The sequence below is a fragment of the Pithys albifrons genome, chromosome 3, assembly GCF_047495875.1.
Source record: "Pithys albifrons albifrons isolate INPA30051 chromosome 3, PitAlb_v1, whole genome shotgun sequence".
NCBI lineage: Eukaryota > Metazoa > Chordata > Aves > Passeriformes > Thamnophilidae > Pithys > Pithys albifrons.
This window is the reverse complement of record NC_092460.1, coordinates 14,286,619-14,574,976: the sequence shown is the minus strand read 5'-3', so window position 1 is coordinate 14,574,976 and position 288,358 is coordinate 14,286,619. Positions and strand designations below refer to the sequence as shown.

At 42.7% G+C, this 288,358-nt stretch overlaps 2 protein-coding genes across 3 annotated transcripts; both read left to right on the top strand.

Annotated features, from left to right (window-relative positions):
• Positions 1–166,703: 166,703 nt before the first annotated feature.
• On the top strand, positions 166,704–239,714 carry SFMBT1 (Scm like with four mbt domains 1). 2 transcript variants are annotated; one of them, XM_071550553.1, is made up of 21 exons: positions 166,704–166,784; positions 200,702–200,860; positions 207,684–207,778; positions 212,522–212,762; positions 213,208–213,296; positions 214,243–214,489; positions 215,977–216,074; positions 216,955–217,056; positions 217,948–218,098; positions 220,108–220,190; positions 222,081–222,207; positions 222,897–223,010; positions 224,360–224,402; positions 225,634–225,698; positions 227,613–227,752; positions 229,596–229,705; positions 231,397–231,572; positions 232,296–232,474; positions 232,642–232,887; positions 233,384–233,512; positions 234,302–239,714. In XM_071550553.1, the coding sequence occupies exons 2-21, from the start codon at positions 200,833–200,835 to the stop codon at positions 234,440–234,442; spliced, it is 2,604 nt and encodes an 867-aa protein (XP_071406654.1). In that variant the 5' UTR covers positions 166,704–166,784; positions 200,702–200,832; the 3' UTR covers positions 234,443–239,714. The 2 variants fall into 2 exon arrangements, with proteins under 2 accessions (XP_071406654.1, XP_071406655.1); XM_071550554.1 differs by lacking the exon at positions 166,704–166,784 and having other exon boundaries at positions 200,635–200,860.
• Positions 239,715–242,229: 2,515 nt separating this feature from the next.
• Positions 242,230–287,667, top strand: LOC139669793 (store-operated calcium entry regulator STIMATE-like). The gene is given in 10 exon segments (XM_071550552.1): positions 242,230–242,461; positions 261,767–261,815; positions 263,615–263,710; positions 267,783–267,904; positions 274,293–274,405; positions 275,268–275,345; positions 276,101–276,250; positions 277,105–277,248; positions 286,493–286,613; positions 287,326–287,667. Coding segments are annotated over 10 exon segments (1,140 nt in total). The 5' UTR covers positions 242,230–242,301; the 3' UTR covers positions 287,433–287,667.
• The last annotated feature ends 691 nt before the right edge of the window (positions 287,668–288,358 follow it).

Genomic DNA, 288,358 nt, shown 5'->3' with positions numbered 1-288,358 from the left:
AATATTAATGTTCTGCGCAAGGTCTACAGTGGCTCGGACTCAAATGCCCCTTCTATGGACACTTGGGCACTGTAATAAAAGTTTGTCACATACATGGCTTCCCTATTGCATTTTCCCTTAGTCATTCCCTCTTCCCTATTGCATTTTCCCTTAGTCATTCCGTCTCCAAGTTTCTTCTTCCCATAATCCCCTAGGGTCTCTTTCCCACCGTTTCTTCCTATTGGCCAAAGTTCTATATCCTTATTGGTTGTTAGCCTGGTTCACTGATTGGTCCTTATCTCTGTTTCTCCATTGGCTGTTATAATACTCCACCCCCTTACCCCATTGTTTCATTTTCAATTCCCTATTTGCATGTCCCTCGACTAATAGGAGTCGTTGAAACACCCACCCTTCCAGAACCTTCCCTGTCTAAGGTTATATAAACCAGGCACTCCAATAGTTTGCTTCTTTTGCCACCAAACCTCCTGCTCTCTGGATGTCCTCCCTTTGTGGCTGTGGCGCTTTGGGGGCTCAGGTGGGTTTGGCACAGTGGGGGCCTTTCCCAGCTCTGGGGAGAAACCCTCAGAGCATTTCCATCCACCGAGACAAGGTGGTCTTTTTGACTAATCTAGTCTATATATTGAACTCAAACAAATAGTGTACATGATCCCAAAACCTGCAGACAGAATCAAAGGACAATCTTTGATTGTGCAGACAATTTCTGACTTCTGCTCTGTTAGCTGAAAACCCAGCTGACTGTGAAACAACCTCAGATCCACAAAAAGTTGCAGGGGAGACTACTGGTAACGGGTAATCTGAATTCTCCTTTAGGAAGTTGACCTGTGGGTGCTGCACATGGGTCTTAGAGTCACTGTGGGAGTTGTATTTCTTTTATGATGGCATACAAGGGTGATTGCAGACAGTTGCAGCAGTATGGAGGGAGTGTTCATACTTGCTGCCCTTGGACTAATGGGTGAAGTTTATTGTTTGGATGTTCTTGTTGTAATCTTAAAATCTTACATGTTGCTGGTATAGTAGTGCCTGTTTTGCTGTATCTGCTCTGATTGGTTTCGACAATTAAAATCTTTCTGACGAAGCCGAGGAAAATGTAGAACAGTGCACTCTCCTTTTGGCAGCCTCAGAGCTGGCAACACAGAAAGACAAATAGAGGTTTTCATATTTTATCTTAGTAATTACATGCTTCAGAGGCCACAGGACCATATTTAATGGCTTTAAGTACACTGTGGAAATAAGGAAGAGGAACGTGGTATTGGAAGAATTCTTAAATTGAAAAAGCTTTAACCCACCTTTTAGCCCATGTATCTTTTATCTTACATTACCATGCACTACGAGGAGAAATAGCTTGTCCAAACTGATGCTTCTCGGCTTCTCACACGATTGTTCCTGCAGTTCTGAGATGGCCCTTCTGTTCGCATATCAAAATTGAGTTTGTCTGTTGTGGGGCAAAAGTAGTCAAATATGAAGCAAACTTAATAATGTGTGTAATGGCAACCCACATATGTTCAACTGCCACTGTGAATGAATGTTTCCTCTTTCTCCAACCCATCAAGTATTTGAGGAAATAGATGTTTTCTTTTCTTGATATTTTGTTAAAAGTAAGGGCTTTGACCACTTTATTTAAGGAAGATGTGAGATGATGTGTGCACAAGAGAATTGTGTTAAGTAGGTAGTTAGAATTATTTCAAAAGTGTGTTAGTTAATACAACATCTTAATGCAGACAAAGTGCTTCAGTTTACAAGATCTGTGGCTTTGCTTAGCTGATTTCAGATATATTGTTTAAAGAGCAGTCATGCAGAAGGAATTTTAACTATACAGGTTTCTGAACAGACTGAATTCAGTTGTTTTCATGCACGTAGCAGATTTGACATTTTTGTTACTGAACAGCATTTATTGCCTTATGCTAGAAACAGTTAACCTATTTTAGCTGGGAATGGAGTTAAGCAGCTGCCAATTTATGTATTATAAATCACAGTGTGTATCTGAGAAAAATGCTTAAGCATATGATAGTGTATCGTGTGTTGGGATTAATGTCTTTCAACTCAGTCTCTCAGAATTAGAACCTGGAAGGCATAAGGTACTGTTAGAATGAGATGTGATTTTATAAACTCCGATATTGAGCTGAGTGATTTAGTAACAGTTTGAGGTTCTCTTTTTGCCCTAAAACCTGGATATAAGAGCTTCTTTTGTAATGAAACCTGAAACTAGAAGATGCTTGTATGTTTTGTGCTTCATTAACCTCTATAGCCTGTGGCAATTGTGGAAAATATCTCAAGCACTTCCACTTTGGTTGAATTTCACTAAACTCCCTTCCTGATGGGAAGTTTACCAATGGGGATGTATAATTTTGACTAAAGATCAGCAGCAGAGTTGTGTAGAATCACAACTTGGGATTTCTTCATGAGCTGCTGATAGTAATTTTCATAGTGAAGATAGTCTCAGTTTTATTGTGCTGTCAGTCATTTACAGGAAGTGGCACAGTTTTAAATGTGGGCCTTGCTACTTCCTTGACAACTGTATTATCCTTTAAAGAAGGTCTGAAACCTTTTAAATCCATGTGAGTGAATTTGCTTGGCAGGTGAGGGTCATGTTGCTCTTGCTGTTCTGTGAAAGATAAAGTAGCACAAGACGTTCATGTAGGTAAGCACTTACAGACCTAATGTGGAGAGGAATTAATCAGCATCTCCCTCCAAGCTTGTTTGTATTTACTGGAATACATGAAGTGACCACCATTGCAGTTAACTGGAGTTTGGTAGCTTCCCACATTTCTCTGCCCTCCCTCACAACTGTAATTACAACTCTCCCCATCTTTTGTTGGTTTTCTCCTCACTCCTGTTCCCCTCTTCTCACTTCATTAATGGGCTGCTGTATTTTTTTGTTATTGAGCTACTGGCCTATGACTACATTCCTTTTTCTTTAGTCTGCTCCTAACCATTGCCATGGATACAAACTTAGTTGAATTAAATACTGACAACATGTTCACAAAGAATAATGACCCACTGATGTGTGAGACAAAGCATATTAGAAGTCAAAGTGATTGTCCTAATAGGTTTTATTGAATACTAAGCGGGGGATTGGGAGGTTCTTGGAGGGAGGGCCGTCTTTCTGGTGCATCAGCAGAGTTGTGTTGCCACATCCAGGTTTTCTCTTACAAACTGCTGTGTTCAACATTCTCTTCTGATGTTATCAAATTATGTTTAGTCCTAGGTTTAGTCGCAAATACAAACCTCAGTTACACATATGAAGACAGATACTTAGCAATTTCAACAAGGCTTCTTTAATCATCGTGACTTAAACATCAGTGTAGTGTTTTGACTTGGTTAGCTCAGGCGCTGAGGGGTGAGTAGCAATGTCTTTGTGGAGCTGCCATTTCTAGAAGGGTGCACTGGATTTGGCTGGTGCAGTGAGCGGTCAGGTGTCCTGTCCTGGTGTGTCCCATCCACCCTACTGTGAGGTGACAGCTCCTGAGTGAGTGAAGGGAACCCAGGCAGCTTCTCACCTTATGAGTTCTCAAACCCCTCACACTAATAGTGAGAAGGTGATGGGTTTATGGTTGATTTATTGCAAATCAGGGACACAGTGTAAATGCTAACTGTGCAAACTGCTGCCTCAGCCAAACCTGCACATTTTGGTTCTTCATTTCTGACCTTTGTAGTTGCAGGAAACCTGGAACAGTCCTCTCTGCCCTTGGAAGATTCCTTTTTGTCACCCATGAGACTTGGCTGAGTTGCCAGTGTTTACTACTAAAGGGCTGCCAGCCCTGTGCTGAGAGGGGCATTTCTCTTGCTGTGCCCAGGTCTCCCCAGCAGGCTCGTGCTTCTGGGAGGTGGCAAATCACAGGGCAAATGAAGATCTTACCCATGTTGTGATGAAACTGGTCATGGTTTTTAAGTGCTCAGGACTCTGAATACAGCCTTGCTCTTCCTTGATATTATAGTTTGTAATTATATCAAAGATTCTGCATTCAGGAGTGCATTCAGGAAGATTAGGAAGAGCTGGTTATGCTGATACTCAGACTTATACCTGTCCTATCCTGGGTACTGCAGTTGCCCCAAGTGCTGTGTCCTGGTACGTCATCCTGGTTGAACCCTGTGATTGTGTGTTTGGAACCTGGTAGAACTCACTGATGGCATTTACTCTTTTAAGCCTCTCTAACATCAAACACTTGAGAATAGTGGATAAGATACAAAAATGGAGTGCAAAGATAATTAAGGAAAAGAATATTAACTGTCTCTGTCAGCTTTAGCAATCTACCAAAATTGCTGTTTCAAGACTAATTTATCTGCTTCCTTCTTTAGTGTGGTGAGTCACATGTAACATCCAATTTCAATTGACATTTCCTTTTCTCCTCTCTCCCTCCATTAAATAAAACTTCTTACCTATAAACACAGTTTCCTATGGTACTGGGAATCAGGGACTTTTTGTGAGGACCCCTTAGGCAGCCTGTGAAATTCTTCAAGGATGCTGCTATAAAATGCCATCAAATATGAACCTTATTTAGGAATGTTTTTGCAACATAGTGTGATGTACCTGGATTAAAGCTGTCAGTTCTTCTTGAGGATGAATCCAAGATTCTGTTTTCTGAGATGAATCTCTTAGACATGCTAAGTTGTTTCACATCCAGAAATTACTTTACTTACCAATAAAAGCAATCATCTGAAAATGACTTAGGACAGATGAACAGGCAGGAGAGAGGAGGTAGTCAGGGAGTGGGATGTATCACAGACTAGCAGTGCACTATAATTACTTACCAGATCCACTCTCAGCACTCTGTTACTGTGGTGATTTGCACTGGTAACCCAGACCTGCTCACCACTGTACTAAGGACTGGTTTAAGGAAATTCAACTCCTAAATTCTTCAGTGTGATTTATTCACATACAAATATTTCCCCAATGTTATATAGTGATTTTGACTGCTCTGATAATCTCCTTAAGGGAAAAAACTACTTTCAGGTTTTGTGATTTAAAAGAGGTGCATTTGACCTGCTTATTTTGAGTGATGCTGAGAGTTGGGCATTGCAATGAGACCTTATTTCCCTTGAGGCATTCAGAAGCCTGGTTAAGAATATGTAGCCATTAATCTTTCAGTCTGTATAGGACTGATCAGTTGATTGCCTGGCTATGTAAACAGTTGCATTTTGAGAATATTGAGTGCTCCTTATCAGTAACAAATCACATATTGCCATCAACTAGAGTTGTATCAGTGTTGTCATCCAAGCAGACCACCCGCTGCTTTGGCTTTTATGATTTCTTTGTCAGATATTTGCATAGTAGAAGACATTATAATGAGAATCTACTTTGAAGGGAAGGAATTTCCCTATTTCTGCAGATCTCTGGAGCCCTGGTATACTCTTTATTAGATGTGAAGTTTAAAACATCTGTGTTTAAACTGATCAACTGGCATTACTCCTGGGGGAATAAAGCTATTTTCTTATTCCTGATTTTAACCTTTCATAAGCCAGTTGAACATACTGCTTGGAAATGGAACATGTGCGCCTTTCTCAACCCTTCTGTCTCAGACAGCCCAATTAAAGTGAAATGTGAGGGGTGATTGCTCCAGATGATATGCTGATCCAAAATTAAACAGCTAAAAATATTGAGTAGCTTCATTATAGCAGGATCCCATATGCTTTTCGCAGCTAATAAGGGATGGTTTAAATAACAATATTCAGGAAATAATGAACTTGATAAATGTTTTGAGGCACCCAGTGTGAGACTTCTCGTGCCCCAGTAAGGCTGTTGTATGAGAGAGGCCATGGCAGATCTTCACAGACCACCATGTAAACTCCAGCAGACACAAACGGACTGACTTCCAAAACCTCAGCAACTGCCTTCCCCAAACAAAGGAACCATGTGTAAATCCTTTATTCTTAGTCCACAGGAGGATTTGGAGGAGTTGCTTGAAGCTTTCCTGTTCCCCCAAGACTTTTATGTCTAGTTTTAAAGCTACTTTGGGTGTGTGGTTTGGCTGCTGGTTCTGGACACGGCGCTTGCCCTGGTGCCCCCGCTGGGCTGTTCCTGCAGCTGCTGCTGCCCCTTTGCCAAGGGAACACAATATATGGCAGGAGAAGGAGTGTTGCATCGAGTGTCTTGCATTACCTCGGCAACGAGAAACCAAATCTCAGTCTCTTCCAATGGCATTTATGTTATAAAGGGAGGCAAGGCACTCTTACCTTGGAACAGTGAGCCAGCGTGGAAAGGTTTCCTGCGGTGTGAAGGGCTAATCAGTGAAGTACAGTCTTGTGATAAATCCGTCTTCTCTGAGCACTCCAGAGTTACTTTTTCCATGGATAGCTGTCTCCTTTTGAAACTAGATTTATTTGTTTGTATTTGCAACTGCTTGAATTACAAAGCAAAGAGAGGCTCAGATTATGATGTGTATGGTGTTTTTCACCTGTGGTACTGACCCACTTCCTTGGCTACTCATGTCATTATTCCACCCACTGATAGTAAACAGGTACTTATAATTAAGGAATAAATATAGGACTTAAAATGGAGAAGAAATTGCTGATTTTTGGTTTTTTCCCCACAGGCCTCAGTATTCAGCTCATGGAATAATGTTGAAATCTTGGAGTTAAATTTTGTCCTGTTGGTACAGAAAGAGGGAGTAGGAATGGAGTGTAATGCAGCCATGAAAAGATGTAAGAAACCTTTATATCATATTTCACTTATTCCTGACTTTGGGCCAAACATTTCAAGTGTTTATTGCAAATTTTGCATGTGGCCTTTAGAGCAATATACTGCTAATTAGTTGTCTTCCTTTTGAACAAAGATCTTTTCCCTGCTAGTCTAAACTTCATCCTTAAAATTGCTGAGCTCACATTGATGGCAGAGGCTCAGCTCAGTTGGACGTGACTTACGTGAAATTAATACTTGTAGTGAAGTGCAGGCCTGCTTTTATTATCACAGTGCATCTCTCCAGATGTTTGCCACAATATGTTTATGAGACTACAGCCTAGGGCAGGAGAGGCTGCAGCTGCATCTCAGCTGGAGAGACTCCTCAGGGCGACTCATGTAAAAGTTTCCTCTGTTTGCAGCTCTCTTAAAATGTGCCTGAAGCAGGGACTGACAAATCTCAGGTAATGCCTTTAAAGATGCTTAACTGTGAAGTGGCTGCAGTTCCGAAGGTGTTTGGTGATCACTTCTTGATGCTTTCTCCCGATGCCCACAAACAGCCCCACTGTTCTTTGAAGCATTAGTTAAAGCAACACAAGGCTTTCCAGTTTGGCTCCATCAGGCAGCAGTTTTAAAGGATTAATAGGTACCAAGAAAAGACATTTAAAAGGACTTTTAAGGAGTGTTAAGTAGACTTACCAGCTTTATTAATTTCAAAGATAAAAGGACAGTTAAAAATTGGTCAGTGGATTCAGTCAGTGGAATTGGAGATATGGGGAACAGGCAGTGAGAAAGGAAAACACAACTTTTAATGACTCCTTAGCAGTGTGGCAGCGTCCCAAGCCTTGCTTCAGCCACAAGAGCTTTTTATCCCAAGTTACACTTTTCATAGTGGTCTCTAGAAAAGCCAGAGATTGTTGCTACTACGTGTTCCTTTTGTAGGCTTTCAGTAAAATTACGTGTCTTGACACAGCCCACTGCTTTTTCCCTTTGTGCAGTGTTTTAAATCCTCTCTGTCCCAAAAGGCTCAAAGGTCAATGTGAATGAGATATGAAGGAAAGATCTTAGGAATGCTCTTTGCCCCTTGCCCAGGTTCACTTCTAGCTGGTTATCTCCCATTGATGAGTTATACTTGCTGTTTCAGGCATAAAGTATCAGGGCATTTATGGTATACTGTAGGGAATTGCAGAGGGACTGTATTGGGGGTCAGGAAAAGGGCTACAGAACAGAAAAGAGAATAGAATTTGCTGTGAAACTTGTGATTCTTATCAGGACAATAGAGTCATAAGAAATGTTTAGGAGCAGAGCTGTTGGTCTGCTCAGTGTTTTCTGTGTTTCATGCTGGTCAGAACCTTAATTCTTCAGAACTGTGTGGAGCAGTAACAAATAATCTTCTCAGCCCACTATGCAGGTTACTTACCTGTGCCACCTCTCCTATATTAAGGCATCTTTTGACTTAGAAGCTGATAATCTGCAATGCTAAAGCTTTCCAAACATGACTTTGTGTATGGTAATAGCTGTTTATTGCAGCTGATGTAGAGAGGGAGATCAGGGGATGCTGTGACACAATAAACCAGCCAGCAGGTGAGGAATTCATGCCTGCATTGTTCAAAGTACTTTCAGATTGAGTTTTCTATCTTGGGAAAACTTGAAAATGTCTTGTGCTTTAACACAAACCTCTTAGTCATGAGTTTGAATTTTCTTTTTTTGTTTCTCTGACTACTGAATTAAATGCATGTTTTGAAAAGGTTTCCAGATAAAAGATGCTGTTCTGTTGTTTGGTTGTACAATTAACCAAAATCTGTAATTTATGCATTACCATAATTTCCCTATGTGAAAGGATTGTGACAAATGACAATTCATACACTTTGTTCATCAGAAGGAGTGTAACCATTGGATGAGAAAAAAACACCCCTGTATTGGATTATAAATACCACCACTGATAACAAGCATAGACAGTTACAAGATAAGTGAAAATTTTGGAGACAAATATTCATGCTTTCTGCCTCCCAGCTATTGCATACCATGGGCAGCTTCTTTGGAGAAACAGCTAAACTTAACACTCCTCTTGTACTGATCACAAATGCTGCCAGGCTGCACCCAGGAGAGGAGCTAAGCTGATGGGATTTGCTCTAACATCTGTATGTCTAATTCCCACTGCTGATACAAAGCATTATAATTATGGGAAAGCTGAATATCAGGTGCCAAATTTGTTCCTGTGTGTTGTGGTCAGAGGAATTGCACCAGGGATGGATTAGATAAGGTGTTTTGTTGTCATAGGCAACTGCTGGGTGCCAGAATTGGACCAGAAGTGTCACCTTCTGTTGTCAGTGTTCTGCTGCTTTTTCAGAAGTTTATGTGAAGTCTGGGCTTGTCTTGTGCCTGTATTCCAGCTGTGGCACTCTCGCCTGGGAAGGAAGGGCAGTTGCTTTGCTTACATCATTGTGCCCTTTTCCACACACAATTTATTCTGTGATCCCTGTTTGCCCCATGTAAAAATACTGTATAAAAGACATTTAATTTCCCTGTTCTCAAAATCCCTGCAAGTCTTTGAGACTCAGAATTTTGTTAAAAGCTCTTTTCCCTCCGACTTTTCAATTATCTGAGTAATTTATGGGTGAGACACTTACTGGGGAACGTGTCTTCTGCAACAGTAGCCATACCTCAGGAAATAAGCGCACCTCTCAGTTACTCTGCATACTCTTTTATGTTTCTTATGATGGAGTCTGTTGAATGATTCTTACAGCTCACATGTTATTAGCTTCGGCCTGCTGTGCAGTGAAAGTCAAAAGCTGTAACCTTGATGTGGGAGAGCTATTACTCTGCATCTTGCACTCTGGCCCCTTATCAGTTGATTCAATCTGCAACCTGTTATTTTTGATGGATGGAACTGGTGAGGGTGAAGGCTGACCTTGGAATAAGAACACCAAGACCAAAGATGTCATGATGTAAGGTTTGTGCCTTAGCTACAATTATCAAATTCATATAACTTTTTCTCTCTGTTCTTCACTGTGGACCAACCTGCCTGTGCTGTTGCTCCAGAGGACAGGGAAATTCTCTGGAAAACTTGTATAACAAATAATCTCTCTGGCCTAAAAGGCTTTAGGTGTGTTTGCATAATTTAAGACTAGTGTAGAAGTAATTTTATATGAGGATGATGATCTCTGTAACTTTCACATTCCAAAGAAAAGGAAGAGAGGAGAGAAACCTGAAGAACAGTTGAGAAACCAGCGGAGAAATACAAGTAGGTTGTGACACAGCATCTCTATGGCCCAGTGAGGTTTCTTGCTGGACAATTAACTATGTTGCCTTCTTGACAGCAGTGAATTCCCTTGCCCACTCCGTCAAGAAATGCCCCATTCAAGAAAATAATTAAATAAGATATATTAGCAGTGGAGATTTAATGTCTGGATTGTATCTCATAATATTTTTGACAGTACTCAGCAATCAATTCAGTAAGTTGTGTCTCAAGGGGCTTTTCTTTTGTTAATAAGTTAGGTTACATTTCAGCTGCTACAGAACTGAGGGATATGTTATACAGATTAAAAATGGCTTTTTCATTTTTAATGTGTATGACTTGTGTGTATCTTTGCTTCAAAATCAATTATTTGTCACCTGGGGAGTAGTTCCCTTCCAGCAAGGGTTACAGCTGCTTTGGGTTGGATTCCATGGTTGGTGGCTGCATCACCTTCTGTCTTGTCAGAATGGGGGCAAAAAGGCAAATAATTTTTTTGCTCAAGTTTTCTCTTTAAGCATGTGCAAGAATAATTTGCTATAGTATTCATCTGAGAAACAGCAGAACTTTGGGAGGATAAATGAGAAAATATTGCAATAAAGGCACTTCTGTTGAGCTGCATGGGCTGATGCTCTAGTGCTGTTTATTTAATTTTTAAAATATTTTCAGTAGCTCTTATTTTAGTTAAGGAAAGGTAAAAAGGAAATATTGGGAGTTGATTAGAAGTTTAGTGATTTTGTTTTCACTTGCAACTGGTGAGACACTTAGAGAGAAAGAATTGTTCTTGATGCTTTCATATAAACTCTGACACAGAAGGGTAAGGGGAAATATCTGTGAACTGAGGGATCATAAACTCAGTTGTGCTGGCTTGGGAGGAAGTGGCTTTCTGTTTAAAGTTGGAAAAAACCAAAAAAGGTAACTTTAATAGGAAAATAGGAAACTTTTAGTAAATGTTTGATAAGTCTCCAAGAGGAAGCAATGGGCTAGTTTATTGTTTAAAACCTGGTTGAGAAAGTTTGCTGTCTAGCCCCTATTCAATAGGAGTAAAAGCTCATGTATTCCTTCCAGCATTGTTTGGTATGTAAGGCAGGTACATTGAAAGCTGAGAGAAGGGCTAAAATCTCCTGTTCTTCTCCCAAAAGGCAGGATGTGGAAGTTTGCTTTCCTGAAATGGTGAAGAAATATTCAGTAGACATTCTCTGCACCTCTAGTCAATTAAGTGCTTAAATTGCTGTGTGTTCCTCATATTTTATGTTTCATAAAATCAATTTAACAACTTACTGCCAATGTTCTTGCCATGTGAAACTGTAGATCTTCTTTTAAAGCACAGTAGATGCCATGGAGCAGGGAGGAACAAGGCAGGTGACTGAGGAAGTTCTCTGGGACTCTTCACTGCTCTACTATGTATGTGCTCCTGTGCAAGTGAAACTGGTGAGGAGCAGGTTCTTTCCTGCATCATGTTTTGCTTTTTGCACTATAATCCTGTATTTTCAGATTCTGCAACACTTTAAGCACTGAAAATATGATGTATCCCAGTTATGCTGTGAGCAGGAATTAATCCCCCCAAAGCACTGCTAACTGATCTGTAGGCTGGAAGTTGTTCAATCTCTTCTTAAGACTTGTTTACAGAAATCTGAAAAACTCCTCATGCTGATTTTAGAATCAGGAGAAGCATCAGATTAATTCTCAAATTGTTGACTGCTAGTCAGGTTGAACAAATAGAAATCTATAATTTATTACTTGTATTGGAAGAAATTATATTCATCTGAAGTCAACACAATTTCAAAAGCTTTCTCAGAAAACTTCTGTAATTGAAAATTACTGGCTTGCAAAGATCAAAACTTTGGCAGAAGCACATCCTTTTCCTTCCACTATAGCCAGGATTTGTGGTCAGAACACCAGTGCATGGCATTTACAGCAGCAGGGAACCTGGTGTATTGAGAACAGGGTCTTTTTTTGGTCTCTTGTACATCTTGACTGAAGGGACCATACTTGAGTAAGAAGGCAAACCCGGGGAGAATGATGGCAGAGCTTTGCTGAACTGCACCACATCTATTAGTAAAACTCATCCAGGTATATATTTAGCTCTGTAGTCATTAGTGTTTCATATTTGTTATATCGGCACACAATATCCCCGGGACACCTGGCAGGAGTTATTTGTTTTGCAGTAGCTTTCCTTTTTGCAGTGTATAACTTCTGTTCTCTTTTGCACAAATGAATTTTAATATATGAGAGAGATAGTTTTTATTTTTTGATCTTTCATCTGGAAACTCAAAAAGCACATTCCATGTTTTAATGATTGCAGAGAGTGAGCAGCAAAGCTATGAAGTGTCTAGGTTTTGGAAAAATGTACAAAGTGACCAAGAGAGGGATGCAATACACCCAGCAATAAACACCTGGGGTTGTTCCTGGGTATGGGTGTAGCCATAAAACATGCTGGGTGTATTCTCACCTTTGTAATATCCTTCCAGTATTTTAAGAATATTCTGATAAATGTGAAGAATACAAAATGGTTTTTTTTCATTGTCTTTAACCAATTTTGTCAAGATGACAAAGTGGTCTACAGGCTCTGGATCATGCCTTAGATCTTGAGTCCCCCTCCAGTGAAGGGTAACTCCTCTTGCAGTGAAATTCTGGCTGACGTGCAGATGAGTGCAAAGGAAAACCTGAGGCTGCCCAAAGAAAGAAGTGTCAGAATGAATCCAAACTCCCAGGTAAAACTTGGGAAGGACAAATACAACTACTGGAACACAGCCAGGAAATGAACTGTCTTATTTGATCCTTTAGAAACAAAATGCTCTTGACCAAGAATGATCAGAATATGGTTAATGTTGTCTTTTGTCAGAAAAACATCTTTTGGAGCAAGGGCAAAATGAGTCTGCACTGTCTTAGAGGAGCGTTGGCTCTGCTTTTTCTGGCATTCCAGTAACAGAAGTTTCATGTCCCAGTGCTTTTAGAGCCTGACATATCTCTGTTGGAGAGTTGGCAGCTGTAGGTCCCTTCTGTACTGGCCATCATACAAGCTACTTACTGCAGGTGGGACACAGTGGTAAATTAGATGATGTTTCTGCATCTTTGCATAATCCATCCAAAGTTTTGTAAATGGCTTAATTGCATAAAACTTCAAAGTTTATATTTTTAATGTCAAAAGTAACATCTCCTTATCTGGGTCCCAGCCTGAGTCTGTCCTGTCCTCTTAATAAGCCTTCGTATTTTTTTTTCCCTTGGAGTTGAAAGCACATCCTTTATTCAGCAATTCTGCAGTTGAGAGTTATAAGAACATGAAAGAAGTTGCAGGGGAGACCAGTGTATCTCAGGTTCAGCATTATTTGTGCTAAACTCATGCAATTTTCCTCCTCCTTTTAACCTGGACTTTGTATTAAATTATATATGACTTTAATGTGTGACTGCCTTGCAGAGCATGTCAGCTGAAGGATTTAAAGGTGAAAGGGGAGATCTATTTTACACATCAGTATGTGTATCACTTTCTCTAAGTATTAAGATACCATTTAATGCTTTGGCTACTTTCTGTGCTCTGTTCATTCTGCTGATACCACAGAACTTCTGCAAGAAATGAGAAATAATGAAGGGTTTAAAGTTTTGTGTGAAGGAGTATATGGAAAGATGTTTCACTTATTAGAATATTTCAGTTCAGAGAGCTGTATAAAAAAAGAGTGTTTAAATTCAATCATTACCTTTGTTCTTTCAAGAAATTAAATCCTTAATCTTCCACAGACTCAGTTTTATATTACTGAGCTCTGAAAACAATCCCTCTCAAACTTACCAACACCCCCAAACTCGCAGACTGCGAAAGGATCTGAACCTGAGAGGTGGCTTTTAGATTGGTGAGTCTCTCTTTTAGCACACAGTGGCTAAAGAGCAGAGTGATTCCAAATGATGATGGGGTAGATACAGGGAAGGTGTTTTAAGAGCCCTTACAGGAGTCCTGTTTTCTTCCTTGGCCTGTCTATATCTTGCTGGATGCCCCTTGCCCAGGTTCCTTGTGCCAGCTTTTCTAGCCCGACGAACCTGAGAGAGGGTCGATTACCATCTAAATTACCTCATTTAAAGTTCAGTGCATGTGTGTTCCACTGGAGCTGCAGCTTCAGTCCCACTGGAATCTGGGGATAAATCACAATTCCATAATTGTCCTGCTACAATCCAGGAATGATAGAGCGGGATAAAACTGCTGGCTTGTGGTAACAATTTCCACCCCTGTCAAAGTCTGGGAGAAGGGAAATTGCTAATATTTGGTGAAATGGGAGAAGGTGGTAGTAGGAGAAATCTGTGGTGATGAGACTTCTTTTCTTTTAGCTCAATGTGCTAAAGTCAGTCCCAGTCTCTGACCCACATATGTGTGTGTGTTATTCATGAAGCTGTCTTGATCACACGTTATTCCCTATTTATTACATATCTGATCATTTGGTAATTCTTTTTTTCTGGAGAAACAAACACAGTAAAACCCAGTAAATTTGAATTAAAGATTTTAGAATAAGTTTAATCTATTAACACTGTAACTTAATGCAAGGTTGAAGTAGTCTTCAAAAAATGTTTGAATCCAAAATCTAACTTGGGATGCAGATCTGATTTTCTTACCTCTGCCTGTTCTGCTGGCTGAAACAAATTAACTGTAGTTTTCTTTTGAAGCAAAATGTGAAAGAAACAAAAAAGCCAAGGAAGTGACCTAGCAAATAACTCAGAATCCACAGTTTTATTTTACAGTTTTGGCTCTTTATATTTTCTCCTTATCCTGAGTTACTCATAAAATAGTCTGATCTTTTGTACTTGGAAACAGAAACCTTGGCTTGTCTTTTGGGTTGCCTGGGATAATTCCATGGATTTTTATGAAAGTATTTCTAAAGAAAAAAATCAGTTGAAATGACCAACAATTTTCATGTAGAAAAGCTTGACATGTGACAATATTTTCCATCTCAGTCATATCCCTTGCCTTATAATTTTGTCTTGTGTTATTTGCAGTGTCACATGTGGGTTTTTTCTATTAAAAACTGTTGCCTGGAAACTTGGAGTTTAATATGATTTTTTCCCCCAACTTCAGTTGAACAGTAAACTGGAGCTTGGAACAGTTTGTAATATAGCTTCATTGTAAAATCCTAGAAATGTCTTATTTTCTGTCATTACTTTGCTGAAGTTTTTTTCTATTCCATGGTGTAGAACACCATAAGCATAGTTTGTAATCCTAGATTTTTGAGGAAGGTTTCTCTCTCTCAGTTCATGAACAGGAAGAGTTCAGCTAGCCAGAAAAAATACTTACACTCTCCTTTTTCAATGTATGTTGTTGTGCAGGTAGAATTTTATCAGGTAGTAATTTAATGACTAATTTCTAAAAGCCATTTAAAGCACCTTGGAAACTTGTGGAATTTTCACTGCTATGAAACATGAAGCTCCTGAAAGCCCTGCTTGGTGGTTTCCATCAGACAACCACTTCTTTCAGTATGTAGTTGGTGTGGTTAATGACTGGTGTTTTAGAGCGTGAATGAATTGACTGATCACTGCAAGAATAAGCAGCTTGCCTAAATTAATATGTTTCAATCGGCTCTTGCTGCAGCTCTGTGTGTTCCACATCACCCTTCACGCTTGCTTCTCTTTTTTAATTGTTCTCACAATGCCTTACACGGGGAGACAGAGTTTGTAAATAACATTTAAGGTTTAAATTATCATCTGCAGTTCAGTCTAGGTGGGAATGTTAAGCACAGGGGTAAAACTGAACAGAGTGAAGTGGTGCATGTGAATAATAAATAGATGGCATTAGTGGAATTTGTAACTCAGCTTTCTTCTGTGACAGAAACACTCTTCCAGGATTTTTAGTGAAGGATTTTTCCCTGGCCTGGCTGCAGGCACTGGATGAGCTTGAAGGGTCATCCTGCAATGCCTTTGAGGACTTGGGTGCTTAAAAGCTTCTGAAGTGACACTGGAGGTGCACATTGCTGGAACTGTGATTTAGAAATGCTTAATCCTGAGATACAGGTTTCTGTCCCTTCGTGTTCAAACAGAAGTTCTGTTGAGCATAAAAAAGAAACAACCCTCTGTACTTTCCTAAACTGTTTGGTGGTTTTTTTTCCCCCAAGTCACAGGTCCTTTGCCAAAAATATTTCAACCTAAATAATTTTTCTAAGAAACATCAAGCAATGGGAAAGTTTGTACCTGAATGAGGGATAAAACAGATCTGAAACCAAGCAGGTTGAGGTTGCCTTGGCATTTCTGTGGTCTGGGTTTTCTTCAGCCCCTTGACTTTGGGGTATGTCTTTTTGTTGCCAATGTAGGTGTGGAGATTCTGCCCAGGCTCAAACCTGAAAGGGTTGAAATGTTGAGGAGTGATTCAGGGGCACTGCTAAGATAGTATAACATATAGATTTAACACATAGTCTTCTGAGACAGTATCTCCTGATATGGTAGCCCTATCTTCTGGGGGGTTTTGGTGACATTAGTTCTTTTGTTGGTTCTGTACACTTAAGAATAGGAAATGGGGGGGTTTGGTGTGGGGTTTTTTTCTTTCTTTCCTCCCTTTTTTTTCCCAGAACTTTAAACTACATCAACATTTCAGAGTATTTTATGAAAAACCTGCAAGGTTAACAAAGCTGATGGTGTTAGATGGAACACTTACTCTGAGTTTTGCAACATTTTCTGTGTTTGGCCATTTCTCATGCAATAGGGAACACTGAACGGGTTCGTGACTCAGCTTTCACTTTACTGCTTTACTTGGCTTTTCAGCCTGTTGTAATTTGAACCATTAACTCTATGAACTGCTGCAATTGCTGCTAAGCTTTAATCAGATCTCCTGATCTTGAGACCTTCTGCTTGTCACCCTGGAGATGGCTCATTTTTAGGAAGTCTGGCAGAAGTTAGGTGCACTAACATTATGTGTTTTCCACTATCAATGTCAATTATCTTTCAGGTTTTCCTATCACGCAGGTTAAATGATATTTCACCATGATTATTGACTGGGCATACATTTCTGATTTGTATCCTTTTAGTTGAAGGGATTTATGAAGTCTTGAAATACTTTATCTTACATTATAGAAATTGTAGCTTAGGTCTCTGTGGTGGTCACGTTCTTTGTGTCTTCTGGCTGAGTTTTTAGAGGTCTGCAGGAATACATGATACAGTGACAAAAGCCAGTAAAAAGACAAGAAAGCAAAGCTGCACAGTTGATAAAAGAAAGCCATTATTAACTACAATGCGATCTTCAAACCTTTGTTGTTACCTGCTCTTACTGATCCTCACTTTTCCTTGCAGGAATGAGGAGCAGCATCAGTGCCTTACTCAGGTTATTCTATTTCCTACAATTTGGTGGCACTCCACTGATACTCTTTGTTTGTACAGCTTTAAATCTTACTCTGGTCTGCCCAGAATGCTGTTGTTCACATGAGATCACATTTGGGCTTCAGGGTAAAACTACAGCACTGAACCTACTTGAGGTCAGTAGGGACTTGGCCTGTATGCTCGTTAATCTGCACCGTTTTCCAGGACCAGATTAAAATGGAAAAGGAAGCAAACCATGTGGTGGACCATATGCAGACATGAAGGATTATTCCCTCTGTGCACGGAAGTTAAATCCCCACTGGCTTATTTTGATAATAGAAGGTTATAATTTTAATTAATTTTTCACCTGTTTGAAGTAATTCAATGTTCTTATGGTCCATGTGGCACTGACAAAGGGGACCCTGTTTGTTTGCAGGCAAGTGTTTCTTAAAGAATACAAAACTTTGAACTTCTGTGAGGCATGACCAAAACTAAATTAAAAAATGTTATCCTATAAATCTAGAGTGGTTTTCACTCTGGTAAACTGTGTGAAACAGATTGCCACTGGGTTTTTAGTTTCCAACCTTACCAAAATATTTGACATTTACTCAGAGGTGAGATGTAGTATAAATTAATTTAAAAAATAATTCTGAGCAGATTTGGAAAGAAGACAAGTCCTTTTAGACTCCTTTCACTCCTTTCTAAAAGTGAATGCTCATATAAGCTGATTTTTCAGTGTCAATTAGATGTAGCCTGTATGTTTGATTTTTTGTAAACCAGGAGTTGGCTGCAGTTAATACTCTCACTTGTATTCTGCTTTTGCTGACTTTCTGCAGTGTTCTGGTGTGGAAATGTGAGGCTGCAGGGAGGTTAAATAGTTTGCAATAGCACTGGACAGGAACTGCAAAGTCAGTCCCCCTTTAAGGCTCCTGTCCCCTGTCAGCTCCCAAATTTAATAATGATGGAATTTGGAGAAGTACTGGGAGCTGCTATCTGCTATGTATGTGCAAGTGATAAAGTACATGTGCAATAATAAAACACTCTTCAAAATCTGATCTTTGGACTGTTAACATGCTGAACATGCCTTTTTTTCCAGCAGTGATTTATAGTCCAGCATAACCATGCAGAATCACTTCATTATACTTGAATAATGAAAAGAGTGTCATCACGATGGCACGTCTCGGGGGAGCGTTCCCAGGCAATACTTTAAACAAATGACTTTTTAGAGAAATTTATTATGAAGTGTGATGAAAGCCATTTTTCTTGGCAGTTGCATCTCTTGAAATCCATGAGGTTTGTTGTGCTGTAGTGTTGGGGGTGGGGTTTTTTTAATCTCTTACATAAGTAAAGGCTAAATCCATAGGAACAATGGTTGATATTTTCTGGCACCATGGAGAGGAGATGTAATGATGTCATGGGCAGCTCTGATCCTGTCCCATCATTTCTGCTAAATATTTGTGCAACAAACTTACAACCTAGTTCCACAATTGGTGGGAAATTTATTAATTGCTTTAAAAAGTAGTTTTTACGGGTATCCATGAGCACTCTTCAGATCTGTTCTGCATCAATTTGAATTTATGCAATTAAAAAAAAAAGAACACATCCGCATTTGCCTAAGACCTGTTCTGCCCAAGGGGTACTCACTCTTTATATTAGTAGTTTGTTAAATTGTATTATGAAAAGTTTACAAAACCACCCAGAAATTGCCAATCTTACTATTTGTAGAATATTACCAATACCATTTCTGTTCCTCTGGTATGTTTAACATCCTTGAGCCTATACTTTTAGTATCTAATGTTTGATTCCTAGTAAAACATAAATGTTTTTCCTCAAAGCTGTACATTGGTTTTGTAATCTAAGTTGTTCTAAAAGCAAATCTTTTATATTCAGGATGTAGTGAATGAAGATATCTCAAGCTGTTTGTTGGAGATCTGTGTCTTGAGCTGTGTTTCCACTTTTAGCTTTTATATTATTTGAAAATGTTTTTGTGTCTCGAGGTGACCCCTCCTTGACCCTTTTTAATGGAATACCATTTCAGTAGCAGAATATGCTTTAAAAGAGGCTTGGGGTTTTTTTAAAGAGGTGGAATTACATCTATACAACACATAAAAAATTCACCGTCTTTTTTCTTTTTCTAACTGCAAAAGTTTTTGTGCTCAAACCCACATATAATTGTCTGAAATGCATTAACAAAAATGACAGCAAAATCATCTCGATTGCAACTCGGTAGACCTTGATCATTTACCTGAAATAAGCACCGAGCATCCTTTAATCCCTTCTTTTCTGAACCTTGAAAATCGTGTATTGCCACTTCTTGGAAAGAGTGTTGAGATCTACAAATGGCAAGTGCTGCGTAATCACTGTATGTTGCTAATATGATGGATAAAGTTCTCCAGGGGTATAAAAAAGGGAGATACAGAAGATGTTGGGGATTGAACTTCCTTCTAGGGATGCAGCTGAGCTCTTCTCTCGCCTGTGTTCATTTGCAACTCAGAACTTGGCAGTTGTCAGTCAGTGCCCAGGTGAGAGCAGGGAGGTGGCCGAGCTGTTTCTGGAGCTGCCAGTGAGGTCCTGCAGGTGGGACAGAGGACACACTTGTGTCTGCTCTGGAAACTGCTCCTTGGTTCTCCTCACCCAGGCAGATCTCACCAGGTCCCTGAATCAACCCTGCCAACAAATGCTGTGTGATCAGGGAGAAAAAGTCGGTCATCTACTTTTCTGAGAAGATTGTTTGCAAATTGAGCAATTGAAGTTTAAAAAAATTTCAGCACTGATTTTACCTCTAAAAAGTGCATTGAATTTTCTTCCTCTTTAAGGAATAAATTTTATATGAAATTTAAACTCAACAACAGCTTTCTATTGGGAAGTTCAGTAGCAAGTTGCAGAGAGGTCTGACACACTGAACCTTAAGTAAATGGATATTCTGTTTGTCTCTGCATTTGATCATTCTGTATCTTGTTGCATTAACTTAAAAGACACTCAGTCATGAGGAATAAGTAACTGTAGTCAGTGTTCTCTTTTTGAATTCCAGATTTTCCTACAGTAAATGCAAAACTGGCCATGCCTAATTCCTCCTAATGGGTTAATTGATTCAGCAGTTGCTGAATCCATGACCTGACTTCTGGTTCACCGAGTCACTAAACGAGGTATCGAGATGGTGCTTTTACTTCTGTTTCATTTGATGAGTGCATTTTGATCAGAGCTGTGAAAGATGTGAGCTGGTGACTTTATGGAGGAGACCTGCCCTTCACCTCGGGTAGGTAGAGCCTCAGTCAGTGCAGGGGGAACGTGCTGAGGCTGTGCAAACACTCCATGTCCCGGTGCCAGTGTGTGCTGTGCGAGATGGATCTGCCCTTCACTTCTTGGACTTTGTATTGAACTAATTCATCATTTGATTTTTGACATCTCAGTAATTACTGCTAGCAAAAACTAGTCATTTTAATGGTAGCAATATACTGCAAGCACATTTAACTTTGATGGAAACTTTGAATGACTTTGCCTCAACCGCTTGCCAGTTCTTTGTGGGCACTGTCACAATCAACTGAGGACTTGTAGGGAAGCCTTTGGTGACACTGTTGGCTCCCAGCAATTTCATTGGCTCCATCAGGCCATTTCAAGATGTTATTAATTCCTCCGGTAGCTGACTTTTGTCAGGCCAGACACACATAAAGGGATGTGAAGAGTCTAACTGGATCTGATTTCCTCTAAGTTCTCATGACCCCTGTGTAATAATCCAGAATGCCCCAAACTGGAGAAGTTTTCTCCGCAGCCAAACCAAAGGGTTTAGCAGCAGCTTTTCTCCCATCTCTAACACTGTTCTCACTGCCCAGGCCTCTCCCTCTGTGTGTTTGCTGCCTACAGAAGGCCACTCAGAGGGTGACACAGCACTGGGTGGAGATGCTGGGCTCTGATGTACGCTTTTGTTGCCTCTGTCAGAAAAAGCAGCTGTCAGTTCTGATGAGATCTTCGTTAAGCACAAGGCAGAACTTGAGTGAGCACTTTCTTTATTGCTGCCTGTAGCACTCACAGACTCTTGTTTTGTAATTTTGGTGACAATTTGGAGTTTTTCTGTGCTTTAGTAGCCAACAATGAAAAATCTCTCCTCTGTAAGCACAGGTTTTTTTTCTAGACTAACAAAGTGCTCTGACGAGCTTGATATGGGGAGGATGATGACTGAAGGTTGGGTGAAAATGCAGGATGGAATGTGGAGAGAGCCCAAGACTTTATATTTTATTTAAATATTAAAATATTCTGTCCATACTTATATGGCTTAAGGTGTAAATTAAAGGGAGAATTTTATGTGTTTTGTTTGATGTAAGTGCTTACTTTTGAAATTTCAGAAGTTTTCTTCATTGTGTTTTGGACAAGATGTCTATGTTTTACCCAGTGTTTATTTGTTTATGAATTGAAAGGACGTTCTGCCATGGCAAAAATGTGTTTCCTCTGTTGACCATATTTTAAACTGGTTGTATTTTTTTAAACAGGTTCAACCATGATTTTGGGAAAAAAAAAGCTAACCGGCTAATTAGAATGAGGCTGTTGGCTTGCTCTGTGTTCCCCCAGTTGGTCAGCACTGCTCATTACATTGCAGCTTTGGTAAGTCCTTTTTAATAGTGTTTGTCAGTTTGTAAAAGATTAGTCTGAAGACATGACTGCAAAGTCAGATTCAGCACATACACTGTTCAGATTTCTGCAGAATGTTTCTCACACGTTCAGGATGTGTTTCAGCTACAATATGCACAACATGAGAGGCTGAGGGCAGATTAACCTCAGCAGTTTGGATTTGAGGTGTAAGGCAGGGATTACAGCTACATGTGTTTGCTGCTCAGGTGGCTGATGGAAAGAGGTTGATGTTCTGAAGCCATAGGATTATGTCTGGTTACTATTTGATCCCAAAGTAAAATGCCTACCCAGACCCCATTCTTCTTGGCTTAAAAACATCAATACTATTTCGGTACTGTTAAAGGACATAAAGGAAAGGTAAGTGGAAAGAGCTCTGCCTATTGGGGCTTTCAACTAAGCCTCTGTTGAGCAGTTTTTAACATAAATATCTGTGATAGAGGGTGTGAGGTTCTTCCTTGCTCTGCTTTGCTTTGTGGCTTAAACCTTCTTTTAAGGAAAAAAAGATGGATGAATGAAAGAGGGAGTTAAAAAAGGACTCTGGATATAGTACAAAATGAAACTCCTATGGAGCTGAATTGTGTTAAATAGAGAAATGAATCAAGTCTTTTTTGATTTCAGCAAAGAGCACAGGGATGTTTTGGAATGGCTTTCCTAGGTCACTGTTTCCCTATGGGGACTTCTGAGCTCTGTAAATAACTTGCTGGTGTCCAGCTGTAGGTGTCTTGCAACAGCTCCTGGTTAGGATTTGGGAGCCTTAGGAAACACCTTCCCTGGGAGGGGATGAGGTGGTGTCTCAAGGGGAGGAGCAGCTTTGCTTAACTGCAGCAACATTACAGAGGAACTGGACCACAGTCAGGTCCAACAGGGCACCACCAGGTGTCCTAGTTCAGCAGGAGGGACCAGCTAACCCTGTGTGGGGGTGATCAAAGCTGTGTATTCTACCCCCTCTATTCATTCCCCAAGGACAATGGGCCATTAGCAGCAGCTGCCCAGGGAGCCATTATCACCTTCACACCCAGCCTGAGGGGGGCGGAGCTGCTAATGGGCCATCAACAGCTCAACACCCCCTGGCTCCCAGAGTCAATCACCCATTGTGTGAGTCCCCGCCCAGGGGGAGGGACTGAGTGCTCCCTGAGGGTACATAAGTGGTGGGTAAGAAGACCTCGGGTACTTCTCGTCGGATCCAGAGCAGCAGCAGGACCTCGACAGCAGGAGATCACCGCTCTCGCCCAGACCACAGCCCTCGCCTGCACCAACAGGTTTTTCTTTTCCTTTTGCTCTGGACTTGGGGGAGCCACAGGGGTCTCAGCACAAGGGCAAACAAACCCCCTTGGGTTTGTGCCCCAGGACACTGGGTTATACTGCTGGGGTATTGTGAGTTGAAAGCAATTTCCCTTGTGTGTCAGTGTTGTTATAATAATATTATTATTAAATTTTAGCTCTGACTTATAATCTCTCTCGTGGTGAGTTCATTTTCCCTTGCTGGTTCACCTTCAAACCAGCACACCAGGTTATGTGGAGTTCCTGAACAACAGCAGCCTGCCAAGGAAGGGTCTGGTGTGCTTTTAATCATCTTGGGGACTAATGACTAGCTGAGGTGTAGCCATCCTGCTGCTTGAGTATAATTTTATGTATTTAGCCATACAGAGTTGGCTTTGTTTTCTTGTTGCTAAAGGGTTGCAGCTAAGCAAAAAAGCAGAGCAAAAGAACCTGAACCTTTACACTTGTGAAGATAACTGGGGGTTGTGATAGCTGCTAAGTAATACAAACATAGGGATTTTAGCAGGGAGGTTCTGTCTAAAACTGATTTTTTTTTTAAAGCAGAGCCCCCAGTCAGCATAGAACCGGTTCTGAATTGTAACAGCCTAAATTCAATTTTAACCATTGGCCAAACAGTCACCTATGACACTGTGAATGAGTCCTAGACAGGCCTAGTAACTCACTAAACTGTGGGGATGCATAGAATGTGGCTTGGAGTATCTCAGGAACTTCTGACTGGGATTTGGTTTTTAACCAGCTCCATGTCCTGCAGGGAAATCTTTTTTTTCAAGAAGCAACCCTAAATTTCTTAGCTTTCATTTCACAAAGTTTCAACATGAGATTCAGGAATATATTAATTGAACAAAAGCTGTAAATCGTGCAATCCTAATGTCAAATAAACTATGTCAGGGGCAGGCTGAGATAATTTGCTGTATGGCATTTCAGTATTGCATGGGTGTGACTTTCAATTCCTGGTCTGGCTGTAGCTCCATGAGATTGTTTGTTGCTATGAATTACTAAATATATAAGGATTATTAAGCTTGTACAGCATCTGTATGTGGGAGTGAAAATGAGCTATTAAAAAGATTGAAAATATGAATGTCTGAAATTAGAATTAGTCACACTCCTTTTGGTTAGATTTGCAAGTCTCCCACTCAGAGAACTGTTAAATACTCACTTTTCATTCTTTAGTCATCTTCTAAATTATGTCTGTTTCGATATAATTTTTCTAAGCCTTCATTGTTCATTAATCATTTTGTTAGAGATTAATGTATTTTAGGTATTGGAGTGTTTGAATTAATTTAGTGCTGAATTAATGTACAGCTGTCCATTCAGGTGACTGACAGCTCTGCAGGTTGGTTGGTTTTGACTTCTGAGCTCAGCAGTTTCAGCAATCTGAGGATGATGCACTTTGAAGGTGAGTTTCCTTTCAGTGGCCTCACTTGGATGTCCAGAAATCCCAATAACTTTATAAACTTAGGCTCATGTCTTACAGTGATATTTGCCTTCTTGAACCTTAAAATGATTATCACTAAGCAAGCATTTCAGAAGATTGTTCTAGGCAACTCAAGGAAATCTGCTGTGTTAAATAATGCATAATCTACTTCTTGCCTAGTATTTTCTTTACACCTTATAAGAGTATGAGCAGCAAAAGCTGAAGCCCCCAGTCCTCTGCAGCAGCTCGGGTGGAAAGGCATCCTGAAGGGAGTGCCATGGTAACTGCAGCCCCCCAGACAGTCGGTGTCAGGCTCTTTAATGGGCACTGCTATATTTAGGCTTTGGTTTACCTCAGTGTGAATAGCAAATGGCAAGTTTGTTTAGTTGGTCTCGTTTCCTGCCACTCACATCCCAGCAATAATGAGGTGACACAGAGCACAGTGTTGTGCTGCCTCTGCTGCTCTTCAGACACCGTGAATTGGCCGCTGGTAATCAGGGCTGTCCCCAGGAGCACCTTCCCTCCCTTCCCAGATCCTGCAGCATCCCTGCAGCAGCTCCACCCTCTGTGCTATCCAGTTATTAATTCACTGCCTGTGATCATGAAATTTAGCACCTGGCACAAGCAGAGGAGCCTGTGCTTTGGGACCTTCCAGCTGGGAAAATACCAGGAAGGTTTTTTCCATGGGAAGCTCTGTGATTTGTTTCAGTGAAAGTGGAGCGAGGTGGCAAACACACCATGCCTGCCCCAGACCAGTAACCAGAGCAATCTTAGAGGCTGTGAAGGCTCATCAGTGCAACTGATCCTGGTAGCAATAATTTTCACAAAAACTGATGGGTTTCTCTTTAAGCCTTTGCAAGAACTTTTAAAATGCCAGAATAGGAAGTGAAGTCTCATTACCAAAATTTAATTTTGCTTGATTTAATGCAATTCATTTATGTGTACACTGATATATTACCATAGATTAAAATGCAAGTCTTTGCCCAAATGTGCAGAGAGGCTTTGCAAAGTAGAACATGTTACCTTGCCCATTTAAGATTCAGCCACTACTAGTCAGACTTCATTGTGAAGACAAGGTAGTTCTGCTTTCAGAAGGAAATAACCACTCTTGGAGCAGGGTTTGAAATGCTTTATACATTATATGAGCAAACCTGGGCCTATCAAAACTGTTTTAAGCTTCTGGAAAACTCGTGAAGTCACTAAAAAGCACAGTTTGGGTAGGAATAAGTCAAGTGTAAGCTCAGCTCAGAACAGCCCTCTGTCATTCTCTCCCATAGTTAGGAGGACAAAGAAGCACAAAAAGGAGAAATGGATAAATTGGAAGTAAAGATTAAATCAATAATAGGGGAAAAACTTTAACAATGTGATTATCTAGATAAAAAGCTCATCTCAAAAGACCTAAGGCTTGACACATGAAAAATTAATGGAGAAAACAGTAGCAAATAGTTTTCTAGGACTGATGTTGTATTGGCAGGAGGATGGATAAGATATTTACAAAGTATTTAATTAGATTATGTCCAACAGCATTATAAAGTAGGTGAATGTGTGGATTGATCCATCTGGTTTTGGATCATCTGGACTTTGTACAATAAAGAACAGATTCAGCTGAAACAAAACAGAGTGACTTCATATCCTGTAAGAAAATATTCTGAATCAGAATATTGACACTAAACCTCATTATTAATGTATACTTTCTCCATTGATGTAGACTTGCCAGGCAAAATAAAAAAAATACTTAAGTTTGCAGCACAATACCTTGTTGCAAGAATCCAAAGTCTATTTAATCTTGGAGAAATATGAAGCTGTATCTAACAGCTGCTTTATTTTCTTTTATTTGTTTTTCGTCCGAGTTAACATAAACCAGAATTGTTTATCTCATTGTATCTATGGCCTCGAATTTGTTCCTGTGTTGTATTATATATCTCTGCCTAACAGGTTCAGTTGAACTCTCCCTGTTTTACAGCCTTGTTTCAGTTCTTCACTCATCAGAGAACGATGAAAACTTGGTGATAATGGTTTCACATTGAACTTGGAGATTCCAATAGTAAATATTTGGGGTTGGTGTTACCTGAAGCTCCCTGTTAAATCATACCACCAGTCAGCTGGTTCCTGTGCAGAGGAACTGTATGATTAAACCTCACTGAATTTAAAGCTGCAAGGAGCTAGTCAGTGTTTGTACCACTGCAACCTGGAGTTGTCGCTGCAAGTCTTTGTAGCAGAGCAAGTGTGTTAATTGTTTTACATAGTGTAAGGAAAAGAATGTTCTTTCCAGCAGCTGCTGAAGATGTAAAAAGGAACATTTAATGCTCCTAATTTTGGTGAAACAAAGCAGATCTTCCTTGCTGCTGATTGTAGGGGTGTGATAGGCTACTTTATATAGTGACACCTGCTACACCAGGAATTGTGGCCATGGAAGTGATGGATTAAGCAATAAACAACAAGTCTCTGTATATGACATTTCAGTTTTGGATAGCTGTAGAAAATAATGCAGAAGCTGCATACAGGTGCATCAATTCTACTTTGTGGCTTGTGGGTGACTTATTTCACAGCAACACCAGTATATGGAGTCTCTGGATTATGCTGCGCAGTACACAAACCAAAAGAAGAGATGCTTTTCTCTCTTTACTAGTCTAGAATAAAGTAGATCCCTTTAGCTGATGTGCAGTAACTGCTGGGGTAAATCTCTATTGGGCAGTTAAATGCCTCCCTGACTCTGATCCCGTCAGATCTCGAAAGCTAAGCAGGGTCAGCCCAAGATTAGTACTTGGATGGGAGACCTCCTGGGAAATGCCGGGTGCTGTAGGTTCTAGTCCTGAGGAATTCACTGGCACCGTCCAAGCTCGCTCGGCCGTGGCAGATGAACCTCAGGACTTAAACGGTGGGGCCAGTTCTGCGCACGCTGAGCCTCACCTAAAATCCACTGCGCAGGCTGGAAGGGCACACCCACGTGGGGACAGCCCTTCCCAAATCTTTGTTCACGAAGTTTGGCCATACATACAAATCTCTATTTTTTTGGATAATATATACAGGTCATTGAGCTTGTGTGCAATATTTGAACATAGAGAACAAACACACCCTTCATTGCTGTTGAAACATCAGAGAAATGTCCAGCTTTGGGGTTGTGTCATCCTTCAAGGTGCTTGACATCTTGAACTCAGTTGTTAGTTATTCATATTTCTTTCTTCCCCCCTTCTGTCCCCCTCCTTAGTTACATAGAAAGGTAACATCTGTCCTAAGGACGAAATTTCAACCGGTGTTGAACAAAGTGCAAATGAAGTGAGAAAGAGTCTTCAGTAACAAGACTAAGTTCACCTCAGTAAAGAATTGAGCAAGAAACATAAAATCACTTCCTTACATAAGGGCACCTGCCTGTATTTTTGCCTTTGGTGATCAGATGTGGAGAGGTAAGGAAAATTTGGAGGTAAAATATGGGGCAGTCTGCTGAAGGGAGAATGAATGTTTTGAGGTAAACTGAGGTAATCAGTGGTGGAAAGGTATGGAAAATTTTGGATATTAAACTTAGAGGAGTCTCCTGAGTAGAGAATGAATATTGTGTGGTAAAAACAAGGTACTCAGCAGTGAACAGGTAGGGAAAGTTTTGAGACTAAACTTGAGATAGTCTATGGGTTGGAGAATGAGCATATTTAGGTATAAATGAGCTGATTATACATGGATAGGTAAGGAAAATTTTGGGAGTAAAATCTGGGGCAATCTGTAGCTGAGAGAATGAAAATTGGAGGGACTTGGATGGAAAGATGGATTTGAGGAGGAAAACCAAGATGTCCTGTCCTGGTTGATGTAAGTCAGAGTGCCCACTAGGCCTGTGGACAACCTGCCTGTCTCACGCAGGGCATCTCTTAAGTGCATCTCATTCCCTGTGGAGTCAGCATTGGAGGAGGGAATGCACTGCTGGAGATGGGCCAAGAGCTGCTTCCAACTGTTTATGCATCTTCTCAGCGTTCATTGTTTCTCTGGTGATTGCTTCCGTATATACAAAATCTGACAAATAATTGCAGTTTGAAGGGCGTGCTTAATGGAGGGCCATAAAAGTGATTCACAGGCAACTGTAAACTGAACTATTACACTAAAGGATAAAAAGCTTCCTTAATGAGCTGTACAAGACAGTTATCGATGTATTTATGAAAACATTTCCAAGTACATGCAACCAGGGGAATTAAAAGATAAATATTTAAAGATTGGCTGACAGTTTTCACATGTAGCAAAACTCCAGTTTCTCTATTAGGCAATAAATTTATAAAAAGTATAAATTTACATGATTTGTAACAAAAAAAAGAATCAAAACTTGCATTAAACCCAGATGTTTGTAATTGTGTTTTTCTATTCAGATGAAGAGATGAAGCATGAAGAAAACAGATAGATGAGATTCAGAATATTAATAAGGTAAACCAACTTTTTTTTTCCTATCCAAATAATTTATTAGAGTCATGTCACAGAACTGTATTTAGGAGGCTGAAACCTAACAATAGTTCAGAGTTTGATTAAGTTTCTTTTCATCCTATCATTGCTCTACACAATTAGGTTATTCAAGTGTGATCTTTAAGTGTTCACAATATGATTCATAACCTTGTTCTTCACACCCCAGAGAGAGAAAAATTGGTCTATTGTTATGAATCTGATTAATATATGGATCAATGCATGCCCTTTTAATGTTTATTATATACATGCACTTTTAGTTTGGATAAATGATTATCTCTTTGTGTTACTGGCTCTTTGTAGAAGTGCTGTGTTATTGTCTGAACAAAACTGTAGGAGCGTTTTAAGCATTCAGGGCTGACACTTGGTTTGGCATTACCTTGTCTGTTGAGATTACTTTTATTCTTGAATGGATTAATAATCAATAAGTGTTAACTAATATGATTTTCTTTAGGATTACAGCTGCTCTGTTGTGCAGCTCCTCCTGCCATAAAAAGTGAAGATCTGGTTTTAAGTCAGCTTTAAACATTTTTTTTTCATATGTACCAATTCCTTAGGTTTGTTGCATCACAGGGATAGAGATGGAGGCTGGACTAGTGGCCTTATTTCCTTGAAAAGGTGGAGAAGGGCTGAAGGAGGAAAACAGGTGACAAGTGAGCCAGTCTATGCAAAACATTGGCACCAGAATTCATGTTTCTCATGGGGAAAGCTGCTGGCAGTGCTGCAGATTAATAGTGACAGAGTTTCAGTCATGGGGGTCTCTTCTCCAGTGTCAGGAAGGTAGTGATGAATCCGAGTTTAAGCCCAGATGGTGATGCTCACCATACTTTCACTTATAAAAACATGGAGTCTCTAATTTGGTTAGAAGCATTAATTAACTTCACGCATGTCAAAGAAGCATTTAGTAGCCTCCACTAGAACTTGTGAATCTTTAGAAGTGTAGAACATGTATTTGATTTTTAAGCTTAATCTAACTTACTGTTGGGGTACAAGGATTCATTTTTTCTTTTTTTTCTTTGATATTATTTGATTGCTTTAGATTTAGCCTTTTTGACTGATCCTTCTATTCCACTTGCTCTGTCAGGATGCAGCCATTCTAGTCCATAAGAGTCATTGGCCTTAGAATAAAAGGTGATTTGTGTATTAAGGATTCAGTGGAAAACTAGTATTAATTGGTTCATTTTTTATGGGAGTGTGAGGGAAGGAGAGTAGAATCAAAAATTCTAAACAATGTTGTAGAAGCACAGGAACACACTTATGTCCCATATGAATGCTTAAGCTCAGGGCAGATTTTCAGTCTGGCTCTGTACATCATGTATCTGATTCTTTGTAAGGAACAGCCTGTATTAATTATGTCTTTAATCTCTCTCGTACCAAATTGTCAGCAATTGAGAGAGAGAAACCCACTGATCATAGGCAGAGTTTTCAAACATAATAATAATTTGTAAAACCAGTGTTTTTACACCAACAGTTGCATCATCTCCATTGCAAGCAGATTGTTATGCATTTCAGAGACCAAGAAAGGCTTAATTACAGTGGTTATTGTGAAAATATTTATGTACTTTAATTTCTTGGTGCAGATTTTTATTTAAATCCTGTTTATGGATTATGCACTTCAACTTGGGCAGCCTTTACTCACACCCCATTTTGAAGACACATCTGGGAAACTCCTGCTCTGCCTCTCTGCTTAGCTGAGATGCTTTGGCATCAGCTGGTGGAGATGCTCATGTTTCCAATAGAACAGAGGCACTGTGCATGCAGGGTAGCTCACGGCAATAAGTCCACAGGTACGAAGGGAAGGAGTCCTGAAGGATTCTCTGGGGTTGTCAAACTGTGTTGCATCCCTGGTATTCAATGCTTTGCCCGTTCCCTTTGGCAGATTGTTACTATCAGTGCACGAAGGATCCCTGTGCTTCAAATATCTGGATGCTCTTCTGTAAAACTTAGTGGATAGCATAATTTTGTGCATTTTTTAGCAATTCCAGATGCAAAAACTGCTCTGTTGAGAGGAGTTTCCTGGCCTGCAGGTACTCAAGATGTCACAGAGGGCTGTATTTGCCCCACCAAGGCAGTCCCAGTTTCCCTCCTGCAGGCTGGACCAATGCCATGCTCACAGGGGCAGAGGCAGCCCTGTCAGAGCCCACGTTACATGATGCTGATACTCCTGTTCTCAAACCTGTACAGAGCATTCCTTTCCTCTGACAGATATGCTTTAACTGAGGATACAAAACCATTGAGATCCACTCAGATTTATGTGGAGCCTAAATTACCCAGGGCAGTTTCTCTGTTAGATGGGAACACACGCAGCCCGTGGTCAGATTCCACCTTCCCCCTGGAAGTGTAGTTACCTTGGCAACTATCGCATTGCATGAGATTTTCTTTGCTAGTAACTCACACAGTAGCTAAATCTGACATGAGGTCCATAATACTCAGTGCATTTCCTGAGATGGCAGCATGTGGTGGCAGGAGCAGTTACACTGTTTGCAGCGTGATGGGATGAGTTCATGCCAACAACATCTCTGTGCTCAGAGTTTAAATTCATTAGTGTGGTACCTAAAACTGAGGTCTGCAGGGTATTAAATGCATAATCAGTGTTATTCCTGGAGGAGATCAGTGAGAGTGAACATAAGTAAAACTCTCTTGCCTACACCCCTTCTAGTCAAAGATGCCTTATTAAACTTTATTAGTAGAATAGTTCCTGGAGAATCCTCCTAAAATTTGGGTGCTAGGAGTTGGATTAGCTCAAGCTGATGACTTTTTTTAAGACCTTCCATAAATAGAAGAGTGTGTGCACATTGTGTGAGTTTTTAAAACACTCTAAATAGTAATAGTAATAATCAACTCTATTTTTCCTCCTCTCCAGTCTGGGGCAGCTGTAGCTCCCAGGAGTATGAATGGTGGTTTGAGGTAAGGAAGAATTTTGGTTAGTGCTGACAGATGGCACAACCACAGCTGTCTGGACCTGACCAGCTCTGCAAGCTCTGTTGAATGTGCTGTTCCTTTCCACTGCTTCTTATTCTCCATGGCATAACAAATCCCCCTTACTGAGGATCTCAGGATTTATAATTTTTCTCTTGTTTTTTGGTGATTTTACGAAACATCAGTAGGGCTTGTTAACAGATCTGATCAGTGAGACCCGCGTAGGAGAATCAATTAAAAGATCAATTCTGCAATTAATCTAAAGGGCTTTTTTTCTGATGTAGATATTTTTTAAAAGCAGAAACTGTAAAGAATTAATATTTACCCGTATCAGTATTGCTTAGTCATTCCTGAAGAGCAAGGGTTTGGATGCAGGTGTTCCCATGAGTTCCAGGTGTTCCATGGATTTAGTGCTATTAATTTTAACTACCTGATACAGGCTTAGAGACCTGAAGATATGGCAAAACCTTTTCTTTCTTTACCTTTCATCCTTTTTATATTCTAATCACCTTATTAGTCTTCTTAACACATGAATTAATGCCTTCCTAATTATTCTGCATGGATTTCTACCACATTTGGCATGTTATCAATACTGATAGTTCCATTGTTTTTAGCTGCTCCAGGAGAAGATGCAGTGCTCACCTAGAAAAGGCTGCAGAGAGAAGTCAGTGTCTATCAGAGAAACTTTCAGACTTAGGTTTACACCAGTAGGCTCAGGAGAGCTAGGCAGTGATTGAGTTTTACCAAGAAATTTGGAAGATTGAGGCAAAAGTCAGAAATGTTTATAGTAGAAAAAGCTGTATACCTTTCATGGAAAGTCAGAGCTAGGAGAGGTATTCTTGACTGGCTCTCTTTGATGAACATCTCAGGAGAGGGGCTGCCTGTGTAAGGAATGCTGATGAGAATAGAACAAGGAATGCTGATGTTGGATGGTTTTTAGTTGCTTTTTATTTTTAAATAGAAGATTGAAAATGTTTCCCGAAGAAAGACTCAGAAAGTATTTATTTTGCTTTGCAGTTGTTTTTTATTTATCATATTTGTCTTAGAGGGGAATCTAATACCACAAAAGAAAAACCAAGCGATTTTGCATTTTTCATTTAATGATCACATCTTCTCACATGCTTTCAAAGTGCTGGTGGCTTTGTTCTCATTAAGAACCATGTCTTTAAGCAATAGCAATATGTCACCTGCTGATGTGGCAGTTTTTCTGTTGTCTGTCTTGTCCTGGCACAAGCTGCTCTCCCCCAGCTTGGTTAAACCCTGACCCAGAATTCTCATGCTCCTGCCAGCATGGGTGGCAGAGGCTGTGGAGCTGGGTGGATGTTTGGGAAGCTGTGGCATCGTTGCCAAGCTAATATGCTGATCTACATAATAAAGCGCTGATGATAAGGTCCAAAAATACCTGTTGCATTGCTGCATGTGCTTTTATAGCCCAGAGTCTTAAGGAAACTCTGAGACACTTCAGTAGGCAAATGAAGGGCAGTGAGGGAAGGTTTTTTTCTTACATAAATGCATTTGTTCTTAACCAAGGGAAACATGTCTGTGTGCTTTTCAGAGCATCCCTGGCTGTGGATGGGGCTGCTCAAATGTGGCCTTGGATGAGGACTGTTGCTTCCTGCTGCAATGAGCAGACTGCAAACTTCAAAAGCAGATTTCTGGCTGTGTGTGCTGTGTCTGCTCACAAGGCTTGTCAGTCCATCATTCCCATTTGACTGGGGATGAAGAAAGCAGAAGCGAAGTCAGACTCAGTGAAGCGAGCTTGGTTTGATGGATTAGAACTCCCAGTGCATTGGGGAAGCAGTGATGGTGCCTATGGCAAGTGTGATGCACCACTGGCAGATGTCACGTGGCAGGGACAGGCCCCTCAGCACTGGCTGTAAATATGGGCAAGAACTTTGCAAAAGGGGCCTGACTTTTGACTTTCTGCCTCTGAAGATATTCAGTTCTGCGACTTTTGGTCAGGTCCACCACAGAGCTGATGTTTAGCATGTACATCACTGCCTTCCCAAAGGTTGGGATATCTGCAGCTCCAGGGATTTTAGCACTGTATAGGGTTTTTCACAGGTTCAGTTCAGGTACACATGTTTTTTCCTGTGTGTACTCCTAAGTTCTGTGGAGTCTGAGCCTCTCCAGGTTCATACCACAAAACAATTCTTGAGAAGAGAAACAATCACATATTCCCATTTTCTAACAATATTATTATTTATTATTTTTATTAAGATTATTACAAGTCATCAGTTAGTTATTCTGTTTTGCCCAGTTTTGTGAAAAACTAACATCAACACATTAAAATTACATATACTCCACATTTTTAAAACATAATACTGAATTCCTAGTAAAGTACAGACTGCATCTGAGAAACCTCATTCAGTTTTTCCAGCTGTTGATAAAAGGACCTTTGTGACACAAGTGGTTTTTTTCAGCTATATCAGTTTTATTAGAGATATCCCTCCTCTGAACACTTCCCTTTTTCTTAAAATGCCAGGCTGTAAGTGCTTCTGCTCCATCATGTTATATCCAGGCATTTGGCTCTGTGCTTGTGCTGTCATACTGTCCTTTGCTATGGATCTGTGAAATGCTGTGAACGTGTTGGGGACAACATACACTCAGTTATAGAGAGCATCTTTCACAATTTCTACAAAGAGAACAACAAAACCAACAACCAGAAATACAGTCAGAAAACAGCACAAAGCATTTGTTCAGCAGAGTGGGATTTTAGTCCTGTGCACTGAAGAGCAAACAACGTGCATGCTGCTGGATTCATGGGGTTTATTTCCCTACAGCTCTTAGATCACATTCTTCAGTTTGTCATGCTTTTGCTGTATTGATCCTTCCTGTAACAGTTTTCCTACATCTGCCCTATCCTCTGTCCTTTCTGATGAATTTGCCAGAAAATGAAACAGGGTAAAAATGCTGGGATGGTACTTAAAAGGCAATACAGACTCCTTTAGTGAGGAGGAATGACACTGTGACTTGTCTTACTTGATGTCTAGCTGTAGAAATCCCACCAAACACCTGTGTAAATCTTGAAACTCTTGCATGCAATCTGTTAGGACATTTTCTATGTTTTTATTCTAAATTTCTGTGTTATATTTGCTTCTGTGATCTTTATTTTTAACAAATATTTCATACTTAACCAGCATTTGAGAGCTAACAGTCAGACTTAGGTCTACAAATGAGTGTGAACCCTACTATGCAGACTTAATTTTTTTCCCTTTAACTTCATTTTTCCTGTTGCAGTAACTCCACTCTTGTTGCCTTTACATGGACAGCGCTGAAAGTTGTGACAGAGTTTGTTTTCCTCTACGAGGCTGCATGAAGTAATTTTAACTTAGATCATTTATGGTCTAAGACTGTTGTTAGTGATGGGAGGATGAGCAAAGTTTCTTAACTCTGTCCTCCTGTATGTCTTGTTTTCTAGACTAAAATCAGTTTATATAGTAAACTTTTGCTAAAGGCTGATTTTCAGCAGCCACATACACTGTTGGTGCTGCAGTGCCTGGCTGCTTTCATTTCTACACACTAATAGAAATCTGTGTTTGCTAGATCATCTGATACTCAAATGGAGGATGATTAAAGCAAGATAGTTGTGGAAATGTAGATCAAGAAAACTCTTGTTTCTCCCAGAGCAAAGATTTTTGGCTTTGCATTAGATTATCAAACAGCTGGTTTTTAAACCAGTTCACATTCTAAATAATGACACAGCTACCAGTAATATCTTTTTGTCTTAAAAAGCTACAATTATTTACTCAATATTTATACTTAGTAGTTCTTTTTGTGGCTTTGTTTATCTATTTTTTGTTGCAGGCATGTAGTCATAGTTCAATTTTGTGGAAATAAAAAAGATTTCTCTGCCAAAAAAATACATTAAAACCTCAGACAACTGGGCTAATTTTTACTTTAGCGCAAGCATAATTCATGAACAGTCACTTAATAAATTCCAAAATACCTGAACATTCAGGCTTAATATCTAGTTTTCAGAAGTATCCTTGGTGCTTGAATGTGCAAGTGAAAAGTGAACCTAGAACTGTAGTGGTAGAGGCTGGGCAATTCAGGTCAGTAATATTTTCTTTTACTTTACCACAGTTACAACTGGCAGCGATTTCCTATTTTGCACTTTTGCTTTAATAATGACTTTTAAAGCAGCAAGTGTCTGTTCCATAGGGACCTTTTCCCTCTGTTTATTCTTGCCCTTTAAATGTATGAAGTGGTCTAATGTAAATGGCAGCTTTTGGACTTTATCCCAAATACACAACAGTATAAGCTGTTTTACTTTTGTTCCTGCAGTCACCACATTTATTACAGCTCCTTATTTTCTCCACACTTGATTCCTTGGGTTTCACTTTTTGGTAGCAGTATTTCTATGTGTCTGTTGAAGAACACATTATTTTGCCTAAATTATCATTGTTTCTTTATCCAAGAAGGAAAAAACCAAAAGACGACAAAACCAAAAAGAACTCAATTAATTGTAGTTCTATAAATGACTTTGAAAACCGGCATGTTGAGGAATTACAGTAATTAACTGAGGCCCTGATCCTGTGAGTAGGTTGCTTTATGGTGATCCCATTTACATCAATGTAACTTTCCTGGTTTTGTGAGTTTGAGAATCGGCATAAACGCTTTCAGGTACCGCACTTAGATGTTAATTAACTCATCAGACACATTAATGTTAATGGAGGGGATTTTATATCCACGTTCTCAGTCCTGCAGTGGGCACGTGCTCGTCCCTGTGGATTGCCGGAGTTTTGGATGCTCCGGGACGATGCCGTTCAGGGTGTGCAGGGAACGCATCCCGACGCGGAGTGGGTACACTCCGCTCCTGGTGCGGAGGTACCTGCTGGATATTTGAGCGTTCAGCCGGTGGGCAGCGCTCGGCCCCGCTGAGCTGAGCTCGCTGACTTGCAGGTCGGCTGTGTCTGCGAAACACCCGAGCGTGCCCTGGCAGGGAAGGAAGCAGCTCCCGACTGAGGGAGCCGCGGCGCTGGAGCTGCTGACAATGCACGGCACGGCCGCGCTCTGCTCATTGCACAGCTCGGGGACGGCTCGAACAGCACATGTTCCACATTAGTGCCCAGAGGCGAGCGCTGTTTACAGGATGACAGTGTCAATTATCACCTACAACACTCCTGCAAGGAGTAAAGTGGCACTGACAAAGATGCAATTATTTGACCATTTGCTTGCTTAGTCCTCTGATAATGTCAGCGTCTAGCTGCTTGTCTAGTGATGCTTTGAGGGAGGGCTGTGATGTCTTGCATCTCCAATGTGGTGATGAGAGCTGTGGCTTCTCCCGCTGCCTGTGGATATGTTGGCACGGGGAAATGTCCTGCTTAAAGAAAAACTCCCACCACTCACTGACCTTTCACATCAAGCAACCCTGTGATTCTGCTGGCTGAGTTAAATAGATCATAGGCAGTGCAATGATCAGCCAAACCAGGATCTGAGGGAGAGAAAAGGGGAGGGGAGGAAGTTTTAGCACCTGTAATTAGCTGACTTTTGCAGTGCTATATTTAAATATTAGATAAATCATTGAACAGACTGGGACTGCCAGTTCCACCACTGCTGCAGTTTGCCGGTGGTGGCTGCTCTGTGACTGTGGGCCAGCCATGGTCCATGTGTCCTGATGGAACGTGTGGGAACCAGTGTGGTGTCAGCTGGGACACACCCAGGGACTGTTTGATCTCCAGGGAACAGTGGACACCAGAGGTGACAATTCTGAGTTCAATTCCTGGATCTCCAGGACAGCTTTAGTGTCAGGAGCTGTGGAGAAAAGTGTAAATGAGTTAATATGCTGCTATCACTGGCTCTTCTGGCTGTGGCTCTGTTTCAGGGACCTCCGCAGATAGCCTCTGAGGAGTCCCTCTGAATTTCCAGAACCTGCTAATTGGTGCTGCTTTGGTACCTGTAGGCTGTTCCTCCAGGCTGCGCTGAGGGCTCTGCCCTATGCTGGTTGTGCTGCCCAGAAAGATGTTCTCTCCAGAAGGGAAATCTGGCACAGCTTTATGATTGAATTTGTTTTATGGAGTTAAAAAGAAAGAAGAAAAGCTGACAACTTTTTCTCGATTAGTTTCCTATTTAGAGCAGGTACTAATGATGTATTTAAGGGAGAATCTGGAGCAGGACTGAGTTAATTGATTAGTTGTTTCCCTACCATTGCTGAAGGTTGTTTTTCCCAAGTGCATCCTATGTTGCCTCTAGGGAGAGCTAATATAACTTTTTCTGTGATTTTCCATTCGGAAAAACCTCTGTTGTTGAAACATAACCTTTTTTCATGAGTCTCTCCCTTTCAGTAGTAGACTGTCAATTTAAGAAAAAACTGAAAGGATCTGATGATGAAGCTGAAACATTTTGTTTGATCATTTTCAAAATAGCAGATTTGGGGAATTTATTCCAAGACAAATTTATGGCCTACACTTATATTATTACATGGTCAAAGAGAATGGAAATCAGAATGAATTCCCCTGAAGAGGTTTTTAATGTCATAAGAAATGCTTTTATTCTCTTGAATTGTAGCAAATCTACAAGATATAAAACTTGCAGAGTCTCCTGGAAAATTGCGGGGTTTTCTTAGAGCTGTTATTAGTAATAGGAATGAATGCTACCAAGATGTTTCTTTTTTTGATCTCTTGGTTTCCCTTTCCAGAATGAAGGCAGATATAAAGGAAATATAAGGGATTAATAGGCTAATCTTAACCAGGAATTTTATTTTGGACTTTGCAGAATAAGCTGTCTGTAAATGGGCCATGATCAGCCAAAATGAGCAGCCTGTTGGAAAAGTGAACATTTATGCAGTGCTCTCCAGAACTTAGTTCACTGGACTCCATATACATGGAAATCTGCTTCACAGAACAAAACAAAACAAAAACCAAAACCAAAGCAGTGTCAATCACAGGAATTATCTCATGCAGCAAAATGTTGTTTGTTGATAGTGGCATTTATAAGTTGCAAAGGAAGGTTTTATCCTTCTCAGTGATTAGGGCTGAAAACCTAATTACAGCCTGTTCCACCACCAAGTGAGGCATTCCTGCAGCTCTCACTCCCTTTGAACACACTTAATTGGCTGCAGAAGCAATCACAGTTCTTGTTGTAATAGAAAACAGCAACATGCTCCGAGAGCCTTGGTGGAAGAAATCTGAGGGCACAGTGCAGCAAACCCCCTTGCTGACCTCAGGGAGGTTTGTGGTGCTCAGATAATGCAGAACCCACTTTCAGCCGTTGTGGTAGAAGAATCTGATGTTGTTATTTTTGTTTTAAAGCCAAAATGGACACTGAGACCTCCAATTTACTCCTGGCCATCAGCACATACACAATGAGATTGTGTTCTCTTTCATCTTGGAATAACCTAGAACTGAGCTTGTTTTGTTGTCTGATGGATTGACACTGACAATGAATTCACATTAAACAGCTGCAAAATTTGGTCTGTGTGGAAGTCAGTGTTCAAGAATGGTTATTTCTAGCATAAGGGAATACAACCCTCAGTTTAATCACTATGGGATATTTGCTGTGTTAGTGCCATAGGAGTTGCCCCAGTACAGAACACAGGATTCTTCTTTTTAAAAGGAAGCAGCTCAACTATTTCATTCATATATTTAAGTGGGTCAGGCAGAGCACAGATGTTTGATGGACTAGAAATGGCTTTTTAATTAAATTGCACAAAAACACTTTTTCTACCTTTGTTCTTCAAAACTCTGCCAAATGGTAGTCAGAAGGATGAACTCTGGGTGCTGTCATCGGTTGCTGATGTGCCATGGAAGAGGAGGAGATTGTGATGACTGTGTGTGTAGTTCTTGGACTGTTAGAATGTCAACCCTATATGGTTTAGTGTGATTTTCTCTGTGAAGTTCAGGCCATGTCATGGGAAAATGTTTCGTTTCATTGGTCAGCAAAGCTTCTGGGTTAGTTCCCAGGTGGGAGAAGTGGGGAAAAGAGAGTTTCATTCACTTAGTAGCCTAGTAAAGATTTCTCTTTATGTTCCCTGCAGTGTCCTGCCTTCTCTGTGCTGTCAGAGGTGCTGCAGAAGCCAGTTTGCAGGTGGTAGTTTGGTTCTTACATTTTTTCTTTTGCAAATATTAGAATTTCCTGATTGTCAGACTGAATTTTCAGAGAACTTCTTTACAGAAGAAAACCACACTCCTATGCCTTTGTCAGATTTACTGTCCATAAATTGAGTTAGTTTATTTGAACAATTGGCCTAAACTGGCCAGAACAAGCTAGTAAAGGAAAAAGAGTTCTTCATGTTTCTTGCAAAGTTCAGGTTAGTTTAGGATGAACACTCGGGACTTACTGTATGTGCACAAATGTTTGCCTTAGTTAATAGATTTATGTTTCCTCCTTAATTACATCTGCAAGGCAACTCTGCAGATCCCACAGAATATCATCTCTCTGACTTATTAAGGTCTAGCTCCAAGAAAGAATATTATTTCAGGAGGAAAATGTACTAGAAGTTAAAGTAGTGTGGAGCACAAAGGAAATATTCTGAATGTGTTGAACATTTGTGAAAATTATTCCTTAGTTTTATTGGTGCTAGGCAAGATCTTGGAGATACCTGTCAAAGGATGTTCAGTTTCCTGAAAAGAACTGGGGCAGGGACATTCTGACATTAATAAGTAAGAGGGAGTAAATAATAGGTATTATTTGCACAGGGGAAAATTATTTGAGTGTAACATAATAAGATAATAAGGAGAAATTAAGTGGTAAAAAGATTTTGGTTTAACAGCAAAAACTGTATGCTGAAAATTTGCCCATTAATTTAATTTCACTGCTAGTTCCCTGTGAAACTTTTAGTCTCAGGGGGTCATTTGTCAAATCTTCCCTTAATGTTTCATTAAAAGTAATTTAAACTGGTGGAGAACGTAACTAAAATTTGCAAGCGCACATTATCTCCCCCCAGCTTCAGACTGCCCTGATCCTCCTGGCTGAGGCTGCAGCTCCTGGAATACTGAGCAGCTCTTGGTGCAATTGCATTCACTGCACAGCCCCAGGAAAGATAGTCAAGCTTGGCTGGCCAGGCAGGCCAAAGAAACAACAGGAGCTAAAGGAAAAAAACCTAATAAACAGGGGGAAAAAATGAGAGAGAGAGAAAGAAAAAAAAAGAGGAAAAAGGCTGTTGCCAACATATTGCATCCTGAGCTGGGCTTAATGACAGAACTGTCACTTTTCCTTGGCAATTGTCTTGTCCCTCATCCATGCTGATCAGAAGGCCACAGGGAGGGTGGAAGTTCAGTACCAGCTTTGGAGGTTTTGATTCTGCTACTCCTGGGGTTTATCAAAGAGAAAATACAAATTAGAGCATTTAATAAAAAAACAATAGATAAGCCTAGTTCTTAAAAATATTTAAGAATATTCCATTGGAGAGTGATTCAGAATGAGGGAGACAAGTAATGGTGTTAAGACCTGCAGGAGTGTTTGGAGGGGCACTTGGGAGAAGTATTATAACCTATGTTAATGGATATTTAAGGGGTAAAAGTTGTTTCTTAACATAGTTCTAAATACTTGGGCTGATATTTTCTGAGACTTAGGTGTAGGTGTAAAACTTTCATTTTAAAGAACACTGTGCATGTGCTTTAATGAAGATAGTTTTCTGATCAGGTAGGTGAATTGTGAGCTTTTTCAGAAGGAAAAATCCTATCAAAGGTCACAAATGCTCTTTGATAGCATTGCACATAAATTATAGTTTGTATAGATTTATCTAATTAGAGACAAGCTCTACTGGCACACCTGGAAACCATTGTACACAAGTTTGGTGGTAATGCACGAGCTTAAATGTATTTAGCCTGATTAACACCAGCTGAACTTAATTTATTCCATCTGTGATGGGAACTGAAATGCAGTGCTGTGACTGGAGGGAGTCCTGCCCGGTGTGGGCTGGCCTGGTGCATGGCACAGTCCTTGGGAGCACTGTCGTGCCCACTCAGTGTCCATGAGCAGGAAATCCATCGCAGCAGATCCCGGGAAGGAGCTGGCGGTGGTGCTGTGACAATTTCAATTAAAGGTCTGAGGATGGTAATTATGTTTACATACCAGCAGTCTGATTAAATGTAAACTAATTATGTGACAAGCTTAAACTGTGACCTGAATTACTCTTGCTCATCACAGTTGAATTTCAGCAGAGTTTTTGGCTGACATGCTGTCATTGCACAAGCCTCTTTTTTTGTAGATGCGGGATATTACCAATACTACTGGGATAATCTGACCTTCTTTTCCCTACTTTTTCCATCCAATTTCATGTGTAACTTGCAGTTATTTTTTAAATTCAGCTGTTCAAAACCCTATTCATAAAGCAACAGGTGTTCACAGAATCCTAAATTGCTGGTGTTGGAAGGGACCTCTGGAGATCAGCCAGTCCAGGGCCCCTGCCAAGGCAGGGTCACGTGGAGAAGATGACACAGAAACATGTCCAGGTGGGTTTGGAATGTCTCTGGAGGGAGAGACTCCAGGACTGCCCTGGACAGCTACCCTCTTGTTGAGGTGGAACTTCTCATGTTTCATTTTAAGGCTGTTCCTCCCCACCCTGTTGCTGGGCACCACTAGAGAGAGTCTTTGTTCTTTGCCTGTGTGGAAAATAAGATTGGCAGAAACATTCTGCAGAGATTAAATATAATCACATCTCACTTTCTTTTCATAGCTTTTTTAATATTGTGAGTGCTAAAACATCAGTTGAAGTACGTCTGTGTCTTCCCAGATGTTATATTCAGTCTTTAAAATCAAACCTACTGAATTAGTTATTTGGTCTTTACATTTTACATCAGAATTACTGGGCATTTCTGGGCTGCTGGAACAGTTTATTGTGACTGAGAGGGGGAAGCAGAAGCAAAGAATTGTATACTTGGTGTTTTAGTACTTAAGAGATAACTGGGTTTTACAAAAACATAAGTTAATATTTATTTTTAAAGTAAACTGATCTTAATACTCTTGAAACAAGTTCATATCAATATTGTGAATGTGGATTACTACAGTGATATTTATAGGGCATAATCCGTTAATTACAGACATTCATGGACTTTAAAGCCGTTTGGTAGCAAAGTCATGAATTTATAGCACTACTGCCAAGCAGATTGTACTGTTGCATGGAAGAATATCTGTTTGTTTTTATTACTTGCTGGGTTTTTTGTGAGGGATAATTTAACGCTGTTGGAGATAATTGAGGTTCAGGAATAGCATATGTAGAATTTTGGTCATGCAGTGCATCTTATGGTTTCTGCTGTGTTAAAGAACTGGCACACACATATACTCTTTTCAGCCTGAGCTTGTTTGATGCTCACACCAAGGCCTTGCAAACCTTATGCTTAACCTTGCAAAACCCAAACCTATTTTATTTCCCCTCTGTAGTCCTGTTGTGCAGCAAATCAGCCCAGGGAGCCTCTCAAAGCATCTCTGCTTGCCATGCTTAGAAAAGTCAGGATGCAGAAGTAGCCCCCCCCCTTTTCCAGCAAGTAGTGATGGGTTTGTCAACAGGCATTTCACAGTAATAGAAATAACAAATAACATCTTTGGAAGATCCTAGAGATCAGTAGGAGTTGCTACATTTTTTTCTTGCATATCTCTTCACTTCAGGCAAATAAGTACAAGGTGCTCCAATGTGCAGATGGAGATACAAAAGTGCTGTTTCACTTTTAAAATCCAGAACAGCCTTGGTCTTCTCTGCATCCTAATTAAGGTTTTGCCATACAGTTTTTCTGATATGATTACTTTTCTTGTCCTTATAGTTCAGACTTCAGCTCTGGAAGTGAAACTGTCTTTCTGAATTTTAACATCTCCGGGATTAGAAGTAATCTGTAGCCCAGAGCTTTAATTTTCTGAAGATCTGATTGATTTGATTAAACAGGTGTTTAGCTAGGTACAGTTCATGGGGATTTGGAAAAAATTCAACTTTCTCAACTAGTAAGGATTTTGCAACCTTTTAAATTATTTTAAAGTTTGTTTTAAACAGCCAAGGAGAGGAATCTAAGCAGCAGTAATCTCTTCAACAATTTTCCTAACTACGTTTTTGGGTTTTTTTACACTGTTAGACTAGATTTTAATCATCAGGTCTTGGGAAACTTTTCCATTCCACTTAGTATCAGTGTGATAAATATGGGCATATTACCCAACAGATTTAGGCCTTGTTGTCAGTCTTTAATAAATCAGAACTTTGTTTCATGATGCCAAATATTGTGGTCTCCTTTTCACTCATGCTTTTCAGGAGACTGCTTTGGTGTGTAATCAGTACTGACAGTCTCAGAAACAGTCTTTTAATTATTTGTTGCATTGGTATCCCTCACTGTATTAAACTTCAACCTGACTGAAAGGATTTTAGACTTATTTGAGGGGGAAAACTATTAATTTTTTAGAAAAAATCACACAGAAAAAGGATTAATTCCTGTTGACATTGGAGACATCACATTACTAACTTACTGCTTCAGCCTTGTTAGTTCAAACCCACTTTTCTTTAATCCTGTCATTGCTTTTGTCTCAGCTGCTTCTACTTCACCTCAGTGAATAGTCAAACTTTTCCCTCTGAGAGCCTCTTTGGAGGACTTGGGGAGCACTTTTGTGCTTGTAACTTGTTTTAGCCATGGTGCTATTGAGGCAAGGAGGTTTTTTGTAGCAGTGGAGTTTCTATTAGGCATGGGGTAAAGATGTCCTAGTATTGGCACTGTCTGTAACTGTTTCCTACTTTGGATCCAGCCCCTGAGTTTGTTATCCCAGCTGAGAGCCCAATGTTGTGGTGAGGGACACGAGCCCTCCCTGCTGCCTGCTGGCACTGGAGTGCTGTGTGTGCCCCTGCTCGGTGCTGTGTGTGCCCTACACAGTTCTGTGTCAGCCCAGCTTGAATTCAGAGGAACAGCACATAAGGTGCTCCAGGGATATAATACCAACTAGATGGTCAAATGGGTGTCGCTCCCATGTCTGGACGAGGCAGGGAGCCCCACTGCCCACTCTTCTGCCATCACTACTGATTCAGTGGGGCTCTTTCTGATCTATTGGAGTAGGAATAAGATTCTCGTCTTAAATAACTTTTCTGAACTGTGCTGAAGCAAACAGTCTAACTCCTAACACAAGACTTCAGATGATTTTTCCACTTACAGAGTTTAGCTGGGAGACAGCAGCTTGTTCCAAAGTTCCCAGACCCATTAACAGACTTTCTTTTATCTGACTTCAAGTGAAAGCAGTTTTGCTTTACTTCAATATGTTTGAAGTGGTGTGACAGCATATGCAATGCTAAGCTTTGAAAAGTCACAGAGCTGCATGTCATCAACCCAGAACTGACAAATCGCATCACACTGATTAACAGGGTTACCTGGAGGAAGGGTACCGATGTGTCATTGCACTAGATCTGATCAAGAACCTTAAGGGATCCTATAAATAATGTCTGTGTAGGGCTGGAGACAGGTCTCTGATGCAGAAAGACATTGGTTTGTTAAACTAAGACTTTGGTCAAGTCAAAGCAGTGCCAGTCTGGCCTGCATTACGTTGTAAAGGGCACATGAGGTGATTAAACCCTTCAATGAACACTATTAACTGCAGCCTCCTGATAACCTCTGCTAGAATGCTACCAGATTGACTACATTAATAAATCATTAAAAAGCTCTGATGAGCTGTTTGTGCCACAACAGGACTGGTATCTCACATGATTTCCCAGTAGAGATGACTTGTCACCACAGAACAGCCTGAATAAGCCTCTCTTATATCTTCAGTAGTCAATACACAAAGAAAAGGTATTTAATGACCTGATCTCATAATGTGAATGGTATAAATGTGTTTAAATGTTAATTAGATTATCATAGACTGATTTTGCATCTTTCTAATGTTTAATTCCAGGGAAGCACATTTCCTGAGAACTATGCAATCAAAAGAGCAGATTCTAAGGAATTACTGGGAATACTGACAGGGTTAATGTAATGCATGTCACCCTGAGATCTGGAATGAGAACCTTCCTACAAAGCACTGTGAGACCATTTGAAATGGCCGTAATGAGAAAATAAATAAAAAAGGGCAAAAAAGAAAGAAAAAAGAACAAGTATTAAAAAAGAAAAAAGGCAAGTGAACAGAGTATTTCCTCTCACTGCTCATTTGGTTCTGACAGATGGAATTGTCTGTGTTATCACCTCCAATACTTGCATGACTGTCTAGGTAATATATATTGGAAATAACAAACGTAGGAGAATTAGTGAGAAGTGGTTGAAGAGGAGTCATCTCAGTGACTAAAGGAGGAAGAATTATGCTGGAGTTGTTCAGCATTTTCAGACAGAGGTGTGTGTATGTTTAATGAACTTGTTGCACTGGTGTTATTTACAGCTACCTCAGTGCTACCAAATGTTTACACTTATTGGAAATTCTTTCTGCGTCCAAGTAAGGGTGCAGATCTAACATTTTTATGAGCTCTCTCTGGACCTGACTGATACACCAGAGCAGACAAGGAATAATTATTGTAGACATACTCCAAACAGTGCACTAAGCACGTTATTACTATGAATGCCTAAAAATAGCATCTCACAACTTGCCTGAAGAGCTCTTGTCTGTGCTGAAGAAGAATGGATGTGCCACTTAGAGCCTATTATTTAATGAGAAAGGCAATGTTGACACAAACTAAATTGCTTTAAAGCAAGGTCAGTCATTTTTCATAAAGAGAAAGCCTTGTGTTTTTACCAGTCAACAGTTCCCACCAGTGACCTGATTAGGCTGACATAGATACAGGGATGGAAGAAATTATTCTACTATATTTAAACAGAGAGATGCTTCTGGTTTTCAGTTTAGCTGAGCTGAACAAATATTAGCTTGGAATGATCTGAAACTGAAACATTTCAATAAATTGAATATTTTGTGGATTGAATGAAGAACTACATCCAGCCATGACTAAATTGAAATTTCAACTGCAGCCTTAATAAAAGCGAGAGGCTTGACTCGTAAAATGGAAAAAGCTGAAATCAAGCTCTAATTTGGAATACAATTCAGCTTGAAACTATATTTATTTTATTTATTATGAATAAACCTTTCCTAGGGAAAAATCCTCCAGTTCTATATTTCAAAAATAAGCGTATGTACTGGGGGAGGGGCAGAGTCTACATTGCTCATTCAGTTCTTCCCAGTCACAAAATACTGTTCTTGATGGAGAAGGCAGTGAACTCTTTCTGTATAAGTTTCATTTTGGAACAGAATGTCTCCTCACATAACAAATCTCCTCCCTCTTTATTTAATCTTTCAGAATTTGTCAAAACTGGTGTCTTGAAGTGGAGAAATAAATTATAAAGTTGAGTGGAGGTGATAGAGCACTGCCCCTTCCTCAGCCTCACTGCTTGTTCTTCTCCTCACCCTCACTGCCAGGCACCACTTTCCCCTTCCTTGAGTGTAATTTTGGACAAACAACGCAAAGGGAAAAGTGATTTGTCACCTGAGCCAAGAGAAAGTATTTCTGATGGTTGTGTGAAAGAACAGGAACAGAATCACGAGGAGAAGGTGAAGCAGAGCCTTGCTCTGCATTGTTAGATTTAATGGGAGAGCCTGTGCTAAATCAGAACTGAGCAGTGTGACCCAAAAAGCTGTTAACAGAGGCCAGAGAGGAGGAGAGCTATTGCAGGAGAGACCCAGTGTGTTACAGGATGGGAGAAGGGGAGGAAGGAGGGCTTGATCTAAATATAAGTATGTTCAATGATGGGTGTCTCTGCTTCCCGAAGGCCTCCCTCAGGCACCCAGGGCAGGGCACAGGGAGTGCAGAGTGTACAGACTGTGCTGGGGAGAAACAGCAGTTGTGTTCACCTAAGAAAAAATTGAGTGAAGGCTGGCTGAGTTTTGTGTTAGTAGTCAAGTCCCCCTCGCAGCCTATGTCAGTGTCTCTTGTCTGGTGGCATCGTTAGTTCTCATGAATCTTGGCCTTGTAGTTTTTTCATTTGTTTCCTTTTGTTTTAGCAGACAATCATTTATGAAGGAAATCTGGCAAGTACAACATGATCCAATGCAGACTGACTTGTGCTGTTTGATCACATTGGAGAGATGGTGCCCACTCCAACTTCTGAGTGTGCCAAAGCTGAAGCACTGAGACATCACTGTATCAGTGTGAAACACATTTCCAGACTTTTTCAGCAGAACTGTCAGGCTGCTTGGGGGTAATGGACAAAACATTTACAATAATTGCCTCTTCTTGCTATTCATGGGTGCACAAGAAATCCACCAGCACCGAGCAACTTTTTAGGAGGATTTGGACCCTGAAATCCTGACACCATCCATCATCTTGGGGCTACATCACTGAAAGGTTTTCCTGAGGTGGTCAGAAACAGTTACTGGCGAGCCTGTGGTTTGAAAGTTTGCAATCTGACAAAGCAGAGGAAACCAGAAAACCAGCCATGGTAAGAAAAACTAGTTCCTGCACATCTATTGTTGTTTTTGCCTTACATTGTTCACATGTGTTGTATTATTTTTCTGTTGCTTGGTGCATTGAATATCAACTCTTCTCTATTTTTTGGCAAGTCTCTTTATCTGTGGCAAAAAATAACCCTTCCATTTCCTCTATATCTGTAACAATTATCATTGGAAAGTCCTTTGCAGTGAAGAAGTAAGAGAGAATTTAATGTTTTTCCCAGAATAATTCATCAAGCTATTAATTAAAATAGGGAAGAAATAGTTGCTGTAATTGGTCTAGAACTAATGAAAGAGGAGCTCTGATTACATATATTGATATTTACCATAGCTGGCCTACAGATGCAATTTTTTCATTCTTTTTTTTTGTCTTTAAATTCAAGATAATCTGGGATAGTTAATACTAAATGCTCACCACTTAGAAGGAATGGGATTTAAGAGAGAGCAGTGGCATTGTGGCATTTGTGTAGACTTCTCCATCACTGAGGGATAATGGGTTTAATGATGGTGTGAACAGATTGCTAACTGCTGTGGTGGGCTCTCCGGGCTGCAGGGAGGAGCCTGGTGTCTGGCAGTGTCAGCAACTACCTGGCAAGAAAGCCCCGTTGGTTTCTGTACCAAATGTCATGACATTTTTGTTTTGTCTTGATTTTTTTCTTGTGGGCTCTCGTTCTAAGCAGCAGTTTGATTGCAAAGTGCTGTTGTATGACACCAAAGCTGTTCACTGTAGGCTGTGTTGTGCTCTGGGGAGACTGAAAGCCTCTGTACCCACTCAGGGCTTAAAACAAGGTGGGGTTAGTGCATTCACACAGTTAGAGATGCACACTAGAGCCTCCCAACTGCTTCATTCTCTCTGTCACTGCATATGGTTTATCTGTGTTTGGCAAAATGAGCACATTTTATTTTCAGGAAACTTGTGTATGAATCTAGTGCAATTCAAATTGTTAAATATAATTAACAATTCTGTAGCATTGTTGTCTGATGCTGCAAAACGAGCCACTGGTCTCAGGTTAGATGACAAGCTTCAATAAGCCTCAGATAAACAACCCCTTGGCTGTCCTGTGAAATTGGAGTGTGCAGATCACCTTGCTCTGCCACTTTGTGAGGTGAAGGCAGAGACTCAAAATCAAAGCAAAGCCCTCAGACAGCCCTAGGAGTGCTCACAAGGGGCTTGTCAGCACTGCAGGAATCAGGGTGCCTGTGAAATCTGGGAGGGTTTCATAGGACTAGAGATTACTTACAGCAAATTTCCACTGGTTTAAAAGATGTGATGGATGAGATTCAAGAGAAAGTATTGTGTAGCTACTTAGTTCTATTCTTAAAATCAAACAAAAATCTGCAGACATTGCAGCTGGAAAGTATGTTTGAGGAGATGGTGGTGTTAATTCTTCAAAAACTGGTATTGGAAGTGGTGAGTGCCATTGAATTTTCTTGTGATTTGAATTGCCAGTGTTTTGGTAAGGTCTGTTAGACCTTCAAAACTAAACCAACCTTGGCCAGTCCAAGGTTATTAAAGAGCTGTTGCATCCTACCATACAGTGGTGGTGTCTTTACTTAAGTAAAGACACAGAGCAGTTTTTCCAGTTTCCTAAGGGAATCTCCTGCAGCAGTTGTGGAGAAGGCAAGGAGCCAAAAAGAGGAAAGTGCAAGTGAATTCCAAGTCATAAAGGAGTGGAAAATACAGCTCCAGTTCTGAGCATGTACCAATCTGTTTTCAGGACAGGTATTGCTTAATTACACTCCAGAACTGGTGTGGTTTCTTCCAAAGCTTCAGCTCCCCCACCCCAAAGTTGGCCCCAGAGCAAGTGCCCCCTCTGTGCATGGATACCCGTGCCCCAAAACTGGGTGACAACATGGGGGCACCAAGGGATGGATCCACAGGCAGGGCCTGAGATGCAGGTTCCCAGCTTGATGTTCTCAGACACATGTGAGTAGTTTTCAATATTTCTCTTATTGAATGTGGATATATATTGTACTTATTGGGCTGCTGGGATGAGGTGGAGCTTGATGGGACTTTAACTCCAAAGTGCATGTCCTCACTGCCTGCAACAGTCTCTGTCACGGGTTTTAGAGAGGTCCAAGCACTTCCCTAGGAAACAAAGAGGCATCTGCAGGAGAACTGGAAGGGTGATGGGGATTTAGCTGAATGCACTTTCTTTTCTTCTAAATTTATGTAAGGCACTTATTAGAATATGCAATTAACCTTGAGTTTCTAAAATTGTGATGTATTTCTTTCCTTGGAATACAGTTCCAAATGAACTCCCAGCATAACTTCAGAAATGTCCTTGAGGTATTTAATATACATTAATTTAACAGGTGATTTTATGTACAGGTGGAGAACCATATAAATACCCATTCTTGGCTATAAATATTAGATTTAATCTGGTAAAGACACTTAAAATAAAAGTGAAATATAGGTAGATATCAATTCCCAGGTCACCTAATTAAGTGGCATCCTTGCTTTGTAATTTTTATTGTGCTAAACAAGAAATGTGTGTACTAATTAAGATGACTAATAGTTATGTTCAATCTAATTATAGCACTGCCAGGAGGCACTATAATAATTAAGGGTCTGTCAATGTTTTTACTACAAAACCTTGGTGTTAGTGGTGTGCAGCTGAGCTTCAATACAGTCCTTGCTGCCTTATGATGTGGTAGAAATTTCACACTACATGTACTGTCTTGATTTGAATTACATTTGTTTACTTGAAAGGTGTCTTTTCTTAGTGTTTGAGATGGAAGGTTCAAAGTAGAAATACTGTTTATTGGTTTTGAAGCACACACAAGCAAACTTCAAAAGTTTGCATCACCACTTGTTCCATTTGCATAAGCGTCAATATTTGGTTGTTTATTGTAGTGGAACCTCCCATGTTAGCCAAACTGAACAGGAAATTCAGCAGAAGTGAGAGCTGGGTGGGGCTGTGTGTTCAGTATTTTTACCTGGTTCAAACTGGCATAAATTGGAGGATTTACTCTTCATTTTATACTCACAGAATACATCTTTACTGGGACAGAAATTGGAGCAAGTAAAACATACCTGGGGCACACACAGACCCTGCTGCTCTGCTGGCTGTAGATGTTCAGGCACAGGATGGGATGGTTTGTTGTGTCCTGAAAGGAGAAGTTGATTCTTAAAATTAACTTTTTACCATTATCTCTTTTTTTGCTGTGGCTTACAGAGGACTCTAAAAATTGACAAAGATGAAATAGATTTGGGGAAGAATGGTAAATATGAATCAGAACAATGGTAATAACCTTTTCTTTGTCAAGACTGTGATACAACTCATAAGAAATCTGTTTAAAACCATTATTACACATGCTAAAAAAATTATTTCAGTTATAGATGGTGTAGATCTGGAGAACAGCAGAAATAAACCAGGTCTTCTTAGAGATTAATATGAGACCTGAGTTTCTTTGTGTGTCAGTTTTGACATGGTGAGAAGGCAGGACGGGATGGACAAATCTCACTTTCAGATAATCTAAACCAGTGTTCCTTGGTGCACCTGTGGCAGAGCTGTGTTCTCTCTCTAGCAAGAATGACATTTTTGACCTGAATTTTCAGGGTAGTCATTGCACAACTGGGTGACAGGAATGCTGACTGTCAGGTATGCCCTGGTGTGCATCAGTCCTGCCTGTGCTGGGAAATGATCCACAAGGTCCCATCGCTCCAAATGAGCAGTGTCTGTAAGTACCTTGGGACTCACTGACAGCTGTGCCTTGGCAATCAGCAGTTTCCACGTGGCTCGGCTGAGTGAGGATGTTTCACAGCATGAAACATCCACAGGACACTTTGTGAGCTGCCAGAGCAAGAGAGGCAGTGGGGCTGAGTCCAGGAGTGTTCTCCTGCAGGCTGAGATCCTCACCTCACCATGGGCAGAAGATGAATAGTAAGGGTTGCTTTTGTCACTGAAATGCTCACCTGGAGCATTACCAATGCCAGAGTCTGATCTGCTGTGACCAACCTGGTTTATTTTGTGCTTCTGGTCTCACTGGCTGAGGAACCTTCATTTAACCTGCAGCTCTCAGAGCACTCTCTGATGTGCCACTCTGCCTCCTACCCTCTCTCTGAGAGCTCCTCTGCCTAAGTTCACAGACTCTTAACACAACTCATCTCTGGCTGCTGCTCACTCAAGGTAATTTTTTTTAAATCATCCCTTGTTTTATAGCTTCTTCCTTTTCCATCAGCCTCAGCTTCTTCATTGTCCCAGCTGTGGTGGTACCTAATTATTGGCATAGGAAACATTCTTGATGCCCAGTGTTTACTTTGCATCATCATGCAAACAGAAACTCTTCTTTCACTCTCTCAGAGATCAAAAAAGTTGACAATTGGTGTTCAGGGTTAACTTTTTATATTTCTTTCTTCCTTGAAAATTTGTCATTCCTGTGTTAGTTGATTCATTCATGAGACCATCAAGAGAGTCAATGAAGAGTAAAATAATGCAAGACAACCAAAAGCCTCTTAAAATGAGCTTGGAAATTCACTAATGGCCTCTGTTCCCTTATGGAGTGTCTGGTGCTGCACAAAGGAAAAACACACATTCTTAGGAAATGTTCTGCTGCCTGAAACATGAACTGAATATCTTTTTGTGTAACAGCAAGAGATTAGAGAATTTTTTACAGTGCTATTTGAATAAGTAAATGGAACAAAGAATTCCAGCTCTTCTTTGTCTATAGTTTACTCCTCTGGTATGAGGCTGGATGAATCTCCTCATTTTCTCATGTCAGCTGGGTCTATTTGTTACCTGGTAAAATTGTGGTTTAAGGAATCTTTTACTTTCATATTCTCAGAGATTTATTCTGAATGTGATTTTTGCCTAAAACACTTTGGCTGTGCACCAAAACCACAGCAAATGAGTGTGTCCAAATAACTGAGGGACTGTGCAAGGGGGCTGGTGCCTTCCCTCTCAGTTTGGCAGGGACATGGGCCTGTCCAGACCCTTCAGTGAGTTTGAGGCATGGCCCTTGTTTGAACTATTTCCAAAAGTTACATGACTTCAGGCACAATGGCCAAGGGTGATCTGCAACATCTTCCACCATCTCCCAGCATCTCTTCAGCAACTCCATGCCCTGAATCGGGAAGGGATGAATACCTACTTGTTAGGCAGTAAATACATCTCCTGTCCAGAGTCAGGGGGAGTTTTCCATGGGCCTGTTCCCATTCCCATGTGGCTGTGAGCAGCAGCCCCATGGCCTGTGCTGGGGAGGGTGCAAGGATCAGTTCCTGGACACTGAAGTCAAGCCAAGCAGAATCAGGCTCCTCACTTCAAGAACTTTATACTTAATACAGTGTTATTTTATTTGTTCCCTAACGGTATTTAGCTTAGAAATATGCAGGTGTGAGCTTTTCCTGCTTTGATGTTAACTCTGCACTCTGATTTTTGTCAGACCTCAGCAATGTGGTCCTGACATCCCTGAATATGGAGGTGTTTTGGGACCCTGACATCCCTGAATATGGAGGTGTTTTGGGACCCTGACATCCCTGAATATGGAGGTGTTTTGGGACCCTGACATCCCTGAATATGGAGGTGTTTTGGGACCCTGACATCCCTGAATATGGAGGTGTTTTTGGACTCTTAACATCCCTGAATATGGAGGTGTTTTTGGACTCTTAACATCCCTGAATATGGAGGTGTTTTCAGGCCACACGTGTTCTGATTTTAATGTACCTGTGTTTGGCTCAGGTTGGACTGTGCACTGGACTTCAGTGGATTTTCTGTGATGTGAAAAGCCTTGCTCTGATAAACTGGTGGGTCTCCAAAGAAAAATTCAGTCATTTTTCTGATGGTTTCAAAAGAGAGGCTGAGGAGTTTGAGATGTAGGTGTTTTCACAGCCTGTCTTGGTGACAATCATTTCAGTCCCGAAGTTCATTTGACATGTCTCACAATTAAGAATTACACAGCTGTGAGAATGTAGGTCAGCAGTCTCTTTATTCTGAGTATGATTTGTTTTCAAGGGAAAAAACCCCACCAAACAACTTTAAAGGAACTGAGAGACAACAAAGAGCAGAAGAATTACTTCAAACCAAACTTTTAATGAAGCTTTCTGCTACACACTTAAAGCACAGGCATTGTTTCCTGGGGCACTATTAACACAGATGAATTACCTTTATGTGCTGCCACTCAATCCCGAGACTCTCGTGATTATTGTGACTTTGCTGTATGTCACAGCTTACTAGAAGTCTGCTGGGAAAATAAACCCCAAGACTGTGGATTAGGGACCAAGGGGCTGCAGAGTTGGGCTTTTTAAAAGAAGGGATTTCTGCAGACTTAATAGTCCAGCTTTCTTAGTAATTCCACTTCAGCTGCCCATCTGTACAACCCAGCTTTGATGTCCCTGTAAAATCCTGCCCTGGCACAGCTGTCCCTGGGCTCCTCTGAGCTGGGAGAGGAGCAGAAGGGCTTGCCCTCTCTCTGCTGGAGTGTGGAGGTGTGGGAGCAGTGCTGGGTTCCCCAGGGCAGTGCTTGTAACACACACACCTGAATCAGCAGGAGCTGCCTGGCTTATGAGGCGTGGAATTTAAAATTTGGTTTCTTGCTTCTGCTCAGACCAGGATTACCCTGGAGGCACACAGCTGATTATTTTTCCCTTACAGCAGCACAAGCCAACGCAGAATGACCATAATGGAAGACATGAAAATGCTAAACATTAATATTTAGCATGTAGCAGCCTGAATTAAGGACCCTTTATGTGAGACAAGACACAAAACAAAAGCACATTCCTGTGAAAACCTCTGTACTGTAGTAAGAAAAAAAAGATGCCTGTACCAGGAGGGTGAGGGGGCAGGAGGCAGCAATGAGATCAGGGTTCCTCCAATAACCAGCTGCCACAGCACCCCACCTGCCCAACATCACAGCAGAAACAATTTTGTGTAGTTTGAGAGCAACTTCCAATCATTCACTTCACCAAAAAGCCACATTTTTGCTTTTTAATCCTGACTTGGTCAGTTATTCATTCAAGGGACATCAAGGTTCTGGGTATAGCAATTAACCTGAATGTATATTTTCCTGGTGCCTGGCTTGTTGCTAAAACAAAGATTAGAGATAAATAAGTGCTTTTTGAGGGAGAAAAGCTAGTGTGAAATTCAGTTTCTCTCTTATATGGAGCTTACAACACCCCTTCCCCCCAATAAACTATGCTTGTTTTTAAAAAAAAGGTAAAAAATAGATGTGTAACTGATAGAAAATAGAGCTCAGACAGCTGATTACTAGATTGATTGGAGCTGAGATGGATTGGCACCAAGATGGATTAATTGATTTTCCTGCATTTGGCAGGAGCAAGGTCTGTCATAACAATTCCAAGCACTTCACAAACATTAACTAATCATTTACCCTCTTGCTGTCAGGTATAATTTTCCTTCCTATACAGATGGGAAAGGATGAGTTCCTTACCCCAGGTGAAACATCCTGCCAAAAGTGGATCTTGCCACAGGGATGCCATGAGGAGCTCTGTATCCCAGAGGGCCTGGGAGCTTTGGTTGTATCTCGAGTTTCTGGGGTACAGGGGCCAGACAAGACTGAGGTGTTTGCAGAGCAGAATAGGTTTAGTTTCTGCAAATGCTGCCTCCATAGGAAGGAAGCTTATAGCTCTTTCCCTAATTCACAGCAATCTTTGATAAAGTATTATGATTCCAAAACCACAGTGAGATGTAATCAGCCTTTTCAGTTTTGGACAAATATGTAACTAGTTTGGAAACCAGATGTTTCTCCTATCTGTAATATTATCTTTTATGTCTTCTCCTAACTCTGAAAACAGGATTAAGATAGATGGCCTTATAAAGCCTTACAGCACTACAGACCAGTTGCCCTGGCCAGTAGAGCTTACCTTGCTCATTGGATAGGACCAATATGGATTATCAGCAAGATCAAATACAGTACATCCACTGAGAGCCTCATCCCTCTATCTTTTTTTCCCCTCCTTCTTCCATTTTGGGCTGAGGTATTAATAAAAAAACGACATGTGAGAAATCAATGTCAAATATAAGAAGTGTTTATTATCCATGTGAAATCTAATCCTGCATTTCCTGCAGTGGCAGCAGTGATTGATGAGGCTGACACATAGGAACATTCTCTTGTTTTGACAAGTCTGATAGAGCCTTTGACTTGGCATTTGTTTTCCTGATGGATAAAAAGGAAACAGGTATGGCACACTTAATATATATAGGTGTGGGGTTTTTTAGAACAGTTACTGTCTGCTGAGAAATCCTGATCTTTGGAAGTTAAAATCTTTGAGTAGTGAGCTTGTCTCCAGTTCCCTTGTTATATCTTTGGACACTTTCACCATTTCCTGTCCTTCAATGCCAATGCCATGTATGTACCTTGCTGCCTGCCCGGACCTGGTGGTAAAACCAGTTGTTGTTTCAGTATTTTTACAGTTCCCAACTTTTCTTACAAATTTCACTTGAGGACACTTCCTCATTCCTTTGAGCTCCATCACATTACTTTCTGCCATAGCCTGTTTCTCCAGATAAAGTTGTAGGCAAGTGTTCTGTAATCAGGGTTGTTAAAGCCAGTAAAAATTAATTGGTGACCACTTGGTTTCATGAGTACTGTTGTTACTGGAGATCTCTACATTCAAAGTGCTTGAGCACTTCTGTTTGGTACAGGGAAAACAAAAATAGACCTGTTAAATCAGACTATGTTTAAAGCCAGGGATAAAATGAGGTGGTTACAGAACTAGCTCTTAAATTGAATATTTATCTCTTTTAAGACCTAGACTTTAAACATTAGAAGCACAAGGCAGAGTCCTGCTAAGGCCTGAAAACACAGTGCTTAAGGTTGAAGTGATATGTTCATTAAGTGTTAGATGTGCTGCCAGGTTGCTGGGATTGATTCGCCCCCAAATGAAGACAGAAAGTGAACATGGGCATTGAAATGCTGAGAGAAAGTGTCTCTGATATTTGCTGATTGCTGTTTTCTCTCCTTATCCAAAATTTGTGCTTGTAATTCTGCAACTGCCAGTGAGGGCTAGAGGGCCAGTTCTGCTGATGGGCTTGCAGGTGCTGGGCACAAAGATGATGGCCCATTCCCTCCTGGAGCAGGGAGGGAGAGGCAGGAATCAGGCTCTGTGGAGGGGTCAGACCTGCTGCCTGAGAGGGCTGGGCAGGGCCAGCAGGGAGAGGCCACTCTGGAGGTGCGGACAGGACAGAGCTGCTTCTCATTGCATTGCTGACTTCTGATTGTGTTTTAATTGTTGGAAAGGCCAAACCTCTGGAAGGAGAAGCTCAGGTTTCTTGTATTTTTCTGTTAGTCTGCTCTGGACTCTGTCACCTCTTTTCATGCCAAGAGCCAGCCACAGGAAGCCAGGAATGGTCATTCAGAGGCAACCTCTCACCACCAGCACTTTGGCTACCACGTCAATGTCTTTGGGATTTTTCTGCAAAGGTGTAACAGGCACATCAAAGTGAATAGCTGGAAAATGAAAATCACTCTTCCCAAGCCACAACAAGCTGCTTTGGAATGAGTGAGAGTGAACAACACAAAGCATACTGGGGTTCAACAATGTCTTTAGAAAACATCTGTATTTCTGAAATGTTATGTCAGCAGAATTATTGTAATGGCTTGAAGGTCTTTTGGTATTCTCTAGTGTCAAACTGACCCCAAGCAAGGCTGTGCAGGCTGGTAGTGAGGCTGACTCTGCCTGTCTTTGGATCTGGGTGACTTCAGGGTTTATGATGGGTGCTAGAAAATGGGGATGAATTCTGAAGTTGAACTAACCTTGTTCAAAGTAGCACAGTGAATTAGAGATTTCTACAAAGATCTGAAATGTCACAATTTGAATTCCTGTCTGGTTTTGTTTGAATAGCTATAAATAAAACTAATTCAGAGGCAGTACTGATTTTAAAAAAAATCAAAATAACATTGTAACATCAGATGTATCATTAACTTTTGTCATTTGCTTCTGAAGAAAACAACACAATTTTCCCTGAGATAAATCAATTATTTTGTCATGTGTGAACTCTGCCAGTGATAGAGTATGTGTCATGTCTATAAATTCATGAAACACCTGTAGATTTTTCTTGTAAATAACAACTCCTCTGGGCTCTAAAAAAGGAATAAATAGTACAAATGAAACAGGAATGGTTAGTAATATAATGCTGTTTCTCTGTTACTTCACCAGGAGCAAGACAGAGATGTCTGGTCTGTGAGTTTGGGTCAGTAGTTAAAACTTATTCAGAGTTCAAGCTCAAATGTGAATTTCTCGGAAGGCAAAATATTAAATGGTAAAGCCTGGCTTTCAGACTGGAAAGGCAACTCCAGGTGATGAGGCATGACAATTTTCTTTTATTATTTATTTTAATTTAAGAAGTCAGTACCCTTCATGTTACCAACTGGCAGTTTCCTCAAGAGTTAATTTTTCTGCCCTCATTTTCCCTTGAGTTTATGCTAAGTTATCTTAATCACATGCTACAAAGTAATTAAAAATATAGGTCTTTAGATCCTTCCCTCAAAATGGCTCAGAAGGGAGTATGTGGGTCAGGAAAATGCTGGCTTTGGAGTCTCATCAGACTGTGACAAAATAAATTATTCCACCATTTGCGAGAGCAGAATATAATGAGGTTTGACACAGCGAAAACTGAAGCTCGTTCTGTGCCTGATATTTCACATATAACAGTGGGTTTGAAACATCCCCAAGAGGTGTTTGTGCAGCTGTTTATTGCTACGAGTTTTCTTTATAGATGCTTAAACAGTCAGGCTTGCAGGAGCCTCTGATGTAGCTGCAGTACAAGGAAGGTGTCAGGGAAGTAGGAGGTGGATCCAAACCCACCTTTTTGTCCTGCATATGTTCAGGGAGTAAGAGGGGAAAAAAACCCCAACATGGTGATTTAGTTGGAATAACCCAGAGCCCAGCTGAGGAGAGGGGATTTGGATTAACAGCCTGGCTGTTTAAAGGTGGAGCCTCTGAGCAGGAACACTGTCCACTGTCATGCACCAGAAGGGCCTTTTCCAAGATAATATGTCAAAACTTGTAAATTGGGGGAAAATGTGACAGGTGAGAAACAACTTCTGTGTGTAACAGAAGTCCAGAACCTGACTAAAATAATCCCATCTCACTGCTGTGAAGTGTTGGGTAGACAGAGGAGTGCAATTGCTTTCAGCAACCATGGCAGTGGGCAGAGCATCTCAGGATCTGTTAGTACTGCCTGGTTTTGTGATCCGTAGATTTGGCTTCTGCCTGTGGGAAATACCTTTGTTTCTGAAAAGAGAGAGAAGATGGTAATGTGTAGTTAGTAAAACACATCAAAACCATGTGTGAATTTATAGACATTGACTGCTGGCTGGCTCAGCAGAGCTGCAGCTCCAAGAGGAGCCCAGCCAGCAGCAAGGTTCCCTCTGGAAAGGGTTGTCCTGTGAGCAGAGCACTGGAGAGCAGTTGGATCTGCCCCATGGCTGCCCCATGGGTTGAGCACACAGAAACACCCCTTTCCAACAGTGCTCCCACTATGCCAGCCCTGCACAGCCCAGCCACTTGGCAGGAATGCTCATTTCCACTGTTTGTTCCTCCTGTAACATCACCCAGGTGGACATGGACAATACATTTAAACTTGATACCTATGGAACAGATAACCAAGAAGGGCCCCAGTATGGCCTGAGGACATGACATTTCTGGGGAGAAAGTGCCTTGCCATTATTTTGGGAGAGAGACTCATGGGAGCAACAACCTTTTTGTTAGGAACAGAACCAATGTCTGTCTGGTCCTCACTTTCACATGCACCCCAGGGGAAGATGTACTTGGCAAATATATTCCCCATGTGATGAATAGGTTTTCTCCCTCCCCCAGGCAGAATGTCACACTTGCAAGAGCTGCAAGTGTCACAAAGCCTTGGTAGCTTTGGATTTTGTTGGGCTATGCCAGGGGCAAGGATGGCTTCAGCTCCTTGAATCATAGAAAATCCCCCATGTTCAAAACTGTGTTACTCAGACTGTACTCACAGTGGGAAGAATCATGAACTTGATGCCTGTGGAGTATCTGGGGATTTTTGAAAGGAAAAAACAAGTCCACTGTAATAGCAGTAATGTGGATAATATTTTGCTGTTCTGGAATTTTGAGTATTGCCTTAATTAATTTTCCATCGTGGTGGCAACATGATCCAGGAGGTGAGTTAAGAGATCCTCAGGAATCCTGCACTGGGTATCCTTTGGCAGATGAGACCATGGGGATTCCTGAGATCCTGCAGTGCCAGCTGCTGGGAACTGTCTCATGAATCCAAGAGCACATTGCCCATGTCTCTAAGAGTCTTGGAAAATTCCTTTCAATCATCTATCAAATGAATAAGAATATTTCTAAATCTTCAGCAGTTCCAGAGACGTTAATTCAGATCATGATACAGCTGCAGGGCTCTGGATTAGCAGCTTCCCCAGGCAGTGATTTCCAGTTGGACTGTAAAGCTCTATCCACTATGGCTCTCAACCAGAGAAAAGACCCATCAAACCTCTGACTTTGGGCACTTCCAAAGAAATAAAACAGCTGGGGAAGGTGGGGGGAGAGAAGGTTCATCCAGGCAATGTGGCTGCTTCTGTGCTGCTGATCTGTAGTTTCCTGGGAAGCAGCAGTATAGCTGGTCAAACTGTAATTAAAGCTTAAATGAGGTGTTTTGTTAAAATAAATTAAATGCTGCAGAACACCCACCCCCCCCACCCCCCCCCCCCCACCTTCCAACTCTTCTGTGCAGATATTGCTTTTTCAAAATCAAGTTTTAGTTCATTAGCACTCTTTTCAGAGAGCCAAGCCTTCTTAGGAGGTGTGATGCTGAACAAGTTCCTGGCCTCTAAGGAGCACAGGCTGATAATTATGCCATCTGATCTGGGATATTTCACAGGGTAAGGATGTTTCAAATTACTGTTTTACATACAAATCAAGTGGAAGCTGTTCCTTTGCCTGAGTGACTGGCCTGTGTTGTGACATTGTTTTGTCTTATGGCAGGAAAGGAATTCTGTGGGTTGGCTATTGGGTTGAAGCACAGTGCAGTAAAGGGACTTCAGCAGTGCAGGTGACAAAAGACAACCTAAATGCTGAATAATAAAACCAGGCACTCTCTGTGGCTGTTGGGCTCAGTGATGTAGCCCCCAGCTTTTCCATGTCACCAGAATTTTTTAGTCTGATAGCTCAGTAAGTGCCAAAACAAATGAAAGACGAAACAGTCAAATTAAAATCTCCAAATATTTTTTTTAATAATAGTGGAATGTTTGTCACACTCTTCTGATTAGGGCTGTGTTCCAGTTGCCCCCAAATTAACAGGCAACCTGTTTGGGTTTGGAGCTGGTGGGATGCAGAAGGTTTGGACATCAAGAGAGTGGGGACAGTTCCAGAACAAGCTGTGCCTAAACAGCTCTGACAATGGGCTTCAGGAAGCCTGGGACTGGGAAGAAAGTGATATTTTAGGGGTGTTGTTGTTAAATATAACTGTGAGTGACACAACAATTGCCTTCATTATTTTCTTGCAGAAATAAGGCATATTGAATTGCTTCCAGGTAGCAGATGGTAAGGATCCCACTTCCATCTTGGCTAGACCTGCAATTAGCTGGAAAGCAGATTTCTTTCTGTCTTGTGGGATGTGTCATGGGTATTCTCAGGGAGAAAAGAAAAGGTACTGAAATTAAAAGACTAGCAAACAATTTCCATTATTTCTGGATGGGGAGGTCAGTCCTACCTCAGCAAAGTGCTCCAGCCCATTTCTGCTCAGAAAAACACTTCTGCCTACTTCCACACTTGCTAGTTGGGGCTGTAAATTCAAATGCCCTTTTCAAATCTTTCTGATTTTTTTTATTTGCCTTATGACAAAGAGTCTTTCTTTATAGACAGAAGTAAAATGGGAATATATCAGTGTTTCCTATCTGTTGCCAAGATGGTCACTTCCAGCTGATGGTCCTTCCACTATGTCATTGATGGATCCAATTAATTCATCTTCTTGAGTCAGCCAAGCTAGAGCCAATGAGAGCAAGAAAAACAGCAGCTCTCAGACTTTTTGCTTGTCTCTATAGGGTGTCAGAGGTCAGTCTGAGCCACAACAAAGTAAATGCTGCTGACTGTGCTGTGCTTCGTGTGTTTGACTTTCGCTGTCCAAGGCCAATGAGAGGATTTCCCAGGAAAAACTGTTGTTGCCCAAGGTTTGTGCTTTGCTTGGCAGTCACTTTGTCTGAGAGGGGTTTCAGTCTGGGATTTGCAGTTCTCTTAACTGTCCCTCAGCCATGGTGCTGACTGGTGACACAGCAAAGGTAATAGCCAAGGCAACTGGTAGCATTTTAGGGGTGATGGCAAAGTGTTTATGATTTTAAAAGGCAGAATGTGTAAAGTGCCTGTGACTCTATGAAGATGCTGAAAGAATAAATAAAATAAATTGGACCATCTGGCACTCACAACTTTCAGTGCAGCCTTAGCCAGCAGTTCATAGAAAACTAAAACACAGTAATATGTGTCTCTCTACGGTTGTTAGGAGTGATCATTGTGAAACATGTGTAAACACTGAACTGGAATTTTTGAAAACAGCAATGTATGCAAAGTTGGCAGAAAATCTCAGGGCTCTGGGGATCACAATAACTGGAAGGAGAGCACCAGCAAGCCTGGAAGGACTCTTGGATCTGCAGGACAAGTAAAGGCTCATGTGAAATTGCTGGCTGCCTGTGCCAAGATGCTGCCAGGCTAAAGTGCTGCTGGAGATGTGGCACTGCCCAAAGCCATCTCATTCCTTGCAGCCTGTGGGATTTGATAGGGCTGAGTGACACAGTGCTCTGTCCCCAAGTTGCTCATTGCCACCCTGCCTTCACCCTTCAAAAAGGCCACCTGTCACAAGGCTGTGAAGTGCTGTGAGTAACAGGCTCTGCTGACTCTGTTTGTAAACTCTGATTGTTTCCTAAGTGCTAATGAGTAAATCATGGACACAGCTTGTAGGAACAGGCATCTTATTTAGCAATTTATAACCTACTGATCGCTGGGCTTAGTTGATTTTAAAATACAATGTGCCTCTCCTCCCAGTTTCATTTTTTAAATTCTTGGCCTATGCACAGTAGATTTCAAATCTTTTCTTCTGTTTGAACCTTTTTATAACATCAACTTTTTTTTTTAATCATAGATGTCACTTTTAAGGTTGAAAAGGAAAATATACTAATTGGAAAACTTTATTAAGCTCTAGTGCTTGACATATTCATCTCCTTGTTCAGACACACAGAACTTCTAAAAAAGTTGGAAAGAAGCTCAGAAGGATGCTGCCCAATTTGTGTTAAATAAATATATTTGGTTTGTCACCTTCTTATGAAGTTAATGACCCTAAACATAAATTGGGGAAGAAATGGACATCCCTAAGCTTCTAGTATGGTGTGTGGAGTAGATTATGGTAAAAAGCAAAGCTTGTTTTCACCTGAGCAGCAACTTGAGGAAAACACCCAGCTCAAAATATATGAAGATACTGATGCTGGATTTACCCTTACACGAGACTATTTGATTTGTAATATTAAACAAAAGATTCAGCTACCAGGAGCTCAAGCAAGAGGATCAAAGGAAGAGCCTGGGAGACAGCACAGCTTGAACTCCTGCAGCAGAAATTAGAGGCACAATTCACTGTGTGCCTACACAAACTAATGGGATGGATGGGATTTACTCCCTTGCAGTGGAGTTGTGGCATATGTTTGTACATTAGTGGCATTTCTAAAGAAAGGTGTTGTATTTGCTTCCTTTCTTTTCTCTTTTTAAAGATGACAGTCGTGGCTGAGACTTGTAAAAGGGCCATAGCCCCACTCTGGGACTCTTTCTGCCCCTTGTGACATGGTGAGAACCTTTTTCCTCCCAGGCCCTGAGTGTGCAGGATCCAGAAATGCTTCTCAGTGCTAATACACTGTTACTGAATTTCATGTATTCAAGTATTTTATGTTGCAGTTCTGAAGAAAACTCTTTAAAGTATGATGAAAGCTCCACAAGTCAGACTGATGCTTTCAGCTGGATTCCCTGACATCAGGCCACGAGCACAGGCAGGACTGAGGAGAGCCAGCCTTTCATCCTGCAGTTCCTTCTCTGGGGAGAAGTAGTTGATTTTCAGTGGTTTTAATAGAATTGATCTTTGGACAGGACTCATTTCAGCCAGTTGTTACTGCCTGGGAATCAGGTGTCTGGTGTAAGCTACATTCAGTAGCCAGCTGAGAGAGCCAGCTGAGGAATCTCCAGGGACCACTTTGGTTCCACCTTGCTGTACATCTGTGGTTAAGTGAGCTGAGAGGAGTCCATTCATCATCCTGTGGTCTGAAGAATTAAACTATTGATATCAACAGATTTGACTTAATAAAAGGCTTGTTTATAGACAGTACTTGAATGAAAACATTTCATTTAACTTGATAAAATATATGAAAATTAGTTTTTGGAAGAACTTAAAAGCATAGCTTTTGCACACAAAGTTAATTGAAAAGAGTTGTTTTACTGCTCCAGATGAAAACAGGGTCTTGAGCATTTCTCATTTGGCACATTCTGCTGAAAACGGATGTGAGAAATTCCCATCTTCAGAAGCTGATGAAGAACCTTTTGAAACTTCACATTAATTGGGCTTGATTGTTTCTATGCCTTTTTCTTTTTGTTTGTTTCTACAGCTGGTCTAGTGAGAATTACTGATGGGCAACGTGCTGTTGGAGGGTAGTGAGAGCCAAGGGCTCTGAGAGAGGGATGTTTTCTTCAGTGTCTGCTCAGCTGTGTGTGACACAACTCTGAACAGCACTGGTGACAACAGCCAACAAAATATTACACTGGCCTCAGAGCGTAGAGTGCAACGCTGAAGGAAAGGGAACTTGAATATTTACTTTTATAGGCACATACCAATTGAGGTTTTGCTTTCCAAAGCTGGTAAAATGGCTAAATATAGGTTGGTTTTCATGGAAATGGCATAAAATGTTGTTGCTCTTGTGCCACTTGTTGCCAAAACTTTGAGTTGTGTTCTCAATTGCAGGGTGGGCAGAGCCAAACAAGGCAAAGGTTGAAAGCTTTTTATTGTGGGTAAAGCAGCTGTATTTGATACTGCCTTCTTCACTGTAATTCAGAAACAGCTGTATTGTTTTAGCTGATATTTAAAAAAAAAGAAATAAAAATAAAAGGATTTGCTTGAGGCATTCACACAGCATGTAAACTTTCAGCCTAATGCTTGGCAATGGCATAAATAACTTATAAAGGGTCTTACACTGTAAAGCGTTGGGCAACTTTGAATAATGATCACTCTGATTCTTCAGATATATTTAAATGGAAACATCCAGTGCCCATTGTTTTACTGGGTTTCTTGCTTGCAGCTGGCATGCTTTCTTTTATACAGAAAGAAGTACTGAAGCAGTCTGTTGGGTGGAAAAGAGAAATTTCTTTATGCTGAGAGCTGTGCAACTTGGCAGAAAAGCAAGAATAACTGTCAAGTACCCTTTTAAGTTAACTCTGGTTTCTGCATCTCAAACCCAATTTATTTATTATTGTGTATTGAACCATTATGGGCTTTTCTTTTTTTTTTTTTTTATTTCCATAGAGCTCCCATGACTTGCATACAACACAGATCATTTAGAGCTCCCAAGATGAGGCTGATGGCTTTGGTTGCTGTTTCCCTTTCAGTGACTGCAGCCAAAAGCCCAAACTGGCCCTTCAGTTTCAGCAGCAAAAATGATGTGCTACACATGAGATCATCAGAGATGTGTCCCCAGAGCTGCAAAGGATCCAGCCATTTTCCCCCTGCCCTCTCCATGCTGTGCTGGAGAGCCATGGCACTGCCAGGCTGATGGTACTGCCCTGACACAGACCTGTGGTTTCCCTTTTTACCTCTCGCTGCCCTCGCACAACCTCCTGCATCGTGTGCTGCTTTGGCCACACACAAGGTGAGATGCTCAAGCAGAGGACCTTTGTCTGGACTCCAGTGCTTGTATCAGCATGAACCTGGCTCACTGAAGTGCAGCTGTTGCCAGTTTTTGCAATATAGGTGAGACCAGAATTTTAAACAGGCTCAAAATGTGGCTTTTGAGGACCTTCAGCTCCAAATTGCCCTTTCCTACATCTGACTGTGCTGCAGGTACCCCTCCCTTCAAAGCTGCCTGCAGAGAAGCCTTTTCTTCCTGTTCTTTAGTGAGATTGATAGTGTGAGGAAAGGATTAGCTGTTACATCTGAGAGGGAAGGAAAGTAAATAAGACCCTGTACATCACTGGCCTGTGCTTGATTGGCAATTGTCATTAACAGACAACTTGTTGCTGATATATTTTAGTAAGTGTTTTTTAAAAAAACTGGTGTGCTATTGAAAACTACACCAATTTCTAATTATTGAGATGCAATATCAGGTTTCTCAAATTTAGTTATGCCTTTTTGCTTTTTCCTGCTTCATTTACAAAAAAGTTCTGTACACAGCAAAATGGGGAAGCAAATTACTAATTAAATGTTTGTTTGGGCAAGGCAGGGTTAAAAACCCAGCTCTCTGTGTGAACAAAAGCAAGTGGGGTTTTGATTTAGCAATGTCTGATGCAGAGGATGTTCTTACTCCAAATTCAGTCACCATGGAAACAAAACTTCTCTTTAAGTGTGCTGTATCTCTGACGGAGCAAGAGGGTTCTTTTTGGCAGACATTTTTCCATCTTCTTTGTGGATGATGAATACTTCTGGAATGAGGCACTTTCTTCTGTCTCCTCTGAAATGCATTGTGCTTCTACTGTGCAATAGACAGTTTTCCCCTTGAAACAAAGGCAGCACTTTTCAACATATTTCTGAAATCTCAGGAGGTTTAAGATCTCTCTTTTCCTCCAGAATATCAAAAAATCAGAAAGTTCACATGATGTGTTGGTAAGAATTTCTATTAAAAGTTGCTCTGACTCTCAGAGGTAGCACAAGCATCAAGTGATGTGGAAATTGCTATGGTAACTACTTTTATTGTATTCTTAAGTAAAAAGTCCCATAAAACTCATGCAGATGTTAGTGAATAAGTGAAAATTTGACTAGAGTGGAGCTCACAAGACCACTCTCCACATTGTCTGTCTTGTTCCTGGCCTTGGAGCTGTGGGTGCCTCATGTGTGGTGCTGTGCACGTTCAGTTGTGACCCAACTGCTCTTGAGTGGCTCTTGATGCTCCTGCTGAAAGGGCTGAGCAGGAACCACAAACAGTAATTGGCACAAAGAACGAAAATGCATCATGCAAAGCACTACATGGCTGGCAATGTGTGACATTGAATTTAACAGACCCTGCTTTTCCCCTCTCCAGAGATATGAACTACTGTTCTCATCTCGTGTGAAGAGAATGTCTTAATTTTTTCATCTGAAGAGCCACTGATAAATGCAGCCATGACCCCTCCAGCAGCAGCTGTGATGCTGTAAAGGTGACATGGAAATGGGGACAGGCAGTAATGGGCCTGTCCATCTCTGGAGAGGGGTTCTCACCACTGGGCATCAGCTCTGAATGTGGAGAAGAGCTAAAAAAAACCCCAAACCCAACACCTTGAGAAGAATTGCCTACTTAAAGGTATTCTTTCATTTCATGGGGCTCACACTTAGGTGTTTTTGGTTCAGCTCACTGTCAGTGCTGTGTGGAAAGGAACATCTGATTTCAAGATATCACGTGTGTCTGCTCAAATTTGTTTTGCTGTTCCTAAGACTTGTTAATGGTCACAGGCAGACTCATGATGACTTTAGAGCTGATTGTAGGAAATCAGTAGTAAACAGACTGAAGAAAATCAGGAGAGAATTTTAATTGCCTTATGGCCATTGGTAGAATCAGCATCCTGGACCTCATTCCAATAATTATTAGGTGAAAGAAGGAAAAGAACCAGCTCTTGCTTCAAAGCTTTATGATCCAAGCACAGGTTAGGCATTCTAGAGTGGTGCTGGTTGCTGCAAGGTGGTTTTCAGGTTGTTTTGTGGTAGGGGGAACACAGGAAACAGAATTGGTAAATTCCAGTGGGTCCCTAAAGCAGGATCCAGACAGACATGTCAGCTTTCAAGTGTCACTTGTGTTTGAAGGATCCAGCCAGGAATTTTTCATATATGGTTAGTATACTGTTTAAAAATAGCAAAAGTCTTGCTTTAAACTTGTAAGCCACCACTTGTTTGCATGTCTTACTTTGCCTAGAAAATTATTCATACCTGTTACCTGCTTATGGCTCTGTGGACAACCTCTGTTAACAAGCTATAGCTGCACATGTTTATTGTGTGACATTTTGTCTTTTTGTACCAGACTTTTTTCCAGGCAATTTTGCAAGCTGGAGAGGACTTGATGTTTCATAAAGGATTATAGGTTTTGGTTCGCTGACCTCCTCTCTCGCTGTGCACCGTTGTTATCAGCCTTGTAGCAAGCTGCTTCAAGACTTCAGGTTTAGACTGCAAGGTCGGTGTCTGTTATGGTTCAGGATAATAACAGTTGTGACGGGGTCTTGCTCTGAACAAAAATCTCCAGGGCTGCCTCAGCAAAGACCATTAGAAAGAAGTAGATGTGCATCAGTGCTGTTTGGATCGCTGCAGGTATAAATTCTGTTGCACAGCCAAAAAGGTATCTCTGTGCCTATTTCCAGCACAGTCACATAATAAAGTGTTGGGGTATTTCTGAAATTTCATTTATAGAGAGCCTTTCTTTTGTGTTTCTGAAGTGATATCACCTAAAGTTTTGACATCTTTCTGCTGCATTATTGATACAAACCATGAACTTCCTGTACTCATTGTATGGTATTGTTCCAGGTGTTCCTTGAGGGCAAAATTACTCATTGGCTGCTCAAGTCTTATGCTTCTGTTGGAGGTTCCTCCTATTCATGTTTTGCTCTGTGGAAGAGTTTTGCCTCATAGCAGATTCACAATACAAAGAAAGTTCAAGGCTGGATGACATCAGCAAGAGGTCTGTGCCACATTGCTGTTTGCTTTGTTAAATAATACATTTGCTAAAGGGAGTGATCTATGTTAGGAAGAATGTGGGGATAACAGGTAACTTCTAGGTAAAGTAGCTTATTACTGTGTTGAGTGGATTGACTAGTTCAGAATAGCTTGTTATTCCTGGAAAATAAAAAGATGCAACAGCCCTGAAGAAAATATTTCAAGGAGTGTGAGAACAGTCAATAGATGAACTGATATAAATGCCAGTCTGGCAGAATTATGGAAATGGGTCAAAAGCATCTGCTTTATGGAACAGACCATACCTAGAGACACAGGTGATGAAAGCACCAACGAGCAGCTGTGCTTGGGGATAGCACTGCAGGAACCTGAACAATTGGAGAGGCTTTCAGAAGCTGAAGTGTGTCAGGTAAGAAAGAAAAAGGGCCTTAACACAGCTTTTGTGTGTTTGTTTGGATGTTTTACTCTTCCCTATAACTGACTAAAAATCTGGTGCTCAGTGAGCTGGGTGGTCCCCAAGGACCCCCAGAAGAAGCTGCAGCTGCTGTGGTGGTGCCGCAGGTGTCTGGGAAGGATGAGCTGAAATCCAGATACTTGGGTTTATTTAAAAGGAATAAAGGACAGGGATCCCATGGGCCAAAACCTCCTATCTAACGGGTTCATCTGAAAGGAATCTACGTGCAGTTCTTCATTTCAGTGTGCTGTGTTGGCTCAGGATGGCTGCACAGCGCATTTTGGGTGCCACCTGCAAAATGTTGGTGCTTATTTGTCCTGTGTCATTTTAGGGAACCGAGCTGGTTAAAAGGGGAGGCCAAAGACTAGAAAATCCTGTATTTTTTATTTTCATCTGACTCCACAAGTGGTGTTTGGATACACTAGTGTTATAAATTGGTTTGGAGGTATTTCTCTCTCTGGAACTGAAGAACTTTGTCTTGCAGCATTGAATCCGAAGTACAAAGGGGTTTTGCCAGCTTGCAGAAACTGAAATATGCGGAGTAACTGTGAGAGGCGTCAGAGCACATAATGCTGTGACCTTGAAAGAGAGTGGAAAGGCTCATGGCACTAAAAATTCATAGAGAGCATCACCCAGAGACAGAGTCAGGGAGTGCTGCAGTGGAAAAATTGTGATATTTCTGTATTTGGCCAAGTTGTCTATGGAGGCTGTAATGGCATAGTTTGGTGTCATCGACCTCTGCTGTTACAGAGTGTTTTAATCTAATGATTACAGGTACCTGGAGATGAATTCAAGATGTTTGACTTAACTTGTTTCAAAAATGAATCTGTTTGAATGTTTGTCCCTGGTTAAATTAAGTAATCTAATGTATGAATGTTAAAATTGCAGTCAGACAGACTTGAGCTCAGCCTTCCTGGCTGCAGGCATGAGGAACAGTGCAAAATGCCTTAAATCTGAAAGCCAAAGGGGTTTCGAAGGAAGTTACTAGTAGAATAATGTGAGAAAAATGGCCTATGCTCAGTAGCCACACTGTTTGTATGCTGAGAATCCCATTCAATACTTAAACTCAACTTTTTGTTCTTGTAGTAGTAAAAAATGTTCAATGGGGAATGTTACAATGGAAGAATTTATACTACAGAACAAAAAAAGGCTGTAGAGGACAGATGCCAAGGCACTGTGATTTTTCTAAATTACTGTGAAAACATAGCAAATTAAGTGCTTTTTTTATTAGGGTGATACCTTACAATCAGTGTTCCATGTCCTGACCCCTGAATTACCCAAGCAGGGCATCCAAGGCCACATGTTGTGCTTTTCAGTGACAGGGCGTTGTCAGGATGGTCAGCTTGCTCTTGCTGATCTGCCAGAGAGTCACATAGTTTGGATGCAGCTGTTTACTTGTATTCCTCAGCAGTCTGTGGTGGGTGTTTTTATATAACCCTCAGCCATCAGCCTCGTGTTTTGTAGGCAAAGGGTTATACATGGAATTGAGTGTAAGCGTTTTTGGATGCTCACAGCACAGGCTTAGTGTTTGCAATACACTTGCACAACACCGTGTTTGTCAATGGGGGTAATATGGGGCCATGTGGAATTAATTGACTGCAACAATGGAAGCATCTACTTCCTCGGGTATGTTTGCCACTATTGAAACATTAAACCACTTAGTACAACAATTGCTGTTTGCTGTAGCTGGTAATTCCCTGCTGAAGAGGAATGTAGTCAACAGCAGCCTGATACCAAGGGGTGTGCTCAGATCTGCAGCCTCAGGCTCTGGCACCAGAAGAGATAAAAAGGCATTCAGGATCTTCCTGAGTCAGTTGGATGGTGCTGGCTGGGGTCTCGTACAGGGCACATTAAAAAACAATTAAAAAAAAAGAGGGAACCTTCAGACTCACTTGCATTGAAGTTAGTGATTTGGGCATGGGAGTGGGGACAAAGAAGCATGGAAGGAAATGGCATAGTGGGATTTAGGATGCTGGGAAAGCTTTGTGTGAGTCCACATGACAGAATGTGGTTCCTTGCCACTAGGGAAGATTGAACCACTTCAGACTGGAGTAGCAATATGTAAATCTTTTTCTAATAATTTTTTGATGTAAAAAACCCTGTAATTCAGCTTCTCAGCTCTTGAGATAGCAGTAGAGACTGTGGGTCTCTCCCCTTCCTTATTCAAGTCTGAGGTGCAGATGAATGAGCAGCAAACAGGATGTACCTGTGGGTTCAGTAGCTGTTTGCTCTTCTCCTGACTCAAGACTGACCAACTCACCAGCAGCCAGGAAGGAAACCTATGGGCTGAGGTTGTCGTCTCTTCTGTAACCTTTTAAACTAAACCCACTGCCCTCTCAAGAGCTCAGGGTGCATGGTGACTATAAGCAGGCTTCAGTGGGCTCCTTCAGGGGCTTCCAAATTGAGAGAGAGTATCAGTTTTGCCTTGATCTCCAGAGGAAATTCAGAGCCTCTACTGACCTGAAGCATTGCTGAAGACTATTATACATGTGCTGTTTGTTAGTTGAACTTGAATGCTTGAATCTTTGTGGAAATGGTACAACTTGTCACTGGGGTGAGATCAGGATTTCCAAAATGAATGATGTGGCTGATCCTGTGATAGTTGGTGTTCAGAATGTGTCTGTGGCTGGTTGCTGAGGCCCTTTCCAGTCTCTTGGCTGGAAGAACAATTCCAGTTGTGTCTGTCTGTCTAGTAAAGGTGTGGGGGGGAGTCCAGTTAATTCAGTCACTGTTTGGAAGCCTCACTTTGGGTGGCTGAGGCCACTGCTGAGAAGTAAGACAAGTTGTGGTCCATCAGATCCTCTGATGGCAGGTCTGAGATAGACCCTCATTGCTTGCCCAGCTGAAGGCCAGTCAGCCCAAGCAGAGAAATGAAGGCCACACTGCTGGGTAAGTTTGGCCCAAAGTTTTTTATGCCTCCAGTTTTTCTCTAATCCCCAAGCCAAGAAACTAACTGAACTTTCAGCCTTTTAATATGAGTGGAGAACATCCTGAAAATAATTGCTGCGAACAAAATTAATCTGGCCCTGCCTGCAGAACACCCCTGAAGGATTGCCTCCGAAGTGCTTGGAGCTAGATAAGAAATAAGCTCTCTTTAGTGATGCATGTGCTTTCTAAATAAACTCCTTTTAAACAGGCTTGCTGTTTAAATCTGTTTATTTACTGTGGCACATTGTGCAGATTATGTTTTAAGGAGCTCAGCAACCAACATCAGAGCTTTTACATAAGTGAGATCTGAAGAAAAATGGGAGTGAGATTTCAAATATCCCATTAATCTTTTCACTTGAGGTCTGAGCCAGCTTCAAATTGCACCGAAGTGCTGCCAAGCATGAGTGAGTTTCTGTCCAAATAAAGGAGACTTGGCAGGTCTGGGCTGTGAGGCTTTGGCTGGGGAGTGTTTCCAGCAGGGGCTGGAGTTGTGGGGAGGCTGTGCCGAGGTGGTGCAGGGTCTGTGACAGCCACGTGCCACCTGGCCCCAGCTGTGCTTGCTGAAGATGCACTCCTGGATTTTATGTTTCTTTGCTCTTGTTTTTAATCTGTGTTTACAGAGGTAGCTGTTAAAATGTTTGTACATGGAAGCCTAGAGATAGATGTGACTTAATCCCACACATGTGCAATTCAGCATCTGTGATTTAGGACGTCACTCTAAGCCTTTACCTTGATGGCAAATGCAGCGTTTTGCTCCTTTTTGGATCAAGTTCTGCTCCTGTCCACCAACAGCAAACCTGAGTTCATTAGGTTGGTCTTCTGTGATGTGAGGCCAGAGGGATTAGAAGGGAATGGCTGGAAACAGTGGCTGTGAGGATACTGTGGCAGAGGGTGCATTGGGAGGAGCAGAGGGGAGGTCTGTGTGTGAGGGCAGGGAGTGCCTGGGCTGCCACTTCACAGCCCACCCGTGCAAATAAAAGGCCTTTTTATTTCTGCTTTTTACTTTCTGGGGTTATGGTTGAAGAAACTTCTTCCTCTGAGGATGGTTGAGAGTCAAGCCTCCCCTCTGGAGGAGCAAACAGGAGCTGTCTGGAGGGACAAGCTTTTGAGTTTCTGCTGAGGGAAAGTGAGTTCCCTCTATCCAATGTGTCACCAGCTTGGGATCTGTGCATGCAATAACCCCAAAAATCCCTCCTACCATCTGCCTGCTCTGTGTCCTCCACAACCAGCTATTTGAAAAATCCTCCCAAACACTCTTTCCTTGGATTTTTCTTGAAAGAATGACTTCATCACAACAGTAGTGAGGAGGCCATGGCTTCTCTTGTCTCCTGCAGGCAGAAATGAGGATGTCTGCTGCACAGCACGAGCAGTGGCTGTTCTTGCCAGGGTTCCAGGTATTAGTCTGGAAGCATTTGGCTGTAATCTGAGTGATGACATCCACCTAGGAGTGCTTGTCTGCTGCAAAGCACTTGCTGCTTCTGTGGGGTTTGGGGTGATGTGTCTCTCCTCTTGCAGAACCCAAGGACGAAATATGGAAGCTTATGGAGTTTTACCAGTCTTCATCCTTCCTGCCCTGCCATGCCCTTCTCCTTCCAGTGAACATTTTCACTGTGAATATTGGCAGTGTGAGTGAAGGAAGTGATTGAAGAATTCCCTAGAAGACACTTGTGCTTTTGGTAGGCAATTTTTTATTAAATCCTGAAGGTTTTACTGAGTGGAAAGCAGGTTTTGGTGTCTGCTTTGTGTTCACACTGTGGCTGCAGACTCTGTTGTCCTCAGCCTGACTGCTGACTTGGCTAAGCTAAATCACTAAAATAAGCTAAATGCTTTGGTGTCTGCAGGCCTTTCTCTGGTCCAAACTTACTAAAATTTTGTATCTGAAAAAAATCTTTTTCAGGACAGTTTTTGTCTGCTTCTCCATCCCTGTGAGCCGCATCTATTTGTGAGAGTGTAGCACTGGGTTCCTCCTGCTTATGTCTCTGCCTGGTAGTGCTCTGGATGGCTCTGGACACTGTTTTCTCTCCTTTTTTCCCCCTAAAATTTGGTGGAGAGGAGTTACTGTGTTTGGATTTTCCTTCATCCTCAGTATGCAAAGAGTGAATGTAACAACAAATTGTGGAGACACGGTGGTACATTCTCCCACTCAGAGTTTTTCCACTTTGTTTTTGGATCTCTGAAGTGTCTGAGGCCTAATTCTGACATTCCTTCTTTTCCCTTTCTTTTGACCTTGGCACTCCTCACACACACTCAGTTATTCCCTGAAGTCAAGCAGCACATCATGTCTGGTGCCTGTGGTACATACAGAAGGCTGAAGGGCACAGCTTTTCCACACCCGCAGAATTAGGTGTTATCCCCTTTGCATCCCTGTGAAAAGCCAACACTGAAAGGAGCACAGAGACTTTGCCATGTTATCCCCTGTCTGGCCACTTTGCTAAAATCCAGTCCAAGTTTTGCTGAGGCAGAAACTTGGCCATTGAAGCAGCAGATGCTGCTGAATTCCTGAATAAAATGTCACTGTGTGTTGGCACAGCAAAAGGCATGTAGCGTCTTGTAGAGCAGCCAGCAAGGACAATGTTCCTGGCTGGAGACTGTGCCATTCCAAAACAAGTCTGTGTTCCCTGCTCGTGGTACCTGGGTCTGCCTCCTCTCCAGCCAATCTGTCGCTCTGGCAGGGCTGTCTCAGGTTAATCTGTTCTCAGAGACCTTCACAGCCAAACAGCAACTTAAATGGACAGCCCAGGGAGGGCTTTTTCCACAAGATTGTCTTCCATGGATGCTACACACTGACATCTGCTGAGGCTTGTGTTGCTGGGCTGCCACCTTCTCCATATTTAACAGGACAGAAAGGACACTCATTTTGTCCTCTGAGGGGGTTTGATGGGGAGCTGTGCCTTCTTCAGTGCCAGCAAAAAACAGATCTCCCTGTGCTAAGTAAGAGGCTCTGCTTCCCAGAGTATTCCTGTTGGGAAAGGGATTCATTTGTAGAGGAATTTCATCTTGGGAGCAATGATGAGCAAACCCCAGGTGTCTCTTTTATCACTCAATTTACTCCTACAGTAAAGGTTTTTTCTAGTAAATGCTGTTTTGTTCTCAGAGCAACCTTGGATATGATAGATTAAAAAAAAAAAAGAAAAAAGAGGAATTCTGGGACTTAGCCAAAGTGCAAATGCTTCTGTACTGCACACCTGGTGACCCCTGGAAATCCAGCTCCCTGTGCAGGGTGATGTTGCAGCAGCAAAACACAGGTGGGTCAGGGAGTTTGATGTCTCTCTGGCCTTTCATGCTGTGCCAGTGTCACAGCAGCTGCCCTTCTCTTCCCTGGCCATCTCCAGCCTTCTTGAGAGTGTGTGTGAGCATCCTTGCTGTATCAGATCCTGAAAAGAAACCCAAAGTGGAGTATAATGTTGCTGGGAGAAGGAGTGAAAATTGCATTCATTTTCAGGGTAAAAGAATGTCAACAACCCCTTCTGGGCAGTGAGTGTCAGATGTGGGCTGGACTGGTCCTCTCCTTCTTTCTTTTTATCTCTTTGATGTTTAAATGTATATGCCTTGTTTCTTCCTTGGGAAAAAACCACCAAGCTCTATGGAATGCCTGGTGGGCAGCTGGTCCTTGGCAGTGCCTCAGTTAGGAAAAGGTTTTTCATCCAGAGGGTGGTCGGACACTGGACAGGATTCCTGGGTAAGTGCTCACAGCACCAACACTACCAGCACTGAATAAGCATTTGGACAGTGCTCTCAGGCATGTAGTGGGATTTTTGGGGCTGTCCTGTGCAAGTCTAGATGTTGGACTTTGATGGTCCCTTCCAGCTCAGGGTATTCTATGATTTTGTGACTTGGGGTTTTTTTGGCACTTTTTGACAGCAAAGTGCAATCCTATTCTTTCTGGCTGCTGCACTTGTTGAAGGTGTCACTGTTTCTGGGCCTGCAAAAGTGGGATTCAGCCAAGTGAAAAGCACTGCAGCCAGTGAGAAGCACTACAAGACGTTGTCATCTGTATGTTGATTTGTTTTTTGGGTTTTTTTCCCTTGCAGTGCAACTTGTGTGCTGACTTTCTGCTGCTTCCTAAAGAAGACAGACATATTTTTTTTTCTTTTTTAAAGCCGGAAATTTTAGGAAATGTGATTTTGTTTTGCTAGGAGGTAGCTAAAAATTGCTACATTAATTTTAAGTCCATTGTTGAATAATAACTGCCTGGAGGTTTGCTACTTGTGTTGTAGCAGTTTGGTGCCTGATGTGGTTTTAAAAATGACTAAGATGTAAAACCCTGAGAGCAAGAATTTATAGAGAAGAGATAAGAAAATTTTTATTAAGAAGACAATGTGCTTGCCTTTCAATTTATTTTTTTTCTTCCTTAATACTCTTTGGGGTCAAAAATGTCCCAGCATTTGGATTGTCCTGAATATTGGCATTCTCTCAACAGCACTTTCAAGGGCAGACACCTCCTGAAGTGCTGAATAACAGACTTTGTACCCTTCATCCAGGGATAGTACCCTGAAATTCTTGCTTGTTCCTCCATATACTAACCTGGAATATAATTTTCCAAATGAAGTATCACTGAGTCTATACTCAGGACACAAACCACTGCAAAATGGGCATCCCTCATGGTGGGGTTTGGATTCTTTTCCTCAGTGGGGTCTCAGTGGACCTTTTGGGGCCATGTGGTTTGCCAAGTGAACCTCAGTCCTCCTTGGTACCTCAGGTACTGAGGCTGCCAAAACCAACCTCCTGACCAAGCCTGTATGGAGTTGTGGTGTGTTCTGCTTCAAACCACTGGGCTTTGGGGGTGTCCAAAGAGCCTTTTGCATGGCAACTTTGATGTTCCTGTAATGTCACCTATTACAAAATGATTTCTGTGGATGATGCATGAGGATGAAGTTTGGAAAGAAATACAAAGGAGTAGCAGCTGGGAAGGTTCAAGCTTAGAATACTGTAACTTTAGACAAAAAAATGAGGGGTTTTTTATCTTAGTTGTTCTAAAGTGCATCTGATCTTATGAGATAAGGGAGAAATGCTTTTGAAGCAGAAAGGGAAACAAATATGCAAATAACTAATGGTTAAGGAAGCACACACTTAAACCCCCCATAAATCCAGCAGGAGATCATCTTACATATTCACACACAGTTAAAGCTAATGGTTTGTACTGGGGGAAAAACATAAAGACTGCTCAAGTGCTCAGAGAGTGACCTTACATAGTTGCTATGTTTTGAAACCTAGGCCTGCACCTCCTCTGATTATTGATAAATGTGTATCCTGTACCCACTGGGATGTAACAAGGAGGCTCTTTGCTGGGCAACATGTCCTCTCTGGTTCATCCCTGCAGCACTTGTTAGCTGAGGCTGTGGTTCTGAGTGGTCTCTGGGGATTCTGACAAACATTCTCAATTGTTCCCAATTAAGCGGAATGATATTTAGTGTCTTTGATCCTTTAAAAACTATCAACAGCAATTTAGGTGTTTGTGGAACATTTAATACACTTATGCTACTTCTCTATCATGCCTGGAAATACCATGTCCTGTATTGTAAACAGCAAATCATGGTATTGGCATTTCATTTTAGCTCTTGTCATAGTCTCTTGCAATTCTAACACTAATGGTATCCTGGCTACTTAAAATAAAGTGCTATAAATGTGACTGAGAGTCATGTCCTTTCCAAACAGAACTTAGGGGAATAATTTGTAATAAGAGCAGGAGGAGCAGAAACAAGCACCTTACCTTGGGAGTAGCACAATCTCTGTGATCAGAAGGATCTTGGCAGCTGTGGTAGATCTGATGAAATGGGAATTGACTTTTTAGGGTTTGGGAAGATAATTTTGGCCTGTTTGTAGCCATGGTGCTGCTGTTGGTCTCCAAAGGTGCTGATGTGTGTACTTCATTCAGAGAAGGCTGCACAAAGGCATCTGCAAACGTGGGAATGTGGTGGGATACCAGTAGCAGAGATGCCTGCCCTGCACTCTCTGCAGTGCTGCTCACAGGGCTTTGGCTGCTCAAGCCGTGCTCATGAACCCTTCCACAGCTGTTTATGGCAAGTCCTGCTTGAGGGAAGGGTTGCCAAGGGTTTTGCAGCTCCAGGGATGTGGTATCTCATCAGGAATCACCCTCCAAGGCCTTGGTAGTGTTAGAAGAGAAACCTCCAAAAGAAGCTGGCAGTAAAGGATGGGGATTCAGGACCATGGATGACTTCTGTCCTTCAGCCCAAACAAAGGCAGTGTCTTGGACTGCTGCCTTGCTCTGCTGCCAAATGAAACTTGGATAAGAATTAGAGCTGGGTTCTTGATGGGTTGTAATCACATAAGATCTCATGATGGTTTTGGAAAGTGTGTAGCTGCTAACCCCAGTGTCCTGGCCACTTGCCAGCTCTTATAATTACAGTCTGTCTTTCTTGCCCCCTTCCCTCTACACCCCTGTAGTTTCAATCAGACAAGTCATTCCTTGCTTCTCTCCAGAATAATGCACATCCCTGTGTTCTCCCCACAGAGAAAACCTCCAATGCCCACTGTATTTTTTTATCTAGACATCATTGGTTTTACATTGTAGTTTTATTATCTAATTAGTGTTATCATGTCAGTGTACCTGATGCAACCTGTCTGGTTCTGGGGCCTGAAGGTTTGTAGTTAGTGTAGCATACAGTTAATTTATTAATTTTCTAAACTCTGGACCCAGTCAATTATTTAGACTTGTGCCAGGCTTCTCAGTAGTGATCTCTGTCAGGAGAATATTGGTTAACTCATTTGTGCATGATAATGCAGACATCAGAAGTTTGAGTCCTTAATGACTCATTTCTGGCCACCGCGTAGTCCTTGAGCAGCATTTCAAAGAGCACTGTGGGGATGCTGAAACAGCATCTTCTTAATGTTCTGGCAAGCATGAGCCCATGCCATTGGCTGAGCCAGAGTGCTGCAGGCAGTCTGGGAGGTGGGGAGTGTTTCAGAGTGGCTGTGGCAGTGCCTGGTGTGGTGACACTGGAAGAAGTTGACCTCCGTTCGGCTCCAGCTGCACATGTGGCAGCTCCAGCCTGGGCTCTGGAGTGGGACATTTTGAAGTTCTTAAATGGCTAATTTTTCCTGATATGCTGTGGCAGTGCCCCTGTAAAACAGCCTGAGCTCCGTGGCTCACTGTGTGTGATAACTGAAGTATTTCTAGTGCTTTTTAAACTCAAATGACATTTTACACTTCAGCAAAGCAAGCAAGTCCTTTACCCTTGGATGTGAGCTGGGAGCAGATGGACAATGATTTTTCACCAGCCTGTCTGTTGTCAGAGCAGTGATTCGCATTGACAGAGAAGTTAATAAACATTAGGAGGATATTCCACAATTGACATCTCCAGTCCACTGCTTTAATACTGGTTGTAATTCAGCTCAGGACCTTACAGAATGTTGTGTTTACCAGTCTGTCATTTGAATGTGTTGGATGGAATTAAACCCAGTCTAGTTCAGATGTGGCCAAATTGATCTTTATTTTCTGTAGTTCACTGGGATTAGCCTGAGACTGTAAATTTTTGGAAGGAGCCTGTTCAGCTACAGCATGCTAATGGTGTGGTACTTAGGTTTGCTGTATGGAATACAGGAAAGGTGTGATAGAGATAAGAAATGACTACATACAATAATGGAAGAAAATCAACTGGGAATAGTAAATTGTCCTCAGAATTGCATAAGAATATACTGTTTACTTAAGGGGGAGAGTTTAATTAAGCTTCAGGGTGAAATACATCCCTAGAGAGAGGGCCAGCACGTGGCTTATGAATCAGTTGCATATTAACCTGTTTCATGTAGTTCAGACACAGATGTATGAGATAAGTGTTTGCTTCTCTGGTCATTGGGGAACAAATCATCACCCTTTGATGTGTGCAGGAGGAAAGTGGCCATTAGGACTACTGGTGGCTTTCTCCCCTTTACCCCCTCTGTTCTGTTCCTCTTCAGCAAACCCCAGATCAGTTCATTAGAAGAGCATGGAGTGAGAGGACAAGGGGGAATGATTTCAAACTGAAAGAGGGCAAATTTGAATTAGATATTAGAAAAAAGTTGTTTTCTGTGAGGGTCAGCAGGCCCTGGCACAGGTTGCCCAGAGAAACTGTGGCTGCCCCATCCCTGGAAGTGTCCAAGGACAGGGGTTTTGAGCAGCCTGGTCTAGTGGGAGGTGTCCCTGCCCATGGCAGAGGGTTGGAATGGGATGGTCTTTAAGGTCCCTTCCAACCCAAACCATTCTATGATTCTGTGATTATCCCATTACCATTGATTTTCTTTCTCCTTTCAGCTGCTCAGGGGCTGGTGACTTGAACTCCTGCCTCCTGGAGGTTTGTGGGTTGCAAACAGTCCCATGGGGGATGCTGAGCACTGTGTGCTTGGAAGGAGATGCAGAGGCAACACCCAGAAGTGTCTGAGCTCCACAGAGGATTGGGGGAAGCGACCTGCGTGTCCCAGGACAGCTGTACAGAGCACGAGTCACCCTGGGGATCACTCTCCACCTTGGAGGAAGGTAGGAGAAATCCCAGTATTTATCCTGTAGAGAGCAGTACCTGCTCTGTGCTGCAGAGCACTCTTTGTTTTGCTGAGAGCCCATGGAAACACTGGAATAAAACCATTAGGATGTCGTGTCTGGTTCCTGCCTCACTTTCTGCACAGACTGTTGCAGATGTAATGAAAGCAAATGCGGTCCATTGGGCAACTTTCTGCTCAGGTGATACTGTGCAGGCTGTGATATCTATTAATTGGATAAAAATTAGTATGGGGCAAATCTTGGTCTATTCCAAAGCCAGCTGTGGAAAATGATACATTCCCAGTCAGATCTACTCCCTGTGGTTTTTCAGAGAAGTGTCTTACTGAGCCTGTTGAACACTACTATTTTATGGCTACTATGATGAAAGGACATTATTCTACTTCATAATAATGGTTAAATAAGTGAAGTTCTTAGAAAAAGTCAGTTCTTTACTAGCCCTGGGTAGTCTTGCTCCTAAGACAGACAGTAGCAGGGCACTGGTAAACAGTACCATCAGAACTGTGTTGGGAAAAAAATCACACTTTGAGACTGAAGTAATATCAGTGAAAACTTTGAGTGTGAAGAGAACAGGCACATGCTAGAGAACAAAATCTTTCTGACTAGCAATTGCCTCAGTGAAAAGACCAAAACCAGACCTTGAAACCCTACTGATCAGCTGCAATGTTAGGCACAATAAGCTTTGTAAAGCATTAAAATAACTTGAAAGAGCCCTAAAAGTGAGTGATAAGGTTTTTGAGGCAACTGAGTGTTTTCCTGACTCCTGTTACCCTGGACTTTTGTGTAAGTTCAAATAAAATCTATGTGTGCATGTATGAGAGCACAGTGTTTGTACCCTGCATGTCTGGGAACACAGGGATCACTGATTCCTGTATGTCCTGCATGGACACACTGCAGGGGAAGGGAGAGCTTTGGAGCCCTGGGCAGACAAACCAATCAATAAACCACACGGAGTCCCACATTCTTAATACAGGTCTGAACAAGTTTATTAAACCTATGCTAGTCTGAGCTGAAAAATCACTGCATTGTACTAACTCACATGTAGTTCTCTCTGGGGAAAACTGCACTGTAACCATGAGCAAAAATCTATGTCTATTACTTAGAGCTAATTTAATTTTTCATACAAAATGTTTCAGTAAGAAGGGAAAATTTGAGCAGGGCATTTTCTATGCATGGGGCTTTACAGTGTAGCATGTGTGTAAATAAGTGCAGAATTTGGCATTTCAGAGAATCAGGAAGACACATTATAGAAACTCAGAGCCAGGAGTGTTTTCCATCCTTTGTGTACTGGTAAGTCTGTGAACAGATCAATGAGTTTCTATCAGCATTTAACAATGCCACAACATCTTTCTGAAGTAATTGGGCAATTCACAGAATGAAAGATGCCATCCAACGGCTCTAATACTTGTTTGTGTAAGAGGAACATCTATCAGGATGGAGGTGTTCTACCGAGACCAGACAGTCATCCTTTTTCTTTTTTTTTTTCCTGGAGGTAATTCACTTCCTTTTAAGGTTTCAAGTAAACAGACTTCAAAATGACAGCAGAAGGGCAAATGTTGTCCTTTCACTGCTTCGTCGCTCTTGAATAGAACAATCTTAGGTTGGGTCACTTCTTTTTGCCAGAGGACTCTTTCAAAGGAGGCCTGAGGCTTTCATACTCCGGTGCTTACAATACAGATGGAACAGGGAATGTGTTTGTGGGTATTATTATTTGGGTGTTTCAGTGCTTAGAAATAAGATGTGTTTGGTTATTAGCAACTTGTGGTTATTACTCCATGAGCCCTAGAGCAGCCTCCTTTTCCCTGCCTTTGCTGATGAACTGTGAACAGTGGTACATGTAAGGGAAGGGGAAAGAGCTGGAAGTTTGTGCTCAGGACTCCCCCAATGGACACATAGGTCCCATCTCTGTGTGTTAGTGAAAATGTTGAGTGCTGCATCTCTGAGCATGACACAGGGAGCAGGGCATCCCCAAGGAAATGAAAGCTGCTGGGAGTGCCAAACAGCCAAGCTTGTGGTGAGAGAAGGGGCTGCATTATGTTCCTGCTCCACTGGAAAGTGTCAGAGCTGCTTTTGACTGAGAACTTCCATGGATGTCTGGAGGGAAGAGTGTGGAATAGCAAATATGAAGGGTCCTCAGACTGTCACTGTCTTACCCCAATCAGAGACCTCAGGAGTTTTGTGGTGTGGCCAGCAGAGAATTGAAAAACTTGTTTGCAACATCCCCTTATTGCTTCAGTAATGCCCCATATATACTGCAGCAGCACAGGAGTAACCTCAGGACACTGTGGGCATCTCTGCAGTGTTCAGTAACTTTTCCTTGTGCTGTCACCCTGTATAAACTGATTGTGAAGTCTTGGCCTGGGGAAAATTGTTGTGCCAAAGGCCAAATGTTGAAGGTTTATTTAAAAAGAGATATAGTTCTTGCACTGAGTGTGAAGGGCAAAACTGTGGGAAATACTTCCTTTCTGTTGCAAAATAGTCAGAGCCCAAGCAAGTCCAAAAGATCGGGGTGTGTTTGGGAAGTGCTTTTGGAAGGGCAGCAAGGCTCAGGCTCTGCTCCAGCAGAGCAGCCTCTGGTCTTGCTCAGAGCAAGAGCAAATGGAAGCAGTTCTTTCAGCCTGAATTCATATCTGGGAGATGCATCAAAACCTGTCACAGTGGGAGCAAACTTGAATTCTTAAACCCAAATCAAATTTGAAACCCCACAAACCTGAAGTGCTTAGGTGGGCTTAAGATCTGGTAAGTCAGTGTGTAAACACCAAGTGCCAGCAGAGTGAGTGTGTGCAATGGTTTTTGGTAGGTATTGTTTGTCTCTGGAGAAAGAATACCCAAAGGATGGATAAAAGGGTGTTTGTGGTGTGAAAATTAAAACCAGAAACTGAGTTTAATCTCTGGAATAAATTCCTGTTATGGAGCTGTTTCAGGAACTGCACTGGCTTGGTGTGTCTAATCCCTTCAGTGGGTCTAGTGGTCTTTTCCTTCCTCATTGGAAGGAAACTGCTGGTTTAGTCCTTTTTTTATTACTTACACTTGCAAAGGAGCTTGTGCCCACTGTTGCTTTTTTTAGTTTTTCAGGAACTACTTTTAGGAAATACAAGGCACAGAAAGGGATGACCTTCTCTCTTCTTCCTCCCTCAGCCCTTGGAACATCCCTTCTCTCTTATCCTTACCCTGTATCAAATGCTATTTCCCAGTTCAGTGCTTGGAGGGGCAGTGTGGGAAGCACAGCAGCAGTGTGGTGGCATCCTTGATTCCCCTGAGCTCTTCTCTTACAGCAGCCTATGCAAAATGTCTGCAACACGAGTGTGTCAAGCACAGTGGTAGCACAACCATTGTCAGTGGAAACACAGATCTAGAAAGAATATTACTCATTGCATCATTGGGGAAATTAAATCAAACCTTGTTTCAGTTGTTGAGGCAGGAGGTTATTTCTCATTGTGCCAGCAAATTATTTGCCTCAATAAAAAATTCATCCAAGGTCTAAATTCTGAATGGCTCCAAAATAAAACTCATTTAAACTCTGCCAAACACTTTCTGTTATTTTTTCCTCATCATTCACAAGTGAATCCCTTTATTTTTCTCATAACTTAGCTCCAACTCTTGCAGTTCAGAAATTGAGGGAGGATTTCTGCTTGGTTATAACATGAATTTTACCTTGCATTTAAGTGTTTGTTTAGGATATGTGCTTCAAAAGGTTAGTCCTGAGCTCAGGAGAACGAAGTGTTGTTTCTTGCAACCTGATTAATCCAAGAGGAAGAAATTGCCTCTCCACTGCCACATGAAATGTGGAAACAAGGAGCACACCAGCTCTTGAATAATCTCACAGTGGGATCTTACTTATAGTGCAGAGCTGATATTTATGGTTCAGTATTTTCCAGAGAGCTTAATACATGAGTAAATATCAAAATAGAGATAGGAAAGGATACTGCCTTGACACATAAGGTAGATGTGATGGGAAAATTCCTTGCATTGCCCACCGGTAAAGCAACAGTGATGAAAAGTTTCCAAACCTGTCTGATGTCCATCAGCCCCAGGTGACAGAGGGAAGGCTGGATGTGCCAGGCAGTGTGTACCCCTGTTTCACAAAGGTGGCACTGTGGTAGGAAACTCCAGCTGGGCAGTGAACAACAGTGCACAGCAGGGCAGGATGTGATGCGGCCTCTCCCAAGGCTGCCCTGGCCTTGGCATTTCTGCTCTGTGCAGGTGAAGAGAGTTGCTGTTTTGGGCTCTGCTGTTTGCAGGTGAAAGAGGGAAGTCAGTCAGTGGAGCTGAGTGTTCTCAGTAGCTGAACTTGCCTGGCAGCAGAACACACCCACGTGTGGGTGAAACCTCACCCTGATACACCAGCACAGCCTTTCCAGCCCTTCAGCACAGTAATACCAGCGTGTGTTGGGGTGCACACATGGTACCTCAGGGGGTGCTTTTCTTATGCTTCTCTCTCCATTCACACTGTGTGCAGAATTCCAGAAAATACTCTTGAAGTGTCTGTGTTCTGGTTCTGTCTAGTGGTGACCAACCTGTACACACAGGTGTGGGGCACAAGAGATGTTCAGGTAATCATTTCTGAAGTTACATTCCTTCCAGTGCAGAGCAGAAAAGCTGCAAGAGAAGTGCTGGGGGGCTGTGGTCCTGCCCCAGCCTCAGTACCTTCTCACACTGAAGGAGAACAGTATTATTGGTAAAACCATACTGTGGTTTGATTTTCTGCCTAATCATTCATCTTCAGGCACAGGGGCAAAAGAGTAGACCATAAAGAGAAGGTGTTGTTTAGCAATCACATTTTAAAAAACTATTAATAGTATTTTTATTTTATTTTATTCATCTAAAATTAGCCTTCTGTCTCCTTGCATCCCATTCTCCTGCTCCCTGGCTATTAGGCAGCTGCAGGTTGTTTTTTGTTGTTGGTTTGTTCTCACCTTCCTCACTAACTGGGATATAAATTGTTTGAATGAGAAGGGATTAGAGTGGGACAGATGGCACCACCTGCTGATGGTGCTTTGCTCCTTAAAAGGCTTCTGAGCCACCGAGTCTGTTTTGGGCAAGATGAGGAGGATACAGACAGGCTTCTCTACTTTCCTGAAGTCCATAGAGAGCAACTGTATTTTGTGGATCTCATTCCCTCTCTCCTGTCAGCAGCACTGTATCCCATCTGCCAGTGGCAGGCAGGATAAGATCCTGTTTTCTTCAAGGCTTTATGGTCTTCGGGTTCCTCTGCCATTTCTGCTTATGCTGCCAGCTCTGTGCCTTTTTGTCTATCCCCTCCCCTCCTTGAGAGTCCAGTTCTGGACTATACTGGCCAGTTGAGGGAGGATGCCAGCCTGGGGAGGAGAAGAGGGAGAAAAGATAATATTAAAGAAAAAGGTCAGAAATTGCTATGGTCCCTTGGCCCTGTGAGTGGGACCTGGGTCTGGCAGAGCTGCTGGTCCTGGAAAGGAGATTAGGCTGTCTGTCTGATGTTCACTGGGCTCCCTCTCACTGCTTAAAAGTAGTCCTTCAGAAAAATGATCCTAAATACGAAGAGCAGAGTGTAATGACATTTTTCTGAACCAACCTATTTATTTAAAGTCTTTAGTGGATGTGATTATGAACAAATCCCAATAAAACACATGGTTTCTCTTCAGAGAAATTAATTCAAATTGAACCAAGTGAAAATGGGAAAGTTGTACATGAGAAGCTCTGGAGATCCTCAGGAATTTTCTTAGATGGCTTGTACTCAGCAGGGTGACTTTGGTTTGAATTTAAGTGAGGATCTAGTAATTTATCCAGTTCCATGCAAAATACTCTTCAGTATGTGTGTCTCTCCTCAGGAGCCCTGTCAAAGGCCCCAGGCAGACTGGGAGTCTGGAAGCAGCTATGGTCAGTCAGCAAAGGAATGGCAATTTGTCCCAAATTTACCAGAGCAATAAGCAGTCAGAAACAAATGAATTTTTAATCACCGAAGTGATGGCTGAAATTTCCCCCCCTCCCTTGCTTAAAAATGGCATCTGCAGCTTCTAAAATGTAGAGAGGCATCTCTTGTTGGGGTAAACATCCTTAAAAATACAGTGTTTTCTTTGGAATGAGCCAGAGTTATGGGTCTTAACGTAGCAGCCCTGAGTCTTTATGGTCCTTGCTTATGGGGCATTGAAGAGAAGAGTAATTTATCAGAATGATTATGTTAAGAGAGCAGCAGCAGCACTTTGAAGGGAGGGTTACTTGAATAAATAACCATGTAAAAAATATTCATTCTAATAGATTTTCTGTTCATGCCATATGGATGCAGAAATATTGATGAAGTGACTCACCTGATCATCCTTATCCCAAGTGCCTGCAGAAGAAGTTATTAGAGAAATATAACTTTCTTTTAAAACAAAACAAAAAATCCCCCAAAGAAACAAACCATCTAAGGCTATGGTAGGCAACTTAAATATTTTTTTTAAATTTTAAAAGTATATACCCATCTTATTCCTGGTAGACTTTGCTTCAGATGTTTTTCCTAAAACTCTTCCTAATTAGCACACTGACTGTGATTTCCCACTCTAAATTGCAGAACTCACCCACCTTGTGATTTCTGCCAACAACTTAGTGCAGAAATGTTCCTGGAAATTCCAGCTTTGTATCACTAGAACTACTTAAAACCTGTCATATATTTAAAAATAATATTGTATAGATATAGATGAATATAGATATAGATGGATATAGATATAACCTGCAGCCTTTGTAAGCCAGCTCCTCACTTTTGTCTGCACTAGTGTCTCCCAAATGGGGAGCAGGGACCTGGAAGGGCAGGCTGATGGTGCTAAAGTTGTATGATATTGTTCCTAATCCGTCCTCCAGCTCCAAGTCCTTTGTTTCAAGTCTAGTATCATAAAAACAAACAATGGAAACTCCTTTTTTTTTTCGATGAGCTCAGGTTTTCACTAAGTTTTGGGTTACAGGTGCAGGCTGATTTCCTTCTCTTCATCACTCATAGACCTGAGATCCTTTTTGAGTTTAGTAACTTAACAGGAGATTTGGGAAAATCCTGAGTACAAACCCACTTTGTCACGTATAGCACTGTCCAGGCTGCGTTCTGTCAGTCCCATTAAACTCCCCTGTAAGCTCTTGTTCTGACACAGCGTTCACTTAATCTTTGCCCTATTGATTCAATCTAACAACCCATGGACGTCCATGTGAAGAAATTGATGCCAAACGACCATTTCTGAAGCCTGCAGAAGGAATGCTGCTTAACTGGAATCCTAACCACCAAGTCTGATTTTAGGAAAACTGTGAATGGAAAAGCTGGGCAGTCCATCTGGAGGAGGCTGCCTGGGGCATTCATTCCCATTCCCCCGGCTCTCCCCACCCGCTGATGGTGCGCTTGGCCGTGGGAGGCTGCGCTGCCGCCTGCGCTGCTCCCAGGAGAGGGCAGCTCCGCTCCTCTGTGTGAGCTGCAGGAATCGGTAGGAAAATTCAGGGTCCTTGTGACCAAGGCAGAAGGGGAATCCTGGGTTTGCGTCTCGATGGCCGCTCGGAAGTGAGGGATAGTCAGACAGATGCTGTTGCTTTGAAGGGAAGGAAGGGATGCTCCCGGCTGGAGCACGGCATTCCTAATTCCTGGCAGGTTGTTTGTTCTGTGATCTTTTGTGCTGTAGCTGAACTACATGACTCCTGCCTGCCAGGAGCAAGGGAGCCGCTTGTCGCTTTAAAGAGCTACTTTTGACAGGACAAGGGGGAGTGGCTTCAAACTGAGTGGATTTGCATTAGTTATTAGGAAGAAATCCTTCCTTGTGAGAGTGGGGAGCCCCTGGCACAGGGTGTCCAGAGAAGTTGTGGCTGCCCCATCCCTGGAAGTGTCCAGGGACTTGGAGCAACCTGGCCTAGTGGAAGGTGTCCCTGCCCATGACAGGGGGTTGGAACTTGGTTTTTAAGGGCCCTTTTAACTCATGCCAATTCTACAATTCTTTAATTCTATGAACATCTAGATAGGTAAAGGCTCATGTTTTTAGGAGAAGGTGAAAGCCATTGGAGGCATCTGGTGAGGTGGATGTGACTATCACAGCTGCTGCAGAGGTCATGGGGGAAAGATGTGATTTTTCCTCCTCATTCATAATACTTTCTAAAGAGTGAAAACTGGGGCCTTGGTAGCATCAGGGCCCACTCTTTCAATAGACCACCTGACCTTGATTTTCTGATGGTTAGAGGAACAGTAAGTGCCACAAAAAAATGCTGAATGTCAAAGTAGCCCAGAACAGAGAAATGTGTGGCAAGATCTGGATGCAATTCCTGAAAACTGTTTTCCCACTGTGCTTTCACTAAATGCAGGCTGGACCTTTCTTTAGACTAAAACTGTGATTCAACACCTTTCTGAGGAGAAGTTACTTTGTTACAAAAAAAAAAAAGAAGCTTTTTCACTCTGTAAACTGCCTGAAGAGTGGTGATAGTATCTTGTGAGATGTAGTCTGTGCTTTAACTCGTATGTGACTACAGAAAATTTTTTGAGCACTGACAAATGGTCTTCAGGGCAACATCATCTCCAGTGTTGGGCTCCTGGTTGTGTTCTGTGTGAGTTTGTGAATGGGGCATCGGTTTCACTCTGAGACAAAACATGAATAACACCAAGATTGCAAAGTGGTTTTAAACTGTAAATATTGTTACTATTATTAAAGCAATTTTCTTTTCCTCTGTGTTGTCTGTAGTCTCAGGAAATCTGAGTTAGTCCTGTCTGAACCTGTTTTATTGTAGGAAAGAAAAAGTTTTGTCTCTGGATTTTAACAAATACTTCTTTTCATTAAGATAAGAAGCAAAGCAGGAATTATTTTTGATGAAATACTTGATGTATTTTTAAACACATCTTTAACATCAGAGGAGAAAAGGAAATAAAAAGCTGTATTTATACAGAAATGTGAGGGAGAGAGGTAGGAAGCAGTGAGGATGCTCCTCTGTCTCAGGCTCTGCACTTCGGGGTGATGGACTTTGTTGAAGATAGGACAGAAACCTTGCTAAGAGAACCTCAGCAGCCCATGTTCAAGCCACCATGGGAGAGGCTGTAGGGCTGTTCTCAGTCTTTTATTAATACTCTTTCAGTTTGTCTAAAAAGCTTGGATATTCATGAGAGCAGATCTGACACCTCGGTGTCCTGCCTGTTAAGTAGGTGCTCTAGTCAGGCTGGGAAGACTTTCTTTTCACTGTCAGCTCAGCCCTGTTAGTCTCTGTTACAAACTGGACGAGATCCAGGCAGAGAGGCTGAGCCTGTCATGTCACCCTGGGCTCTGAAGTTTCCTGCTTCCCTGGGCTGCCCAGAAAGAGTCACTTCTTGGGGCATCTCTAGAGGCTCAGCAAGAGGATGTGTTCAGTGGCTTGCACAGCACATCCCTGGGACACGCTCCTGTTCCATAGTGAAAGCACTTTCTGGAAAAGGGAAGGCTTGTTTTTAATCCCTGTTTTGAAATGGGCAGAGAATTAAGGGGTTTTCCATATTCTGTGTAAATGTCATTATATTGGATAGAAGTTTTTACCATCCTCCTCCATTCTGGGAGTCTAGCCTGAAAATAAAATCATTCAAATGAAAACTGGGGGAGAACTTAGGCCCCTTTTAAAAAATCAGCACACAACCTCCTCTGGGATGCCTTTTCTCAGCATTAGGAAGAAATGTCAGTCCCAGGCTTGGCTAGCTGATATTTTGGGTAAGAGTTGAGTCATTCTATTCCCAAGCTTCTCCTGCCTTTCCTGTTTCTAGATAACTCTCAATACATGTTAGCAGGATTGAACATTTAGCTGTTCTGTGCATTGTCTTCAAACATCATCAGTGTTTTATACTGGGCTAATTTCCCAAATAGTTGTTTTTCAGTAATCTCTTATGGGTTTTTTTTTCCCCTAAATATAAGTTTACCAGCAGAAAATACAGCATGTTCTGGGTAACTTCAGATAGCTGAGCTCTTTAGGAACTGATAAGAGATAAGCTGGTTCTCATTATGTTGCAGAGTGAGAGCAGAGGCCCACAAGCCTTCATCCAACATGCCTGGCATCAGGAGCAACAATCTGGGTAGCATGTAGAGAATTAGTAAAGTTCAAGGCATTTGAGCACAACAGGGATTTTTGCTTTCCATTTGAGATTTGCAAAAGCAATGATATTAATTAAGGTTTAAGGTGATGAACTTGGGTATTGCTTCAGCAAACTATTATCCTGGGTATTACAGTAAAGTCTGTTTCAATCATAAGTTTTGGTGTTCTATTGGGGCAAAATTATAAAATTAGGAAGGAAATTCTTGACCATATCAGTAATAATAACTTGATTTGTGCAGACCTTAACTATTGGAGAAGTCAGGTAAAAATTTGGTTGCATATGTTTCCTAATGCACTTAGAATTATTTGGGAGCAGAAGGAAGCACAGATGAATGAGAAATTTAGGTCTTGGGAGAGATTTGTAGTGAGGTTCGTTTGGGTTTAGTTTTGGGGGATTTTTTTGCTAAAAATTAAACACATTTGAAAAAAACTAACAAAAACAAATTAATGAAATTAACAGATTATCCAAGTTCTCATCTCAGTCTGCAGGTTGGGAGATGACACTGTTCTGGTGTTTTATCTTCTGGCTAATGTGCAAGTGGGACGTGCAGGGGGCAAGAAGCCATGGCAGGAGCTCCTGCTGGTTGCAATGAGCCTTGGGTTATAAGGGGAAAAGTGAGGAATCTATTCAAATATTTCTGTCTGACATTCTCCATCCAGCCACCTGAGTTCTTCCTGAACCTCCCTGGACGCTGCTGTGCAGGCCCAGCACAAGCTCAGTCACAGCTGTACCCAGGGAGACTATAGAGGGGTGCAAGGGATGCCCCTGGAGCACCCAGAGGAGCTGCACTGGGACTCCCAACACAACCCTGGCAGCCTGGGAGGTGTTGTGGCCTCAAGGTATCAAAGGACTGATCAAGTGGGCATTAAACTTGATTCAGGGATTTAAATTGTCATAGTCCCATCCAGGTAAAAGCCCAGAAATTTATGATGATAATTTTGTTCTTACTTAAAATAGTAAACGCTACCAAATGCTGAAACATCTTCACCAACTAAGATTCCAGACTCTTCCCCAAGGCCATGTAACTCTTAGTTACTTTACACTTGACTTAGATTAGTCCAGTTAATATATCTTTGTCCTCTAACCTTTGCTAGAAAGGTCAACATCATTTGCTAGCAAATGATAAACTCATTTCCTACTCAAAGACTCTCAGGAGTGTAATGATTTCTTCAACTTACAAATGTATTTCTGACCAGTGTGGGCAAACCTCATAAAGGATTTTACTTTTTATCCACCTGCTGTGTCCCATGTAATAATCCACTTCTACAGGGGCTGCTCATGAGCTGAAGAGAGTCACTCCTGCCACTATTTAAAAATAAATAAGTAAATAAATTCAATACAGTCAGATGTATTTCCATCTCCTTCCCTTTAGACGTGCTATGGGCCCTGTCAAATTACACCATGTGAAAGGCCAAGATAAGCAGGTTTCAGTCCTGCACCAGTGACAGGTTTTCCATGCATAAACCTCACAGCTTTGAAGTCCATTATCTTGTAGTCCTGGGTTAGAAACTTGTTTTCTCTTGCAGAGAACTCCCTGCATCCCACGTCAGCTGGGCTTTCTCTCAGCCACAGCAGGGCTGATGGGCACCAAAGCCAGCATAGTCCTCACATCGTGAGAGTACAAAGTGTTTTATGGGCTGGAATCACTGAAGTATCTGGCTTCACTTATCAAAAGTTATGCAGGAGCAGTGACAGAGCAGAGCAGCAGTGCTGGAGCTGTGCTGGAGCGCGGGTGTGAACAACAGGTCAGGGGGTGAGAGGTGGGAACCTTCCCCTGACACTGGCCCTGGTGGATGCTGCAGAAGTTCTCCTTTGGATCTCTCCTTTTCCAACCCGCAGAGGAACCTGCCCATGATTTCAGAGATCAGGGTTAGGACTTGCACATGTGGCTCAGCTCGGGGTGTTAGACTGGCAGCTCCCCAGGAAAGGTGTTCTGTGTGAGGAGGAGGTTCAACACCTGCCAACAGTCTGGACTTTGAGGTGCCAACGTTGCTGGTTTCTACTGGAAAACCTTGTTGTGTGTGGGAATACTGGTGCTGGCTGAGGTGTGAGCAATGTCTGACTGGCTGTAGGGCTTCTGGAGTAGGACACTCTCATGTTTTATTTTGTTTTACTCCTTTTTCAGCTTTGGCTGCAGTAACTTTCTGAAGTTGGGCACATTCTCTACACAAAGCCGGAAAAAATGTATTTAATTTGTTTTCTTTTAGAAGCTACACCCCTTTGGCACAGCTTTCATTTACAACTGCAGTGATAAGTAAGTAATTCATCCTCAGTGCAAATCAATAGGAGAATCTTGTTTCATCTCCGTTTTCTTTCATTCTGTTTTTCTTTGCTACACCACTTTTCTCCTGCCTGTCTAATCCCTCTGATTGGAGGCTCAGCCCTGCCAAGAACTGCCTTTGGGTAATTGAGTCACTCAGTCTTTCTCCTGCAATCTCTGTGCTGTTTGAGAAGGGTTAGAGCACTCAGCTCACATGTGCTTAAATTCAGCTGAATGTAGTTGTGTGTAGGAACAGTTATGTGAAAAAACTGTGTCTTTTTATTCCCTAAATTGCACTGAGCTGGCACATGGAGATTATCCTCTGGTAGCCTTGTTCTACAATCACTGCTGTTTCCTCGTGGGATCTCTGCTCCTTTGCTGCACATGAAGGATGAACTGGGGAACAAATCATGGTTGGGTAGCGAGTGGAGCTTGTCTCTGTGGGGTCTCTGCCTCCACTTTAGAACCTGGAGGTTTTGCAGCATCTGGGAAATATAGAAAGAGATCCCAGATTCATAATTAGTGTTCACCCCAGAGCAGTAGATTTGTGACCCTGCTGGAGTGTTGTCTTAGGCATCGCCCACCAACATAAACTCTATGTATATGTGAGGACAAGTAAGAAGGACTTCTTTCCAATGCTCTAATTTACAGCAGAAAACAGTAGCTTATCAGGGTTTTCTGGTGGATACTGGTGTTTTGAAATCTTCTGGTCAAAAAATGTTCTTTGCTGCATATTTTCAGTGGTCTTAGTTTCAGTGGGATTTCATTAGGGGTTTTTCCTCATCCTTTTTCCAAGTGTGTTGTTTCCATCAAAACTTGAAAACTTTTTATTTGGATATGCTGCCAAAGCAGAAGAGAGAAACTGAGACATCAGGGCGGTGTGTCTTGTCTGAGGAAGTGTCCATGTCTGAATTCTACAGCCTGTGGTAATTGTTACATTGAGCTCTCTGAATACTCTGCAGTGGCCAACAGAGGGGAACTATTATGTGCTTTACTACCTAAAATGTATGGCTTGGTCATAAAGGAGAATAGTGACACTAAGCACAGAACCATAAAGCCACCTGGATGGCAGTGTGAGCAGGAAGAGCTGCAAATGAAATTTCAAGTGATTTGTTCAAGATGTTCTGCTTTTGCTTAAAATTTTCTTGGAAGTTTGCAGTATTCATGTAAGTCTTTTCCTAACAGAATCCAGTTGTGATATAAGCTAGAAAAAAGATCTCCTTTGCATTTTCTCATGTTAGTTTTCTCCTGTCCATCATTCAAACAAACTTCTGAGCTGATGAGCAGAACTGCTGTTTCTTCCCTGTTGTGGAGAGCACTTCTGATAGGCAGCCAAAAAAATGAATTCTCCTTCCAGTTTAAATTAACAGCTGTTTTACTGAGGGAACTGAGCTGCAGTTAAACCTGCCACTTGTTAGCCCCACATCATTTCAGTTGCTGCTGACATACAGCACAGATAGAACTTTTATTGCTGTGAGTTTCCAGCTGGAAAAACTGTCCAGTTCAGAGAATGTCTCTTTGTGTCAGTCACATCAGTGCTGATGATAAATAATAAATATTAGTTGTTTATTGTCTGTAAGTAAAGACTTCATGAAAATTTCCAGAAACAAACTTTCAGACCTAAAATACATCTTAAGCTTTCCACTCAGTGCAGACAACACTGTAAGGATCTACTGAGCCTTTTATCCATGGGTGTGCTGTACTGCATACAGAGAAGGGCCACCTATGTAATAAAACTTTAATTGTTTTCAATAAAAGGAAAAAAAATAAAGCTGGCAAAATCAGTCATACTCCAGCAGAGGACAGGGTGTGCACTTGGCATATCACTGCTTAGGATTCAAATGTTCCACATGTGCAGTTTTTGCTAGGAAAGAGGCATCCACTGCTTGCTATTTTTAACTCATGGGTGCATGTCAGAGTGTTCAGGAAACAATGAAACCCCACGCTGAACTAAAGAGCAAAACCAAGAGGGGATAAACAACCTCTCCCTTTTGAAGTTACATGTTGCTGTGACTACCAAAAATCTAAAGATATCAGGCTGCTTCTACTAATTGCTGTTTCAGCTTGTCCAGCCTCTGCAGCCTACAGGGACCTTTGGGGGTGGTTATTAGAAATGTCCTTGGTTTGCTTTATGGACACCTGGGCAAAGCCACTCACCTTTAAAAACTTCTGTGGGAAAAGGATGGTGGTACTGGATGCAACACACGTGTACCTGAGAGTGAGCCCTGTGTTAGGAGAAAATCTGCCTGGGACCCCTCACCAGCTGAGGCTGAGTGTCCAACATCACTGAGATCCTGCAGTAGCTGCTGTGAGACCCATCCCCATCCATCTGCTCTGGCATGGTTTGTCTGTAACACTTCTGCATTGTCCCACCACAGACTTTGCCTCCAGGAAAGCTGTTCCCTCTTGCCTTTGGAATGCTTTGCAGCCAGATTCTTGGAGCAGCAGCATCATGGACAGCCCCTGCTGCTGCCATAGGCAATGGATATGGATATGGAATGCATATCCCAGCATTGTGCTCTCCCAGGACATCCCCCTTCCAGAGCTGACATCAGGCTGGATGCCAAAGCACAGGGCAGGACTGTGCCTGTGAGAGGGAACCCTGTGTGTGTGGAGTTGCTGTTGGCAGACTCTGCAGAGGGAGCTGGTGGCACTTTTTGAGTCATCTTTAGGCTTTGAGCATTGGCAATGCAGGTTTTATTCTGTGTTACACTTTAGAGCATTCCCCCACAACTCTGAGCCTTAATAATGGTTTTAAAACACACTCCTGGGGAGTCTTACAGAAATGCAGGGGCTCTAGAAAAAAGAGCAGGTGTGAAACTTGAGATAAAATATTGACAATGGGCACTGCTGTTCTTTGTGGAAATACCTGTCACCCAATGTGGAGGTCACTGGTCCCCATTTGAGACCAATTATTGCTGGGCAGGGAGGAAAGAATATGCAAGAATTCTGTCTAATAACCACTTTTAAGGTGCTTTTGTAGTGACTTTTCGTAGCTAAGAGTCTTCTAAACTGTTTACCTCCTAGAGAGCATTTCTGATGAAAGGCCCAAGGTAGTTTTAGCTGTAGCTTTTTGCAAATTCCCCTCAAAAAGACCCTTCTCATTGTCACCCCTTTTGTTACCTTTTTCTCACTCATTTTCATGGACATAACCTGAATTTTTATTGGAGCAAGCAAGGTCAAATTCAACCTTACCATCTCTGCTGTGATGGGAACTGCTTTTGTGTTCAGGGAGTTATTGTTCTCCAACCTCTGCTCAGAGAGTTCTCACAAGGATAATGCTATCTCATAAAATTAAAATCCAGGCAGTCAATTACTGGGATTTTTTGATTAGTAATTAACTATTTTGACTGACATTCTGTCTGGGTTTTGGGAAGGGATTTTGCTCTAAGGAAATCAGTACACATTTAATAGGTTGGCACTGAGAAAGTCTTGAAATATTAAAAGGATATTTTAATATAGGCTGGAGCATGTCTTGAGGCATCAAAGTTTTTTATGAAAGTTTAGAGTTCTGGTGGTCAGAAACTCAGAAGTACTGGGCCCATATACATGAAGCTCTCTTAAAGTCTGTTTACAATTAGGAATAGCAGATGTTTTGCAATCTGACCCCCAGTTCTTTGTTTTAGACTTTAATATAATTTTCCTTAGGCTGAGAGGGCCATGATAGAAATCTCTTGGTGTCAGACACATCCTTTGCTTGACTTGGTTGCCAGCAGCAGTGACAGGAACTCATGTTCATCCTCTGTCTCTGTACAGGAGGGACATCCTTGTAAAATATCCTATAAAACCTGAGATTTTTCTAACATGCCAAATGCCACATAGCTGAGGCTATATTGGATTAAAGTAAATATCAAGTCCAGACTGCAAGACCTCTCAGAGGGCTCTTTGCTTGTACCTGTCGTGGCAGTCTGACCTCAGTGCTCACCCTCACCTGTGTTTGTGTAAGGCAAAGGCAGCAGCAGCAGGTTACTGAGATTGCATTTGATTTCTTGGCTGTTTGCCTGACTGTTGCCATTTTCCCTCTCTTAACAACCTGTAGCTACAGACTACAGGTAATACAAGATTAATACTGAGCATATCACACCATTTGGAGAATGCAAATGAGGGGTGACACACTCACATGTGCAAAATTCAAACTGTCCAATACAGTTCTTGCTTAAAAATTCCATTAGGTTTGTACCAGGGAAATTTGTCTAATTTTTTTTCTTCTAACCAAATACATTTTAGATGCTAAGTACTCCAGATCCTTAAAAAAACAACCAACCAACCAACCAATCAACAGCAACAAAAACATTATGAGAAAATCTTATATATTCATCTGTGTTTTTCAAGAAGCACCATAAAATTCTGACGATGGTTTCAGAGATGTTGAAAAGTGCTCTGACAGGAACAAGTTGTTGTTTAATGAAGATATTTGGAACTCTACTCTCCATAAGATGCTCTGCAGACCTGACAGTTGCTTTAACCATTGTTTCTAGTCATACTTACTATTTGTTCACCATGGCACTATTTATCTTTCACTGTTTTGAAAAAGGTGTGTAGGAATTATCACTGGGATGTGACAAGTGCCCCTTTAGTTGCAGAGAGTGATCAGAACTCACCTAAAGCATCTATTGTGAGATTACAGGTCAAAGTTTAACTTACTTATTTCCTTGAGGAAGATTTCTGAATGTTATGAAAAGTTTAGAAGATGCAATATAAAGGAATGAACAATCTTAAACTGACTCAGTGTTTATCTATAGAAAATGCAGCTTTTTAAGGTATGCCAAGGTGGGCGAGGAAGTGGAAGCACCTGCTCTTTCTTTTAATATTTGGGGTTGTTGATGTTGTTTGCTTTTGTTTTGTTGTGGTTTTTTCAAAGATGACACGTTTATTTAGAGACAGCTTTTGCAGTGGTGAATAATTGAACTCAGCAGCCAAGTTGAGTCAGGTCTTCAGATGGCCATACCCTTGTCTTGCCTAAAGAATAAGGACAACTCTAACCATGCAAGGAATGACTGGGCTGGTGTTACTGGAGTGGGGAAAGAAAGACCCTTTCCAAAGCTTTACTTAGATACAAAGCTCAAGGAAAGACCATCAGTCGCTAACAGAAAACTCATCATGCAAAAGTCTGGGTGTGATGCTTTAACATACCAGACAAATGTTCCAACACAGAGAACAGTCAGCCCTGGCAATCAGTGCTTTATGCATTCTCGGTTTGCTGCAACGAATTGAGATATCAAATCAAACAAATACACTCTGTTCAGTCTATGAATGCTGATTTTCTTCTAAGATGCAATTACCTGCAGGTGACTTTCAGTGACTCCACATTTCCCAGCTTGAATCCCAGCAAAAATCCGTGCCTTGAGCTGGATGGGCAGTTTAGCTGAGGAAGGAAAACACATCTTTTCTGCTGGGGAATTCTAGAGACACCAAGGGGGAAGATGGGCATTTACCTTACTGGGACCTGGGCAAGCAACTGAGTGCAGATTTCTGATGGGTAACTGCATGTGCTCATCAAGATTTTGACATTTTATATACATAAAAGGCATGAAATACAGCTGTATATACGATATAAATATATACAAGATATTTATTTGCAATATGCACTATACACATAAAAGACAGCATTCTGTCATTCTCCAGGGGAAATGATTTCCTTAAACAATGAAGAAATACTTTAGATTATTTTTAAATGAAGGAAAGAAAGTTTTCCTGAGCCATTTCAGCATTCCAAACCCACAGCATGTGTACATTCAGTGCTAAGGTGTGTATTGAAAGGACTGAGTGACTGAGTGTCTGCATCAAACGTAGAACAGCAGCTGACAGTGAGTGAGTGGGAGACTGGGCTGTCACATCAAGGGGGAAATCAATGCCTGGAAACAAAAATGAGGTAACATTTTATCAGCTAGTGGGGATAACTTATAATGATGTTCAGCTTTTGGACACAGTGCCTTAGGCAGATTGCTGATGTGTGAGGAGCCCCAGCATAGGTCTGCCAAGTCATACATATTTTTAGGTGTTCACACGGTTTTCAGTGTGTGCAGAGAGAAAGGAGAGGTGAAAAAAGAGATTACAGTAAAAAGTGCTCCTGCTCTGACACCGTGATCTCTGGGAAATTATGCCACTTCGACAGGAATAGGACCCAAGAAATACAGCTGGTTGGTTGACAAGACAACCACAATTGTATCTGTACTCAGTCACTGCTCTTATAGAAAATGATTGCTGGCAAAAAGTGAGTGGCTTAAAAGAAAATCTGAATTTTAGACATTTTCTTCCTCTTGTTAGTTTGCTTCCCAAGGACCCAATTATCTGGCTCATGAAAACAAATGCTCACATATTCACCATGAGCAGCCAGTGTTTTTGCAGGAGCCAAGCCCTGTTCTCTTGCTGTGGTCTTCACCTGTTGGAAAAGTGAGTGGTTTGTGACCTCTCCAAAGGAGAGCTCTGCCAGTGTGGTGCTCCTGTTTTCTTGGTTTGACACTCACATGTGCACCTGCAGGACAGCTGGCTCAGGGCTTATTAGCAGAACACAGGAGTGGTTTCTCCCTGTGCCCCAACATTGTTTCAGCCCAGTCATTCTCTTTAATTGCACAGGAGGACCGAGGCAGGGACAGGGGACTGCTGGTGGGGCAGGGGCAGCCTGAGCAGCATCTTCCCTTGTAGAATTTCATGCCTTAGCTTGGGCTCTGACATAGATGTGAGTCTGCTGAGAAACAGAGGTCTGGATTTAGGTTTGAATTAATTTCCAGGATTTCTGAAGAATTCATATAATTACATCTGGTTTTTTCTCTTAATCCTGCAGTCCTTGGAGGGAGGTGGAAGCCCTGAGCTCTGTGGTGTTGCTGTTTGCTGACTGGGTACTTCCCCATGCTTTCATATTGGGCATGAGCTGGCAGTTCCAGTTTCCTCCATCCACCCAAGGAACACAGTTTCACTCTTGGGAAAGTTCACTGCAAAATCTGTAAACCTTTAAAACAAAATGGTCCCATTAAAAGTCCTAATTTAAAATATCTTTCTCTGTGCTCCACGTGGGTCCTAAACTGAAAGTAAAGCACCATGTGGACTTGGTTGCCCTTATCCTCACAATGTTTGGTTTGGGGTTTGGGTTTTTTTTTTAGTTTTGGGGGGGTTTGGGTTGTTGTTTTTAAGTTTATTTGGGTTTTTGTGGTTTTTCTCCCAAACTTTAAAAACTTGCTGTGTCCAAAGGCCTCATCTCTCTAATAAGCATTGAGGTTTTGTAGGCCAAGTTACTTCAGTCAATGATGCCTATGGGACTGTGACATTAATTAAAGAAAATTCTCTGGAGTTCTGATGAAATGATTCAAGCAATAATGTTACCCACCTGAGATCTTTGTGCTTGAAAGGTATTACTACAGACAGGAAGCCAAGTGCAAACCAGCTGTTTAGGCTGAGGTTTTCATGCTGCTGTCCTTGGATGTTAGCAATAAATGCATGTCAGCATCAGGCTCTATAAAACTGAGCTATATTTTATCATCTGATTCCATATTTCACTTCCAGTTACTTTCCTGTGTGTGCTTGTTTTGACTGACCTCTTATTTGCATTAAAAGCTCATGGAGTAATTTCCATTTCTGAGGACCTTTGCTCATATGACTCCTGCTGTGGTCTTGCCAGGGCTAATGCACCAACCAGGCTCAAGGCAGAAGAAGTGCCTCAATCAGGGGCTTCCAAACAAAACAGAGATGCTGCTGCTGAAATAATGATGTTGCTCAGCAGATGATACTCATTTGTTTCAGTGCTGACTGAAGTGGAAGTTGACTTTAATATTAAAGATTACCATCCTGATGATAGATGAAATAGGGAAGGGATAAGAAGTGTTGTTTCTTCTAATATCTCCCTTTGAAGTATCTGCATATATAAAATTATCATTTTGGAAAAATTCATGTTTGAAAGCCAGAATGTACTAATGTGATGCTTTTCAAACCAAATGACTTCCTGTGCTTTTACAAAACATCGATGAAGTGTCGCTGACATGGGAGAGAACACAATGGCTTTAAAAGAGTCTATTTCCATTTTATCCTACAGAAATACTCTGGATCTATTTTTTTCCATTGGCTCCTTGTAAAGCATCAGTTCAGACTGACAGGACCTTTATTCCCATGGTGCTGGAGCCTTTGGTCAGTGCAGGTAGGAAATGATTGTCCAAATAAGCTCCTTCAGCTACTGGGTATTCTCCTGCACGTTCCCTCGGCTGAAAGGCATGGCCAGTTCAGTTTAGCTTATGAAGCCTAATTGCTCCGTCTGATGTCAGGCAGCAGGTCTCTGTAACTCTTCATTTCTTTTATATCCAGACCCATGAAACAAGAGACTTTTGTGTCGTGTTTAAAAGTTTGAATCGTTTCCACAGAAAACAACTCAATATTCCATGAAGCAAAAATTCAGTGTGTATGTTCTTTGCAGGATGAGAAACTGTTTTAATACCACAAGGAGAAATACCTCAAAAGAATCCATTTTACAACAAATTACATCCATCCCAAAAGCTGGAATTAGGGAGTAGGACCATAACTCCGTTAAGACCTCTGTGGGAATGGTGCAACCCAGACCTTGTCTAAAAGTCTCAGCTATGAGAAAGTACCTGGGAGACACTGAAATACAAGTTCATTATCATGAATAGAGTATTCAGTGGAAGGAAAACATATTTTCAGTTGTGGTGATCTCAGGGTATTGTTGATCTTTAAACACATTGTTTCCATTTGAGGCAGTTTCCATCACTATTTCTCGTCCTTGTTCCTTGGCTCCCATGTTGTAGGGCCAACAGGGACTTGTGTGCAAGTGAAGGATGATATGGGGAAATGAATTAATTCCTGAAGAGCACAGACTGCAGAAGGAGGCAAAGACTGGCAACTGCTCACCTTGCCCTGCTAAACACCTGTGTGGGAACAGGCAGAGGTAGAGCAGCCCCAAGCCCTGTTCTGGGATGCCCCTGCACTGCAGGCTGTCTGAGGAGCCAGCAGGGACCTGTTCAGCCCAGGGGCTGCATCCACCCAGCTTGCAGCTCTGGGCCAGTCCTCACCCACAGTGGTATGTCTGTCAGTGGCCCTGGTTTCATAAGCCTCAGCATCTCAGCTGCCTCCAGGGGTTGTGGAACAATGTCAGCAGGTTGGTCACAATGTGGGTGCATTGTGGAGTTAACTGTGGTTGGAGGTGCTGTGAAACTCCACCAGCTGAGCTTGGACAGAGACTGAGCAGTGGCTGACACAGGTGGGAGCTGAAGAAGCCAATAGAGCCAGGGATGACCTATCTGCCAGATTTTGGGTTGGCTAGGCTTGGTCTGCAAAGGGTTTTATTAGTGACTAATGTCCTCATTTTGGCTGGGATAGAGTTTATTTTCTTCCTAGTAGCTGGTACAGTGCTGTGTTTTTGATTTTGGATGGGAGTAATGCTGATAACCCACAGGTGTTTTAGTTGTTGCTGGGCAGGGCTTGCACAGTCAGGGACTTTTCAGCTCCTCACCCCACCAGGAGGCATGGAGGCACAGGGAGCTGGGAGAGGACACAGGGGGACAGCTGACCCCAAGTGGCCAAAGGGATGTCCCAGACCATGTGGCATCATGCTGACCAAAAAGCCAGGGGAGTTGGTTGGTGGGTTGGCAGCTGCTGCTCAGGGGTGGGTGGGCATCAGCCAGTGGGTGGTGAGCACTTGCACTGGGCATCACTTTTTTGGCATATTCTTTTACCAGTATTATGTTTTTCATCCCTTTTATGATCTATTAAACTAGAAAACTGTTTTGCCTTTTTGTGCCATGCTCTCCCCACCCCATGGAGGGTGTGAAGGGCTCTCTGGTGTTTGGCTTTGGGCCGGGTTAAACCACCACACTAATTAGTGCTGTCGGTGAAAAGGCTCCTCCTTAAAAGCCCTAAAAGTGGTGTGGGACAAAATACAGAACAGAAAGTTTCTTTTTGAGATATGATCCAAAAGTGCATTTTTCTTTTGAAACTCATTATTTTTGCTTCTGGGTTCTTTTCATTTTCATATGATTTCACAGCCTCCTAATACCAGCACTGTGGCTGTTACATGTCAGATCACGCCAGCATTTCCAATCATCTCACACGGTGCAATCCCAGTGGTGTATTGCATTTTTATTTACTTTAAACATTGTAGGCAGATGAACATTACTTTTTATTTTCAGCTCAAGAAAACTGTTATACATTACCAAGAAATATTTTCATTCTGTGATTAGATGCTCTGATTGGAAAGCAATGCTGTTACTGCTGTGTTGTACAGTCAGGTCACACAAGAAAAATAAACAACTAAGTGAAAAACTGTTTCAAATTACCTCAGTATTAATATGGGGGAATTTTTTTAAACCATTTTTATTTCAATGTCTTCTCCATTACAGGGAATTTTGAAAATGAGCTGGGTTTTAATTCCAACTGGCAAGGAACACTTTGGACTGAACTCAAATCTGGAAATAGTCACGTGTCAGGAGAAGCTGAAACCTCATGCTCTGGATGTGATCATAAAACCTTCTGCTGCAGCTTCTAATCAGGTGAGAACTCCAGCTAAAATTGATAGAAATCCTGCCTGTGAAGTTTTGGCCTCGAGAGTGAACTGTGAACAAAAAAAAATAAATAAAAAAAATCAGGGAATCAATGCCTTTAAAAACACATGGTATTGCAAAGAACTCTTTGTCAAGAAAAAACTGCACTGAAAATATTGACAGAATGCAACTGATGTTTCAAAAGAGCTAATAAAATATGAAATTAAATAAAAACTTAAATCACAATTTTACAGAATCATAGAATGTTTTGGCTTGGAACAGACCTTAAAAATCATCTAGTTCCAACCCCCCTGTTATGGGCAGGGACTCTTTCTGTATCCTCAGGAGATAACCTCATTCTCAATAGGAGCTTAATTTTCTGGTCCCCTTTCAGAAAGGATTGCATGATCAGGGGGAAATGTTTTGGAAACTGATGCTAGCCAAGCTCTATTCCAGTATAAATTACAACCAGCAGTAATTGTATGCTTAGGAAATACTATCTAATATTACATCCTGCAACCTGATATTCTCCTCTGTGCAAAAACCCCACCATTCATGGATCAAGGAGTTCTTTGTCTCTCTTGAATCTTCTGTAGGAAGTTTTCTCTGGAATGGTTTGAAATTTATCCATCATATAGAGATGAGCTGCATATCCAGCCTCTTGTTTCAACTAGAGCTATCAAAAAAGAGTTTAAAAACCCTTTCCTGCTCTGGGACAGAAATGGTCTTCTGGAGTAGTTAATTCAGTCAATTGTCAACAGACACACGACCTCATAAATTAAAGGTATCCATGGAGACCTCAATACGGAAACTGCAAGAAGATATATCAGTAGTAAAAGCTGTCTTAGTGTGTGATTCAGTGTTCCCTCTGGCTGTATGGAAGGAGTTTCTGATGTGTGGAGTTAAACCCTCTGCTCTTCCTGCCCCCATGACTCACAACAGGACCCAGATTTCTCTCTCTAAGGTAGGGCTGCCCCAATACACCACAAGGAGACTGGGGATGAAAGGAGTCCAATGAGCTCTATTTTCAAAGCCACTGGAGGAATTTGGTCAATGCAGGTTGTGTCCCAAATGATTGTTTGTCTAATTTAAGTCTGAATAAGAAAATCTAAGTAAAGGTAAGTTATTAAAACACAAGGAGGATAAAGCAAAAGGCAAAATATGCATCAGCAAAAGCTGTTCCACTTGTGTGTATAAATCAGGAGACTGTGTGCTCAAGTAGAGAATTAGGCTGAGTTGCCTGCTGTTATGCATTTAAATTAAGCAAGAGTCTAATAGCTTTTAAAAAATCTGGCCCTAAGTGTGATTTGTTTTTTTCTCAGGGAAGAGATCACCTAATCAAAATAGTGCTTTAGAAGGAAGAACAATTTAATACTGAACATGAGTGAGGAGCTCTAACTACTGATAAAAACTCCACTGCCTGGAGGAGATTTGTTACAGTTGGTAAAAGCCTGCAGAGGCTCTTTGGAGCCAAGTTGCTGGTGGAGCTGGGAGCAGGAAGAAGTGATTCCATAAGCTAACAGAGTGAATGGTGTTTCTGTCCTTGGGGCAGGCACTGATGGGAGCGTTGTTTTAAGTTTACCTGCGTTCTTTGCCTTCCACCCTGCTGCTGCAGAGCTGTGCTGAGGTTTTGTTCCAGGTGAGCCCCTGGATGGCAGCTCAGCAGTGCTCAGGCACAACATTTCCTCCCGTTAATCTCTGTTTCCACGTGGGGTTGCATTCGGGTTTCTGTAGAATTCCTCTCCTTTGGTCTTTTGAACTGTGTTCTAAAACAGGCAACAGAAATTTCCTAGAAAGTTTTGACCTAATTTCTTGTCCATATGAACAGACACAGTGGTGTTCAAACCAGCTGCTTCGAGGCAGGGTGAGGAGAGCAACCTTTCCCCACCCGTGTGGCAGAGAGGTCGTGCTCCAGGCTCAGCACCAAAGCTCTGGATGCAGGTCTGTCACCTCCCTGTTTTCCAGCAGTGTGTTCCTCTACCTGCAACAGATCGTTCTGCCTCTTTATCAAAACATCTTTATCTAAACATGGCATTTCTGTGGGAACTGAACACCACAGCGCATGGGCAGAGTATTTTTGGTACAAAGAACCTGTGCCATTCCCCTGCTATTGTTGTACTCCACAAATACCTGGAAATCGGAGGGAAGTACAAGCATTTTTCCTGCAGAGATCACTTACTCCTGGGGGCTTTAAAAGTGAGTTCAGTCTAATTGCTGTGGTTTTGAGCTTTACAGAATAGCTATTTTCACTTGACTTTCCGAGGGCGGGGTTTGGGTTTTTAGGTCTGCAATTAGAAGACCTGAAGGTGCCTGCACCGTCTATGGGAAGGATGTGGCTAAAAAGCCAGTCCAAAATTCCAACTGCATTCCCTTTGCCTGCACATTTTTGGGCCTAGTATTTACTCTGTGTGTCTGCTGCAAGTGGAGATGCCCTGGCAAGAGCAAAGACAAAGGATGAAGGGGAGGCAGAGGAGCTGAGCCCCTGCTGTCTGCGTGTTCCTGTGTGCACCTGGGAGGGAGGCAGGGACCTAAAAGGAGCAGCTGGCCTGGATGCTTTGGATGTGGGACAGAAGGTGCTTGCAGCAGCCATGGGATGGGAGGAAGTCCTGCAGTCACAGTTCTCCTAGAGGCCATTGGTGTTTTTAAAGGGGATGCCATGTGTCCAGGTATTCCTGACTTCTTGCTGGATACTGGAAACCAGGCAGCTTTTGGAGAGTCTTCTGTGTCATTCCTTGCAGTTTATGTCCTGGGCTAAACTAATCTACAACACAACCACACTGTCTACAGCACAGAACATCCCCATGTCAATCAGATCACTGCTTCAACTTCCCCTTTATCATTTTTCCTCTTTTTTTCCTGCTGTCCCACCCTATGCAGAGCTGGGACCCTCCACCCAGATAAGGGAGCCCTCCACACCCACTCCTGGGGGTGCAGGTGTGATGCTGCTCCTGTTCAGTCCCTTCAGCCTCCGTCAGCCTCCTGTGTAGCTGCACATACTCATACCCTCTTAGCAGCTTATCCTTTAGATGAAGAGTTCGAGGTCTGCTAGTCTTGCATCATTTGTAGTCCTGTCTAAATTCTGATCTTTACAGCCACTGCTCTAGGAATAGAGATTAATCAAATACCAGCAGATTACTAGAGCTTCAAACCAGTCAGAATCTGACTGGGAAAATATGTTAATCACTCCTCACTTAACCTGAGCTCAAATTGCACCCTGTATTTCTCCTCCTGCTCTTGTCACTGATGTCCTGTATAATGTGGAGCTCTGCTTGACAGATGCAGAAGAAATTACGGTGATTTTTGTCTTCTTTTTTAACAGATGTGTCTGTGTTGGTGCTCTAGATATTCTGCTCAAGCCTGTATAGAGAAAAGACAAGCTCTCCGTGCCAAAATTTGCATGTAGAAATGTGATTGCAGAGAGTTATGGAATTATTTGTAAGGTTTACAAAGTACTGCAGGAAAGTAGTAAATGAGTCAAAGTAGAAGGATAAGCTACAATATTCAACAACTTATTTATCATATTTTAGTAATTCAAACATAAAGCTGTTTTAGCAGTAAGCAAAATTTGTTTCAAGTCTTTCAGCATAAATGCATTTATTTAAACAGGAAAAAAAATCCTGGACCTTTACTGCCATTTTGAGCATGTGAATGAAATGAAGTTAAAAAAAAGGTCACTTTTCAAACACTTTGGTTTTCCATCAGCACCCAGTGTTGACAGGATTGCTGCAAACCTGCCCAGTATGGAGCTGAACTTAGAGAAAATCCTGACATGTCCTTTTGGCAGCATGGCCACACCAGGAAAAAGTATAAAACAATCAAAGATATTCTTTGTTCTTCAGGAACTGGTATGTGTTCCACACTAGCACAGACCAGTCCATGCACACCACCTGACACTGATGGTGGGATCCCAAAGGGCACCCAGTGCACAGGTAGAGCCTCCCTTTTCAATGTCCACTGCTTAAAGACACAATTTGCAGAAGAAAAAAGGAGAAAAGTTATTAATTTATTTTGCTGTTGTTTCTGTCAAGTTAGCTACTGATACACTGTGTTGTTCTTATCTTCTCTGTCTGATTTTAAATTCACAGATGACTCCATTCCCCACCACACTTTCTGCTTTGGTGTAGAAAGGGTGAAGTTTCCTTCACTCAGTTTGCACAGCTCAGGTGAGTTTCATGGGCTTAATTTTCTTCCTAACTTTTTGAGTGATTGTATACTGGGAGATGTTCCCTCATGTGGTCCTCTAAAAATATTGATCATTAACTTCTGAGGACCAGAGGAGTGTATAGAACTATCTGGCTGCAGCTCCTGTAAAACCTGCAGGTTTATACTGTGTGGTGGCTGGATTTGTGAAAATCTTCATTTTGTGATGAGACTGTGTCTAACACCTCTGGTCCAGGACCACATCCTAGATACAGTGGTACTGCCCCAAACTCTCAAAAATATTGTGACTAATCATTACTACAAATGCATAATAGGGATTTCTGCAATTTTGCTACCAAAGCAACTTCAATGAGAGGCATTAGAAGGTAGAAGACAGAAAAGTGACAAACTAAAAAAATCATGATAATAAAAATACTTTCTCATGCTGTTTTTGTGTCCTGTAAGAAGGGCAGGACTGTGCATGTGTAAGTCACAGCCTCGTAAGTAAAGAGCATGAAGAAAACCTGAACTCATCCAGACTTTTTCCACATGGTAAAGAGTTTGTAGGATTGGAAAAGTATTTGTTGTCTTGCAGGAAACAATAAAATGTCCCAGAGAAAATATAGGAGCCAATTGATTTAATGTGTCACCATTTGCAACCTATAAATATCCCTGTGGCAAACTGAAAAGATCTCAGTTTATTTGTGACTGGGAAATGGAGACCAGAAGCAGCCTCATATATAAATACAATGGATTCCACAGCTTCAGTATTTATTGTCTCTCCTTCAGCAATGGGGGTTACACACTGAAACAATACTGAGCCATAATGGGAAACCTGTCCTGCTCAGGATTTATGAATTTATAAAGGGTAGAATCAGTTTTGTTGTGTGATTCAACAGTAAATCACTGTTTGTGGGTGCCAGAGCTTGCGTCAGGTGGGAAGGTGCTCATGGAAGGACACAGCACGTTCCAATGCAGCCATTGGGCATGGAATGGCAATAAAGGGAAGAGTGGCTGAGCAGAGGACCTGCCCCAAATCCAAAGAGCTCCTTTAAGCATGTCAGTGGCCAGCATGAGAAAGATAAAGCTTCACAGCCAATATTTTCAAGGGTTTATTTAATTAGGAAATATAGCCCGTTGGGATTGCACTTAACTTTCTGATTGTCTCACCCTTTGCTCATCTCTTGGCTTAATTTCTGCCTGTGAGTAGGTTAGGGCAAGTCACAGTTATATGCAGCTTTTATTTACCTGCAAATTTAAGTTTCCATTACTTTATCTGTGAATTATGTGCTGCAGCATCTGTGAAAGGTTTTTCCTCTTTCATAATTGCAGCTGGTATATTCAATTTAATAAGGGGGGTGGAGTGTGTGGTGGTGGAAAGAGAGGTTTCTATCCCCAGCCTGATTGTGCAGGAGGGTTCCACTTTCATCCTTGCAGAGGATGTGCATGTTGAGAGACATGTTTCTGAACAGCAGGCACAATGCTGTGTATCAAGGCTCAGCCTTCAAATAGGGCATAATCAGGCATTTCAGGCCCCTGCTTATGCTCCTGAAGAGTTGGTCTGATTTTCAAAAGTACCAGGCAATCAACATCCCCTTATTGATTTCACTGGAACTAGTCAGCCCTCAACACACCAGAAAAATGGGGCTGGTTATTTAGAAACCTGCATACGGTTTTCAAATCTATATTCTGGGACTGTTTTTTTATTCTTTTTATGGCTGGAACCAGCCTGCTTTCCTCTGCTGCAGATGTTCTTCATATGCTAAGTAACACTTTTCTTACTCTGCCAGCAGTGGCTTTTCTGGTGTACTTGGCCCTGAAGTCCTGTAGATTAATACCTTTTGAAGATCTGCTTTGGGGAGGAGGATTGAGAAGTTTGATTCTGGTAATCAAAAATACCTCTCCTTCCTGTCTCCAAAGTTTTCCAAATACTTTGGAGCCGGGAGTCCTGTTTTTGGTCTCAGCTGACAGAGGCCTCCTGCCATTGATGTGATTTACAATCACTGATGTCCACAGGTGACAATTCCTTTTCCCCTCTTGGTACAGTACAGTTAGTCCTCTGCATGTTGCCTGTCATCCAAAATTCAGCCAGATGTCTGCTCTCCCCTCTCATCCCAGCTCAAGTGAGCTGCATGCCCATTAGCCACAGCACCTGCCATGGGAAGGAGTGTGTGGGTTGCTGCTCTGCTGCTGTGGGGATGCTGATGGGGTGCAAATGGTGTTTGGAACCTTGATTTGGGTCATGTCTCAGAGCTTGACCACCTCTTTGGCATCCCTTTTCTCATGGTAGGTTGCACTGATGCTGTTCATGGGGCACTGAGGTTGACTCTGAAGAGGTAAAAGTGATGTATCAGCTCCCAAGCACAAAATGGAGAAAAGCTGCTAGAAATAAAAGTGACAGAAAACCTGTACCTGTGCCTAAATGTAGACCAATAATGTTATGCATTGTGGCATGTGTCATCCTGGGATGTGCTGTTGAACGTGTCCTGTCTATGTCACAAAAGGTTACTTTGCTTCAGCTAAAACTGGTAAGGTCTGTGCTTGGATTTGCCTTCAATTCTAAGCAATGTGGGATGAGAAAGATATGGACAAGACTGAGATATTCTGAAAGACAGCAGTTAGAGTAGAGGTCTGAAAAAATGATCTGTGAGCAAAAGCAGAGTTTCAGCACAGGAAAGAAAATTCTCAGCTCTGACAGTCACCACAGGTAAGGGGACTGTACCTCTGTTGTCCCAGAAGAGTAAGACAAAAGGGTAGAAATTTTGCAGTGAAGAAAATGTAAGTTGGGTATTTGGAGTGTCTCTTGATTGATGGGGGCTGAGAAAGTGCAATGTACTGGATAGGCAGGTAGAGAAGGTTTTGGAGAACCAGTTAAGCAAACAGGTTTTGGGGCTGTGGGACATTGTTTGAGTCCTTACAGACTGAGGGAAGTGGCTGTCTCAGTTCAGACTGCTGCAGATGCAGGAGGGCCACAGAGGGCTGCAGCTCCTGTGGGGGGACGTGGATGGAGCTGAGCAGAAAAGAGCCTAAGAAATGCAGCTTTGGAAGCACGTCCCTAGAGGGAGAAGGACAGAGGGGGTGACACTTCCCTTACTGGTGTGACTGGAGTTGCCAGTGGCTGTTACAGCCAAGAGCTGCTTTCCTTCCATCTGACACTGGGAATGGCCTGCTCTGTTGACTTATATGTGTGAAATAGTTCACAGGCTGGAAGAAGAGGGAGTGTCCAGGATGCTGGTCTTGCCTGTGCACTGAGGGGTCCTCAGCTATCTCAGGAGGCCTTTGCCAGCTCTCAGCACAGAAGCATTGCCCATCAAGGCAGCAGAGTGCCACTGAGATTAAACTTTGGAAAGGCAGCAGAAACTTAGAAGGTATTCTTTCAAACCAAAGAGCCAAACAGAGCCTTTATTCCCACATTAGCCTGGTACAAGTTGTTGTAATCGTAACAGCAGAATTAGCTCACAAACAACCTTTCTAAGGGTTTGTGAGGGGTTAGAGGTCCTGTCCCTCTGGCCTCGGTCTTACAGCTTCCCACACCTTTTGTCAGAGACTGGGGCAATGAGTGCCTTCTTGGATAAAACTCTCTGTTCCTTATTCCTTTAGCAGCTTCCTGTGCTGCCAGGCAGCAGCAGAGGCCTGTCCAGGAGCAGAGCAGGAAAGGAGGAATCAGTACCAGGTCCCAGTTTCTCCAGGGCACCTCAGCTGCTTACAATCCTCTGTGCAGAGCACTAAGCAGAGGTTTTGTGTAGCCATCATGAGACCAACATTATGAAAGATGCTGTTGATATCCTTCTGACACAGGAAGCATGTAAAGAATTAGAAACAGACTCCCTTGAAAGAAGCAAGACAATGGGATATATTACAATATCAGAATGTACTTGACAGGTGGAATTTATATATCACACAGTGAAAGAAGCTGTTGGGTGAGTGATACATTTCATATTAAAATATATAAATCATCCAGTTGGAGAAGAATGGGACTCTCTGGGCAAGTAGCTTAGCTGCCTGTTACTACAGATACATTCATTTATGAAACTGATAATCATTGCATATTTTTTGTATTTATTCCAGGGTAAAATTCAGAATTAGTTATATCAGTCACAGCATCTGACAATACTCTGTGTCTGTTACTGGCTTGATTGTGTTATTTCAGTGTTACATAGTTAATACTCTCTAGTTAATCAGTGCATCTATTGATTAATATATATTCCCATTAGAGTAAATATAAATCATAATAAATTAGATAATATAGCCATAATAAACCTGCTGTATCCAGTATGTAACATACTAAATCAAAATTACCAATTACTAATTGAAATTATATCCCCTAGTATAGCCTTATATAAATCAAAGCCATTTCTCTAAAATCCATGCATCATTCAGAAGATTAATCCTCCAGCAACTGTAAATGTTTTCCTACTGCATTCATTTGGCTAAGCTGGATAATGGTAATAGCCTGGAGGCTAAACACACAGTACTGTGTTAGAGCTGACAGGTTGGTTATTGCCCTGTGTGTCCTGCTGCCCATCACACTGTACCTGTTCCTGAGCCCTGGGCACTGCACCCACCAGCCCCTGGGAGCTGGGCTTCCTCAGCTCATGCAGGTGAGAGGAGATTGTCTCTACAACATGCTTGGAAGTCTTTTGCACTCTGCACTTGGACACAAAAGACTGGGACACAAAAAAACCCCATGCTCATTTGAAAGAAACTTTGGTGATTTGGATGTTCCCAAACCCACTGGTGCTTTTCCCTTCCTTACTTAACGCTTGAAACTCTGAAGACTTGAGAGGGGTGTTTTGTTTTCACTCCAACATCCCAGAAAGTGGATGGGAACACCAATAGGAAGTGTTCTCCCATGAGAGGGTAGGACAGTGACTGGGATAATACTGCATTGACCCAATAGCCTCCCATGGATGACATCAGATCTGAGTGAGGGGGTGCTGATGGAGTATGATGGAGTGTGCCTGGAGAGAAAACCCTTTAGGAATTATTTTGGAGTGCATTTCTGTAGGGATCACCACTAGCGTGTCAACAAGCATTTGGAAAACTCCACTTTGGTGACAGTGCCATGGGGAGAAATGCTGATTGCTCTGGAGTGAGGAAAGGGTGAGAAGAAGCAGATGAGACAGCCTGAGCTCCCCTCATGTGCAGCAGCTCCACAAAACGTCCTCACCAGGCACAGAAAGCCAACTGGAGGTTACACAGACCTCTCGTGCTTACTCTGCACTTCCCAAGCAGCAGCCTGGGCACCAGTCCAAGCCCATAATATGAGTGAGGGCTTGTCACAACAAATAGGAAAGGCATAATTAGAATTTTATGAAGTGGCTCTCTATAATGCTACCTACTGTTTACTTACCAACAATTTTAAATTTAGCAACTGATGCATTTTTAATACCAATTAAAAAATTTTAGAAGCTCATATGTGCTCTTAGTTATGTGGAGTTTTATAGAATAACCCTGTTTCCCCAGTGGGACCAATATGTGTGCTTGTGTGTGTGTCTGCTCATAAACTGGTACTGAAATGTGTGAAAGCACAGGAATGTGGCTTAGGATAAAGCTCTCAATTTCATTGTTTCAAGGGTTGTGTTTTTTCTAAAAGTCAAAGAAAGTGCAGTTCACTGAAGACAAAAGCACTGAGAGAACCATACCTGGGCTTTCTAGTAGTTTGGGAGAAGATACGTGCAAGAGGTAAACATAAAAAGCAACATAAATGGAATGTTTTCTTCATTGTCTTTCATCACAGTTTGTAACTTTGCTAGTTAGAGTGGTTGTTTCTTTTACCCCAGGCAGGACTATTTCGGTGGTACTCTGACACCTCTACATCGTGTCCAGCAGTGCAGTAATTTGACATATCTTTTGGGAGGGGGAAAAGGTGCTTTAGGAAGACACTACATTTTGTGTTATTGATTTGTTATAGCTAATATGGGTGCATGGATATTCTTATCCATGAGCAAATCTGAGAGTATTAATCTGCCCACAGACTAAATTACACCCACACAAAGATTTATTTCAAAAGCAAACACACACAATGTAGCTCAGCATTAAGTAATTTTATTGTCTTAATAAAGCCTCTGAAACCAGCAAAAGAAAAGCAACATATACAAGCAAATAGTGATCTGATAATTTCCCTCCATAAAATCAGAAATGAAATATCTCAAATTCTTTATTGCTTAGTTACTTTTAACCCAATTCTCATTATTCAAGCATCTTCTTTTCTGTGTAAGTAGTCAAACCCAAGCAGACAGCTAATTGCTTTCCCAAGTTATGGTCCTTATGACTTATGCATATAAAGGTAACCCCATTAGACATCACCAAGGTCCAGCCTGTGCATGTAAAAAGTCACATGTTGAAATGCTGAGCTACAAAATGCTGCAAAATCTGAAAGTATTGCTTAGTGGTGCTTATGATTAATATGTGTAATAGGTTTTCATGATGTGGACAGTGTGAATGGTGAAATGGATTCAGGTCTTTTTATTTCCTTTTCAACTTGTTATTATCTAGAGGAAAACCACTAATTACTAGAAGCTAATAGCTAGTGTGTTACTTACCCTCTTAATTAGTACTCTAATTATTAAGTGTGGTGACAACCACTAGTTAGAACGTATTTGCTTTTTAAGACTTTGTTTATCTGTCTTCCCATTCCCTCTTTTTAATGACACTGATACCAGCAGAGATGTTGGAGAGGGAATACCAATAATTTCCCCCTGGGAAATGAGTCATTTTGAGTCTCCTGAACACCATTATGATTTTCATTCTGTTGTAAAATGCTTTTCACCTTTGAACTACTGGCGTGTGTTAGATTTTGATATTGAAGTGCTCACACTTGAAATTGTGAGGCTGAGCTCAGGGGAGCAGAAAAGGTCACCTCGACAGCACAAGAGCTCACTGAACATCTGCCATCTGGGAGGCTGGAAGGCTTCAGCTGTCCATCCCTGAATCCTGAAGTGCTCAGTGAAATATTGCTCATCATGTCTGTCTAAAGCCAAAGTGTCATGTTGGGATGTCCTTTGTGCTGCCCCATGGATAATCTCCTGCTCTCCATCCTTTGGAACAGGGACTGTGATATCTGGGTGCTCCCACCCTGTGTGTCCACACTGAGCCCAACACCCACTGCAAGAGGAGCTGTCTCTCCAAAGTTCACCCGTGGTCAAGTGAAATGTCAAGCAGCTACAAGTAGATTCTTAATAAAATAGCTGTTTAAGTAGAAAATTAAGCATAAATACCTGCCAAAAATCCTGTATTGAGGTGATCGAATATATGGGCTACTGCCAGAAGTTGTAATAATACAGCCATTTTATGGAGGCTTATTAACTTTTTCCAGAGAGCAACACATTGTAAGTGACTGAAGTCAGTGATTTAAGATGTGTGGCAGAGGGGAAGAAAGATCTCTTGATTACACAGCACAGCACATGGCCATGCTGGGGTTGGGTATGCTGTAGCACACCAGAAAAAGCACTTTGTTAGCTGTAAAATCTAATGGAAGGAGCAAGACACCGCTGCTCTTTCTGCCCTTGATTCTTGGCAGTCTGGGTTACAAAACACTTAAGGGCTGTGGATTAGAAAAGATGTGTTAACTGTATGTACAGTTACTGTTTCAGTGCCTCATTAGCATGCAGGATGCCTCACACTGATTTGACATTGTTTCTGCCCTGAGGAGCTTGAAATCTGAAGGCAAAACCCCGTGACCATCTGAAATCTGAACATTTCAAGGATGCCTCTAAAGAAAGGATTCATGAGCCTGTGAACAAATACGTTTTAGTTGCCATGTCAAAAGCAGGGGGCAGGCAGGGAGGCAGAGGTAAACAACTGGAGCAGAGGAGAAAAATAGTGAGAGAGTTCTAATTGTTGTCAGTTTGATTCCAGCCTTGTTCACCCCGACAGACTTGGCTGCCTCTTTGTCAGTGGAGGCTTTTCTGATTTACACTGATCTAAGTGAGAGCATCTTCCATGTTTTTATCCAACACAGCTGCTGCTGGAGTGGTTTTAACCCTTTGGTCCTTTTATCTTGTAGTCTTTATGGGTATGCAGGGAGGAGCTGGCAGCAGCACAGCCAGCAGCAGGATGGACCAGCAGCTGGTGGTGCTTCTGTGTGCAGGGACCCACTTGGAAGAGCTGCAGGGGTTGGTGTGTGCTCCTGCACCAAGGCACCTTCCTGTACCTGAAGCTGCTCTCAGTTTTTCTTGAAAAGGGATGACCTTCCATGTAGGCATTTTTCCATTGTGCCTTTCTGATCATAGTCCTTTTGGTCCATCAGATTATGTTCGTGCCACATGTTACACACTGCTGTGTTGTGTACACATACCCTCCACTCAGCCAGGGGCAGCCGCCACATCAGGATAAAGGCATTGTGCACAGGGGGATAAAGAAAGGATTGGGGAGGATTAGAACATGCCTGATGCTTTCCTGGGAAGAGCAGTGACCACAGAAATGGAGTCAGGCAAAGGAAGCTTCTTTGGTCTGTGACCTGGTGGTCTGGAAAACAAAGAAAACCCCAATGTTGCTTGTTAATTAGGCAGAAAATTCTGCGAGGCAGTGAATGAAAGCCCGGGCTGGGCTGGAGGCTCCCTGTGGAGCCAGCACACGCTTTCCTGGCTCCTGCTCAGCCTCCTGCCAGCCCATCCCGCTGCTGTGCTGGGCTGCTGAGCGACCCAGAGCACAGTGTCTGGGCTGGGACAGCAGTGCAGCTTGTCTATCACACCACTGAAAAGCCTTTCCTCTTGTTCCCTTCTGATTTTAGATATAAGCTTCACTATTGGCAGTAGGAAATTGTTTGGTTTCCTTGGAAGACATTCAGCCCAGGGCAGGTGGAGGCTTCTTTGTGGAAATAAATATGATCAGCCCTTTCAGATTCTCCCTTATTGGCAGTACTGCAAGAGACAACAGGCTTCAAAAGCAGCCCCTCTTTCTGTGCTGGTTTGCAAATGCTTCTGTAGCTACACTAAGAGCTTGTTCTTTTTCTTTTTCTTTTTTCTTTTTTTTTTTTTTTGATCTGTTCTGCCAGAGAGGAGGTAGAGAGGAAAGAAAACTCCTGTTGAGGCTTTGGCACGTGCTGTCAAGACCCCATCATTTAGATGGGACCCAGCTCCCTGAGCACAGGTCACTGCAGGCTCACCAGGACTCAGCAGCAGAGTGTTTTGTGAGGTCACTTGTCCCTCTGCCAGTGAATGCCACTTTTCCATCTCACCTGGGAGGTTGAGGTGTGGTGGTGTCTCCCACATCTCTCTATTATTTACTCTCACAGGCTTTTCCAGTCCTCCCTACAGCAGTTAAGCTTTGGCTTTCCAGTCTGTCTTTTTGTATCTGTGCAAGTGTTTCTGTGCAGTGACCAGAGAAGATTTCAGCACAATTTATTTATTATCATGCACTAACACTTTCTTAAAGGATTGTATATGTTGGTATGAAAATGAGTGATCACTTCAAACTGAAAAATGCCTGTTGGTATTAGAGCATTTTAAAAAAACTAATAATTACTGGGGTGGGTACTAACAGCACAGTGCTCTCTAGTTTTGTGTTAATGTTATGCTTTTTAGCACAACATTTGTATGCAACTGTAAGATGTTTGCACACACAGAATTAGATGAGATAAAGCTGCCACCCAATGTTTCCTTCAAGGCTCTGTGTGACATCTGTCTCTGGGAACATTTGTAGTCACTGCACTGGTAAATGGTACATGTGAATATGAGGGATAAAGAGTCCATCCAGATCTGATATGCTCAGAGTGGCCTCAGATTTCATAATTATTCATAATAAAGGCCCATGGACAGGAGATAGTTTCTCTATGGAAGTGCCAGGAAACTAATTTCTGAAATTGTACTACTCTGTGCATAGAGCATTCCCTGGGAAGGATCGTGGATTGGCCCAATTCCCACACACAGGTCCTCACTGGCCACTGGCAGAACTGAGTTCACAGGGATCTGTACATTGCACTGGGTTTCTTTGCCCCTGAGCTTTAGAGGGACAAGAAAATAAAATCATAAAAGTGTTCCAGCAGAAGGAGTCCAGTGAATGGGTAATTGTCACACAATGTAAAGGTGTTTGAAAAGGTGACAGAAAAAATAATCCAACTGTCCTCTTACTGGGAAAATATATTCTTATTTATGAATAATTTTTGCTGTTGAAGGAAAGTGTAAGATACAATCAGAGAGACCATAAAAATGAAATGTATAAAGTGTTATTTACATTATGTTGGAGAAGAAGGAATCACTGGCAGAGAGAATGCTGATTTATTTAAATACAAAACCAAGTTATTCAGAATTGCATACTTAGATTAACTGCTGTACAAAAAGTAGCCCATAATTCTTCCCACAGTAGAAATAGGAATTTTGGTGAGCACTGCTATGGCTCTGTAGCTTGTGTTTGTATTCCCAGACCACACTGGAGCCTGCTGTCCAGCTTCCCACTGGTGGGGCAGCCCTTCTCTGCCCTTTCCCATCCCCACAGCAGGATAAAGCTGCTTCTGTTCACACTGACAGGTAAAGGAGGTCAGAACCTCTCAGTTACTGACCCTGAGTTGATCCAAAGGCAGATACTGTCACTGTCCTTCTTTCTATTTTTACAGAATGACCAATTTTTAATGAGATTTGCTAGTAATTGTCAACATTCAAAGCTTAATCACTAGATCAAGACATAAATTGTTCCTGTAGATACTCTTTGGATTGCAAGCCTGTGTAACTTGGGGGTGCTCTCTGCTCTCTTTATCCATTCATTGCTCTTCTTACAGTGCTAGAAGCAAGAACTGGAAAGTCCTTTTGCATGTTCCTGGAAGACAAAGTTATCAAAGAAAAGAGAAAACTACCATGTTTTCTTAGTTTTCAAGATGATTTAGAGACCTGGTGTAGCTGGATGTTGCACCTGAGTTTAGGACTGGTGATGGGTAAGGAAAGTATTTACTTTTGCTGTTTCACTCTGTCAGTAACGGGGCATGAACAAGCATGAAATGTCATCATCTCAGATTTTTGCACTTCTATATTTTACCATAAAATGGACTGCTTTCTCAGATTTGAGATACTAGACTGTGCTGAGCAGATTGGGATATGTTAGTCCAGGGCAGCCCTGCACACCCATTAAACACATAAGCACTCAAAGGGGGTTTGTACTGTTGGAAATTCTACCCAGAAAAAGATGACTATGTCCATGAAGAGCATTTTTTCCCTGTCTTTCTGCTGACAGAAAAACAGTCCAAGTAATGTCACTTTATAGCATATCAGATCCCTGCCAAGGGAGAAGTGTTGCTTAAATTCAGCTTGAACCTGCTCTTTGCACTGGGAAAGGGAGTTCTTCCTGACATGCAGACTTTGGTGGGTGCTTTCTGCTTTTCATGAGAAGTTACAGTTCCTGAGGAAAGGGAAAAAGCCTTTGACTTGGAGGTTTTGGTTTTAATAAAAATTAAAAGCATAGTGCAGAGCTCATGAATAATTGGCACAACAATCTATTCCCAAATTTATGATATTTCATGAATTTTTCCACTCTGAAAGCAAACCCAGTGGGAAGTGTTATCAGTCAGGACTCAGAGGGAACAGGCGGCCACAGGAGCTGGAGATCTGGAACCGCCCCTCGAGGAAGCAACTCTTGCAGCTCGGGAGCAATGTCCACAATCCAGGGAGGAAATGAAAGACTGGCAAATGTTTGAAAATCCTTCCTTTTGTTGCAGCATTACTCAGTGCCTGTAACTTCATGAAATATTATTTGGAAAGGTGATTGTTCCAAAGGGTGTGGATATAAAATCAAAAAATATGCTGCCCTTGGAGGCAAGGCCATAGTTCTTCATTTCAGTTAGAAGCAAATAAATAGTAACTATTACTCTTCAGCCTTTTGAGTGCTTTTTGGGCTCATAAATCCATGAATGATTGTGTGGGAGAATGAGGAAGATAAAAATAAGTTCTGTGAGTTCGCTCTGTTAATTTTGGCCCAAGACTGCTGCTGAGCCTGAAGTAAACACTCTGTGATACTGCAAGAAGTCCAATGGCTTGTCTGGGTTTTTATAAACTCTTTTTTTTTCTTTTGGCCCTCCTGGATTTGCCTGGAAGCACCTGCTAGTCCCTGCCTATATGTCCTGTGAGCTTGGGGATTTCTCTTCCTTTGTAAAGTTCATTCTTTCCAGAGTCCAAAGACTGTGTTTACTCTAGAGGCAGAAGCCAGACTTTGCCATGCATTGTTTGCAGGATGCAGCCAGAACCTCAGGAGAGAAACAACCCCCACAAACTCATATGGAAATACACAAATGATTGCAAATTATTTTGGTGCCAATTTCCATGTGGCACTTTCATATTTCATATTAGCTGTACTACTTCATTTCATTCCAGTTTTCTTCCTTCATTTGATGCCATTCAGGTTTGCTGTAACTTCAGCAGAATTGGAACAGGACACTCCATGAAGTTCCTTAGAGGGTGTTGCTGGGATGGTACAATACACACAAGGAGAAAAGGTCTGACTGATTTGTATGGTCTGAAAAATGGTGTTGGCTTACCACCTTTGGATGTAGTCTTGAAAATATCCTTTGAAAATCAAAACAGAGCTTGGGGATTTCAATTTAAATCAGCCTGAGAAATCATAAATTCAGTCATCACCACTGAAATGGGAGTCACTTGTTTGCCAAAACATGCAAAAGTGTCTGTTCTTTGTTAAAACATAGATTAAACATCAGCTTCAAAAACTGGGAGGTCTCATCAAGCCTTCCAGATGGCACAAGTGGAGATAAATAGTCATGGCCAAACCTGAAAGGAGGGAGTTGAGCTGCTCTCCACTTTTCCCCACAGACCATTGCTTTACTTGTTCTCAAGTATAATCCTTTCCAGCATAATCAAACTTTTAAGTTTGCATTTTTAACATTCAATCCAGTTTGAAATTTTTCAAAATGTATTGCAAATTAAATTTGGCTTTGGTATTCTGAGCACAGCATGGAGAGTTCGTATAATATTTAATATGATTGCTAACTTGTCTAGTTTGGAGGCTTTTACAAAAATCCTGAATCATTACTTAAAAATGCAAGTATTTACATAGACGAAAATCTGGCTATGACTTTTATTTTTCAGACCTCATTTCAGCAGCAAGACATGACAGTAATATCTGTAAGAGATGGATTCCTGGGTTGGTATATTTCTTCCTAGTAAGTTTCTAACTGCATACAGATTTACTGAGATCTTCAAAAATATCCTTTTCTGAAAGGTTTTGAACATCAGTTGTCAGGCTGTATTTTAGAAATGCAATTCTGTATTATATTTACTTTTAGTCAGAACAGGTGCTGTGGGTGACACTCCTGCGCATGGCAGGGAGGTTGGAACTAGATGATCTTTAAGCTCCCTCCCAACCCAAATCATTGCATGATTCTAATTTGAGCTCACAAACCAGCAAATCTTAATCTGTATTAATAGTTGGGGTCATATAGTTAATTTCTCATTATTTGTTATGGACAAACTTACATGCAAAATGGAATCATAGGCAGGTTCCTTTGTCTTTACTTTTTTGTACTAGTGGGGTGTGTGGGACTATGAATATAGTTAGAAAGCAAATCTGTCTGTCCTCTTCCATTTTATAAAATTTCCACCCACCTGACTGTTTTTATCTTGGAGAAAATGAAAATGAGAAACTTTCCCCACTGAGCTTTAAAGCCTGCCAGTGAAATAAGCAGTCCCACTCAGCAGAAAGGCAGCCTCAATGGGTGACTACATTCAAAAGGTTATGAACTAAAATAAAAAAAAAAAGCAAACTCCTAAATTGGATTGTTGGCAGCATCTCCTCATGTTTCATTGAAGCCAGTTTAGTTAAAATGACTTTCCTTTTTGTTTGCCAAGAAAAACGAGATGCTTTGTTTAAGTTCATTATCTCTAATATTTTAGAAGTAGGTACTGAGCTATGCTCTTGTTTCCTATGAACTGAACTCTCAGCTGAAAGCATCACTGTCAGAGGAGTTGCCATGTCACTCCTGTTTGGATGCAGAGCACCCACCATTGTGCCCAGGCTGTCCCAGGGTTTCCATTGGTACCCCCTCCTGGTTCTCTGTGCTTGGTTTTGCAGCCTCAGCAGCTGTCCTGCTTAAACATGGGGGAAATGCTGCTTTTTGATTCCACTTGCATTTATCCTTTACTTCTCCATGTCAGGCACAGCTGAGGTGTGTGTGTCTCTCCTGGGTCATGAATAAGGTCAGACTTAAAGCAGGAACGTGCTCTGTGCTTGCTGGTCCGGATTCCTCAGTGCCTGTGGGGGTGTGAGGCTTGAGCCACCTTTCCTGCTGGATACAATGGACAAAATGCTCCGTGTTGCTCACCTGCATGGACTAATGTGTCCACAGCAATGTGCCCACAGTGCATAAATATTCTGCTTCAGGCTTTGCTCCATTTGTCTCCTGCCTGAGGCTAGCTGGCTGCTCAATGTCTTGGTGGACAACAGGCACTTTGGGATGCTCTTTCACAAGGATTTGTCTCAAGTTCCTTCCCCTGTGGGCAGCTTGAACTCAGATGTTACTAAAGATCTGTGACTTGTCCCCAGATGTTACTAAATCATGGCTCTTCTGAGGAGTAGAAGAATTTTTGAGTCTGCTCCTGGTTTCCTTGGCCCCAGCTGATTTCCCATGGGTGCAGCCACCCTGAGATGTTGCTGTGGGTCCCTGCAGGGCCGTTCTGGGTGAACAGGGCAGAGACAGCTCACCAGCTCTGTGCCAAGGAATGTTTGGGACACAAAAGGAGTTTGCTCTTATGCAATAATCTCATTTCAGAGCAACATCATTGAGAAGGCAGAGTATCACAAGAGGTGGTGGAGGGTTAAAGAACAAGCTCAGTAAAAAGACTGTGAGTAACTTGATGAAGACACATCCAAGTGCTCTCTGGGGATGTGAAGCAGTCCAGCCTCATCCAGAGGCTGTAAATTATACTCCCCCCAGGGTTCTGCTGCTCAAGCAACAGTACAACAAAATTCTTTATGCAGACCACAGGCTCAGTTTGGATACTGGTATTACTACAATTTCCAGAAAGTGTAAGTACTGCAAAGACAGTGGAAAGCCAGCAGCTTGGCTTCTCCTGGTGCCTGCCCAGAGCCCACACAAACATGGGGATTGCAGCAGCAAAGTACTGCAGTTGTGGGCCAAAATAGCCCAAAGTCCTTCCCAGTGTACACAAGGACCTGTTTCTTTATTTGAAAAGCAAACCAACCAAACAAAAACAACAAAACAAGTAAATCTCCTGCTTTAATGACTCTTTCTTCAGTTTTAGCACCATCTAAAATACACAAATGGACTTCTAAGGCAGATGCATGAAGTGCTCTGTGGGTGAGGATTAAGCAAGCCCAGTTTAATCCTACAGGGAGTAATCCAATGCAGAAACACCCTGCCTTTTCCCCTTGAGGGACCTTCCATGAGTGGCAGCATTCAGGCCAAGCTTTGTTGTTGGCTGGAACCACCTCTGAGCTGGTTTGCAAACAGCAGTTCAATAGTTGATGTAATCCTGCCTATTAACTTTTTGTTTTATGTTCTGTATATTTTTATTATGGAAGACAATAGGCAGACCCGTGTGCTTGTCTAATCAGATTTATTTATATCCAAACCCAGCCTTGCCCTTATAACTGGAACCCACAGAGTAAAGAACAGGAATTGTTTGGATTTTTAGAGAGAAAATACCAGGTGCTTAAGGCAAGTTGTTAGGGGACATGGTGAGCAAGGCTGATTTTAGAAATGTCACTCTGTGCTGCCTGGAAATTGCAAGCATCCCTTCCAAGTATCTGTTTCAGCATTTGGAAATGATGGTCACCTGAAAGCTTTGACCTGAGTTTCATGCAGAGGGCAAAATGAGTAACTGTAACTAAATGAAAATGAAAAATGAATTGTCTTTTTCTCCCCAGAGATGAGATCCATTCTGCTGGAGTTGGATAACACTCGGAAGCTCACAGAGCTCCTTTTCATTAGAGAAATGAAAGCCTCATCATCCCTAGAGCTCTTAATTAGGCACCTTTTGCCATTCACACAAATCTGTGTCTCTGCTGTCAAGTCCTATTTGTTTTAAAAATTGATTCATTCATTCCAGCTCTTTTGTTGGGGAGCACAAATGGATAGACCAAATGAATCCAAACACTTTGTAAATTGTAAGGGGTTTAATATAATCAGCGTGGCCACGCCAAGCTCAGAGAACAAGTGGACACCAAAGCTTTGGTGCAAAATGCTCACAGAGCAGTAACAAAAACCATGTTCAAAGCAGAGAGGGCTACAGAGGACAGGAAAAAAGCACATGTGGAGTGTTAGCTCCCTGCAGACCTGTGTGGTACTCTTTCATTTCTGAGGGCTATTAATCCACAGGAGTTACGTATCAGTTAGGCTGGAAGGGTCAAAATGAAAGTGCTTGGGTTTAAAAATACTTAGGCTGAATGTTTTTAGCACAGGTTTTCTGATGAGGAGAGGATTAAATGTTTTATTTAAAGGAGATGGCAGCTCCTTTTCACCACCTTCTGAAAAATATCCCCTTTTAGGTACTGAATATAAATTTATACTCAGATCGACTGTGCCTGCAATTCTTCCTTTGAGGCACTTCTCCATGTGATAATATCCAGAGTGTGTTTACAAGGAGGTTTTTATTTCATGCAAGGAACCCTTCCTTTGGTACAAACATGTAAATATATATATATATGAATACATCTATTTGCATATAAATGTTACCTCTTCATTATTTTCATGTTTTAAAAATCTCAACCAGCTTTGAAACAGGAACAAAACAATAACCAGCACTAGAGGGACCTTCACAAAGTGTTGGGGATGCACAACTGGAGCTCATCAGTGAAGCCAACACAGCTGATGGGAGTCCCACCCAGGAGGCTGAGCCTTCCAAGTGTGTGGTTGCTGCTTTCCAGGCTGAGAAGAGTCTCCAATTATCTGCATTTTCAGGTTTGGATTATCTTTTCAAGAGGTAGCTCCAAAGATACAGAAGGATTTTTTTCCTAGAGTTCTATGCAAATACTCTAGGTTTTCCAAAACTTCTCTTTTAGTTTTAAAGTGACTGTTAGGATGTCCTCTTCATGGATAGAGGGGCAAATGGCATTTTATTAGTCAGTGTGCTGTATTTTGGAAGAGGAATAGAGGGAAAGGGAATTATTTAGCTTGTATGAGGCTGCATGATCTGGGAAGAAATAAAGGTTTTAAATAAAGGCCAACATGATTGGAGGGAAAGAGTAAAGATCATTGATTGGAAGTCTTACAGGAGTAGTTTTCACATTGATTAACTGATTTTCTTTCCAGTACATTTAAAAGTGGTATCAGTTTGAGTCACTGCTGTGTTTTGTGGCTGCTCAGATGAGCTGTGCTGTGAGAAAGCCCCAAAGCTTTTCCTCACATGCACATGGAGGAACAGGGACCATGTGTGAGGTGTGTGCTGTGTCCTTGCAGGCTCTCGGCAGCCAAACTGTGCCCACACTGGTGTCTCAGCTGTCAATGTGGAGTTTTATTCCCTTCTTTCTCAGCCTCTTAGAGAAGTTGTCAACAAAAGTATCAGTGTATTAGAAATAGCTTAACAAATTTTAAAAATCCTCACCTCTTGTATTTCTGTGCCTATTTTTTGTTGGTGGTGGTTTTACATGAGATCCAACACAAATACCTTTAATTAGCTGAATACAGTATTATTTGCTTTTCAGTTCCTCCTTTTTCAAAGATAAGCAAGTCTTACTCCTATTTTATTGATTGGAAGTTGAAATCTCCATAACTACACTGAGAGTCTTGCTGACAAAGTAGTGTAAGCAGATTGTCTTAGAGGGACTCGCCTCCCAGAGGATGGAATCAAAAAGGATTTATGAAAGGGCTTCACACAAGAAGAGCTTTGCTCTTTCCCTTGTGTCGACAATGCTCTCTCAGATTGCTGAGGCAGTTTGATCTTGGCCATTGTCAAGGCCTCCTCAATTGCTGGTTCTCTCCACTGCAGCACTTCATATACACTTTTTTGCCCAAGGTTATAAATGTGCCTGCAGTCTGTATTTTTTATAAGCACGAGAGATGCATGTATTCTGCATTTGCATTGGTTTAGCTGAAATTTGCAGCACAAGTTCTTTTGAAAAATGACAGCAAAAGCATTGAACATTAAAGCCTGTTGGATCTGTGTAAAACCCAGCAGGGGCACCCTTAAGACTCTAACTTAGTCATTTTGCACTGCAAAAATATCCTTGGGTCTCCACCTGCAAAAATTCAGAGTGAAACTCTACTCAGAAAAGCAGTTTCATCTGGTAGTGTATCATGGCCAGGCAACTGGTGGTGTCAAAATGAAAATGTGACATGTTGTGTTTGGGCAGAGCTGAGATGCTTGGAAAATTATACCTGGTTTGGGAGGAGGATGAGCTGCTGAACTGCAGATCTCACATATGTGTGTTGAGCAACACAGAATTAACAAATCTCATGCCTGAGAGACAGAATTCATCAGGGGAGAATATGGTGGAGATTGCAAAGCCTGAACTGTTCCTCTCTTGCTTGTTTCTAGGTGTTGGATGGCTCCAGCAAACCACTCACTTGCTGGCAAAACAGTATGAATGAAAGTCTGCAGCAATTGCTTTGCAGAGTCCAGCTAGGGCTCCAGTTTTTAAATTTAAACCAAATTTTGCATATTTACCCCAAAGCTGTGTTTGAGATCACAGAATGTCACTGTTTGGAACTGTGTTTTCAGGCTTCCATCTGAAATTAGGACATCAGGTTGCCCCTACAGAGCTGATACCTCTCCATGTTCCTTTACTGTGACAGGGGAGGTGGTTCCAAGCCTCTGTTTACAGCTTCCAGTTCCCTCAGCTCCTGTAATTATTGACAGGTCTAATTACCACCAGATGGCTGGATTTTAGTGTGGGACAGTATCAAAGACCCCCAAAGTTTCTGTAAATGTGTAGCTTTTACCTGGAACCTTAGGAAGGCAGAGAACAGCACTGATTGGTAATATCTCTCAGAAATCACAGGATCAATTAGGTTGGAAAAGACCCCTGAGATCAAGTCCAATCTATGACCAAACATCATCATGTCAACCAGTTGGAGTTTTGCTGACGGATATCAGGTATTTTCACATTCTAAAACCAGCTACAAATAAAATTAGTAACATTCAATTAACCAAATGGGAGCAGGAAGGAAATTGTGTTAGGGAAGGGAAAACAAATGCTTTCTTGCCACAACAATAAAACTTTTTAGAGAAAAAAGCAACCTGACAGTATGAAATACCTTTCAGTATTGCCTGGTCAAGACTGCATAATAATGTAGGACTGAGTAATCTCAGCTAAGAGATGTGATGTGGTGGAAGATGCAAAAGATAAATTAGTCACTGTGTTCTTTGCTAATTGAGTCAAATAAAAGACTAGATGAGAGCCATAGTCAGAGGAAGGAAGTTGTTGTCAGTCCTGGGTACTAAAACTGAGTGGGCTTAGAGTTTTAAAGGTTTCATACATTGCAGCCTTCTGAAAAATTCATTGACTCAGGGACCCTAAAACAGCAGACAAACAACCCAGTGTTAAAAGACAGCCTTGGTGAGGGACAGGTACAGTCTGAGACCCTGCAGCTCTGGGAATGTGGCCACAAGATATTGATTTGATGGAGTCTTGAAATGATTTGGACCCACTATCATCTTCATTACTGCTTTAAAACAGTCTGAAAATGTCTGTGTTTGGAAGAAGCAATTCTGTGCTGGATTTCCCTGGCAAACTCCATCTCTGACTCTGAAAGGAGAAGCTGCTGAACCTGCACATGTAGGGAAAGACAGTGAATTACAGAGGCTTGCAGCCTCATGTGGAGAGAAAATTGCAGAATTCATAAAGCAGTTGCTAGAGGAAGTGTGTACAGATGCTTCAGAGACCTCTTGTGCAAACAAACACCTTAACTCACAGATTTAGAAGCAGAATTAACTTTGTTCTTCAGCACGGGTTCTCTTAACTGCTTCACTGCTGTCAGGAATGCCACTGAAACACCCTCTGGGATGACTGTTTTTGTAGGGTTGAGTCTATGATCTGTAGTTTCTTCCTCCAAACTTATCACCTTCTTCAGCAACTCTCACTGGATTTAGTGGCTGGGCCCTGGCACTGTGTTCATCTTTACCCTTTCTAGACATCTAGGGTGGTCCCTCGCACACCTGACCATATGCACTTGGATTTACCCCCTTGGTTTTCAATTTAGAAACAGCTGCCTCCAGATGGGATTTCCTGCAGCATGAAATACCTTATTCAGCAGGTGTAGCACTGCATGGGGGCCATCCTCAATAGCTGAAGTTTCCTGACTTAGTTTTAAAGTTTGTAAAAGACACCTAAGGAATAAGGAGATGTGGCCACTCACGGGTTTATCCATCCTAAAGCATCACAGCACTGCTCAGCATCAAAATGGGAGTCAGAACTTGGCATCACCATCATATCAAGTCTCAGTATGGTCAGTTTTACATACCATGAAGCAGTCAGGTTCACTCAGGGAGCTTATAACACATTTGCTTTTTATGTAGTTCATGCAGAATTCATTCTATTTCTGCAGATTTTATACTAGTTAAATAAATATATTTGACTTCATAGAAGATAACTCCTATATATTTTTTTAAAGTTCATATGCTAATGATGTTCACATATCCACCACAGCCTTGCCAAACTATCTGAGTCTTATTTCCCTGCCACCCAGGTGTTGTGGGCTATTAGTGTATAAATAAATTCTTCCTTTCTTCTTTTCTTCCTTTTTCCTTTTCTTTTCTTTTTGTAATGACCTGATCATTTTTCCTGGAAGTGAACACATGCCCCTGTTCTTTCTCTGCAGAAAATGAGCTTCATTAAACATGCATTGTGTGTTCTCATAGAAGCCCCTGGAACAGACCACCCTTATGAGGCAATCCCTCACCAAGAAAGGTCTGTCAGCAGGATCTCCAGGTCACATTAGCAAACCTCTATGGAGTAGGGCCCTTAAAAAAGCAGCCCTGTCTAGGAAAGCTTTCCAAAGGGCAGAGTCCATTGAAAGTGTTTCTCTGCTCTGCACAGAAAGCTGCCCTCACCGGGGCAGTGCTACCAAATGCCCTGTGTGGGCTTGGCAAAAGGGGTGTTTGGAGGAGAATGGTTTCTAAACTGCTGGTTTTTGAAGTTTACCCAGAGACCTATTCAGCTGCATTGTCCTTGTTTGCTCCTGGAGCTACTGCAGTGCAAATGCAAGGAATGAGAGGCCAAAGGCCCTGAGGCTGCTGATCCCCCCAGGTCTGTACCCTGAGTGGGAGCTGGGCTTGATCAGGAGGCTTCTCATGCTGAACTTCAGCCAAGCAGGACCCTGGGGCTGCTTCTGCTGTGCTGCTTTTCCCAGCTCAGCCACCACCTCCTCCAAGCCCTGCTTCAGTCTGTCCTCACATGACGAGCTGCTCTGAAGTGGCTCTTTTGTACATGCTGGGTCTTCTAAAGGCAACAGAGCAGCAGATTTCTTTCCAGCTGAGCAATGGGTGAGGAAAGCACACAACACAAGGGTCTGAAGAACAGGCTGAGGAGGTAGAAGAGGTGGGTCAGACGTGCAGCGTGCACTTTGCTTGTGTTAGTAAGAAAGCCTGAGCCACTCTGAATGCATCTTTTAATTTTCTGAACATGCTTTTGATCTGTCCAAACCAAATCAAGGAGCTGGGGGAGCTGGGCTAGGTGGTCATTCTCAGGAGGAAGAGGCAGTTCAAGCTCTTCCCCTGACCTGAATTCCTGCTTGAGAAACAAACCAGTTTCTTAGCTGACAAGTACATGTCAAAAGATACTAGAATTAAATTATTTCTTATTTCCACCTATCAAAGAAAATTAAGTGAGAGGGATTAAGTGGATAAACGTATCAAGTAAACCAGCAGTGAAAACAATCTACTCCCTTTCTACAACTGTAAACAATTACTACGGTGTGATTTGGAAAGTGTCAATTAGCCCTCCCCACGGTGAATCAGAGCTGCTTTCTGGGGTAATGAAAACAGAGCAGCTCCTGTCACACCACTACAGATTGCATTAACCTTAATGACTCCTGCAAGGCTAAGCCTTGTCTCGCCAGGCACATTGAACGCTCTGCCTTGTAAGCTTTGCCTTTAACTTATCTTTGTAAAACTTCCATTGATTCTACTCTAATTTAAACTAGAAGTACAGAAATTGTCAGGTCTGAACAGACCACTGGTGCAACTAATTTGATTTTTTTGTTGCTAACTGTAACCACTGATGGATGGACTCAGGGTAAAGAAGAATGATTCATTCCCTGACCCCTCCCCCTTTCTCTTTCCACTTGTACCCTTTCCCTAATTTGTTTAATTAAGTGTGATGTGATTTCTTTACCCCCAGTTGATGACAAGTTTGTGTACTGAAATGGAAACATTAACAGGTCTTGTGTCTTCGAACTCCTTAGTATTACTAGAGATATTATGCTTGCTAGTGCAAATGTCACATCCCAGTTTGGAAATAATTCTTCTGTATCTCCTGTATTAAATAGATTATTTTAAGAAGTTTCTAAATCCATTGCCTGGAGCTTTCTTTTTAAAAATTGTTGAATGTTCCCTTTCAGTGGGAGAAAAGGTAAATAGGACCATGCTACTCCATGAGCACCACCATCTGCCACATCTCCTGTTTCATTATTTATTTCTGGCTAAAGTTTATTTGGTGAATTGGATGGGAGTTCCTCTTGGACTTAGCACAGTGTAACATCTGAGCCCCTTTCCTTCAGTTACAGGGAATCTCTCTTTTCAGGTTGCACTGAGATAAAAGTTCTAACTCTTCAATAGAAGAAAGCCATAATCTCTCAGTTAGAATAATGTCTTTTGGTCTAAAGGTTGGTATAACTTTATTGATTAGCTTCTCCATAATATCTGCTGACTGAAATTCCCAAACTATGACATCATAAAATGATTTTTTCCTATGGTCGGTTGCTCTGCACTTCAAAATTGAGCCCACTGGGGTTTCAAAGAAAATGAAGGTACCAGAAGTTTGTATAAAAATATAATGTGGTTTCACTTTCCAAGATGTATGAGTTTACTTAGCTCATGCCATGTCATGCTTTCTCTGAACTACTTCTCTACCACACATCAGAACAGTTTATTAACACAGCAAAGCCACTGTTCTTGTCAGCCTTATTGTTGCACAGGTTCTTTCCAAAGCTCTGCTGCTGGAGCTCAGAGAATATGTATTAACAGCTTATTTGTTCCTCACATTAGCAAAAAAAACACTGCTTATGAGTTAGGAAAAAAGCTCAGGAATATTTTATTACCAATAACTACACATACCACAGGCTGCTACAGTGCAGACTAGAAGCTGCAGTTGTACTTGAATTAAAGAGGGAAAAGAGTCCTTGAAGCTGTGAATGTCTGAGTAAAGCATTTCCCTGCTCAGGTGAGAAGCTGGAGCATCCTGCTGGTGCCCTGCCACACAGCCCTGCAGACACTGCTGTTTGAACAGCAGCTCCACTGCAGGCAGGGGACTGTGGTGTTTTTCAAAATTCAAGTATAACTACCTGTCCTATCTTTATTCCTTGGTATGTGCAAAAGCTTCTCATTCAAGTGGGAAACCAAAAGATAAGCAAGTAAGAATGAAGCAGTCAGGAGGGTAACCTCACAACTCCCAGCCCAAACAGGGAAAATATTTAAAAACTGAGCACTTACAGTATCTTGACAGAGGAGAGAAAACTCCCACAAAGACCACATTTGTGGGAACCTGTGCAAGATTTTATGAACTTTCAGAGTGTGCAGTAACTGGAGGGCTGAATGAATCTGAAAACAAGTGGTTTTAGGGGAAAACGATAGAAGACTGAAGGCATAAATTGTTGGTATATCTTCCCTCAATGGCAGCTAATAAAAATAATTATAAAAAATCAGGAGGTAAGGGCAGAATATTTCACTAACTACAGAACTTTGGATTTGAAACTGAGCCTGTATTTCCAGCACAAGGGTGTGTGCACACACAGGATTTTATGGCCCAGCATTTCCTAACCCAGTTCTCCAACAGGCCCAGGATTCATTTTTGTTCAGAAGTCTCCTTTGCAGCTCTGTGTGCTGTCTGGAGTCCCTGCCCTCGAGACCAGGTGTAGGGAGCACTTCTGAGCTGGTTTCTCACCCATAACAGAGCCACCATTCCCATAAACTTGTTTTGCTTAATCACTACAGGGGCCCGTATCCAGAAATTTGCATGGAGCATTAAATGCAGGTGGATGATTTTTACAGTGAAGGAGCTGCTTTGTTTTTGCATATCAGCCACGTGTAGTGAGCACCGATGGCCTGTGTAATCTGGAGAAAAAGAGATAGGAGATGCTAATAAATACAAAATTTATGTTCATCTCGTTTATCCCAGAGCCACCAGACATGGTGTTAATAGCTGGGCTTTGCAGTTCTCAAGTTTGATCCATGTATTTTTTCCCAGTCTTCCATATTATTTCAGTCCTGTTCCTCTCCCTTTCATGCAGTAAATCAAACAGGACATATCTAAACTCTTAAAGGTTGCCAGCTGTTTCTTTTATTAGGTTATTGAGAGGCAATAACTTTCAAAGGGCAGAAGAGTTTTGGCTATGGGGTGAATTGAATCAAAGCAGATGTGAGTGAGGTTGTGGGGCTGTGTGAGGTCAGGCCAGTGCCAGCTCTGCCCTGGGAGCAGCAGAGCAGCCCAGCAGAACTGCAGCCCAGCAGAACTGCAGCCCAGCAGGAGAGCAGCCCAGCAGAAGTGCAGCAAGTGTCCCCTCCTGAAGGGACTGTCCTGGGCTCAGACACCTGCACCACCTAAATGAGGTGAAAAACACATGACAGGGAATCTGTGACATCCATCTGACTGCAAGATGCTGCCCAGAGAGCGTTTTTTGGCAGGCTAAAGAACAGGGACATTGGGAAGAAATTAAGCATAAGCTGAAAGTAAGAAATAAAGTATAAGTGGCTTGGTTGTTTTTCCTGCCAGTTCTCTGCGGAGACAGGATTCCTTTTGAGAGAAAGCAAGAACATAGCATTTATGCTGTGTTACCTCCTTGAAAGTGTTTTAAAGGCAAGTTCAGAGTCTGCCAGTCTGACATTCCTCTGAGTTTAATGAGAACTGGAAGGAGAGGGGCTCCAGGTTTGCTCCCATAAAGAGCTTCCCAGCTGTGTTGGTGTATCCTCATGGTAGGGGGTATAGCTGTGATTACTGAGACCATCCTACCTAAGAAATGCTGTTTATGGCTTGAAATACAAAGGAAATGCCAAGAAATCTGCTCATGGCAGTGCTGTAAAGGACTGGTGCCCTCGGTGGGTGCAAATGCTGAGTGATGCAGAGTCTGTGTGACAGTGTTGGTGCAGTCAGGGAGTGTGGAAGGGAACACGAGGCTGTTACAGCAGGTCTGGAATATGTTTAACAAGTGCATGTATCTTTTAATTGTACATTAGAGTTTGTTGCCTTTGCATAATTTTAAACATAGTAGAAATTTCTGGAGAAGAGAAGGAAAGCCAAATCAAATGCATTTCTTTGTAAATGAGAAAGAACTTTGGTGCCAGGGATTCCTGTGATCTCTGAGCAGTGCAAACCAAGCGGCTGTGGGGTTTGTGCCTTGGTTTTGTCAGACACAAACCAGTTCACATGGATCAGAGAAACAGAGGCAGGAAGTTTGCTGGTTTGTCAGCTGTTGTGATTATCAAAGATGAGGCCGGTGAACTGCAGAGTTCAGTTCCCGCAGCCGTATCATGTTTCTTGTGTGCATCACTGGCATTTCTTCCTGCTTTGTTTTCCCAGTAAGTCAGGTCTCATTGCTCTTAAATTTCACTCTTGTCAAAACCAAGCCCATGATGACTGAACTGCCAAGCAGAAACCCCTGTTGCCTGAAGAGATCTCTTCCCCAGTGTGCCTCCAGAACTGTTTGCATCTTCCATTTACCATTTAGTGAAGGAATCAAATAAAGAAAATACAAGCATTTCATGCTCTTCCACTTCCATTTCCTTGTCCAAAACTCACGTTTCTCCTGCTGAAAATCCCATTTTTAAGCTTATAAACTGTATTAAGTAGTCTTCCCATGTGGCAAGTTTCTGAGGACACTAGAAAGCCAAGAAGGACAGACACAGCTGCCTTGAGTAACTGCAAAACTTCTAACTCTGAGCAAATGAAGTGGGGTTTACAAATATTGAAGTTTTTTTGCTTAAAGAAAAGATTTCAAAATTAGGAGGCTTAGGTTGAAGCAAAGGTTTGCCAGAACTTACTAAAGCTGAAATTAAGCACTGTCTTTCCCACATCAGCCAGCTGAAGTGGATGGAATGGAACTGGAGTTCAGTGGCACAGGGAATGGCAATAGTCTCAGCAGGGTTTCTCTCTGGGCATGGAAGTATAGGGTATAACAAAGGATAAACATGCCAAGGATCTAGGCCTTATATTCCCACGGTTCATAGTGCCAGTTGCAGAATTTGGCTCCAAACACAGACACTTCCAGCCTGGGAAACACTACAGTCCTGATAAAGCAGGAGTGGCACCATGGAGTGCTGTGGAGCTCAGAGATTGTGGCTACTCGTGCATCTGCACCCTGAAACAGCAGGCCAGGTGTCCAGAGGGGGACTCTTCTTTCAGAAAATCCAGGAGGGACACTCCAAGTCTCCTGTCTTCAACTGGGACAGCACGTTCAAGAGATGTAACAGGAGCCATGCCCTGGTGTCTGCAAGAACCCCCTGATCAGCTGCTCTCCTGGACTGGTACCAGCTCTGTGCTTTCCTGACATGCTGCTCTTCCAACCTGCTGGCCCAAGCCCAGGAGATCTCCCCATGCTGCAACCAGGTACTGCTATTACCCCATGGGCTGTTTTCCTATTTCCTGTTAATCTGCTTCTCACTTTTGCAGCCTCACTACAGAAGTACACTCTTACTGTCACAGTGGTCACAGTTCACTGAATGTCACAGTTCGATCAACTGCAGTCCATTTGAGCTCATATTTTCTATTTAAAATGCCTAACAGGTTACCTCCAATAAAAAATATTGTTCTCATTGCTGGGGACTGAGACTGCTTAAGCAGAGGCTTGAATTACTATTGAACACAGTGTAACAGATTTTGGTGAAGAGTTTGTGTCCTGTGCTGGAATTTATTAGTCTCCCAAGGTATGCAAAATTGTACTGTGACTATTCAGTAGCCATAAAATATATGAAGAAATGCAACTACCCTAAATTTCTTCAATTTCTACTGTGTATAAGTGTATTGCCATTTCTGAACTCTTTATGTGGCTCTAGGACATTTATTTGCCAGACACAGACTGCTTCAGTAGCACCCAGAGGCCCTTAACCTTGGCTGGACGTGACTCTAGGTGCTTCTGAAACACAAAAGTCAAATCAAATTAAGCCCTAACTTCTGTAATTGAATTTCAGTAGCCAAATTTTATGAAGGAAACAAATTTCGGTTACACCTGTGTATTTGTAAAAGATGAATTTTCAGTTGTTAAATATAAGTGTTCGTAGACAAGCTTGTGCACTCAACCAGGGAGAGAAGAGAATCAATATCACCCCTGAGCAGCAGCTCAAATTTCAAGCATTCACAGCTTGTAAAGTCAAACTTGTGAAGTTTAATTGACCAGGAATAATTTGAGGACAGTGATCTTTATGCAATGGAGACAGAATGCAACAGAGTTATTAACTGGAAATTATTTATTCCACTTTAGAAATTATGGGATGGTTGCAATGGGGCTGTGAATTTGCTAAAATCTGAGCTTTAATTTGCTCATGAACACTGCATGATCCTCAACAGAAAAGGAATAGCAATTAGGAGCTTGTTTTCATGTAATTCCCTCCCACCATTGCTCTTCTGAGCAGCTCTCAATGCCTAACCCGGCTATCAATAAGCACATCCCTCCTGCTACAACACAACATTGGAGCTGGAAGGAGAAGATTAACAAGGGATCCATGATCCCTTTTGCTACTGTGACTTTCAAGTTCAGAGCAGAATTAACCTGTGATTCCTGCCTGCTTCTCTCCTTAGACCAGTGAACTAAATGCCCATTTTTCTTCCTTAACTGCCAGTGAATATTTACTGTAGTTTTTCCTTCAGAGTCTTGTTCCTTTGGCAGAACTCTGAGTTTGGCTCATCCAATTTCTGTGTCTTTTTTTTTGTAACCTGTGGCAAAGCTCTGCTCCTCTGTGTGGTTGTTTAATATTATGTGTCTTTGGAAATGCCAGGCAGGAATCAGGGTCTGGTGGGAAAAGTGCTTCTGGGGAAATGGGACAATCTTCAGCCCTCCAAATATTGTGAGTATTGTGCTCAGGGACATAAAAGTTCAGCTAAATGAATGTTGAGAGGAAGAAAGGTGGAAGTAAAGTGATCAGAATTTAAAAGATAAGTGACATTTCAATTCTGCTTACATACTTAAATCTTGACTTAATTCTGAAATTGCATATTGTTTAGGAATATTAGTGTTGGTGCAAATCAAGTAATTTGAAGGACTCTGTGGTGACTTAGAGATCCCATGTCAAATTCTTTGGTATGTCAGACATGTATTCTATCCTTCTTCTTAGTGTCCAGATTTCCCACTTCTGGAAGCCTGTGAAGTGAATCCTCAGTCAGTCACCAGTGAACAGCCCAGGCCACCTCTGGCTGGGTTTGCTGAGGCAGCTGAGCTGCAGAGACCATCCCGTCCCAGCCTGTTGTGTTTGACAACCTGGCATCCTAAACGACACAGTGCCTGTACTGTCAAGCTGCAGATATCAGGCAACTGGTGAGACTGACACCCTGTAAGGCTTCTGTGAACCAGCTCATGAGCCCAAAGGACAAAAAAGCACAAAGTGGAACCAATTCTCATCAGTCCTCACCTCATGTCCAGGTATAAGTACAGTTCATACATCAATATATACTGGCTAGAGAACAGCTACAGAGTGCAGAGACACTGTTTGAGGAAATGTCACATCCAGACTGCAGGGTTTAGGTTTTACAGGTGGGCAGTGGTGGCAGAGATCTTTCCTTTTCAAAGATAAAACTGAGCACATAGCAGTTTCTTTCTGCAGGTCTACCTCAGAGCTACATTGGGATCTTTAGGATTTAAGAAGGTAACAATGTTTGTGCCCATTAAAAAGGGGACTTCATGAGTGCTTCATTAGCTGTTGTGATGCATGAGTTCCCCTGCCAAGGACCTGGCATCCCTGTCACTGTGTTTAGCTCTTACTTCCACCTGATGAATGTTAAAAACCTCTTAAATTTTTGAGAAATCTGAATTGCTCTGTATCCTCTCTCTGTTAGATGCCTGTCCTAGTTCAGCTGGAGGGACCAGCTAACCCTGTGTGGTGGTGATCAAACCTGTGCATTCCACCCCCTCTATTCATTCCCCAAGGACAGTGGGCCATTAGCAGCAGCTACCCAGGGAGCCATTATCACTTCACACCCAGCCTGAGGGGGGCGGAGCTGCTAATGGGCCATCAACAGCTCAACAACCCCTGGCTCCCAGAGTTAATCACCCATTGTGTGAGTCCCCGCCCAGGGGGAGGGACTGAGTGCTCCCTGAGGGTACATAAGTGGTGGGTAAGAAGACCTCAGGACCTTCTCGTCGGATCCAGAGCAGCAGCAGGACCTCGACAGCAGGAGATCACCGCTCTCGCCCAGACCACAGCCCTCGCCTGCACCAACAGGTTTTTCTTTTCCTTTTGCTCTGGACTTGGGAGAGCCACAGGGGTCTCAGCACAAGGGCAAACAAACCCCCTTGGGTTTGTGCCCCAGGACACTGGGTTATACTGCTGGGGTATCGTGAGTTGAAAGCAATTTCCCTTGTGTATCAGTGTTGTTATTGTAATATTATTATTAAATTTTAGGTCTGACTTATAATCTCTCTCGTGGTGAGTTCATTTCCCCTGCTGGTTCACCTTCAAACCAGCACATCTTTTGGCGCCCAACGTGGGGCACGAGAGAGAAGTCAGAACTACAATTTCATTTTGTGTATTTGGGTACAGAAACTCCCTGACTACCATGTTGCTTGATGTATTCATGTGGATGGTGTATCTGGGCCTGTTCATATTTCGACACATGGGGAACCATGTGCCTATTTTGATGCTCTCTTTAATACCAGGGAGAAGGATCAAAATTGCTTTATTAATATACTATGTTTATGTTGTCATAACATCAGAAGCAATGAATTTCATTGTGAATGTATATTCAGTCTGGTCTGCCTGTCCTGGTTTGGGTTGTTACCTCTGGGGTCTCATTAAAAATAGCACCCAGACTGTGGGGAAAACAGGCGGAGATGGTTACTTCCACCTTTTCACCTCTGCTACAACAATCATTGAAAATATTGAGCTTCCTTTTGATGTTAGGGACAGCATAATCCTGCTGTTAGTGTTGCTTTGTCTCCTCTGTACTGTATACACCATGTTTAGGGTCAGAACTGGGCTCTCTAAGGAGACTTGCTGGAGGCCTGCCCTGGGAGTGGATGATGTTGAGTGGCATGGGAAGTGGGAAGATATGGGCCAGTATTTGGAGACCTTCTCTCCTCAAATGATCTGGAAATTCACCCCGGAACAACTGCAGGACCCTGCCAAAATGCTAAGCTATGTGAAAGGAAGATGCTCTGGTAGTCCCAGAGATGTGCAGCTCACAGCAACCTGCTGGGCCCTGGCCACTGCCTACCGCACACTGCTTGGTGTGGTACAGCATCATCAGGAGGAGGAGAAAAGGAGCAAATCCACAGGCGCCATGTCCACCCAGACCATGACTGAGCCAGAGAGGAAGAGAGATACATCAACTAGCGCCATGTCCACCCAGACCATGACTGAGCCAGAGAGGAAGAGAGATACATCAACTAGCGCCATGTCCACCCAGACCATGACTGAGCCAGAGAGGAAGAGAGATACATCAACTAGCGCCATGTCCACCCAGACCATGACTGAGCCAGAGAGGAAGAGAGATACATCAACTAGCGCCATGTCCACCCAGACCATGACTGAGCCAGAGAGGAAGAGAGATACATCAACTAGCGCCATGTCCACCCAGACCATGACTGAGCCAGAAGGACAACAGAAACCGATAGCAGTTGCCCCTGTCCAGAAAAGAAAATCAAAGACCAAATCAGTTCGTATAGTGCATGACGAGGAAGAGTCAGGACCTTCATCTCAAGCAGAAGAAATGGAGCCAGAAATAATCACCCGGTCCCTATCCCTGGGAGAGCTGCGTGAGCTCCGGAGAGAGTTCACACGACAGGCAAATGAGTCCATCTTGACCTGGCTACTTCGAATCTGGGATGCTGCAGCCAATGATACAATTCTAGATGGGAGTGAGGCAAGGCAGCTGGGATCCCTGTCTCGAGATGTTGTCATTGATCAGGGCATTGGAAAGAGACAGGAAACTCTCAGCCTCTGGCGGCGACTGTTGTCAAGCGTGAGGGAGAGATATCTTTGTAAGGAGGACCTCCACGTACAGCAAGGACAGTGGAACACGATGGAACAAGGTATCCGGTGCTTAAGGGAATTAGCCGTACTGGAGATAATCTTTTCAGAGGATGAGAGATTCCCTAAAAGTCCAGATGGTGTCCAGTGCACATCCCAGATGTGGTTAAAATTTGCACGACTTGGGCCAGAAATGTATTCTCGCTACCTTGCAACATTGCAGTGGAGAGAGGGAGAAGACAAGGTGGGTGCACTGGTCAGCAAACTCAGGATTTATGAAGACACTGTCACTGCTCCATTACGAGCCCATGTCTCAGCTGTGGAAACAAAACTGGCTGAACTGGAAGAGAAGATTAAGGAAGGACTCTTCCATATCTCTCCAGAACAAACAAGAGTCTCCGCCATCAGAAGCAGGCGTCTTCCAGCTAAGGAGAAAGGGTACACTCCACGCGGCAATCTGTGGTTTTACCTTCATGAGCATGGAGAAGATATGAGGAAGTGGGATGGGAAACCCACCTCTTCCTTAGCAGCTCGGGTACGTGAATTGCAAAGAGGCACAACTGACACAGGGAATTCTTCAAGGTTGAAGGCTGCTCCGGTCTCTCGTGGGCAAGGCTCCAGACAGTATAGGAATGATGATGTTATGCCCGATCCTCTTGAAGGAACCTCCCGGTCATATTCACAGGGAGAGCGCAGTGAATACCATGACCAGAACTAGGGGGGCCCTGCCTCTAGCCAGGTAGAGGAGAGGGACAATCGGGTTTATTGGACTGTGTGGATTCGGTGGCCTGGCTCATCAGACCCACAGAAATACAAAGCTTTAGTGGACACTGGCGCACAATGCACGTTGATGCCATCAGGATACGTCGGGGCAGAATCCATCTCTATTTCTGGGGTAACAGGGGGATCCCAACAGCTGACTGTACTGGAAGCTGAAGTCAGCTTGACTGGCAAGGAATGGCATAGACACCCCATTGTGACTGGTCCAGAAGCCCCATGTATCCTTGGCATAGACTACCTGAGGAATGGATATTTCAAAGACCCAAAGGGACTGCGTTGGGCCTTTGGCATAGCTGCTGTGGAGACAGAGGAAATCAGACAGCTGAGCACCTTGCCTGGCCTCTCAGAGGACCCTTCTGCTGTAGGACTGCTGAAAGTTGAAGAACAATTGGTACCGCTGGCCACAGCCACAGTGCACCGTCGGCAATACCGCACTGACCGAGACTCTGTGACCCCCATACACAAGATGATTCGTGAGCTGGAGAGCCAAGGGGTGGTCAGCAAGACTCACTCACCCTTTAATAGCCCCATATGGCCAGTACGAAAGTCCAGTGGAGAGTGGAGGCTGACGGTGGATTACCGTGGTCTCAATGAGGTCACACCCCCCCTGAGTGCTGCTGTGCCGGACATGCTGGAGCTTCAGTATGAGCTGGAGTCCAAGGCAGCCAAGTGGTATGCCACCATCGACATTGCCAATGCCTTTTTCTCCATTCCGTTGGCAGCAGAGTGCAGGCCGCAGTTTGCTTTCACCTGGAAGGGGGTGCAGTACACCTGGAATCGACTGCCCCAGGGGTGGAAACACAGTCCCACCATTTGCCATGGACTGATCCAGACTGCATTGGAAAAGGGTGAGGCTCCAGAACATCTACAGTACATCGATGACATCATTGTATGGGGGAACACAGCAGGGGAGGTTTATGAGAAAGGAAAGAAGATAATCCAGATTCTCCTAAGAGCTGGTTTTGCCATTAAACGAAGTAAGGTCAAGGGACCTGCTCAGGAAATTCAGTTCCTAGGAGTGAAGTGGCAAGACGGGCGTCGTCAGATTCCAACAGAGGTGATCAACAAAATAGCAGCTATGTCCCCACCGACCAGCAAGAAGGAAACTCAGGCTTTCCTAGGCGCCGTGGGCTTTTGGAGGATGCATATCCCTGAGTACAGTCAGATTGTAAGCCCTCTCTACCTTGTGACACGGAAGAAAAATGATTTCCAGTGGGGCCCTGAACAACAACAAGCCTTTGAGCAGATTAAACAGGAGATTACCCATGCAGTAGCCCTTGGGCCAGTCAGGACAGGACAGGATGTGAAGAATGTGCTCTACACTGCAGCCGGGGAGAATGGCCCATCCTGGAGCCTCTGGCAGAAAGTACCTGGGGAGACTCGAGGACGACCACTGGGATTCTGGAGCCGGGGATACAAAGGATCTGAGGCCAGCTACACCCCAACTGAGAAAGAGATCCTGGCAGCGTATGAAGGAGTTCGAGCTGCCTCAGAAGTGATTGGCACTGAGGCACAGCTCATCCTGGCACCCCGACTACCAGTGTTGGGCTGGATGTTCAAAGGAAAAGCTCCTTCTACCCATCACGCCACTGATGCCACATGGAGTAAGTGGATCGCTCTGATCACGCAGCGAACCCGGATAGGGAATCCTAATCGCCCTGGGATTTTGGAAATCATCACCAACTGGCCGGAAGGTGAGAGTTTCGGATTGTCCTCTGAAGAAGAAGAGGAGCAGGTGACACGAGCTGAGGAGGCCCCACCATATAACCAGCTACCAGAAGAGGAGAAGCGATATGCTCTCTTCACAGATGGCTCCTGCCGCATTGTAGGGACAAGCCGGAAATGGAAAGCAGCTGTATGGAGTCCTACACGTCGAGTTGCAGAAGCGACTGAAGGACAAGGTGGATCAAGTCAGGTCGCAGAGCTGAAAGCTGTTCAGCTGGCTTTGGATATCGCCGAACGAGAGAAGTGGCCAAGACTCTACCTTTACACTGACTCGTGGATGGTGGCCAATGCTCTGTGGGGATGGCTGGAGCGCTGGAGAAAGGCCGGCTGGCAGCGCAAAGGGAAACCCATCTGGGCGGCGGAGATGTGGCAGGACATCGCTGCCCGGGTAGAGAAGCTGAGTGTGAAGGTCCGTCACGTAGATGCTCATGTACCCAAGAGCCGGGCTAATGAGGAGCATCGTAACAACGAGCAGGTGGATCGAGCTGCCAGGATTGAAGTCTCTCAGGTAGATCTGGATTGGCAGCATAAAGGTGAATTGTTTCTAGCCCGATGGGCCCATGATGCTTCTGGTCATCAAGGCAGAGATGCAACATACAGATGGGCTCGTGACCGAGGGGTGGATCTAACCATGGACAGTGTCTCACAGGTTATCCATGACTGTGACACATGTGCTGCCATCAAGCAGGCCAAGCGGGTGAAGCCTCTATGGTATGGTGGACGGTGGTCGAAATACAGGTATGGGGAAGCCTGGCAAGTTGACTACATCACACTTCCCCAAACACGCCAAGGCAAGCGCTACGTGCTGACCATGGTAGAGGCAACCACTGGATGGCTGGAGACATACCCCGTATCTCACGCCACTGCCCGGAATACCATCCTGGGCCTTGAGAAACAAGTCCTGTGGAGACACGGCACACCAGAAAGAATAGAGTCTGACAACGGCACCCACTTCAAGAACAGCCTCATAGACACCTGGGCCAGAGAGCACGGCATTGAGTGGGTGTATCATATCCCCTACCATGCTCCAGCTGCCGGGAAAGTTGAGCGATGTAATGGACTGCTGAAAACAACCTTGAAGGCGTTGGGTGGGGGAACTTTCAAACACTGGGAGCTGCATTTGGCAAAGGCCACCTGGTTGGTCAACACCCGGGGCTCCATCAATCGAGCTGGCCCTGCCCAATCAGAACTCTTGAATACTGTAGATGGAGATAAAGTCCCTGTGGTCCATATGAGAGGTATGTTAGGAAAGACTGTTTGGGTTAGTCCCACCTCAAACAAAGGCAAACCCACCCGAGGGATTGTCTTTGCTCAAGGACCTGGTTGCACTTGGTGGGTAATGCAAAAAGATGGAGAAACACGTTGTGTACCACAAGGGGACCTAATTTTGAGCGAGAAGAGTTTGTAATGTTTCATTGTATACATGTGTATATATATGTATAGGTAAAAAGGGGGTTAATTTGGGAATGACTAGATGGAGTGGAATAAGGGGTGGATAATGTCCTAGTTCAGCTGGAGGGACCAGCTAACCCTGTGTGGTGGTGATCAAACCTGTGCATTCCACCCCCTCTATTCATTCCCCAAGGACAGTGGGCCATTAGCAGCAGCTACCCAGGGAGCCATTATCACTTCACACCCAGCCTGAGGGGGGCGGAGCTGCTAATGGGCCATCAACAGCTCAACAACCCCTGGCTCCCAGAGTTAATCACCCATTGTGTGAGTCCCCGCCCAGGGGGAGGGACTGAGTGCTCCCTGAGGGTACATAAGTGGTGGGTAAGAAGACCTCAGGACCTTCTCGTCGGATCCAGAGCAGCAGCAGGACCTCGACAGCAGGAGATCACCGCTCTCGCCCAGACCACAGCCCTCGCCTGCACCAACAGGTTTTTCTTTTCCTTTTGCTCTGGACTTGGGAGAGCCACAGGGGTCTCAGCACAAGGGCAAACAAACCCCCTTGGGTTTGTGCCCCAGGACACTGGGTTATACTGCTGGGGTATCGTGAGTTGAAAGCAATTTCCCTTGTGTATCAGTGTTGTTATTGTAATATTATTATTAAATTTTAGGTCTGACTTATAATCTCTCTCGTGGTGAGTTCATTTCCCCTGCTGGTTCACCTTCAAACCAGCACAATGCCTTTTTAGGTCAGATTGCCTACAGGTGCAAGCCAAGGAACTGCTGCAAATTATAAGGAATCGTTTGTTCTTTGCCCTGTTTTAAAGCCCCTTTGTCACTTCCCTGTACACAGTCACTTTCAGTATTTAAGCAATATGGTTTGGGGGCTTTTTTGCTTTACTCCAGCTTGTTTGAAGGGTTGTTAGTCTTTGTTCCCTCTGTTGGAGTTCTTATCCTGATTGTACAGCTCCAGTTCCTTGGTGTAAGCCATCCTGAGAGGATTCCATGTCCATTTTCAGGTCTGCCTCCAGTCCTGAGGGAGGGCAGCCTTTGGCCAGGCTCCCCTGATCTTTGTGATCTTAAAACCTGAAGCAGCACAGCCCACTCAAACCAACACCCCTGATGGGTCTGGGCAGGAGCATAACACAGTGGGAATGGTTAAACAAAAGCTGGTGATCTACAGAGAACTTGTGTGAAGGAAATAATGTTTGCCCCTTTTTTTTTTTAATATTTTACAGGAAGAGCTTCCTTAGTTTGCAGTTCTTTATGGCTTTATGCTGTACATTGAATGAGAGTCCCTCACCACCCTCTAGACATTTCCTTCACAAGAAAGTTGACTGGCAGGGGCACATTTTTTGCCTGTCACTCCAAGTGAGATGTTTCCACTGACTTCTGTAGTTCACTGAGAAACCATCAAAAAGCAAACTTTTCAGGTTATGGAGATTATTAGCAATGTGAAGGAAGACAAAATGAGGCAGATTTCCATCTCCTTTGTACAGTTCACCAGGGAACTTTTCTTCCCATCCATCCCTTGTTTTTTTCTCTTGGACTGCACAAGGTTCTCTCCCTTGACACTGGCCTTGCCTTCCAGCAGGTATCCCACCCCCTGGCCCCAGCTGAAGAGATGCTGTGCTCTGATGCCTGATCTGGACTCAGTGGCCACAACCCAGCTGTGATTACAGGATATCCTTTCTGCCCTTGCTGAGTGATGTGCGTTCGGTGGTGCAACAGCGTTCATACATGTGTTCCATTGTGCTCCAGTACCTCAGTTTCCATGGCTACCACAGAAATTGCAGGTTTGCTGTACAAATTGGTAGGAGAGATTCAGAACACCAGCCCATACGCTGCAGCTTCCTGAACCTCCTTCTCCTCTCCTGGGCTCTGGGTGCTTCTCTCTGTCAGGGGCTGTAGTGCTGGTCTCTGCCACTGCCAGGCTCTTCTGGGGAAACCTGGTGCACACACCAGCTTGGCTCCTGCTGTGGCTCAGGCTTGTCAAGGTTTTGAACAAGGAAGATGATCTTCATTTTGATGGAAAGCTGAAGGGCCTGGGGGAGGTTTCCTCCCCAGTGGTTGGTTATTCTGCCACTCCCCAGGTGTAAAGCAATGGAGTAAAGGCTTATTTTAGCCTGGGATTGTGGAGCTTCATGCAGAAAGGCTACAGGTACAACATAAACCAGACAGAAGAGGTAAAACAAAGCCCATGAGGTCAATGCCTGTCAGGGCTGGGGACTGACAGCAGGGTCCATAGGGGGAATTACTGGAATGCACGAGCATTGGAAACACTCTCCCCTTGCCTAAGTAGCTGCAGACCAGACTTTGGACTTGTGGGGCAGAAGTTTTGATTCACACTCAGTCTGAGGTTCCTTTCCATGAAGTGATTTGCATCAGCATGGCCTCTCTTGAAGACCTTGTCTTCCACCAACTCTCTGAGGAGAGCAGGACTCTGGGCTCCTGTTCTGCAAAAGAAATGAGTTTCCTGCCTGTCACAGAATGTTTCCAATGGGACTACCTTGTGATCCTCCAGCTCTGCCATCCCATAATACTGCCCAGCTACTCAATGTCTTCTGCACAGATGGGAGATCCTCAAACTAGAAATGCCCCAATCTATCATGTTGCAGCCCAGCTTGGATTTCAGGCAATGCTGGCCATCATTTATTTGAAGGGGAGGATATCCTGAAAGGGGCAGTTCTGGTGCTCTCAGAAAATTGCCCTGTTGTCACTAGTCATGGAAGATTGCACAGGGTGGTTATTACAGAACAGACTTGTCCCACCACAGCCTCTGCTACATGTGATCACAAAGGGCACTCCCACCAACCTCCTTGCAGGGTGTGCCTTGCCTGGCACGTTCAGCCAACCAAACAGTGTGTTTATCTGGTGATAATCAGAGTGTGTTATTACATTTGAGTCTGGTTTGCAGTCACTAAGAAGTTCTCCCAAGTTTTATAAAATAGCATTTTATAAATCAATAACATTTTTCATTGTACCACCTTGTGAAAAAGATTTCATGAGGATTTTTAAAAGGTCTGTTAGCAATGTACCAATTTAGTTAAGCATGGTAGTTGAACTCAAATCATGAATAAAATATAAAATAGATTAAGAAAGATAAATGGAGTGTTGAAAGAAGATCCAAAATCTGTTTTGGCTACTGCTCACAGCACTAATTTTCTAGAACTGCCTTCACATGCTGCTAACTGAAACTGCTCCATCCCTTCTAATATCTACACTGTTGCAGTAAAGTTTCTTCTACATTTTCGCTTTTTACCAACTTGAAACTGAAGGGAAGTGACCATATAGGATGGCTTCTAAGATACATAATTCTACTCTAAGATACATAAATCTCTGAAATTCAACTCTGGCCTGTGAAGTCACACAGCACATGTTTAAGATGGTTGAAGATTGTGTTACCAGGTTAGAATAAATTACATTAGGGATCTGGGAGTTTGAATGTTTTCTTATTTCCATGGTAGGTCTAAGTACAAATGTCTTTGCAGTATTTGATATTTAAACATTTCTTTGGAGAGAAATTCTGGCTTAGATCACTTGCATTATCCTGTAAGTAAAAGAATTTTAGTTTTATTGTCAGGAATATTTTCTTTTGTCCCTTGTGATAGTGTTCTGTAGTCTTTTACTTAATTTTGTGTATTCTGACTAAATCTGTTGAAACACAACAATACCATGGACTATTTCTGTGTATATCTCATAATATATAGCATAACCTTGCTAAGAAGCAGCAATATCTATTCTTTGTTTCCCAAACTTAAGAGCATCACCAGATTTACTCAGCAGTAGTATTGCTCCCTCCCCTAATAGTGTATTTTATGAATTTATCCTCCCAGTTTTTACTGGAGGACAGTGCTAACAATCTGGAAAATGTGGCAATGTTACTCATTGTAAAAAGTCTATTTCCATATAGCAAAGCAGCCTTGCCCAAGCCTACCACCCAGAGCTCCCTAAACATCCCAGCAGCACAGACCCTCAGTGCCCACACAGCACTCAGCATGCCTGGGCTGTTTGTGAGCTTAATTTATGCAGCTGACTCAGCTCATAATCACTACAAGGGAAACACATCCACATGTTTACTGTAGAGCTCCACGTTCTTTGGACAGGGACATTTACCATCCCTGCAGAAAATAATAAACCAGCGAGTCAGGCAAAGCCCCATTTACTACAATAATCTGTCTCTGGCCTGTGCAAATGTCAGGTGAACAGCACAAAGACAGGGCAGGAATGCAGTGGTGCTACTCAAAATATTCTCCCAGTCTTCAGTCACCTGCAGCATAATTCCTAAACCAGCACCTGTTTGGAAGAGCCTTTCTTCCATTCATCTGCCCTGTAAGTTTGGAATCCCTGTGCACTTGCATTTACAACCTCCAGGGACCAGGAAGCCCAGTGATGGCAGAGATCTTCTTCCAGCTTATCCTAGTTGTCCACCTGAAGCATTAGTTCTAGGAGAAGGGTTACCTGGTGGAAGGTGTAGAGCAGCTGTTATAGAACATCCTGGGCTGCTTTCAGAGGCACATGAAGGAGGTGTCCACACAGCAAGCTTGAAAGCAGGAGTAATTCATATTCAGTGAGCAAACAGCAACTGGGATTCAAAAAATAAGGCTTTGGATGAGCTCTGGTCTCCTCACCAAGTTTTCTCTATCTGTGTGTTTGCAGCTCAGCCTGCTTTAAAAAAAGTAAGTGCACTTGTGGTGCTGTTTGGAACAACTCAGCCATGTGAAAAATGATGTGATTGTTCAGGTAGGCCTGGACAGAGCACAATTCATAAGAAAATTCAGAGCAGTTTTTAAATCTAGGCATGCCTCAACCTGTTATACTGTGGGACTGACCCACTGGTGTATGCAAAATCCTTTTTGGACACCTGAAGTTTCTCCTGAAGTTGTCACTATTCATGGCAACCCCTACCTGCACTACTCTTGCATGTTGATCCCTGTTATAATTTGTCAGTGTTACATCTGCCCCATTCTGTACTCTGATTAAATTAGAATCCCATTAACCACAGCTGGCTGTCAGATAAAGGAAATGTCTGATCTTATTTTCAGTATAAGACATGCCCTCTGCTCTCCTGCACATCAGAAAATTTCCAAGGAGTGATAAGGCAGCAGTGTTGATAGGATTTCTACATTTCTCCAAGGATTTGTTGAAAATGTGGCAGCTTAGTAGCTGATTATTAGATTATTAAGTTGCACAGGGCCATGTGTTTTGTATAAAGCACTTCCTGAAGAGCTGTCCCTCCTTGGGAGCAATCCCTCCTAGAAGCAGCCACCCTCAGTGATGCCAGGGCACCAGGACCTGGAGAAAATCACCCCTTCAATCCACCAGGACAACCACACCAAAGGATATTGTGTCCTGTTTCAGGAGATATGACAAACCCAGTCTGGCATTCCTTTGAGGAAGACTGACAAAACTTGAGTTTAAGGTGCTCTGTATTTTTCTCTTTTTGTTGAGAAAGTAGGATATCAGTAGAGCATTTGTCTCAAGGACCATGGGCTGAATATTCCCTTCAGCACTTCTAATACAGCCCACAAGACTTGCCACAGTGTTCAAGGGATTCCTTATGCATGTCACCCTTACCTCTGGATCTGGGCATGTCCCTGTAGGGATTGCAAGTCCTTATTCATCAAATGTTATTTTAAGTGCAATATAATTTGTTGCTTCAGCAACATGGTTTGGTGAAAGGTGTCCCTGTCCATGGCAGAGGGATCCTTAAATTATATTTAAGGTCCCTTCCAATCCAGGTCATTCTGTGGTTCCTGTTCATGATATTTGGCAAATTATCAAAATCTCTTCTTACTTCCTACTCTGTTAATATTTGCCGTTTTCTTTGAAAAGGCAGTCTGTCTTCTGCAATCTTCCCTGAAATCAGGTTGCTTAACAGCTTCAATTCTTTAAAGCAGCATGTGTCCATTTTGTTCTCTTGGGCCATTTTATGCCTTCTGCTAAGCAGTAATAAAACAGAACTAAAGTACAAGGGGTTTTTAAATGTTCTCTGCTTAACTGTGCATCCTTCAGGTTGGGCCCAGCTAATCTCTGGATTTCAGTGTCAAATATTATGGCATTTATCTGTAAAACTCATTTGTATTACACAACATTCACACTTGAGAAAATTCCCAAACCAAACCCTTTTTGTACCAGGTACATTTGTTTTCTGCTATCAAAGAAAAGAAAAGCTTGAGATCACGAAGCAGCTGCAACCTTTTCTATAGACCTTGTTTATCTGATATTATCTGAATTGTGTATTGCACTTTACAGAAACAGAAAGAAATCCCTGCTCTAGAGCAGGTGTCTGCCCTGCCTGGAAATGTCAGTCAGCCCTTCCAGATCCAAAATTAATTGTGCACCACCACAAGAAAGCGAGCGGGTTGAAGCATTACAGTATTGTGCTCTGCCAGATCATTAGGCTTTCACCTCAGGAAATTCAGCTTCAAATGCCATGCAACCTACCTGAGCTGCTCACTCTGGAGCATGTATGCAATAGAGACAAAAAGTTAATAAAAATACATCAGGCAGCCCCCACTGACAGCTATTTAATTACCAATCATTTGCTGGTCACACAGAGGAACAGTGTGTTGTCCTCTTGGGTGCTTCATTAGTACCATCCAATTTTGGCTGTGTCAAGGTTTATTCTGTGGTCAGTCCTTTAAGAACAGAAAAATCAAGTATAATAAAAATACAGCCTGTAGCCTTGTAACTGTCAGGGTAGCAACTATTGCTGTACTGGTGTCAGACCTTCCAGTCTGGCTTTCACATGTTTATAGTTTCTTTTGTTGTTTGAAACTATTTTGATGATAAAAAGGAATTTAAAAAAAAAAAAGAAAATCAGGTTGTGTTGTCCTTCAACAGAGCATTATGCCCAGGGCTTTGTGCTGCTCTGTCACGACAGACCTGCAGGGGATTCTAGTCTTGCTCAAGGGATTAATCCCTCTCCTTTCAACCACAGCACAGCTCACCAGTTTATGTGGTCCCTCAGTCAACCAAAGGTTTGTGAGCACCAAGGAGTGTTACAGGAATAGTGTTTGCAGCTGCATTAAGATGGGAGAGCATCAGCTGTAACGCAGCACCTCCTTCTCCTCGCTTAATTTAGGGCTCCATTCTGGCCAGTGGAGTTTGAATAACCAGATCCATGAGAATAAAGTGAGGGACTCCTTAAAAAAATCCCTGCTGGAGCATCTAGTAGATTCTTGGGCCTCTTCTGCCGTCACATTTTTGGTTTTCCTTGCTCAGCATGATAATTGCAAAAGCTCCTGGACTGATATACTGGAAGGAGATTAACACATGCACATCACTGTCTTTCAGCAAGTGCAATTTGTGTTTATCTTCCTCCTGCTGCTGCTCCCATCTATTGATTTCCAGCTGCTGCCTTTTCACTTAAACCTTGCTGCAGAGGGAGATTTACTCAAAAAAGGTTCACACCTGATCCTTGGGAATGGCTCAAGGTGCTTTAAATCTTTTCCAGAAACAGAATTGTGACTCTGTGCTGTAGCCACGATCTCTCAGCACTCATTCCACCTGGCCAGCCTTGTTTTTCATGTCCTGGTCCATCAGGAAGGTTGGCAGCCCCAAGCAGACTGGGATGCATCTGTTCCAAGCTGCCTGTTCAGACCAAGTTTTGCTGGGAAGGAACTGATTGGAGAGTCATGGTTTGGGTTTTTTTCAGGACATGTCTGTGTGCCACTACAGTACCTTCTGACCATTGTGAGCTCCAGATTTTTTCTGATTTTATTGAATAGTTGCCCCTTTATTTCTGTGGCCTCAAATTGTTTTCTTGGTAGATGTTACGTGCTGTCAGCCAGTCTAGTCACCAACAGCTTCAGTTGGCTTTACTCTCTTGTAGCTTCCATGTTTCCAGCCAGGCCCTGTGAATAACCAAGGCATTTTGTTGTGGACAAAGCACAGTAAGTTCAGGCTTTGCACCCACACACAGGAGCTTTGCTGTCGGTGACTAATCCCTTTAGGACTTTCTTTCCAGAGGCTCTAAGACAAGTTCCAGTGCTCTTGTGAAACCTGCAGCCACCTGAGCTGGAGGAGGTTGCAGCTGGTTTTCCTTTCCATAGCTGGCTCCTATTCCCAGGCTTGCTGAAGGAGAGATCCCAGCAGTGATGCTCAAACTGTGCAGCAGCAGCTGCCCATGGAGCCAGCCCCAGCACACAGGAGATGTCCTGTGGGAAATTGCTGTTCTGGCTGGCTGTTGCTCTCCATTGGCAGGAACCTCTTGTGTCTTGCTGAGCCAGTTCAGAAATGCACAGTACAGACAGTGCTGTAGCTCTGCTGATTCTGTGTTTTTCTGCTGCTTGGTTTTACTCAAGATGACTTAACAGAGTGGTTCTCTGGCTGGTTTATTCCCTTGGCTAGTTTTAATTCTGCTTGGTGAATCTGCTGGACACAGCATTGATATGCATGTGTAGCAGTAATTAAGTAGGGATCATCAAGTACATTTGTTTGTACAACGCAGAGAAAAGTTATTCAGAAGTATTTTTATACCCTGCTCTTTCATTAAGAATATGGACTCATCAAAGCAAAGTGTTTGTGTGAAGATTTTTAAGAATAATTTCTTGGATCTATTCTAATTAAACCTACAGAGCTGGATCAACCTCCTGAGTAACCAGCTGCTGGTATTCAAGGCAAAATTCCTGGGTTCAGCTTCCTCTGTAAGATCAGCAGACCAGGAACTTGAATCCAGAGCAAATTCTAAAATACAAATCCTTACCTTTTCTTAATTCATAACAACCAAAACCTCATCTTTTCCACAGCTTTTAAAAAAAAGCTTTGCTTTGCCTAAAAGTCACCCGTACAGAGCTCCAAGAACCAGGCTGAAAAGTTAATTGCAGCTTCTGCACTACAATGTAGCATTATTGATTAGAACACTTATTTAAAAAGTAGATTTTTTTCCGTAATTCCATGTTTTATTGCCCAGACAGTCAAATTACTTTCAAAAATCACTAGCTTTGTACTCCACTCCTCAGTATAAATTCATTACCTGAGTTAATCTTGCTTTGTAGCAAACAAGAAGAGTATATGCAGCATTATGTTCCTATAAGTACCTTGCTTTGGTAAAACACTGTGGGTTTGATGGCTTGAAATTGTGTTTGAATCTGGCTGCAATTGAGATGTGAAGAACACAATCTCTAATACTTTTCATTTGCTGTAATTACAAAAGTGTCAGCACTGAACTTTAAAATATTCCTAGACCTGAGGTTACTACTGGCATCTCTACACTAAAGGAATAGAATATGTATCACCTTATAATTAGTCACCTTCCCTTTCCCCCCTGTCTTTCATGATGAAGACAAATTCTAACTTTCTTTTCCACCTCTTTTCCTAATTCAACCTGGCAGGAAAAGATTCACCACAGGAAATAACACCAAGCTCTTTCTCTGGGGATTCCTTTGCCTTGTCTGCTGGCTTAAAATCCTTTTTTCCTAGTTTAAGGTCTGATTGAAAAAAGCCATTCTTTGGTAGTTTGTTAAATTAAAGTAGAAAAATGCAAGGTGAGGGGGAAAGGCACTATCCAAAGCAAGCCATTAAATGTCTGATTTCAGAAGTCCCAGCTAAAACACTGAAGTTAAGTAGCTGTCAGGTTTAGTGGAGCTGAGCAGTGTATTGTCCTCCCTGCCCAGCAGCACGTGAGGAACTCCAGAGCTCTGCTGCAGGTCAGGTGTAAATGGTACCTTGGGGAAGTGCCTCCCTCACACCCACAGGTATCGGCATCTCTCAGGGTTTGGTCCATTCACTACAAGTTTACAGCAGCCAATTCAACTACTTGCATAAGAATAAGCACAGGGATGTTGGCACAGCTGCCAATAGAGTTTGAAACTCTAAGATAGATGTGGTTACCCTCTGTGTCCCAGTTGCTCTGCTTCCTTCCCACTTAAAACTCTAAATACAGAGACAAAAATCTTCATTTGAACTTTTTAATCAAGTTGCTCATGAAACAGCCACATTCTTGACTGTGGAGGCAAACAAACACGTATTCTTTCCAGACGTCAATCTATTTGATGAGTGTGACAGAGCCTCTAAAGACAGGCAGAACCATGTTCACCACAGCCTTCATCCACAAGAGATGCAATTGGGGGACCTTTCCTGAGCAAGCACAGACCAGGGGACTCAGTGGCACAAGTCAAAATTTCCACCCTCTGGGATAGTCATGAATATTAAATCACACTTTAAAATGATCATGTGGAAGTTGCCCTGCCTTGCTAAATAAATGAACTTTTCCTCTGTATTCAGTCTCTTTGGGTGAAATAGATTTGTTGCAGTGCCTTGGTTTTGTTGGTGTCCAAGAGTCAACACAGGTCAGTGAGCAAACTGAATTGTCATCTGTCTGCGTTCCACAGAATTGCTTTCTACATCTTCATCCTCAGTGAGCCTGGGCAGCCAGAACAGCCCTCTCAGCTCAGCCTGTCTGTCCAGTGCACAGGCAAAGGGCATTGCTGGGTGCTGGAATGAGCCATATACCCAACAAACCACTCCTCGGGCACAGCCACTGCTCCTTGGCTTGCCCAATCCTCGTAGAGCCACTTTGCACAGTGAAAGGAAATTTTTTTCACTTTTATGTTCTCTAACAGACATCAAAAGTGATTTCTAAGATTAATGGAGTATAAAATTTTAACTTGCTTTGTGTAGCTTCCCTCTCTTTAGACAGGATGGGCTTTGTTCTCATCCATAGTATGACATGCTTTGGCAAAGTGATCTTATTCTTTTTATCAGTGGCAGCTTGGGATGGGCATAATATTTACAAATGATGCCATGAACAAGTTATGCAAATCACCCAAATGAGAACCAGTAAGCTTTTATATCCTGCCAAACAATGGTGTATTGTAGAAATGCCACATTTTACAGTCAATTTGAGAAATGTTTTAGAGACTTTAAAACATTAGTGCCCTATTTTTCATATTGCTCAACATATATAAGAGGATTTGTTAGTACCATGAGTACAAAAATATAAACCTTTGGAATATGAAGGGGAAAATAACCGTAATAGATTTTAAAAACCTAAGTGACTTTGAAAAGCTTCTTGGAAGTTCACAACACTGTCAATTTTTTAAAGATCTTGTCTAAAATTGAAAACCTGTATGACTGCAAAGAGGCAATCTGTGCCTTTCTACTAGTATAAAAATACTGTTTCTTAGTGCATGTAAATGAGCCATTATAAAATAAATCATCAAAAAGTAATGGATTCTCTTAACCTATTAAGCTCTCCAAAGGACTCATCTGCACTGCAGAATTCACGAGCATCTGAACTGAGCTAAGGATCAGTTACTGCACAGTCACATTAACTGTGAGTTTTAACATTTTTTAACATTCTTCCACCTTGGTAATGTCCTGAAGAGAGTCATTTTTAGGAGGTTCTGGCTACCCAAAGTAGAGTTCCTGGGAGTCACATATCCCTTTCCTGACTTTTCACTGCAGGGCTACTAATGAATGACCAGCAGAGCCAATTCAGCTTGTCAGCTTCTACACTGTCACTACCTCATTTTTGAGTGATTTATCTAAACTTTGAGGCACTACTGAATTTTTTGTAAGCTCTAATTTTTTCATCTTAAAAAGAGCATAAGGATTCTTGGACTGGAAAATAGCACAAGTTTTCCCTCAGAAGGAAAATTGCTAATCAGAGTAGTAACTTACACAACTACTCTGCCCAAGTCAAAGCAAGAAACAAAGGAACATCTTAGGGGAGTGGGTGGATAATAAACAGCAACAAATATTTGACTGATAGGTAATAGTGAACTTTTGGGAGCTACAAAATAGTAGCTTTTAAAAAATGTGTTCTCATAAATTTTTTTTCCAGTAAAAATGTTTTCATGATGCATTACACCTGAAATCCTTAAAACAGCTTTCTACCTTTCCTGTAACAAGCTAGTAGAAAGGGCTTTTTTATTTAAAGCTCTTCTAAGTGTCCATTTCCCTGCCAGATTTTATTTTAAAGGTTAGTCTTTATTTAAAAGGATGGCAATGCCTCTTTCCTGGTGGGCTCGTTGCACTGAGCCCAATGCCCTTGGTTTCCATAAGGCTGGTGGGGTGTGTCCTTTTTCTAGAAGTGAACTATTTACTGCTGGAGAAGGGCAGAGTTGGTGATTTTCTAACCTTGGTTTTTCACTAAGTATTTTTTGTTAAGGCACATGATAATTTTGGTTTGATTGAAACTGGCAAAAGGACCTTTGTGTGATACACATCTTTGTGTAGTACAAATATTTGTGTAGCACAATTAAATATTGTACCTCCTCGCACCCCGGGGGACCACGGGGCTCCCTAACAGCATCTTCTGGACTTCTCCATGTTCATAAAATATCCTCCCACACTGTTGCTTAGGGGTGTTGGGTGTCCCCAATGCAGAGAGACCCCTGCCCACCCTCCTGCCCATACCAGCCATGCATTTGCAGTAACTTCATTTGTGAGGTCTGAGCGTTGAGGTCAAATGAGGATGTTATCCCTCTGTGAATCGTCCCACAAGTTTTTGGCATTGAGAAAGTAACTATTACACTCAGTTCTGCTGGCAATGTTATATTGGGAGCTATTTCCCCAGTGCTGTGGCATGTGCAATATATTTTGTGTGTGTTGCAGAGACAGGAGAGATGATGAATGGGTAATGTGTGCCCTGCTTTCTGCTTCTGTTGATAAGTGACTGATAAAGCTGACAAATAGCTGGATTAAGTAAACAGAGCCTACATAACTCATTCAAAGCAAATAACTGTTTACAAATTATCAATTGTTATCTGCACAGTTTTGAGTTAGGAATGATGGATCCCAGTTCTGTGTAGAAATAATGGGACAGTGATTATGTGTATCAGGTATGTGAACAGTAAAACTGGCCATCTGACAGTGCTCATCCTTAGGACAGGGACTGGCAAAAAAAAAAAAAAAAAGAAAAAGAAATATTCTTTGGACCAAATGCAGCAGTTTTTGACTCCAACAAAGAACAAGAATCTGAATACAATAGAGATTTAAGGATTTGGCTCCTAAATACAATCAGAATATTTTTTAAGCTCGTTTAGAAGCTATTGTAACTAGTTACTACTCAAGGACCAATTTCCATCTCATTCCCATGTGTAGTGTTTGCAGAAAATGTAGAATGTGTGTCTTTTTATTAGAAGAGGAAGAAATGCCTGCTAATATAATACCACTTCATTTCATAATTCGCTGTAGGATGAGAATGGGATTTCAGAGATGCTGTTGTTTTAATCTCCTGTCTCCTTGTCCAAAGAAAACGCTATGTACAAGCAATGTCAGGTTGAATAGATTTAGTTCATCAATGGCTGTGTCATATTTGTAGCACGTTAAAGGTGGGGGAGGGTCTGTGCTCTGCTCTGTATCATCAAGTGCTTGCTTTTAATTTAGTGAGTCATTTCTGCAACATCCTGATAACAAAACATGGCTTCAGATTCCTGAGATAACATTGAGTGCCAATTGCACATCAGAGAGAAAATAACTTGGCTCGCGATAGCCTGGATTGATCCACAAAGAAAGAGGTTATAAAGTGTAATGGAAGTGCTGACACAACCAAAGGCGATAATGCACTTCAGCTGAGCTCTCGGCGAGAGGGTCCCCGCGGCTCTCGGGGGTCTCGCCGTGCCTGGACCACTCGTGCGGGAGCAGAGCCTGCAGCGGGGAACTGAGGGGATGTGGGAGAGCTCCTGGTGCGCTCCCTCTTGGGGGTTTGGCACCCTCTGCTGTCCAGTTTTTGCACAAAAAAAACCCCAAAAAACTCCGAAAACCCAAACCAAAACAAAAAGATCCCCAGGATTTGGACTGTACGGGGGACATAAACGACCAAATCAAAGTCTTAGCTAAGTAGTTGTGGTAATCAACCCCCCACATTTTTTCTTGCTGCAGCAAACAGTAAATGTTAAAAAAAAAGGCAAAGTATTTTTCTTGCTTCACAAGAGTAGTTGCATGATTGCATTGACTCTGTTTCTCCTAAATAAGCTGACCAAGCCTTGGCCCCTGTTCCCACGCACCGTAAGGCTTCCCAACCACTCAGGTCGGACGCAGGCATAGCACAAAGGCTCTAGTGCTGGAGGGGTCTCAGATGTGCGTGGGGAGGCTTTGGGTGCCTCGGCAAGGGCTCTGCACAATCGCCACCCAGTTACAGCAACCCCAGCACAGTGGGAACGTGGTGGAAACCAGCGGGTTTGTACCCAACATCTGGCGTGACTGTTCTTGCTACATGAGCATCTTGTGCTGCAGCTGAGAGTGCTGAAAACTGCACAGGGCACCTTATGCATGTTTTAGCTATTTAGGTAAATGTTTATTCACTCTAAGTTTTTTTGGAAATGATTAACAAATGCTTTCCTTGACAGAGAGACACAGAGCTTTGCTTCTGCAACAGAAGCATGGAACACCTGGCTCTGCAGTAAGGGGAATTCAAACCTAAAAGCTCTGGAAAACAGGAGGCCTGTTTCTATTGTGTGACTGCATCCACTGAAAAGCTCGTATTATTGATTGACAAGGTAAAAAATATTCTGTATGGTAGGCATGGCAGCCTGTAGGAAACAGTCATTGTTTGTTCCTTATATATTTCACTTTTTGGATCTGCACTGTATTCAAGGTAAAAACCAGAGATTTATCAGCCAGATCTACAACACACACACAATGTCTTCCCTGAACAGGACACCAGAAAACCAAAGCTGTGCTTCCCGTTAGAGGTCCTTCAGTGTCTTCAATTATTAAATGGTTTCAGTTATGGCTTTATGACTTACCCCTGGCTTCAGGTATGAAATCCATGGCAAATGTAGGGCAAAGCACTATTCTGAGAGCAGAGCGAGCTGGATCCTGACAGACATTGCTGCATTCCTTCTCAGGTTAGCTCAGGTTCTCAGTCATGTTCCTCTGGTGTTTGTCTGGACTCCAGGAGACACACGTAGCAAGGCACGTGGCATGGTTTATACTGGGTGGGAAATGCCTCCCCCACAGCAGCACCCCTTGCCCTGTGTGCCCTGGAACTGTGTGGTCCTTGGAACACAAATTCAGCAGAGGCTGCTCTCCTGTGCCTGTTAATCTGTCCATCAAGTCTCTAGGGGAAAATAATTCAATAATGAGCTGTAGGGTGAATTGCTACTTGTTTCTCTTGTTTCACTTCACCCCAGCCATCTATGTGATGTTTCCTTAACAAAGCACAAATGGATTTATTAATCAACTGCTTTTCTTTCCATACCTGCTCTGTTTCTCCTCACATCTCAGACCTGGGTGTATAATTAAAGACTCAGAATGCTCATACGTAGTTCTACTATAAGGAGAGGAAAATACACTGGTCTAAGAAATTCCACTTTGGGAAACAGCTTTAGTTTTAGTTTTTGGGGCAGGGGGTTTTGCTGCAACAACCATGATGTTCTAAATAGACTGCAGCTCTTCATGTTCAGTCTCAATAGGAAATAAAATGGAGGAGGTGCAGAAGGCAGCACTGACAGGATTTACATATCTTTGAAAAAAACCCAAACATTAGATAGTGGCAACTGAGAACCAGCTTTATACGAGGCTCTTGCTACAGAAGTGTTAAAGCCAAAGAAATAACACATGACCTTGTGGAAAAGTAACCCCCACTGTAGTGTTCACCTGAAAAAAAAAAAAAAAACCAAAATTATAAGAACTGTTATTTTTAAAAGGGCAATGAATTAGATAGAAACCGGAATGGTGGAAAATGATAAATAAAACCCAGAATCCTTATTTGAGATCTCCAGTGGGTGGAAGCCACAGTCCTCAGTGCTGCCTGTGCACAGGGCAGTCTGTTGCTGAGCTGTATATTCAGCCACAGATTGGTTTCCCCAAGCATCAGCCAAGACGTTGTTTTTATTGATTTATTTTGCTATCTTCCCACTGCAGTGATAGGATGACAAAAGAACCACCTGTGGGTATCCTAATATATCTAATGCCAGCAGATTTTCAGGTTGAATAAAAACAATAAATCTTTCTAGGCACAAAGGGGAAACTGTGAGGTAAGTTAGTTTGGGAAACTAAAGAGCATGATTTAGGAATATTGGGTTTGTTAGAATGGATCAGACTGGTCCTCCTGGTTTATTATTTTCTCCCCAGAGACCATTTCTAACAAATGACACACAAGAAAATGAAATAAGCTCCAAAATAGTTAAGTGTTCTGTGACACTTCAAGGGACTGCCCTGCTTTTTGACAGGGCAGCAATAATTGTGTTACACCAGTGAGCAAGAGGTCTGATTCTCTCTGTGTTATGCACATTAGAAGTGTTCCAAAAATGAGGTGGCATTTCCTAGAGACCCTAGGCACAGTACAGGTGCTCCTGGCTGTGCTGATCCCTTCATCTACCATGGGACACAGCCTGTATTTTTCCCTGAGGCAGTACAGTTAGATTTGTCGTACAACTTCCTCTTAAATTAAGGGAGAAAATGAATAAACATGCAAACCTGTTCAGCTGCTTAATATATTCACAAATCAAGGCTAAAACAGTAGCTAGTCAAAGATGGTGTAGAGTCTAGCACACCAGAAAACAAAGCTCCCTTTCTCTGCAGTTCTTCCAAAGGGTTTTCCTGTCTCCTCACTTCCATGAACTGGCTGAACTTGTCTTGTGGGATACTCTTAAAAATGCATATTAAGCCATCATAAGGCTCCTTGGTTCTAATCTATTTCAAACCACTAATTTTACACTCTTTTAAGCTTTCTCCTGGTAAAAGGTTCCACAGTAATGCATCTCTGAGACTGTGCTACTCTGCTTTCCCCTAAACAGGTCCAGCATGGGCTGCTGTGCCTGAAGTTCCCTACAAGTGCTGCTTTGCTGATGTATCTCAGCCCTGACCTGTTCTGGGTGGTGCATCTGGGAAGGTTAGTTTTGCATTATAGCAATTTCATCTCCTGTTTTTTTCAGTGTATTTCTGTGCCTAAATTTTGATTCTGACCTTAGGAATCTCAGCCATTTTCTTAATCCTTCTCTTAAATTTTTTACAATTATACTACAAGGTGATATATACATAAGCACTGCTATATGTGTAGCCCAAGAATGCAGTTTTGAATGATCTGGCAAAATGGCTGATATGTTTACACTTCTTTAGATTGCTTAAAGGAGCACAAATGAAGGGTCAGTATATCTGTCCCTGAAATCCCCCAAAATATTAGTGGTGGTTGCCTCTGTAACGTCAAGGCAGTAACACACACATACCAACTTCAGACCTGCACCCTTCTTAGACAGAAAAAAAATCAAATTCAAGTGAAGATATAAGAGCTCAGGAGATATATCAAAGGAAGCCAATAAAAGAGAAAAGCTAGAAACTGAGGCTCACCAATAGCAGGATTCTTAAAACCTCAAATTCAATAAACCCACAAACCAGAAGAAATTAAGCAGACTGTGCCACTTCAGGACTATGGGATTTTAACAAGATTCATGGGTTTTTAAAGGTAATGGCATAAATTGGTTATTTAAAGTCAATATTGATTTGTTGCCAGATTCTGCGTATCAACAATTGCACTTGAGTGTCCATTTACTTTGCTCCAAAATAAATATCCCTGCCCAGCTGCACGTGCTTGTTGGACGAGAATCAGTTTTCACCACTGGCAAAGGGACAGGTTGTTATCTCGAGCCACATGGTTCATTGATTTATCAGTGGTAATGTAAATACAGAAATTTATAGGAATGCATTTATTTAAAGCTTTTTTGGAAGAAGAATGATAGCACATTCCCAGGTAAGAATGTAAGAGGCTTTCTGAGAATTTGGACCTATTAGCTTGTTGAGGTAAATTATCTCCATTTGATGTTTCTGGCTGGCAGAGTTAATTTATTTGTACAAAAGTATTTAATGATGCTGGGAGATTGTTATTGGTGGTTTAATTATTGTTTTGATCAGAGCTTCTGTATGGGTGGTAGTACTCCTAATAAGATAATCATACTTTTTCATCTGTTAATGAGTCTTTGGAGTATTCCCAACACAGTTTTAAGTCTTGTTTTCCCGCTCTTGGTTTAATTTTTGAGTTTCATTTGGCTTGCATAATGCAACAAGATGGGCTGCTTCACTGCTGTTTATAATCAGTCTTCCTAATATGGTTTCTGTGCCTGGGCTGATCAGGATTTTCCAAAACTACATAAACACTTCTAATCTTGGGGGGAAAATAATCACTTTGCCTTTAAATTGAAACAAATGAATGGGGGGTTTGTTCTTAGGTAAATTATAATATTGTTTTTGCACATGTGGTATCTAAACTTCATCACTAAAAACCATGCTGTCTGCCTTTCTTTCCCCTCTACAGCTCTTAAAAAAATCCCAAAACATTCCCTGTATCTCCTCCTGCAAATACTTGCTGATCAATACTGTGAGATCATAGTCAAACACTGACAAAAATACTGGCAAGGGAGTTACATGGGCCCTGAAGCTTTCCTGTGCCAAGTCTAGAGTCCTGAAACCAGAAAGCAGGCAGTAGGGGAAGGGAAGGTATGGAGCAAACCACCTGGATCTCAGTTTCTTCCCTCCACCCTAAGCCAAACCTGATCAAGCATATCTTCCTGCCAATGAAATGCCTTTGAAAGAGAGCTGTCTCTAATATTTGAAACAAAGGAAAGGGTTGCCCCAATAACTATTAACATCCCCAATGTCCACACAACAAGCTATGACACATCTGGCACCTGCCACTAATGGTGGGGGCATCTTTAACAAGGCCACTGAAGGAGAGGGATGGTCTGAATTGCACTTACCTTGTGTGCCATCAGCACAGTTCTGCAACACAGAGGGAAGAGTCCAAGTGGCTCTTCCCTTGTGTCTGGATTATGCTTCCTTTAAGGATTAACAGATTGTCTTTCACAAGACTGTCAGCTGAGCCTTTCACCAGCTTTAAAACTGACATAATTTGCAAGCTAACCAAAGTCTGAAAACAGGAAGAATAAAGCAGAAGTCCAGGGATGTAACTCAGTCACCCACAGAATGTTATTTTCTGGGTTAGACTTAGTCTGATTCATTGGCCACAGAAATGGCAACTGCAAATACTTCAGTGTATGTCTCTGGTTATTATCCCAGAAGTACAAACTGTACATTGCTGCCCATGGAAACAGAGAGCGTTGAAGGTTAAAAAGTCTTTGGCAAATGTTCTTTAACACTGTAGTAAAATAGTGTATATTTTGGAAGAAGACATGCAGTTCTAAGCTAACAGCTAAACATCAGCAGCATTTGCTGAGAAAGTCCCTATAGTTATGGAAAACTTAATGAGTTCAAACCACTGTGTTGAACTCCCTGTGGACAGTCAGAGTAACTTGGCTTGGTCTCAGCTCCCCTTTGGGCATCCTGGGCCATGTTGGTTTGCCCTGCAGCTCTTAGAATCATAGAATCATAGAATTGATTGGGTTGGAAAAGACCTCCAAGATCATCGAGTCCAATCCTTGGTCCAACTCCAGTCCCTTTACCAGATCATGGCACTCAGCACCACGTCCAATCTGCATTTAAAAATCTCTAGGGATAGTGAATCCACCCCCTCTCTGGGCAGCCCATTCCAATGCCTGATTACTCTCTCTGTAAAGAATTTTTTTCTGATATCCAACTTAAATTTCCCCTGGCAGAGCTTGAGCCCGTGCCCCCTTGTCCTATTGCTGAGTGCTTGGGAGAAGAGACCAGCCCCCACCTGGCCAGAACTTCCCTTCAGGTAGTTATAGACAGTGATGAGGTCACCTCTGAGCCTCCTCTTCTCCAGGCTAAACAACCCCAGCTCCCTCAGCCTCTCCCCATAGGGCTTGTGCTCCAGTCCCTTCACCAGCCTCGTTGCTCTTCTCTGGACTCGCTCCAGCACCTCTTCTAATGCCCCTATTTCCTTCACAAATACCAGTTTTGCCCCACTAAGGGGCTGGGTTGCAGACAAGGGTCACAAGGGGTCTAAGGATTTCAGAAGCACCCTTGGACTCTCTATGTAAGACACAAATAGTAATTCCAGTAAGACCAGTATATGTTACTCATATGTCTAGGTTAGTTCTAGTCTCACAACCTTTACTGGAGCAAATCTTCTACTCTAGAAGTAGGGACAAAAAGTTCTAATCAACTTGCAACTAATTTGAACTAATATATCCATAACTCAAAGCAATCACCTCTATGTTTTGCTCCTGCAAAATTTCTGTAACTGAACTATGCCCTCTTCACTGAGTTACATTTGAGTACAGGCACAGAACTGCAAACCCACACCAGTCCTGTTCCCAGTGCAGAGATGTGCCCATTGAGCCTGCTGTCTGTGCATGAGAAAGTTCCGTAGAGGCAGAGGGACTTCTCGACACTTGCAGTTTACAGGAGTGTAGTCTTAATTAATTTAGCAAAACAAAGGGAAACATTTCACTGAAAGGAGCAGAAAACCCTGCGTAGGGAAACTGAGGGATTCTTAAGCCCAGGTGTGATTATCCAACCCTGTTTGCCCAGCTTGAACATTTAAGCTTCAAAAAAGGTTTTCCTTAATATGAGGGAACAACAGAAGAAAAAGGTGGTGTGATGCTAACAATATATGTCACTTACTGGTTCAAGTGCTGAGGATTTAGGGAAAATTTGGAATCCATCTTTAATCATTTAATGTTAACAAGGAAAAGAAGTTTTTAATTACTAGGAGACTGATGATCCTAAAAGACGTGGCTTATTTTGCATGAAGCATTCCGATTTAATTTTGTAGCAGAAATGGCCTACCATGGTCTGCATCAAAACAAAAACTAGTGCTAAAATACAGTAGGAGGTTGCAGAGAAACAGGTGAACCATTGTGATTCTTGAGATTAGTGTGTTGCCAGTGGTAGCTGTGGTTGAAGAAATGGGACGTACTGGGAAATTTGTGGGTAGCCCAGACCTGGGAAGTTTCCCAGAAGCTCAGGAGCTGGCTGCTTTACAGGAACAGCATTTGTCACCTTTCTGGTGGGGCCAAAGGGGTGGACAGATTGCACTGAGTGAGCTGCTGGAAAAGGGGAAACCTTGGAGCAGGCTGGATGGCAAATAATCTTAGAAATAGAACAAGAGGCAAATTTTTTAAGGCATAGTATCTTACAGTGCTCTGGCACAATTGAGGGAGATGATCTATTGCCTGGAGTACCAGAAATGGGTTGGAATATAACAGCAAGAAGTCATGCACTTAAAGATTAATTAGAATAACCGTGAGAAAGCTCAGAGGTTCATCAAATGTGAGATTACAAGAGGAGGAATCCAGGTACATTATTGGTTGTAGGATAACTATGATGCCACTGTAATGTGGTCTTAAAAATGCTAATGTATTCTGGGATGCATCAAGTGAAGTATTTTCAGTAGACGGCGAGGTATTAATATCATGGTACAAGGCAGTTGTTAAGACCTTGTTTAGAACAGTGCACACAGGGTAGAAGGTATAGAGGACACTGGAAGACTGGAAAACCTATTTGGAGAGAAGATTAAAAATAAAGCAGAAAGACTGAGAAAGGGTGATCTAATTGCTATTACATTTTAGGTAAATCTCAGAGAGGCAAAATTATTCAATTTGAAGGGCAAAAATGGTAAAGAAAAAATAACTATAAATCAGTAGTGAATAAATTTACACTGGAAAACAGCAAGTTTCTAGTTTCAAAAGAGTGGATGCTAGAAAAGCCTTGAAGATAGAAGTAAGGCACCTTGGCTGTCTGAAGGCAGTGCCCAAATGGCAGCTTAGGTACCCAGTTTGTCCCCCAAACTGGCTAATAGACTGGTGTTGGGTGTTCTGTGTTCTACCATTCCTGCAAAGGGGATAAAAGGAGGCTTAATCCCCGTGTCATGAAATGTGTTTGCAGTGTGTTAGCCTCCTATTTCAGGAGGTTTAACACGCTAGAAAGTCCAGAAAATTAGGCTTCCTTTCCGTGTCTTTTTAACCTCCAAATCACCAGAGATGACACAAAGTTAAGGGATCACGGAGCTGGCCAGGGGAAAGTTCGGTGTACAGCTGCTCTTCTGTGACTGACGATTGATGGGATACAGTAGTCAGTATGCAGTGGCAAAATTGACTTTTTAGGTGTCTCACGGATCAGACTGGATGCATCACGTTTCTTTCCGCTGTTTATCTTCCCCCGAGCGTTCTGAAAGGGCATGTTTCTTGCTTTTGACGGACTGAGAACTTTGCGATACCTGACTTTGGCTGTTTTCTTCCTGTTGCAAACTGGTTTGGGGCTTTTGAAGCACAAGTCCTAAGTTCTCAGAGGCTGTGCTTTGGAAAGGGGGCGGCTGCCGCGATGTCCTGGGGGACCCGGGGACACAGGCTGTCTGGCCGGGCTGGCCCGGGGCTGCCGCGAGGGTGTCTGCCGGGACTCATTAGGCGGTGCAGCAGCAGTTTAATTTGAATCGTTAATTGCTGCGTGCAGGACCGGGAGCGGCGGCGCTCGGCGGGGCCGGGCGGATCGGCATGGCGAGACCCCCCTCTAGCGGATGGCCTGGGCCTCGCCCGCCCCTCGGCGGGAGCGGGAGCGGGAGCGGGAACGGGAACGGGAGCGGGAGCCGGCGGGCCGCCGCAACGGGAAACGGAACCGCGGGGCAGAAGCGCTCCAGCCCGTGCGGGACCCTGCGCCGCACAGCGAACGCTGGGGCGGCTCGTGCCGGGAGCGGGCGCCGCTGTCCCGGGCGGGCAGTGCTCCCTCCCGAGCGTGACGGGAAACGCCGCCGCTTTTTTACTTTAAGCCAGTGGGAAGCGGAGGTTCCTCATCCGCGTGGAGAGAAACATCTGTCCTGCGGCAGAGGGTGCGTGGCCGGGCACATTCTGCCAGGCATCGCGCCGTGTCGCTCGGTACTAAGCGGAGCCCGGCGCGTCTCCGCGGAGCGGAGTGTGCGATCTGCCCGCTGAATGCGTAACGAGCGACTTCGCGGTGCCATTCGTTTTTCCTGCCCACTGTTCCGGCGCTGACACTTCTCTGGCACTTCTCTGCTCCAGAGAGAAACCACTACAGCTCTCTCGAGCCGCCCGCTCTTCCCCTCGGAGCACTTATTTCGGGTCGTTAGCAACTGGTGTCCACCACACCGCGAGGGCACCCGGGCATGAATCAGCCTCGGTGCCAGCAGGGCTGGGAGAGCCGGCCGAGCGCCCGCGGCCCCGGAGCGCGTCCCTGCGAGCGGAGCGAAGCGAAGGGGAGCGTGGCCGCAGCGCTCTCGCCGCCGTGTCGGGCCGCCGGGCGGGCGGATGCGCTCCCGGGGAGCGCAGGGGCTTTCTGCGCTCAGCTCCCGCTGACTCCGCTGCCGCCCGGGGGCTCTTTGCTGGCCCCCGCCTCGGTGCAGATCGACCGCGCAGAGCGGGGCGGGGGGCTCTCGCTTTCGGCCTCTCCGTCCCCCCCGCACGGGCAGGAGCGGCGCGGTGTTGCACAACCCTCTTCCTTTTTCTTTCGCTTCGCTGCGCCGTGGGCCGCGGCGGCGAGTGCGCGGGGCGCCGGTCCCCGCCCTGCGCGGGGGGGACGGCACGGCCGGTGCCGCCCGCCCGATCCCCGCCAAGCGCGGCGCTGGCGCAGCCCCACGGGGTGGGCACCGCCGGTCTCCGCGCCCCAGCCGGCGGGGCGGCTCATCTCCGAGGGGGAGGGGAGGCTGAACACTCGCCGGGGCGCGGCGGGATGGAGCCGGGGCCGTGCATCCCGAGGCGGGCAGTCACCCACCGCCGGGCTGTGCCCCTTCCCGCGCCGGCCGGGCAGGGCAGGGCACAGCAGGGCAGGGCGAGGACCCGCCCAGGCGGAGTCGCGGCGTCGGTGCGTCCCGTTACAGGCGGGCGAGCCCGCGCTGCCCGCGGCGCGGCGGGAGCAGGTGTCCGGGGGCAGGAGCCCGGGGCGGCGCGGCGGGGGCGGGACCGCGCCCCGCGGGGCCGGGCGGCCGGGCGGCCGGACGGACAGACAGATGGGCGGCCGGCGCGGCGAGGCCTCGCAGGAGGGACCGGAGCGCCCGAAAAGCAGCGAGGGGAGGGGAGGGCGGAGGGGCGGGAGGGGGGAGCGGGCTCTGGCGGGCGCATGCGCTCTGGCGGGCCGTGCCATATTGGAATGAGGCGGTGAGCGGAGCGCCGGGAGCCCGAGCCCGGCAGCGGCGCAGGGCTGGAAAAACTCCCCGCAGGTGAGGCGGGAGGCGGCGGCGCCCGTGCGCGGGCGGAGCGGCCCCGGGCGCAGCTGCTGGGGGCGTTTTGCCGGCGGGGCGTGGGGGCCCGAGGGTTTTTCCGGGCTCCCGAAGTTTGGATGCGGGAAAAAGGCGGCGAGGCAGAAGAAGGAGGAGGAGGAGGAGAGGAGGGGGGGGAAGAGGCAGGCGGAGCGCGGCGGGGAGGCGGCGGCGGCAGCGCGGGAGGACGCGCCTTCGGCCGCGCCGAGGAGCGATGCGCGGGGCTGGCCGGGCGCGCCGCGCAACTCTGCGCGCTCCCGCCGGGGCCCCGCGGCGTCCCGCGGCCGCTCCGCTGAAGTTGCGCTCCCGGCCGGCCCCGGGGACGCGCCCGGCCCCCGCGGGAACTTTGTGCGCGCCGCTCCGGTGGGGCCGGTCCCTGCCCGCGCCCGCGGGGAGCCGAGACCACCGAGCGCCTCCCGCTCGCCCCCCGCCCCCTCAAAATGGCGCTGGAAGGGGACCTTTAAACCCCGCGCCGCTCCGCACCCCGCTCCGCACCGCGCTCCGCTCCGCTGGCCACGCGTCCCGCCCGGGGCAGCGCCCGCCGCCGCTCCCCGTCAAGCGGCCCGTCGGCGAGCGGCTCTCGCCTCCCGTTCTGTGTGTGTGTGTGTGTGTGTGTGTTTCGGGGGGAGAGAGGGGCGGGCACCGCCTCCGCGGCCGCGCCGCCGGTTCTCCCGCAGCGCCGCCGCCCGTGCTGCGGGGCCTGCGCTGCCGCGGGGCCGGGCATTGTGTGCGCGCCGCGCCCGCCGCTCCGCACCTCCGGAGCCACCGACAGCCTTTGTTTCTCGGGAATCGCGCTGCACTGCCCGCCGCTCCTGCACCTGAAGCCGTAAATCGGGCGGCGGTGACACCGCCGGGGATGCCCCGGGACGCCAAGTTGGGGCTGGGCAGGAGGGAGCGGCGCCGGGGCAGCGGCGGCGGCGGGAGGGTCCCGCCCGGGCAGCGCCCGCTGGAAGCGGGCGGGCGGAATGCCCGCATCGGAAGGACTGTGCAAGTTTTCCGTCTGTGGCTTTTTGCAAACTTGCTACGCAAGGGCCCCCCACCCGTCCCCCTCCGCGGTGGAAATAATGAAAGGAGAAGAAAAACAACGCGGGCAGTTCATTGTGAATTTTTAACTACGTTCGCTATTGCAGTTCCACAAGGCCCTTATTTATTCAGAAATAGGCCAGTGATGCCTGTTTCACAGTCACATGTGTGCTTTAGCAGAACAATTGTATCTACTTTGGAGAAACTTGTTGCCATTATAATGTGATTTTACATGGTAACCTTCATGTCTGACAGTTTTACCCACTCTGACGCCAGAATTCTGGTGGGAGAGGTTTTACAGCAAAAGAAAAGGCCTACCTTGCTGTTTCTTTGCTGTTCCTTCCTTCATGGGAGCTGGCTGCTGTCAGTAGCCCAGGAGGTTACCATAGCGAACAGTTCCCTAAGGCACAATTTAAGGTGCACCGTGCGAAACTCTTGCTGTAGAAAAAGATCATCCACTTTGTAACTTTAGGAATGTCGTTGTTGCAACTTACTTAATGTTTACAAGTATGTGAACTAGTCAGAAGCATTTGCTTTGTAAAAGAAAAAGTTGTTAATGGCAAATAGTATCGTTCTCAGAGGAGCAGGGGCTGTAACTTTGTAGCGCCTGCAGCACCCGGCAGGATGGATTCCTGATCTGCCTACGGTGTGTGATTGCTGTTTGAAAACAGCCAGCTGTTGGGGCAAAGTAAATCAATGTCAGGATGAAAATAGATCAATTAAATGAAAATATAGCTTTCCTGTGTGGTAGGTGCTAATGACATGGATTTTACAATTAAAAAAAAAAGAGTAAGAAATTGTTTATCTATATAAAAGATCATCTCTAGGGACAGGACTTAGTGGGCTTCCTGCCTTCAATTCAGCCACTTCCTCTTTTGCGCTTGGTTTGTGAATTGTTGCTGTGATTGAGGGATGAGAATGAAATCTGGTTCTTCCCAGAACCTACATTAGTGGAAAAAGGGGAAGATTCTTTTAGACAAGACAGATAACCAAATAAAACTAATAGAGCTCCCTACCTTTTTTGTGACTGACAGCTAAGAGGTAGCATGGAAGTGTTGGAGGATGGCTTTGCCGGTGTTTGGTGTGTTCGTGCTGGGCAGTGACACCGGGAGACTCCGGTATCCTGTTACATGCACGTGTTCTCCACAGGAGACAGCAGTGCAGGAGAGATAGCAGAGAAACAGTGGCAGATCTTTGTGGTTATTGATCTGTATGGGTTTTCCCTTGCCCTTTTTTTTCCTCTCTACTATTAATTTGCCGGTATTCAGTTGTCTTATCTGATTCTTAAACCTGTTAAATTTCCTAAGCAATTGCTATGTGGAAAAGGTGGATTAAGCGTAAGCTGACATGTTAATGACTGATAGAGTTTGTATGGTGTAATCTTTACATTCTGGGAACCCTTTCACTGTCTCATGGGGAAGATGTTAATGTGTATTGCAAAAAAACCCCATTTGTCATAGTATGTTTTGGTAACCCTTTAGAGGTTTTTTTTTTGTTGTTTCATGGCACACCAGTGACAGCTGTAGACCTTAATTTTTCTGTCATGCTTGCTTTTTGAATACACTGTATTTGGAAATCACTTTAACATCATTGCTGTGCTTCCACTTGCTAAGTTTGGCCATGGCATGATCATCATGCAGTGATGCAGACATCAATACAGTCATTTTGCACTGGCTTGACTTAAGTAATTGTCCTACAACTGATGCACTTGAGACGCATGGCAACTTAATTACACGAACATGCTGACAGTGAAATGACTCACGTTAAATTCACTAAAGTGTCCTTTAAGTGCATGAGAAATTTAAACCTGGGAGGTGTTTAGCAAGGGACATTTTGGGGAGAGAGCTTCCAGTGCTTAAAAACACAGAGCTTGCATCACATCCATCGTTCCTATAATAACATGGCAGTCTACGGAATAGTCTTCTGATTTGGTACCTTGACCTTTTAAGTGTGCCCCTCTGTGTCTGGTAGATTGGTCATTGACTAAAACAGTGTAGTCTGTGTATGTTACAAATGTTTTCTGGAGCTGTAACATCTTTCTTTTGTGGTGTTCATCTGACTCATCTTGCTTGATGAGTAGCAGATTTTATGTGTCATCTTTCTTTTGGTAGCTTTGAGCATCAATGTTGATGCTGGTAGTGGACTTGACTTTGTGCTCCTTTCCTCCTCCTCTTGGGAAGTGGCCATCATGTTTTAGGTCATAGGTTTAAACTTGAGGTGGGTGTTGTTTAAAGCTTTTGGGTTGTTTGTGGGTTTTTTTCCCCTCTCAAGATCACTTTCTTACTGGAGAAGCCAGGGGATAAAATAAAGGGGAAGGGTGTTGATTGTTTTGTTATGATTCAAATGTTTGTTGAAATTGTCCTGAAGGCAAACATGGTGTCAGTGTGCATGATCCTGAAAGGAAAATTTAGCAGTTTGCATTCTCCAACTTCAGCAAAAGTTGAAAATGGAAGTAAATATTTATCTGAATTTTATAGTAATATCTTAGGATTTTTAAAGCCGTGATAGGAATGTAATGATATTTTAATGTAATTATATATTTTTCTAACTTTAATGTATAATTCTTTCCACTGCTTGGTTTTCTTTATATTGATAAAGCTAGGAAAGAAACATTGAGTTGTTAATTAGTGCTCATTTGATTTTAAAATAGTTTTGGTTCTAAGGATACAGAATATATAGACATATATATGTATATATATATATAAAAAGTTGGTATATTTTATGTTCACTCTGTATCCATGTCAGTTTTTCCTCCCTTTTCCTGGACTTTGCTGAAAACCTTTGTGGATTTATGGTGATAATAGGAGAATAATAATAATAATGGTGTAATAATAATTATTATTATCATAATAATAGTTATAATTATGTATTTCCCCCTATTTTATGGGTGAGATTGTATTTTTTAATTGTTCTTAGCAAAGGCTGGTCTGTAGAATTAAACTATTACAACATGAATTCTACTCTGCATTCTTAATAGGCATCTCTTAGGGGAATTACATGTTTGAATATTTTAAATGTCCCCCTGTGAGAAGGAGAGTGTGAGCTCAGGCTGTAATAAGATATTCTGCATATCGGTTGGGACTCTCCAGGTAACTCTCCACATCCCTGGGAAATCAGTGAATTTTAACTAATGTAAAGCTGCACAGTAGTTACCGAGTCCTACGTGAATGCTTTAAAACCCTTTGAAGCTGGAAAGCAGTAAGTCTTCAGGGCAGCTTCTGCTTTGTTTGTTTTGGAAGTGTTGGATTATCACCCACAGACACCACTGAGGAGCATTTCACTGGGAACTGTGCAAATAAGGAAGGCCTGGGAGCCCCAGGAATAAGGAAACCTGTGACCCAAGGTCTCTTTCTTCCTCTGTCTCCTCCTCGTCTTTTTCCTTCCTTATCTCTTCTGGATTCTTTGCAGTGTTTCTGTGCATCTTTCAGTGGAGTCAGTGATGTTTAGATTTATTTTCCCTATGAAAATAAGCATCCTATTACAACACTTGTAGGATCTGAGTGTCACTGAGACCCCTACCCCTCGGTCACCTTTTGTTGATGGGGTTTGAGAAGAGTCACAAGAGGACAGGCAGAAAACTGTGTACACGCACACATTCCAAATTAATCCCAGGAGCCCTGTTTCTGAAGAAAACCAGGTGAGCAATAATAATAGAGCCTGAAGTAAAGAGAACTTCAGTGAGGTTTGCAACAGAATAACCATCTCTCCTGTAGGTGCCTGACTCTAGTACTGGGATTTCTATTCTTTCAAGCTGTCCTTTGTTTTAATAAGACAGAGCAGCCTTAAGTGATAAAAGGTGCTGCATGGATTGCTTCTTCTAAATAATGCACAAATAGGAGTTTTCCCTTCACTTAAAGTGTGTGGGAGCCATAAGTGTTTTGTTTGGAGTTTTTTCATCCACTGGGATTTGACACATGGACAGGTTGCAAATGCTCACCTATAGTGCAGGTGAGTTTCTGGCTGCAGAAATCTTAGCAATTTGTTCAGCGGATGTGGACATTTAGAATGTGATTATTGTCCCTAGAGTCACCCCCAGCAGCAGCTTGCTGGTTTTCAGGGTCATTGTTTATATTGCTATGGCACTTCATTTACACCGGTTTATTTGCTGTTACACTTGAGGACACTCTTGTTCACTACAGCAATGATCTCTTTCTTCAAACTGATGAGTTGGGAAGGAGATTAGTGGAATGTGGTGTTATCTGAAAATGATGCAGCTATTAACCCAGCTTTAAGATTCTCTGAGAGTACTGATGAGCGAGAAGAGATGCATCTTGGATTAGTTGTTTTCTCTAAGAGTAAACTGGGCAGGCTGGGTGACGTCCCCTCTCATTTTGGATGATTGGAGTTCAGGGCTCTCAGCATATCTCAAGAGGTGCTCTGTCTCGCAGAACTGGGTCATTGGTTGAAAGTAATGATGTTGGTGGGGAACCCTGCAAGGTTTTGCTGTTTGTCACTTAATCTTTTTCAAGGATGTAAGGGACTGGAGCAGTATAGTGAAGTAGATATCAAGTAGATTGGGGAAGATGAACTTCATCTTGACGTATTTAGAGGATGTAGTCGCTATTTCTCCTGGGGATGGGTGACAGAAAGGCATAAATAGCACCTTCTGATTTGTCATTGTTTCCAGAAGAAACCAATCAAGTCAGGAAGTGGAGGCACTTCCCCTCTGGTGGGTGCACATTTATTACCAATGGCTCTCAGGTCTGTGGGTGTCTTGCCTCTCCATACTGGAGTCAGTGCTGCCCTGGCATTTCTTATCTTTTTCTTGATCTCTTGACCTGGGAAAATATATAAAAGTGGAAGATTTTTTTTTCCCTATTTGGTAATTTTTTTTGTTGCTTGGCTGAAGGAAATACATTTAGAACACCTACCTCCTCAGGAGCTGTAGTAATGTGCAAGTTTGCAGCTCCAGCATGTGCACTTTGCTCTCTGCATGGGGAGCTGTGGCCTCTGGTTTAAAAAAAGAAAGTTATTTGTCTTGAAATCATAAAAAAAAAAGATTTTTAAATTTAAGGACTGTGAAACTCCATTATACTGCAAAGCCTTGTGTGAAACTGGAGTGGGGTTTTGTAAGTATCTTTCTTGTCAAAGCATCTTCTGTTGAAAGGAGGCCAACATTGGCCTCAGTGCCCAATAACTTTGCTCTGAGAATGGGGACGTGGTGCTGTGAAAACTGTGGTGTTTCAAAGCTGTACAGAGAAATGCTGGAGAAGCCTGACAGATGTAAGTCACTCTCATATATATTAGTATTTATTTTTCCCTAATGTTGAGTTCTTAATATGCTCCCATTCATGTGTTAAGTCCTGAATTGCTGGAATGGTGTTTTCGAGTAAATTCCAGGATCTGTCATTGGGTTCTCAAAGAAACTTCCAGGTGGGAATGCTGAGCAGGGAGGTAGAGGGAGAACATGGGATGCTTCCTGGCAGCTGGGCCAGCAGAACTCACAGAACACAGAGCCTAAAAAAGAAATTATTAAAGAAGGCAGTGATTCCTTGCAGGATTAACTCTGCTCATTGCTCTCTAATGTGTTACTATGAGGGTTAAACTAATGGCCCTAAGAAATAATGCAAGTTCAGGATCAGTCAGAAGTGTTACATATAGAGCACTAATTGGCCAATTGAACCGAGCTAATCAACGACTTTTAAATGAATGTGTCCATGGGCACAGGCACAGGAAAATCTTCCCCTCTTCCAGGGAAGGTTTTTCTCTTTTATTTGCAAAACAAGACTTAATCAATTTAGCTGTGAGGCTTTTTAGTCCAGTGGCCAAGAGCAAAAGTCTGCTTTTTCAAGTGGTTATTTTCTGTCTGAAGTTATTTGTTAAACTTTTTTTCATAGATTTTGAAGCGGGAGGAGGAACTGAATTTTGAATTCCCCTTTATGTTGTGGCCAAATCTTACATTTTGAAGTTATTCCTTAGCAAATTTAAACATATGTTTTGTCACGTGTCTTAATTAAAACTGGTGTATTTAGGGAAGTGGCTTTGTCAAAGTACATGAGTCCAGTTTATTGTGATAATAAGCCAGCCCTAGATAATTGTAGCCTTGCTGCAAGTAGAGGGAGTGTGGCCAACAGTTACTTTGTTTGTTTTGGGTTTTTTTGCCAGTTCATCTTATGAAAGAAAGAGATAATGAGTGGAAGCTGAAGAATCAGGGAAGATTGCTTCTTCTTCTAGTCTTTGTACAAGAAGTAAGACAGGAGCATAACAGCTGGAAGGAGAGGATGAATTATCATTCTTATGATTATCCAGTAAGAAGTACAGTATCTTTTTATAGTAAAACCAAGTTCTTTATTTCAATATTCAGGTTTGATCTTTTGCATTTATACTTTGTTTCCAAACAGTGATTGCATCTTACTGGGAACTATTCTTACATTATTGAGAAATTGCAATGTTATGTCATTTAATAAGCTTTCATTTAAATAAATTTATATAAATGCTTTCCTTTTGTGCTGTTACGTAGATAATGACATCAAAATGTGCTTCGTTAGTCTTGATCATTCTTACATGCAAATGTGAGAATAGATAATATTACAGAACAAAATAACAACTGCCTATCAATTAGTGAAGGAATCTTTATAGAAGAATAGCAGCATTGATGTCCTGAAGGGAAAGCTGGGTCACAGTGGTTACAGTGGTCAGGCTGGAGGAGTCTCTGAATCAAGCAGTGGTTTTGGGATTTCAAAGACTAATAGTGTATGATTTCTTTATTATCTACCCAAAAGGGAGAAATCTGCCTTACTGCAATGCAGGAACTTGTATCTGACAAGCAATATGGCAAAATTCACTTCAGTGTGTACAATTAATCCTTCTGAGCTTCTGCCTTAGCCGTGAGATTTGAAAGAGAAATGCCAGTGTAGTGGCTGGTGGAGGGGCCTGGGAGGTTTCTCTGCATTGCTGGAAGAAGTGGCTTCAGGTCTGCCTAAAATTGTGAGGAGCAGAAAAATTGCCATAATGTGTCAGATCAGTAGGACACCTGGTGCTGTGTCTCACCTCAGAAATCTTCTGAAATGGGGCTAAGAGCCCAGTCCTTCAGCTGCACAGGAACCAGTGATTTGACCTGTTCTCTGCCATTTGTCTGATCCTTTCTGAATCCACAACTTCTGTGGTTGGGAGTTTGCAGTTTATTATGTGCAATGTGAAAAGGTGCTCAGTTTGTGTTTTCTGGTTCCTCGTGGTAGGAGAATTAGTGAATAACCTTTCTTTGTTCATACTAGTTTAGATTTTGCACATCTTTTGTACTCTGCTGTAGTGGCAGCTTTCAGCTCAGAGAAGGACCCTGGTTTGTTGTACAGAAGATGCTGAAGGTGCTGTCCTGGATCAAAACTAGCATGACCAGCAGGCCCAGGGCAGTGTCCCTTCCCCTGGACTCTGCTTTGGTGAGGCCACACCTTGAGTGTTATGTTCAGTTCTGGGCCCCTCAGTTCAGGAAAGAGATTGAGGGGCTGGAGCGAGGCTGGAGAAGGGACTGGAGCACAAGTGCTGTGGGGAGAGGCTGAGGGAGCTGGCGGTGTTTATCCTGGAGAAGAGGAGGCTCAGAGGTGACCTCAGCACTGTCTAGAAATGCCTGAAGGGAAGTTCTGGCCAGGTGGGGGTTGGTCTCTTCTCCCAGGCACTCAGCAATAGGACAAGGGGGCACGGGCTCAAGCTCTGCCAGGGGAATTTGAAGTTGGAGAGCAGAAAAAACTTCTTTGCAGAGAGAGTGCTCAGGGATTGGAATGGGCTGCTCAGAGAGGGGGTGGATTCCCCATCCCTGGAGGTTTTTAAACTGAGATTGGATGTGGCACTGAGTGCCATGATCTGGTAAAGGGACTGGAGTTGGGCCAAGGGTTGGACTTGGACCAAGGGTTGGTCTTTTCCAACCCAATCCATTCTATGATTCTATGAAGCCAAAATCTCCAGCCTCTCTGCGTGTGCAGTGCTGGGCTGGGCAGGGCTGCTCTTGCTGGTTGGGGCTATTTCTTGACCTTGCTGTAAAACTGGATTGTACATCCATCTCCTTTAGTACAGAAGTATTTTTCAAGCCTCTGATGTTCTTTGTTACCTTTTTTGTGCATCTTCTGGCCTTGCCTTCTAGTTTGTTTGACACCAGCACTACAGGCTGTCTCAAGGGGCTTTGGATTTCTAGAACTGTAGCACAGTGTTGTTTTCTTCTCCATTTCTTGGGACTCTTAATGAGTATGGAATTGGTGTTCCAAGAGAATTAGTTGTAACAGTTTCAAAATTCCAAGTTGCAGCAGCTAATTAAGATCTCATTGTACAGGTGATGTTATTTCTTCCTCTGTATTATCCTTCCTTTAATTTTATCTGCTATTATCCTTCTGCAGTTCTTAGCAAACAGCATTTATGTTTTATCTCTTAAATAGTTCCGTATTTTCTTAAAACTTTGCACTCATTTAATGTTTGTGTGCTTCTCTTGAAAAGCAGGACACAGTACAGACTCATTAGTCCTCCTTTATTGTGAAAAACTACTTTTCCTTTCTATCATTGCTTCCTATCTTTAAATCAGCCTTTCAAGTATGAGATGATCTTCCAGAAAATGCTCCAAAATATTTCAAGTCTCAATGGATGAGGTGACCATTAAACTTGGTTTTGGCCTTAATGCTCAGAATGCGTCATATACTTTGTAAAACTCATACTTCTTGATAAATTGGTTGATTAAATAACTTCACTAAATGAGGAAACTTCCTTAAATGAAGTTATCTTTGACTAGATCTGCTGTGCAACTTGTGGCATGGAATTTAACACTGTATTTTCCACATTTATTCCAAAGTTCCCAGGTTGTGAGGCTTCTGAAATGCTGCTAATTGAGATGTGTATTCCAGACTTTCCCAGAGCCCCCAAGCCCACGTGCTGAGGTGGGAGCAGATCACTGGATGCTTCAGTTTGGAAAATGGCAAAACAAACATCCCTGATCTAGATGGACAAGATTGTATCAGTGCCTTGTGGAGTTCCCTGTGCCTGACACCTGTGTGGTGTGCCCGGGAAACCATGGATTTTGCATTTAATTGATGTTATATGGGAATATACCACAATCCAGAGGATCTATATTCCGTGAGATTTACTTTGGTGTAAGATAAGGATGTTGGAGATGGTTGAATCAAGAAAAAGTTATTTCATTTTGCTGTTAATGAGTGGTTTTAAGTTGGCCTTGAGAAAAATCAATTCATTATTTCTCTGTCCCTCAGCAGTTTTCTCTTCATTTCGTGGCCATTCACTTCTGGATGTGCCCAGCCCTGGAATGGGAGAACAAGCTTTTAATCTTTTGTGTTTAGATTATTTTTGTAACTGTAAAGGCCAACAAAGTACCTTACAAGAGTTAGTTATTACAGAGGTGTTGACCTCAACTTTGGAAAGCTTTCAAGGAGTGTTTTTATTTCACTCAGTTTATGTGCTTGCTTTGCATAAAGGTCTAATAATTCATTTTTTACATTCTTGTTACTCCTGGAGTGATCCTGGCAGTGCCTGTCTGTGCCATTCCTGGTTGCAGCCGAGGGCAGCACTTCAGTGAGAGATGGTGTCATTTACACCCAGCTCTGCACTTGCCACTTAATGTTTTCTAGCAACTTCATATCTATAGGGAGCACAGCAAAACAGACCTGGACTGCCAGCAGAGATGTTTTCCAAACACAACCAGGCAAAGAGTTTTCTTTTTCATTTAATCAGGAGTATATTTAAAATTGAATGTCACAGTGGAAGTAGATGACCGGAATACACACAGGTGTTTCTAGTGGGTTTCGCTCTAAAAAACTTCCTTGGGCCTACAGTTTGGTGAGTATTGACACAGGGAAAGAAAATCCAGAAGACTTCATAAAATACCTTTTGAAGGTGGTGTGTTCAGGACAAAGATATCCTTTGATTTTTCCAAGGCACTGTTTTTCTTACATCCTGCTACAGAATTAAAATTCTGATTTAATAATCGCAAATATTGATTTAAATGTTGAAGTGGAACTTGAAGAGTATTATCTGTCTTTTGTATTTATTTGTTAACAACAGAAAGAAGGTCGCGTGTGCCAGCAGAGTGATACCTGAAAAAACACACACTGAACTTTGCAGGAATAGAGCTGCAAAAATAATTCAATGGGGGGAAAAAAAGCATGAATTTGAAAACACTTTTTATGACAGTGTAAATGTTCCAGCGTTGTCAGGATCAAGCTTTGAAATTGTACTCCTAAAAATAGAGGAATCTTTTTCAGTTGCACTCTGTCTTTTGAGCCCTTAGGCTCAAGTCTTGTTTTTCTCTCTGTATGAACAGACATGCAGAAAAAAATCTTAAAATGAGAACAGATTTTCTTGTAATTTTGCCATTCCTGATGTTGAGGTAATAAGAACATCATCACTTACTGTGAGCTCTTCACTAAAACCCTGTGTTGTAACTATTCTTAGGCCTTTAGGCCTGTTAATATTCCTGTGATTTGAAATTTGTGTCATCAAAAGCCGTTGTCTTTCTTTTCTTTTTTTCCCCTCCTTTTTTTAAGCTTCCAGTACTTTTTAAAGGGAGGAATGAGAAGGAAGCATGGCAGTTAATGAGCAGTAACAAAAGGCAAGGCCATATTTTCGTGGCATTGCCTGGAGAGAGAGAATGCCATGATTTAGCACAGCTCATAATACTGTAATTGCATTTAGGAGGAAAAGATGCAGGGGAGGGCTGTGCTTTGCCATCGCAGTTTGTACGTGCAAAGAGTGGCAGAGTCTTAGCAGTGACTCAAAGGGAGCTTTAGCAAGTTAAAACAGCATTTCACTGGATAATGCAGAAGCAGCTCATGAGCTACAGTGAAAAGAGGTGTTTGTTTGGCTCCCTGTTGAAAGGTTTGAAGACCATGTTTGGTTGAAGATGCTCCAAGATCATATGTGGGGACTTAGGAAGATTATTTGTTGACGCCTGAAGTCTCTTGGAATTAATCCATCCAGTAAGACCTCCACTGGCATTATAGCCAGCCTAGTGTGTATGTTTTTCTCAGTTTTCTAGACTTAAAATGCCACATTTAAAGCCTTGTTACTCTGAAATGTTTTCTCAGCCTGTTATGAAACTCACTCACTTCACTTGAAAGGCTCGGCTGCTGCTTTCGTACCTGAAGTGTATGAAGTAATTCTGTCTGTAAGGTGAGAAGTAACTGTATTTCTGTGCTTTTAGCCTCTTATTATGTCTGCTTGGACATAATGTTGAGATGTGCTGGCAGTGGAACTGAAATAGTGGCCAAGTTCTGCTCAGTCAGTAATGATAGCTGGAAAAGGATTTTCTTTTCACACAGGAGAAGTTAAGTGTCAGGGCATCAGACACTCAGGAGAGCGTTCTGCTGACACAATGGCAGGGGATTGAAGCCAGCTTGTCTTTGTGAGATGTGCTGGATCTCAGAGGGAGAATGAAAAACATGTTATGGTACCCAGATCTGTAATTTCAAATAGAATAGTGTGTCCTGTAAATACCTCCTGGTTGAACAGACTTCTAAGCTCTTTGTCATGGAGCTTTGAACATTGATATTTCTGGGTTCCCTTCAGATAAAAAAGGAAATCTTTTTTATGTTACCATTACAGTGCCCCTCCTTTAGCTATGAATTTATTTCCATTAAAAACACATTCGCTAATCTGAACTGGAACCCTTTTAAAACAAAATGCGAATGAAATCTTGGAAAGCAGTGGGAGACCTCAGGACTCTACAGTGAAAGGATTGAACGCTGCCATCGACAGCCTCTTATGAATAAAGTTAGCCTTCTAAAGATAAAAGAAAATTCAATTACAAGGCAAGAAGGAGGGTGAAAGGGTGTAATTAAAACACATAATCCTAAAAACAACATGAACTGTGCTTTTTCATGTTACACTTAAAGCAGTCTGCTTTGTGTGTGCAGTTGCTATTGCTTAAGATTATTGATTTAGTTTCCTGGGGGAAACACTTTAGAGGGGATGCAAAAAGGATGACGCCTGTTGGTGTAACTGGCAGTGTGATTTCACACACGCATTCTACTTAAGGCTGCTTGGTGCAGTTTTCCTTCACCACTTGCTAATCTTTCCTTTAAAAGAAGGGCTGAAAATCTGTGCTGCTTCTCCTTTTTTCTGACGCTAATGGCAATTGTCCTGTCAGCCCGAGTGCTTCAGACAGCAGGAGGAACCAAAGGCAGCACAGCTTGTTCTCTCCTGTTACATCTCATCCAGCGGTTGATTCCCGAAGATTAATAGATTGGGACTGGAGTCTCAAAGCGTTTGGAGTCCAACTCCCATTGAAGCCACAGGTGGGAGCCTAAACCTTTGGTAGGATTTATGGCCTCAGGTCCACATTAATCTGGGAACTGGAAAAACCTCTTCAGAGTTCTGTGCTAAGTGTTAGTGCCGAGTTGTAGTGAAAACACATCTGCTCATTCACTGTTTCTCTGGTAATTAGCGGCTTAGTCTTATGCTAATGACAGGAGTTGGTTGAGACTGCCGATCTTCTTGGTAGTGAAGCGTTCCCGGCTGGAATCAGGAGCATTTCATTATCTGGACTGGCTTTTATGATAGAAATATTCTGATTCTGTCTAGCAGGGTGTGGTAGCACAGCACGGACCTGCTCCCTCAGCTGGGTGGGAAATGGGTACCTGTAGGTGGACAGGAGGAACTGAAGTTGACAGGCGGTCCCTCTCTCGGACCTCGTTCTTTCGGGAGCTGTGGTTGCTCTGATTTCACACGTGTGGGTGAGTCTGACCTGATGGAGAGGAAGAAGCTGTGAGGAAGGAAAGGTGGGAGGGAGCTAAAAGAAAAATGAGGATGAGTATAGAGATCAGGATTGCACATGAACTTCCCAGTCAAGAGGTTTCAGAATGTCTTTTGAATGCTCTTCCCTTACTCCCTTAATGCCATTCAGAACCCCATCTCTTTCCTAGTACTCTAGAATTAAGTGTTACAATTTCTTTGGATTATTTAACACTTTAGACTGATAACTTGATAAAATATTAGTACCATTATTTCATGAATTATTTTTGCAAAAAATTTGTCTGCGAAGGAACTACTTTGAATTACTCTAAAGAAAGTATCCATTTCTTGTAGCAGTTGGTATCCTTGTCTTGTTCTCTGCTCAAATATTGTGTGCAAGTTTGTGAAACAATTGCTCCTTATATTAAGTAAACTTAGCATAGGAAAAAAAAAAGCAATGTAAGTTTTGTAATGAGGTTTCTTAGTCAAGAAACATTCTGTCCTCAATTCGTCTTTTGCCTGGTGTACTTTATGTCCTGCTTGTCTGCTTTTGTAAAAATAGCTTGTGCCATCAGTTTAGCTCCTTTGATAAAACTAATAATTAAAAGCTATGCAATCAGAAACTAAAAGCAGCTATGCTTTTCAGCCACAGAGAGCAAGTGTGTAATCACTCTGCTCAGATGAACAGGTTCCTGAAATCAGGTTTCAACCAGTGCATTTGCATTTTGAATTTATAAAAAAGGCACAATCCTTTCAGAAAAAGACACTGGAAAACCTGTTTCTGCAAGAGATGAGCTTGTTTGTTTGCTCCTGATCTGCTACAAGATAGAAATGGAGGAATCTAAACATGCTCACAGTATTTTTCGTTAATTGAAACACTGTGTGTGACTCCAATCCTTCCCCAAGGACGTGTTTCCTGGCAGCTGTCGGGCAGAAATCCTGGGCTTCAATTTGAAACTGGCCTCTCCCAAACATGTCTTGCATTGAAAGTTTCAGGGCAGCTTTTAAATGCCTTTAAGTGGCTGTAGTCCTTTGAAGAACCTCATCTGTGGTGGGTTTGATAATTAGCTGGTGGCAGGGGGATGGTGTTGCTGGGGAGTGGAGCTGAGATTGGAGGGAAGGTCTTTATGGTGCCTAAACCCACTCTTGGGATGGATTGAATTAATGGTGGAACTGCAGTGCAAATGTTTGGGACTTGAAGACTGTTACAGTGACTGTAATGTATTTCATGAAATATCTTGGGAAGAAGTTTGAGTATTGGTAGAAAATCACATCAAGGGAAAAATAGAGACTTCTAAAAATAAAATATATATCAAACTTTTTCTAAGCTTTTGGCAAGTCTCATCCAAATGTTGAAAATCCTTGTGGATTATTGTAATAGTTGCTGTGCTGTACTGTCAGATTGTGCAAATGTCCTCTAGATGTTCTGATACTTCCTCATCCAAAAAGGTACAAGGCTCAACAGTTGTCACCTGCTGTAGGTGCCAAAGAAGTGTGGAGAACAACCCACGGAACAGGTTAAATGCAAGGCAGTCAGAGGTGCCCGCAGGTGACTCTCAGTTCCCCAGAAGAGGAATTTGATGTTTTTATCATTGCCATTTTTTTATAAGAGTTAAGTATTATTACTGATTTATTATTTTTTGTAATAAAACTTGAGTCACTGACACTCTGTCATACCTTTCAGGCATGTCTTCCCCCTTTTGACAGTGGGTTGTTAACTGAAGCCTATTGTCACTGCTGGGAATGCACTTGTGCCAACACTTCTTTCAGTGTTTGCAGGCTGTAGATCTATATTTGAGGTGTTTCCCTTTACTGGCTGGGTCATAAATAGTTTTCTCTGCCAACAAACTACATAATTTCCAACACCACTAATACAAAGTTACGCAGAGTATTTCTCTTTCTCTCTTGTCTAAAGTTTGCTTCAGGGAACCAAGTGGGAGTTATTTAATGGAAAGTGAATCTTGCTTTAGTTCATCTACCTGCAAAACTTGAGTAAGTGTGACCTGTGACTTGGAAAATTAAAAAAAATAGTTATACACTGCAAAGGCATAGCCTTAACTCTGCTGCGAAGATGCTAATACAGAGTTGATCCTTATGGCTTGTTATCCTGTGCCCTTCAATCACCAATCAACTGTAACCTAAGAACTTCTAGCAAGATTATTTCAACCTGAACTTTATTTAAATTTCTCTGTATTGTTGTTCTCTTATATCAGTTAGTAAGGCTTCATATGTGACTCCTCCTTAACCTGATTTTATCACAACAATCAGTTTTATAAATTGTTTTAAGCCTAAAAAGATACTTTTGACAGTCCTCTGTCAGAAGCTGCAGGAATAACTAATATTTTCTGATAATTTTTCATTATGTATTTAACTGTTACTTGAAAAAGTAAAGTGAGCTTAGACTAAAACTCTTCTTGTCAACATAGATACTATAATCTTGCTAAGTAGATAAAATTTAGCATTACAAAACCAAGCCTCTGCTGATTTACCATTATCTCCTCTTAACACCATCTCCCCTGCAGAATGACCAAGCCTGTGCAGATTTGATATAAATTAAAAGGCTGAAACCATTTGTCCTGTCATGAAAATAATGCAAAGTTTGCAGTAACATTGGTTCAGAGTTGCAGCAGATAGGAAGGTTTTGTGCCTATCAGGTTTTAAAAACTGAAATGGAATATTGTGTTAGAGTAGAAAGCAGATTGTAACTACCCAACTACAAGGAACCCTTAAGAATTATATGAAGTGACACAAGGAAAGTAGAGAGTTCATGTTTGCTCATTCGTGCTCTCAGAATGCTTTTGGGCAAAAGATGAAGAGTGTTGCAGTGAATACAGTGACTGGAAGGAACAGTTTGAATCTTGATCAGAAGAAGGGGAGGCAGCAGTGCATTTAAGGACTAGAGATAACAGTATGTCCTAGAAATAACAGGCTGCCAGAGTGGGAAAGCCTGGAGTGGAGTGGCCGTGGTTTCATATGTGTGTAATACACAAAATTTAATGATCCATTTGTTTTACCTGCTGCTTCTTTGTTGCTTGAAGACCTTCCACAAAAATCTTTTACTTGAGACACTGAAAAAAAAAAAAGAAAAACATTAAGAACAGTTCCTGCTTTTGGCTGTGGCAGCTTTTCAGTCATTGCTCTGTGTATGTAACTGCAGCAAATCTATTTGTCTCTTCTGGTTACAGCAGAGGGGAGTTTTATTCATTCAGTTCAGCCTGTTTTTGGCCAGGATGAGGGTTGCTGGGAGCACAGCCTGACTGTTGTTTCTGCCCTGTGGTACCTGCCTTGCTCCACATTGTGCCATTGTACAGACATCACATCAGTGGCTTTTGACCTTCCAGCCTGAGCTGCCATCGTGCTGCCAGCCTGGAGCTCCTTCCCATGCAGTGTTTTCTCTCTCAAAACTGCTTTAGTAACAGCTTTCCTCTTGCACCTTCTCCCTGCTCACCCTTGCTGTCAGTGCAGTTCAGCCACAGCAGCAGGGAGCATTCTTAACCTGCATTAAGTGTACATGCAAGATGCTTATGCTGAGCAAACTGTGGACCAGGTCCCAGGTGAGCTTTAATGTCTTGCAAATCCCTTGAGCCATCCAGCTCTCTCCACATAAATGTGTCAGGTGGTCTTTTCAGCAGCCTGACCATGACTGATTGTTAGTGTGTGGAAACTTGTATGCTGTGCAAAATTTCTCTCTTCCCTTTACTTGATTACAGTGTCTCCCTAACCATGAGTTTTCTTGCTTTTCTGATGGTGACTGCTTCTCCTCCTAAGTTTGTATTTTCCTGATGTTGTCAATATATATGTGTATAAAGTTGAAAAGTAATTCCCTGAGCAGGTGAAAAGCTACAATTAGGTCTTGTTTAATCTCATATCTAAGGCAAAGCTGTTGATAAATGTGTTTCAATAATTTAGTAAACATTTTAAGGTTTATCATTTAATACATTTGAATAACTGAGATGGCAATCAGAACTTGCTGTTGGAGTAAGTGCTCTCTGGAGGTCATGTAGAAATTTTGAATAAGGAAGGTGTGGTATGAATAATAACAGTGTGATTTCCAAGATGTGTTGACATGTCCTACATGCTTCAAGCTGTGCTGAAATCTGATTGTTTTGACCAGCCCAAGATGTGCAGCTCCTCCAATTTTGATTAAATTTCTTGTGTAAAATTACATCATCATGATGTCATGCTGCTGGACTTCTCTTGCAATGTCTCATTCACTCTGGCAGAAGTGACCTGTATGGATTAGCTTTGGTTGTGGAGGTCTGCTCTGTGTATTGGGATGCTTTTAAAATTACTTTAATCTCTATTAGCTTCCCCTTTTTAAAAACCTTCATTGTCTTCTTGCAAGGCTGCTCTTTCTTTAGTCAGAGGTTGGTGCTGTGATCTACAGTGGTGTTTATGCAGCAGCATCACTTCAGGTATTTTCAGAGAGGTCCCACGTGCCCTGGCACACCCAAACTGAATTCTCCATTTCCATTTGTGTTACAAGGAGAAGCCGTTGGGAAGGACAAGTACAATACAAACCAGCACCTGTCCTCTCCTGGGACACCCAATACATTGGTTCAGCAATTTACAATAATGCTTTGGATCTCTACTAAGTCGAATTTTGATGTGAAAGTTTCAGTCGGACCTGGGGCATTACCCAGCTCTGCCATCAGACAATTTGACTTTTGCAGTTGGCAGCATAAAGAGCCACTTCAAACAGGATGCTCGGAAAGCTGCCAGATGTTGTTTTGCTGTCTGCAGACAACCTTCCCATATTAAAGTCTTTAGCTTGGTGCATCAGAGAAGAAAAGGCACATGCTGGTGAAGTAGGAGGTTGTTTTCAGCTTAAAACAGAAGATCTGGAATGGGAGCCTGGATTCCCATATTGTGAAAACAGTGAAGTGGCAGTGAAGTGGCAGTGAAGAGTAAACCAGTTTCTCATTTCCTCTTAACAACTCCCCAAGAGCTTTTGATTTCAGTAGTTTTTCTTTAGATACTGATAGTGGATTAATTTGGTTGCATTATAAATTAATAAGCCCTCATGGCATTTAACTTAACTCCTACTTTATTTATTCCTGTTGCATTTATTGTCTTTAACATCACTGCTGCTATAAATTGTGGAACCTAATCCAGAGTGTCCTCTGCCCACAATCTATTGATAGCAGAGGACTATGGGCTGTGCCAGAGTGCTGACTAAGAATCACTGTGACAGAATTGCAGGAGTTTTTTTGATAGGCATCTATTTAAGATCAAGGAGATGTTTCTTGAAGGCACTACCATTTATGTGCCTTTTGGGTAGTTATGAATTTGTGGTAATAGATGTTTATGATGTGATCTCTCTGTCTTAAGTGACTGTAAATACATCAGCTATGAAAAAATTAACTTGGGGTTTTGCATTATAAGAAAATGTACTCAAATTGAAAGCGTGCCCGATGCCACACAGTATTACTGAGCTAATCTAAGTTGCCTGTGTTCAGTGACAACTAAAACCAGAACTCATTATGCTTTCTGTAATTTTGATTAAAGTGCTGGGACGGTTCTGTGTCGCCTGAGTAGTTCTGTGGCAGTGCTTGATGTCACCCCCTGACTGCTCTCACCATCTCTGGCTCATGGATCAGTTCAGTGGCAGCAGCTCGGGTGTCAATGGCATTTGAGTGGCATTGCCACCACTGGCTCAGTGTTATTTGTGCTTGTGGTACCAGTAATGAATGTGGCTCTGTGCAGGGAGGGCAGCAAACTTGAGTGGCTCTGAATTTTACCTTCAGCCCCTGCACAGTCTTTGGCTTTGGCTTCTCTGATCCCCAGCTGCCTTCTAGGAAGGCAGTGGCCTTTTGGGAAAGCTTTTGAGATCAGCCTCCCCTACATACCTGCAAGGCAGTGGAAACAGCCAGCCTGAGAGAAAAGCCAGCTGTAAATTCCAGGTTTCCTCATTTTTCTCACCATGTTCTCCTCTACTTGGGAGGGAGGACTGCACTCCATCTGTATGTAGATGCAGCACTTTGTCTCAGACCTTTATAGTTTGTTATTATTTTTGTCTTCTGTGTTAGAAGAAAGCCAAGACAAAGTAGATAAACTGACTGGTAGACACAGTGTGGGGTTCATTGCCTTGGTTTTAGAGGAAAGGAGTGCTGGGAAGGCAGCACCCTGCAGGAAAGCTGGGCTATCACACTGCAGCCAGCACACAGCCATCCTCCTGCTGCACTCTAGAGGCAGCAGTCTGTCGTGATTTGCTGGACAGTGGGAGACCTCTGAACTTAGAATTTATTGCTTTTTAGAGCTGTTCTGCCTGTATTACTCTAAGCTCAGGAGAAATTTTCTATGTTCACCTGTCCAAAACCTATCTAGCACCATAAACCCAAGGCAAATTAAATAAGCCTCAATTAAAGAGTTATTGCCCCAAAAGAAACATTAAGTAAACCTTGAAAATGGCATTATATTATCCTGAGCAAGGAGTGAAATGGCCAGGCTCAAGAAAGCTTGACTTTCTGAGGCTGAACAGCTGGTGCTGTTTGTGCCAGGAGCAGGTTCAGAGCACTGGTGGCTGTGGCTGTGCCAGTGCTGTCATTTACCAAATGGTTTTTCTGCTTAGCCAGAGCAGAAGGCTCACAGATGATGCTTAAAGGCTGGTGGCATTCCCTACTTGGGGAGTTTGCTCTGTGGTAGTTGTCTTGTGATGGATCTGCAATCATCACTGGCACCTAAACAATGGTTTTCAGGTAAAAGCAAGTAGGTACTTCCTATTTTGAGTAATCAGCTTAAAGATCTGGTCCAGCTGAGTGCTTTGTGCAGGGCAGATGTCCAGAACTTTGGTAGTTCTAGATAAAGTGGTATTTCCCATTCTATTCAGCAGGTGCTAAGAGTAGAAGGGAAGGCATCCAATGAGCCTCAGTCATCAAAACGTAACTCTGAATTGTCTGGACAGTGTGCATTATTTTTTTTATCTGAAGAAAGCTTAGAGGACAGGGGCTCTGCTCTTGACAGTGACTGATGGATGCTGCTCAGACTTTAAACTGTGAACTGGCTTTCATATTGATTAAGATGTATTTGTGTACCTTGCTGGAGGAGAAGGGAGAAGTCTGATCTGGCAAACAGATGCATTTTCATTTATAAATAAGTGAAACACATGGAAATTTATAAATTAAACAACTGTTTTCAGAATGTTTGGGTATCAGTTTGTATTCTGTTTGCATGCCATACCTGTCTATGGTAAATAAAGTTGTTTTACCTTTAAAGGCAGCTGCTAAAGTAAAAATTTTCATTTGACACAAGAAACTGAAGTATGTTTCTCTCTTAACAGTTTTTTTTCCCTTGGAACCAGCATAGTTACTGTCAGATATAAGTTCACTTGAGTTTCAGAGGTACCAGACTGTGCTATAGTGTAAACACAGCTGCTATTGAGTGAAATAGCTTCAGTCTACTCTAAAGTATACAAGTTCTGTGTTAGTGCAATAATAGATGCTGATTTTATTAACTGTTAGTCTGCCTGTCGACTTCCTTGGCAAACTAAACCCATGAAGTGCCCCATGTGTCTGACCTTCCACTAACTGATAAAGGCTGCACATGCAGGGTGATGCTGGAGCTTAACTGGGAAACCTGCATTTTCTGGTCACCCAAAGGAATGGATTAGAGGGGTTTCTTCCCCAGATTGTATTATGGAAAGAGTGCATGTAATGATGTGCAAACCATGTTATTTGCACTAGTTAAGTTCGTTTCTATAACATGCCTGAATGTTGGGTACAGTTGTGTGTACTTTAAATATCAGCATATATGAGGTCATCTTGTGTTCAGCACTGAATGGGAAACTGGTCAAGAGCAGTTAATCAAGTACTGGTGAATGCTCAGAGAGGACCCCTCCAAGTACTTGGCAGTACTGCTGGATTCAGGGAAGCAGAGGTAACCACTCTCTGTATAGAACTTCCAGTTTTAATTTTCTTTGGTCACTATATGAATGCTTGTGTTTCCAGTGGCTCTTTTTCTAATTGATAGAAGGTGAGGATTTATTATTATAGGTTTTATTCTTTAGCTTATGGAGGACAACTTACCTAATACATAGTTAAATGGCACAATGACACAACTTAGCCAACCTCTGAATCGCTGTTCTTATTTCATACAGTCTGTGCATAATGATTCTCCCACCAGAACCAGCATTAAGGAGACTCATCCCATAAGTAGATGTATCTCAGCTCCACAAGTTCTTGGATTAAAAAACTAAAGCATACAGTGGAATTTTTACCCTTGCAGTAACTAAAATGTAATTTAACTACAACAGGTCACACTTTGTGTGTGCAATCATCCAATGACTGAATATGTGGAGCTTGTTAGATATCATTGTTTAATGCATTTAACAGTGCTGACTTCCCTGAATTGATTTCTTTGAAGACTGTGGTGTGTGGATCTCCTCAAGCTGTAAGAGCATTGCTGTTCTCTTCAGTTCCCAGCATGGAACGGGCACCTCTGGAGCGAGTGTGTGAGGGGATGAAGGCAGGCAGGCAGCTGCTGGTGGCACTGAGCAGTTGCTCAGCACACCTTCTGGCAGGTGCAAAGTGTTGAGAGCAAACAGCCAGATGGGGAAAAAGGTGTCAAGGCTTCCTAAACATTATTTGGGACTGATGCTTAAAGAAATAATGCATTGCTGGAAGTGCAATTAACCTGAAAGTATGCCCCAAACTCCTGTTTTGCACATCAAAACTTACAGAAAGCAGCTGTGTAGCTCCTAAGTCAGATTACACTGATCAGCAGAGTCCTAGTTGGACAGAGCATGTGCTGCCTTCCCATGGCTTCTCCTGGCATGAGGCAGGGGGAGATTTACAGACTGCCAGTCTGCTGCCCTGCTTTGTGGCTGCAGAGCAAGCTCGTGGTTAAGTGTCTGCTGCACGTCCCTCTCAGCAAAAACACACTCACTGGTGCAGGTGTGGCCAGTTGATGCCTCCTGGAGGAGTTTGGAAGTTCATGTAAAAGTGTAAAGTAAACATTTTGTCACTCCAAGCTCCATGGTTTCTGGTCTGCACTTAAATATTTCTCATGGCTCCATCGGAATGGAGCCCTTGCTTTGTCTGTACGATGCAAAACGGGTGTTACTGCCCCAGCAGGTCACAGATTGAACTCTGTGTGGCAGCCAGGATGGTGGGACACTAACAGGGCTGTAAATAACTGAACTTGGGAAGTTTTTCATCTTTGTTGCTAGAATGAGTGCTGTATCTGACCAGGAAGATCAAGGGTAGTGGTTGTTTATAAGTGTTATAAATAAAGGGAGTTTTTGCCTGGGTACAGTCTCCTCCTTGGTTTTACTGCAGGAATTTGCTGCACTGGGAAGTTTCGTGGGAGGCAGGGATGAATGAGTAGGTGTGGAACCTGTTTTGGTTATGAGTGGAACTACAGCCAAGCTGTAAAGAATGTTCACAAGTCTTTTAAAAACATCTGAAGGGTGAAGTCTAGAAGCAAACATTTTGAGATAGGTTTCCTTGTTCCATGTGAGGCTGAGCCCTGAGGAGCTGTTATTCTCAAGAAAAGTCTGACCTTTTCTTCCAGGTTCCTCCTCTTTCTTTTAACATCAAAGGTTTTTACAGCACATGTTGAGGCAAGAACTTATTTGGACATTAACTGTTAGCGCTTTGATTTTTGCTCTCTTCGTTGTTGCTCCCTTGTTTATGGAGCTGTGGTGCTTGTGGGAGGTTTTTTGTGGTGCAGACCCAGGGTCAGTGTGATTTCCACCGTTTCTTCACTGAGTCAGGTGTGGAGGTGAGCAAAGCAATGACACCAGGCTGTTTGAGTCAAGGTGGTTTGAATCACAAGTGTGAGACAGCTCCGTGTTTTCACTTCCCCCCACACACCGAAAATCTAAACTATCCATGAGTGCTGGACTGAAATAAAATTTAGGAGGGGAAAAAGAAAGCTCTAAAAAAATTTGCATTTGTTCCATTTTTCTTGCACCTGGTGATTTCCAAGAGGCAAACGCCCTCTCCTGCTCTTTCCCCCTCCTCCTCTCCAGGAGCCATCCTTTTCCAGTGCTGAAGGCATGAAGGGCACTGGGCACGTCCCCAGCCTTGTGGGGTGCCCTAAGCCAGCATAAAGCCACCATGCATACACCCAATTTAGGTTAGAAACAGGCAGTAGGGTTTTTTTTTCTCAGTAACTGAGTTTTATCACAGTAACTGACATTCTAATGAACCAACTTGTAATTAATGTCAATGAAATTTAACTCATTTAAATAATGCAATAATCTTGGTAGCATCATTTGTGGGGTTTTGTACCATCATGTAGTAAAGACAGAGTGTGGAAAGTTAAAAATAAAGCAGTAAAACTCATTGAAAGCTGGCAATGTAGGAGGCTGTGAGAAATATTTACAGTATTTATTGTAGTAATGAATGCTGTAGAGTTCATGCATGCAGAACAGGAATAAGCTCTTTTGGACGTTGTTCTTGGAGCCTTTTGTCACATCACAGGGGATGGTGTGATGGATTGGTTTGGCTGAAGGGAAGAAAAGCTTCTAGTCCTGAGGGAAGCTGGGGGTGAGGACCTGGGGTGGCTCCTGGGTGAGGAAGAGCAAGAGCCTTTGTTAGATCTTTGTTCTTGTAAAGAGTTTGACAGAATAAGACCTGTATAGGCAACTTTTATCTTTACTTGATTTTATTTTTTCCCTGCATTCTTTAGATTTAGGAATTCTTCACTTTACCCCTGAAGTGTCAGTAAATGTGACTTGTAGGGCAGGAATTTTAAATGCAGAAGAGATTTGCTACCCCACTGTGGTGTGGGTCAATAAAATAAAATACCAAGTCTTTCACTAAAGCATTTGATGTGCTTGGTTTCCAACTTCTTCATGGAATCTCTGGACCAATTAGCTAATGTTTGTAAAAGAAAATTTTGGTTTTGAAGCAAGTGGATATTTTCTTGGTGTTTATTCTTACTTTTGCCCATAGTTTCTCTGATCCTTAGGGCAATGTTGCAGTGATTGTTTTTACTGATCCCCTGTTTTCCCTCTTCCTTCTCTGGCTCCCCCTCTCCCCAGCTCTGTGTTTACCATGGGAAAGAGCTTAACACCCATCCCTTCTTGAGGTTTTTCTTATCAAATTCAAGTTTTTCAGGCATGATACTTCTTTAAATATGTATGATAAAATGTGTCTGTGGCCAGGGAATTGAGTGGTGCTAAAAGTGATCTTGTTGTCTGAGGAATATTCTGGTGTTCCCACTTTTGAATCCAGGCAGCACTAAGGATGAAATAGAGCTGTGTTTAAAGCACTTGTGAATCTCCACAATAAAAAATCTTGAAAAAGTAACGAGTACCACGAAGTGAGCACATGTGGAAGATAATGATTAAAAACCTATTCTATGGAAAGAAAAACTGTTTAGAATCTGCCTTGCTCAAGATTTCAGGGTAAGATTGGAACAAGAAAAGCTCCTGCTCTCCCTTACCCGTTGTGTTTGCAGTATATTAAGTGCCAGCATATGATTTTGTGTGTTCTGACTTCAGCACTGTGTTGCTCTGCAAGAGGATTGTGTTTAGTTTTGGTTTTTAGCTGAAGTGCTTTCTGAGGAATCCCAGCTCCAGAGCTGCCATATGGGCAGGCTCACAGGCATTAATTTAGCCTTCCAATTTGTGAATACGTCTTTTTGACCTGCTTGGTAAAAGCCTGTTCTTTGTGGGGTCCCCCACAAATTGATCCTCTTTTTTCCCTTGGAAATCCTTGCTTCAATATAAGAGCTGATTTGCTGGCCTGTCTCCCTTCCCTCTGCGTTCCTGGTTTCCTCTCCTTCCCATTTTGATATCTCCCATTTTAGAGAGCTACAAGTTATAACCCAGCATTGCTTTGCAGGTGAGGAGCCTCGATGCAGTTCACTGCCAGTGCAACCTTATTGTGGCTCATCAGCATCTTCACCTTTGCCTTCTTGCCTTGAGCACTTGGACTTTTTAAAAATAACCTGTCCTCCTATGGCAAAGCCTCCTTTATGTTCACTCCAAGAATTAAAATTAGTATCACCTGGGGTGAACACTTCTGAAAGTGCAAGATGCCATTTTTCTGTGGAAAAGAAATAGCTTGCACAGATCATCTGCAGCACAAAGCTCTGAAATAAGTTCTGCAAAATTAAAATTCAGGTGGGGGTTATGCAGATTGCCTTATTTGAATATTTAAATGTTCTGTAGCTTTTTGATGACTGCTTTATCATTGTTTTCCATATATATGCAATGATGCTCATTTACAGCCTTCCCCAATCAGTTATACAGCAAATACCACTGCTATAAATAAAATGTCATTTGCAGGAGACAGAGTTTTGTAAGTTAAATGAGGAGGAAATGTTCCCTTTGGAGAAATGTTAGCTGTGATCACTTGGTCAGGATTTTCTCTATAGGATTATTAAAAGGAATGGTTGAAATGTGCCTTTTCCACTCCCCTGCTTCCCTGATAGTGGCCAATGAAGACTTTGGGGGTTTGGGTAGTGTTTCAGGAAGATTGTCCAAAAGGAAAAATAAAAAGAAAAGTCTTGGAATGTAGTCTCCTGTTGTAGCTCACTCAGTATAGAGGTTGTCAATCCAAAAAGCAGCAGCGCTGTGTGTCACCATCCCTGGCTGTGCAGTCACAGCCTCCTCTCTGCCGTGGCCTCTGTCTTAATCCTGCACTCAGCTGTTTCTTCTCTTCAACAGAAAACTAATAGCTGTTGGGTTTTCCGAAACCCTTGTTCTTTTCTTGGTCAGATCATGCTTTGGCTTGTTTGGTGCTTCTGCACTGTCTACTAAATAATTCAGATGTTTCTGTCTAGTTATTCAGTATCACTGGGTTTGCTTTTAACATTTAAGCAGTGCCAGTACACTCATATTTGTCACCATTGGGAAAAATACACTTACTTTTGCTGTTCCACTGTACAGCCCCGGTAATGTGTGACAGATTCACCTCTTGAGCAGCTCCTGCTGCCACAGCTGAGCTGCCCCTGCTCCTGGTGCCACCCTGGGCTTTCCTGCACCTGCAGGGAAATCATGTCCCCTCCTCTGCATCTTTATCATTTCTCACATGGGAGTGAGAGATCCTGCACTGGGCTGGTGAATGTTGTCGAATCAGTTCTAAACTAACTTAGATTAGATTAGTTCAAGGTGATTATCCTCAAGACTTCCTCATCAGTGACACTATCTTTGGAAGATAAGGAGCAGCTCAGGTCAGAATGGGTCTCCTGGTGACAGTGCAGTGGTTGTTCAAGAGTGAACAGGAGGCCTTTGGAGCAGGTTGGGAATCAAAGTATAGATCTGACAGTCAAACCCAAACTGCAGAAGACTTTTTTTTTTTTTTGAGCAGCAAAAGTGCCCTCAGCACTTGTTTTGTTAAGGGATCTTTAAATATGCATTGTAGGGAAGTTGAATTTTGCCTCATCTAGGATTTCCAACGTGAGTGTTGGGTATAGTTGTCAGCATTTAGAGTCTTTCCTGTAATGACATCCCAAATTTATTAGCTCCAGCGCTTGAGTTCATTTGGTAGATTGAGTCTTACTTCTTGCTAGTAGGTGGCACAGAGTCTTTGTTAGGGAAAATGATACTCATTTTCACTTTCCAAAGACAACTTCTGCAGCCACAGGCTGTTTTGTTTCCCTGTTTTGTTTGCCGCTTCTGTGACCTGCCCTGGTCACTCAGGAGTAAATTAATTTCTTCACAAGGAAGATGGTGATTTCCGAATCTCTTTTGATTCATCTTAATGTGTTGTGATGAGTGCTTTTGATAAAATTGTGTCTTGTTTGCTTCTGCAGCTTTAATTTGCAATCATGGTGGGGTTTTTTTTAGTGCCACTGCTCATTAAAGTGGGTTTTCTCTCTGTTGGACAGCAGTTTGATTTGTGGTCACATCTGTCTAAGCAGACCTTGTGTTCAAATATCATCAGCGTGCATGAAAACAAATATGTATTCTATGATTAAGGCTTTTTTTAATTGAAATGATTTAGGATTGAATTATGTAGATTGAAATTGTATGCTACCAAAACTACAAACTTTGAAAGAAGGTATTTTCCATCTTAATTTTCACTCCAGCCTGCCACTGACAGTTTGACTAATGGGTTAGTTCTTTGCTCAGGGAAGAAAGCCTGATGATCTATGAATGTAAAGAAGAATGAATGAAGTACCACTGCCTTTGTTGTCTGTGGTATCAGTGCTAATATTTTAAAAATAGGAACCAAAAGTTAACCCATCAAGCCTATTTTTACCCCCAAATCTAGGAGACTGGTTATAATTTCACAAGTGCTGTGGACCAAAGAGTGTACCAGCTGAGCTGCAGATTCGTTGGAGTTCCTGCATGCTCTGGGAAAATCAGATCTAGAACTAGAGGACAAAGTGCTGATAAGCAGGTTTAGCTCCTAACCTTTCAACTTCTGTATGGCTGGGGTGTGAGTGTACTTGTTGGGAGTAAATGTTCTTGGTGTGAAGTGGGGCTTTATTGTGGATCTGGAGCGTCTGGAGGTGATGTGAGGCCTCAGTGGCTGATGGGACCCGAGTTTGTGCTGGGGCTGTGGGGGAGTTTGAGGGAGAGTTGCCCTTTCTGTGTGTAGCTTGTGGTTTAGGAGCTGTTCCGAGAAATGGATGTAATACAGTACCTTTTCCTGTATCATGTGCCATTTCAATGACATGACAAAGGAAGTAGGAGCATGTTTTTACATTAAAAAAGCATTTTATCTGATGGACCTTTTAAAAATTGTCTTACTTGCAAAATACCTTCCTTCCCCCTCCAGATTTTCTCCTTTAATTGCCGTTTGCAGTGGTGACACCCATGGTGGTTCTCTGAAGCAGAAGTTCAATTTCAAAGAAGACTTTGGAAGATAGTGCTGAATTGTTTCCCTTTATGTGACTTGAAGGCTGAGCCAAGTTGAGTGTCCTGCTCAGATTTTATTGAAAGACTTTCCTACAACATATGCACAGAATATGAGGGTGGCAACAAGGACTTGTTTGAATAAACTGAACCTTGTGGCAGTATTAGGGAGCTACTTATTGTAACTTCATTGACCTTCATACTTGATCTGTAGGCCTGACATCCTTCATACATTGACATTATTTTCCAAATCTGGTATCTGACAGATGATTTTTTTTCAGGTTTCTCCTGTAATTCTCATATTTCAGGCACTTACAGATTAATTTGTATTTTTATTAATTGCTTAAAATGTATGGGAAATGAATGTACTTGTTGATTTAAAACACTTTGCTCACATAGGGGATAGCTGAGTATTGTATTCTTAATTATATTCATCCATTGATACTTTGTCTTCTCTCACTTAGCAGTGCAAATGCTTTTCCTTGACTCCCTGGAAAGGGTGTGATTTTGTTTTGGAGCTCAGAGTTGTTAAGAGCTGATGGGGTTGCTTTGCCACCCACAGCTCCCCAAAGGTTGCTCTCTAGGACTTTGCTGCAGGTCTCAAACCTTGGCATTGCCTCAGAGCTGGTTCTTGAGCAGCATTCAAGTGAGTCCTGTGCATTTTTATTTCAAGCCAGAAGAAGGAGATTGGTGGTGACTGACAAAAATTAAGTCGTTCCACTGAAACTCTAAACCCGTTTATGTAATGCAGTTTCTCTGGGGAAGCTGAGAAAGCAGACACTTCATTGTGCTGTTTGTTAGTGGCTGTTCAGGCCAAGTTGAAAGGGTTCCTTCCTCTGATGCCTGTCATGGTGCAGTTTACTCTTGCCTGTTGCTTCCTGATGGGCAGCCATCCACACCACTTCATTATGTACTTTGGGATTTGATATCTAGATGCACTAGGGATTAAGAACCCAAGGCAGAAGTCAGTTTCTTTCCATCTGACTGCTCTATTTTATCTCACCTCAAATTATACTACATTTTCCTGGTAGAATATTTATTTGTTCATGCTGCCTGTCCATTTACAGAGGATAAGAAGCTGCCAAGGTGTTGTCTGGGACTTGGGAGCAGCAGGAACTTCACGTTTTTTCTTCATCTTCTTTTCCAGCTTTAACTTCAGGCAGTTGTATTGGTGCAAAGGAATATGAAATAACAAAACCAACAATGAAAACAGAGCAGTCTGTTCTTATCTGATTTCTTTATTTGGCCCAGAACTCCCAATGAGCATTTACTCTGCATGTCATGAAAGTAGATGAAGAGAGCAGAAGAGTACTGGAGATTTTGCTTTTAAAAAAACAAACCCAAACCTTAACTTGACAAAACCCCCCACTATCTTAAAAGTTGAAGAATCAAACTAAGCATTTCTTAACAGCTTCTATTTGCAACCAGTTACACAAAGGAACTTTTGGGGACACACCATCAAGTGAATGCCCTGCTGTCCAGTGGTGTCTGAATTACCTAGGAGCAGAGCTGTGACTTTTACATTCTCACTTGGACTTAACCTGTAGTCCCATGGGAATTGCTTTCACAGCTGGGTAGCACAGCATGGGTTGTAAACTCCGGTCCCATAATTTGTGGAGCTGGACCTGAGTGTTTCAAGATTCATCTTAAATTAAGGTGGCTCCTACCTGAACAGTTTATCATGTTGGATTCTCTTTCTGCTATAGAATGTATTTTTTTTAATAAGCTCTACTGATACTTAAAACACTTCAACTTAATTTGTCATCCTAGAAGGTCCTTACCATCTTTTTCACTTTCTTCTATCAGCGACAAGTTGGCAGAGTCTCAGTCAGGCTGGGTGGAGGTTCTCTGTTCTCTGAGAAGGTGCAAATATGTTTTCCAAAGGGTTGATGGTCTCCACTTGGCTTATCTCCTCGGGTAAAGGACCTGTGCCAACTGCATTTTGGCTACCTTAGATCTGCTTATACATTGATAAGGTCTGTGTCCTGCAAGTGCCCTGTCCCATACAAATCTTGATTTGAACATGCCCCCTTTGCCCCTGTGGCCACCATCTCATCTTCTTGTGGCAGAAGGGGCAGGTAAGGCTTATATTCATGATGGACTGTAGTGGTGTTAGATGAGGGGAAAGGTTAAAAAACAAGCTTGAAGCTGTGTTTTGCAGGCTGTGAAAACTGCTGATTTCTGCAGTACTAATACAAGCACAGGGCAGGGACTGGGACTGGCTGGTGGCTGTAGCTGAGGTTGTACAGGAGCAGCAGGAATAAGGCTGGGGAGATCCCTGCCTGGGGCTGGAGCCTCACTCAGTGCAGCAGCAGGATTGGGCCCACTGGCATGGAGTGTTGGTACAGTCCCTTCTCTGTGAAGGAAAAATCCCTCAGCTCATTCTGTCATAAGAGTTTCAGATCTTCACTGCAGAAGAGCTTTTATGATGAGCTTCTGCCTGAGTAAGAGGCATTGGGAATATTCAGTGAAAGGGTCACTGAGTAACTGTGCTGGGAAAGGTTGATGCTGCTGGGTGCTCATCTGCACCAGCCTTGTGCTTCTCATTGTTCTTGCTGAACTTTTTTTCAGGCAGGAGTTTGTAGTAGAGAGGTGCTTTTGTCCTGAATAGATTTCTTTGAAATGACAACAAGAACCTCCGCTGCAAACACTGGACCTAATTAGAAGAGGTGCGGAACAGGGCAGTGTCTGTGTCAGAGCTGTGATTCCTACAATAAAAGATCTGCTGCAAAAAGCCTTTGAATGAAGTGCACGGGCCACCTCTCTGCAGAGGGAACACATAATTAGTATTTCCTTGAAGTGAAAAAGCACAGGTATATGTGTGAATGGGCATAGGGACCAGAAGGACATTTAGCCCCTCTCCCACATCCAGGGTATGACTCAAGAAAAACAAAAGGGTTCTTTCCCTTCCTTGTTGCATTAGCAGAAGGTTTATCTCAGTGTTCGGTAGCACAGCAGTGGGTTTCAGGTGCTGAAAGCCCCTTCCCTGCCCTGGCAGACCTGCAACAGGTTTCCTGCCTGCCTGTGCAGAGTGAAGCTCTCTATAGTAGACACAAGGGGCTGAAATAGATTTTAGTGGATGCCTTGGCATGAAGGAATTCGCTGAAACATGATCCTTTCTGTGGCTTCTTCCCCAGTCCTTAGTGGTGTCTCCATCCCCATTGTCTCATGTGCCTTTGTTTTAAAATAATATTAAGCCTCAGACACCAGCTGATTTACTTTAATTCAACATCCAACTTATGTTTGATTTCTTTTCATATTCAAGTGAGCCATCTGGCTTTAATGAACTGTAACTGTTTTTAATGCTGCCTCCAGTTGCTAACATCTGAATATTTCATGTGCTGAAAGGAGATTTGAAATGCAGAAGTGAGACTGAAGAGTCCAAAGTATTTCCAAATCAGCTCTGTTCCAGCAGCACTTGTGCTCCCCTTCCCTTGAGATTTATCAGAAGATTACCTTTGGGGTGCCAGACTATAAGCACAGCCATGGTGGGTGCTAATTACAAGTACTCTCAATTTTGTGTACATAAAACACCAGAGCTGCTTATGAAATCCCAAATCACTACTCAACTTGACTTGGGCACAATATCAATCAACTTCAACAAGAGTTGCCAGTATTTGGCATCTTCTGAATCAACAGCTTCTTTGGTGTTTGGTTTTGTGGTTTGGGTTTGGGTTTTTTGGGGGGGAAGGTGGTGTCTTAAATATTTTCATGTTGCAAAAAATTATAGTTACCTCACCTGCTTTAGTTATAGGTGCTGATTGAGAGCTGAATCCCATAAACTGAAATTAGCTTAATTGCAATTAATTCTGAGGGTACTTTGCCAGGGCTACACTATTAGAAACCGGTGGCATATCCCCAGATCTGTTGGACTCAGTGCTTTGCTTGGCATTTTTCACAGTGCAGCCTTTGTTTTGGCTTAGCACTGTAACAGCTGATAGACTTATGATAGGGCATTACCAAGAAATATTTTGATTAATGATTAGAAAGTATTTTATTAGGTGTGGGTTTTGTTCATGGTGTGCCAAGCATCGTGCAGGTTGCCAGTGACATCATCTTCCCAGCATTACTTTATAAAAGATGGAGTAGATAGAGGCTTAGTCTGCAGGAGGAAAGTGTTGAGAGAGAGTAGGCTGGGAACATGCACTTGTGTTGTTTCATCCTGCACTGCTTTGTCCTGAGAGCACAGAAGTGTGTAGGGAACCACTGGACTTTGATAGAGTGTTTAATATGTGCTTAATTCCTCATAACTTCCTCACAGAGGCAGAGCTGAATTGGGAGTTCACCTGTGACCCTGCAGTTACATGTTGAGCACAGTCTTTCTGAGCTGGAGTGGAGCAGGTTAGAGGCACATCACAGGAACTGGCAGCTGAGTTCCCTTCCAGACACATTCCTGGAGTTGTTATAGTGAATAAAACTTACTAACATCTGCATGGTAGATTTTTGTGGCATTAAGCTACCCTTCAACAGGAGCTCTTAATGATAACTCATGCTACTCGAAAATAATTATCATTTCACATGTAATGAAAGTTTTTGAAGTTGGCTGTAGTTTTGGTTGTGCTTGAGAATCTTGTACACAACTGAACACTGCTGCTGGATATGTAATTCTGTTGAACTTTGTTGGTTTATCTGTGTGTGAGTGAAGCTTCCAGTACTGTGAACCTCTAAGGGTCATCAGGTAGTCCCCATAGACACTGGCCATACAAAACTCAAAATTGAAGACTTTTGAGAAGTGTAGGGAATTCCTTTTTTCAAACCATAGTTATTAAAAATATGTTTATCTCAGAACCTGATTTTAAGTCCTCTACATTATTTCTGCTAAAACAAAGAACCAGGTGCTTCCCAGACATTCAACAGGAATGCAAAGGGTATTTAAAATTATCTTTTTTTTACAAGAATTTTTAAGCCAGTAATCTTGGTTTTAGTGCCACCTCCTGCCCTATCTCATTGATTTGTATGAAGTTGTCGGTCAAAGTGTGTTGTTATTAGATAAACATGTAACCCAGGCTTTTGTTTACTATACAACTTTGCTTTAGTGGAGGATTTCGTAAGGAAAGAAAAATTCCAGTGCACTGAACTGGAGTGCTCACCTTAGACCTGTCCTTCCCCACTTTCTACTATTCGAAGTGAAATAATTATTTAATCGCTTACAAGAATAGGTTTGAAAAATGGATATTAGGAAGAAATTCTTTACTGTGAGGGTGGGCAGGCCCTGGCACAGGTTGGGCAGAGAAGCTGTGGCTGCCCCATCCCTGGCAGTGTCCAAGGCCAGGTTGGATGGGTCTCTGACCAACTGGGATAGTGGAAGATATCCCTGCCCATGGCAGGGGGTTGGAATGCAATGATCTTTAAGGTCCCTTCCAATCTAAACCATTGTATGATTCTATCTTAAGAACAGTTAAAATCCCATAAAGATTTTCTCACCAGTTGTTCCTTTCAGGTGTTTTCCAGGATTCCTTCTTGAATGTCCTGGCTCCTGGTAGAACCGAAGGCAGGAGGCAACTCATGAGCACCAACCAGTGACAGCATCGGCTTGCCCTGCTCTGGCTGCTCCAAACAACCACTGTGGAGATGAATGGAGAACAGCAGTATGATGCAGGTAATAGTCCAGCTGAGCCCTCTGGCCAACTGGTCTAAAAGATGTGGCAAGCAAGATGGAAGAAAGCTAAGCATGGTGAATGTCTCACTGTACACAGGGAAAAATGCAAATTTCAGTGATTGAGGGTTAGAGTCTAGCCTTGGGGCTGTCGTGGTTATTTTTGTTACTGCTCTATTTCAAAGCAGGATGTATCATTGGCTTAAAGGAGAACAAAATCTCCCCCACCTTTGTAACTGTGTTTCTGAGAAGCTGTGACTCTCCTCCTTGTGGTACCACTATGAGATGGGCTTCTGAAAAGCTCTGTGGTTTTAATACTGCTACTTTAAGGCGTTTGTCTGTCAAGGTGGTTAATGTTATCTTGTTCTGTCCTTGTGCTCATCTTGTTCTTAAATTTTTGACAAGACTATGCTGCTGGTTTTAAAAGTCAGATAACTGAAGCTGTTTGCTGCCATTGTAATCTGTCCTGTTTTTCTGAAATGTCTTGGTGTGTCCACTTTGATAGGCTTGTGATATCAATCCCTAACCTGCTGCAGAGCAGTATATTATGATAAATTAGCTCAGGGTTTGGTTCACCTTGAAACACCAGTCTGGGAAGAGTGTTGGTCTGGGATGGCTGGGAATACTAACAGCTTTCTGAAACAGTTCTGGGATTGTACCCTCTTGTGGGACCAGGGAACATCCATTTTTTCTGTCTTGTTTGCTGTGCTTTGTCCTTTTCCTTGAGGAGGTCCCTGCCTATAGTGTTGGTACTGTTAATGTAAAGCAAATTTTAATTGTGGTTACAAGTGTAAACAACTGGATCAGGATTTTATCTGAGTATTATTTCCCTTTAGTACTTGTCCAGCAAGCTGCTCTTCTCATAGGACAATTCACTATTGGTAGTTTTTTGCACCTTTTCTTCTTGGAAATGTAATTGCTGTCAGTGTTAGTGAAGAAATGTTAAATGTGATTTTTTCTCTGTAGTGCTTTTAGAAGAATGCTGTCATCTGGTTTATGACTTTTATTTGTTGTCAATGTTATATCCTCAAATAAGCAAGAAAAGTCACCATTGACAAGGATACAGAATGTCTCTGGGCACATGCAAATGCTTTTTCCTTGGCTAAAGGAAACTGCTGACTTCTGTCTCTGAGCATGGGAGAGAGGAACAATAAGGAGATGTTTACATGGTCAGCAGTGGTGTGTTCACAGGCTGATAGCACATCCCTTGGAACTACAGCCTTTATTTTCATTTTTCCATCTTCCTCAGAAAGGGTCAGAGGACACAGAGTCCTCTCTCACTGTGTGCTTTTGGAATAGCTGGGAAGGGTTTGATACTGGCTTGAAACTACTCACAGCTATTTTTCTGAGCATCTTTTGTGCCAGGTTTGAGTACAGGAGGCTGTGAAAAGCAAACAATAACTGACAAGAACTGCACTTGCTGCATTCAGAGACAGTTCACAGAAAATGATGTCCATGTAAGCATAAGCACATTGAGTTTGTTGTGCCCTCAATTTTGTTTCCTGAAGTGCTTTTGAGTTAGACCTGTCCAAACTACTACTGGAGCATTCCCTTCCTATTCTTTCACTGATGTAATTTTTTCCACTTGAGAATTTGTAGTTTTTGGAGTCCCCTCTGTCTTTCTGGTTTGCATACAGGCTCTCTGCCTCCCAAGAACCCAGACAGTGCTCAAGAGTGTTGGTTGTGATGCTCTCCCACACTATGAGGGGAAAAGACAACTTTCATTCTTGTCACAGCCTTTCTCAGCTGCTGGAATTCCAACCTATCTTTATTTATTCATGGCCTTGCAGCTGGTATAGATGAAAAAGATTAACTGTTATTAAAATCAGATTGAAATATGTCTACATTTCAGGGTGAGAAACCTTTAGGTTAACCTTAATTGAAGGTCTTGCAGACTTCAGTGTGATGTACTTAAATGTCCAATGTGACAGTCTTCAACTATATCACATTAAAGATGCATGAAAGTTATTTGCAGTGAGAATTTAACTCAGTTCCAAAGATCAAAACAGCCTGGTGTAGACTGTTTCCATTTCAGGTATTTTTAAGAGCTATCTTCCTGAATATTTCCCTATATTCTCATGTCCAAATGGTGCAATTCCGTGTTCTTTCTCTTCCTGTATGTATCAGAGAGCAGCGGGATGTAATTCATGATAAAATTCAGAAAGGAAAAGTTAGTGTTCCCAATCATACTAGTAAAAATAGTGACCAATGGGAAGTATTAGCCCTACTTAGGAAACTGCTGATATTCTTACAGAGAATTTTCCCACCTCCAAAGTGAATGAGCATTCTCCATAGCACCTCTGTAGGACACTTCTCAAATTAGCTTGATTTGGAAGTTCTACTGACACAAAGCAGTTGTAGGCAAAGCCAGAGAGATGGGAATTGCATCTGGTTTCTTCCCCTGCCTTTGCCAAAGTTGTGCTTTGCTACTGAGCTAATGTGCTGCTCAGTCATCCTGTCTAATACAGAAAATATGTCTCCATGTAGTAGAAAGCTGAATTCATTTAGGATTTGTAGCAGTTAAGGATACAGCGAGAAAGAGAGAGCATAAATATGTACATCTATGCAGCATTGGATTAATAAACTGTGCTATAGAAGCAGATGCATTAAATATGGTTTTCCTTGCTGTCATCTGTCATATTGATTTGCAAGATTTTTCACAGTAGCAAGAATTTCTGATATGAATATCTGAGGTTTTATTGAGCAGTTTGAATTCAGACAGGTCAGGATGTTTGATACAGACATGTGACCGTTCAGGAATGTGACCTCCTTAAACTGCTCTGCTGTGTGTCCAGGGATCTGCTAACCTGTGAGGATGGAGCTGTGCAAGAGGGTCTTGCAAAAAAATGCCAACAGACTGAATCAAAGGCTTGATGTAAGCAGGGCCTGCTCTGCTGCCACTATCCTGCCAATAAAACCAGGACAGTGGTTGGATTCTGACTCTGAAAGTCTCACCAGAAAGATGGTCCTTCACTGCACTCTTGGAGTGCTTCTGCATTCAGATATTGAAAAAGAGAGACTTGGGTTTTCATGGTTTATGAAATCCTACCACATGCCACAATTAAAAAACTAATTTACTGGTCTCACTGTGAATCCTCATCCAGCATTTTTGCTTGGAGCTTTATTCAAGGAGCTTTTCCTGTTCCACAGTGCTCCTGTGAGTGCTATGCTAAATCACCTGGAATGCTGTGGCAGAGCTGCAAGTAAAAGCAGCAAATAGTTTGGTTAAAACTCTTAACTAAGCACAGCCCTCAGCTGTGTCAGCCCCCAGAAAGGGAGGGAAGCTCCTGGAATTCCTGACTCCTGTTGTCCAGTGCTTGAAGTGCAAGGCCGATCACCTCGACTCATTTACTTTTAAAACCCTAGTAATGTGCAAACACAAGCTGAGTTGTACTTTTATGAATGAATGAACAGCAAAAGCTGTCTGTGCTTTTTTAAAAAAGTTTTTAAAAATCCCTCTGACTGAGGGAAACTCTCTAAAATAAAGCAGGAAGACTATTAAGTTTGCAGTGAATGTTGGACAGAGATTTGTGATAATTTTTGGTTGGTTGGTGTTTTTTTAATTTGTTTTTCCTATGAAAAATGAGTTTCATGTGAGCTTTTGGTTGTGCTGGTGAGATTTGGGCCCTGCACAGCACAGAGCAATGTGAGCCCTTCTCACCTGGGAGGAAAGAGCTCTCCTGGATCTGAAGGAAACAGGCACTGCGGAAAACATGGAGAGCGCGGTGACAAAGGACCTGCGGTGGCTGATCCAGCCGGGAATGGTTTTAGCTGTAGCCAAAGGCAAACTGGCTTTCCTTGGAGCTCCTTATAGCAATTAAGTGGAAACAGAAGTTACTAATTGACCCTTTCAGTGTGTGAAGTGACCTGTGCCTCATTTAAGGAGCTTAACTGCTCCTCAGCCAGTTATCTGATGGTCGGGGGCAGGGAGGACTCCTCGAGGTCCGGGTGGGATTCCCAGGGCATTGCAAACTGCTGCGAAGGCACAGAGCAGTCCCTGACTTTGTTCCCAAAAACGGGACGCTATGGATGGTGCAGGCAGAGCTTTGGGGCTGGAGGAGAGCTGAGCTGGTGCTGAGCTTGGGATCCTGGCCTGGATCAAAACTAGCGTGGCCAGCAGGCCCAGGGCAGTGACCCTTCCCCTGCACTCTGCATTGGGGAGGCCACACCCTTGAGTGTTGTGTTCAGTTCTGGGCCCCTCAGTTGAGGAAAGAGATTGAGGGGCTGGAGCGGGGCCAGAGAAGAGCAACGAGGCTGGAGAAGGGACTGGAGCACAAGTGCTGTGGGGAGAGGCTGAGGGAGCTGGGGGTGTTTAGCCTGGAGAAGAGGAGGCTCAGAGGTGACCTCAGCACTGTCTATAACTACCTGAAGGGAAGTTATAGCCAGGTGGGGGTTGGTCTCTTCTCCCAGGCACTCAGCAATAGTACAAGGGGACACGATGGGCTCAAGCTCTGCCAGGGGAAATTGAAGTTGGAGAGCAGAAAAATATCAAGAGTACTCAGGCATTGGAATGGGCTGCCCAGAGAGGGGGTGGATTCCCCATCCCTGGAGGTTTTTCACCTGAGCTTGGCCGTGGCACTGAGTGCCATGATCTGGTAAAGGGACTGGAGTTGGACCAAGGGTTGGTCTTGATGATCTCGGGGGTCTCTTCCAACCCAGCTGATTCTGTGATTCTATGAGCAGGTTTTTGTTGAGAAGGGCCAACCTGGTTTTCTCTGGTCAGGAGGAAGATTAGGCAGAATTCACTCTAGGTGTTGATTGACCACAGATGTTGTGTCCGAGCTGATATTTGTTTCCCTCTTTGGTTCTTGAGCTGTGGAATTAAGCATTTTTGTGGTCATATTAAAATAAAATTTGGTTTAAATGGTTTAGGGAAACTTAACCTGTTTTAACAACATTTTGCAATGAAACTGTATCTTCCTTAGAATGACTTGATCAGCTTTGATCAGCTCCACCCTAATTTGCGAACAAATGTGGTCTGTGCATTAACCTCTTTATTCCCTCAAAAATTTTCTAAATAGAACTCCTTATTTATTTCTCCAGGTCATTTCTTCTGTAAGTTAAAAATTATCACTTAAAAGTGAGGGTGATATTCAAACTCTGAATCTTTCAAGCTCTGAGGCTTGTGAAAGGCCAGTGTAACAAGCTGTGGTTGGTTAAAAACAACAGAAGTTGCATTTGGGCGAGATAAGAACCTCTTTTAAAATAGATACTGCCATCAGCAAACAACAGCTAACTGAATGTCCATTTCTAAGTTTGGGGAAATGATAACTCCTAGAGGTACAATGAGAAGTCAAAGAAGAGCTTACACATCAGTCTGAAGATAAGATTGAACCTACCTACACTCAAGACCTTTAGTGGGTTTAGTTTATTTAACATATCTCAGACTTTTGGGCAAATATTTGCCCCTTTCTGTTGGAGGACTGGGAGCTGTCCTGGAGCACACTCAGCAGGTTCTCAGCATGTCCAGGGGGCTGATAAAGACATGTAGTAATACTTAATTTTTTTTTTTTTTTGCTGTGTAATGTTTCCTACTCAAACTACTACTCCCTGAAAGAACAGTTGCAGCCTGTCCTAAGGAAGGCTCAGAGTGGAGGAAATGTTGGTGTCTTATAACCTTTGCTGAGCTCTCCTCAGGCTTGTGATACAAAGAGATTTCTCTGTCTTCAAATACAAACAAGGTATCAGGTTTCCTGGTCCTGAGAGGGGAAAAGCTCCCTTGTTCACTCACAAAGACAGCTATGGTGCAGATGGTGGGATCAGTGGAAAAGTGAAAATGAAAGCTCTGCTTTGGTGTCATGTCACTGCCATCCTGTCCTGCTGCTGAACTTGGAGCTGCACTTTGTGTGTTGAGGTTAAGAATGCTGATTACATGAGATGGGACCCTCCCTGGCCATCCCACTGTGTGCCTGCAGGAAAAATGTAGTGTGGTTGCGTGCTGAACAACAGGGAACCTGAAATCCAACCTCTGCTGGTGTGACACCTTTTCAGCAGAGTGGGTTACACGCTGGAAAAAGTGGGAATAGGAAGGGAGCAAGGAAGTGAGCCAAGAACTGAAGGGGAGAACAGGGCTGGGGGACAGGCTTGACAATAATAATAGAAAATCTGACTATTTGGTAGCGTGAGTCTCTCCAGGTGCTTGCTTCCCTAACAGCCTGAGAGAGCTTTGAACTGTGGTTTCAGTGGTTTTAGCACATTTATGCTTTAAATGCATCATGAAATGAAATTTTCTTGGTCTAAAGAAGCTGTTACACCTCATGAGCTGGGCAGTTTTAAGTGATTAATCTGAGTGGTCTTGATTTCAATTGTGTATCAAGTTGTTTTCTTTAGAACTACCCTGAATGCCCCTCTCTGCTTTTGGTGTTTTAGAACATTTAAATGCATACTATCTAACTTAAGAAAAAGGACAGTGGTATTTCAAATTTTTTTTAGTCTTTCTTTTCAAATCTCTTTCTATTGCTATTTTTTGCATATTTTTTAGTTTTATACACTAACAGTCCAATGTGCCCAAAGTTTTGAGTCTCTTATATTTGTTGATACAAATACAGAGCTCTTCTTCTGCCTGCGTTCTCTCACTAATCGAAAGCAATTTGTGCTTAACCAAAAGCCTCAGGATTTCACTGTTTTTCAGCCCAGATCCAACTTAAAAGTGGTATTCACATACAAAGCAAGGCCAGATGGTGTTGTCTGTGTGTTGAAATGTATAACTGACTTTCACTTGGGTACTTAGTCATTTGGAATTGAAGCAGGCTTTGCTGGGGTTTGTAGTAGCCTGAAACTTGAGCCAACAGGTTGCTAAATTAGAGGTGTTTGGCTTCTCTTCCAGATGCTGGTTCCAGTGTGGATGAAATGGAATTCAATTGGGATGAGTATCTAGAAGACACAGGAGCAACTGCAGCCCCCCATGGATCTTTCAAACATGTGAGTAGGGGAGTGTGTGTTTGTTTACCATGTCCTGCGTTGTTTTTTGATACACTGAATATTTAAGTTTTCTTTGAATGTGTTGATGCTCTCAGGTTGGGAAGACTAACTAGAATAACATTTCTTAAAGTAAATAGAAATGAGCAGTATAACCTTTTTATGATTGCTTCTCATGTTCCTCTCTGTATGTAGCGCAGGGTGACCCCATCCACAAGTGCTGAAAATTAAAGAGCTCCTCTTCTTTTCTGCCAGAGGATAACCTTGATTTTCTCAAGAAGCTCAGAATAGCCAATCTCTTTCTTCTTTTGGTGCCACTGGGCATCTGCTATGGAGGATTTGTTTAGAAAGCTGGTGGCAGTATAGTTCTTGAACAGCAGAATTCAAATGTGCTCTCAAAGTCTTCAGTGGTGGATCTTAAGGAGGCATGGAGAAAATAATAGTTCTGCCAAACACTTGACTGTAGTAGTTAGAAAACTGATTAGGATAATTGTTGGTCACAGGCTTAATGGATAGGATGAAGTCTTGATAAGCCCTTGTCTTTGCCCTTGGACACCTTTAATCAAAGTTTGTTGGTAAAATCTGGAGAGCACTGTGCTGTTGGGGGAGATCTGAATGTGAAATCTGCCTTTTTGTACCAGGTCATGAGTGAAGGTGAGTTTTATGGAGCTGGTTTCCAAACCTGTTGGTTCTCTTCCAGCAATTAAAATACCTTCCAGACTGCCACCAACCTGTATCCTTATCCAGGTCTTTACTAAAGTTACTGTATAATAGTCTTTCAAAGACTGGCTGTGGGTCTTTTACCATGGCAGTGAGGGTGGTGACTTGTGTGGGACACACCGCTTGGAAAGCGCCCCGTGCTTTTGGGTCCAGTATCTTGACTGTCAGTATCAGAAACTTAAATCAACAGGAAAGCAGTCTGAGATCTGTTAATGAAAAATTCAAAGGTAACCTGCAGAAGTGCAAAACATTAAAAAATCTGTTAAAATATGGCAGTTGTGTTAGTAGTGAAGATGCAGAGTAAGCACAGACTTCACAGAAGCTCTTCCATAGACTGGGATGCAATTGTAAGCTTTTTGGTTTTTGGGTTTTTTTCCAAATAAGCATTCAGGTGTCTCATTTCTGGAGGGAAGAGGCCTCTGCTTGCTTTGTTTTTCTCTAGTGTACTGAGGCTGTGGCAAGAGAGAGCTTGCTCAGAGTGATGGTGTCTGTGCAGCCCGTGTTGAGTGCACGGAATGGAACCAGAGCAAAGGCATTTTGCAGTAGTGTGAGGAGTGGTCTGTCTGTTCTCTGGTGTGATTTACCCTACTGGATCTCTGTTAAGGAAGCCTGCTGTCATAGCTTGGACATGATACAACTGATCGTAATGCCAGGTTTACAGTGGGGGCCAACTAAATTAATATTGTAGCTGCATTTTGCTAATTAGTAAGAGACACGCTTTGAAAGACTCGCCACCCCTGCGCCAACTCAGCTGTGTCAAGTCAGAGGTCTGCTGGCTGTGGCCATGGTCAGTAAAAATACAATTAGCTTTAAAAAAATCCCCATTTTCATTTGTTCTTAACCCCTGCATCTGAGGAACACAGTGCAGTTTTTCTGGTGCAAGTGACATTGTGGTGGAGAGTGGTTTGGTGAGCACGTGTGAGCAAAGCCCAGCCCTTTGGCCGGCCCTTTGGCCGGCCCTGTCCTGTTGCCCTGAGCATCTCTCATGGCCAGTGCAGTGGAGAAGCTGCCCTTGAGGGGCTTGGCTGAGGACTGGGGGGTGGCCAGGGCCTCTGCAAGGGGAAATAGATGCCTGCACTTTCAGAAGCTGAACTATCGGGCATTTACTAGCAGAGTGCCTTAGAATTTGTCCAGGGACCAGTGTTGATGTTCTCTGTGAAAAGCTTGGCATACAATTTTGAGAAGTTAATGCTGACACTGAATTGACAAGCAGAGAGAGAAGTGTATCTACCTCAGCGTCACATCCCCTGGATCTGGCTGTTAATAGAAATGCAGGAGTGCAAGGTCACATGCTCGGGGTTTCTGCTGTCCATTAGAAGGTAATGTGTTGGAAAAGGTAGAGGAGAGTCTCACTGCCTCCCAGTGGAGAGTGACAGCCTGTCTGTGTGATGAAGCCCTAAGGAAAGGTTAGTGAGATTCCAGGATACTTTAGGTGAGTGATATTCAGTGGAGAGTGTGCAGGCACTGATGTGTCTGTGCTGGTGACTGGTGGTCCTGCCAGCTGGAATCTGTAGTGTAAGTTGCTTGACTTGAAGAATGACATATTTTATGATCCACTATCAGGAGAGCTGAGAAGGAATTACTTTTGTACTCTTGAAAACACAGAGTGGAAAAATCTAAGCTGAAGAATAGTGTTGGAACAAGAGCAAATGAACATGTATAATGAATTAAATAATTATTATAAAGATATTTTAGATGGAAGCTTAGGGTATTTGTTTGATTCTTTCTAAATACTGAAGTAGTGAGACTGTGACCTCCCATTATGAGTGTGAGTGAGAAATACCTAACCTGTGTTGTAGGAGAGTACATAATCAGGTTAAGAAAATGTACTCCATGATTACATAGCCAGTGGTAGCAAAGCTAGGTGGGAGAGAAGACTTTTTATATTTGTATGTTTATATTAATTCTGAAAGTTTTGCCTTGCTGTGAGCAAGACGTACTGGTAAATGCAAGGTAGTTCTCAAATTAAGCGTGTTCTAATGTTTAATTTGTAAGCATTTTAAAAATTAAACTGTATTTAGATCAAAGTGACTGTTTTGCCTAATATAATAGAAGAAAGAACTTACCAAAACCTGGAGCTGCAGTGGGTGCCAATGTTGTCATCCCCTCCAAGTCTACACTTTCTCTAGAATTGTTGAATGCTCCCTTTTAATTCCTCTCTGCTACTCTGAGGCATGTGTAAACATGTATTAAAAATAAGCTGGTGTTCAGCATCATCTGAACACGTTTATTTGCTGTGTGTTCTTGCATGCTTTTAATACTTGGAGTCTGTTCTTTATCATTCTCTGCTCCTGACCAGGTTTGCCTCCCCGGCTCTGACTTTGTGCCGTGGCACAGGTTGGGAACGGGCCTCGATGGGAAGGGGGTTGGAGCTGCCTGGGCAGTGCAGTCATTGCCCACTCCTGGCCGGCTCAGCTTGCCCCGTGTGGGGCAACAGGCTCACCCTCCGGGACCGTTGCTCCAGGGAATATCCTGGGTTCCCCCGCCTGCCCTGAGCCCGCCTGGAGAAACCACACGCGGTGCTTTGAGCTGCTCCGCGGTGTCCAGGAGAGGGCGCGAACAGCTGCTGGGTCTGCGCTGTATCCCCAGGGAGCATCCCTGGCAGCCTTAGGAAAACGCACCTGGCTGCAGGGAATGTTCCTCCTGCTGCGCTTGGGTTCGCTGATTGCAGTTCTTTCTGCCCTGAGCTTTGCTGAAAGGTCGGGTCTAGAGAGCTGCACTAAATGCTCCATTCCTCAGACTGTCGAGCTCACGGCTTTTCTCTCAGGAACCAGCATATGAAGTCTTTAGGAATATCTCTTCAGCCAGACAACTGTCTTTTTTTAAGAGACATGCTACTTCAAAATGCCTGCAGGTATTGGGTCTGCTGATTATGTTTTTAAGAAGAGGTTTCTCTAAGTGAAGGGTATTAACCTGAAGGATGTGAACAGTTAAAAGAGGCATATGCTTTTCTTTCTAATGTGGTTCTCTTAGTTTTATTTTTAGCAAACCAGTATGTGCTGGCTGATGAGACTGTAATAGCTATGGCAGTTACTGAACTGGGAATAAATACCCCAGAAAGTGTCTACTCCATCTGCATCATACTGAAAGCCTTTCTTGCAGTTGATTCAAAGTGGAAATGGAACTTGGGACTACTTAAGAAAGAAAACACCAGTTACAGTCAGCAGAGAAGAAAGGATTGACAGTTTTAATTAGGACTGAGGGCCTGGCATTAAGCACAGATTAAACATACTACAGTGAGAGCAGAACAGGGTCCTTCTGCTCTTTCAGGATTGTTTGAGCTAAGAGAAGGTAGGGATTTGAAAAACTGAATGCTTTGCCTTCTCTTTTTAAGTTCCCATTTCCGTGTCAGTCCTGTGCAGTCAGATTCCTCACCTGCACACAGCACACCCACATACACACAGGGCACTCACAGTATTTGGTGTTTTATTTTGTCAAAGCATGAGGTGACTCAAGAACACATACTGATTATGTTCCTTACAATTTATGGAGCAGTGCTACATACAGAATTATTTAGGTTATTGGCTGAAGACATTAAAAATCCTTGTTCTGCAGTTTGTGCTGCTCCATGAGTTCTTAGATGAGCATGGTGGAAGACACAGTGCTACTGTTGCCTAAAGCATGTGTAGGTATTTTAAACAGGCTTTGTCCAAAGACCTTGAAAGGCAACACAGTAAGTCAAAGTTGTGATGCTGAGCTGGGCCTTTAGTTTTGCTGAGCTTGACAGTCCAGCTGTGGGTGGAAATCCTCTCAGTGATAGGGGAGCTATTGTTCAGGGCAGGAAGATGAATGGTAAGGTATTGATTTAAGGTTGAAAAGATAATTCTAAAATGCAAAGGATGGTCATTTGTGATGCTCTTGTGTGTATTCCAGCTCAGGTCCCATAATGTGATGAAGTTGTTTGTCTGAAGACACTGGATGGTATTTAGCTGGAGGTTTTTTTATAATGAACAAAGTCTATACTGTTTCCCTTTTGATAAGCAAAGTTTCAGAGGTGTACTCAGATGTGACCGTCTTCCTCCTCAGGTGGATACAAGTTTGCAGAACGGTTTTGCCCCTGGAATGAAGCTGGAGGTCGCTGTCAAGTCTGACCAGAACACCTACTGGGTGGCCACCATCATCACAACGTGTGGGCAGCTGCTGCTGCTGCGCTACGATGGGTACGGGGAGGACCGCAAGGCTGACTTCTGGTGTGACATCCTGACGGCTGACCTGCACCCCATCGGCTGGTGTGAGCAGAACAAGAAGATCCTCAAAGTGCCTGAAGGTATGGGCTCTGTGTGCAGAACTGTACATACAGAAGCAGCACCCACAAAATTGTGCTGTTGTCCCGTGTAAGCCTGGCTGGAAGCCTGAAGGTGGTTGTGTGCAGGTGGGGTTGCTGTGGGGACAGGTTGAGGTTATCTGCCATTTTTCTTCTGAAATCCCATGGTTTGCAGCAGGAGATTGCTCCTTCACCAGAGAGGAGTTAGGTTAATTTCAGAGCTAATTCTTACAGAGATTTCTGATAATCTCAGTCACCACCCTCCAAAATCCACTGGTTTGTTATTTCCTTTAAACATTTTGTTGTTTTGTTTCTTTTTTGAAGATGTTAGTGGTACATGGCAGATTCCCGAGAATTAGGCAGTGGAGGGATGTGGTAACATCTTGTGTCTGAACGATCCTTATCTGACAGGAAGAATCACAGTGTTTCTTCTTCACTTCTCATTTAGGTATCAAGGACAAGATACCTGACCAGGAGGAGTTCCTGCAGCGGGTGCTGAAGGGAGCCTGCAGTGCTCCTGCCAACCTGCTCGAGGGGGTGAGTGCTGCAATGTGCTGCATTTAGTCTGGGCTTTCCCCTTCATCACTAAGGGAACCCCTGTTTGGATTGTCAGTTCAGTTCCCTTTGTAAGTTTAGGGAGCACTGTAATATCAGCTGACCTGAGAGTTCCACGCTAGTGTTTCCTGTTTACAGTATTTAGCTTTGATAGTGTTGTCCTGAAATGTATCTATTGCTGTTACTGACGGTTTGGGCTGTTCATTAATTTTGTCAAAAGAAAAGTTTTTTTCAACTTCCTTAGATTTCAGTCTTCTTCCTATTCTGCTCCTCCTCCATCATACAACTCAAAAGAAATTACCCTTTATTTATCTAAATTATCTAATTTGTCTTTATTTATATGTTGTTCCCTTTCTCAGTTGACTCCTTTCACTTCGGGCTGTTTTGTTTGGGTTTTTTACTAGTGGGCAGGTTATTATTTCACTTAAATATTGCATCTTTCCTAGCGAATAGCCAAATTTTTATCCTCCCTTCTGCACTTTAAACAAAATGTGCACCTCATGCCAGTGAGTGGTTGTAAAGTAGAGAACATACTGGCTTCTTGAAAATGCTCTTTGACATCTTCATTACAGCTAACATTTCTGTCTTGGTATGTTTCTGTCTAGTCATCTTTGTATGCTGGATGACTCAGTTTTAGAAAGAGGTTATTCATGTTTCCTTCAAACCTTGAATATATAAGTGATAATGCCTCTGAAAAAGGTAATGAGGATGTCAGTGAAATGTGTGACTGTGTCTGCAGGCAGGGAGGAAGCTCTGATGCAAACAGCAGTGATTCTGGGCATTGTCATTCCTGTCTCATTTTAGTAAGGGACGTGAATTCCTTCTGTTTTCAGACTTCGTTCATGCAGAAAAGAAACGTGAGTAAGGAGCTGGAAGTGTGGGCTTCATTTTGTTCTGTTGTACAGAATAACTTGTATTCTTTTTGTAGCTTCACAGAGGCAAAAATCCCTTGGATCTCATTGCACCAGGCTCCCGACTAGAGCTGCAGAACCCCCGGGATTCCCTGGAAGCCTGGATAGTTACCGTGGTGGAAAATGTTGGTGGGAGGCTGAAGCTGCGATATGAAGGGCTGGAGGATTCTGACAAATTTGACCAGTGGCTGTTCTACTTGGATCCTTTCCTTCACCAAGTGGGTTGGGCAGCTGAGCATGGATATAGCCTGCAACCACCTTTAGGTACTGCAAAACATCTATTTGTTTTATGTATTAGCCTGTTTTATTTCGTGATCAGAGGGTAGAGGACACCGCTGTGTGAGTGCTCTGAACCTGCCCTCTGGGTACATGGTGGTCACATAATCACTGTGGGAACTGACAGGTATTGTACATAATAAAATGTAAGTGAAATAAAGCCAGTCCTACAAGACTTTCCACCCACTCATTCAGAAGCTGCTGAATGGTTTTTGCCTGTCAAAATCTTCCACCTGTTTGTGGAAAGGCAGGAACTGAGGATGGAATTGCCTTCACTGTTATTTTTGCTAGGTTTGTGTTTCTGGATGGGGAGAAAGTCATATCATGGTTTTGAAGTACTGCTCAACAGGAGCTTTTGCAGTTGTGACCTTCAAGTCTGCTGAACTAATTTAGACACTGTTTAAGGGTATGAAAATGTCTCTTAAAAAAAGGAATGAATGTGTGGAAAGTGATGCAGAGGGTGGGACAGGAGGTTGCATTTTTCAGACATGTGCATGTCAGGGCAGGTCATTAAAGGACTGGGGCATAAAATGGAAGAAACACACATGGTTAATTTACAAGCTGAGCAGCAATGAAATATGTTTCCTGATGAGATAAAACCTTGGGATAAAGCTGGAAAATGTTGGGCATTTGCACTAAAGCCTTTCTGCAGGTGTACATCTACAGTTCTGGCACACTCAGTGCTATTAGTGGAGGAAGATCAGGTTATTTAGAACAGTTGTTTTTGTGGTGGTTTTTTTTTTAATGTTTTCCCCTCACAGCAAGAAGAAATCATACTGAGGAAACCAAACCAATTTTGTTGAGGTGACTGAGCCTACTGCTTTTTCCAGTACTTGACCGATCTCTGCTGAAATCAGGATTGTGAACAGGGAGGTGCCAAATCGCTGCCAGACACCAGATGGGTGGATTCCACAGCACTAAGTGAATAGTCCTTTAAAAATATTAGTTAGCTACTGGATTTGTTTCCTTTTTATGCCTGTGTAAGAGCTTTGACACACTCCCAGGGATCCTTTGTGCAGGATGACACTGCTACCAGTATTTCTCTTCTGCCAGAGGTGTGTGGTCTGCAACTGCAGGTGCTAAAGAAGTAACTTAGGCAGCTGGAACAGGGTTGTGGAACATTTCTTGAACTTTCTGTTTGCTTAAGCATAAAAACAGCCAGCATTATCCAGCTGGGGATTTGCTCCCTGGTCATGTGTTTCTCCAGAAGCTTTCCTTGGTGTTGATGTGAAGTCTGTTCTCTCAGAAAAAGCAGCCTGGGCAGTGTATGGGTGATACAGAGTTGCTTGTTCAGTCCCGTTCAGTAACACATCCAAATGTTGGAGAGAAAACAGTATATTTTGCGCAGGTTCTGAACAGATAAGAATTCAGCAGTTAGAGGGCCACAAATCAAACCTCTGACTCTATTGCTCTGTGTTCTGAAGGGAGAGAGGAAGGAACGTGACTTTACTCGTTTCCCTCTGTTTTTCCTCAAGCCATTAGGCCCCTGAGGAGCGAAGCAGATTGGCAAGAGATCCTGAAGAAGGTGAAAGAGGAGGAGGAAGAGTCATCTGTTCCTACAGATCTTTTTAAGGTAGTTTAATGCTGTGAATGATACCATGACAATGTTGTGTTCCTAAGTAATGATTCAGGAAAGTCAGTCACTCAAAATTATTTCCCTGTTTTGTTTCATTGGGTTTTTAAAATGTATTTCCTTTCTCCCTCTAGTTTAAAAATGTAAGGGTGTTAAAAAATGATCATACTATTATCAGTTCTTGGTAGGTTAGAAAATGCACCCATCACAATTCTGATCCTTTATAGTGGCATCTCTGGCTGTTCACCCACTGGTCCTGCAGATTAGTGTCCTAGAGGACACCACAGATTGTTGGATTACAGCAGTCTCTCTTATTGTTTATAATAATAATAAATCCTTACATTCCTACTTCTCAAAACATATTAATTTACTTCTTCAAGTTCCTAGTTCATTTTTTGTCAGGTTTGTTTGGACCCATAAGCAGAACAGAAGAGGAGATGCTGTTGCTCTTGTGTGTTGAGTCAGGGCAGGATATATAATTCTGGAACAGGAGCCCTGTTCTGCAGGTTTTTGTTAGACTGAAAATGGAGCCCTGTGTAGTTCTCATTTACTGTAGCTCATGAATGCTAAACGTTGGGGAAACAAACCCTGAAACATTTCTATTCACTTACCAGACCACCCTGTGTTGTCAACTCTTGCTTCTGTGTGGAAAATGTCAGAGGAGGAAATGGTGGGGGACTCAGTTTCCTAAAACTCACTGAAAACTCAGTCCCAGGACATTGTTGGCCTTTCCACCCAGAGGACTTGCTGGTATTCCAACAGGTTGATTTCTTAGAAGGAACTAATAAGAGCTTAAGTCATCCTCTTCAGCTGATTTATGGAAGGTGCATCTCTTTTGATAGAGAAAGGTGGGTAATCACACCAACCCCTCATTTTGCAGGATAAACCTGTGATTGGAGTGCACTCGTTCTCTGAAGGCATGAAGTTGGAAGCTGTGGATCCAATGGCTCCTTTTGTCATCTCTCCTGCTACAGTTCTCAAGGTACCAAGGTCTTAAACCAGTCCTGCTAAGATTCAGTTCTATTGCTACTTCTGTTTTTAAATGCTTAGGGAATTCTCATTAACTGATCATCTTAAAATCTTGAGCTGGTTTCCAGATGAAGTATTTTGTATCCTCCCTCAGGGGACAGGCTGCCATGATAAAGCATCTGAACTGCTGATGGTGAAACCATTGGATTTGAATAAAGGGGGAAAGTTCCATAAAGATACAAGCTTAAAAGATCAAATTACTAAAATTGTCAAAGCCAGGTTTTTAATATTTATATCATTCCTCATAATCTAAGTATCCAGTTGAAGATAGATTTTTGGTTGGTGGTTTTCTTTGCTTTTTTGCAAAAGTTATGTTATTACTATGCACATATGACATTTAGATGACCGGATTTAAAAGTTGAAATGAAAACTCTCCCAACATAATCAGCTTTTACTTTTCTTGCTATTTTACTTGTCCTGTTTCTATTTAGTTCAGAAGTGTGGTGGTTTTGCTTGTGACAGTTCATCCTAGGACACAGTTCAGCCCTGTTGAAATAAGTTTGTTATTATAGAATAGTAGGAAGGCCACAAACACAAATTTCTCTGCACTTTTCATAAGGAAATTGTGTGTAGTGCTTGATCATGTTATTTTTTAAGTGCTTATACATTAACTTTTCTTATTTTTATTTGCTAAGTTTCTGAATAATGCAGAGTAATCCACTGGTTTATGAATCCCATAGATCCTCCTTTAAATTTAATTTTTGAATGCTCACAGTACTTCAAGATCAAGGGTTTCTATCACACAGTGTTGCTGTTTAGCAAAGTTAACAAAATGAGAGAGAGGGAGCAGGAGATCAGAATCTGCTACTCACAAGCCCCCTGATTCTCTCTTGGCTGCCTACAGGTGTACAATGACAAATACTTCATGATAGAGATCGATGACTTGAGGCCAGACCGTCCCAGCAGCCGGTGCTACGTGTGCCATGTGGGCAGTGCCGGCATTTTCCCGGTGCAGTGGAGCCTGAAGAACGGCCTGAACCTCAGTCCCCCACCAGGTACGTCTGTGCAGCCTCATCCTGCTCAGCCCTCTCAGGGGGAGCAGATCAGCAACGTCCACTGCTCCGACTGGGACACCACTGGTACACAACCAAAGAACAAGAAAGACCAAACTCTGAAAAACAGGAGCTTTGAGTTAGTGAAACTGGAGTTTTCTGGGAATGAGCCTGGCTTTGGGAAGATGAGAGAAGCTGGGGATGGTGGTCATGCACAAAAACCTGAACACTGGAACGAACGGGGTGTGTGTTCCAAGGCTGAAAGAAATGTGGATTTCAGCCTTAATTAACATGATATCAGAAGCAAACAGTCTTTACATTGGATTTTTGCTTCTGGTCAGAATGGAACATTGTTATCCAATATTTTATAATATTTTTTAGGATATCTTATCACTTAGAAGTTAATGAACTATTTTTTTATCAAGGACCTATCAGGCACTGTAGCAGATTGCTGAAACATTGCTTCAGGACATAAGGGAATAGGGGAGTGTTCCTGAGCTGCTGAAATATTTATTCATTTTCTCAAAATGGAAATGTCAATGGTATTGTAAAACCATGGACTCAGTTCTCTTATTCACCATATCTGAATTCAGAATGTTTTTTAGTTGCCTCTTACATCAGAGGAGCAAAGACCATACGATGTTTGTCTCCTGCCTTTCAAGTAGCAAAAAACACAAAAAGTGGCTTTGCTTCACCAGGGTTGCCTAGAATTTTGCATGTGAAAAATGAATTCTCATTTTACAGTCATGTGACTGGAGCTGACAAAGATTTTGTAGTCCCCTTGGACACAGTGGGCATTCTGACTTATGTGAGGTCTCAAGGGCCCTAGAAGGCACTGGTAAAAGTGAGAAAAATAAATAGATCATTCTGTGGCTTGATCCTCTCTGAGGGGTAATAGCACAGAAAAATTTAAGTTGGACTGGCAAGGCCACACCTCAACTCCTGTGTTCAGTTTTGCGCCTCACTACAAGACAGACATTGAGGTGCTGGAGCATGTCCAGGGAAGGGAGCACAGCTGGGGAAGGGTTTGGAGCACAAGTCCTGCAAGGAGTGGCTGAGGAGGCTCAGTCTGGAGAAAAGGAAGCTCAGGGGGGACCTTCTCACTCTGTACAACTCCCTAAAAGAAGGACGTTGTAGCCACGTGGGAGTTGGTCTCTTTTTCCAGGTAACAAGAGACAGGATAAGAGGAAAGGGCTTCAAGTTGTGCCAGGGAAGGTTTAGGTTGGATATTAGGGAAAACTTCTTCACAGAAAGGGTTGTCAAAGATTGGAACAGGCTGCTCAGGGCAGTGGTTGAGTCACCATCCTACATATTTCAAATATGTGTGGACATGGCATGGTTGAACTTGGTTTTTGAATTGTCATGTTAATACTATATTCTTAGGCTGGGTTTAAAATTCTGTTTGATTTCTTAAACTGTTGTCACAGGTGTACCTTGTAGGGGAGTGGAATAACTGCAGCACTTGTCTCCTTGCTGATTTACTGCCAGCCTCAAAGTGACATGGCAGCACTCTTTGCTTTTTGTTAGATTGCAGGGAAGCCAAGTATTTCCTCCAAGAAGGTGATTTTTCTTGGAAGTATGCTCTGTCTCCTGATGGTCTCCTTGTTAAGAGTCTTCCCTCCAAACATCAATGCAGATCTACAGCTGTTGGCAAACTTGATGAGCCTCTTGGCACATCTGACTGCTCTTCTTAATGACTTACTACTTAGCACGTCTTTGAGAGAGTAGTGTGTTGATATTGTACACATTTAAGTGCTCTGTTTTTAAAAAAACCCACAAAGTTTCAGAGCTGACACAGCAGCAATTGCAGAATTTTTTCCTGAATTTCATCTGCACCCTGTGAAAAGGGTGAAGGTGCTTCCCTGTGTTTCTATTGCTGCCCTTGTCTGCTTAGCAGATGTACTTTCCTCGTGGTTCAGGTTGCTGTGGTTTGACCTCAGATGGCTGGTGAAGCCTTAGCCAACTGAGTGCCAGGCTGTTCAAACTAACCCTTGGGCTTTTTCTTCTCCTAGGCTACCCTGGGCAGGACTTTGACTGGGCAGACTACCTCAAACAGTGCGGTGCTGAGGCGGCTCCCCAGAGCTGCTTCCCCTCGGTAAGGGTCTCTTTCAGAACAATCTCTGCTGTTGTGTGAATGACTCTCTTGACTCCAGGAAGAAAAAACTTTGGCCTGTTTTTGACTTTAAATTGCCTTTCCAAGCAGAATAGATTACTTCAGTTGGAAAGGACCTACAGTGGTTATCTAGTCCAGCAGCCTTACCCTCGTCAGGGCTGACCAAAAGCTACAGCACATTGTTAAGGGTGTTGTCCAAATGCCTCAAACACTGGCAGGGATGGAGCATTGACCACTTCTCTGGGAATCCTGTTCCAGTGTTTGACCACTCTCCCAGTCCATAAATGCTGCCAAATGTCAGGGGAGGTTCAGACTTGACACAGCTCTGACCCATTCCCGCATGTTCTGTCACTGGAGATCACACCTCCATCTCCACTTCCACTCTGGAAGCTGTAGGGAGCAATGGAGTCACCCCTCAGCTTCCTTTGCTTCAAATGAGACAAGCTCAGAATCCTGAGCTGCTCCTCACAGGACATTCCTTCAGCCCTTGCACCAGCACTGTTGCCCTTCTCTGGACAATTTGAGTGCCATAACACCTTACCTGCGATAACTCAGGAAAGAGGAGAGATAAGAGAGTATAAATGTCTGTGAACTGAAGTAGGTGCATGCCAGTTGCCTAGATAAGGAAGCAGTGGACCAAATGTTTCAGTTGTGATAAAGCAGATTGAAAATAAATGTTTGTTTTGTGAAATTGAGGTGTGTAAGAGTCCGTGGAAGAGTCATAGAACAGCATCAGTTCTTGGCACTCCTGTAACTGTGAAAACAGGGCCTTTTAATAGACCTTATTTTCATTTACTTTGTGTGCTCTTTCAATCTTCCATCCTTTCAGCTTGAAAAATTAATTCCATTGTATTAATCAATACCAAGTCATCTTAAATTAGTACCAAATAATCATTTTACATTAATCAGTGCCTGAAGGACTTGGAAAATGTTGGGCTTTCGTTGGTTCAATGACAGTATTGCTGTCTCCCAAGGCATAATACCTTGTCAAGCAGAAAAGGGTTCTATTAACACCTGCCTTCCAGTTCCATTTACAATCCTTGTGCTATTGCAGTGCTTAGGGGAGAAATTAAAATGAATAATTACCGTTTTTTGAAGAAGGTGTTGCTGGCTATGAATACTTGTTGCCCTTGTTCTGTCTTGTAAGCTGTGGCATCTTAGAACAGGGCATTGAATTTATTATACCTTTCTGTAGGCTAGTTCCAGAATTCATAATGTATTGATCCTGTAATTATGTTGCAGAGTGGCTCCAGCAGGAAGAGTCCTCTGTCTGACTGTTACTTCTTATCTTTAATTCAGAAGCTTCAGAGCTGGATAAATATCCATTCTTACATTTTAGGGGGTTTTTTTTATAAATGTGAGCTAAACTGGTGAATAAAGTAAGATCCTACTTATCCAAAAAATTTGAAATGAAAAGAAAGCTTCCTGTGCTGTCTGCCAGAACTCATTTGGATGAGGCAGGAATGTTATTTGCATACTTAAAGTGGATTTCCAAGCTAACGTGATAGAATAGAGAACCTGGTCAGACTATTTGTCAGACTTAGCACTCAGGTGGCAAGCAGCAGAGAATTCCTGATTGCTGAAAATGCACTCAGTCCTTTCAAGGAGTCTCAGCATCCTTATTTTTGGAGGACAAATATGTTGTTTTCTAGGTTGGTCTGTAGAGCCTTTTTTAACTTAAATTCTTCATAGTTCAGAGTATATCTTGTATTCAGTGTGCTCATTTTCTGAAACCTTCTCTGTCTGCCTGGGTGTCTTTCTGTGTTACTCAACACTGAGGTTTTTGTGTTGCTCCTGTTCATGATGGTTCACATCACGTACTGCATACACACAGAGCTGGAATCTTACTGAAGTGTTCTGGTTTTCTCCTAGTTAACTTCTGACCATGGCTTTAAGGAGAACATGAAACTCGAGGCTGTGAACCCAGCTGATCCTGAAGAAGTTTGCATTGCTACAGTCACCCAGGTGAAAGATTCCTATCTCTGGCTTCAGCTGGAGGGTAAGCCTGATGTGGGAGGAAGAAGTAGCACTTGCATTGGTTCTTCAGTACTGCCATCATCAAACCTGAGGAGGGTTTGGAGCAAACTCACTGTGCGCAGAGCATGGGCAGCCAGTTGCAGTTTCCCCAGTGAAAGCACAGCAAATTCCCCCTTGCATTGGCTGTTTCCAGTTTGCCTTGGCTGGCCCTGCTTCTTTAAGCCAGAAATGGCCTTTGTGCATTGCAGTGTCAGTGCTGGGCTAATGCACCCTGCAAAGTGCTGATCGGGGTCTTTTATAAAGGAAGGGCCCTGGAACAGTTCTACAAACCAGTGATTTGCATTCTGAGCAAGCTGCAGCCAGCCATAGGAAGAAAACTTTGAGAGGTTCCCCATTAAGACGGAGTAGACCTGTGTCAGCTGTTCTCCTTTATAATCCCGTTTCTTGATTGGAGGTGCATCAGCATGCACGTACTATGCACTGTGTATTTCTGCTGAACTGTGGATGGCAAATTCCCATCTCCAGCCTTTAGGAGGAAGTAAATGAGGTCAGGAAAGGATCTGGTCGGTAAAAGGGGATGAATAAACAATTGGTATTGTGTTCCAGATACACCATAAGTAAAAGCACCTTCACTGGCAAACATATAGCAAGAGTTAACCAAATTAGGCTTTTTATGACTTGTTTCAATTTTTCCTTCTCTAAACTGAACAGGTTCCAAGAAACCCGTCCCTGACTGCATAGTGAGTGTGGAATCAATGAATATATTTCCAGTGGGTTGGTGTGAGACAAATGGATATCAGCTCAGGCCTCCTCGCAAAGCAATAGGTACCAGCTCTGCTCTCTTGGCGGTGGTTACCTGGGGGCATAGAGGTGGGCAGACCTTCCAGAGCAGGCTACTCTACAATTATTGCTGGCTTCACTGAATTTGCAAACATTCACCCTGTACAGGGATTCTGTGCCTTGCACAGCTGCCCCCTGGCTGTTGGGACACTTGGAAGCCACACAACACCTCCAAAGCAGCAGTGTTGGCTTGAGACCCTTGCACACTGTGCCAACCTGGGGGAACAGTCCGTTGGTCATAACAAAGAAATCATATATATTTATACACACACACACACTGCATTTTACTGCTATCTGAGCTGTTCTTGAAGTGTGTCTGACCCTCATACTGATTTTACACTTGCTCTTGTTCAAGTAAAATTAATGCTGTAAGAAAACAGTGTGGAGTGTGTACATTTTGGAGTCTAAATAAAGGGGACTGACTTTCCACGTGGGCCAGAGGGTAATGATCCCTTAATGACAAAGTGCTGAAAGGTAAATCCTACCTGTTTGAACTACCTGGCTAAGTAGCATAAGATGGTGTCTTTTCTGAACTGAAGAGTGAGTTCTGTTTGTTAAAGTTTAATGGGAGATGAAGAAACTGAAGAATTTCCTGAATGTTCATTAAGTAAAATAAGAAAATTTTAAGGTTGGAATGAGCTGTCACTTACTGCAAATCAAAGCAAGAGAAACTAATGTGCCTGCACTGCCAGGGACAGGAGAGAGTGGGGGGGATACTTTAAAGAAAAATCCAGAAGTTTGTTGGGGACAAAGCCTGGAACTAGGTTACATTACCTTGTTTAATATTATTACCTGATTGCAAAAGCCAGAATTAACAATGGGACCCATCACCTAAATGACCAGCCTGGTTGCAAGTGTTTTCCACCATAGCAACTGGCTTAAGTCAGAAGTGTTTCTAACAGCTGATTTAATTCCATTTCAAACAGTGTTGAAGTTACTGTGCCAGTAATGTGGTGAGTTAGGCCAAAGAACCTGAGCTTTGGGTGCTGAGAAGGAAATCATGTCATTCCTCTTTGTGGGTATTACAGGTAGTTTAGAGGTTATAGTAAAAAAAAAAGGATGCACTAAAGGTGAGATTTCTTGGAAGACTGGGGGTATCATGCCTGATATAATGAAGTTCTAGTGAAATTTGAAGTACACCTTTTGGATTACTTCAAATTACTTGGGCCAGGGTGCCTCTAGTGCAGATGAGTCAGCTCTCTGACACTGCACTGAGTTGGAACGTGGATTCTCTTTGGTGTGTAACTTAGGAGAAAAGTGTTTATTATATAAATTGTACTAGATGTTTTTGTTTGCCTCATACTTTCCTGTTTATGTTTTTTCCTTCTTTTCAGTAAACAAGCAGAAAAAAATCGCAGTAGTACAGCCAGAAAAACAGTAAGTAACAGGGGTTTTTTGTTTTTACTTTTGTTGGGGTTTGGTCTGTGTTTTTTCTCTTTTTCTAATTGGAAAGCATGCTGTGTTAGGGAAGATTTAGCTTTACAAAAGTGCTCTACTGAGGGTTGAAAAATTCTACAATCCATTTGTGTTAATGCTAGTAGTTTCTGCTGATGTTGAAAAAAACTCTTGCATTACAGCAGGAGGAGATAGAAAGCTTGGAATTTGTTTTTTAACAATGCTGTTGCAACTGAGCTGAATTATTGAATAGGTTAAGCCACTGAAGTTCTGAGGTTGAAGTTGTTGATTGTTCACTTTTAGAGGATTGTATTGTGCATTTAAGAAAAACTCCTCTGATCTTAAGACTCTGTTTATAAATTTGTGCTTGAGTCTTTTCTTAATGGTGAGCAATAGGAAAAATCACTGTTATTTCCTTTTGGGTTGTATTTCTCTCTGAAATAATACAGTTTCTGTAACATAAACATGCTTTAAAAATGTGTCTGCCTTAAATGTAACTTATTATGCACAGCTGATCAGAAAAATTCACTTTAGTGTGAGTATCATAGGTAGATGAACTTCTAATTGCTCCTTCACAGATTAAATTTGACCCAGACAAGCCAAAAATAAGAGTTCTACTGGTATCTACAATTCATCTATAAACTCTGTGTCATGCATATGAAATTTGTTCCTGTGAGCCTGCTCAGAAGTGCTCCATGGATGCCTCACAATTGGCTTTATTGACCCCTGCAGCTTTACAAACACCAGAGCTGTCAGTGGTCCTGCCAGTGTTTTCATTCCTAAAATACTGAGCAGACTGTTCTTCCATGTTTTGTAATTGGGATCCATACCAGAGTATTTGAGTCATTTTAGTAGTATTTTGTTTAAATTCCAACTTTCTCTAAATGTATAAGGTGAGACAACACATCCTTGTGCCATGAAATGTGAGGTTAAAGGGAGGCAGGAAATGGGAACCCCTGTGGGTGGTGTTGTCACCATGGTAGCCCAGAGACCTCAAGCAAGGAGGGATTGCTGCTGGCTGGAGCAGTACAGAAGTCCTTCCCAAACTGAATTTGGTAGTTTCGACATGTTATTATTGAGAAACAGGGGAGTTATAAAAAGCAGATTAATAAGGCTGGAGCTGAGGAAAAAAAATGTAATGGTGTTTTAGTAACTGAGTGGTGACTGTCTTTACCATCTGTCCCTTTTGCCAAACTACTTCTTTTCCTTTCAGAATTTTGTCTTCAAGGACAGTTCACGATGGACTAAAGAACCAGGAATTGAACTCTTCTGACTCAGGTATTGATCACAGAGGTCAGGCTAAAACAAAGGCAAAATCCTTTAACAGTTCACCTTCTCAACACTGTTAGGAGAGGGAAGAGTTTCATCCCTTGAAGATTTGCTGAACTTCAATAAATAATGAAACCAGCAAAATCATGTAATTACTTGTGTCCTGCAATTCATGGAAGTGAGATTTTTCTAGCAGAACATTGACCCCCCAGCAGAGGATATGTGGAGCTCAGTGTGTGCTGTGACCCATGCAGGTGACTTTTTATTGTCACCTGTTATGTTTAATAATGCTGTGAGAAACAGACACGCTGCATCTGTGCTCTGGAGCTGTTAGACTGGAGCTCTGGGAAGCAGGTCTGTCTGTTTTTTGTGTTAACTCCATCATCATGACAAACAAAAGCAATTCAAACAGTAAACTGCTTTGTGTGCCAGATGGCGAAATCTAATAATTTTCTAAACTGTTGCAAGAGCGAATGTGATGAATAAGTACATCTGCTGGTGAAACAGGCACACAGATCCATCCAGTTGGCAACAAAGTGCCTCCTCCACTGTTTTCTGTACAGCGAAGTGCACATCTGAAGCTTCACCAAAAACAAGTGTGATAGAAATATGATGTGTGCTTGTTTAGCATTTTAATTGGCTTTTAATAGAGTCATAACGTAAATTTGACTTCATTTATTTATCTGCCAGTTCTCAACTACTGAATTTGAGATCTTTCAGTGATAGTGTTGATCAGTCAAGAAAAACTACAGTATCACTAGGTAAAACAATATTCATAGAATCATAGAATGGATTGGGTTGGAAAAGCCCTCCAAGATCATCAAGTCCAACCCTTGGTCCAACTCCAGTCCCTTTACCAGATCATGGCACTCAGTGCCACGGCCAATCTCAGTTGAAAAACCTCCAGGGATGGGGAATCCACCCCCTCTCTGGGCAGCCCATTCCAATGCCTGAGCACTCTCTCTGGCAAGAATTTGTTTCTGCTCTCCAACTTAAATTTCCCCTGGCAGAGCTTGAACCCGTGCCCCCTTGTCCTATTGCTGAGTGCCTGGGAGAAGAGACCAACCCCCACCTGGCCAGAACTTCCCTTCATGTTCTTCTAGACAGTGCTGGGGTCACCTCTGAGCCTTCTCTTCTCCAGGCTAAACACCCCCAGCTCCCTCAGCCTCTCCCCACAGCACTTGTGCTCCAGTCCCTTCTCTGGCCCCGCTCCAGCCCCTCAATCTCTTTCCTGAACTGAGGGGCCCAGAACTGAACACAACACTCAAGGTGTGGCCTCATATTGTTTTTATACATAACTGTATTGCAATATATATTACACTTTAATTTTGAAAAACATTAAACCATTTAATAGGTTTAGAAAGCTTGATGTCATTTCATCAAAGGTCACTGCATCAGGTGCTGCATCTTTTGTTTGCTGATTGAGGAAAAAGAGTCTAAAAGTGCAGAGCAATTGGGATAAATAGTGGAGAATAATTTTGCCAATTTCTCTGGTGACAGAAGTTTTGGGGAAGAGATAATTACTTGACTGGAAAATACATCTGTAGTTGCTGTGTAGTAACTGCTTCTGTTACCAAGAAGTTGGGATTGTCTTTGTCTTTCCTGTTCTCACTGGTGTAATACCATGAAGGATCAGACTAGCCAGGAAGGAATGTTTCTTTCCTGATGGATGACCATCTTTATTTACTCCAGTCTGACAATTTGCAAGCACGGGTGTGAAGTATGAAAAATATTTTGGCAACATGGAATAACTAATGCTGTCGCTGCGAACGTGACACAGAAACCACCCCAAATTCACGCCGTTCAAGACTTCCCCCCCTCCTTTTTTCACAGCAGACATGCTATTCCATACTGCAGGATTCTTTCCCGGGGTGGTTGTAGCGTGTGATTTAAAGCTGTGATTTTTGCTTTCTTGTTGCTCAGTGGTGATCAATGGCAAGTATTGCTGCCCAAAGATCTACTTCAACCACCGCTGCTTCTCGGGGCCATACCTGAACAAGGGCAGGATCGCAGAGCTCCCGCAGTCCGTGGGCCCTGGCAACTGTGTGCTTGTGCTCAAAGAGGTGAGATGGTTGTACTGAGACTCATAAACACTGCAGTGTCTCTAATTACAGAGAGGTAATTACTCATTAGCAGCTTAAATTTATTAAGAGGGTCTTTTTGCATGTAGTAAATTGTAAATCATGAATGGTTTTATGAATGGGTGGGAAGGGTAAAAGCCTCTCGTTTATCTGAGTTACAGTCAGCCTTCTACTGCTAAATTTTACTTTAGGTTAAAACAGTGCAACCTGTAATTACCACAATCAAAGGAGTTAGTATCTTTTTATAGCTGTAATAAATGCTTCAAATTTAATTAACAGAATTTAGCTGGAGATAATCCCAAAATTCCTTTATAGTTTGCACTGCTGATGTTGAAACAGAGGAAATACAGATTTTTCTCAGTAGAAATGGCAAACTATTTTGGCTAATTGGAAAATTAAAAGAATTCTCTGTGTTTTGCAAGTTGGATACAATTTGCAAAGATCAGGTGAAATTACAGTTTTGCTTTTTAATGTAATTGAGGCAGGAAGAGGCTTTCTTTAATGCCAATGAGCCTCTTCTCCAGAAGGTGTTACACAGCAAATTTACAGATACTTTAAGGCAATAATTATTTTTCTGGAATCTCCAAAAAGGTCATGGAGTGCTTATTATCTGACCTGAGAGGGTGGAAATTTCCTAAGACATAACTATTTTGTGCACACTTGACCTCTTTAAATGTAGGAATTGGTTCAATGTCTTTGGAGTTTTTACCTTCCCTACTAAGCAAGAGACCTTAAGAAAGAGTTTCTGGCAGACATGGTGTAAAACAAGAGTCTGATTGTCAAAAGTCAAGTTGATTATTGAAAAAGGTCCATTTTTGCATGCAGAAGAGTCCACTGTCCTTTCTGCAAGTTTCAGCACTCTGATGAAAGAACTGCAAAAGAACAAGAGTGAAATTCTGCAGCAGCATCATTTAACCTTGAAGGTTTAATTTTCATGGCCTGAAAGCAGCAAGTGTGCACAAATCTGCTGATGTGCAGATGCTGAGTGTTGCCAAGAGTTCAGGCAATATGCTTAGGTATATTCATTTCAGCCATGGGTCGTGCTCACTGTATGAATCCTAGAGAGAATTTGGTACTAGAATTATATTTCATATTTTTCTTTTGAATGCTTTTCGTTGATTTGTGGACTACTGCATTGGTAGCAACTATTTAGAACCTGCAAGTTTCTAATGTCAAGGTTCTGATGCACCCAATTTTGGAACGATTTGGAGCAAGCACGTACTGAACATAAGAAATACAGTCTGAGTGCACGTTTTGTACTATACCCCGCTAACCTCAGGTTATTCACAACTTCAAGTTATTTTGTATTACCAGAGAAATTATCATTTTATTATAGTGCAGAACCTTACCATGGTTCTTGAAAGCAAAACAGATGAGAGCTGAAGATCCTGCAGTATGATTTTGTTGTAAGTAGTGGGTTGGCAGGCAGCAAAATCCTGCAATGTTTTTTGGCACATCTTCACATGACATACAATCTCTAAGATAATCACTTAGATTTAGCCAAGGTTATGGAAGTTTTGTAGTATCCAGCCCCAGGCGTTAATTTAGTGCCGTGTAATTCAAGGGCAAAGACTTGGGAATTGCCAGAGACACTCGTGACTCTGCAGACGAGTTCTGAAGGTTGGCACGGCCCAAAGTGCCGACTGCTCTCAGTGTTCATTTTGGCAGTATCAGGAGGTATCTCTAATCCTGCTGTGAATGAGTGCTTTGATGCTAGATAATTTGGATGAATAGGAGTAATTTCCTATTCTACCCTGGCACTTAAAAACAGATTACTGTACAAATAACTTACAGGTATTCTCTGCTCTCCCCTGCCACGCTGCAGGTTCTCACTCTGCTGATCAACGCCGCCTACAAGCCCAGCCGTGTCCTGCGGGAGCTGCAGCTGGACGAGGAGGCTGCGTGGCATGGACATGGAGAGACCCTGAAAGCCAAGTAAATTCCTGTCCTGTTCCCCATTGAATTGATCACAGTGGCATTTCTCTGCAGTCTCTGCTTTAACTTCTTATGTTTCAGAGGCGGAGAAGTTGCTTAGAGCATATCAGGGTTCCAACAGCCATTAAATCTTGAATTCTCTATAAATTTCTTGCTGAATGCTTGGTGAAGTACATCTCATTTAAATACTCCACAGTACACCAGGCATACTCTGCTACTGGCATGCAACAGCAAGTGGTCAAGTGAGACTAGTGTGGTAGTGGTACAACATTGTATATGCTCTGACAGACCTGCAGGTGAGGTTTAAGATTATTTAATTCACATGTCAGTGTTTTAAAGCAGAAGCACTGCTTGGGAGGCTTCTCAGGCTCCCAGGGCATTTCCACTCAAATTTCTCAGTGCAAGAAGATTCTTCAGAAATTAACTGACAGCAGTGCTTTGAAATGGCCTGCCATGGAAGTTTTTCTACAGCAGTCTACCCTAAAGCACTCCTAGTTTTCCTGTTGAGCTTTTGGGGTTGGAGCTTCTTTGCAAGATTATTTTGTGGCTAGGAAAAAAGCAGTGAACATATTTGCATATATTTGATAAGTGCAGATACTCCTTTATAGTCTAGGGATGGTTTGGTAATTAGGTCACTGTGTTTGCATACTAGAGATTAGATTTTCCCAATGTGCCATAGCACACTTGCCTACATAATTTTGAATGTGTCGGTAATTCTTTTGTTGGATCAGTTTCACATATAAAAAGACACCTTTCCATGTATGGAAGGATTGCTCTGGATTTGGGCAATAGGAAGATGATATGAAAGATTAGTGTTAATAGACGATGTAGCTGAGGAATAAAGAAAAAAGTATTTGTTTAGTTTCATCAAAGATGGTGTGTGCTTTCTTTTGTCACAATAATGACAGCAGGGCTATCTGGACTATGATGATATAGCTCTTTTTTTCAAGGCATTAGTGAGATACTTGGAGGCCTGAAACACTCCTAATAGATATCAGCATGTGCCTGTAGTTGTGCTGGGAGAACAAAGCAGAAATGCTGAACAGCTCTGGCAGATATTGCACAGGAGGGCTCTATTAGGGTGATGGCAAGGCTGGTGAACAAAAAGAAATCTTTTCTTAATTTAAATGAAACAGGAGCGATGTCTCAAGTCATGGCAAGTGACTGTCCTGGTGAACTGTTCAGCAGTTAGATGAAAGTTGATTGGAAAGGTGTCAGTAATCCATTTGCTTGCCATAGAATGTGCATAGAAGGCTCACCAAGGTCTGCAGTTGCCTTTATTAGCTTAGTGGGTGCTCTCAGTCTTGATTTGAGGGACCAGCTGTCCATGTCACAGTGGGCACTTCTGCAGTCCCATAAAAGCAATGAAAGAACAAACCATCTGTGAGCAAAGAAAACAAAACATCTGAACTCTGGGACAGCCCTCTCAAGTGATATTTTAATAGTCACTGGCAGGGCAGTGTTGCTGTGTTTGGTACTGCAGCCATCCCTGGTGATGGCTTTTCTTTATTTGGGGATCCATCATAAGAGACAGGAGTACCTGTTTCCTGGACTTGGCAGTCCATAAAGCTCATCATTGCTCAGATTTCCACTGTTTGATCTTGAAGCAATATTCTTGTACACCTCTCAATGGAGTACTTTTATGCTGGTAATGAGAAGATTCCTGAACTATGACCATATTTCCAATGCAGGTACAAAGGCAAGAGCTACCGTGCGACGGTGGAGGTGGTGAGGACGGCAGACAGGGTGGCAGAGTTCTGTAGGAAGACCTGCATCAAGCTGGAATGTTGTCCAAACCTCTTTGGCCCTCAGATGGTGCTGGATAAGTGTTCTGAGAACTGCTCTGTCCTGACAAAGACTAAATACAGTGAGTAGTTGGCTGATCTCATAACGAGGAGCTTGGGGGGTTATATTTTAGTTTCTTCGGGCTTTGGCTACAGAAGGAATCCAAAATACATTGCTTTGTTTACAGAAGGAACAGCTCTACATGCACAAGCCTACAAAATATCCATGTGCCAGTGTGTAGGGAAGAAAACAACTGATTCTGCATTCAGTGGTAGAACCACAGCTTAACTTTCTTTATGTGCTTAAAGCTTTAACTTCTTAAGACAAGAACTGACTCTAATATTATAATTTAAGTGGCATTATAATTGTTTTTACCAATTTGTTGTGGAACAAAATAAAGCACCTTCAGTCTCCTAATTTTTAGGTTTTTTGTAAACTGACTTACCATTTGGCACTGTGAGAACAAACTGCATTGAGGGTGTATTTAAAAACTACAAAACATTATAAAAATGCAATTAAATTGGACCAAATCTTTGATGATTTCTGTATTAAAATCAGATCATTTGGGGCTTCTCAGAGATGAAGTAAATCCCTACAGGGCAAACAAAATTGATGAGTAACTCTTGTTCCCTAAACCAAATTGAAGAGGGAAATACAGACATGCCGATTTTGGAGTTTTGCAGAATTGGGTTTCCTGTTGGGAAATGTCCTCCTACTGATTTTTCCAGTCCTGATGATGGACAAGCATAACTAGTGACATTGAAGGTGCATTTCAACACGGTGCTCCTTTCTTCTGTCCTGGTAGCACACTATTATGGGAAGCGGAAAAACAAGCGGATAGGTAGGCCCCCGGGTGGCCACAGTAACCTGGAAGTAGCCATGAAGAAACCAAATAAAAGACGGAAGAGGCGAAAACATTTTTTTGTTCATAAGAAAAAACGTTCTTCTGCGTCCGTGGATAACACTCCAGCTGGATCCCCCCAGGTATGACGGGGCTGTGTTCTTTGAACAGCTTCACTTGAAACTACAAATGTTGGTTCCTTGTAACTTCAGCTTACAGCTCACAATGGGTGGTAATTGCAGCCTTTGTCCTAAACTTCTCATTGTTTTTCATTTCATTGCCTTTTTTTCCTCTTTTCCTGACTCTTCAGGGCAGTGGGGCCGAGGAGGAGGATGACCAGGATGAGGTGGATGAGGAGTCTCTGACTGAGGACAGCACCTCAGAGCACCAAGACGAACTACTTGAAGAATCAGAGGTGTCAGAGAAGAAATCACTGTCATCATCTCCTACACAGAGTGAACTGTCTCATTCCCTGGCTCAGGATCGAGACAAGCGGAAGAGGAAGCTCAGGACCTTTTCCTTTTCTGATGATGAAAACAAACCTCCTTCGCCAAAGGTAACTCAGAATGTGGATTTATGTCCTGCCTTGCTCAGTGCTGGGCAAGCACAAATACCTTGGGAGTATTAAATGTTGTATGTGTGTTCTCATGGAATACTCCGTTACTCCATAAAGGGTGTTGTGAAACTACAGAATAATTAAAAATCATGATTTTTATTACAAGATAGGACTGTAATAAAGGCTAAGCAAAAAGTTGTAGACAGAATGGTGAGCTCTCCCATTTCCCAGCTGTTAGCACTCCTCTTGGTTCAACCATAGCACCAAATCCTGGGATTAGATCCCTGCTGTCTGTCTCTAACACTTGGTGGAGCCTCCACTCTCAGCAGAAGGCTGTTCTGCACATCTCTGCTGGCCACAAAACCTCTGCAGTTTGAGCTCCTGTTAATGCTTGGGTCAGCAATTGAATGTTTGAGTGTGGGGGAGTAGATGGAACATTGGTCCACTACATATGTAATATTTGGGGAATTCTTTTTGTGCTGGGTGGCTTGTCTAGGACATAAAGATGGAAGTTGCTGAAAAGCTGCAGTTGGACAGTAATCCTCTGGAATGGAGCGTGGCTGACGTGGTACGATTCCTCAAATCCACTGACTGTGCTCCTCTGGCGAGAATCTTCCTTGATCAGGTATCTCTCTTTGTTAAAATGTTGGATCTCTCACTTTGCTTCTTATCCTCTAAGGAATCATGAAAAGAAGTGAGTTTAAATTTTACAGTAGGGTTCTGAGGAAACAGACACACTCGGAGGGTATTTTGTTCTGTGGAGCATCTGAATCCCAAAAATACAAAAGAATGCCTACAACCAAGCACCATGAAGGCAGGAGGCTGTTTTCTAGGAGACAGAGTTTTGCCATTTGTGTTGACTTTTCTATACGATAAATATTTTCTGTTTTACAGACTAACTGCAGGTTTCACAGTGTTGCACAGCTGCAGGAGTCAATGTTTTTGTGTTAGTATGACAACTAGAGTACAAACCAGAGTCAAGTTAACATTTTGTTTGCATCTCGGTTAAAAGTTGCCATCAAAAGCATTGTCTGTCTATACTGTGGTACTGGAGCTAATGATAGGTATGGTTTGTAGTGGTGGATGGACTTGACCTTGTTTCTCTTGAAAGATGCAGTGGTTGGGTAAAATGACGTTCTGCACGAAATTTCCTTGATTTCTTTTGTTAGGTTGATTTTTTTTTTTTGCAATATCATCTCACAAGATTCTGTCCCTCAGCCAGCAAATTTGAGCTGACATTTTAAGAAAGTAGTTAATTTGTTGTGAAAAAGAGAGATTTTTAAGCTGCTTGGAGTAGCATGGAAGAAACATGTAATGCACAAACAGTCAGGGATCTGAAATTAGAGCAAGTCAAAGCTGAAGGAGCAGGGAGAATCAAAATAAAAAGTCACTGTGGAATTTTGTGTTCTGACAGGAAATCGATGGCCAGGCACTGCTGCTGCTGACCCTGCCCACTGTTCAGGAGTGTATGGACTTGAAGCTCGGACCAGCTATTAAACTCTGCCATCACATTGAGAGGGTCAAACTTGCCTTCTACCAGCAGTTTGCCAACTGAGGAGCGGCCAAGTCAAAGTGGACCTTTGAAGCACAACTACAAAAACATGCTCCTTCCTCTCTAGCAAGTGAAGCCAAATGAAGTTAAACTGAGGCCCTGGTGACCTGAAAGTGTGTATCAGCCTCAATTTTTCTATTTTGACAAACAGAAGACAACATCTGGAGCAAAATGCCAATGCAAACACAGAGGCTACTCTACCAGCTGCCAGCTTGGGAACACAATAGTCTCTTGCTCTATGGTTCCCTTTTTCTAATGTATTTTTTAATGATTACAGAAAAGTCCCCTCTCGTGGGAAATGACATTTCAATAGTTCTGTTGGCACGGAACTTTAAAGGCAAAACGGATCCTGTTTACGTTAGCATGTAGGCTGCCAGAAATAACCTTTCTCTGTCCCTGATGTTTCACAGAATCCCCTTCCCTCCCTGTGGACGAACACTTGCTTTACCACAGCACTGATTTGGAATGTGCTCTTTGCACATTTGTGTGTTAATGTTGAGTTTTTTAATGAATTTGTTCATTGTTAGGACAACAATGTGGCCACAGGGTTCTGAATGTACAGTATAGCAAGAGTGTGGTTCCTTTTGAAGTTTTTTTTGGAGTTTTTTGTTGTTTCATTGTTGTTGGGTTTTGGTTTTGTTTTTACTACCTCTGTAGCCAGAACAGTAGAAGTGATGAACAAAAAAGGGAGGGAACTGCTCTTTCTGGACAAATCATCTGTAGCTGCACAGCAGTCTGGTTTCTGTGGGCACGTCCAGAGTCCAAACCAGTGTCAGCATACAGAGCTTCTGTTCCAAAGCTTTAGTGAAACCTGTGTAGGTGTGACCTGGATGTTTCCTTTTTTCTTCAGATGTCAGAAAACATGGTTATTTTGCACTTCTCTTACAGACAGGCTGTAGGAAACAAGGAAGGAAAGAGAAAGTGCCTCTGCATTTTCTATATTTTTGTTGTCAGATTATTTCATTTTTTTTAATTGTGTGAAGTTATTTCCTTTTTCTTCTAGCAAACAATTGGGCCATGTACATAGAGCCTGTCATCAGACTTTTGCTTTGCTACCTGAACATCTTTTTAGAGAATACACTAAGGAAACTGCAATCAACAGAGGACTGCAACAAAGCTCTGCCAGTGTTTGCATACTGGAAACTCTTGTGAGCTTGACTTTGTATTTTTAACTATCTACAGATGCTCAGGATCAGACTTGGTGGGTTGGGAAGGGACTTGTCTGCTTTTATTAGGAGAAAGGAAAAGGACCAGAGAGGCATCTTAGTTCCATCAGTAGACTCACAGTAGGATAGACTGCTCATTTTAATTTTCCAGGATAATAAGACCCGATCAGCCACTTGCTGTAGACCTGTGCTTTACACTTTAACAGGGCTTACATTTCATAAAAGGTGTGGGGAAACTTGCATCAGGCTCAAGATCTGCATCAAAAGAGCGTTAAGTTTCAGATGGGTTTGCATTCATTCACTGCCTTCAGAGTGCTTGGAGGGGCACAGGGAGGAGCTGGGGGTGTGCATCCCTGGTCCTTTATCTCCTGCTCCAATCCCTCTTTGCAGGAAGCCCCTGGCACACAAAGGGGATGGAGTTAGGAAGGTGCTCGCTGCAGGAATTGGTTTAGGAAAGAGACATCTACACGGGTGCCTGTTGTCACACGGAGGGATTCAGGCGTCCCTCGGGCCCAGTGGGATCGACATTCCCATGCTGTGAGCTGTAGGATTCGGGAAGGAGGTGTCTGTGAGCTCAGAGCCTGTGTCTGTACCTGCCATGTTGGTGCTGAGGGGGGAGCTGCCTCCAGGGAAAACTTTGGGCTAAGCAAAGCTGAGTAATTGGGGTTTGTTGCTTTTGCCCCTTAGAATGACTGCCTGCTTGAGGCGGAACTATGCACAGAAGTGTTAAAATCAGACTTTTTTTTTTCTATTCCAGAATGAAAGCATAAATGTCAGACAGACTGTTTATTAGCTGAATATTCCTGAGGGAGGGAGGAAGTGCAGTGTATAACTTGGACAATTTTTCTCCCATGTTGTAAGCAGAGTCTGAAAACATGATTAAATTGAAATCAGTGTCCCTTCTTCCTCCTCACACCAGATATGTGGCCAATAAATGGATGTTTTGGCTCTTCATATTGTGCTTAGATCATCTGCCTGTACTCCATTCCCTTAGGACAAGCTCAGTGATAAGCCATTAGGCCTGAAAAAATTTTAAAAGAAACACTGCTGCTTTGCTGTCAGCATCTTGTCTTGAGAAATTTAACCAGCAGAGAACTTCTGGGCTGGAAGAAGATGCTTTTGGATCAGTGCAATACGATTTCCACAGCCCTGATGTCCCCTGCATAACCAAGAGATGTTGCTTTCACCTTTCCCCATGGACAGATAGATACCTTTCTAAGTGGTTGTCAGGAGAGAGCAGAGCTTAAAGTGTAATTTAGTGGATCTGTTAACATGGTGCCTAGGGTTTTAAATACAAATGTCATACTTCTTTTTCTCAGTAAATAAAGCAGCCAGCAGTTTCAGATGTTAGTGAGATACTTACTGGTCACCTTTGGCATGTTTTATAGGCTGGATTTTTCTGCCTTGTTTTGGGAGGCACTGACAGTCTGGTCCCAATGGGATCTATTTTTGTTGAGATTTTCAAAAGGGATGTTTTCATTATTTGTGAAATGTTTTTATGCTGCACACGGGTACTGTACACTCTTATTTCCTGGGAAAAAAAATGCACTCTGTTTTATTGCTGAATTTAAAAGGGATAATTGGCGCTTTATCTTGATGGATGGTGTTTCTACTTGACTCTGTTTCAAGTTCCTCTTTCTCTGTACGTGGCAGATGACACAACTGCACTTAGTTTTTGAACTTATTCCACCATGACTTGGAATCAGTTCATGCACTGCTTTAGTTGCTCTGTTTCTTCAGAACTGGACTTGCATGGCTGGTGGCTGAATCTTGGCTTTGGGTGATGCCAGTGTCTCACCAGAAGGAATTGCTGGGATTGCAGTAATTTAGGTTTCAGGAATTTGTGCCATCTTCCACCACGTTGATCACCATACAATAAATACAACACAGCCTGGAGGCCAGGAGAAAGGCAGTGGTGTCTTGCAAGTGTCGTCAGTACAAGAAAATGAACTCTCCACTGGGCCTCGTGTACTGTTTATGTGGCTGGCAAAAGGAGTTTACCCTTGGCTTGACCCACTGAGGGTTTGTATTCTTGCTTGTCATATTTTCATATGCATTGTGCAGTCTTGGGTTTGCCACATCTTTAGAAACCTGGTGGTGCCACTTGTACTGTGCTAAGCTTAGCCTTGTTAGGCAGAAAGATTTTGGTGAGTTACTGTAGAGTGCTTTCTGCAGCAACATAAGGATTCTGTAACAGAGAAGTACTCGACCTCCAAAACTGTCATGGAAGGTTAATGTGGTAGGATTATCCCCCAAAGCACGAGCAGCTTGCAGTCCATCCTAAACTGAAAGCAGTCCTTCCAGAAGAGCAGAGGTACAGCACTGATTTTGGTGAATGAAGACTACTTTTTTCCTAACTAAACATTTCTGAAAGTTCCTCTTTGAGGAATGAAATAAAGGGCAGATTAATTTCTGTGTTGTATAGTACTCCAGGAGTGTTTGCAGTCTCTCCTGGGATTAATGGACACAGTACCTACAGAGTTCGGGAGTGGTTTTTAAGATTACTTTCTCTGTCACAATTTTAAGCAGTATTTTGTTGTTGTTTTAGGATTTGCTAATATTTATTCTTTATTCCAGTGATGCTTTAAAGGAAGGAAGGAGTATTTAGCTGCTGGGTCCACAGAATTGTAAATATATTTACAGTTGATTGGACTGAGCACTCCATTCTTCTGTATAAAGTACAAAGACTCGGTACATAGTCAGCAAAAAGCCAAGTGGCTTGTGAGATTTTTGAATGTAATGGAATAGGCTTCAAAACTATCGGGCTCGAATTGGAGACTGGATACCTTTGGACCAAATCTGTTGTTACTAGATGAAGTAGCCTTACCAGAAAGCCAAAAATATGATGATCCTGTACAAAGCTACTCCTTAACCAGTCCTGTCACATAGTGGCAGACTGGTTACTGCCTCCTGTGAGCTCAAATAACTAAGCACAAAGACACAGGCTCAGTCAGGAGACTTCAGGTGTAGGATGAAGGCTCCACTTTAAAGGGATTGTGTTCTTCATTTCAGAGTGCTGCTGCCCTTCCCTGAACATGCACGTAGCCTTTTTTGAAGGCAGCCTTTTGGGTGAGAGGTTAGAATGGGACTTGAGAACAGCAGAGACAACAAACCTCTTTTATTGTTATGTGGTTTTCTAAAACAAAAAAAAAAGCATAATAACAATGTGTATGAAACACAACAAAAATGAGTTAAGATTAATGACACCTTGTCTCCATGGTCATTTCTGGCTTCCTCAGTGTGGCATCTGTTGCTCTGAAATGCACCAGGCGTGTAAATGGACTTTTGACAAGAGGACAAAGTTACTCTGCTGGGTGCAAAGCCAGCAGTGTTTGGCTCAGCTTTAAGCCATGGGAGCGAGCAGGTCTTGCACTGACACAATGCAGAGGCAGTAGGTGTGACTGACTGAGCCAAACACGGTGTCTGGGGAGCCTCTGGCCTTGCACAGTCCGACAGGAACAGGCCTGAGCGAGGCACGGCTTGGGAATGAACACTGAGCTCCGGGTACAAAGGAACTCCCACCCACTCTGAAAATTGCTGAGCACCAGTTTCCAAGAAACCTCATGGCAAAAAAAAAAAATCTGGAGGTGTCATTTCTCCTCTCCTCTTTCATTCCTTTTTATTAATTATTATTTCTGTTTAAAATGAATTTTAAATAATCTTTATAGACAATCAGAGGTCTTCTAGGAGACTCTACCTTAAAGGGTACCAGCTCCCCACCTGTGGGCCTCTTTCTTATACTAACTCATTGGAACTGATGCACTTTTCCTGTATTTTGCCTTTTTTAATTAGCTGCTTGTTCTTAAACAAAGATTTAAATGCATATTATGTTGTGCCCCTTCTGCTTGTTGTTTTATCTTTCTTTAACTTTAAAAATATATATATATATATGCAGTGAGACTGAAGTACTACATGGAAGAGAAACATGCACAAGAAAAATATGCCTATTAAGTCCCACCATTGTTTGAGCAGGTGTAACAATTTAATCAGAAGATTTTTTTAAAAATATTTTGGATGGATATTTTGCTTGTTTTGTCTGTAAATAGTGTACAAAATTTGTGTTATATGACAGTTTTAAGTGGTTGTAAGAAAATTAAAAAAGATACTTGAACTGCTACTGATGGCTTTGGTATTAATATCATGACAAATCTGCTTACCATGAGAATTTTTCCATCTTACAGAAGTGTGTGGAAAGCTCTCTAGCATGCTCCATTACTTGTATAACAGAGAAATGCAAACCACATAAATACCACTGGCACAGGCTTCATGGTAAAGAGCTGATTGGGTTATATTCAGTTCCCTCAAATGCAGTAGTCATATTTATCAAATTCTTCTCCTGAGGTCACAGGTTTTTGTTTCCCAGGGTGCTGAAGCTAATTAATATCCAGGAGCTGAGGACAGGACCTATAAATTGGGGTAACTTATTGCTTTCTTTGAGCATAATTTGCTGCTTGGTACAATCCTAAGCAAACCTTGCAGGTGCTGCTGCTCCTTCTGGATGGTTTTGTGAAGGTTTACACACTACCCCAGAAAATTGAAATTTTAAAAAGAGCAGGCTTTGGTTCCTTTGAATAACATGAGAGTTCACAGAATGTTTGAGAAACAGGTTAGCCTTGTAAAGTTCTTGTTTCCTTACTTGGTGTTCCAACAGATTGTACTCTTGTGCTCCTCAGCACTTGTTTCTTGGCTGCACTTCAGTTACCTTGAGCTGATTTTACACAGGGTGCAGAAACCACATAGGAGTGGGATGAAACTGATGTGCTTAACACTGTCTTTAAACATCTATAAAAATGTGGGATTTAACATAAATCTTCTACTTGCCTTCACGGAGCACTGTCTGTTTGAGGGAAATCTGAAGGGCTGTGACTCTCACATAGCAGGAGGCAGAGACTTGTCTGCCACAGGTTTCAGAAGGGCTTATAGAAGTTGTGAGAAGATGAAGCCCTTGAAGAGGTATTTTGGGGGAATTATTTATTTTAAGCATGGAATATAAAGTTACATGAGGCATAAGCCCTTCAAGTTATGTTTCTGGATTCGTATCTGGAACGTAAGTTTTGTGTGTACACAGCATTAGGTAAATCTTTAACCAGTATAAGCTGCCAGGTCAGGTTTGTCTGTGAGGCATTTGTGAAAGCTTAAAAACCACACCTGGGCCACAGGTAAATAGGTCAAGTCCAGGTCTGGAATGCAGTGCTTGGTGACTGTGACTCACAAGCGCAAGGGGCAGAACAAGGAGCCTGAATTCATCCTTGTCCTTTCTGCTGGGTAACTTTGCTTTCCTGAACTCTTGCCTTTGGTGCAGCTCAGGGCAGCAGAGCATTGACCTGGGGCCAGAGGCACTGGGCAGAGCATTTGGACTGTGTGTTCTGTAAGTCAGAGAACTGAGAGCATTTCTTTTTCTAGCTGCAGCTTTGAGACATTTATGGCACAGCCTGCATACCAGAGAAATCACTGTCATGTGCCAAAACTGTTGGTGCTGCCTGCCAGAAAGGACAGTCACATAGGTGGGTTTGTGAGAGAGATGCAACAAATGTTGTTATTTGAAGAACTATTGCTTCACGTGCTCAGCTTAGTTTTCTGATAGACTTAAACATGTTGTACTTTCTGGGGCATAGTTATAAGTGAATTCATACTTAGAGTGGGATTTTAAATTATTTAAAATATTAAAGAAATGGTGTAAGAAAAAAACGCAATGCAATGTGACCTGGTTTGATACCACACTGAAAATAAGCACCCAAACCAGACGCAGTTCTGCCTGGTGATGATGGAAGAGGATCAGGAAAGGCTCACTGGCCAACAGGTACAGTTTCATGGGCACTGTTCCTAAATGAAAGTGCTGACAACGCTTTGTTTTATACATTGTGCTATTGGTTGCCCTTTAAAAAGAACAAACCTGCTTTGTGGAAGAACCCAGGTCATAATTCTGTCTTTCTGGTTCGATGTCAGACTTGCCTGACCTTGGAGGGTCTGGGCTAAGCAAAGCCTCAGGTGCTGCAGTTCTGACCCAGGGGCTGTAGTGTGGTTTGGGAATCGCTGTGGATGCTGGAGCCAGGCAGGGTTTGGATGCTGGAGCTAGATGGAGTTTGGATACTGGAGCCAAAATAGTTTGGGTGCGGGAGCCAGAAGAGTTTAGGTACTAGAGCCAGATGGGGCTTGGATACTGGAGCCAGAAGGGTTTGGGGTGCAGGAGCCAGAAGGATTTGCATGCTAGAGCCAGACAGGGGTTGGGTGCCGGAGCCAGGCAGGGTTTGGGTGCCGCTCGGAGCAGCGGGCTGTCTCTGCCGCACTCACCGCCGTGGGCAGCCCTGGCGCTGCGCCCGCCGTGCTTGCGGAACCGGAGCCTTCCCCGAGGCCGCTCCGCGTCCCCGCCGCGGGCTGTCCCAGCTCCCCCGGCACGGGCGGGCCCTGAGGGGACGGGGGGGTGACACGGCGGGGCCGGGCCGGAGGCGGAGCAAGGCCGGACCAGCAGAGGAACGGGGCGGGAGCAGGGCCGGGCCGGGCCGGAGGAGTAGCCGAGCGGAGCCGGGGCGGAGCGGGGACGGGGCGGAGCAGGGCCGGGCCGGGGCGGAGCGGGGCCGGGGGCAGGGCCGGGGGCAGGGCCGGGCCGAGCCGGGGCGGGGCGGAGCAGGGCCGGCTCCGGGTCCGCGTCCGCCGCCATGCGCCGCTGAGCGGGCGCCGGCCTGGCCTGGGCTCGCCATGGGGGCACCGCCGCCCAACGGCAGCCTCGGCCTCACCGCCAGCCCCGGCGCGGCGGCGGGGCCCGGGGACCGCGGCTGCGAGAACGGCGCCCTCATGGACAGATTCGGCATCTTCCTGCAGGGGCTCCTGGGCGTCGTGGCCTTCAGCACCCTCATGCGTGAGTGGCGGCGCCGCGGCCTGGCGGGAGCGGGCGGGGGGTACCCTGGGGAGGGCTCGGGGGCGGTGCCGCGGCCGCTCTGCCCCGGCCGGGAAGGGCCCTCTGCTCTGAGCCCGTGGCCGGGAAGGGCCGCGCTATCCCGAGCCCGCGTCCGGGGAAGGCCGCGCTGTCCCAGGCCCGTGGCCGGGAAGGGCCGCGGCGGCCTCGGGGAGGCAGCGCCGGCGCTTTGTGGTGCCGGGAGAGCCGAGCGGGGCCGCCTGGGAGGCCTCGCAGACCGTGACGCGAGTCCTTGCACTTTGTGGAACTTGCTTTCCTAATATCGCAGCCGTGCGGGTATAATTTAGCGCTTCGGGAGCGGGCGGTGGGTGGGTGTGCTGCTCCGAGTTCAGCCGGCAGCTTGGGTGGTGTGTGCCGGCACTCGTGTTTGGGAGGTACAGAAGTCACGGGTTTGGCCGGTCTGTCACAGCGGGTGTACCTTGTGTTAGCAGCAGCACAGTCAGTCGCACACGGGTGTCAGAGGCAGGCCTGGAGGGCCGTGTCTGGGAGCTGGGGCAGCCTCGGCGCTGTGGGGCTGCTCACACAGCTCGGCTCATGAGCAGCAGCTCCTTACGCTGCCCCTTGAGTGTGGTGGGAAGGCTGGAGGCCGTGGTGACTCCAGCCCTGTGATCAGGGAGTCACAACAACGTGGAACAGTTCTGGTGGGTTTGACTCTATTCTCTGGTTAGTATCCTGTAGGCTGATGAGTGGAAAAGCAGCCCAGTGGCGTTATCTGACTGTGACATTCCTGGTAACAAAAAGTGGGAGAGGGAAAAGGAAACACCAGTGACGTGTGTTGTACAGTTTGATCTAAAGACCAAGATCCTGTTTACATTAGAATTGCACTAATGCCTTTTCGTGAGGGTGTCACACTGTTATAGTTAAGTGAGACATTTGCTACACGTTATTTTTGCATGCTTTGGTGTCCCAGTCACTGCTAACAATTGCATTGCTCTTACAAAAGCTGTGTGTGTAGCTGTCATCCTTAGGTGACTGAATGGCAACAGTATTCACTGGTGTAGCATTTGGTCGGCCACAGCAGCCTTATAATAGAAGCTCCAGCAGTTTCCAAACAAAAGTATCTCTGTGAGAATATGATGCGTACACAGTGTTGGTTTTAGATTTAAGAGATACAAATAGGTAATTCTAACAGATTATGCGTCAAAAGATGAAGAACTACAGATATTATTTGTCAGGATAGTGCCTTTTTTCCCCCGGAAATGTTATCTTGTGCCTTTATGCATTTTTACAGTATCAGTGGAACACTCAGTGAAGACAGGAAAAAGTGTATACAGAAAGTAGGGACTAGGAAAATGAAAGCCTTGTTGGCTGGAGTTCCTGCCTTGGGTTGGGCACTGTTAAACCCTGAACTGTCAGGAGACTGTCCATGCAGTGCTTGCAGTTGTGGCAGAAGGGAGTGGAAGGAAGGCAGCCAGTCCTCACAGTGTGCTGGTGGGAAAAGGAATCCATGTCCAACAGAGAGTAGAGCAAAAACATAGCAACTTGTGCTTACATTCAGAAACAGAGAATAGGTATGTTTGTCCCAGGTATGACAGCCACATTCTCTTCCACTTTCTTTTGTGCCCCTGCCCAAGCAGGAGGAGCTGGTCACACCACGTGGGTCTGTTCCCCTGGCCCAGGAGCAGTTCTCTCTATTACAGTCTGTGCTGTGCAGGAGGGGCTGTTCTGTTCTGTCTGATAGCCCTGTGTGAATGTTTCACTCCTTTTTATGTCGTATGCAAAACCACGGTGTGTTGTTCTAATCCCTTCAAAGTTTCCTCAACAAATAGGACATTTTGTGACACATCTGATGTGACAGAGAAGTGGGAATTTGTGGCTGGGAACAAGACCTCTCCTCAGCAATCTCCTTGGCAGCTACACAGTCATTCCTGTCCCTGAGCTGCTGGGGCTGCAGGGGTGGCACCACTGCAGGTGGCTGGATCACAGAACTGGGACAGCCAGGAAAATAAATGAGGAGACATGGGGGTTTTTAAGCTGGAGTATCTCTGGTCCTGTGGTGGCACTGAGGGAGAAACAAGGGAAATACTTGAAAGTACAAGGGAGAAACAACTGTGAAATACAGACCTCTGAGTAACAGCAACAAGTTCATTCTGCTGTAGGCAGGGGCTGCTTGAGAGTTGTCTCTGCTGGTCCCGTTTAAACAGCAGTAATGCTCTGTATGCAGCTGTATCATTTCTCCAACTCTCTGCTAGAAGGGAAGGAACTGAAGACCAGACTATCTGGTATTTAAATTTAACTTGTAAAGAGTAAGTCACTTGTCTTTTTTTTTTTTTAAAGGGAACACTAGAATAATATGTGATAATATTTTGCTTGTGACTATTTGTGCTGAACCCTGTGTAGTAAATGAAATTAAAGTAGTGGCACCAGAGGTATATTGTACATTTGCTCTTTATGCACAGTAGCTGTTTTCCTTTGAAAAATATTTCATTTGACATGAAAAGAGTAAAAATTTTTGATAAGTGGCTAAATCAAAGGCTGACCCAGGCTTGCCCTTTCTAGATAAATCTTACCATGCTTGTGTTCAATGCAAAAAAAAAAGAAGTTTTTTGTGATGGTAGTAACTAGCTGTAAGAGAAGGAGGACCTTCTCTGTGTCTCACTGGTAGATGTTCATCCACTAAAGGACTAGTCTTAAAATTATTTAAGGTCTGACTCTTCAGTGTGCCACCTTCTTATGCTTGCACCTGTTCAGTTTGCTGTGATGTTGTGCTGTCAACTCACCTGCCAATGATACCAGTCACGCTTCATACTTTTAATGGCTAAAATGTGGTTAAGTGTCAGGTTTTTAGTTTATTGTAGACGTGGTGACTCTGCCAAAGGGAACATGGTCTGTCTGATTTCAGGTCTTACCCTGCAGCTCTTGATGTGAATCACGTGCAGGGAGGTCCTTTTTCTGATGTCTGAACCAGTAGTGAATGTATTTAATACCATCAGAACCCACCTGTGTGTTGTCTTTAATCACTGTGAATTAATCTTTACTGCTCAGAGCCCAGGCCTCTGCTGTGAAGCTGAAGAGGTGTTGAAACAGTTTCACCCGGATGCTGCAGGTGTTCCAGCACATCAAAAGCCCTGCTGAGGTCGGGTGAGAAGGTCTGTGGCTTCTCTCCTGACCATGGGCTTTAACTCCCTACCCAGGGAGACTCTCTGATAAAAAACCACCTCGTTTTGGCAAATCTGCTTGGACTGGCAACCCACTGGGGCTCTGGTCACTGACTCTCAGTCCTGTGAACCTGCTTTTTTGAAGTCTGTTTGTTAATTTTGTTCTGGTCCCCTCTGCCTACATGTGCATTGTCTCCCACCCTAGTTTATTTAAGCCAAGCCACTTCATAACAGGAAGTCTTAGTGAGTTTCCCTCGATGTAAGAGATGTATGTTTATACTGCAAGTCACTAAGCCAAATATAATATTTTTTCACAGTTTGCCACTATGATATTTGTATCTGGTTTCATGGGGATCTTGATTTAAAATGGTAGTTTTGCTTCTTAAGTGTTTGAGGCTCTTTGGTGCAATACCTGTGTATTTGTTTACTGATGACACAAAACTGGTTTTAAATATTTCTTCATAATACTCTGTGTTTTGTCAATAATCCCAAGCACCTTCTGAGAATTCTCTGGGCTTTTATTGGTAATGAATGATTAGAGAGTGGTGTTGGCACAGTATCCCACACATGGAGGATATAAGATGTAGTTATAGATTACCAGGTTTTGCAAATAAAAATAGTGTTAAGGTGTGGGGGAAAACCCACTGCCAGTCCTTTAAAACACTTTGTGGCAGACAAAGTAGTTTATTTACCAAGCAATGTTTGTTTGGGGATACTTAGGAATGGCTGAGAAATTTGATGTGAGTTGTATTGATGAATTATTGAAGTAGAAGAGTTGTTTGCTTTTCTGCGGGTAGAAGGTTTGTGTCTGTGAGGAAAATACAAATATGCTGTAAAGGAGACCAGAGTGTGTGAGTCTGTTCCCTCCTTGTGGCTTTATTGCAGTGTCTGTACGCAGGCTGAGAAGGGTTTACAAAAGGGAAATGGCTGGGTTCTAGTGCAGTGAATCAGTGAGTTGGTACATTTGCTATTGAGGGTTACAGATTAAAAAATAAAAGAGAAGAAATCATTCTATTAAAAGATTACTATATATATTTTAAGGTCCTCTCTTTACTTTCCGTTTCCTAAAGAAAATACCTTTAAAACTACATCCTTAATGTCAGTTAACTTTACTGCAGGTTTTCCCACCTGATAAGCTGTGCAAGAAAAATGAATTTGTCTTTATATAATAAACTGTTGTAGTAGGTAATTTGGTAGAATTTGAAATGCTTTAGCAAAAATATGCTTTTCAGTGAGGGATTTCTTATTTTCACAAAGGTAAGGGAGTAATGTTACCAGGAATAATGTTCTGGGGACAAGGACTTAAAAATTATCCCTGTTTCCTTTAAGAAAAATGTCAGTGTAAAGGAAACTGTTGGAAACAAAAGGACTAAACCATATGATTTTTTTTGTTATTTTCTGTAGCAATTTTCTTTCTGCTTGAGCAGGTTTAAAAAATGTGAACATGACAGGGAGTTTTCTTTAATGCTCTGTAACATCAATTGTGAAATGAAGACCTCTGAGTAACAGCAACAAGTTTATTTCCCAGGATGCAGGGCAGTGGCCTGATGGCAAGGTGGTGTGTCATTGATGAAGTCATTACTTAGAAATATTTGATATTATCCTGGCTGCATCCTTGAATGTATTCACTGAGTAAAACAGTACCTGTTCACATGAATTCCAGAGGGCCCCCTCAGAAATGTTCCCTGTGCATCTGCCTTTAAAACTTGCACAGAAGTTTCAAATCACAAATAGGCTCTTTCATGGTTATGGAATTAGGAACAGTATTGTACTTTATGTACACGGGACCACCTGTTGTGGAGTGCACTTTGTTCTTTTTCCTAGAACTTGCCAGACTGATGCAGAACTGGCATTCCAATGGGTGTCTGGGAATTGCCTAGTCTTGGGCATTTTGAAATGATTTCAAGGACCACTTTGGGGGATCACAGCAGGATGAGGAGGAGAAGAGGAGGCTCAGAGGTGACCTCAGCACTGTCTGGAACTGCCTGAAGGGAAGTTCTGGCCAGGTGGGGGTTGGTCTCTTCTCCCGGGCACTCAGCAATAGGACAAGGGGGCACGGGCTCAAGCTCTGCCAGGGGAAATTGAAGCTGGATATCAGGAAGAAATTCTTTGCAGAGAGGGTGCTCAGGCATTGGAATGGGCTGCCCAGAGAGGGGGTGGATTCCCCATCCCTGGAGGTTTTTCAACTGAGATTGGCCGTGGCACTGAGTGCCATGATCTGGTAAGGGGACTGGAGTTGGACCAAGGGTTGGACTTGATGATCTTGGAGGTCTTTTCCCACCCAGTCCATTCTGTGATTCTGTGAATCCCGCTCCAGGTGAAAGAAAGCGAGTAAGATGTGCTGTTGAACGGTGATGAAAGGCGAGGTTTGGGAGGGAGCGGTTCTTGAGAAGGAGGAGGTGAGAACACGCCGGGGAGCCGCCGGCCCCTTCTGCCCAGCGAGGGGCGCGGGGTGCGCGCAGGACCCTGGACAGCTCCGGCGGGGCCGTGCCCAGCCCGGCCGGCATCGCAACCCTCCCTCGCCCCGAGCGCTCTCCTTGTACCCGGAAAAGGGTTTCGTGGAGTGCTGTGGGTCTGGAGTGAGGAAAAGCCTTTCCCGAGAGCCCGCGGCGGGTTTGACTGCTGGAGCGAAGGGTGGAGCGGCCCCTCCCGGCTGGCGGGGGGCCAGGGAGGAAACAGGATGGGCTGATACGAGTGGTAGTGTGTGTTGTCCTCTTCCTCCTTCGGGCCCAATCATAGAATCGATTGGGTTGGAAAAGACCTCCGAGATCATCAAGTCCAACCCTTGGTCCAACTCCAGTCCCTTTACCAGATCATGGCACTCAGTGCCACGGCCAATCTCAGCTGAAAAACCTCCAGGAATGGTGAATCCACCCCCTCTCTGGGCAGCCCATTCCAATGCCTGAGCACTCTCTCTGAAAAGAATTTTTTTCTGATCTCCAACTTTAATTTCCCCTGGCAGAGCTTGAGCCCATGCCCCCTTGTCCTATTGCTGAGTGCCTGGGAGAAGAGACCAACCCCCACCTGGCCAGAACTTCCCTTCTGTGGCAGTGAGTAACGATGGGGATCCCAGCGTGCTGTTACTGGGCAGGTTGAGTGTCTGCTTGTGGCTGCAGGACTCGGAAAAGCCCTGCGAGGTCACTTTGGTCATGGCTAAGTAAATTATGCCTTACAATGATCCAGTGTTTCCTTATCCCCAGCTGGGGAGGGATCGCTTGCAGGCGTGTAGTGTGGCTGCTGCTTGTTTCTTTTAAATAAATCATCAGCCCTTCCAGTGCCTCTGTGACATCCCAAGCCGTGTTCGACACAGAAAGGAGAGATGCACTACAAGCTGTAGCAGAAAAAAGAAATGCAAACACTTGGGTGAAAAAGGAAAGTAATATTTTTCTTTTACCATTCTAATATTGTCATAGTTTTTAACATATAAAACATCTAGTTGGGATAAATTCTGTCCATTGTGAGCTCTCCACTAAAAGGCAAATCTTGCTGACAGATTTCATGCTATACAAAAACAAGAAGTAATAGTTGGGAACTTCTCAGCTGAGCCTTTCCAGGTAAAGGAACCTGGAATAAATTTAGGAATAACAATTTTGGAATTGTCTGCTATATTGAAAACAGAAGACCAGTAGCATAGTTAAATATGTGTCTTTCAGTGACAGGAGAAATATTTTTACATAATATTTGGCCCCACTTAAACTCCAGTTCCCTGGTTTTGTATTAAAACTGCCTGCAAGATGTCTGACTCTGTTGGCTGTGGATTGTAATAGTACTTTGTTGGTCCTGATGTCCTGATCACCTCAGTCATTAATATTTTAGTGTCACTAACTAATCTTGAAATGCCATGCCCGTGAAGGTTAAGGCAATACAAATAAGGTACCAATTTAGACAAATAATCTGCAGTCTCTAAGTTAGTTGTACTTTTCATTAACACTTGTCTGATGCCCTACTTTGTCTTGCTGGCTCAGGACATTTTATATTTCCTTATTACTCAGCTGATTGCTGGATATACTTGGAGGACACATAATAAAATTGTTCTAAGTATAATTACACTTGTCATTCACATGAAATGTTTAGGAAAAAGGATAAGTTATGTTGACATTTGTAAACTATTAAAATAATACATTATCCAGAAACTTTGAAGTTGTGTTTAATTAGGACTAACTTCTGGACTGTTAGCTAGGCTGGTGTTTAACTGTTTAACATAGTGAATGTCTTCCTGACTAGTGTTTTATAATTAAATCTGTGTGGAGCTGATTTGAACAGACACAGAGTGTGCAGTTTTCCATTCCGTGGTGATATTAATTTCATGGTTAATGAAGTTTGCACTCTTAAAGTGGCATTTAACAAGGTCTTATCTGTGTAGATTTTGTTGATGAAATGAAAAATCAGGCCTGCTTTCTCCTGCCTGCTGGTAGGAAATGCTTTGCATTCTCAAAGATTTCTTGATCACAGCAGAATTTATTTCCTGTGAAACTCAGTTTGTTCAATCTCTCTGTCAGGCTGACTTTGAGCTCGGAGCTTGCAGGTGGTGTGGGGTGAGGGTTTAGGGCTTAATCAGGAGTAATTAAATGGTCAAGCTACTGAAGACCTGTTTTTCTACCACTGACCCCGAATCACACATTTTATATGTATTTGTTGTCATTTCCTCATAAATATGTTGTCATATGTGAGGAAAATTGAGGATGAAACTGTGCTAAAATGGCTTTGCAGTTCAGATTCCTCATAGCTCACATTTCATAGTTCAGATTCAGTTACAGGTGTAAGTTTACACATGTGAAGAGCTAGAGAAGGGAAAGTCATCCCAAGGAAGGTACTAAACTTATTTTTTAATATTGGTTATGAGGTGTTTCCTTCAGATGTTGCTGCTTTTTTGCCTTTTCTTTTTTTTGGTTGTTTGTTTTTGTTTTGTTTGGGTTTTTTTTTAAAATCACACATTTCTGTAATTTGAAATGCTCTGACTTTGGCCATCATTTTAACTTTTGTGACATTTTTGGCTACCCCAGATTCAAAGACCAACCATTCCTCGTCCTGTAGCGATTCCTGCATGCTGGGTCAGCTGGAAGAAGAGGAAAACTGCTGCAATTCCTTGTTTGGTGTGGTAGGGGGGCCATCAGTGGGGCTCAGGAGGGCTTGGAGCCTCTGGCCTGTGAGCTGCAAAGTGCTCAGGACATGAAGTAACTACAAACAGGGTCTATCCTGTCCATTTTGGGCAGACCAACCAGTCACCTCGAATAAGTTGTTTGCTTACAGAACAACCTTTCTTGCTTTTTGTTGTTCCATTATTGTGAGTTTTTTTCCATTTCTCAAAAATACAGAATTTTTCCGTGAAATGAAAATTACTTTAAAATTACAAACAACTATTTATAGCATATATCCTCTGTCTCTAATAATTTTTGAAGATACTGTGCACTGAAATTTTAATTGTTTTTTAGAATACTTGGGTTTGCTTTCTTCCTTGTGCTGAAAAAGCTGCTGTGCAACATCTTCCAGCACACATTTCTTGCTTTGAGGCAGTGATGTGACTGACAGCCTATTATATTTTATATACATAGGATTTAAATGTTTTCTTTACAAGGTAATTGTAGTGTTAGAAGATGAAATACTCTAAGGAGCTTTAAAATTGGACAGGGGGAAAAACCCACCCTCCTCTATCTGATCTTATAACCTTGAGCTTTCTTATGGCAATGTTTTGAGTGCTGGCATTAGGTTTTAGTGGTGTTGAGGAGAAGCTTTTGCAGGTGGAAATTTCATCTTGATTTCAGAACTCTGATTTATGCAGTGACTGCCTCGTTGTTAGATACCTTGTATCAAAAAAGTCTGCACAAATTGGCCTCTGACTCACATGTTACTTGATCATGTGTAAAGAGAATGGATGAAAGGAGGTTGTGTATCTTTTGTTCCTTTTAAAACAGTTGGTGTTTTATGAAACGTCTGTCTTGCAATTCAGTGCTTTGATAATTTCAGCCTAGCAGGACTGAATTGGTAAGCAAAGCTATTTAGAATTTAAATGGATTGAACAAAAACTATTTAGAATTTAAATGGACTGAACATACAGTGTTCTTCTTCCTTTGGACTCCTTCATTTAACATATTTGCTGTTTATAATTTTTTACAAATGGAAACACAGTTTTCCTTTCACATCCTTTTTGTGTGAATCAGAACTTAAATTTCAAGTTTTCTTTCTGCTTTTAAAGCTGCTACAGTTACAGCCTTGCTTAATATTTTAATGAATGGTGATTGAGTTTGGAGCTGTGCTTTGGCAATTCTGCCTGTTCCCAAGAGCTGGTTTAAAACAACCAGCTTGAATGACTTAAAGTTCATTGATATCTGTTGTCATACTAATAATGTTTTGAAAGCTTCATGTATTATTGAGTGATCTTGTGAATGCTGTAAGTGAAAATGGTGTTGTGAATCGTAAATTACTGCTTAGTGCACATTAATATGGATTGATTCTGTTTGTTTTGTACTAAATAATTCATGTTTCCCAAATGGTTCTTATTTTTTAACAGAAAAAAAGAAATCCATTGGAACACAACAGGCTGTTTTTCAGCCCTCACTGGGTGCTTGTATTGCCTGGCAGGGGTAGTACAGCTCTTTCTCCAGTAATTACCTTTTTTTGAGTGGTTATGTGATGACACCTGGTTCAGAGTATAAAAATATTTGCAAGAGGGCTCTGTTAACCTTCTAAAGCCAATCCCACTGGCATTTTTACTGGAAGCTTAGATTGGCTTTGCTTTAACCATCTCATTCCTGTAAGAAACAGCAGCAAATGCTTCTCTTTCTCAAAGTACCAGGAACTGTGATTTATTATGACCTTCAAGCAGAGGACTCCTTAACCCCACAGAGCTGTGTGTGCTCAGTGCCACAGTAACAAATGCCACTCTCTAAGACTGAATCCTGTGTAGTAACTTTAAAATTTAGATAAGTATTTCCTGAGCTACTTGTACTGTTTACCTGGGAGTTCTTGAAGCAGTTACTTGAGCCCTTTATTTTTAGCATTGCAGTGGCATTGGCCTGTCTGTTGGGAAGCAAAGGGCTGGATGTTCCTGTTTGCACAGTGCTTGGTACATCCATTTACTGACTCCTAAAGTGCTGCTCTCTCTGGGGAGGCAGCAAATAGGTCAGCAATGACTTGTGTGTATTCCTTGTCCACTACCTTAGCTATTTTGAAAGTAAGCTTTACCTTTAAGAGAGGGAAAGGAAAAAAGCTCCATGACACTGGCTATTGGTTGGAATGTCTGTGCCACTGGCTCTGCTAAGACACATTTATTTCCTTTATTGACAGCCAAGTTAATGCCTCTGTCAGGGCCACACTATCATGTGCCACCAGGACACATGAGATCAGCCTTGCTGAAGTTGTCTGAGACTGAGCTGTGTGCAGGTAGAATGACTTACTTGTGTCTTCCACAGCCAATCTATACAAGCTAAGCATTTGGGAAAAAAACCATCTGAGTTTAAGTATGTACGTGTTAGGAATAAAGAGCTCAACAGCCCCATGTAATGCATTTGGCTGCCCTTCCTGAACCAGCAACATGGTTGGATTTATTCCAAGCTCATGTACGCAGTTTTTTTCTCCTGATTTGTCCTTTCCTCCCCTGCACTGTGAAGGGGAGTTTCACTTTGTGATAGTGAAAGGTTTGGGTATCACTAAACCTTTGTGGAGGCAGAATTTACAGGCAGGATTTTAGCTGGTTGTGGAAGCAGGGAAGGAGTAAATGTTTTTAGAGAGGTAACCTCCAGTAACTGTAATTCAACAGTGTTTATCCAGCAAGCACAGCTGCCCATTTGATAAATTCTGTGCAATCCAGTGCTGACACATTGTTTTCAGTCATCCTGTGTCATCCTATGTGAGGCCACACCTTGAGTGTTGTGTTCAGTTCTGGGCCCCTCAGTTCAGGAAAGATCTTGAGGGGCTGGAGAGGGGCCAGAGAAGGGACTGGAGCACAAGTGCTGTGGGGAGAGGCTGAGGGAGCTGGGGGTGTTTAGCCTGGAGAAGAGGAGGTTCAGAGGTGACCTCAGCACTGTCTGGAACTCCCTGAAGGGAAGTTCTGGCCAGGTGGGGGTTGGTCTCTTCTCCCAGGCACTCAGCAATAGGACAAGGGGGCACGGGCTCAAGCTCTGCCAGGGGAAATTTAAGTTGGAGATCAGAAAACAATTCTTTGCAGTGAGAGTGCTCAGGCATTGGAATGGGCTGCCCAGAGAGGGGGTGGATTCCCCATCCCTGGAGGTTTTGAAACTGAGATTGGCCGTGGCACTGAGTGCCATGATCCGGTAAAGGGACTGGAGTTGGACCAAGGGTTGGACTTGATGATCTCAGAGGTCTTTTCCAACCCACTCCATTCTCTGTTCTGTGCTGAGCCAAAGAACCCAGGTGAGGTTGCTGGGCTTGGCAGATGCTCAGCACTGCTGTATTTAACTTTGCAGTGAAACAGCCCCTTGTTCCTGCTCCAACCAAAGTGCCACTCAGGCCCCTTGCACTGTCCCAAAGGTTCTGCTGCCATAACCACAGCGTTATTTAGCTGCTGCCAGTGGCACATAGAGGGGAGGGTGCAGTTTGCAGGAACCTCAGCCTGTCCAGACACTGAGTCCTTAGTCTGATGTGTCACCACGTAACAAACTGGCTGGGTCATTAAACTTTATCGTGTCCAGGGTTTCTATAACGTTTCTCCCTGCGTGACCATCTTAATTACACCACAGAACCACTGGGGCCAAGGACAGGGTGGAATTAAGAAAAGACTTTGGGGACTAGCATGGCTAATACAGGTTTCTGTCTTACAGAAGTTTTAAAAATCCTTTTCGCAGGGAAGCAAAGAAGTTGAGCTCATGCACTTCATAGTGTCAGGCTAATATCAACAAGAACAAAATTTTCCTCTGAGTTATTCCATAAATTCTTTCATCATGAGGAAACCATGGTGTCTTTCTCCAGTACAGATCTATCACTGGATGTTACTGGAAATCAGTTGCTCTCGTCCAGTATAGTTTCTGCTTTAGCATAATTGGTGTCTCAGGTGTTGAGAAGTGTGGGTCTTTAAGCAAGAATATAATGAAGATTTTGGGGGCTCTTTTGTGGGGAAATAAGCAGGAGGCTTTGAGGGTATCCTGCATTTGAGCATCTCAGTTGTTGTCTTGGTTTGAGATAAGCAACTGCGAACCCCCCAAGCACAGAGAGAAAAGCCTCCCTCCTAACACCAGGGAAAGGGAGGAAAAGAGAGGGGAAAGAAAAAAAACACTTCAAACTGCATTTATACTAAATCTACATATATTTTTCACAGAAAGAAAGAGACAATTAGAAGAGAGTACAAATATACACTCACACAAGTCTACAACAACAAGTTCCCCACGTCAACTTCTTAACAAACACACAAATTCTACTGTCCTAACTACACATTACTTAAGAAGAAGCTTATTCCCCAGGGAGACAAACCCAAGCAGAAAGGAGAGACCCAGAACAACACATTTTACTTTCCTGAGGTACCCTGTGAGCCAGTGGTGGGCCTGGTCCTCTCCATCCCCCCTGGGACAGCATCGTGCGTCCTCTCCAAAGGAGGGCTGAGAAGCGACTGACTTAACCACTCCCACACTGGTTCCTCCTTCCCTGGAGATGATGTCATAATGTGGTATGGAATACAAAATTACTGGCTAGAAGAGGTCAGCTGTTGGCTCAGCCCAGCTCAAGTCAGCTGACAGCTTCGGCCTGGTCCACACTTCAGGGCCCAAATCTAGGCCCACCTAGGTGAACCCATAACAGTTGTAGTTAATGGGGTGGAGGAAAATAAGAAGGAATTTGCAGTAGGGCAAAAATTGAATTGCCAGGAACACAGTACATTTCCTGGCTGGAGAAAAGAGCAGCACACACAAACACTGGTTCTTGGGGTCCTTTTTGCAGTCACATTTATTCCTCTCTTTAAGCACAGACAAGCACAGAATTCCTGTTTCTTTTTGAATCATGAATAGCAGGAGTTGCTGAGCTCAGAAGTGTCACAAAAGCTTTAGGCAGTTGAGTGATCTGTGGTTTACACACCTGTGTATCTGCTGGAAGGCATCACTGTAGTTCTCACTAGGCATGTTGCTTCTTGTGAAGGTAATTCTAAAAAGAGAAATTCTGTTTTGGAGAAATCTTGTATGTAATCTTACATAATTTCTTACTATTCTCTCTTTGCTGCTACCAAGAAAATAGCGGGAAGGATACAGTGAAACTGCAAAACAAAGCTTTGCTTTAGTGGGAAAGGGAGGCAAGTTCAAACGTTTGATAAAGATCACAGGAAGCGTGAAATTCAGTGATAGTTGACATTCTGTGGTGGTGTGAAATTTCAGGAATTAAAAGTGTGCACATGTTTGTTTGGAACAGATATGGTTCCTACTGTTGTGGGAAAAGTGTTGATACTAACAAGCAGAATGGTGTTTCTGACACTTTTCTAAATAGAATTAAAAAAAAATAAAAGTCTGGCCTGCATATGTAGTTGACTTCACAAGTTTTTTTACAGGGTTAGAATTTGCAGGTTCAAATTTGTGATGCATATGTTCTGATAATCAAATGTTATAAAAATAGTTCAGTTGTCTGAGAGGAACTGTATGAAATTCTGCATCCAGTTCTGAGTTGGGGTGCTAATTAATGCTTGGTGTAACTTCAGCTGTTAACTCCATACACAGCTTAGCCTGGAGAAGAGGAGGCTCAGAGGTGACCTCAGCACTGTCTAGAACTCCCTGAAGGGAAGTTCTGGCCAGGTGGGAGTTGGTCTCTTCTCCCAGGCACTCAGCAATAGGACAAGGGGGCACGGGCTCAAGCTCTGCCAGGGGAAATTGAAGTTGGAGATCAGAAAAGAATTCTTTGCAGAGAGAGTGCTCAGGCATTGGAATGGGCTGCCCAGAGAGGGGGTGGATTCCCCATCCCTGGAGGTTTTGAAACTGAGATTGGCCGTGGCACTGAGTGCCATGATCTGGTAAGGGGACTGGAGTTGGACCAAGGATTGGACTTGATGATCTCGGAGGTCTTTTCCAACCCAATTGATTCTGTGATTCTGTGATTCTATGATTTGGGAATCATGGGCATTAGTGCCAGAGTAACCCTGCAGATCCCAAGTCTTGTACCACGAGTTCCGTATTGGGGGATCTGTCTGGGTGTAAACACTTTATTCAGGAGCTCAAACTGCAGCAGATTCCCCACTGTTAAATTCTGTGCATCCACATTGTATGTGTGTGATTTTCACTTAGTCCTCTGGTAATTGGCTGAAACCTTGGAACTTTTAAGTGTCATATCACGGACAAATAAGGTTTAGATTTACAGTCCAATTTTTGTTGGCAGGGACCCCACATGTGAGCTGCTCCCACCTGCTGCTCAGGGCAGGCCCACCCTGCTCTGACGTCCCCTTGCTTGGAGCATCGTCTGGGGGAATTTTCAATCTCTGCACCCTCTCTGGTCATCTTCCTGCAGAGCCTAATTGCTCTCCTTGGAATTTTTTAAATTATTTCATGCTGGAATTTCCCTGGCTCAGCTTGTGGCTGTTCCCTGGTGCCCATTGCCTGTGCACCTGTGAGAATGGTCTGATTCTGTCCCTGCTGACACTGCCCAGGCACGTGAGCAGCTGGGAGTGTGTGATGTGCAAATGTGACCATTGCTAACTTTCCTCCTTTTCTCTTTGGCCAGCTCTGCCGTAGCTTTGCTGAGCTCTGATGACAGGGATGTGTGGGAGGTTTAAGAAATTAAACACACTCTGTCTGTGTGACCCATCTTTTAAAAAGTTTTGAGAAGCACTGAAATGCAGGTGAAATTCTCAACTCTTCTCAAAAGAGCAGCATTGTCTTATGCAGCTGCAGAGGACATCAAACATGTTCAATATTCTTTAGCCTATTTTACTTTTAAATTAGTGAGCTAGAGGCATCCTCTTAGATCTTTACTGAGGTCACAAAGATTCTTATTGTGAATTACCAGGACCAACCAACATCTCAGAAGTGGAGTAATGAATGATTCAATTTCAAACATGTGAGATGGGCCAGTTTTGTGCAGCTACAAGAACAGCCATCCATACCCTTGGAGTTCTTAAATCCATATTGAAGTTACTTCACATCAGCAGAAAATTTGCTGTGCGACTTCTTGAGGAGGTGAAGGGAGAGAAGGAAAGGCTGAATTTCTGATACATATTCAAGTTGCTTTTCATATTGACCATTTGGAGATTATTTATTTTATTTCCTGTCTTTTCTGGTCTTTATTCTTCCCCATGAGTCTTCTGAAATTCTGATTGCAAAACTCCTATGTTAAAGAAAGTGTTAGAAACCCCTCCACAGTACTCTGGCATTAATTATTTCTAGAATTTCAATGAAGTGGGAAGACAATTCAATGAAATTGAATTTTGCATTAGCAATCCTGTGCCTTATATACTTATCTGTCCATCTGGCAGCTCACATGCTTGTTGGCTGAAGTGCTTTTATTTCCTTTCCTGAAAAATTCTGGCACCGAATGTATAAACAAGCAGCATTTCTTTCCTCATTTATAATTCAGCATGAAATTCTGAACATTATTAGTTAATTAATATTAAATATGGTGGATTCTTGCTGGTGGGAGTGCAGAGCTCCGAGCTGGAGCATATGGAGTGGAGAGGAGGCGGCAGATTGGGATCCATCTGTCAGCTGACACTGCGCGGGCTCTGAGAGTGTGGTGGGGCAGGGGAGCTGCCAGCAGGAGTTGGGAGTGGGGCTGAGAATCCTCACGTGCTCTGGGGCAGGGCCACTGCAAGAACTGCTTTCCCGTCCCCAGTTTGAGAGGTGCTTATAAATGTATAGTAAATGTGTGGCCAGACTTGGCGAACGCAGATCTGGGCAGGGCTCTCCCCACGTGCCCTTCCAGCCTGCGCAGGGGATTGTTCAGGTGAGACTCAGCCTGCACAGAACTGGCCCCACTGTTTCAGTCCTGAGGTCCATCTGCCACGGCCGAGCCAGCTTGGACAGTGACAGGGAAGTCCTCGGGACTGTCACAGTCCCCGGTACTGACCGGGCTGACCCTGCTGAGCATCCGAGATTTGACGGGATGGGATGGCAGGGAGGGATTGAACTGCCAGTGGACAGTCCCCACTGAGATTTGAACTCAGGTCTTTGGGATTCAGAGTCCAGAGTGCTCTCCTTTACACCACAGGACCACCCTATAAATGTAAAGTGTCTTTGTTGGAAAAAACGTGCTAGCTTTTGGTCTCAAAATTAATCATAGAATCACAGAATCATAGAATCGATTGGGTTGGAAAAGACCTCCGAGATCATCAAGTCCAATCCTTGGTCCAACTCCACTCCCTTTACCAGATCATGGCACTCAGTGCCACGGCCAATCTCAGTTGAAAAACCTCCAGGGATGGGGAATCCACCCCCTCTCTGGGCAGCCCATTCCAATGCCTGAGCACTCTCTCTGCAAAGAATTTTTTTCTGCTCTCCAGCTTCAATTTCCCCTGGCAGAGCTTGAGCCCGTGCCCCCTTGTCCTATTGCTGAGTGCCTGTCCTATTGCCGCTGTATGAATAGCAAACATACCAAGGACCCTGCCCTCACCACTGTGGTCATTACAACCTGTCGGGGCTTTGCTGGGAATCACAGAATCACAGACTATTCTGAGTTGGGAGGGACCCACAAGGATCATCGAGTCCAACTCTTAAGCCAATGGCCCACACAGGGGATTGAACCCATGACCTTGGCATTATTCTGCATCAGGGAAGACCTGACAGTATCTGTGTGTGCCAGAAAGACCTCATGCTGACAGATTCTCAGCTGAGAAAAGAGCACTTTCATGTGGATCTCTACTGTGTTTTCAAGTGTACAGGTACATCTTCATCAGGTGGCACCCCCTAAAGCATTTGCACAGATTGTCTGATTTAATTTGGGGGGGTAGAAGTTTGTGGTGTGATCAGCCATTCAGCACATTCCCAAAAGACAACTGAGAGGCTTTCAGAGTCAACTCTCCTGTCTAATGTTAACTCAAATGAAATGTGTTTTCAGAATTGGCCAGAGAAACAGAGACCTCCACAAGTCTGTTTCGCAGTAGGGATAAAATTTGAAATTGTATTAGTTGAGTTGCTTTTGAATATCCTCTTCTAAAATGATTTTTCGTGAATTCTTTAAAGAAGTTAATGAATCCACAGGCTCATAGAACTTCACATCAATAGTAGCCAAAAACCTAAGCTTGGAATTCACCCCTCCCCAAAATATGCCCATCTCACCAGGTTAATTTCGTTTTGTCTGCAGAAAAGCATCTTGCAGTAACTCCACAGGAAGCTGAAACTTCTGTTCCTTGTATTTGTTTTGTGATGCTTTGTGGCTTCCTGTTGTTATACAAAAGTGCCACTAATTAAAGTAATCCATAGTGTGACTGGGGAGGACTTGTCATAAATAACAAACTGGTTAACTTGGCTGGGTGTTGCTCATTTTTAACAGAAGTTTTATATTTATATCATGCTGTTCACAGAGAAAACTGCTGGCAAATGTTGCTATTACAACTTTATCTGTGGTGTAAATGTGCAGACTTTTCCTCTTGTCACTTTGTAATGTCTCATGTTTCTCTCTGCTGTCAGAAGCAGTGACAGACAGTGAGATGGCAGGTTGGTGGCTTGGCGCTCCCTGCAAGGGCTGCTCCTCCAGCCTGCAGGTGATTTTTTAATTTTTTTTCTTGTTTAAAGGCATTTAGGTAATTATACTAATACTGTATAGTATGAGGAGAGTTTTCTTTGGGGAAATTGCCCTACTTGTAAAACAGTTGTGATGGGTTCAGAAACCAGAATGTAGTTTAAAGGCTTGAAAGCTGGGCAAGCCTGACTTACACACAGCAGCTGATGTTATGCTGAAACTCATCCCTAACAGCTGGAGAAACAGGTGAAAATACCTGTTAGTGTTTTGCATGACTGTACCTGCTGTGGGCTGTGCCTTTTTAAGTCAGAATCTCTGCAGTTTGAAGGGTTGGAGGGGAATTGGAGCTTAATTTATTTTTTTTAAGACAGAATTTCTGAAATAAGAGCCTAGTAATTATTTTTCAAGACTTACATTGAAGGAGCTGGTGAGTGACTCTGAACCTTGGACAGAAGGAAGTAAAATCCATATATAAACCCCATCCTTAGTGGAAAAGTTTCCTCTCCCCTGTTATCTTTGGTCTATCTTTGGGGTGAGTAAAGAATTAGTATCTCACAGCAGTGACAGAAAATAACTTTGTGCTCCAAACCATGGCAGGGCAGAGTGTGTGTTCCCTGTTGGGAAAAGGTTTCGTTGCCCAGAAGGTGTTAGAAATGGAATTTCCTGAAAAGACAGGACAACTGCGGATCAGACAGTACAAGTGTATGGACCAGTCACTGTTTATGAGCAACTGGTTTTGTCCCCTTGTCCCTCTGTTTTCCCACAGTTGTTCTTCCATGTGTTAGCCAGATCCTTCCAGATGGCTCTGGGATGGGTTGATGGGTCCTGGCATGGACCTGGGCAGGGTTTGAGAAGAGCTTTTTGTCAAGCACCCAAACAATTGCTATTATAAACTTTATAAAAATCTAAATAGGCAAACCTATCTATTTTTGTTGTCTTTGTTATAGTTGGTGTTAATTTTAGTGCTGATTTTTTGAGGTTTTAATACATAACAGTTATCAACCTTTTTTTTGAAGGGATTATCTGACTAAAAAAATCCGTCCTGCTTTCCTTTTAAGTTTGCCCACAAAAGTCTTGTTGTGCACAAAATAAAGATATTTTGTCAGGGAACGTATTTGTCCTGCTGTTAATTGATGTGATTTATTTCTGATATTATTGCCCCATATTGCAAGAACACTTTTTGATTTGACTTTTGGACTCCAGTGAGCAAAAGAAACAGCTTTTCCCAATACCTGCTTTCTATTGGAAATTAAACTTTCGGGCTGGGCAGTTGTAAAAGCTCAGGCCATTGGAATGGTGGTCAGACATGGATTATTGTTCCATGTGAGGTTTATTGGCACCCAGACAGTGGAGCTGCAGGAACTTGAAGGTGATGTGGGAACCCAATTTCTTTATCAATCTCTAAGGATCAATTTTTGAAGTGCAGTAGTGAAAGAACTGATTTATCAAAGAATGTAACATTTCTGCAAGATGATTTGCTTTCACTTTTCTATATTATTGTTGTGTTGGGAGTTTCTTATTCTGTTCAATTTATTTTTATTTTTTTTCCTCTTAGTAAAGCGCTTCAGAGAACCAAAGCATGAAAGACGTCCCTGGAGGATATGGTGAGTTTTTGTGTGCTTTATTCTTAATTTTTTTGTTTGTTTGTTTGTTTCTTGAATGTTCCAGAAATTGAAGGGATGATTGTTTGCATGTGATGATTAAAAGAAAGAAAAGTGATGACAAGAAATTGGTAACTGACAGTAAGGAACCAAAAAAGTTGCCAAAATACATGAGGCAATGCAAAGTCACCTTCTGTGTGTTTCCTGGCTGGTTCTTTCCTGCTGAACATTCCAGGAATCTCCACAGAGATGTTCATTTGAACATAAAGCTTTGAGTTGTGATTCCTTCTGAACATGGAAACTCAGAGCTGCCCCCAGATTCATCTGAACATCCACAAACTTAAATAAGCTTGCAAGAACTCTCAGCTGGGCCTAAACAAAATTCCATGTTGTGTGGCCATCTTAGTGTATAAAATAGAAACCAGTGTGCTAAAAGATATAAATACACCATCCATAAAATAATACAAGGTATAAAATGTGTATTTGTGTTTATTACATTTCAAAAGTTCCTGGATTGAAGCAACAAAAACTGTCCCAGTTTTTAGACTGGTGTAAATGTTAGGCTGTCTTTCTACATGTTGGGGACTTCAGTGGTTTAAATTCATCTCATGCAGTGTTGCTTTTCAAAACTAATCCTGACCGTTATTTTATTGAAAAAATAAATACAAAATCTTTGTGCACTACAGTCTACCTCAGCCTGAAATCCTGACAAGTGCAAGCCCTTAATTTTTAAGCAAAGAATCTTGTTCTGGAGCTCAAGTATTGTTATTTTTAGCTTGGCACACTGATTAGATAAGTAACTCACTGGCTTCCTGCCTCCTCTCCAGGCTCTGCTGTCTGTGCTGTGCTGTGAATGAAGAGAAGGGGGTTTGAGACAGTTATCAGGGAGAGTAAAGGAATTCAGGCACAAAATGTCATTTGGATCTGTTGGGGTGTTGCAAATAACAGGCAAAATGGGTGTTGCTCTGTATAAAGAACACACTTTTTCATGCAGAATACTTTTGTTATGGTTCCTATATAATATGTAATAAAATATCCACTGGAAGTTTAGTTCTGTGAAAAGGATGATGATAAAAGAATGATAAGGACCTGAGCCAGTTCTGAATCAGTATCTAAATGGGGTGTTTATATTTTTTCTTTAAGTAGCAAACTGTTTTCTCTTTGACTTTGTCACCTGCTTTGGAGATAACACTGCCAAGGTCGGAATTCTTTCCCAGGGTGTTCTAAGCTGCTGTACTGCAGATCAAACTCAGTGAACCCACTTCATGCTTTCAGATGAAACCTTTGTTGGCATTTAAATAAAGTACTATAGATAAAGGACTCATTAGCCAACTGTTAAATTGCTCACCAGCAAGTCTGTGATGGGGATTTTATTTTTGTCTCTGCCATAAACTTGCTAAAAATGTATAAACAGGAAAGGCCCCAAATACCCAGCAAGGCCAAGATACTGATTGTTTCCAGGGGGTTATTAAAGACTTAGCCAGATTTAATGGGGATTAGCTCTTGGATAATGCATATGATACCAAGAGGATATCCGTAGAGTTTAAGTTTACAGGGGGAGGGTTCAAGTTAATATGATTTGGGTTATTGTTATCAATATTCAGAAAAAAATAGGGGCAGAATTTGAAATGGAATGTTGTTAAATAAGGTAAATACCATGACACCTTTACCATCCTGGTGTCCTCATTTGAAGAAAAAAAAAAGAATAGTGGAGATGGAGTTTGAATGAACAATAATTTGCCATGTCTGCCTGTGTTGGAAACAGTTGTCTGTGTCTTAAAAGCCTTTTTTACTCTCTGCAGGTTTTTAGATACTTCCAAGCAAGCCATAGGGATGTTGTTCATCCACTTTGCAAATGTCTATTTATCAGACCTTACAGAAGAAGATCCCTGTTCACTGTGAGTGTTTCATTTTAGAGTAATTGGTCTTTATGGAAGTTTGGTGGTGTGTGTGGATGGTAAGGCAAGACAGAGCTGAGAAACCAGTTTTCATGGTAAAAATGAATCACTTTCAAAAACCTGTGGTTTAAGCTTAGTTAAATCAAGGATCAGACTTCTGCTCCTTAAATCCATGGTTGGCAGGATTCTGGGCTGTATGGAGGTGTTTTAGACCAAGGGTAATGTCTTACTATTCTCCCTTTCTGGTGATTGAATGAAGACTTGGGATGTACATTGTAATAAAAGTCTGTTTACTGAGGGCGGTGCTGGGACCAAAGGAAATGAACATCCAGTTCATAAAGAATTCACTGTATTAATGCAAGGACTGAACGGAAGCTCAGGTTGCTTTCAGGGTTATTTAGCAGAAACCATTCATGCTTGTATTTCCTCCTAAAACCCGCATTAGCTGCTGCAGTGTGAATTTGGGTTTGTTCAAGGTGGGAAATCTTGCTCAGCAGCCAGGCAGTTAGAGCAGAAATTAATTTTGCAATGTCACGCTTGGAGTGCTGTGACTAAACAGATAAACATTTCACTGTGGTGTTTGAAACCTGAAGATTTTATGACTAAGACCCCATCAGGCTCTTTACAGGAGCTCCTGAAGCAAATGGTAATTGTTTGAGTTTGTTCTTGATAAGGCTCATACTCAAAGTAGTTACACAGTCCTGGGAATGGAAGCTGTGAAATTACTTTAAAAAGCCAGTAATTTGCCTTTTAGAACTAATCCAGTTCCTTCAATGGCATCTGCTCACTTGTTATCCTTTGCTAAACAAAGGAGACACAGCTCAAGGAATAGCCTGTGTTGCTGCACAAGCCTGTTCTATTCCCTTTATTCCCCCTTGGGTTCTTTTGTGTTCCTACATCCTATAAATGTGCCAGGAAAACTCTGCTTTCCTCTTCCCACCACAAAGCATTTTGGTAGGGAAATTTCATTTATCTTAACACATTAACTGTAACATTTGAGTTATAATTATGACAGTTTCAATAATACCAGGCATCATTGTAGGATTTTTCCTTACTTACAGATTTAAGATTTTCCTGACAGATTTAACAACTGGCAGGTGAAAATTGCTTTCATTCCATTTTTATAACTTTATATACAAGTAAGCTAACCAAAGCATGCTAAAAATTGTCAGTGTTTAAAGGTAAAGCACAAGGGTTTATTACAGTATTTTAAAAATACCTTTGTGCTGTGCACTATTTTCAAATAATGGGTTTACTGACAAGTACATTCTCTTCTGCAATCTACATAATTTTATTTTCAAATGCCACTTTTAATGTAAATGTAACCTGACACAGAAGTAGGAGAGTGAGGATGTTCACTGTTCTCAGGATAACAGAAATGACAATGTGCAGCTGTATCATTTCTGGGACAAGAGTGTAGCTTCTTGTTAGCAGAAAAAATACCACATAGTATTAACCACAGCCACTTGTCCTACCTTAGGAAAATTATAACTTAAATTTGAAAGTGGGTCAAAACTAATGAGTAAAAGCAACATTTCTGTCTGTGACTTTAAAGAATAATCATGTTACTCAGCAAATTCAAACTTGGATAGTTTTCTGTTCTTTCTGTTTTGTAGTTTGTGGGTTATTTTCAGTACAAAACCAGAAAACATAGTTTTGGAAAATGCTGAGATTCAGAGCTGGGAGAGAACTGCAGTTGGAAGTTGCCATTTGTTAGTTGGGGGATGTAGTGCTGTGTGTGATCATATCAAAGCTGTCAAAAATCACAGAATGGATTGGGTTGGAAAAGACCTCCGAGATCATCAAGTCCAACCCTTGGTTCAACTCCAGTCCCTTTACCAGATCATGGCACTCAGTGCCACGGCCAATCTCAGTTTCAAAACCTCCAGGGATGGGGAATCCACCCCCTCTCTGGGCAGCCCATTCCAATGCCTGAGCACTCTCTCTGGAAAGATTTTTTTTCTGCTCTCCAGCTTCAGTTTCCCCTGGCAGAGCTTGAGCCCGTGCCCCCTTGTCCTATTGCTGAGTGCCTGGGAGAAGAGACCAACCCCCACCTGGCCAGAACTTCCCTTCAGGGAGTTCTAGACAGTGCTGAGGTCACCTCTGAGCCTCCTCTTCTCCAGGCTGAACACCCCCAGCTCCCTCAGCCTCTCCCCACAGCACTTGTGCTCCAGTCCCTTCTCCAGCCTTGTTGCTCTTCTCTGGCCCCTCTCCAGCCCCTCAAGATCTTTCCTGAACTGAGAGGCCCAGAACTGAACACAACACTCAAGGTGTGGCCTCCCCAAGGCAGAGTACAGGGAAAGGGTCACTGCCCTGGGCCTGCTGGCCACGCTAGTTTTGATACAGGACTGTTCAAACACCTTGATGGGTGGGTTGTTGTTTGAATGTCGGATAGTAAAAGCAGCGCAGGGTGCTCGACTGTGAGTGGGAAGTTGGAGTCAACTCCCAGCCAGGGACACTTCCCTGGGAGCTGGTTGAGGACACACATCCCAGAGCCTGGTTGCTCGGGAACAGAGGGCATCCTTGGGCTGTGCCTGAGCTGTGATGGATGTGGAGAGGTGCCTCCCTGCCCCTGGCGCTGCCTCCCTGCCCCTGGCGCTGCCTCCCTGCCCCTGGCGCTGCCTCCCTGCCCCTGGCGCTGCCTCCCTGCCCCTGGCGCTGCCTCCCTGCTCCTGGCGCTGCCTCCCTGCTCCTGGCACTGTCTCCCTTCTGCGGGCTTACAGCAGCCTCTTGTGGCCTCAGCGTGGCCTGTGCAGCCTTGGCAGTGCTGAGTTTTCCTCCTTGATTTTAATGTTTGTCTGATGTGAAGTTAGTTAAAACTCGTATTTGGCAGACAATCTCTGGAATAACTATCTTTAGAAATGCTGTGAGTAAGTCTTGGCTGAAGCAAGACATGTCCACTTCATTTTTAATTTCGAGCTGCTTCTTGAACAGGATTTTGAAGGTCAGAGCAGCTCTTTTTACTGTTTTGAATGCACATATTCTGGGTTTGGTTTCCACTTTTGATACTGTTTTGCCCATGTGCATTTGTCTCTGCAGCAGCACAAGCCCACAGGTCCCTGATTGCTATTTTTACCCTGCAGATAAGTTCCCATAGACTCCAGGGTTTACCTTAAGTAAGAACCCAATAAGAATCTCAGTGACAGGGATTTACTGTGTGCTCACAGCTGGCTCTTTCTCAGCTGCTGTTTTGTTCAGGTGAAATTGGGGGTAGTAAATAAACCAAACTGACTTAGAAAATGCTCTGAATTTCAGCTGCATTGTTGAACACACCTAAGAATTAATTTGAAATCTCTGGTTTTTGAAGCATAGGTAAGATCCCAGAAGCTGCTCTTGAAACAATAAAATTAGTATTGCAGCAGTTGAGTGTCCACTGGGGGATGGTTTGGTTTAGGTTTGGACTTTTTTTCTGGAAAGGCTTGTTCCTGATATTTCAAATGTTCATTGGCAAGAACTGAAGTGCAAGAGAGTAAATAACTTCTTAACACTAAAAAAGTTGAAATTTGGCCTCAGTAATGACTGTACTCTCTGAATATGGTATTCACTGCTCCTTGCCTCTTGTTGGGGCTGGGAGAAAACTCCCTGGAGCAGGAAAAACCATCTAGTTGTGTTGTCTTTCCCCTTTGGCACAAAACTTTTGGGTTGGACTTTTTACCTTCAAGTTCATTGAGATGTCTTTAAGATAACTTATTCCTTTTCCTTTTATTCCTCTGGCTTTATTCAAGTGCAGTTTCCACATCACATGAACAGAGCAATGTAGGAAGGAAATCTGGTTTTAATTTAAAGGAATAATTTAATATTGCAATTTGTGTAGAGTGTGCACATGCACACAGCAGAGTTCATGAAAATAGAAGTTGGAACTTAACTTTAGGAACAAAAACAAAATATTGAGACTGCTAAAGCTATTTAAATTTCATTCTGTGTAACTACAGAAGTGGGTAAATGATTGTTGACAATACTCTGCTTTTCAACATATGTACAACAGCTCTTTTATCAATCATGGTGTTAAAATAATCTGAACCTGTAGAAAATGGACCCTTCTCCTTGTTCTCTTTTACGTTTTCCCTCTCAGGTACCTTATCAACTTCCTGCTGGATGCCACCCTGGGGATGCTGCTGATCTACATCGGGGTCCGTGCCGTCAGCAGCCTGGTGGAGTGGCAGCAGTGGGAGTCCCTTCGCTTTGGGGAGTACGGTGAGTGGTTCTGCCCTGGGGCTCGGGATTGCCAGGGTAGAACCTCACAGGGCTCCAGCAAGTGGGGAGCTCATCTTGAAATCATTTTATAATCATTTAGTATTTCACTTGTATTAAAGGTTCTTTCAAGTTCTATATCTCAGCATGCACCTTCTGTCTTGGGAAGCTCAACACGTCTCTAAACCTTTAGTGAGTTTGGACAACTGCTTGAATATTTTTTAGGAGTGATTCAACAAATGATATTGATGGATCTCATGGAAAAATTACCAGCATGATAAATTTATTCTGATAGACTTCTCAGTAAGGGATACCTGGAAGGTCATTTCTTACTGAAGCTTTCACTGAACCACATGCCATTGTCTGAAGATACAGACTAGGAGTTCTACCAGCCCCTTCTGAAGCAAACAGCCACACACCTTCAGGGAGTGGTCTGTGCTGGTCCTCTAGTCATGGTCTCTCAAACCTGTGCACATAGGGCTGTTCAATGGTGAAAAATGTGTATGTCTTTGGTACAGGCTGGGGGACAGACCAGAGAAATCACTTAGATGTGTGTTATTCACTGACCTGCAGGAGCTGTGGATTTGCAGCTGCAGTTGAGCATCGCACATCCTCAACATCACCACTTAACTCTGCTCAGCCTATTATTTTCAGGTTGCTTTGTCTGGGAATGGAAATTCTCTATGGGTGCTAAAAATCACATTTGAAGTCCTTTGAGATAGAAATGGGAGGAGACATTGCCTCATAAGTGAGTTATGACTTCATCAGAGAGAAGCACAGAAACCACAATGGCCTGGGGAAAAAGAAAGTTTTAAAAAGTTAAAAGTTTTTGCCTATCACAGTAGAAGTTTTCATAGCAGTTTCCTAATTATTATTGATAGGTTTTTTTGTTTTGGGGTTTTCTTTGGTTTTAATGATCCTAAGTGGCTGAAAGAAATAAGAATAATTAAATAAAGGCCTTTTCAAATTGGAGCACTTGAAAAGCTTAAGAAGTTTACAATTAAATCAAAGGGCATCAATTTCTATTTGCTTTAATGTCAGAGACTTAAAATAGGAATTATGACAAGCATCTATCTTAGGAGAAATAATATACCATTAGGGCATTTTCTGTTTCATTTATGCAGATTTAATGTGTAGCTTTCAGGGTACCCATTATGGCCATCTGAGCTGTTTAAGTCAGCCACAACCCTGTTTATCTGCTTTATTCCCACATGCCACTGTCCAGTATTTCCACTCTTTTCCTTGGACTGGTGCATATTTGATTCCTCAGGGAATTGACTGAGACAGCTAAACCATCAGAAAACTCACTAGGTGTGAAAAAGTGAATAGTTCCTCTGGATCAGTCCCCAGACGTGACTCTCTAAGGGGTTGGGTAGCACCAACACCCAGGGAAGGGAAAGGGCAAAGGAAGAGCTGAGCCCTGCTGCCCCAAGCTCATTTTCCTAATTTGATTTGGCCTGAAGCCTTTTAAAGATGTTTGAGCAGCTTTGGGGACGTGTAAAGCTGAGTCTCCATTCACAGCTAAAGACTTGGTGTGTCTCTTACAGTGACAGGTCAGTACTTGTAGCCATGTCAGATACTCGATTTTATTGCTTCCTATTGACATTCTAATTTTTCTCGTGTACTCTGTTGTCCTCTCCCATTTTAATGTCCTTTTGATAAAGAGCAGTCTGTGTGGATGGGGAGGTGTGGGGAGTATATTCACTGTTGTGAAATTTGCCTCTGTCTCTTACTGACCTCAAAAACTACCTGGTTTTATTTTAGTTATAAGACATCTCTGACTGGAGTAACTAAGCTCTTAAAATCAACAATGACCTTGTGTTCTGCTGCAGAGATGGTCTGTGGCTGATCCATTATTATCACTTTGAATTAGGAGATCTGAAATGCTTAAGCCTGTTTATTGAGTATTTCTCCTGTGTGTATCCATATGAAATTATATGAATCCTCTTTACGTTGTTATTTCTAATATTCAGATTATTTTATTAGTCACTACCTTTTTTTTCTGCCTCTTCATTAGTGTGCTGTCCTCATATTTGTGTGTTGATTTTTCAGTCAAGCTATCTGAAGGACTATATAAAGCATATTTCCATCAATGGTATGGGAGAGACTTCTGGTATAAAGAGACCAGACAGCAGATGGAAAGTTATTAGTAGTGGCTGTACAGTGAGGGTAGACCCTCTGTAAGAACTCCCATCTGAAAAGGGCAAGTTACAGATTTCAGTTGTCACAGAATCACAGAATGTTCTGAGTTGGAAGGGACCCACAAGGATCAGGAGTTACAGTGGATTGTTTGCTGCCACCTTCTGTTAAGTGTTCCTTTTGTTTCTGAAGTAAAAATCTTCATCTCATCATCTTGTTTACAATTTTTCACTTCGACCTGAAGAAAATACTTTTTTCTTTCTTCATGAGATTAAGTAAAATAAATTAAATTAAGTAGGGCAGAAGAGGGGACTCAAATGGAGTCCTGTGGGGTCACAAGTGTGTTTAGACTTAGTGCCTTGAAGTTAAATATGGATGTTTACTATAGAATCCCATAATGGTTTGGGTTGGAAAGGACCTTTAAGTTTGTCTCATTCCAGCCTCCTGCCATGGGCAGGGACGCCTTCCACTATCCCAGGCTGCTCCAAACCCATCCAACCTGGCCTTGGACACTTCCAGGGCTGGGGCAGCCACAGCTTCTCTGCCCAGCCTGTGCCAGGGCCTGCCCACCCTCACAGGGAAGGATTTCTTCCTAGTATCCCACCAAACCCTGCCCTCTGGCAGTGTGAATTCCCCCTTGTCCTGTCACTCCAGGCCCTTGTCCAAAGTCCCTTTCTAGCTCTCTTGGAGAGCCCCTTCAGGTACTGAAATGCTGCAAAGGTCACCCTGAGCCTGCTCTGCTCCAGATTTCTGTTCTCCACCCCCATGGGTGGCCAGGGCTCTGCTCACTAAAAGGTGTCACATCTGGGGCACTGTATCTGGAGTAGCAAACTCAAGTTCCCAGCTTGGAGATCAGTGTGATTTGAGTTTGTTTGTAAGTGTGGGAAAACAAACAAGAGCCTTCCCCCTGTCCCCAGACAAGTCTCTTGGTGTGACTGAGTGATGTTGTTTGTGTTTCTAGAGCCTAAATAATCATTTGTCTCAAGTTAGTTCTCACTGTGAGCTCATTTCCCTTCTTAGCTCTATTACTTGATCCCTGGTGATTCATTACTTGAAGCTGTCACAAAAATAGCAGTGTCCTGCTGGTTTTAAAAGCCTCTTCTTTATATGGAGGACAGTTTTTAAGCATAAATGCCTCAAGGAAGGGATGGATACCAAAATATCACCATTTATAAATGGTTGCTGTTTGTACAGCAAAACAGCACCACATACTGATTTATGGACAGAGTAGCATGACACTCCCTCGAGGGCCTTTTTAATGTCAGAATTTTTAATTTTGTTAGATTTGTTTTCATATTTCCAGCTTTATATTTTGAGATTCATGACCTCAGCAGCTGGATTTTAATAGAAGTGTAGAATCAGGTAATATATTTGAGTGTTTAAAGAAGAGAAAAACAGTCATGAGCTGTACTGAAAAGAATGTTCCCTGTGTTCTCCTTCCCTTCTTGTCTTGGGCTACTTTAGCTGCTGCAAGTAGAAAACAGGTGATAAATCCCTCTTGGTGACTTAAACTCTGTTGGCAACTGAATCGTGCTGTGGTCTCTGCTTGTCTTTGCTGCTCATATGGCAAAGCTGAGAAACTCTCTCTGCTGCCTCTCTTCCCTCCAGCTCTTTGTTTGCCACTTGCAGCCATATGGGGTAGATGGCACTGACTTTCGAACCATTGAAAATTTAATTTGGAGTAATGCTGTGAGCTGGAGTTTTCTTAAGAGAATCTTTCAGAATTTGAAGAACAGAGAGGAGATATGGGATAGAGGAAAAACAGGTATTTTGTTCAAGAGCTGTCTGAAAACCTGCTCCTGCAAAGCAGCTGATGGCAGCAGCAGACAGTGGTACACACTAGTTTTGCATTGCCCAGCATTTTCCAGAAATGCTGCAACAGTTGTCACTGCAGAGGATTCAGAATGTTTCAGTTTCCTTCTTTATTTGCCTTTCTTACAGTAACAAGATTTCCACTAATTTGCTGGATTATTCTATAAATGCAACTTGTACATGACAACTATGAAATCAGAATTCAAGAGAGACTGCGAGAAACTTTAGAAATGGAATTAGAGCTTTATGACTTCAACAGTAACTTTAAAGTTCTACTTTGAGACTCTGTACTGAATATATGAATGTACAGACATCCCAAATATTCTTGGCAGCACCTTCTGGATGTGGTGATGTTATTAACTTGAATTGCACGGCTTATAAAACCACAGAGAAACTTTGGTTGGGAAGGATCTCCAGAGCTCGTATAATCCAACCTCTTGCTCAAAGCAGGGGTAACTTCCCAGCTGAAGGGTGTTGTTCAGGGCATGGTCCAGTCCAGTCCTTAATTCATCCATGGTTTGAGATTTAGGAACCCCTTTGAACTGTCTACTGAAGTGCTTGACCACTCTCACTGTGAAAGCTTTTTTCCTTTATATCAGAATTGTATCTCCACCCATCCAGGATGTATCTTCCCAGCTTTTCTGCAAGGATGCAATTGAGAGAATGCCAAAAGACTTGGCAAAGTCAAAGCCGACAGCACCCCTGTTCTCCTCACTTGTAACAGAGCTGAGAGATAATTCAGGAGATGCAGTAGGGCACACAAAAATCCTCAGGTAGGATTTAATATACACAACTCCTTATTTCAGTCATGTACCAAAAAAAAACCCAAGAAATCAGCACCTCTCCCCACCAAAACCTCGCGGAACAAAACATTCCTTGGTGATAGTGCACAACACTTATTAGAGAGTTTCACAATCTTTGGACATACAAAATCTCCTGAGTGTTGGAATAGAAGCAAAAGTGCTATAGCTGTCTTTGCTTTTAGGAATTAAATACAGATTGGAAAAGAGCTTAGAATAAACTGGTAGTTTCAATAGTCAGGCTGTAGCTAAAGCTAGATTATTTTTTAATATTTGCTAGTTAGTGAAGAAAACTAGAGAATGCTAATAAAAATGTGGAGCATAGGAACTAATGGCTAAAATTTAATTCTCAAGTCTAATTCAGGCCATGAATCTTCAGAAGAATCACAGTTGCTCAACTTTGAATTACTGATTAATTACTTTCAATTTTTTTTTCCTACAAGAGAAGCAATAAATTACAGTATATAGTTGGAAAACTTGAGGTTTTTAATAATTTTCCTCTTGGACTGTTGAGTGTCATTGATTAGTTAATACCATAAAACATGGTTAGGAAGTTTTCTTTGTTTTGAACTCCAGTCTGATTTACCAGTTTTTCTGTGTGACATTTCAGCTGCAAACAGTAAGTCTCAGACTATTACCAAGTATTAATACTGAAGGCCTTTCAGAAATGTTCCAGAAAAGGAAGTAGCAACTGTCCATTATGCATTACAAACACAAAAAGGCATCTGATTTTCCATTGCCCATTATTCATCCCCAGGCTAAAAGTTTTGAGCTGTCTTTAAAGATGTTGCAGAGGCTACAGCAAAGACTAAAGTCCTGTCACACCCCTTCCTTTTGCTTTCCAGTGAAGTGCTGCTTTAAGCTCACCTGCAAAGCTTGTTAGGCTTAACAGTCCTCTTTTTTCCCCTTTTTTTTTCTTTTTTATTTACTTTTTTCTGCCTTCTTTCATAAGAGACTAAAAATCTGCATAAGTTTCCCTGGCCAAATACTTGTGGTCTTCATTCTGTCCTGGCAGATCCCTCCAGGCACTCGGGTTCTGCCTCTGCCACAGTGGGGTGCAGCATAATTTCAAACCCTTTTGCACTGAAATTAAAATGTGACCTTAATTTATTGTTCTATTAAGTTTTTCATAGCAGCTCTTGCATGTGTTGCTTCAGTTATAGTTGGTTAACTATGGTAACTAACTTTGTAGAGAGAAAATATTTGTTCAAGGTAGCCTAAGGAGTGGCAAAATCGTAGTTCTACTTAGACTGAAGGGAAATGTGTTTTCCCTCAGCTGTTTTTCCTGAAGTTTTCTGTTTTAAGACACTTAATACTCCATGATAGAGGAACAAAATTAACAATGTGATGAGAAACAAATGTAGTGCAGCTGTATCAGTCTTGCTGTCATCAGATGAGAAGAAACAGTGATCATACTACAGGTACTGCTGAATTGGGTGAAGTCCTGTGAGATTCAGTTTCCAACTGATACTTTTTGAAAGTTGGCGTGAGGCTGAGGGAGGGGAAGGAGCAGCACTAAGGGAATTTGAGAAGGCACTTTTAGCTACCCTGCTGCCTCTTCTAGTACTGCTTTTCTAAGATGTTTACTGTGAAGTAAAGTCAAATCTATGCATATATTGAACCTTCCTTCTTTCTTGCAGGTGACCCCCTGCAGTGCAGTGCTTGGGTGGGCCAGTGTGCTCTGTACATAATGATAATGACATTTGAGAAAACCATCATCATCATAGTGCTGCTGATACCTCAGTGGAAAGAGGTTTGTATTTTTACAGCATTTTATAGACAAATGGGTTTCAGGTGAAAATTTCATGTTGGTTTGGCTCAGGCATCATAACTGTCTGCAGTCATTGCTGGTTAAATCTGTGGTGGTGGGGTGTTCTTTTAGTTTAAGTGGGAATCTGCTAATGAGGCTTCCTGGCATCCACTGCCAGGAGCATCCTATCATATTTTGAAGGTTTTTTATATACTGTAATCTCTAACATTTTGTTATATCTCCTTGTCTAAAGTGCTCTCCTTTCTTTATTCTTTAACTCTTACTTACAGCTATTGTATATTCTTGCAGTATTTTAAAGAATTTTCTTTGCCTGACCTTGTTGATAGATTTAACTGTAGGCTTTTAGGAATTTGAAGTGGATTAGTGAAGCCATTGCTGATGACTGGATAAATATTTATTTTGATAGACTCTGTGCAACCAGATATTCAAAGTGATGTTTTCACAGCCCATGAAAACCATTTTAGCCCTATTGTATGCTCTGGACTTTTTTGGGTACTGTCTTCTTACTGTGTATTTTGCAAAACTCTGCTGTGTTTAAATTTACTAAAGATGGAGCCCAAAACATGTTCCTTGGGAGCACACAGCTCCAAAATCTTCAAGATGATTCTAACACAGCTCCTCAGACTTCTGTAAGCAGAAATGACAGAGAGAAGTTTCTTGTCAGCCCCACTTACTTATCTGTGGTGATTTATAGGCTGTCCTAAGTACTCTGCTTTCCTCAAAGCTGTCCTTTTTTGGTTCATCTGTGTTATTTCTGTCGCATTAGCTGTGCATGAGCACTGCACTCTGGCCCAGCTGTGTGCACGTGCTGCCATGAGCTGAACTTGTCCTCTTCTTTCCACAGGTGGCTTTATTGAACCCCATAGAGAACCCCCAGCTGGAGCTGGCCATCGTCATGCTGATAGTTCCCTTCTTTGTTAATGTTAGTACATGTGAAATGTTTGCTGGGATATCTTTCTGCCATGTCTTCATCCATTTATGTTAGTCCTTAAAACACAGTGTTATCTTGGTGCTTGAGTTATAAATAGAAGAGGTGTTAAAGAATGAATAAAATGGCTGGATATGTAGATTTTACAAAGCTGAAATCCACATTGAGCTGAAGGACCAGGCTCAGGAGAGGGGCAGAAATGCCTCACAGACCTCTTTGGCCTGATGACTTCAGTAGATTGAGTGCAATACTGAAATACTGACACAGAGATTGTAAAGTTACAGCCATTGCTTCAGGAAGCAGTTGGTGTAAGGACAGACGTCCTGTGAAGTATCCTGTGTCTGACCATAGCTGGGAGTGGAAGTCCTGTGGTGGGGCAGAGGAAAAGGGCAAGTGTGCAGTCATCCTTCCCAAAGTGTACTCTTTCAGCAATCCAGGATTTAGGGATTAGAGCCAGAGATAGTGGCTGTCCTTGCATTCAGTAACTGCTGCTAAAGTTTTGCTGTGTGAAGACTTAGTATAAGATCACTATGAATAGTCACTACTTTTCTTGTTTTCTTCTCTTCCACAAAGGAATAAAGTTAGGTGGGTTCTAGAGCATTCCTGCCAAGTGTGATAGGCCATGTCACTCTGTGCCTATACAAGATTGTTTGGCTAATTCAGAATTATTGTCAGGTACAAACACTGACCAAATGGACTTACTCTACTCTAAGAAAGCTGAATTGTCCCTTTCCCCTTCTCTTTAACAGGCATTGATGTTCTGGGTAGTAGATAATTTTCTTATGAAGAAAGGGAAGACAAAAGCTAAACTTGAAGAGAAGGAAGGAGGACAAGATTCAAGAAATGGAAGTAAAGTCCGGTACAGGAGAGCAGCATCACATGAAGAGTCAGAATCAGAAGTATGTAGTTAACTATTGCAATTAGTGCAATACCAACCCAGTTCATCCCTCCTGCCACTGATTTCCTTGTAACCCTGTGAGGTTTCTGTGCATGCGCCTCTAGCAGTAGTTCCTGGGTTTTGCTGTTGAGAACCAGTTAAGGAAAATGTGGTTGTTGCACCACTCATGGCAGTTCATTTCCTTCCAGATGGGCAGGAAGACACAATAACATATGTGAATAGCACAGGTGAGCTGTGCTGTCAGTGCTTCTGAAAAAACCCCACAGGGAATACAAAACTAACAGACAATTCCTATTCAAAGAGAAGTTAATAGCTTAAAGTGAGAGGGAGTTAGTGGAGGCAACTGACCCGATTTTGGAGAGCTATTTACATACTTGCCTTAGCATAATTTAAATCTAAATTACACTAAGTGAGCAGTTTTTACTTCAGCTGAAGGATCAGTGGTTTCTGTGAAGGTAAGTTATTTTAGCTTTAATAAGTTAATGTAACTTTTTTGTGTGATGAACAGTGCTATTTGTATGGGGTTTTCTTTCATAAAATGACTGGCATGTTGCCAGCATGGAGAGAGAGCTTAGATATTCTCTCTCCAGCTGCCCCTGCTGTTCTGGAGGTGCAGGAATCATTTCTTTAGTTTGGGTTCCGTGGCTGTAGGGAGATTGATATTCATGCATCCTTCTTTGAAATTTATGGAGGTCCCAGGTAGGATGTGTGATGGTGCTGTCAGTAAATCCTAATTGTGTTCTGTAAGCTCTTCCCTCACCCAATAATGAGATACTTTGCAAGCTTAAAAAAAAGGAGTTTAAGAGAAGAAAGAATGACTGATGCACGTGCTGAGAAGCTGTAATTTGTTTTTAGATCCTGATTTCAGCAGATGATGAGATGGAGGAATCGGACGCCGAGGAGGATCTGCGCAGACTCACCAACTTGAAGCCCATTAAGAAAAAGAAGCATCGTTTTGGGCTGCCTGTATGACACATTCCTTGGCCTGTGGGTTTGCAGGTTCACGGCAAGAACTTCGTCAGTGGGGTTTAATGTTGCAATTGCATCTCCCTTTTCATACAAACTGACTTAAAAGCAAGGCCTACCAACAGAAGGCAAGCAGTTGGAAGACTTCCAGTTCAGTTGCACTACAGACACACTGACCAATTATGCAAGAATGTCTTCTCATCATGTGGGAAAAACTGCAGAGGTGTTAAGGATGAGTCGCTGAGGAGTTTTGAGTCAGAGAAGATCAGAGAGAACAGATCAGTCTTTCATTTTTGGTTACTGATGAGAGTGTAAGAAGTTCTCAAAAAGGCATCAGAGTTGGCTGAGTTAAAGGAGTGTGTTTTATTACTAAAACTGGCTTTTGCAGCATAATTCCTAGAGCAGAATAGTTTATGGTTACAAGCTGTAACTTAACATTATTTTTTTAAGTACAAATGTTTACTTGCTACCGGGTACCTATGGAACTAATAGGTGGAACAAAGATTTTTTTCCAAGTCTCCTCAAATCTATTTGACTATTTTATATTTAAGTTATATTTTCATACAGTTGTATTTAAAGATTCTCTTTGTCAGAGAAAAGGGTGCAGTTCCCTGTTTTTGTGCAGAACAGGTCAAAATATTTGTAGTGAAAATCTTGTTTTTCCTTGTGTCCTGGTTTAAGACAAAGGGATTGCAAAGGGAACAGCTCTCTGTCACTGCTGAAGTCACCAAATATCACTGAAAGGGCAGTCCTCTGTGTGCTTTCGACCACATAATTTGAAAATACGTTTTCAATAGGAGGTGGTGTTTGCATATTTGACAAACGTGCACTTTAGTGTATGACAAAAATCTGTTGTGATGGTTATTTGTGAAATGAGTATCTGTGGATGACTCATTATTTCTGTTTCTGCCAGTCTCCTGTGCTTACCTCTCAAATGACCCAAAAGAGATGGAATGTTTCTGGTACCTTTCCTTTTGCAGGGCCTGTGGTACCGGACTATGATCTGATTGTTGTGCTACAATATTGCAAAAATAATTCTGTCCCCTTTTCTTTGTTGTTGGAGAAACAGTCAGCTATTTAATGTGCTTTATGGCAACAACAACAAAATTTCTCCTGTTTCATTTCCATAAAGTCTCATTATCCTTTAGTAGTTAAAAAACCCCAACCAAACAACCCAAGGGGTACAGTGCAGTTGTTACTACAGAATTTCTGTGATTTTCAGTGTCTCTTTTCTGATAATTGGCAGCACATGCTCATCTGAAACCTAGCAGACATGTTTTCAGTGACATCCTTTTGCTTTGCATCTTTCCTAAGTGATTGTTTCGGACAGCTTTCTGAGCTTAATTGAACCTTGTGCAGGACAAGGCGATGTGTCAAAGAGGTGACAACAGACCTTAAGTACAAATCTGTTGTAGTATCTGGACACCAGAAAAGTCCCAAGCCTTAAACCAAACAGTTTCATTGGAAAACTGCTCAGAACTTTTTAAGGTTTTTTACATTTTTTATAGATTTACTAGGTCTTAATGTGATTTATTATCCAGACCACTTCAATGGGCCTTAGTAAATACTGAGCTGTGCGCTCTGTGCTCTCTGTCACCACTCCAGCCCACGATGCTCTCAGACCTCAGCGTGTCCAGCCAGCTCCAAGGGACATTTTACCAAACCTGAGGTTTTAGTTGAGCCACTGACCTTCATTACTGTGCACTGAAATGTCAGAACTGCAATAAGTTACAGTACTAGTGTTTCTCTTAGACTAAATCTACAAACTAATGACTTCGGGAGCTTAACTGAGTCCTTTTTGACATCGTGGTGGGAAGGGATAGGGAAATGTCCCTAATCAGTGTTGCCTCTGTTTTAGGTTTTGGGGTTTTTTTATTGATTATGTGACTTGCATCTTCTCTTGAGGATTTACCACTGAGGGGTGTGGGTTTCCAGAAGCACAGTACTTCCAGGAATTCATTTTCATCACCAGAATAGTCTCATACAGCTCACTTTTCCAAAGGGATTGAAGAGCTAGGACTGGCTCTTCTCGCAAATGTCAGCATTTATTTTTTTTAGCATAGGATTTGTTCCACTTCAGGCAGTGAAGCTGCTGAGCATGTGCTGTGTCCCCTGCACAGCCCTCGCCGTCCTCGCCCGCTGAGATGCCTGAGCAGCGCACACAGATTTAACTGGACAAGCTTACATTTTATCTTCCTTTTCCCTTCAGTTACTTAAATTATCAAAATTAGTCTAGTCTCATGTTTAGTCTGTGAAGTGTCAGTATAAAATTATGGCCTTAATCATGTGAAAATATTTATTTTGAGCAGACCTCAAACTTACTGACCAAGTACAGACCGGTGTAAAGCGCTATGGAGCAGGTTCTTGAAGATGGTTGTAGCAAAGGTTCTGGATGCCTCATTTTTCGTGTCTTAAGTGCTTAAATGTCACTTGATATGAGATTTTGGTATGCCTAGCAAGATGATGTAGTAAAGCACTATGAGCCAAAGACACAGAAGTATCTTAAATACCACAGTAGTAACAGGAGGAGCAACCTTCAGAGGGGAAAGAACACTCTGACACTCTACTAAGACAATAATTTTATTTGCAACTGTAGCTAAATAAAAAGATCTGAGGGGTTTTTCCTATTCATTCTTTGCTATCATGAGAAACAGATGGAAAATAATTGGTTGGTTTTCTCTTTGTAAGGTAAAAATAGGAATTCCTGCGGTAGGTACAAGTAGAACAGGTGCTCGTGTCTGATGGGCTTGCAGGTGTGAGAGGGACTATGTGCCTGGTGCTTCACTATGTCTTACTGCTCATTGAAATGTACTGGCAGGACAGCCTGAAATAGGCTTTTCATAAAGAGTTGATCCAGTAATGATATTGCAACATCTCAACATTTGCGTTATCCTGAAATTGGCACTCAGATTTCTGCCTGTAAAGGTACTTCAGGACAACTCAGCAAAGGTTTAATTTGGGCTGTGCTTAGGAAATGTGATCCTGTTTAATGAAAATAAGCTATGTAGTATATGCCAAAGTAAGAGAAAGGGATTATAACAGAGAAACGACACAGAAGTATTGGTGAAGATTGAATTTACCACAAATGGTCAACTTCAATGTATTAACTGTTTCTCGTATCTGACCTGTGACATCTGCATAAACTTCAAACACTGGTGTTGTCTAATACGTGGTTTTCAAGTTCTGGCTTTAATACGTTCAGGTCCCCTTGTCTTACTTTAAGTAGGTGAATGCTGTCTGTTACTGTTGCTAACTAAAATGTACTATAGCTTTTCTTCAGGGAAAACTCAGAAACTGAGTTGCAAATTAGAGCAATGCAAAGTGATCCCCCCCTGGCAGGTGAGTGCTCCGGTCCCTGCCGGGCCTGGGGAGGGGGGCCTGGGCTCTCCCGCTCTGCCCAGTGCTGAGCATCACAAGGAATCTCTGCCACTGTGCTTGACTAACCCGTGTTTGCAACTTTGCTGTGCTTCTTACAGGAGAAACCAGTAGTGAAAGTGAATAAATTCAGCCACATCGAGTCAGAGTACATCTACAGCATAGGCGTGCAAACTTCTTTTGAGGTGAAGTTTCCAGTTCAGTTACTGAAAATGACTACTATGGTTTTACAAAGTAAAACTGCAGTATCTTTAAAAAAGGGACTCTTTTGTAGGTGTTTTTGTCTTGCGTGGGTATCCGTCTCAAACTGACTGTGGGGTTTGTTTGTAAGTAAATTCAGAGTATAGCCAATGTGAGCAAAACCAACAGCTGCATTCTGCTGCCCTCTGTTTGGACCATATTGTTTAATCAGTGGTGTTACCTTAAACTTTTAAGGGTATCTGATGTAATTACATTGTATAATGGTTTACAATAAAGTTTGACTTATTACAGATTTGTACACTTGTTTTATACTTGTTCTGTTTTGAAGTCCACATGTTTCAGTGTCTGTAGTGTGCTCTTGTGGGAAGCAGATTATGCTGCTTGAGGTTAACTTCAGATCTAATTTTCTTCACTCTTACACTGATTTTCATTTCAGTACATTCATTTACCTTAATGGCAAGTACAGTTTGAGCTGGAAGAACGACTATGCTTAAGTTGCAGATTTTGTTTGGAATCATTGCAGGCTCCTGGTGGATCTTTTCCCTGAGGAAGGTTTTTCCAGGGCTGGAGCTGCACAGTATCAATCCAGTCCTGCCTCTCTAACTCCTCAATAACATTTGCCCATTACTTTCATTGCTTTCCCTTTACCCCGCCCCAGCAGCCCCACACTCACTGCATCCCTACAGGGACTCAGAGTATCATCCTCAGTCTGCCAAGCCCATCAGTCCCCTGAGGGGTGTTACCATTTTCCTGGAGGAGAAGTCTCTGGAGATCACAGTGGCAGCTGTGTGAGTATTCACCAAATTCTCTATGGTCATTGCCGTATTTTATCTGCAGCCATTTCTCAGCAGAGGAGTTTTCCACACTTCTTGTTGCAGTGGAAGATTAAGGACAGTCAACTTTTCTTTTATAGCCACTCTTGAATAAATGAGCCTATCTTGGATCATCTTCATTCATGTCCCATCTAACAGATCTCAGGACCTCAACCACTGAACAGCATTTCCACTATGAAATGTAAGTAACTGTAGATTTGGGCTGGGTTTTTTTGTAAGGAGAAATAGCCCATGATCTGTGCAAGGAAATGGTTGTGGTTGCTGTTGAGTGTTGGTTTAGGCAATGTGTGATCAAAGAGAACAGAACTGTGAGGGTGTCCTAGAAATTCAGGATATGCCCCTACCTCTGTAAGCTCCTCACCTCCTGCCCCAAACAGCAGGCAAGGTTGAAGTGGTTTATTTTTGTTTGTATAATGATTTTGTTTGCATAGAATAAATTGCCTTGAAAGCACAAGTCTGTTGCTTTCAAGTGAGGAATATGTAGTACCAATTAACTGAGGCAATTTTGAAAGCTGAAGGAAAAAATAGTTCAGAGTCTTGAATTCTAAATATTTGCTTTAAACATGCAGAATGTTATTTTCCTGTCATAACAGATAGTGTTGAAATGCATGTGGGACTGTGGAGAAATACCTTAGTAGAGAAGTGTTGCTTTGTACAATAGAAAAAAAAACCTGCTGTTTTTTCTAAAGTTAATGCTTTAGTTTTGTTTTGTTGGCCCACTAAAGGCACTGCTGTTTTGCAGAAACATTTCCTCTGGTTTACTAAGCCAGGAGTTTAAAACAGAAATTCAACCCAGGCAATGGCTGAGGGTATAACACCCAAACTGCTTCTTAAGCCACAAATAATTCCCCCAGTAAAGGAAAACATCTCAGGCTTGGAAGGAGTTCAGCTGAAAGGCAGAATGGGCACCTGGAGGTCTGGGGGGATAATTCACAGCTGGCAAATCCCACCATCCTGACTGCATGGCACTAGAGCTGTACTTGATGTCATGTTTTCATCATGAAAAATTCCAGTTTTATTTGACCTCCCAATCTTTTTTCTGTAGCTTGAACAAAACAGGGGGAGAGCTCAAAGAAAGGCATGGGGAGGTTCCTACCACTACAACAGTCAATCTCCAGTAGATGTTTGGAGGTCTGCCATGGCTGCCTTTTCCCATTAACCCACCTGGCTGGAGCTTTGGTTCCTTGAAGGTGTTGAGTGCAGTCACAGAAGCTGCTTTTGTTGCATGATGCAAAGATTAATGTAAAAAAAAAAAAAGGGAAACAATCCCTCACCCAACCCTCTCCCACTAATGAAAAAGAGAATTTATGCTTAGAGGTGGGGTTTTTTTAAATTTAATTTAATTTAAAAAATTGTGTAGAGAAAAATTGTTTAAAGTTCTGGGAAGGGTTTTACTACTGTCAGCATGTGCAGTGGGGAACACTGAGTTTATCTGTGTCTGAGTAAGCTGTTCCTGTGCAGAGGGACAGGTGAAATCATTGCACTTACTAATAGTGCTGGAAGGAGAAAGTGATTTTATCCTCAGTTGTGTAAGATGAGTGATAGAACTGTAAGGGTAAAAGCAGTTAAAACTGTTAATAAACAGTTTATAAAACTAGTTTATTAACTCTCTGAAGCACACAAAATACTCTTCTGCTAAAGATCGCTGTGCAAAAGCAGTTCAGGGCACAGTGTTATGCTTTGGACATCAGGTTTACATAATCTTTAGAGAACGCTTGTTTTGTTACGTTGGGAAAGAAACACTCTCTTTTTTATTTTCTCCTCCCTCCCCTTGGAGGACTCAGAGTCAATTTTATGTCCATAACACCGTTTTGCCTTTTAAAGTTCCATGGAGAGCCCCGGGGTCTGCCCGGGCAGCCGTTCCTGCTCTGCCGGGCTTCCCCGGCGCTGCCGCAGCTGTTGCGCTCCCGTCAGCGCAGGCACTGCCAGGAATAAACCTGCCAGCTGCAGCTCCTCGGCCTGAGCCAGCCCTGCCGCCGCTCCGGGAAGATGATCCAGCTCATGACTTCACGTTAGATGCTCTATATAAGTCCAGGGAAACAACGGGCGCTGCAGAGCGCACGGGCTGGATTGCATCAAAGCCGGGAAAGTGCCTCGGAGGGGTTTGCGCTGAGGGAGCTCCGCAGTTATGTCACAGGTACGGGGGTTGCTGTGCCGGGGCTGCCCTCGGAGCAGGGCTGGCTCACCTGCTGCTGCTTTGGATGCTTTCCTTCTTGTTAGCAAGTTCCTCTCCTTAACCAGCGAGTTCAGCTTTTGTGCTCCGTGGCTTGTGTCACACCAAAATAGTTTTAACAACTTTGTTAGGAGGGATTATTTGATGAAGAAGCAAAGCATCTGCCCTCTACGTGGTTAATTAATTTAGTTTTAAAATGTACTGGTTTGCCTTAGATATTTTTATTTGTGTAGGAAGGAAGAAACCTTTTCCCCTGCTCTGGTTTGGGATGTTTCAGAGAAGGAGGAATCTCTGCCTTTCCAACTCGCTTTCTCAGACAATGATCTGAAATTCTGGCAGTAGTTTTGAAAGGAGATGGCTATGCTTAAGTGTGCTGAATGTGTGTAAAACTTAATGTGCTAACATGCCGGAGAAGAGAGTGTGATTGAAAATTTTAACTGTTAGGATATGTTTGCAGCTGAAATTCTGTATTATGCACTTTTATGTTCATTTTGTAGCTAATGGTTGTCTTTACTGCATTCCCCAATGGTCAGGGTTTCAAAGTGCTCTCAGACTTAGCTCAGAAATGTTGAGGTTTTCCCATGTCACATTTGCAACACAAGCTGCAGGTGCCTGGCAGAGATCTCCCGGCATGAGAGTTTTACAGGATGGGTGGGATGGAGAGTAGGAACACAGGGAGAGTAAAGGAGCACAGTTCTTCAGCCACTCAGAGTAACTCAGTTCAGCTGACTTTATTCCAAAGGAAAAGGGACCTAAAAACCAGTCGTGTGTCTCATACACCAGCACTTTTTGTCTTATGGCAGGAAGAGATAAAGCACAAGCTGCACTCCTGCCAGCTGGAAAGGGCTCCTGGCAAACCCTGCTCACAAATTCTGGTAGCAATTAGCAGTGGTGGGGCTGTGGCAGTGGCAGCTGCTGGCCAGGGCTCCCTGTAACCTCTGTGCAGCAGCTTTGCTCTTCAGCTGGGGGTCGACTAATCCTCAGCAACTGTCCTGCTGGGAAATCGTGGGATCAAAGCATGGGAGGGTTATCTTAAAATAATTGGGTGAAATTCAACAGGTCTGCTCAGCCTGGCTGTATCTTGGTGCATCTCAAGTGCTGCCTATCTGCATTGTCCCCAAGAATTCCCTGTCCCTGTGGGAAAAAGCCTCGCAGTTACTCTCTCTTGCCAGTGATGGGTGAAGGATCTTTGCATGTTCCCCATATCTGGTAACAAAAAAAGGGGCTTTGGTTGCCTGGGGACCGGGCCATGGGGGTGAGGGGCTGTTCCCATCACACGCTAATTGTCATTGCAGAGGGACAGGTGAAACCCTGGCTGTGGGTTATTTGATTACCCTGCAAACTGACCATCAGCTGCTGTAGATTTTGAAGGGTTTGCTACCACCCTTTTCCCTCTCTTGCTTTTGCTACTTGGTGTTTTCCCCAGAGATCATGCGCATGTTTTGTTTCTCACAACACATGCAAATGGGATTGACAGCGAGCTATTCTGAGTGCTCCCAGGAATTTACAGCCAGCAGAAAACATGCCAAAGGCCCCAGTGGAGCCAGCCCACCCAACCAAGATCTGGGCATGCATGCCCTGGCTCTGCAACCTCCCTGGGACTCACTGCTCCAGCCATTTGTAGCCCTTGAGGGATTTGTTTTGCTCCACAACTCTTCTAACCTCACAGGCAGTGCCTGGAAATGCCTGAGTGGGCTCCAGCACTGCCAGAACCCAAATCTCAGACGTTCTCTGTGTGTAGCCATGGTCAGAGAAGTTTTTGCTGATTGTTCAGTGTGCAGAGCTGTCCAAGTTGGAGTGTGTGGGGCTTCTGTTCTTTTTGATCATATCCCCACATCCCTACATCCTGCCCCAAGGGCTCCTGGTGGGTCCCCAGAGATTTGTCCATGACCCAGCAAACTGAAGGGGGATGCTCTGGTGGTGGCTGCTGCAGAGTGGAGTTGTGTCTGACTGTGCAGTGCTGATTTAAAGGTAGGGATAGGCTGATAGGAAGTAATGTTATCCCAATTTTCTTCTAGTGGGATAAACTAAACAGATTAGTACTTGGCTGTTGCAGTGCACCACCTGATGATGCATCTGTTTCTGTATTAGATTTCCTTCTCCTTCTTTGGGTTCCAAGCCCAGTGTTTCTGATGTGTCCAGTGCATGCTTGTAGACAGGTCTGTGGAGTGCTCAGAGACTTTTGTTCCTTAAATTTAAAATGAATAACTTATGGGTCAAGTGTTTATTCCAACTCATTAAGTCTAGCTTCAGAATCTCTCTGACCAGTTTCCCAAAGAAGTAGTGAGTAGACTGAGGCACAAGCCAAATTTAATAAGGAAGTGTTTTTTCCTTCCAAAATATTGGACAGGTTCTTGAATTACTAATCAGTATCTGAGGAATGATCAGACAGGGATGGACAGAGAAGATCTAAGAATAAAGTAAAATGTTTTAAAACCAAACAATCCACTGCTCTTTCAAAGGCTGTGCAATCAGAAGACAATCTCAGAACAGCAAAATGGTAACAGATATTGGGACAAGCAGTGAAATTTTGGTTATGCAAAGATCTGGAGCAGCTGAGTGTGTAGGCTCAGAACTGAAACAGGTGGAATATTGTTCTGGCACCTCTGTGGTGCAGCCCTTGGGTTGAGGCAGCTTTGTTCCCTGTGCTTCAAACCCAAAATACTGATGTGTGGGCAACATGTTGGTTTCTTAGCCAGCCCCTGTGAAAAAGAAGCGTCCTCCAGTGAAGGAAGAAGACCTCAAAGGAGCCAGAGGAAACCTTACCAAAAACCAGGAAATCAAATCTAAAACCTACCAAGTGATGAGGCAGTGTGGTAAGTCTCTGTGATGGGAATGATACAGCAAAGTCAGACAAGTGAAAGGGGAACAGCAGCGTGTACTGTGCTCATCACCCAGTCCTTCTGGGCAGGGATTTGGGTCCACCATGTATCTGACACCCAGAGGAACCAGCCAGGCTCTGCTTGGTGTCGCTGTTCTTACCTGGGTGAAGTGGGAGGGAGAGCCCTGACTTTGCCTTTGATCAGGGTTCAAACCAAGCCCTGGAACCACCATTAATGTCAAGTTGAGAATCAGAGGCTTGGTCTGTGGATTAGGGGATTTCTGGCCTCTCACTTGATGAATTTGATATGTTTGAGATTCAGCAGAAATTGGGAAGAGTAAAGGGCAGGAGTTGAGATAGAAGAGAGTGGCTGCTTGCACTGAACACCCCTGGTGCTCTGGTTCTGTGTTGCTTTTCCACCACCAGTGAAGGGAAAAATGATGAATTTTAACCCCTTTTCAACATAATAGCCTGGACCTGAGTAGTTCCCAAATTTCTAAATCACCTACAGGGATTTGGGGCCAGTCAGTGTTAGTGGCCTACAGGTGCTGGGGCTGGGAAAGCTGTGCTTTAGGGTTTGTGAAACTGCTGCACAGATGAAGTAAGTATTTATCAAATGTGTATATACATATTTCATCAGCACTAGTTTTACTCCCCAGATTTGGGTGCTACTTCACTGACTGTCTCTTCTCGTTCTCTTTTCCAAGAACAAATGGGCTCTGCAGCCCCATCCGTGTTCAGCCGCGCTCGGACAGGGACGGAAACAGTCTTTGAGAAACCGAAGGATGAGCCGGCCAAGAGCGTCTTTGGCTGATGCTGCAGCTGCATTTGTCTCACCCAGATCATTGTTGTCACATTTTCCCAAATTTCTGTCCCTTCCACAAAAGCCTCTAGAGATTCAAGTAGCTGTTTTCCACTGTAAGTCATTAAGGAGGGAATAGACGCAAGTCAAAGGGTAAAACATCCATGTTCATTTTTATTACGTGCTTTCTTTCTATGTATTGGACAGTGTTTGCTACAATGGTTTAATAAAAAAAGATTGTTGGACACATCTTGGCACACTGTGGTGACTCATTTCAGTTTAGGCTCAGGTTAATTCTGGCTGTCCTCTCAGAGCAGCAGTGCCGTGATTTCCCCTCATGCAGCTCTGCTGGGAGGGCAGATGCTGAGCCCTCAGAGTGCACCAGCACCAAGGAAGAGATTTCAGCCCATTCCTCTGTGACTTTTTCCTCCTGTCCCACTGGCTGGAGTGGGAAATGTGGTGACTGACCCTGCCCAGCTGAGGAGATGAGTGACCCCCAAGTGTCCCTGTAGTCTGCTGGTTCTTTGCAAGGCTGTTTTCTTCTTGATTTGCTGCATTAAACATCAGACCTGTTTTCCCCCAAAACCTGGAGTGTTCCACTTCAGCTGGATCTTTGTGCTCCAACACAGAACATCCTCTGCTTGGTGGGGCACTCATTCCGCACACCTTGAGTCCTGCAGCTCATCTGGGGATGGTAACATATGTGGCACCTTTATTTAGGGAATTACTATAACTTTACACAGGCTACAGCTGATTATGAGGTAAAAGGGATGCCAAAGGTCTCTATGCACCATGAAAAATAATATATTTGCCTTTTGTGTCCCAAACACTTGACAGATCAAATGTGACAGTGCCCACACAGCTCCCAGAGAGGCTGCAGAGCTCACCAAAGGCAGCAGCAAAGTCCTTTGGCCTTCAGGGGAAAGTTTCCTTAAGGA

What these genes read in the sequence shown, in the direction of transcription:
- SFMBT1 (XM_071550553.1), top strand. Translation starts at nt 200,833, where the DNA reads ATGAATGGAGAACAGCAGTATGATGCAG. An exon ending in GGAGAGACCCTGAAAGCCAA is followed by an intron (nt 229,706 to 231,396) that starts GTAAATTCCTGT and finishes TTTCCAATGCAG; the next exon opens with GTACAAAGGCAAGAGCTACC. An exon ending in CGAGAATCTTCCTTGATCAG is followed by an intron (nt 233,513 to 234,301) that starts GTATCTCTCTTT and finishes GTGTTCTGACAG; the next exon opens with GAAATCGATGGCCAGGCACT.